The 288,358-nt window shown below is 42.2% G+C and overlaps 1 protein-coding gene and 1 non-coding gene across 5 annotated transcripts; one reads left to right on the top strand and one right to left on the bottom strand.

Annotated features, from left to right (window-relative positions):
- Positions 1-72,084: 72,084 nt before the first annotated feature.
- On the bottom strand, positions 72,085-282,597 carry ACVR1 (activin A receptor type 1). 4 transcript variants are annotated; one of them, XM_030209128.1, is made up of 11 exons: positions 282,480-282,597; positions 191,149-191,222; positions 175,204-175,464; positions 166,607-166,713; positions 165,666-165,776; positions 157,816-157,915; positions 146,579-146,725; positions 138,984-139,259; positions 126,344-126,541; positions 84,859-84,989; positions 72,085-74,463 (listed from the first exon to the last, which is right to left on the bottom strand). In XM_030209128.1, exons 2-11 carry the CDS (start codon positions 191,213-191,215, stop codon positions 74,329-74,331), a joined length of 1,533 nt encoding a protein of 510 aa, XP_030064988.1. In that variant the 5' UTR covers positions 191,216-191,222; positions 282,480-282,597; the 3' UTR covers positions 72,085-74,328. The 4 variants fall into 4 exon arrangements, with proteins under 4 accessions (XP_030064988.1, XP_030064991.1, XP_030064992.1 ...); XM_030209131.1 differs by lacking the exon at positions 282,480-282,597 and adding an exon at positions 282,413-282,459; XM_030209132.1 differs by lacking the exon at positions 282,480-282,597 and adding an exon at positions 252,210-252,231.
- On the top strand, positions 166,101-166,206 carry LOC115475220. Its single transcript, XR_003942992.1, has one exon. It is a non-coding gene; the product is annotated as a U6 spliceosomal RNA (small nuclear RNA).
- Positions 282,598-288,358: the final 5,761 nt, after the last annotated feature.

Here is a 288,358-nt window from a genome sequence, read left to right as displayed (position 1 = left end):
TTGTGTCGGAGGTCTGTAGACAACACCCACGTGGACAAAGGTTCTATCATCTCTTTTTATGGTGATCCATATCGCTTCTTCCTTTCCCCAGGCCCTTGTCATTTCAGTCACTGCAATATCATTTCTCACATACAGAGCTACTCCTCCACCTTTGCGACCATCTCTATCCTTCCTAAATAGATTATAGCATGGTATGTTTGCATCCCATTCATGGGAATCAGTGAGCCACGTCTCCGTGATTGCAACAACGTCTAAGTCTGCCTCCAACATCAGGGCTTGCTTAGACTGTGAGCATTTGTGGTCATCGTTTTCCATCTACATTTCCTGGTATGTGTTTCAACATTAGTGATTTGGGAGTGTCTTTTCTCTTTGTGTACCTTCATATCTTTTTGTTCCACCTTCATTGCTTTTTCTTCCGCCTCAGTTCTATTTTCAGGAACATCACAGTGCTGTAATGGAGCAAAAGAATTCTGTAGGGGCAACACTTGTGAGGGCGGATGCTTCTGTGTCACATAATGAAGCTCATGAACTTTCAATAAACTATCTGAAATTTCTTAATTATGAAAATCTCATCTCCTTAATTTAAAGTATATCATTGAGAAGAGCAGATCTCTACAATAATACTGTTGGGTCCCACCTACGGTGGCCAACGTTTTGCCAAACCAAAGGCTGGTTCAGGGTATTTGGGACCATCCAACCTATGAACAAACAATTGCTACATTGCAGTTTTTCATTTGAATTAAAAAACAAACCTTAGGTAGTGAGTTTATTTTGTTGGGCAGACTGGATGGACCGTACAGTCTTTATCTGCCGTCATCTACTATGTTACTATGTTACAACGTGGGCATCAGTCATGGGTATTTTTTGATTCAAAATACTCCTTCTGATTGATCAATGTAACAATTGTTTGTTTATAGGTTGGATGGTCCCATTATGCGAGCTTTAATTAGAAGCCAATGTAGTGCTGATAGTAGAGTGGTGGCCTTTTCATATTTTGGCTTCCTGAAAATAAGTCTGGCTACTGTATTTTGAGACATTTGGAGTCTCTTTGTAATTTGATCATTGCAGCCTGAGTAGAGTGTATTGCAATAATCTAGGTGTGTAAGAACTGTGGATTGAACAATGAGACTGAATACTTTTGTGGGGAAGTTGTTTCTAATCCTCCTCAGTTTCCACATCATGTGGAAAGTGTTTGTAATAACCTTTGTGACCTGGGTTTCGAAGGTCAGTTTCTGATCAATGATTACTCCCAGGAGGTTTAGGCTGGTTGAGAGGGGGTATATGGTTCCATCAATGGTTATGTTGGGAATGGTGGTTTGCTTGTTCGGTGCTGATAATATCAGGAATTGGGTCTTGTGTCTGTTGCGTTTGAGCTTGAAGGCAGTGACCCAGTTTTCTAGCATGATTAGGCTTCTTTTGATTTTTGCTGAGATGTCTTTGATGCCTTTTTCGAATGGAATAAAGATGGTCATGTCATCTACATAGATGAAAGGGTTGAGACTTTGATTGTCGAGTATTTTGATTAGTGGAGTCATTATGAGATTGAAGAGGATTGGAGAGATTGAGGATCCCTGTGGAGGATAGCTCACTTTTCATTTTGACTTGATATGATCTCTTGGTCAGGAATTTCTCGAACCATTGGAATACCGCTCCATTTATGCCTACTTTGTCAAGAATTCTTAATAGGGTACAGTGGTCAACCATGTCGAAGGCCAAGGACAAGTTGAATTGTAGTAGTCATAGTATGTTTCTGCCTTGGCTGATTTCTCTTTTGAAGTTGGCGATGAGTGCGGTTAGTGTCGTTTCTGTGCTGTGATGAGATCTGAAGCCTGATTGAGAGTCGTGGAGTATTGAGAAGTTGTGTAGATATTCTGTGAGTTGTTTATTGACTATGTTGTCTAATAGTTTGGCAATGAGGGGTATGGAGGCCAATGGTCTGTAGTTTTTGACATTGCTTTTGCTTGATTTGGGATTTGAGGGGATGGGAGTAAGAATGATGTTACCTTTTTCTTCGGGGAAGTCGCCTTTGGTTAGCAGGTTGGCTAACTAGGCTGTGATGCTTTCCAGGAATTGGGTGGGAGGTTCTTTTAGTAGGTAGCTAGGGCAATCAATGAGTGAACATTGGGATTTGGTTATTTTGAGTAGTACATAAGTACATAAGTACATAAGTAATGCCATACTGGGAAAAGACCAAGGGTCCATCGAGCCCAGCATCCTGTCCACGACAGCGGCCAATCCAGGCCAAGGGCACCTGGCAAGCTTCCCAAACGTACAAACATTCTATACATGTTATTCCTGGAATTTTGTCAAACTATTGTTGTATGTAGGGGACTAAATGAGAACCATGATCTGTCGTTGTCGAAATGGCTCTTTGGTTCTAATGAGTTCACCCAGATACAGTTCTAAGTCTGGGTCTTTTTTTTAGGAAGGCGGCTCTCATAGATGTTATTTTACCTTCAAAATAGTTTGCTAGTTCTTATGCTCCAGGAGGGTTTTCTGGTTTGTGGCTTTGATGATCTGTGGTTAGGAGCGAGCTGATTATGTTGTAAAGTTTTTTTGTGTTTTTATAGTCCAATCTGATTATTTGCTTGTAGTAGTTGAATTTGATTGTCCACATTTTTGCTTTGTATTGTCTGAGTTCTGATTTCCATTTCGTTTTGTTTTCATCTGTTTTCTGTTTCTGCCATAGCCTTTCCAATTTTCTGCATTCTATTTTGTGTTCTTTTAGTTCATCATTGAACCATGGATTCACTTTGGTTATGACTGTTTTCTTTATTTTCAGTGGTGCTACTTTGATGAATATTGTTAGGCATCTGTCTTCCCAGGATGTAAGGAACTGTAGGGGATTGTGACCAGTTATTGGAATAAATGTTGCTCCAAAATGTTTTGTTATTGATTCTGCCTCATGATTTGTAGGTTGTATGGATGGTAGTGGTTTAGGGGGAGGCTGAGGGTCGCAAGGAATTTGTAGTGGTCAGATCATTTTATGTCATTTTGCGTTAGATGATGTGTTTCTGTGAATTTATATGCTATTAAGTCGAGTGTGTGGCCTTTGTTGTGGGTTGGTTGAGGAGCTGGGTATTGAAAGTTCCATTGTTGAAGAAAGTTATAACACTCTTTGGTGCTTGTATCATTCATGTTTTCTAGATGTATGTTTAGATCCCCGAGTAGCAGTATATTTGAGTGGGATATGCATGTGTTGGAGATGAAGTCAGTGAAGTCTTGGTGGGATTCTGACCATTTTCCTGGTGGTCTATAGAAGAGGATGCAGCAAAGTTGATCTTGGAGTGTGTTGTCTCGTAAAGTGCATGATAGTTTTTTGAGATGAGGAAAGCTGAATTTGGAAATGACTTCCATTTTGAGGTAGGATTTGAAGATCACTGCTATTCCGCCTCCTTTTTTCCTGTATCTTGTAGTATGTAGGATTTTGTATCCAAGCGGGCAAATTTCATTTAGGATGGGATCATTATTGAACCTATCCAGGTTTCTGTAATGATTAGAGCCCCTAGGAACCTCTCCTTCCTGCTTAAACCACATAGAATATCAGTCTCATTATTATTATTATTAGTAGTAGTAGTAGAAGTATCATTAAACATTATGGAAAAATTTCTATTTTGAAACCTATTTAGGTAAAGGTTTATATTGTTTGGTTGCTGGAGAGTTTGCCATAAGGCAACAAACTGAACTGTGCTAAATTAGCAGAGCTTCCAAGTTACCTTTTCCAGGAGGGAATAAAACCAGTCTTGGTTTTAAACTTACATCCCAAAGCAGTGTAGCAGGGGCGGACTGAGGATGGTCTGGGCCCCCTTCCCAGCCGCTGCCCAATACCCCCCCCCCCCATGACCCCAGCCACCGCAGCCGACGCCCCCACTGCCCCAGTCCTACCTGAAGGGTCCTGGTAGTCTGGTGGCCTATTGCGCTGCCACTATTCCCCCACCTGCTGGCGCCACCATGTTTTCAAAATGGTGGCCGAGACCTCCCACGGTAGTCTCGCGGGTCTTGACAGTCTCATGAGACTTCTGCAAGGAGTCTCGGCCACCATTTTTAAAATACAGTGGTGCCGGGCGGGGGGAAATAGCAGCAACCCAGCAAGCCAGGCAGGAAAGAACATATTTCCCCCCCCCCCCCCCCCCACCCGCTGAGACCACTAGATCACCAGTGGTGTGCTGAGTATCCAAGCAGAGCCTCTAGGCTCCCTAGAGTCTCTGGGCCCTCAGGCACTGCCCGGTTGCCCGAATGGTCAGTCCGCCCCTGCAGTGTAGTATTTGCAGTTCATGATTGTATCCATTGAAATCAGTGCTACAGGCCCAATAATGCACCAGGATGAGGATGGCAGAAATCCAGAACCAGCCAAAAAGTCTCCCTCCTGGAATGGGTAACTTGGCAACTCTGAATTAGAAGACATTTAGGCCAAAAAAATAGTTCAGTGTGACATTATATGGTTAAGCTTTTTCTAAGGGGTTAATATTGTGTGTTCAATGTTATTTCAGAAAGGGAAAGATATGCTGAGTCTGGTCCTTCTGGCCACTGGAGGGGTTTACTGGGTTCTCTGGCAAGGAAGCAGTCTCAAGAATCTAGAGTCACTTCCTGTTCTAGTTTTTTGTCGTTAGAATCTTCTCAATTAAAAAAAAATATATATATAGGTTTGTCCTATTGAACGCAGGAACTTGTAGTCTTGCTTTTCTTAATGAATGCAATGGAGAAATTAGAACTACAAGTCCCTGGACTGCATCAACCCAGTCAGGCAAATTCGGATCCAGCTGGCAGTCCTACTCTGGAGTCTGATTCTTGACAATATGAAACACAGAGTACTTATGACATCTACTCAGGTAGTTTCTGTTTGAGAAGTAGGCACAGGCAGATTCCCAGGGTCTGGCAATCCCTGCCTGCTGGTATTTCATAGCTGTTCTCTGTGATCTTTAACTGGTATGGCCTGGCAATCTCCACTGGTACAAATAAATCAGTGTCTGGGATTTTCAGCTGGTGGAAGCAACTTTCCTGTTTCGAAGGAAGTGCTAGAATGTCATTCAAGAGGAAATTTAAGCCCTGCTAATATAGATATATTAAATACATTTTTACCTAATACAGAATGAGATATAGTGGAACAGCAGGATTATGAACTATATACATCTTATATGTGTGTTTAAAGTGTGGGAAAGAAATAAGAATCTCTTTCTCATCTTATTTCAAGGCAAGACTTTCAACTGTTCATCTCCAGATCAGAAAATTAGTCTTTTATTAAAAAATTTAAAAAAATAATAATTTACTGATGATTCTTATATTTAAGAAAACATATATGGCTGCAAATTTGTACTTATTTCTGGTTAGAATCTCTACAGCTCCCTGCCCTCTCCTCAATACAAATCCTTGCTCCTTGCCCCAGAAAAGAAGTCCCAGCTCACAAGGCAGGCCCCTTGTTTCAAATATTTTTGAAGTGTGTTTATTTATGCACTGAAATGATTTTTATCCTGGAAAAATAGACTTTGTTTCAACTGAGTCCCTGGAGGTGACAAGGTTCACGCAGTTCATTTAAAAGTTCTAGAACACAGCAATAACAGTTCAGAAAGCAGCTAGAAAAGTAGAAACATAGAGACAGATATTCAAAAGTAGGTTTTTGATCAGTGTCCAATACTAACCACTAAAGTACTTTTTTTTAAATTCTGTGCTGGCTGTTGGATATCTTCCGGCCGATATTCAAAACCATTTAACTGGTCAGGAACGGCACCTGGCCTGTTAAATGGCACTTAGCCAGCTATAGCCGTCTGTCTTCCGCTGAATATCCCCGGTTACCACTTAGTGCAGTCAGGGGTCCTTTTACTAAGGCGTGTCCTGTGCGGTAATTCCATTTTTTCATGCGCGGCAGAAAATATTTTTCATTTTCTACTATGTGGCGCTAACTGGGCGGTAATCGGCAGTGTACGTGTGCTGACGATTACCGCCCGGGTTAACGTGTGAGACCTTACCGCTAAGTCAATGGGTGGCAGTAAGGTCTCAGGCACAAAATTGACGCGTGTCAATTTTTATTTTGCCGCACGTCCATTTTCTGCCCCCCTCCCCAAAAAAAAGAGGCCTTTTTTGCAGGCGCACTGAAAAATGGACCTGTGTGTATCCAATACACATGTCTACTACAGCGCAGGCCATTTTTCAGTGCACCTTAGTAAAAGGACCCCTCAGTGGTTCCCAAACCTGGTCCTGGAGGCACCCCAGCCAGTCAGGTTTTCAGTATATCCTCAGTGCATATTCAAGAGAGAGATTTGCATGCAGTGGAGGCAGTGCATGCAAATCTCTCTCTTGAACATTCTTTGTGGGTATCCTGAAAACCTGTCTGGCTGGGGTGCCTCTAGGACCAGGTTTGGGAACCACCGACTTAGTGGATAACCGGTTATATCATGAAATATAACCAGCTATCTGCCAATTTTCAGCACATCACCAGCTAAGGGGCCCTTTTACTAAGCCGCGTAGGCGCCTACGTGTACCCAACGTGTATCAATTTGGAATTACCGCCCAGCTACTGTGTGGCCTGGGTGGTAATTTAATTTTTTACGTACTTCCACTATGCGCGCTGGAAAGCATTTTTATTTTCCAGAACGCGGGCAGTAATCGGCATTTGAACACGTTGACCATTACCGCAATGTTAACGTGTGAGACCTTACCGCTAAGTGAATGGATGGTGGTAAGGTCTCAGACCCAAAATGGACACATGCCAATTTTCATTTTGCCGCACATCCATTTTCGGCCCAAAACAAAAAAAAGGCATTTTTTACAGGTGCACTGAAAAATGGATCTCCACGTGTGCAAAACACACGCCTACACTAGCGCAGGCCACTTTTCAGCACACCTTAGTAAAAGGACCCCTAAGTTTGGTGGCTAAATCTGGCTGCATCAATAGCAGATCTATCTTTGGCACCTATGAACTTAGCCAACAAGCGCTGAATATCGGCTTGGATGGCTATGTTCTTAGCAATCAACAATAAAACAGATATTCAATGCTGGTCACCTGAAACGGCCCGGCATTGAATATCCAGTCTCAGCGCTGACCACAGGAGGCAGCCTGGCTACCTTCAGTGGTCTGAATATCAGGCCCCTTGTCTTTCATGGCATTAGACCTGAATTAGACCTGGATATTCAGTGCCAACCCCTATCTGGGTCTGGGGCGGCCCCTGGGGTACTGTTACTGAATATCAGTAGTGCTCGGATAACTCTTGGCTCTATTCACAGACTGTAAAATAATGAGCTAAAAATCCAACCTTATTTCCGTGTCTCTTCCTGTGAACTTTAAACTATTAAATTTAAATAGATGTCTTGGATCGGCAGCAAGTATAATATCTTACTACCAGCTCATCATAGACTCCAGTCATATCATTGGTCAAAAAACCTCCAGATTTTTTTTTCAATTCTTTGATTCTACTATTATGCACTCTTCATTGAATAATTTTTGTCATTTTTTTAGTTTTATATATATTTATACAAAAGTTTTTACTGTGGCTTTTAAATCATAGAATTACTTCTTCATTTCTTCATCACTAATTATCTATGGTAGTTCAATAACAAAAGACACTTAGCACAGGCTGCATCAGGAGTACACTAAAATAAAAAAAATACTACTACTACTTAACATTTCTAGAGCGCTACTAGGGTTACGCAGCGCTGTACAAAATAAACAAAGAAGGACGGTCCCTGCTCAAAGGAGCTTACAATCTAAAGAACGAAATGTCAAGTTGGGCAGTCTGGATTTTCTGGGCAGAGGTGAAGAGGTTAGGTGCCGAAGGCGACATTGAAGAGGTGGGCTTTAAGCAGAGATTTGAAGATGGGCAAAAAGGTAAAAAATATCAAATAATGCATAAACATAAGAACATAAGCATTGCCATACTGGGACAGACCGAAGGTCCATCAAGCCCAGCAACCTGTTTCCAATAGTGGCCAATCCAGGTTACAAGTACCTGGCAAGGACCCAAAACAGTAAAATACATTTTATGCTGCTTATCCCAGAAATAAGCAGTGGATTTTCTCCAAGTTCATTTAATAATGGCTTATGGACTTTTCTTTTAGGACGATAGCCAAACCTTTTTTAAACCTCACTAAGCTAACTGCTTTTACTATATCCTCTGGCAACGAATTCCAGAGCATAATTACATATTAAGTGAAGAAATTTTTTTTTCAATTTGTTGTAAATGTACTACTTTGTAGCTTTGTTGCATTCCTCCTAGTCCTAGTATTTTTGGAAAGAGTAAACAAGTGATTCATGTCTACCCATTATACTCCACTAATTATTTTATAGACCTCTATCATATCTCCCCTCAGCCATCTTTTCTCCAAGTTGAAGAGCCCTAGCCGCTTTAGTGTTTCCTCATAGGGAAGTCCCCCCTTCCCCTTTATAATTTTCTTCGCCCTTCTCTGTACCTTTTCTAATTCCACTATATCTTTTTTCGAGATGCAATGACCAGAATTGCACACAATATTTGAGGTGTTGTCTCACCATGGAGCAATACAAAGGCATTATAACATCCTCATTTTTGTTTTCCAATCCTTTCCTAATAATGCTTAACATTCTATTTAATTTCTCAGCTACTGCCACACACTGAGCAGAGGGTTTCAACGTATCATCAACGATGACACCTAGATCCCTTTCCTGGTCGGTGACTCCTAAAGTGGAACCTTGCATCACATAGCTATACTTTGGGTTCCTTTTTCCCACATGCATCACTCTGCACTTCCTTACATTAAATGTCATCTGTCATTTGGATGCCCAGTCTCTCAGTCTCATAAGGTCCTCTTGTAATTTTTCATTATCCTCTTTGTGATTTAACAACTTTGAATAACTTTATGTCTTCAAGAAATTTAATTACCTCACTAGTTATTCCCATCTCTAGATCATTTATAAATATGTTAAAAAGCAGCGATCCCAGCACAGACCTCTCGGGAACCCCACTATCTACGCTTCTCCATTGAGAATACTGACCATTTAACCCTACTCTCTGTTTTCTATCTTTTCACCAGTTTTTAATCCACAATAGAACACTAACTCCTATCTATTGACTCTCCAGTTTCCTCTGGAGTCTTTCATGAGGTATTTTGTCAAACACCTTTTGAAAATCCAGATACGCAATATTAACCATAGGATAGTAACATAGTAAATGACGGCAGAAAAAGACCTGCACGGTCCATCTAGTCTGCCCAACAATTTAAACTCATATGTGCTACTTTATGTGTATACCTGACCTTGATTTGTTTCAGGCCATTTTCAGGGCACAGACCATAGAACAGGATTCCTTTATGTTTATCCCACGCATGTTTGAATTCCGTTACCGTTTTCATCTCCACCACCTCCCGCGGGAGGGCATTCCAAGCACCAGCTCACCTTTATTTATGTTTGTTCACCCCTTCAAAGAAATGTAAAAGATTGGTGAGGCAAGATTTCCCTTCACTAAATCCATGTTGGCTTTGTCTAATTAATCCATGCTTTTGAATATGCTCTGTAATTTTGTTCTTTATAATAGTCTCTACTATTTTGCTGGGCACCGACATCAGGCTCACTGGTCTATAATTTCCCAGATCACCTCTGGAACCTTTTTTTAAAAAATCGGTGTTACATTAGCCAACTTTCAATCTTCCGGTACCATGCTTGATTTTAAAGATCTATATATATAAAAGGCACCTCCAATGTTCCATTGAAGCCTCAAGCCGGAAACTTGAGGCGCCCGAGATATCCGGTTTGGCCTGCAGGCTGCAGTCACTGTAGCTCCGCCCTCGCATCAAAACGCGATGACGTAGAGGGCAGGGCCGGGCCTCCAGTCAGTGTACCTCCGCCCTCACGTCAACACGCGATGCCGCTGAGAGCGGCCCGGGGAACACACAACGCACGACTTCCACAGTGACAGCTGCTGGGAGAGCACTCCGAACTTTACTCACACAAACTCGCAACTGCCTCAATGACAGATGGAGGGAGGGAGAGGAGAGGTCTGGAACTTGGAAGGGAGCCACGGAGGGGGGGTCTGGAACTCAGGAGGGAGGGAGGGAGGGAGGACGGTGGGGGGGGGGATTACCCTGCTAGCGCTCGTTTCATTTTTCCCCGAAACGGGCATTTCTTAATAGTAAATTACATATTACTAACAATAGTTCTGCAAGCTCATTTTTCAGTTCTATCAGCACTCTGGGATGAATACCATCTGGTCCAATTATAATATCCATCCCAATGTGACCACCAGCATATACCCACCACCAGCCATACCCATGGGTGCAGGGAAGCAGTAGGCAATCAGAACTGTATTGAAGGGGCCTGTGACCTGCCACCTTCTCAGGTCCTGTGCCAAGGGTTCTGAGGAGGGCAGGTATGTCACAGTGTCCACAACACAGCAGCAAATGCCACAGTGCCAGGCCCCACGATCTCCTTTAGGGTTCCCCACAATTGCAACAGCAGCCAGAGAGGCACAACTGGACACTGGGGAATCATTCTCCAGCTCTGAGATCAGTGACAGCTCTGCCCACAGTCCAGAACTTGGTGACAACCTGACTGTATCCAAGAGGGGAGAAGGAGCACCACAGATATGGAAGGGGAAGGGAATGGCAAAAAGAAGTTGGGAAGAAGAAAGGTATGGGAGAGAGGGAGTAGTACTGTGTGGTGAAGTTGGGAGAATGAGGGTGAAAGGGTGAGGATGGTTTTTTGGAGTGATGGGGGACTTTATTGTGCAGGTGAGTGGAGAGTGCTTGTGGAGGTGGCAGGTGAGGGTAGCATGGTCATAACTGGCACACAAGGGTGGTGGTGGAGCGAGCACAGAGGAGATATGACATGGGAAGGGCCTACGTGATGTGGGAAATTGCCTGTCCACTTGCCTGACTTGCTCGGAGATGGCAAATATACCTTCACAGAAATGCTTGGTGTATGAGTTCTTTCCTTGCTGAAATGCCATGCCAGTGTGGATGAACTTGCCCTTGTGCTAATGGTGACTGTTCCTCCTCCTCCTCCTCTGTATCCCTGTCCTGTGGCTGAAGTCCTTCAGGGAGTGGTAGTCTGTGCTCTAGGGCCAGATTGTGCAAGATACAGCAGGCCATGACTCTCTCGCAGACCTTTTCTGGTTTGTAGAGCAGCTCCCCTCCAGATAAATCTAGGCATCTGAAGCGTGTCTTGAGCAGTACAAAGGTGTGTTTAATGATGGGGTTGGTTTGCTGCTGGGCCCTGTTGTAGCTTATTGCATAAAATGGGACTCTGTGCTAAAACTGCATGACGTGGTAAAATAAGCTGTTTTAACTGTAGCCCACGATGATAACTTCCCCTCTAAATGAAATAATATTTTAAAAAAACTACAGAATCAAGTTGAAAAGTGAACACTTACAGTGTCAAATAATGGCATATTTCCCCTTTCTTCCATTTGCAGATTTAGACATATCTACATGACAGACCCATTTGAAACAGCCATGGTAAAGTGTGTCTCAGTAAAGTATCAAGGGATGTGTGGGTTGGTAGGAATAGTGAGTGTGGGGTGTGAGTAGTGACCGATGGCGTATATGAGTTGTGAGTGTATGTGTGTGCTGGAGGCAGAGCCAGCTCAAGAGACAAGTCAGTGAGGCCCTGGCTCAAAGCACAATAGCTTAAATAAAGCCTGTCTCATTTGACTCCACCCCCAGCAGCAGCAGGAGCTACTGTTTTCTGCTCCTGCCACTTTTATGGCACCACAAGAGAACTTAAAAATCAATTACTGGCACTGGCAAGTTCTCTCAATGTAAGTTCCCTCGTGGTGTCTGCAGAGCCACACGAAGTGGTGCAAATTGGAAGGAGTAAAAGCACTAACTCCCATCAATGCATGAGGCATCAAATTCTTTGGACAGGGAAGAGGAGGAGGCTGGGAGAATGGGGGACTAAAGATGATGAAGGGGAGGGAGGACACTGAAGTGATGCAAGGGCTGGGAGAATGAGGTGGAGCTGAAGCTGACACTGGGGCTGGGAGACTGGGGGGGTACACTGAAGGTGATGCTGGGGCTGTGCGAATGCAAGGTGGAGAGCACAGCAGCAAAAGCAAAACATGTTCTCACCACTTTTTTTAAAGGATGATGTGGGCAGGTAGGGCACCAGTGTTTGGGAGGAGGGGCACATCTCAGAGAAAAAGTTGGCTCAATATTCCACAACCCTTTGAGCCTGCACTGGCTGGAAGTGCATGGGAGAATGGGTATGTTGGAGTGTGAATATGAGTGTGTGTGGGGGGGGGGGGGGTATGGAGCAATGAGTATACTGGGGTGTGAATGTGTGTGGAGGGTGTCAAGGATATGTTTATGTGAGTGAGAGGAGGGACGGGTATGTTGGGGGTATGTGTGTTGGTGATACTGTGGAAAAAGCGCCTTTCCCTTGTCCTCCTGTACTCACTCCAGCCCTCATGCCCTTTGGCATTCTTCTTCTTCCCTACTTCACTCTCCACCCTTCTCTGCCAACTCCTTGCACTCTTCTCTCACTACCCTTGCACTCTCTCCGCCTGGATTCTCCTCCTCTCTCCCTCTTCCTTTTCCCATTCTCTGCAGTCATGGGAGTGTGGTATAGGGTGCTGTAGGTGTCATGGGTATGTACATGTTGGCAGTGTGTATGTTGCTGTCAGTATGTAGACTTCTCTTGCCCTTGAACTTTCTCCTGTTTGCATTCACTGCCCTCTCAACTTCCTGCATTATTCTATCTCCCTACTCTTCATCTTCACCACTCATCCTGCTTTCCTACCACCCACCCATGTACCCTTCCTCTCCTCCTTCACCTGCCACCCAACCTTGCTTTCTGTACACTTTCACTTCCATCCCCTTTCACTCTTTCCATGCCTTCTTCCCTTTTTGCATTCTCTCTTTATTTTCCCTTCCCCAAGCCCTTTCCCAGTTCCCCTCCTCCTCTTACACTCTTCTCTCTCCCTACATTTCCTCTGAAATGGGACCGAACTGACCTATAGATGCACCCTGTGACTCGCACACTGGTGTCCCATGAATTCTGCTCTATATCACAAAATTCTAGATGGGAATGGCAGCATAGGCGCCCCGTATAAGAGGCTTGGGGAGGCTAAGCCTCCCCAGCCCAGCTGTGAGCTTCGCGGCGGCCCCACCTGCCTCCCCCTCCAAATGTACCCCGAGACTCCCGACGACGAAATCTTCTGCTGCCGCCGCTTCTATTGAGCAGCGCAGCGGCAGCCGCTTCTCTCAGAGCCAGCATAACAGAAGAAGAAAAAGAAGCGCGGGGCCGCAGCAGCGTTCAGACATGCACTTTCGGCTCTGCCGGTCTCTGCCCCGTGACGTCAATTTCCCGTTCCGGGGGCAGAGGACCGGCAGAGCCGACAGCGCATGTCTGAACGCTGCTGCGGCCCCGCGCTGCTTTTTCTTCTTCTTTCAGCTGCTGTAAAGAAGCTCGGGCCGGAGGGAGAGAACAGAACGTGTGGAAACGGTAGGAGGAGAGAGAAGGAGAGCAGGGGAGAGCCAGAAAGAGATGGGGAGAGAAAGAGGGGCCATGGAAAAGAACAGGGGAGAGCCAGGGACATGGAAAAAAAAGCAGGGGAGAGCCAGAAAGAGATGGGGAGAGAAAGAGGGGCCATGGAAAAGAACAGGGGAGAGCCAGGGACATGGAAAAAAAAGCAGGGGAGAGCCAGAAAGAGATGGGGAGAGAAAGAGGGGCCATGGAAAAGAACAGGGGAGAGCCAGGGACATGGAAAAAAAGCAGGGGAGAGCCAGAAAGAGATGGGGAGAGAAAGAGGGCAGGAGAGAGAGAGAGAAGCTGCTGGGGAGAAACTGGGGGAGACCCTAGCTGTCAGACTGAGAAATGCTGGCTGGATGAAAGGAGGGAGAAAGAGGAAACATGCTGGAAGGAGGGAAGAAACTGGTACGGAGGGAAAGAGGAAAGACACTGGAAGGATGGGGTGAGAGAGGACATGCTGAATGGAAAAGGGTCAAGAGAGAGAACTGTCTAGAAGGAAGGGGAGATAGAGGAAGACAATGGACGGAAGGATTGGGAGAGGATAATGGGTGGAAGGATGGAGAGAGAAAGAGGGATGACACTGGATGGAAGGGTAGGAGAGAAAGAAGGAAGGTGCTGGGCATGGATGGAGGGGAGGGAAGTTTATGCACATGGATGGAGGGGAGTGAGGAGAAATGCTGGATATGGATGGAGGAGAAACTGTTGAATTTAAGAGCTGGATCGGGATACTGAAGGATAGGGACAGGGCTACAGATGGTAGACAGGACGCATAAGGACACAGGAGGATGGTGGACATGGTGAGAGAAAAAATATCAAATGGAAAGAAGACACTGCATAAAACAGAAGACACTGGGACCAAAGCAAATAGAAAAACTAAATGATCAGACAACAAAGGTAGAAAAAAGTATTTTATTCAGAATTTATTAACTGGAATATGTCAGCTTTTGGAAATGTGCATCTGTGATATTTTGCATGTAAGTTTCAATTTTTCTAGTATTGCTCCATGCTGAGTCTGACTTCTTGAGGTAACTTTCCAGTTTTGCCTTCATATCTGTTGTGTCATGTGGTTTTCATGTGTAATCAAGGTGCAGTATTCTACTAGTGTGTAGTATTTACAGCCCATTTTGGGTTTTTTTTTTTGTTTCACTAGGTTGTGTACTGGTGTTTTAGAGCCCAGTGTAATTACAGTGCTGCCTTTCCACGCATAAGGTTGTAGCTCGTCCTGTCCTTGGAATTAGTGCTGTTATGGTTTGCTAAGGTTATGAGTGTGTTTTTGCACAAGTTTGTGTATAGTGTTTTGCAGTGGAGAGATTGTGTATTGGCCTTACTGAGGTGGCACCAAAACATCAGAAAGGGTTTTAGAGCCTAAATCATGGCACACTACCTCTTGAAGGATCTACATATAGTCATTCATAAAAGGAGCTCATTGTGAACACTATCCACCCTAAAAGGGTGTTTTGTGGCTCTACATGAGAATTGTGATATTATGATCCCTTGTTTCATATTATTGACGGTCTGCATTTTCCGTATGGGTGGTTTATTGGTTTATTAGGGTCTGCCCAGTGTTATGGTACAGTAAGGTTCTGAGTGTGTTTTTGCATAAATTTGTGCATAGTGTTTTACAGTTGAGCAATTGTGGTTAGGACATGCTTTGAGCAACCACTTTATTCTTTGACATATGATACATATTTAATATCTAAATGTAATAAAAGGTATTAATTGTGACTTATTTTTCCTTATTTTTTTTTTGTGTTGTCAGACAATTATGGATGTAAGCCCCACACCTGGCCCCACCCCTAACCCCGCCCCCTTTAGCCTCCCCAAACAGTTGGGCCACCGACCGCCTATGAATGGCAGCCATCCATCTATAAGCCAAAAGTGGGTCCTGTAGCAAGATAGCAATTCTAAACATTCATGGAAATGTTCTACAGAATGGGTGAAGGAGAAAGATTATACAGATGGTGTGTTTTGAATTAGCCAAAGTCCTGATATAAATCCTATTGAAATGTTCTGGGAAGATCTTAAGTGAACTGCTCGTGCAAGAAAGCTCTCAAATGTCAGTTCTGTTTGGAAAAATGGACCAAAATTCCTCAAGAGCAATGTGAGAGACTAATCAATAGTTACAGACACGCCTCAGTTGGAGTTATTGCTGCTTAGTGAGATGCCATCATTTCCCGAATGAAGGGTTCACACAAGAGTATTTATTGTTTAATCTTTTTCTTTAACTTTATAGTTATTGGTATTTAATCTTTTAAAAAGCATCCACTTGACCAGGAAAGTATATATAGAAATGCATAACAAATCCCTTATTTTTAAATAAATAATCAATATATCATTTTTATCTTACTTTATCATGTTCTGAGCATGAATTATGCTAACACAGAGACCATCCAAACTGGGAGGGAGGCTCCAAACATCTTCCTAGCACTGCTTTCATTTGCATTTAAGCACATCCATTTTCCTTGTTTTACTTCCTGTACGCTATAGAACCTATAATTGCATCTATATCTATAATATATACTTGGGATCAAATCATGTGGAGTAATGTCTTGTTTAAGAAAAGGGCCAGCAATCCTCATTCACACATATTTAATGGCTTTCAAATCTATCACTGTAATCTCAGCTGGCACACAGCATCAACACCACATTTTACTGCTCATGTTGTTCAGTTCAGAGATTTGAGGGGGAGATGCATGCCAGCAGCTTATGTTTGTACATCTTCAAGCCATGGTAACAAAACAAAACCCATTAGTTTACTCATGGCTACATATGGGGCAATAAATCATTTTTTTATCAATTCTCAGTCAAAGTCGTTTACTCAGCTTATTCCATTAAAACAGATAAGGCTGCCCACTTTCAGGGCTCAATGACCATCCGTGTCACATGCATACAAGGAGTGGAGGAATAGCCTAGTGGTTAAAGCAGCAGCCCAAGAACTAGAGAAACTAGAGTTAAAATCCTGCTTTGCCTTCTTCCACTGCTGATCCTTGTGCCCTTGGGCAAGTCACTCAACTCTTCACTGCCTCAGATACAGCTTAAATTGCAAGTTCAATTGGACAGAGAAATAACCTGGCTAGCTGTTTGTAACTCATCTTGACCCTGGCTCAAGAGAAAGTGGCACCCTGAGCCAACTTGCTTTGGAGGTGCGCCCCCCCCCCCCCCTCACCTCCCCCAGCAGGTTCAGCATCTCCTCTCTCCTCCCCGGTTCAGTCTCTTTTTCCCTCTCTTCTGTCCCCCTTCCTGCAAGTCTGCCAGTTCTCTCTCATCTCTCTCCCTCCTCTGTGGTCCTGTAAAGTCTATGTCAGTTGCCAGCAGCAGCATGAGAAGCTGCCTTCAGCCAGCCCCTGGGGCTTCTCTTGCCATGTCCCACCCAGAGGAAGTTGCATCAGAGCAGAAAGGACACTGCGAGGCCCAGGGGTTGGCCGAAAGGCAGCCTAACATGCTGCTACTGCTGCCAGCAATCAACGTAGACTTTTCAGGACCACAGGGGAGGGAGAGATGTAAGGGAGCACTGTCGTACTCATGGGGAGGGGTAGAAAAGGCTTAACCTGCAGACCAGGTGAGGTCAGAGGCTGGGTATTTTGGCACTCATATTCACCAGCGCCCTGGGCCAGAACTTCACATGGTCCAGTGGTTAAGCCATCCCTGCCCTGGATTTGTGCTTTTTTTTTTTTTTGTGGCCAAAAATCTTCAAATTCCAAGATTCTTTGTTTAGTGAAAATGATTTGGAGAAGCTGCTTTTCAAAGGAAATTTGGCTTACAGATTGGAATAATTAGAATGGCCCAATAGCCTTGTGATGCTGCTATTAACTATAGCGCAGGATGCCCAGCTTTAAATCCTAAGTCAAGTTCTTTCAGCTTGGACTGTTCAAGGTTGGGGACACTACAGAGGTTGTACCTCTAAAATCTCAGAGGGGAAGACTCCTCAAGCACCACTATCTAGCAATATTTGTTGGCCCAAGATATGAGCTTTAGTCCAAGGATTCTTTATAACCTTGGAGTTGTTCCATTCATAAGCAGAGTAGTGAAAGGAGTCCCATGGCTCTATTCAGATGATGTGTAAGTCAAGGAAAAGGTTATGAGTAATTGGAGAGTCCATAAAGTACACATAATAAACTGTTACCTCAGCCTTGGGTGCCACTGACACAATTATAGAACAGAGGGCTGAATTTTGACTGGTTCCAGTTCTGTTTGGATAAGATATAAGCATAAAGCAGGCTACAGAGAGAGAGAGCATTCAATTATAACAGAGAGCAATTTTTTGAGAATTTTTTTTCATCATATTTTAGGAAAGACATGGCACTGTTTGGCCTTACACATGAAACTAAGGGGTCCTTTTACTAAGCTGCAGTAAAAGATGGCCTTAGCATGCCCTTGTGTGGGTTTTTCCTGCATGCTAATGCCATTTTTACCACAGCAGTAAAATCAGGGCCACCGAGAGAGGGGGGCAGGGGAGGGAAAAATTCCACAGGCCTGGGCCTCCAAGGAGGGTCCCTCTCTCTCTCTCTCCTGCTCCTGACAGGACCCGAGTGGTCGCGTCCCAACAGTAGCAAGAGAGAGAAAACTCTGGCACCGGGCCCCCCTTGGAGGCTGGGGAGGACCCAGAGGAGCGGACAATGCAGGTCTTCCTCCAGCGCTGCTCTTCTGCCCATTGCTTGCTGAGCAGCTGCTCTTCCTCACAGGCGCACATGCTCGGTTTGAAACCAAGCATGCCCTGAGAGAAAAAGCAGCTGCAGGGGCAGGCAATTGGCAGAGTGAAGAGTCAGCACTGGAGGAAGACATCTTCTGCTGGCAGGGCCTCGGGATCCCTGCCAGCCAAGGTATTTGAAATTTTGAATTGCAGCAGCAATCCGGGGGAGGGGGGGGGGAGCAGCAGATGACGATTGGGGGGGTGGCAGCGGCAGCCCTGCCCTGGGCCTGGCGGCAGTGGCAGCCTTGCCCCAGGCCCGGTTCAGTCTCTCGGTGGCCATGAGTAAAATGTCCGATTTTCCACTTTTTCTATTAATGATTATGTGCTAATGTTGCCATTAGTGGGTGTCGACAAGGAAAAGTTCCCTATGGAAAAGCTAAACAGCTGAAGGAGTAGGGAAGGGAGATAGGCCAAGCCAAACAAACTGATCTCCATTAAAAAAACATTAGTGTATTTGCAGTTACCACCATCCATTTTGTAGGTGGTAAGGGATATTCCTGCGCTAATCAGCACTCGGTAATGTAGATGGGTAACTGATTAGCACAGAAACGCTGGCTCTCCACTCCCAGACACACACACCCTCCAAGCAAAAATACAAAATATTTTTTAGCATGTGATTAGCGCACACTGATTTGGCAGTTCCCACAGGACGCTTGAGTGTGTCCCACCGTACACCATTGCTTAAAATGGCAAGTGTGCAGTAGTACTTACCACAGCTTAGTAAAACGGCCCCAAGTTTGAGTGAGTCTGACAATAAATAGAAATCAAGGGAAACTATTTTTCATGACTTACTTTCATTCAGTAATACAGAAATACTCCTGCTTATCTTGCATTCCTAATATTTCCATATAGCCCTTTTCGTACTCTTTGATCCCTGAGTGATCAACTACAAGGGCTAGCGCCTTCTGGTTTCTCGCACCTGCTTTATGGAATTTTCTCTCACGATACACCTCATTTTGCGTTTCTCTGAATTCCTTTCTTTACCAGTTGGCATTTAAAACATGACTGAGGGTTGTTTCTGCGATGAGAGACACGGCCTTTAGGATTGATAGATGTGAATTGGTTGTATGTTTGCTCTCCTCTTGGGTGTTTGTGTACCTGACATGAATCTCAGTTTAATTTTATAGCCCTAATTGTTTTATGAGTGTAAATTCTGTATGTGTGATCTTTCCTATTTGAAAATGGAGTTTCTTTTCTTTAATTCCTGTTTTTTTTATTGTAAACCACTTCAATTTGTCTATAAGGTAGGCAGTATATCAAATTAATAAATGATAAATGGAACATTAAGCAATTCAACTATATTACTACCTATTGTTTTCTGTCTGTTGATTCTACCTAAGGAACCCTTTTTTTTTTAAAAAATAAATTCTTATTTATTGCAATCCAAATTATGTCAAGGTACATCTATCTCAGAATAAAACAATCGACAAATACAATATTTGGGCTGCGTGACTTTTTTACAATTTGTCCCAAATAAACCCCCCCCTCCCTCCCTTCCTCCCCCCCCCTCCCGCCCCCTTCCCCACCCAGTCGTAGTTTAACAGTTCAATATCTTGTTACTGGGGTGAGAGAGTCCCAGAATGGAGACCAGATATGACAAAACTGATCACCTCTCTTGGAGGCCGGGTCCATTATTCCTTTCTTCTCTAGAGCACAAGCTTGGATCATTGCTGACCTCCAGTGGGATATAGTTGGGCGATCTGCGACTAACCACAATTGCAAGATGATGCGCTTTGCCATCAGGACTGTTCTCTTCAAAAAAGCTTTAAATCCCGCCGGGGCCGGCTATTGTATCCCAAAGAGATCGAACAATTGCCATGGGGAAGGCCTCCACATGTTGTTCCAGATGTGGGATACATGCGTACTCAACTCAATCCAAAATGATTTGACTAAAGCGCAACTCCAATACATATGTCCCAGACGGGCATTTGCGCCATTGCACTTTGGGCATGTGTCAGTCTCTCGAAGAGTGGCTCTGAATGCTGTATGGGGGGATATGTGCAGATGAAACAAAAATTTATACTGCATCTCCCACCAAGCCGCATTGTCCGTCATTGTGTATAGGGATTTGAGACACACCCCTATTTGTTCTGGTTGAAGGTTAAGCTGCAGTTCCGTATTCCAAGCGAGCACCACCGCCCGATAGTCCATGGGCTTTAGTGAGTCTCTCAAACTGTGATGGAAATACCTTAATGGTACTCGCAAATGTGCATCCAGTCCCAGCAGTTCGTTGAGTTTCTCCAAGGGAGCAGCGTTCAGAGAGGCTGAGGGCAAGGAGTTTACATAATGTCGCAGTTGCGTGTATGCCAACCAATCATTCATACCCAATCCATACTCCTCCCTCAGCTCCTCAAATGATTTTACCACCCCCTGTTCTGTGACTATGTGGAATATATACTTAACCCCCGCTGCGGCCCACCTCTGAAATGGAACTGAGGAACTCCCCGCTGGGAATGCCAAATTCCCCCTGAGCAGCAATAGTACAGAGACTTTGGTATCTATCTGGTGAAGCTTGCCTAGCCCCTTCCACGTAGCACGTAAGGGGGATAGGATATATTTATAGGGTCCTAACTTTGGCAATTCTCCCGAGGGCGCATGGAGCCAATATGAAAAGTGCAATTTGCCCAGAACTGCTACTTCTGCCTCTGTGCACGAAAAACATTTTGTAGAACGAAACCAGTCAGACAGATGTCTCATGTTACTAGCCAGGGAAAACAGCTTGAGGTCTAATAGGCCTTTTACAAAACTGTTGGCCTTAGCATGTCCTTACTCGGGTCATTCCCACACACAAAGACCATTTTTGCTGCATGAATAAAATGGTCAGTTTTTTAATTTTTTAAAATTTACGGCCACGCACTAATTTTCCCATTACCCGTCACCTATTTTGTAGATGGTAAGTGCTCACACATTAATCATGTACTAATCAGTGCATGTGGAAATGAACACAGCAGATCAATGAACAGTCCAAAATGTTCTTTATTGCAGAATCTCAAAAGTAAAATGCCCAACACAGGCCGTGTTTCACCCAAAAAGGGCTGCGTCAAGGGCTTAGCCAGGTTCTGGTAGCTTACACACAAGTAGTAGAGACTTATACTCTAGGGCAGCTTCTTTCCTCCCAAGGCCTCCCTGTTCAGTTCCGCCCAAGGGCTTTTACTTCCTGCTCACTGCTCTAGAGTGTAAGTAAGGACATGCTAAGAGCCTGAGCATACCCCACAGTAAGGCCTTTTTTTGCTGTGGTAAGCATGTGTTCCTGTTTGCTGCAGCTTAGTACAAGAACCCCTAAGACAGTGATGGCGAACCTTTCAGAGACTGAGTGCCCAAACAGCAACCCAAAATCGAATTATTTATCGCAAAGTGCCGGTACTCATTATGGGCGGGGTCACCACATATGACTCCACCCCTATGATAGCCACATCCCTTACACCAGCCATGGCGCATATAAACAGACATCATTGAAAATATTATACTAGTATAGGAGAAAAAAATAACATGATTTTTTTCCATTGTAAATTATTTCTGTAAGCTGTTACAGCTCCAGTATACCCCCCATAGGCGGGACCAGAGCTTGAGAGACGGGGAAGGCCAAAGGCGCGCCGAGCAAAGAACACGCGCTTCGCTGCCGCTGCCAACGCACGCCACCTTAACCCTGACTCCGAGGACGGTACGCTTTTTAAATTTTAGGAGGAGGGTGTTCCTGGTGCTGGGAGGGACAAGGGAGGGAGGGAGGACGGGCGGGCGTCCTGATGCTTGTTGGGTTGGAGGGAGGGCAGGAGGGGAGGCCAAAGGGAGGGAGAGTGGGCGGACCAGCGATGGCGACGGCGCGCGTGCCAAGGGAGAGGGCTCTGTGTGCCCTCTCTGGCACACGTGCCATAGGTTCGCCATCACTGCCCTAAGAAATTAGCAAAACTATGGAACCATGATATGAATGAAAACATTTAAAAGAATGTGGCATATTTTAAAAATATGACATGACTAGAAATTTTTTTTTTAGAAATAAGCGGGCTTTTATTGAGGAGATGATTCTGACAGTAATTTATTAAACCACGCTAGCAGCTGCCACACGGCAATGCCGACACAGCCCATTTGAAAGTGAATGGGCTGTGTCGGTATTACCGCACCAACAGCTGCTAGTGTGCATAGGCGCCCGGTATAAGAGGCTTGGGGAGGCTAAGCCTCCCCAGCCACAAGCCCCAAGCGTCTCTCTCTCTCTGTCGCTGCCGGTAGCAGCATGCCAACCTCATTACAGCTGGCTTGCTTCGGGGCTTCTCGGCCTGACGTGCCCCGCCTCCTCTGACCAATCTTCCTTATGATGCGTCCAGCCCTCACGGAAGTAGGAAGGCTGGTCAGAGGAGGCGGGGCACATCATGCAGTCAGGCCGAGAAGCCCCGAAGCAAGCTGTAATAAGGTTGGCGTGCGTTATTCGTTTGTGATATGTATTAAGGGGAAAAAAGCAATCAACTCTTAAAACATCCTCTGCCCCTTCCTCCTCTCCCAGCACCGAATGTACTCGACTGGCAGCGGGGCTGCGCTCCCAAGAGAGCGGAGAAAACACCTCTCACTCACCAGCCGCTCGTGCGCGACATTTAGCCCCGCCCCGCCCCCTTATTTTGGGGGGCCCGGTCCATGCCTCCTATGGTGCCAGACTCGGCTGGCTCGAGCGCGCACCTAAAATCCCGCCTTTAGCTAGCCTACTAGCGGTTGCTTCTCCATCTTGGGGGCAGTGTTGCCAGGTGGGCGGTTTTCCCGCCCAATTGGGCGGTTTTCCGCGACCCGCCGCGGGAAATTTTTGCCCGCGGCGGGTCGCGATTTTTTGGGCTTCTTTTTTTTCTTTTCCGCGGTTTTTCGGGCGGTTTTTTCGGCCGCGGGGGGCGGGGTTAGTGACGTTTTGGGCGGGGTTAGTGACGTTTTGGGCGGGGCTGATGACGGGGGAGGCGGGTCGATGATGGGGAGGCGGGGCCGGTGACGGCGGGGGCGGGGTTGATGACGGCGGGGGCAGGGGTGATGACACGGGGGTGGGGGTGTCAGGGGCGGGGTTTGAGTTTGGGCGGGTTTTGGGCTGTTTTTACGCTGGATTGGGTGGGAAAAAATTTTTCCACCTGGCAACACTGCTTGGGGGGAAAAGGCAAAAGCAAGGCGGGAAGTGGCCTTCAGGCAAAGAGACAGAAGGATAAAGAAAACACAAGTGGTGAGGGCGCGGGCGGGCAAAAAATAATACAAATACAATGAAAACCCGAACCTTACTGTCTGCTTCCGGGGCAGACTGCCCCCACCGTCCCGCCCTTGGTACGCTAGAGATTTGTAAAACCCCTTTTTTATTCTGAATTTCATTTAATTTTTAATGTGAAATAAATGTTGAAAGGGTTGGAGTTTCTCCTGTGTAGTTGTTTCTATCAGTAAGGATTCATATAAACCAAAGTGTGAATGTACCAATCATAATCAGACAGGTGCCAGTATCCTGGTACAGTATACCCAATTGTGAATGCAGTACAAATGGCATGAGTTTTCAACAGGAAAAGGGATGTTTTTCCCCCTCAAATAGAAAGTGGCTACCTTTCATTCCATTCCCTCCACCAAAATGAAACAAATAAAATAAAAATCTACTAAATATTTGTAGTTTAGGGGGGCCCTTTTACTAAGCACTAACGCATACCTAACACAGCTTAAAATGGTCTACCATGACATGCACTCTGGCATCCTGCGGTAAGTGACATTTTAGCATGCCCTAATACAGAGATATTCAACCTTTTTAGTCTCAAGGCACACTTACGTGGTGCTAAAATTGTCAAGGCACACCTTCACAATTGGTCCTGCATTTTACCTTCTTCCCTACCCACACATGGTCCAGCATTTTCCCTTCTCCTCCCCCCCACCTGCACGCCACACATGATCCAGTATTTAACCTTCTCCTCCCACCTAGTCCAGCTTTTACCTTCTCTTCCCCCCTCTCCATCCTCACAAACAGTCCAATATCTCTCTAGGCAGCAACAAAGCATCTTCCCTTGTCTCTGAACAACTCCCCCCCCCCTCGCCTTCCATCTACCTTTTAAAAGTTTTCTTGTCTCCAGTGGTCAGTGGCAGTGAGCAGCGATTCATACAGGCTGTTCATGCCAACACCTCAGCCTTCTCTCTGATGTAACTTCCTACTTATGTGGAAGCAGGAAGTTACATCAGAGAGAAGGCTCCAGGTTTGGCGCAAGCAGGCTGTATGAATTGCTGTTCATTAGCACTGACCGCTAGAGACAAGGAAACTTTTAAAAGGTACACTTCATTCCAGCACAAATTAAGTTGGCCCTACTAATAAATGAGCCTCAACTCTCACGGCACACCTATAGACCAGCCACGGCACACCAATGTGCCACGACACACTGGTTGAAAAATGCTGCCCTAATACATGCACTCAACAATTTTTATATTTTTTTTTGTGAGGGAGCGTGTCAGGGAGCATTCCTATGCTAATCACTTAGCGTAGCCACATTACTAGTTAGTGCAGGATTGTCACCCGAGCCCTTACTGCCTAGAAAATGCGTAGAGGTAACAGCTCACTCACTAATTTTTACTAACGGCTGTACGCTAATGGCCTCATTAGCACATGGTCATTAATACAAAAAATGGAAAATTGTCTGTTTTATGGCTGCAGGAAAAATGGCGTTAGTGTGTGGGGAAAAACCCATGAAAGGGCACACTAAGGCCACACCTTGGTAAAAGGGCCCCCTAATTTCCTGTGTTCATATGATTACAGCTTGATAGTTTTGAGCCACAAAGTCCCAAATAACGTGTGGTGGTGTATGTAATTATGATGGATCATTGTTGTTTTTCAGGTCTTTTCTAGTTTGCATTCTGTTGCCTACATTTTCATGTAGACCTGTTTTATTCTCTTACAAATATAACTTAGTTAAAAAGGGGTGAATAGCTACCACCATGTTATATTAAGCTCATTCATAATTTACAGGTAGACTCAACTTTTGGCGACAACATATTGAAAAAAGGAGACTGTGCTAGAAAGCAAAATCTTATAGTACATCTTTTTTTGTTGTTTTTGTTACATTTGTACCCCGCTCTTTCCCACTCATGGCAGGCTCAATGCGGCTTACATATTGTATACAGGTACTTATTTGTACCTGGGGCAATGGAGGGTTAAGTGACTTGCCCAGAGTCACAAGGAGCTGCCTGTGCCTGAAGTGGGAATTGAACTCAGTTCCTCAGGACCAAAGTCCACCACCCTAACCACTAGGCCACTCCTCCACTAAAACAACATATTTCTATGATTCCCAGCTGTTGAAGATAATTAATTAGGAGTTCAGCATTATACTTCCAAGCAATACCAAGTTACAAATATTACATATCTCATCTGTAAAGAGCTGAGCACAAAAATTATATATCACACGTATACCAAAAATCTTCTCAGACAATTCTGAAATCCATTTGGATTAATTCCTTAGCATGGTGTTAGCATGGGAAACAGGCTACTGCGTTACTAAGCTGTGCTAAAAAATGGCCAATGGTAGTTTTAGTGCATGGATTTCCTGCCTGCTCCAGCCACTTTTTAACATGGCTCAAAAATGGCCGAATATTTATTTCTACTATTAATGGCCACGCGCTAACTTCCAAATTAGCGCACAGTCATTACTGCCTCTTGTTTAATAGGCAGTAAGGACTCATGTGCTACTCAGGCGGTAATTGGGCAGCACGCAGCAATGTGTCCACGCTGCCTGATTACCTCTGGCAATACTGCTCACCACCCCCCATACTAGAAAGTAGAAATTATTTTCTAGCACGGGAAACAGTGCGCAGCAAAATCAGAACTACCTCTGGGCACATGGGCATGCCCAGCAGTATTGCTGTTTTGCCATGTGCTACCTGCACAGTAACTCTGCCATGCCTTCTTAAAAGAGTCCCAAAGTATTCTGCTGTGTTTTGCCTGGTTGCACATGCTAACCCACCCATTACATGTTTTTTAAAATATACTTTATTTATTTATTATTTGTTGCATTTGTATCCCACATTTTCCCACCAATTTGCAGGCTCAATGTGCCTTACATTATGCCGTAGTGGCAATCGCCATTTACGTGTAGAAAATTACAAGTGGTTTTGCATTAAAGGAGTATAAATATTAAAGTAGAATACAAAGTGGTATTGCATTAAAGTTCCTGAATGATAGAGAGAGATATAGAATAAGTTAGATAATCAACTATAGAAAGTTCATTTTCGGCATGAGAAATAAAGTGGCAGTGCGTATTGCGTAGCTTTCATTAGTGGCAGCGAAGTTTATCAGTCTAGTGTAAAGAGTTCGGTTGTGTCTAGTTCATGTAAAGTCTAGTTGTCTAGATTGTCTAGGCTTTAGGATGGATCATTTTGGTATGCCTTCTTGAGCAGGTTGGTTTTCAGTAATTTTCGGAAGATTATTAGGCCGTGCATTGTTTTTATGGCCTTTGGTAGAGCGTTCCATAGTTGCGTACTTATGTAGGAGAAGCTGGATGCATATGTGGATTTATATTTAATTCCTTTGCAGCTGGGGTAGTGGAGATTCAGGAATGTGCATGCTGATCTTTTTGTATTTCTAGTTGGCAGGTCTATGAGGTCTGACATATAGATCGGGGCTTCGCCGTGAACGATTTTGTATTTATATTTTTTGTAGGGGCCATATTATGGGTGGAGAATGGGTGTGGAAATGTTAACCAGCTAAATAGGAGGTGTTAAGTGATCCCATTTAACTCTCAGCAGGTACCACACCCTGGTGGGAACATTAGGGTATGACCTGCAAATTTCTTTTTAAAAGTCGAAAAAAGTGCTGCATTAAATCAGGGCTTTTCACATGGGAAAGTCCTGCATTAGAATATGTTAGTGCCCCTAAGTTTGTACCTGGGGCAAAATAAGATTAAGAAAATTGCCAAAATCATACGAAGCAACAGTGGGATTTGAACCTGGCTTCCCCAGTTCTTAGTCTATTCCTTTCATTGAAGGGATTTTCACATAACAGGTGATATATATAATGAAACAAGTATTCTGGACCATCCCATATATTATTTTGAAAGTTTAAAGTGAATATTGGTCTTAAAAATGGGGTTGCACTGTCTGTCCTTTTCCCTCCTAAAATATATTTAGCAGCTACGTTTTGTTGCACTTGAAGACTTTTCAGCTGTTTATTCAGAGGCCCCAAAAGAGTGATGTTATACTAACCAAATTGAGACAATACATTGATTGAACTGACAGTGTTTAACATCCACAAAAGGCCTCAAATATTTTACCATTTTTAACTTACAAAATATCTTCTTTGCTAACAGTCCCATTTTTAACTTTGAGAATCTAACAAAACAGCCAAAGGTACCAGCTGCACATACTATAGCAGGACGTGTTTATTCACTCCTACCCCAACTAAGATAATGTTCAAGTAACTTTTTTCAAATTAGTCCCTTATTTTCTTACTCCTGTTACTCTACCTTATCTACCTATATATTGCATCTTTGCTGGCTATTAAAATGTTTTATTGCGTTTTGTGTTGACATTGTAATACTTTGTATTGATGTTTGAATATTTTTACTGCTGTAATTCTCTATTGCTTATGTTTGACTTATTCTTGCTGTACACCACCTGGAGTGAAGTCCTTCAAAAAGGCGGTAAATAAATCCTAATAAAAAATAAATAAATACTGTAGTAAATTAATGCTGCTTACAAGGAAAGGCAATTACAGCAGAAGAAAATATTCAAATAACAATACACAATTATAGCATAGTACATATATTACAGACAATGTTAACAGAATACGAACATCTTAAGAGATGACATGGAGCCAAATTCTATATATGATGCTTAAAAAAATCAGTGTGGAAAACATTTCCGCCTAAGCTTATTCTGTAAGCAGTGCCTAGATTTAGGTGCGGTATTTAGAATGCGCTTAGTCAATATCCTAGCACCTAAAACTGTGAGCATCCATTTACACCAATGAAAATGTGGCGTAGATATAGGCGCAGAGGGCCATAATACTGCGTGTAAATTTTTGAACACCCACAAAATGCCCATTTCCACGCCCATAACCACACCGCTTTTTAGCTGTACGCATTAACATTTAGGCGCTGTGCATTGCAGAATACGCTTAGGGAGTTGTTCGCATAAATTCTAATTATTGCCAGTTAGTGCTCATTATTGCTTAAGTGCTGTAAACAACATTGATTGGCTTGTTAAACCAATTAAGTTACACACATTGTTACAGAATACACTTGGATTTCGGTGCGGATTTCGGGCAGACTCAAGAAAAATGTCAGGAAGTATTTTTTAACGGAGAGAGTGGTGGATACTTGGAATGACCTCCCGCGGGAGGTGGTGGAGATTAAAACAGTAAAGGAATTAAAAAATGCGTGGGATAAACAAAGGAATCCTGTTCAGAAGGAAGGGATCCTCAAAAGCTTAGTGGAGATTGGGTGGCAGAGCCGGTGGTGGGAGGCGTGGCTAGTGCTTGGGAGGCGGGGCTAGTGCTGGGCTGACTTCTACGGTCTGTGCCCTGAAAATGACAGATACAAATCAAGGTCAGGTATAAACATAAAGTAGCACATATGAGTTTATCTTGTTGGGCAGACTGGATGGACCGTGCAGGTCTTTCTCTGCCGCCATCTACTATGTCACTATATAGGATCCTGGGCATAGTGTGTAATCAGAGGTGGAACATTTCGGCCCTTTTACCAAACTGTGGTAAAAGTAGACTTAGCATGTCCTTGTATAGGTCATTCCTGTGTGCTAAGGCCATTTTTTCCACATAGGTAAAATAGCAGCTTTTTCTATTTTTTTTTTAATATTAATGACCATGTGTTAATTTTTCCATTAGCACATGAGCCCCAACTGCCACCTGTTTTGTAGCCTAGCATGTGGCAATGTAGCTATGCTAACCAATAGGTGCAGAGCACACCTACTCTCCGCCCTCCACCCTGCGCTAAAAAATAATATCTATTTTTATTGGGAAGCACGTGCCGATCACAAAATTATCACGGGATGCCTGAGCATGCCCCACAGTAAGGCCTATTGTTGCTGTGGTAAACATATGTTATTTATTTATTTGTTACATTTGTATCCCACATTTTCCCACCTATTTGTAGGCTCAGTGAGGCTTATATAGGCTCCGGTGTGAACAAATACAGGGTGATGTTGTGGTAAGATCAAGTTCTGCGATTGCTGAGAAAACTGAGTTAACATGCTAAAATGCAGAAACACAACATAATGAAGAGAGATAGGGGCTCATTTTCAAAGCAATTAAGGGGTCCTTTACTAACCTGTGATAGCGTTTTTAGCTCGCAGTCGAAATCAGCTAACAGTAAATGCCGAGACATGCATAGGAATATAATGGGCGTCTCAGCATTTACCACCAGCTGATTTCCACCGCGAGACCCCCTTAGACTTACAAAGTTACATAGAGGTGTATTTTTAAAGCACTTAGACTTACAAAGTTGCATAATAACCGTAAGTCTAAGTACTTTGAAAATGTTAGTGCTTACCGCAGCTTAGTAAAAGGATCCCTTAGGCAGATGAAATAAAGTAACAGGAGTTAAACAGAAAATAAGGGTGATTATGGAAAATTGCACATGAAATCTGAAAAGGTGCAAGTCCTCAGTGGCGTAGGAAGGGGGGGCGGTGGGGCGGTCCACCCTGGGTGCACGCCACTGGGGGTGGTGTCGGCTCCGCTGGTTCCCTGCTCTCTCTGCCCCGGAACAGGTTACTTCCTGTTCCGGGGCACAGAGAGCAGGGACCCAGCGGAGCAGACGCAGCTCCCAGCGACGTGCACTCGGGGCGGAGTGGCCCTCCCACCCATCCCCTTTCCTATGCTAGTGGTAAGAATGCGCACCGAGGGGGGGTGCCGTGCTGCACCCGGGGGGGGGGGGGGGGGGGTTGCGCAGCGGCGACCCGCCCCGGGTGTCAGCCGCCCTCGATACGGCACTGCAAGTCCTGCTACTGTATGTTCATATACCCATGGATTTATATATGGTGCCAACATTTGGGCACACACTCAAGGTGTATGCACAACTTTAATTGCTTAACGAGCCCTTAATGAGCAATAATTGGGCATTAACCAACTATCGCAGCTAATTTGCATCAATTAGGATTTGCACACACATCTGACTGGGCACTATTCTATAAGGCTTGGTGCTTAACTCTCATAGGGCCTTTAACCAAGCTGCAGCAAAAAGGGGTCTGCACCGGCGTCGGCGTGTATTTTGATGAGCACTGAGGCCCCTTTTACTGCAGCAGGTAAAAGGTAGGTCTTTCTTTTTTTCAGGAAATGGCCGTGTGACAAGTGAAGCACTTGCCACATGGCCATTTTGGGGGGAAGCCCTTATTGCCACCCATTGAGGTGGTGGTAAGGGCTCCAGCGCTAATCCGGCAGTAACCGGTCAGTATGCGGCAGGGCCGCCAAGAGGGGGGGAGCAGGGGGGACAAAATTCCCCAGGCCCGGGCCTCCAAGGGGGGCCCAGCGCCGGGGTCAGGCCGCCGGTGCTGCAGTTCCTGTTCTCACCTGCCTGCCTCCTCAGCTCCAGGCCCCCTGCATTCGAAGCGGCAGTCATAGATCGCCTCCCTTCGGGCCTTCCCTCCCTGTGTCCCGCCCTCGCGGAAACCGGAAGTTACATCAGACGAGGGTGGGACCCAGGGAGGGAAGGCCCGAAGAGAGGCGATCTGTGACTGCCGCCTTGAATGCAGGGGGCCCGGAGCCGTGGAGGCAGGCAGGTGAGACTGCGGACTGCAGTGGCAGGGGGAGCGACGGGGGCAGCAGCGACAGGGGGAGTGACAGGGGGGAGCAGAGGCGGGGCGGCCTTGCCCTGGGCCCAGCCTAGTCTCTCGGTGACCCTGGTATGCAGCACTGCCTGATTACCGCTGAGTACACGCATATTTTTGTAGCATTAGATATGACGGTGCAATGGGGGTGGGAACTCCTGTTGGGCTGCTGTGGTAGCCTGGTGTTACTTCCTTTTTAGCGAGCGGTAAGCCTATATTGGGTTTACTTCCACTTTGTAAAAGGATCCATAGTGTATATCTGAAAAGAGGGTGTGGCTTGAGGTGTGTCAGGGGCATTCCTAAAAGTTGCAAACACAAATACTGAATACCGCCTAAGCGCACTTAAGTTGGGTGCCGACATTTACACCAGGTTTCAGCAGGCCTAAGTCTAGCCCCCAAAAGTTAGGCATGTGATCTGTGCTAATGCCCTTTATAGAATAGCACTTGGTGTTGAAGTTTTTCTATACCCAAATTTCAGCACTGTTTGTAGAATTCCCTCCATAGCGTTAGTTCTTGTGTGTGTGAATGTATTGTACTGTTTTTGGATCTTGCCAGGTACTTGTGACCTGGATTGGCCACTGTTGGAAACAGGATACTGGGTTTGATGGACCTTCAGTCTGTCGCAGTATGGAAACGCTTATGTTCTTATGTAAATTCTGGGAATGCCCCCCAAAATGCTCCTGTCCACGCCCCCTTATAGACTACGATGTGCGCCTAACTCCCAATTAATGCATCCATCAACCAAATCAGCTCAGCTAGTGGATCGAGATAGAATAAGTGACAGTATCAATCCTTTCGGACCCTGTAGGTCAGAACCCATGGTAGTGATGAGGTGCTGCCAAACACTATGGACTGTTGACAATCTGATAGAAGTTTTCAGATGTCTACTTCAAATTATGAGCAGCTGTCATAATTTGGGGCTAAGCTGAACCCTAGTGCCTACATTAATACAAACTTATACAGACACTAGCACTGAAATCCTGTTGACCTTCAGCGCTTTGGTGTATTTACTTGAAATGCCAGAAAGCAGAACCTCCTGTTAGAGGCATTAGCTTTTATTTGCTGTCTGACTGGCTGTGGGCACATGAAGGAGAGCTGCAAATAAATTACAAAGCCAAGTGAGGCAACAGAGAAACAAAACACGCAAATAGAGCTCCTGTAATTTTAAAACATTAGGCACATGCGTGCCATCCTTAATAAGGAAATTATACTAAATGTTTGGCAGTAATGTTCCAAAATTCATTAAGGGCACACAGCGTTTCATAGAATCACAAAAGAATATCTATTTTTGTCTACATATTTAATAAAGCTTATTGGTACTGCGTAATGCCCTCTTTCGTTAGTGGGTACATTATTTGTAAGTAGCAGCATATGTACAGAGGATAATTATCCTGTTCACAGGGGATGCTGGTGGGCAACAGCACCACGGCTAGAACATTTAGACTACATATTTCTCTCATTAACAATGCCCTTCTTAAATATACTTTAAAAATTAGTTTACATTGGTAGGCTAAATATATATAATGGAAAACAAGCAAAAAGATGAACAGTGAAATGAGAAAGCGAAACAGAATTATGACTATATCCTGTCTGTGACATCATTTGAATTAAGCGCATTATATGTTAGATATATATACTAAATGCATGTTCATGAAGACTGTATTGGCTTAATCTGTACGAATGTTACTCCAAAATATTACATTATTGGATACTATGGTTAAAAATGAAAGACAACTCATTTTGGTCTGAGGATACTGGTCATTTTTGTGTGTGTGTGTGTGTGCTGGCCGGGAACACTACAGAGACCAGATTCAAAGCTTGTACATTAATTGATGTGAAAGGCCTGATCACCCGCTGGTGCGCAATGACTATTGGATTTACAAATGAATTAAAATAACGGTGCGGATGATTGAGTTCAATTTGTGTTTGGAGAATTTGTATGCATTCCATTTTCCTCTTGAGCTGTTTTTTTTCCTGTTCAAAGATGTTATTGTTGAATTTGTGAAAAGAAATAAAAATAAAATACTTAAAAAAAAATGAACAGGGCTGGGATGTGAGCTGTGCTTGAAACTAAAAATGATCAGCAATTGCCCATCCGTTTTTTTGAGTACTGATCCGAGTATACTCAAGGAAAATAACAACTGCCAAAATATTCCATGGAATATACAAAGAAGTGGCAAGCGTCTCGCCCATTTTTATAAAGTATGCAACCCCTACCCAATGACCTAAGATACTGGTTTTTATATTGTTGGAGGTGTATAACGTTTTGCTTGTTCAATAAAGATATTTGCAAAATATCCCATGGAAAGAGTGGGGAAAATGTCAAAGTTTTCTAACTTTTAATTATGATACAAAATTATTTTTTTTTTAAACTGTTCCACCTGCAGGCATATACTCAGATTTTAGGTTGAATTTGGATTGCATTATTCTTACAGATCTTTAAATTAAACATTCTGGTAATGATGGGGTTTCTTTGTAAAGTAGATATGTTAATATAGTAAAGACTAAAGGGAAAAGTAATCAATGTGGACTACTGTTAAGAGGGGAAGTTATCAACGTGGACTATGGTTAAGTCGGGCTATTTTAACACAGGGTCTCCTTGGACAAAATGGGACACTGTGATAAAATAACCCAATTTTACAGTATCCCACATTGATAACTACCCCCCGAAGTGGGGTTATTTTACCACAAGTCGGGTTATTGTAGCACAAGATCCCATAAGTACATAAGTAATGCCATACTGGGAAAAGACCATCGAGTCCAGCATCCTGTCCCCGACAGCGGCCAATCCAGGTCAAGGGCACCTGGCAAGCTACCCAAACGTACAAACATTTTATACAAGTTATTCCCGAAACTGTGGATTTTTCCAAGTCCATTTAGTAGCGGTCTATGGACTTATCCTTTAGGAAACCATCCAACCCCTTTTTAAACTCTGCCAAGCTAACCGCCTTCACCACGTTCTCCAGCAACGAATTCCAGAGTTTAATTATGCGTTGGGTGAAGAAACATTTTCTCCTATTTGTTTTAAATTTACTACACTGTAGTTTCATCGCATGCCCCTAGTCCTAGTATTTTTGGAAAGCGTAAACAGACACTTCATATCCACCTGTTCCACTCCACTCATTATTTTATATACCTCTATTATGTCTCCCCTCAGCCGTCTCTTCTCCAAGCTGAAAAGCCCTAGCCTCCTTAGTCTTTCCTCATAGGGAAGTCGTTCCATCCCTGCTATCATTTTTGTCACCCTTCGCTGCACCTTTTCCAGTTCTACTATATCTTTCTTGAGATGCGGCGACCAGAATTGAACACAATACTCAAGGTGAGGTCGCACCATGGAACGATACAATGGCATTATAACATCCTCACACCTGTTCTCCATACCTTTCCTAATAACACCCAACATTCTATTCGCTTTTCTAGCCGCAGCAGCACACTGAGCAGAAGGTTTCAGTGTATTATCAACGATGACACCCAGATCCCTTTCTTGGTCCGTAACTCCTAACATGGAGCCTTGCATGACGTAGCTATAATTCGGGTTCTTTTTTCCCACATGCATCACATTGCACTTATTCACATTAAACATCATCTGCCATTTAGCCGCCCAGTCTCCCAGTCTCGTAAGGTCCTTCTGTAATTTTTCACAATCCTCTCGTGAGTTAACGACTTTGAATAACTTGGTGTCATCAGCAAATTTAATTACCTTGCTGGTTACTCCCATCTCTAAATCATTTATAAATATATTAAAGAGCAGCGGTCCTAGCACTGACCCCTGAGGAACCCCACTAACTACCCTTCTCCATTGTGAATTCTGCCCATTTAACCCCACTCTCTGTTTCCTATCCTTCAACCAGTTTTTAATCCACAATAGGACATTTCCTCCTATCCCATGACCCTCTAATTTCCTCTGTAGCCTTTCATGAGGTACCTTGTCAAACGCCTTTTGAAAATCCAGATACACAATATCAACCGGCTCCCCTTTGTCCACATGTTTGTTTACTCCTCATTGAGACGCTATGGTAAAATAACCCAACATATCAGTTGCCCACATTAATAACTTCCCCCCTAAGGGGGGTTACTATTAAGTCAGGTTATTTTAACATAAGTTGAGTTATTTTACCACAAATTTGGGGTCTGTTTACTAAGGCGTGCTAGCACTTTAAGCATGCGCTAAACGCTAGAGTCTCCCATATGTTTCTATGGGCAACTTAAGTGTTAGCACACGCTAATCATTAGCGTGTGCTAAAAATGTTAGTGTGCCCTTAGCGCGGCTTAGTAAACAGTGCCCTTGGTTATTTTAGCATTTTGCATAAAATGGGACAATGTGCTAAAATGACTCAACTTAACACTAGCCCATGACTTAACAATAGCCCACGTTAATAACTTTCCCTGTAAATTGTGTATTATAAAGCAACAGAAATAAAGGTTAATAAATAAAAGCAAAAGCAAACAATAAGGCGGTACCTAACATTCGGCTAACTTAAAACATTTTTAATTTGCTTTTGGGAGATCATCAGGAAGAAATTTTATCGCCTGAAAGCTAGTCACAAAAATGTTTTAAGCTAGTCCAAAAAAAGGTATCACCATATCCATTTTTGTTTTTATTTATTTAGGGCCTATTTACAAAGGCACACTAGTGTTCTTTAGTGAGCGCTAAAAATTAGCGCGTGCTGTGTAGACACCTATAATATTCCAATGGGTGTCTACACAACACACGCTAAAGAACACTAGCGCGCCTTTATAAACAGGGCTAATCTTTGTTTTTAATATTTAAGTGGACTAACACAGCAACCATGCTACTTAAAGCAACAGAAGGGATTTGGTCAATCAGATTATGATGGACCAAACTTTGTAGGCCCTTCTATTCTAGTTATATATCACAAAGAAGCTGTCAGCTAACCAGGTACCATGCTCTATTCATGCTGTGGGATCTTATGCACAGTTTACTGACATCACAACAGATTTTAGACTGTGAAACGTGACAACATGCTGTGCTCTATAATTATCCTTCATAATCAGTAAAGATCTTTATTCCAGAAGTATGTTTAGATTAATGAAAGTCTAGGTGCTGAAGAAGTGGTTGGTTTTATGAATATCAGCTCTACATTCTGAGTGATAGATAGCTATTAACAAGATAGAAAAAATAAAATATTTTATTTTTAGATCCATCCATTTCACAATATTAAAGACTAAAAGGTACATGCACATCCTATCAAAAGAAAGAGTCTACATTTTCTAACCAGGCAGAAGTCAAATGTTGTTTTCTCTGCTTTTGTAATTTCCTTGAACCGTTGCTCTGGCAGGGTTTTGTTTATTAGCAATCTTGGTTCCTGACAAGCTGCCCGTTACAATTGTCACTTTTTTCCTGCCTGACCTTTTCCAGTGGAACATAAGTTGTATTTCTTACAATACAGATAGTAACTAATTCTACTGTGAAATTCTTGCTTGTCTTAAAGTGTCCCTCTAGTGTAAACAGATCTTTGGGATACTGTGTTTGTCATTCTGCGACTTTCAGCTCACATCTATTCTGTTTACAAGATTAAATAATTTTTTCACACACTCAGCTACTACAAATTTAAAAAATGAATACAAAGCTCGTTGTGTGCTACTTACGTAGGCCTAAGTCACAGGAAAGTCATGAGTTGATAACATCATAAGAACATAAGAGTAGCCATACTGGGTCAGACCAATGGTCCATCTAGCCCAGTATCCTGTTTTCCAAACAGTGGCCAAGCCAGGTCACAAGTACCTGGCAGAAACCCAAATCGTGGCAACATTCCATACTCCAAATCCCAGGGCAAGCAGTTGCTTCCTATGTCTGCCTCAATAGCAGACTATGGACCTTTCCTCCAGGAATGTGTCCAAACCTTTTTTGAACCCAGATACGCTAACCGCCGTTACCACATCCTCCGGCAAAGAGATCCAGAGCTTAAGTATTTGTTGCATGAAAAAATGTTTCCTCCTATTTGTTTTAAAAGTATTTTCATGTAACTTCCTCTATTCTTTGTACGTTTGGAATGAGAAAAAAATTGATTTACTTCTACTCGTTCTACACCACTCAGGATTTCGTAGACCTAACCGCTTTAGCCTTTCCTCTTACGAGAGGAGTTCCAGCCTCTTTATCACTTTGGTCGCTCTTCTTTGAACCTTTTCTAATTCTGCTATATCTTTTTTGAGATACAGCGACCAGAACTGAACGCAATACTCAAGGTGCAGACGCACCATGAAGCGATACAAAGGCATTATAGTGTTTTTGGTCTTATTCACCATCCCTTTCCTAATAATTCCTAGCATCCTATTTGCTTTTTTGGCCACCACCACACACTGAGCAGAAGATCTCAGCGTATTATCTACAACACCCAGATCTTTTTCTTGAGCGCTGACCCCCAAGGTGGACCCTAGCATCAGGTACATATGATTTGGATTATTCTTTCCAATATGCATCACCTTGCATTTGTCCACATTAATTTCATCTGCCATTTGGACGCCCAGTCTTCCAGCTTCCTAATGTCTTCCTGCAATATTTCACAGTCCGCACGTGTTTTAACAACCTTGAATAGTTTTTTATCATCTCCAAATTTGATCACCTCACTCGTCATTCCAATTTTCATATCATTTATAAACATGTTAAATAGTACAATAGTACCAGTCTCAGTACAGATCCCTGTGGCACTCCACCCATTGAGAGAAATGACCATTTAACCCTACCCTCTGTTTTCTGTCCAATAGCCAATTCCTAATCCACACTACAACCTTGCCGCCTATCCCATGACTCTTTAATTTTCTCAGGAGTCTCTCATGAGGAACTTTATCAAAAGCTTTCTGAAAATCTAAATACACTACATTAACCAGTTCACCTTTATTCACACCTTCAAAGAAATGAAGCAAATTGGTGAGGAAAGACTTCCCTCAGCTGAAACCATGCTGGCTCTGTCCCATTAAACCATGTTTGTTTACATGTTCTGTAATTTTATTCTTTATAATAGTTTCTACTATTGTGCCCAGCACCGATATCAGGCTTACTGGTCTATAATTTCCTAGATCACCCCTAGAACCCTTTTAAAAAATTGGCATCTCATTGGCCACCCTCCAATCTTCAGGTACTACGGACAATTTTAACAATAGGTTACATATTACTAACAGCAGATCAGCAATTTCATGCTTGAGTTCTTTGAGTACCCTTGGACGTATGCCATCTAGTCCAGGTGATTTACTACTCTTTAATTTGTCAATTTGGCTCAGTACATTTTCCAGGTTCACCGAGATTTCTTTCAGTTCCTCTGCATCATTACCCTTGAAAACCAATTCCGGTACAGGCAGATCTCTTACATCTTCTTCTGTAAAGATAGAAGAAAAGAATTCATTCAATTTCTCTGCTATGGCCTTGTCCTCCCTCAGCATCCCCGAAAATACACATCCTTAACTTCCCAATCTATTGCCACTGTTTGAAAATATTTTTTTTAACCAAAATAGCTAGAATTCACACAATGGGTATTCTCAGACAACCTATGATGCTGGGTTTTTTGCAGTGACATTACTATTGAAATTCTGTAATTTCAATTCCAAGTTTCTCCTCCCTTACCCTATCTCCAGAGTCCAGTTCATTTTTTTTACTTCTGATTCCTTATACCTGTATTAATGTACCAATTTGTTACAATCCTTTTTCTGTAAAATATACTGCCACCTTTTAAAATTTCACAGTTTCTATATTTAATTGCCTTTCTAAAGGTGTGCAGCACAATTTTAGATAGGTTGTAGAACTGAGATGTACAGGAGGAGTGGCCTAATGGTTAGTGCAGTGGGCTTTGATGCTGGCAACCTGGGTTCGATTACCACTGCAGCTCTTTGTGACCTTGGGCAACTCACGTAATCCTCCATTGCACCATAAACTTAGATTGTGAGCCCTCTAGGAATAGAGAAGTACCTGCATATGGGAGGAGATGATTTATGCATCAATTGCTTAGTTCATATTTTAATGCAAATCAATTTACACCAATGAAAACTTGGTGTAAATCCCTGCATGTAGATTTAGGTGCACAAGGTCATATTCTATAACTAGGTGCATACATTTTGAAACACCCACAAAATACCCATTTCCCCACCCATAATCATGCCCCTTTATGTCTGCCTGTGTTAAACGTTCATCACACTTCATTACAGAATACGCTTAGCAAGTTGTGTGCTTAAATTCTAATCATTGCCAATTAGTGCTCATTATTGTTACATTTTTGTAAGAATGGCCATGTGCTAATGTTGTTATTAGCATATGGCCATAAAAAAAATTACTGCATGAGCACTAACCGCCACCCATTATTTAGGCAACAAGGGTTCAAGCAGTAATCCTGCGCTAACCAGTTAGTGTGTGATAATGGGGCTATGCTAACTGAATAGTGCAAGAATGCCCCTGACACACGCCTCCAAAAAAATTAATAGAAACAATTTTTAGCCTGTGGATTAGCGCATGCTAAATTCTCACTTACCGCAGGATGCCTGAGTGCGTTCCACAATACACCATTTTAAGTTGCATTAGGTGCACACTTTAGTCGTTTGGAATTCAAGACAGGTTACAATAAGAACAGTTAAAATTGCACATCATTAGCATATAAAGGGCCATTATTTTACACTGTCAGCAAGTAATAATGCTTACCATAAAACCATGGGTATATAGAAATACTTTTTAAATAAATTGCATAGAACTTTCTTCTCGACTTTCTCAAACAGTGCTTTCATTTTGGAACAGTTGTATGGATGGGATAGAGTGTGCATAAGTTTTCAAGAATTGTCCACAAGGGATTCAGTTCATGTCTTGGCTTTTACAGGAGAGAAGAGATTTATAGAACAGAAAAGACAATCAATCCATCTGAATGGCTCATCTGACCTTTTTCTGATGTCTGAATCCTCTTTATAAGGAGGGACGTTTCCAGACCCTGGTGGGGAATAGGGCCTAAAGTCTTTTCCACTCGAGGAAATTTTCTGAAATGTATTCTTCAGCAGCCGAATAATAATGTGTTGTCATGCTAATTGTTCCATTTCTTAATTTATTGAAAATGTGTTTGCGGGATACCATACTAATTCCAGAGGCTTGTTTATAATAAGATCTTGTAAATCCTGTTACATTAATATAAACAACTAGAGACATCATGAAATTTCAAATCATAGCACAGTTACTACACTTTCCACAGCTTATCAACATATTTTTATAGCATCTCTAATTTATACTTTGTTGCAGAAGTTGCCTTGGTAGGGCTTCCGACACCATATTATTGTTTTCACCGTCTTCATGGTGGAAACTCTCAACAATGCTCCTTGACTTGATCGCAGTGGTCTCCATGGCTGATACCATCTCAGTATGTCAGCATGTGCTAACCATGCAATAAAAAACTTTTTTTAAAGGGGCATGTCAGGGGACAGACAGTGGGCATTTCTGTGTTAATCAGTTAGCGCACCTACATTACCACACGCCAGGAGGGGCCAGAGAATTGTACCAGAGTGTTTGGGGCTGTTGTACAAGCCACACCTAGCCAGAAGAGTTGGAAAGATGGAAGGGGGGGGGGGGGGTTGTACCTTGGAAACTGCTCCCTGTTGAAAGAGTGAGAGAAAGTGTGTTGTAGTTTCAGATTGAGCTACAATCAGAGTGCAGAAAGCTGGAAGCTGGATTGAACTGCAGTCTGCACCTGAGAGTAATCAGCACAAGCTGGTCAGAAGCAGAGAAAGCTTCCATGCAAAAGTAAAAGTAAGATTGTTGCTGGAGCAGTCAGGAAAAGCTGGTCCAGATTCCAGGAGTGGAGCTGGAATTGGAGCTGCTATTGAGAAACTGGCTCTGGGAAACTGCAAAGCAGAGAAGGCTAAAGGTGCAAGCTGTGCACAGAGAAAAGTAGTAAGGGCTGAACTGCTGCCAGAGAATATGCAACTGGGCTAGTTGGAAATCCTGGAGTGGAGTAGTTGTTCCAAGCCAATACTCCAGCATATACTGGTGGGGGACCAGTAAGTGTGCCTTGAGGGTTGAAGAAGTAAGACTCCAGGATGGACAGTTGGGACCAGGAGTGGCAAGAAACCTGGTTAGCTCTGCGGCAATGCCCTGTAAATTCAAAGGATTATCAGCCCTGGGAGAGGAGCACAGCTGAGAAACAGGAAAAGGCCAGCAAGAGGGCCATTAACCAGTCACAAGGGGTGACTGGCAGAGAACCTACTGGGGTAGCCAAAAAGGCATCAGGAAGGTAGGAAGATAAAGGAGTCTCCAAGGGAAAGCAAGTTAAATGACCGGCCAAATGTCAAAGGGCTTAAGGAGGTTAAGTGCCTTGACAAAGGCAGGAAGCCAGAAGCCAGACAAGTGGCTGGAAAGCAAGTGAAAGTGATGAATGAGTTACAGCCAAAGCCCAGAAGCCCCCAAGAAGGGAAAGGGGACCTGTCGTGGACAGCAGGTAGAGGTTAAGTGCATGTCTCCTGTGCAACCCAAGAGGTGGAAGGAAGCCAACTACTATAGTCTAGAGATGACTGAAAACCTGGATTGGTTGTCTGCCATGGTGTCTCAACCAGAGGAGGAGACAGAACCCCCTTGAAGATCACCCAGTAGAGGTTTAGAACTCACCTCAGGATCTAGCTAGCAAGTTGGACAAGGCTGGCCACTATATTAAAATGCTGGAGAAAGAATTGCAGCAAGCCACTGTGTATGTGGGTCATGGCTGGATGAGATTATCAACATCAGAGCTGTGTGGTTTATTGAAATGCTATGTGTGCACCCGGCTGGATACAAGTGTTGGATGCTTATTACAAGTTTCTGAATATTCACTGCAAGGTCAGTAGGCCTTAGTGCAGTGCTATTAGAGTTCTTGTCAACCCCTCAATACAATGTTACTGTTCCAAACACTGGCTTGCCTTCAGCCTAGACAAACAACATCTGAGTCTTCAAGGTAATTTCAGAACTTCCTACCTTACTTGTCTTTCCCACATAGACACTGGAGATATTAGCTTAAGGGCCACTCTGCTTCCCCCAGGTACTGTAGCCCAGCCAACTCGTTGGGAGGATTCCTTCTCTTGCAGCCTTCCTCTAGGAGACCTTTTGCCTTGGGGCCTCTCTCTCACTGACTCAGGCCATTTAACCTTCCTTCCAGGGCTGCCGAGAGACTGAGCTGGGCCCGGGGCAGGGCTGCTGCCTCCCCCCCTGAGCTCTGCCCCCTGATTGCCACCGCCCCCTGATCGTCGCTGCTCCTGCCCCTCCCCCCAGGATCACCGCTGCCGCAACTGAGGTACCTTGGGGCTGGCAGGGATCCCGAGGCCCCACCAGCGGAAGAATCCAACGTTGCTCTTCACTCCATGCCTTCCCCCTCCCCTGCGGCTGCTTTTTTCTCTCGTCACGCATGCTCGGTTTCATAACCGAGCATGCACCTGAGGAGCAAAAGCAGCTGCTCGGCACGGTGGTAGAAGAGAGCGAAGAGCAGCTGAAGGGGGGCCCGGCACCAGAGTTTTCTCTCTCCTGCTCCTGTTGGGAACCGATCACTTGTGGCCCGTCAGGAGCAGGAGAGAGAGAGAGAGACCCCCAGGGCCAGGCCCGGGGAATTTTGTCCCCCTGCCCCCCCCCCCCCCCCCCCCACTCAATGGCCCTGCTTCCTTCTCTCTGAGCCCCATCCTTCTGACTCAGGACCTACTTTGGCAGTTGACACCACCTGCTTTCAGGCAGATAAACTGCGCCCTCTTAGCGCAACCTTCTGTAAGGTGGTTAACCTGAATCCTCAGTAAGGGAGTGTTCCTAGGGACTCCTGCAGCTATACCACTCACTCCCTCACATACCCTCCCCCTCAGCTCACTATACCAGGTTGATTGCTTGCCATATCCTGGGTCACCCTACCTAGGGGTTGGAGAGTAGTACTCACTACGGTATCTGGGGCTCCCACTGACACCCGGGGACCACCAACCAGTCCTTGGGCCAAACTCAGACATCTATCCCGGACAGGCACTGTGCCAATCACTACCATGTGGACAAAACACAGTAAGCACAGCAGCCATTGGGCCCCATCACCCCAATGGCCTTGCATCATCCAGACTTGGCCATCTATCTTAAGCTCTGGAGCTGCAGCCCCCTTCCCATTTTCTTCATTTTCTGCGATGCCCTCGCTGGGTCTACTCAACCTCAGTTGGGAGTCTTCTTCTTCTGGCAGGGAACCACCATTACAGGTTAATATGAACTCTTCTGCAGCTCCACCCACTGTAATTGTACCCTGGTTCTTAGGTCCAGGGTAACTGTCTAGCACCTGGCTCAGGGGATGGTCACTTTCCACAGTGCTGTCATCCTCTCCATGAAGCACCTCACTCCACAAGACAACAGTCTAAACTGTCATCCGCATCTCTGGGGTATCAGACTGACCATCCACCGTAGTAGCTGTCAGGTTATACCCTTCCTGCCTAATACTCCCCATCTCAGCAGCATCCTCTGCTCTCAGGATTTCAAATCACAATGCTCGAGGCAACACAAACTCTGGCCTAGCAGCCTGTACTTCTTCCAGTTGCTGTTCCTTCCTCTTTCTCCTGGCCTCTCTCAACTGTCCTCAAGTAGTTGCTTACACTCAATTCCTGTTTGAGCTGGGTCCTCAAACTCTTCATCTCTTGTAACGGTTTTGGGTAAAACTCTAACTTTAATCTCATATTTTTCCCACTCTCTGAGAACTTCACCGTAATGTTCATTAGCTGCTTCATGGTGGCTTCCTCAAAGGCCTGTAGCAACTCACTTAATACTTCTACATTCTTGAGTGAATAAATATTTTCTCTGATTAGTTTAAAATGTACTACATAGTATATTCATTACATGTCTTCATTATTTTGTAAAACTAAACAAGCAATTCGCATCTACTCATTCCGTCCCATCTCTATTATATCTGCCCACAGCTGTCTCTTCTAAAAAGCTCAAGAGCACTAACCTCTTTAGTCTTTCTAATAGGAGAGTCACTTCATCCCCTTTATCATTTTGGTCACCCTTCTCTGGACCTTTCTAATGTAGCTGTATCTTTTTTTGAGATGCGGTGATTTGAATTACATACAATATTTGAGGTGTGGTCGCACCACAGAGTGATAAGGAAGCATTATGACATTCTCTTTTCTCAATTCGTAATAATTTCTAACACTCTATTTATTTATTTATTTATTACATTTGTATCCCACATTATCCCAAACAAGCTATTGGCTTTCTTGGCTGTCACTGCACACTGAGCAGACGATTTCAATGTTGATCCTTTTCCCGGGTGATAACTTCTAATGTGGACCCTAATATCATGTATCTATAGTCTGGTTTGCTCTTCACTATGTGCATCACTTTGCATTTGTCCACATTACATTCCTCTGCTATTTGGATGCCCATCTCCAGTCTCATAAGGTCTTCTTTCAATTTCTTGTAATTTAAAAATGTTTATTAATAATAATAACAATAAATGACAATAATAATAATAAATATGCATGAGATGTATTTGCATCCTCTGCCTTCATTGTATGTATATTCTTTGTGGGTATCCTGAAATCTCACTGGCTAGGTGTGTCCTGAGGACTGGATTGAAAATCACTGCCGAAGAGGAATATAGCACTTGGTGTAAGAGGTAGCAGTGTTGGGTCTACTTACCAATAATAATCACAGCATGATCAAATCTGAAGTAACAACTGGCCTTTAATTTAACTTTCAAAACAGCAGCTATGAGTAAGATATGAGTAAAATAGTTTTTTTTAAAACCCTCAAAGGAGCAACTACAAAGTTAATCAGGAGTGGACATAGTCTGTTATTGAGATGGACATGGAGAAAGCCACTGTTTGCCCCAGGATTGGTAGCATGGAATGTTGCTACTAATTGGGTTTCTGCCAAGTACTTGTGACCTGGATTGGCCACTGTTGGAAGCAGGATACTTGGTAGACGGACCATCAGCATGGCTATTATGTTCTTTTGACATTGGTCAAAAACACTGTCAACAACATATTTTGCTCTACTCCTATGGAACGCACTGCCAAAATTAGTAAAAACAACGTACGGCCACCTGCACTTTCGGAAAGAACTAAAAGCAAACCTGCTTACGGAAGCATATCCTACAGACCCAACATAAAAGCCTGAACACCTGCAACACAACCAAAACAAAGATCGTAATGGACTGAACCCAACTTCTTTCTTCCTTCCTAAGTCCTCCTACTACTTCTACCATACATGATCCTTATTGTATCACAACACCACCATGTATTTGTTCATACCGGAACTGGTAATCACCACTACGGTACTATGTAAGCCACATTGAGCCTGCAAATAGGTGGGAAAATGTGGGATACAAAAGTAACAAATAATAATAATAATACTTCAGTGTTGCAAAATAACTCTCCTCTCGTGTGTCTGGGCAAAAAACTCTTTATTTGGGAGTCAATCCCCTTCTTATATACTCTATGAATATTCATGGATATTACATGTATTATCATTACTATTGGTTACATTTTGCTTACACAACCATGATCATGCATTGCTTACAAGAACAACTCTACATGAACAGCTCGTGAACCTGCTCAGGAATGTACAAACATCACCTGCTATTCTGCTACTTTCTCAGGAAAGAACAAAAACATCACATGCTAGATTCTCAGGAATATACAAAACATCATCTGCTGCCTGTATCCAAATACATTCTATCTACATCTCCACCTTTTTTTTTTTTTTTTTTTTAATGAAATCTCCGTGGTGTGCCAGCTGGAGATGGAGGTGGAGATGTTTGTAATAGCTTATAAACATATTGAGCAGAGTGACGTGTTGGAGCGAATGGACGAGGAAAACATAAAGAAAAAAGGTTAGGAATGCATTGTATACAACAGCAAAAAATAGTGAAAACAAAAATACCAATGACTAAATACTGGATAATAGGGCGGAGCCAGGTCCAAGGGATCCATTGCCACAATTGATCCCATACATCAGAGAGTAGGTTATTATGAATAGTAATATGAGTAGTTAAATTCCGTAGGAAAGCTAATTGTTTGTCAATGGCCTTTGAATTGTCAGATAAATTAAAACAGCACATGTCCTGAAACTCTTCGCAACCATGATGGTTAAGTAATAAAAGATAATCAATGGCTGCTCGATTTTGTAAAACTCCATGACGTAATTGCTGTTGCTCAGCATTAAGTAAACTAATAGCAGTGGAGGTTGCATTGATTGATTTAATTGCCCAACAGGCTAATTCACGAATATTTTTTGCATTTGCCGCTGCCAATGCAGGGACACCTATTAATGAAAATGCAAGTGCCAGATATTCAGTTTGACTCAGAAATTTAACATTATCATTGCAATTGGCAGCAAGGGTCATACGCTTGGATCGCATATGTGAGGAGTTAGAAAATAAAATATGTTTACTGGGAAGTACCATAGTGAGTCGACTTAGACAGCATGTAGTACCATCAGATATATTAGCTGGAATATAATTAAAGGTATACATTCCACATGACCAAAACCAGCCAGGGGGTAAATGAGTAAATTTATAAATATATGAAACATTTTCGTAGGAGCTACAATTTAACAAAGTTGGTCCAAAATTAACACAATTTGATCGGGTACAATTAACCATACGAGCACATGTCATATTGATACTAGCTATTTGATTGGTTCTCACATGCATTGCCAAAGTAGGCGGCAACAGGGTTTGTGTTCCCCAATTATGGTATTCATAAGAAGCATTTCGATAGGATGAATTAACAGGAAGCTGTGAATAAAACCAAGTATCATTTTGCATATCTTTAGGATCATGACATACTGGAATCAGGCAAGTTGCCAAAACTTCTCCAACTGCCTTTTGATGAGAAAGACAGAAATCAGTTTGGTTCAGTGAAATTGCAAACGCTTCCCAAATATTTTTTGTGGGAAGTAATTGTGACTGTCCACAAGGTATGTACAAACAACAACACAGTAGAAGCAATGTAATGGAATTAGCATTAAGCGCTGCAATAATAGCCACTACGAAGTTATCATCAGTCTTTTCAATATGAGCTTTTTCTAAAGTCTCTGTAGCTTGTTGACTCAAGGCTTTAATTTGTCCCCAAGTAACAGGAGCATTAGGTTGACGAGTCACTGACCGTTTGCGTGTTTGCATCTGCGGTCCTTGAAGGGTGAGTGTGAAATTGGGAATTGGGTTGTGAAGACCTTGATGCCACGACATGAGGTTTCACCCACTTTGCTGGAATCCACACCGGGCCAGAATCTGTTTGAACAGCAGCGTAACCACGACCCCAGGTAAGGAGAGGCACAGGGGAACTCCACTGATCAGAAGGTAGTTGTCGGTATATGACCAAAGGACGAGATAAAGGTGGGGCAGGAGTACGAAAATGTTGTTCAAATCTGGAAGAAAAAGTTTTTGTAGCAGGATTATTGATGAGATTGAGATGATTCAGTGTGTAAAGGATTTGTGCTAAGCATTCATCAATGCTTACTCTATGACGGAGAATACCGTCTTTTTTTGTAGTCAGATTACTTAAAGCAGTTTTCAGTGTGCGATTAGCACGTTCAACAATAGCTTGACCAGTGGAGTTATAGGGGATACCAAAAAGGTGCTCAATATGCCAGAGGGTCAGGAACTCCTGTAAGGAGGTGGAAGTATAAGCAGGGGCATTGTCTGTCTTGAGAGTTTTAGGAACACCCATGACCGCAAAAGCTTGGAGAAGATGAGAGCGGACATGAGATGTAGTTTCCCCTTTTTGTGCAGTGACCCACAAAAATCCAGAATGAGTATCAACAACCACATGAAGCTTAGACCATTGACCAAAAGGGGGAAAGTGAGTAACGTCCATTTGCCAGAGGCTATTAACTTCCAGACCACGAGGATTAACTCCAGGAAAAAAGGTAGTAGGAGCTGAAAAGGAACATTGTGGACAATTTTTGATAATAGCTCTAGCTTCTTCTAAAGAAATTTGAAACTGGCGAGCTAGGCTAGGTGCATTTTGATGATGAAGTTCATGACTGCAGTGTGCTGTGGAGAAAAAATGAAGATGGCGATCCGCTCGAGCATTCCCTTCAGACAGACCACCAGGAAAAGGTTGATGACTGCGGATATGACCTATAAAGAGAGAAGAAAGGCGATTCTCCAAGTAACCTTGGAGGGTTAACAGTAAAGCATAAAAAGAGGCATCCATTTTGAATGATACATAACTGTCGGGCATGCGACGGACAAGATTAGCACAATATTGACTGTCAACAATAAGATTCAGTGGTTGATCTGAAAATAAAGAAAGAGCCAGGATGATGGCAGCAAGCTCTGAACGTTGAGCAGAGGTTTGTGGAGAGGTAAATTTGACGTGCCATTTGTTCAGATTGTACCAAGTAACCACCCCACGAGTGGGACTACCATCTGTAAAGACGGTGAGAGCAGTAGGGAGTGGACGTAAAGAAATGGGATCATGAAGAGTGATTGGCAAAATGGATGTGCCCTGTATGCGAGGGTCTTTAGGATAGTGGCAATCTATAATACCAACATAAGTGGCTAAAATAAATTGCAAGTCGTCGGAGAACTGAATCATTTTTTCCCACTGCCACAAAGAATGAGGAATGATGAGTTTAAGAATGTCGAAACCAGTCATGAATGTTGCTCGCTCTCGAGCTTTAGTAATCAGCAAGGCTAGTTGCTGGGGCCATTGTGTAATAGTAGAATGGAGAGTATTCTGTAAATAGACCCATTCTATCAATTTCGGAGGAGTTGTATCTTGATATAAGACACCAAACGGTTGTCGGTGGGTGGGGTCTTTGAGAACGCAAAAACAAAAAAGGGCAAATGCATCTCGTCTATCTGTCCATTTTGTTTGTAAGATTTGATCCAATTGTGACAGAATTGTTTGTTGCGATGCAGTGAGTGTAATTAATTCAGCAGGTGTTTTATGACCTTTTAATGCGAGAAACAGGGGTTGTAAAAATTCTGTAGGAAGTTTCAAGTAGGGACGTAACCAATTGAGATTTCCTAAAATCTCTTGTAATTGATGTAATGTCGTGGGAGACTGTAAATTGAGATGAGGAGCGACAGGTTGGGCTGCAGCTTTAGTCATACGGAAACCTAGATATAAATAGGGTTCCTTTTCTTGAACCTTCTCTGAGGCAATTGTTAATCCTGAGGAGGCCAAGATAGAAATTAAAGTAGATTTCCAAGAAGGGGGAAGAGTTATCCCTGCAATTAGTATATCATCCATATAATGATATACCAAAAGTTGAGGGAAATAGGCACGAAATGGTTGCAAGGCTTGATGAACATAGTATTGACAAATAGTGGGTGAATTTAACATTCCCTGGGGCAAAACTTTCCAACAATACCTAGTAGTAGGGTGTGCATTATTGTAAACAGGTACAGTAAAAGCAAAGTATTTATAATCTTTTTCCTGGAGAGGAATTGAAAAAAAACAATCCTTCAGATCTATAATAGCTAATTGATAATCATAAGGAATCAAATTAGGATTTGGAATACCACATTGTAACGGGCCCATTGGTTCTAAAATCGCATTAATAGCTCGTAGGTCATGTAAAAATCTCCATTTTCCGGATTTTTTCTTGATCACAAATACCGGAGTATTATATGGAGAATTGGTAGGCTCAATGTGATTTAATTGTAATTGTTCTTCCACCAATTGATGTAAAATCAACAGTTTTTCTCTGGTAATCGGCCACTGCTCTACCCAAACAGGTTTGTCAGTTTTCCATTCCAAAGGAAGAGAAAAAGACATATTTATGAACTGTTAATCAGGTAGGATCAATGATGCATCTAATTGTTCCAAAAGGTCACGACCCCATAAATTAAAGGGTACTTGTAAAATACAGGGCTTAATATGTCCTAGAACCTTGGTATCGTTAGGATATGTAATAGATAACCATTGAGAACTTTGGGAGGCTGACTGAGTTCCCCCTATTCCTGTCACATGTGAAGTATCTTCAATGGGCCATTCCACAGGCCATTGTTTATAAGCTATGACAGAAACATCCGCCCCGGTATCTAATATACCAACAAAGGGCTTTTGTTGCAATAAAAATTGAGCAGTGGGTCGTGCATTAGAAACCGGTTTTAAAACTGCACTTACCTGTCGCGTAGATCCAAAGCCCCCTGTACGAGAGACAGTAGAAGGAATAGGTGCTGTAAAATATGGTAAAATAATTAATTGTGCCCACGAGTCCCCGGGAGAAATTGTTAAAGGTGATGAGGACCATACTTGAATTTTAACAATGCCTGTGTAATCAGCATCAATAACTCCAGGGATAACATGAATACCTGCCTTCGATGCAGAGGAGCGAGGTAATACTAAACCTACAGTAGCCGCTGGAATGGGTCCTTTAAAGGTAGTATTATATACCAAAACTTCATGAGGTAAGATGGCAGTTTTACATTCCGCTGCAATAAGGTCAATTCCTGCACTACCTTGTGTAGCAGTAGTACTATGAGCAAAAGACCCTTGCACTCCCTTTGGACCGAGGTTAGGAGTTAACCCGGAGCAAAGTTTTTTGGGGGTGGCGGTGTGGAATTAATTGGATTAGAGCGACATTGATTGGCCCAATGATATCCTTTTTGACATCGAGGACATTTTCGAGAAGGTCGAGAAGGTCCTTTTGCAAAGTTGGCACCCCCTCCTGGGGCTCTACACTGAGCTCGAAAATGTCCTGGTTTCTTACAATTAAAACACGTCCCCTGTGGCTTATTACCTTTTTGTATAGCTCCTGCTAACAAATTCATAGAATAACCATGAGTCCCCACATCTGCACATGCGCTCAATAAATCTGCTAAAGTAATTCCTGGGCGATGAGCTACAGTCTGCAATGCCTTTTTGCAATCTGAATTTGCATTTTCTTGGGCTAATTTAATCAATAACTCTGTTTGCGCATCAAGATTATCAATTTGCCTAGTTACAGCTTCCTGCAATCGATTAACAAATTGAAGGTAAGATTCGGTTGCACCCTGTTTAATTGATGCAAAAGATTTTGTTGGTTTATTCCCTTCTGGTGTTCTTTTAAATGCTCGCAAGATACAAGTGCCTATGGCTTGAAAACAGGTATCGTTTTGTTGAATTTGCATATCAAGGGTTGAAAATGGTCCCGATCCATAAATTTGATCAGGCACCAAATTAGTCCCAGTGATAAGTTGTGCTGCTTGCTTATATTCATTATCCCACACTACATATTGCGCAGGAGTTAACAGCATACGGAAAAGGTCTTTCCAATCTTTTGGAGTCATTAAGTAACCGTTACTAATCCCTTCTATCATGCCTTGAACAAATGAACTTTTTAAACCTGATTCTACGATAGCTCTACGTAATTCTCTCAAAACTTGATAAGGTAGAGCAGTCCATTCTGCATGATGTGTTTCGTTCCCTGCCTCTATTGTTGTAGTTCTAGTAACTGGGTATAAATTAGGATTAGGTTCCGAATTATCCCATAGATCATCGTTCCAAATGAATTCACCATTTTTTCGTGCTTGCTGTATACCTAATTGAATTAAACTAGGTCGTTCTACGCTCTTTGGTGTTTTGGTAATAATAACGCTATCATTAGCGTTGTTGTTTTGGATATTTTCAATTGGTTTATTAGGGGTAGTAGTAGTAAAGTCAGGAGTTTTGTTTTGCTCTTCCCTTCCCATATCGGTGGCCAGCCGACAAGAAGGAGGAGAAGGTGTAGGTCCAAGAGTCGCGGGAGGTAAAAGAGACCAGGTCTTGCCTGGCAATTTGTTGGATATATTTTCGTTAGTAATGCCTGTCAATCCAGAAGAGAGAATTACTATAGTAGAATATATCTCTCTCCAAGTCAATAATATAGGAGTCGAAACTCTAGGCTCTAAACGAAACTGCTGCCCTATCTTTTCCCATGTTTGAGGATCGAATGATCCCTTCTCTGGATACCAGGGACATTGACAAACTATTTCCTCAATTAAACGCTCTATATCTTTAAGAGTTATTGGATTTCGGGAGGAACCATATCTTTGCGTTATAGTATATAGCTCCTGTGCATGTTGTTTATGTGATGATGTTAAATTTCCCCCCATACTTACAGTGTTCCGTAGAAGGAATGGCGCGCTGACTGTTCCAGTCGTAGTAAGTACGTCACGTTTTCACCGATCACGTCGGGGATCACCAGATGTTGCAAAATAACTCTCCTCTCGTGTGTCTGGGCAAAAAACTCTTTATTTGGGAGTCAATCCCCTTCTTATATACTCTATGAATATTCATGGATATTACATGTATTATCATTACTATTGGTTACATTTTGCTTACACAACCATGATCATGCATTGCTTACAAGAACAACTCTACATGAACAGCTCGTGAACCTGCTCAGGAATGTACAAACATCACCTGCTATTCTGCTACTTTCTCAGGAAAGAACAAAAACATCACATGCTAGATTCTCAGGAATATACAAAACATCATCTGCTGCCTGTATCCAAATACATTCTATCTACACTTCAGGTACAAACTTAGATTGTGAGCCCTCCTGGGACAGAGAAATATCCAGTGTACCTGAATGTAACTCACCTTGAGCTACTACTGAAAAAGGTGTGAGCAAAATGCAAAAATGCAAATACTGTGGAAACAGATATTCTGGTAAGGGTTGACAATTTGAAATAAATAGAAGCTTCAACTACCCGGAAGAAATCATAGACTTTTACAATAAGCTCAGTGGGGTTCTTCTAACTGGCCTCAGTCCTGCTGTAAAAACAGCAGTGGAAAACAACTCCCAATTATCTTTCTACTGGGACCTTAGTAAACTTTAACAGCTGATTTTCACATGGACTTTCACTTGCAGTGCTTCTTTGGAAGAACAAGACAAGTACTGTTTTTACGTTTCAAGTCCCGGTCAGGCTTCTGCATTTATGGAATTATTTTGTCGGGGAATTAAATTTTTCAGACTGCAGGGGAACTGTGTTAAATAGATTCCTGGTAATTTCAGGATGTATTTTAGTCCAAGCTGGAATTTCACAAGGTGGCTTTTTCTCCCTAGTTCTGATAGAAAGGTAATTGGGAGTTGTTTTCCACTGATGTTTTTACAGCAGGACTGAAGCCAGTGAGAGGAACCCCACTGAGGTTATTAAAAAAGTCTGACAATCCTTGGGGTAGCTGAGGCTTCTATTTATTTCAAATTGTCAAACCTCACCAGGATATCTGTTTCCACAGCTGTAGAGAAAAATAAATTGTTGACAATGTGTTAAAATCATTATTTGCTCTCCAAGTTTTTGGAATTCATTGGTTAAAAACACCATCTTAGAAGCCAGACTAGATGTATTCTATGTATCAAACAAGGTTGAAGGAAGGTAAACGACAGCTGGTATGGTTAAAAGGTGAAGTAAAAAGGCCTGTTACAGCCAAAAGAGCATCTTTCAAAAAATGAAAAAAGGATCAGAGTGAAGAAACAGGGAGCAGCATAAACACTGGCAAGTTACAAGATGCAAAGCACTGATAAGGAATTCTAAAAGAGAATTTGAAAAGAAGCTTGTGATAGAAATAAAAACTTGTAATAGAAACATTTTCAGGTTCATTAGAAGCAGAAAGCCATGAGGGAGTCAGTTGGACAATTAGATCATCAAGGAATAAAAGGAGTGCTTAAATAAGGCAAGGCCATAACAGAGAGACAAAATTAAAAGTGACAATATAGAGGAACTAAAAACAATCTCAGTGAACCTGGAAAATGCAATGGCCAAAATTAAAAAGCTAAAGAGCAGCAAATCTCCTGGACTGGATGGTATATACCCCAAAGTACTTAAAGAACTCAAAAATTAAATTGCAGGTCTACTATTAGTAATCTGTATCATATCATTAAAATTGTCTATGATACCTGAAGATTGAAAGGTAGACAATGTAATGTCAATTTTTTAAAAGGTTTCCAGGGATGACACAAGAAACAACAGACTGGTGAATCTGACATCAGTGCAAGGCAAAATGGTAGAGAGAAACTATGAACACAGACAACAACAGAGTGAGAGAAGGGGTGCCGTGCCACTAGACGTATAATCCTCTCAACCATCCCTTCTACACTACAAAAGACTTGGCAAAACATTTTTGTAGGTAAAACATTTTTTTAATTGCATAGAAGTGGAATCTATAATGACCACAATACCATGCATTTTTTTTATTTCAAAATATAATGCAACCAGTTACAAGCACAAACCTGAACATGTAACATGGAAAGATATAGATTTAAAGCAAGAAACAACTCAGGAAAATATTTTCTTCCTTAGACCACAAATTAAAGGGGGGGGGGGGGATACATAAAAAAACCATGAGAAGTCAAAGGTAGAATAAAATAAGGAAAAGGCCCTAACTGAGCTTAACTTCAACCATTTCTAAAGGTCATAACAAAGATATGGAGATTTTCTTCAACTCGATGAAGGCCTTCTGTGCTGCCGTTCAAAGAAAACATACTTTAAGCCCAAGTATCTTACAAAGCATTGTCATATTAGGGTATAAATTATACTGTAGTAATAGAGTGGATCGAATTGGTGGAGGGGTAGCATTGTATGTTAAGGGGGGCCTTGAATCAAATAGATTGAAAATTCTGCAGGAAACAAAATACATCTTGGAATCCCTTTGGATTGGAATTCTATGTGTAAAGGGGACAAGGATAGTGATATGAGTGTATTACCATCCACCTGGCCAGGATGAACAGATGGATGTAGAAATGTTATGAGAAATTAGGGAGGCTAACAAACTGGGGAATACAATAATAATGGGAGATTTAAATTATCCCGATATTGACTGGGTAAATGTGACATCAGGGCATGCTAGGGGGGTAAAATTCCTTGACAATATCAAGGACTGCTTTATGGAGCAGCTGGTACAAGAGCCAACAAGAGGAGGAAAAATTCTAGCATGATCTGGTGCAGAAGGTAATGGTGCTGGGGTCACTTGATTACACTGATCATAATATGATCAGATTTAATATCGACTTTGGAATAAGTACACACAGGAAATTACATTAGCATTTAACTTTCAAAAAGGAGACTATGATAAAATGACAATGTTGCAAAAAAAAAAAAAAACTTAAGAGAAGCAGCTGCAAAGGTCAAAAATTTACATCAGGCATGGATGCTGTTCAAAAATATCCTCCTGGAAGCCCAGGCAAATATATTCCATATATTAAAAAAGGAGGAAGGAAGACCAAACGGCAGCTGGCATGGTTAAAAATTGAGATGAAGGAAGCTATTAGAGCTAAAAGAAAATCCTTCAGAAAATGGAAGAAGGATCAGACTGAAAATAATATGAAACAGCATAAAGAATGGCAAGTCAAATGCAAAGTGCTGATAAGGAAGTCAAAGAGGGACTTTCAAAAACAGATTGTGTTGGAGGCAAAATTACATAGCAAAAATTGTTTTAGGTATATTAAAAGCAAGAAGCCAGCAAAAGAATCAATTGGACGGCTAGATAATCGATGGGTAAAAGGGTAACTCAGGGAAGACATCCATAATTGAGAGATTAAATCGATTCTTTGCTTCAGTCTTCACCAAGGAAGACTATGATACACTCCTATCACTATCCTTTTCCCCTTTACACATAGAATTACAATCCAAAGGGATTCCAAGATGTATTTTGTTTCCTGCAGAATTTTCAATCTATTTGATTTAAGGCCCCCCCTTAATATACAATGCTACCCCTCCATCAATTTGATCCACTAGTGCCAGAAATGGTATTCAAAGCTGATGAATCAGAGAAACTGAATAAAATCTCAATAAACCTAGAAGATGTAATAGGGCAATTTAACAAATTGAAGCGTAGCAAATCACTTGGACCAGATGGTATTCATCCCAGAGTACTGATGGAATTGAAAAGATCCGGGAAATTATAGACCGGTGAGCCTGACGTTGGTGCCGGGCAAAATGGTATTGACTATTATAAAGAACAAATAACAGAGCATATTCAAAAGCATGAATTAATGAGACAAAGTCAACATGGATTTAGTGAAGGGAAATCTTGCCTCACCAATCTATTACATTTCTTTGAAGGGGTGAACAAACGTGGATAAAAATGAAGCTGGAAAAGGTGCTTGAAAATGATCTCAGCTAGAGTAAGAGTGGATAAGCCAGTCCTGCTACAGTATGTGCAGCTGGTGTTAGTCCTTGTGTGTGTGACTAGCTAATTAGTTACTTCTTCCATTAAAGGTTTGGGAGAAGAGCCAAGCTTTCACCTGCTTTCTGAGCTAGAGATAGTCTTGTGCTAAGCAAAATTAAACAGAATTGCTGACCTAATGCCAGGAGCTTGCATAATACTTTACAGAGTTCATACATGCAATAAGAAAATGCAGCAGTGCAGTAAATTTGTAGCACTAGTTACGCAGTTACAATGACTGGAATATGTCACAAGTAAAGGTAAAACTCGGCATCATTAATATGTATGAACAATTTAGTATTTGCTCACAGAACTTGAAAATCTGGTGAATATTTTCTTGGGCTGTTTTTACTTTCATTTTTATGTCAGAGTATACTGCAAAGAGATCTTTAAATTACCTTTTTTCTCTTTTTGCAATTAAGCAGTACTTTTCTGCCCTTGACCTCCCAAAGCAGACACTCTATCATAGGTAAGCAGAATATAGGGCAAGTGCCTCATATTTTCCTGAATATAAACTAGCCAAGATGGTATAAATGAACTCTCCCTACCAAGGGAAATACTGTGTGCCCACCTGCATTTATAAGAATGGATTCCTCATGTGCTGAGCCATCAATAGAAACTAGAGAAGTACATTCATTGGCATGTATTCTATTCTCTAACATGGCAGTATGCCCAATGCGGACTTACCGCTCGCTAAAAGGAAAGTACCGCCGGGCTACCGCAGCAGCCTGGCAGTAGCTTCCTCCCCCAGCGTGTGCCATTTCCGGTGCTGCAAAAATATTTCAATTTTTGAAGCGCCAGTGTGTACCCGGTGGTAATCGTGCAGTGCCGCTCGCTGCCCAGTCACTGACAGGTTAGTGTGGGAGCCCTTACCACCACCACCTCAATGGGTGGCGGTAAGTGATCCCCCCGAATCAGCCACACGGTAAGTGATTCACTTGCCATCTGGCCATTTCTTGAAAAAAAAAAAAAAAGACCTGCCTTTTACCCACTGCAGTAAAAGGGGGCCTCGACGTACATCAAAAACACGCTAATGCCAGCACAAGCCCCCTTTTTGCTGCAGCTTCATAAAAGGACCCCTTAGTGCACATGCACTCAAAAGTTCTAATTCAGATTAAAGAAAATTTTAACAACACAAATGTGTTAAACTAAAAAATAATAACTGAGGAAAAAGCCAAATTTTCTGAAATCATTTCATATTTTATTTATTTTGACTATCAAGCTTTTTATCGAAAGGGATCACCGGCCTTTTCCCGACATAAATCGGGAGATGGCCGGCAATCTCTCAAAAGTGGCAAAATCGGTATAATCAAAAGCGGCTTTTTTGACAGCATTGCCGCTTTCCCGTCGCCTCGCCGGTGAAAGTTCAAGGGGATGTGTCGGCGGCTTAGCGAAGGCGGGACATGGGCAGGCATGGGCGTGGCTACCAGATGGCCGTCTCTCACGGATAATGGGGGAAAAAAAGCGGCGTTAAGCAGTATTTCACCGGGTTTACTTGGTCCTTTTATTTTCACAACCAAGCCGCAAAAAGGTGCCCCAACTCACCAGATGACCACTGGAAGGAATGGGGGATGACCTCCCCATGCTCCCCCAGTGGTCACCAACCCCCTCCCACACTAAAAAAATAAATAAAGCACTTTTTTGCCAGCCTCTATGCCAGCCTGAAATGTCATACCCAGCTCCCTGACAGCAGTATGCAAGTCCCTGGAGCAGTTTCTAATGGGTGCAGTGCACTTCAGGCAAGCAGACCCAGGTCCATCCCCCCCACCTGTTACACTTGTGGTGGTAAGTGTTGAGTCCTCCAAACCCCCCATAAAACCCACTGTACCCACATGTAGGTGCCCCCCTTCACCCATAAGGGCTATGGTAATGGTGTGGAGAGTGGGTTTGGGGGGGTTTGGGGGGCTCAGCACCCAAGGGAAGGGAGCTATGCACCTGGGAGCTATTTGTGTATTTTTTTTTACATTTTTAGAAGTGCCCCCTAGGGTGCCCGGTTGGTGTCCTGGCATGTGAGGGGGACCAGTGCACTACAAATGCTGGCTCCTCCCATGACCAAATGCCTTGGATTTCGCCGGGTTTGAGATGGCCTGCATTTTTTTCCATTATCGCTGAAAAACAAAACCGGCGATCTCAAACCCGGCGAACTCTGGCATTTGGCCGGGCTAAACCGTATTATCGACAAAAAAGATGGCCGGCCATCTTTTTCCATAATACGGTTCCGGCCAGCTGTTGCGCCGCTGCCAAAATAGATCGCCGGCGACATTTGATTATGCCCCTCTATGTACATTCCTAATAGAAACTATTTTGTATTTTGCATTTCACTGTACTTTTACCAACTTTTCAGTAACTTTTTCTAGCAAGTTTGTTTCAGTTTGCACTACCAAATGTCATAAAAACAATGCACGACCTAATAACCTTCCGAAAATTACTAAAGGCCAACCTGTTCAAAAAGACATACCACAATGACCCATCCTAAATACCAGACAACGAAACTCTACCAGAACCAGAAAAAACCGAACTCTCTATACCTGACTGCTTCAGTCACTCTGTCACTAATGAATGTTAACGCACTACCACCTTATTTCTCACGCTGGAAATGAACTGATTACCTAACTTACTCTATAATTCACTCTATCATTTACGAACTTTAATGCAATACCGCTTTGCATTTCTCATTCCAGAAATGGCAATCGCCATTATGGCATAATGTAAGCCACATTGAGCCTGCAAAAAGGTGGGAAAATGTGGGATACAAATGCAACAAATAAAATAAAAACTTCCGTGAGCATGCACAAGATTGCATCTGGTAGAATATCCTGTTAGCTGCTGCTAGGTGGCAATATACTTTAGCAAGAAACAGATTTCCATTAGAGCCAACAATCTTGATTCAGAGGAGTCTTGTTTGTGCCACAGAATGATACATTTTCTGTAAAAGTCATGTCATGGGTCAGAAACATGTTCAAATGGCATTGACCCCTGTGCACCTGATTTTTATTCAGTTAATGCTTATATCATTTTATTTGGCTTGTGTCATCAGAGATTGGAAGAAAATTTAAGCACATACCTCATGTATCACAAGCATACTGCTTTCAATTTTTATATGTGCAAATGAAAACCATTGGCTATAAGCTTGCTTTCTAAATTCGGATGTGAGTCATCCCAAACAAAACATGTTTACCAAGTACATCCAAAGCTGCCTATCATAAAATTAAAAAAAAATGTTTAAGTTTTCATAGCTACAATATCAGCTAGGTATGAGAAACCCTGTTTAGCCTTACATATCTGTTAAGCTTTAATCTAACAGTGTTAATACTTTCGGTATTAAAATAGATTTGAATGAAATCAGAAAGCTTTATCTGGAACAAAAAAGAAACAAGTTGTTCTTGTCAAGTTACAAATTACAAACCACCTTTCAACCACGCCATTTTCTAGTCACTAGAACCTTTGTAATTGCCTTTACTATTGTCTTTTCTCTTTTTTTTTTTCTTCATTTTATCACATGGCAGGCAATGTTTTAAAGGATTTAGCCTACACTAAGGGGGATGTTTACTAAGTTGCATTAAGAAGCCAGTGTAGGTTTTAACATAGGGCAGGTCATCAGCATTAATAGGGCACGACTAGCGTGACAGCTAGTACATGGATTAGTACAGTATGTCTCTCACTCTCCCTCTCTACATCTTTGGGTTCAGTTTCTCTCCCACTCTTCCACCACCTGTCCAGTTTTGCTCTTTTCTCTCTGCTTACCCTCCCCACCCCCATCCCAGCATCTCTCTTTTCCCCGTCCCCCTGTGACTCCAGCATTTTTCTCACCTTCCCCAATCCCTCCTTCAATCTCTCTGTACTCCATCCTGGTCTAGCATCTTTTTCTTCCCACCACTCCCATGTCCAGGTATCTCTGTTTTCCTTCCCTACAGCATCTTTCTCTCCCCCTCTGCCACCGTGCAGGATGGCATCTTTCTCAATTCCCTCTTCTCTTGCTCTCAGTGCATACCGGCACATCCTCTTCCTCCCCCCCCCTCCCCCAGCAGGTCCATTTTGTCACTGGCAGTGTCAGTTATCACTAACTGGCCTCTGAAGCCTTCTCTCTGCCATGCCAGCGTGGGAACGGAAAACTGCATCAGCATAGGCAAGATGCAGCAGAGAGAACACTTCTGGGGTCGGCTGGTAATCACCAACACTGGAAGTTTGGAGGACCACTGTTGGGGGAGGGGGGAAGGAAGAGAATAGCGAGAAGGTGCCGGTATGCATTTGAACATATGCATTGCCATACTAGAACAGACTGAAGGTCCACCAATCCCAGTATCCTGTTTCTAACAATGGCCAATCCAGATCACAAATATCTGGCAAAATCCCAAATCAGTAAAACAGATTTTATGCTGCTTATCCAAGAAATAAACAGTGGATTTTCTCACATTAAATGTAATCTGCCATTTGGATGCCCAGTCTCCCAGTCTCACAAGGTCCTCTTGCAATTTTTCACAATCCTCTTGTGATTTAACAACTTTGAATACCTTTATTGTCAGCAAATTTAAGGGTCCTTTTACAAAGGTGCGCTAGTTTTTTTTAGCATGCGCTAAACATTAGAGTCACCTATATATTTCTAAAAGCATCGCTAGCACTTGGCACACCTTTGTAAAAGGACCCTGAATTACCTCACTAGTTATTCCCATATCTAGATCATTTATAAATATGTTAAAAAGAGCAGTCCCAGCACAGACCCCTTGGGAAATCCACTATCATTGGCTTAAGGTTTCAGACAGTAAATTTATGCCAATATTTTCCCACATGGCTCTCGAATGGTATTTATATTTTTACGTTTTTTTGCTCAAGTTTTAAAACAGAATTTTTATGCCAGTTAAGATACCTTGGATAGCTCTACTAGATTCTGTATGAACCAATTTTGGATTTTATGCTCCGTAGCAATATCAGCTTCTCAGGTGTTTCATTATTTATCGGCTGTACTTTCTGTCTTCCAAATAGTCTCATAGCCACCGTAGTTGTCTCTTAAAGTTTAGATTTTTTTTCTTTACTCGACAATATTTTTTGTTTCATTTTTTGTAGATCTATGCACTGTGTTCATTCCTTTCAAATCATCTAATATTCAGCATGCTTATATGACCTCATAGCTGGTTTTAAGGTAGGAGTGTCTTTTCTAATTTCATTCTCTTGTTGCTTTACTAAAGTTTGATTCCAGATTCACTAGACATTTTCTTCTAAATCTTTTGCTCTAACCTTTTAGTTTCACAAAATGGATTGGTTATTCTGTCTTTGTTCTCTCTCTTTTTTCATTTTCTTGTTTTTTTTAAGGTTTTAATCTTTTTTATTCAATTTTGCAATTTGACAATAAGTGGCTTAATAGAACACTCAGATAACACACAGCAAAACCAACAGTGCAAGGAGCCTGTGTTCTTAGAGCTCCCCACAAAACTATCAGCAATATACAAATACAACAGTGATAAACAGACCCCCCACACCCAAACCCAACAAAAATCGGTCCCAGTAGCAAGTAGATCAAAACTAAGGTTAGAAATGGAGATTATTAAGCACTAAACCACGTGCATTGGATGGAAGTGCTTGGACATATGGCCCTTATATAGCCCAGGTGGTCTTCTGGTGTTTGGCAGTCAAAGAAGCATCTCTAGATTCCATTACCAAGGCATGAAAGGCAAATCTCCATGTCCAAAATGAGGGTGGAATGTCCAAGAGTCAATGCTACTACACACATTTCTTCCCAACAGTATAGGCTTTGACCAAAAGCAACCGTTCATACCTGGAGAGGGGCCCACAATGGTCCATCTTCCCAAACAGCACCCCCAGTGGAGAAGAAATAATGGATTTGCCCAGGAGTCGCTCCAGATAGGCCAGCACCCAAGACCAAAACCTTTAGTAACAAAACATTGCCAAAATGAATGAGACAAAGTATTGCCCAATAATCCACATTTGAGGCACTTGGGTGTAGAAAAACATCAAACATAATAAGCTTGTTAGCTGTGAGAAATAGGCTCTAGTAATGGTACAAAATTGGCATTCTCTATAATTAGCTCCACAAATCATCCCAGGAAGTTGTTTAAAAGCTCTAATTATATCTGAGCTTTGCAGGTGAATGCCAAGTTTCATATTCCATTTGGCCACTATAGAGGCATAGGACTTTGGGGGAGCTAAAGAAACCAAAGATTTGCTTAGCCTCAAAACTGAAAGCTGGACCTGGTGAGAGGGTACAAAATAAGCAGCGAGTAAATCAAAGACTCCTCTGGAGCAAGGCTTCTTTAAAACCTGAAAATATAATGAGAAACCTGCAGATAGGCAAAGTGATCTGTGAAGATAATCCCTGAGTTCTGTAGCAAGGCATCTAATGGTTTCAAACTCCCCCTATCAGTCAAAAAGTCTGCTATGTAAACCAGGCCCATATGTGCCCAGTGATAGAAAACTGCATTATCAAGTCCAAATTCCCTATAATAGATTTTTTAAAATCAGTATATGTAGGATCTTGATGTAACCTAGACAGCAGCGACCTCCACATGGCTCGCTTAGGTGTTAACAAAACATGACATTTAAATTCAAAAGAAACCTCAGCAGCAGGGGCATGTAACAAAAAGTGAGGATGGGAGGGAGAGAAGAGTTCCCATTCAAAACTCCAGTATGTAAAACTTTCTGACCCCATTACCCAATCCTTAAGGTGACGCAACAGACACGCCTCATTGTAACTCTCTAAGCTGGGTAGACCAAAACCACCCTGCTCGTAATTCCCCCACAAGAATTGTAATCAAAATTTAGGCTTTTTCCTCATCCAGCAGAAGTTAGATACTGCTCCGTACAAAATGTGAAGATTAGCCTATGAAGGTGACGTGAAAGATTCTGAAGGACACAGAGCCAATGAGGGAAAAGCGCCATATGAAAAACTAATTCTGCCGTAAAGAGAAGGAGGTAAAGCATGCCTTATAGCTAATTTCTGTTTAGTATATTGGAGAAGATTGAAATTAGTACGATAAAGGAGAGGATCCATTGTGAGTTGAATGCCCAAGTACTTAAAGCTCCCAATAGCCCACTGAAATGTAAAGTCCCCCATCCAATTCTGGCGCATGGAAGGGGAGGTAGAAAGAGCTTCAGATTTACCCATATTATGCCTAAAACACGAAAAGGCTCCACATTTCTGAAAACTTTCAAGAGAACCGGGAGGCAGCCAAATGTGATAAATGAGCTAGAATATTGTCTGCAAAGGCAGAGATTTTCAAATTAAATTGCCCCACCTGTATCCCCACAATTTCTGGATTAGCCATAATCTCCCTAATCAAGGGATCCAGGGTCAGCACAAACAAGAAAGGGGATAAGGGACAGCCCTGTCGAGAACTAATGAAGATAGGAAAGGGTTCAGAAGTAATGCCATTAATCGAAACAATAGCCTGTGGGGAATGATAAAGAGCCCTAACAGTCGCACCAAAGAACTCCCCAAGCCCATACTTACAGATCACATGAAACAGAAACCTCCATTGCACCTGATCAAAAGCTTTCTCAGCGTCAAAACTGATAAGCAATGAAGGTTCCTTGTGGAAGAGAACAGCCTCCAAGGTAGCTAGGAGTTTAGCCGAGATTGGGTGGCAGAGCTGGTAGTTGGAGGCGGGGATAGTGCTGGGCAGACGTATACAGTCTGTGCCAGAGCTGGTGGTGGGAGGCGGGGCTGGTGGTTGGGAGGCGAGGATAGTGCTGGGCAGACTTATACGGTCTGTGCCCTGAAAAAGGCAGTTACAAATCAAGGTAAGGTATACACAAAAAGTGGCACATATGAGTTTATCTTGTTGGGCAGACTGGATGGACCGTGCAGGTCTTTTTCTGCTGTCATCTACTATGTTACTAGGATCTGTCTGTTTTTAACCGCATGGCAGTCTTGGATGAAACCTACTTGTGGATTTGCAATGAGATGTTGAAGCATAGAGGCTAGATGGGTAGACAGTAAAGTACCAAACAATTTAGCCTCATAACAAATCAAAGAGATGAGATAAGACTCTGATAAAGAAGAATCTTTCCCTGGCTTGGGGAACACCACAATCCTTGCCGTAAAGAATCTGGCAAACTTTGGTCAGCAATAATTCTGTTAAACATATCAAAGTTTTTGCAATATCAACAGTAAGGTGTTTGTAAAAAAAAACTCAGCCCGATAGCCATCAGGACCAAGCGTCTTGGACAATGCAGGTTGACAAATGGCCCAAATAACTTTGTCCTCCTCTATAGGTTGCCCCAGAACAGCTGACTGTGAGGGTGTAAGACAGGGAAGGTTGACACTGTCCAAATAGGGATCAGGGTTCAAATCCCTAGAACCATATTCTTATAAAACTCATTGAAAATTGAATTAATCTCTACATCTGAAGTAACCATGTCCCCCTGCCATTTCTCAAAGTTAAGATTTTGTAGCAACTAGTCATCGGCTTAGCTAATCGAGATAATAATCTACTTGTTTTATATCCATATTTATACAGTTCATACTGATAATAAACAGTCAATATTTTAGTATGTTGATGTATTAGCTCATTAAGTGCTGACTGAGTAGCTAATAACTGAGCCCTAGTAGAGGATGTAGGAGTAACTCCACAGGTATGACATAAAGAGACCAAGCTACGCTCCAGGCGGAGTATTTCAAGATCCCTCATTCTTCACTTATGACTGCTATAGGCAATGATATCGCCCCTGAGGACTGATTTGGCTGCATCCCAGAAGAGTATGATATTGGACATATGTTGAGAGTTATTATATTTATAATACTACTACTACTAAACATTTCTAGAGCGCTACTAGGGTTACGCAGCGCTGTACAAAATAAACAGAGGACGGTCCCTGCTCGAAGGAGCTTACAATCTAAAGAACGAAATGTCAAGTTGTGCAGTCTAGATTTCCTGGGTAGAGGTGTAGAGGCTAGGTGCCGAAGGCGACATTGAAGAGGTGGGCTTTAAGCAGAGATTTGAAGATGGGGAGGGAGGGGGCCTGACGTATGGGCTCAGGGAGTTTGTTCCACGCGTGGGGTGAGGCGAGGCAGAAAGGGCGGAGCCTGGAGTTGGCGGTGGTGGAGAAGGGTACTGAAAGGAGGGATTTGTCTTGAGAGCGGAGGTTACGGGTAGGAACGTAAGGGGAGATGAGGGTTGAGAGGTAAGGAGGGGCTGCAGATCGAGTACATTTGTAGGTTAGTAGCAGAAGCTTGAATTGAATGCGGTACCTGATTGGAAGCCAATGAAGTGACTTGAGGAGAGGGGTGATGTGAGTGTATTGGTTCAGGCGGAAGATAAGACGTGCAGCAGAGTTCTGAACGGACTGAAGGGGGATAATCCACCACCTACCCCTCAGATAATCTAGATAAAGCAGATTTTCATAAAGATCCAGAGGAAAGTGCCAGCCACGATGTGTAGAGGTCAAATCTGCTCCCCAAAGCCACAGCCAGATGAGGGCATGATTGGAAATTTCTATAGCAGTAATTTGCATCTCCAACACAGAAAAAAATAACTCCCTATCCACTAACAGATAATTCTGGAGTGAGTCATGTGCACTTTAGATAAATGGGTAAAGTCTCTCTCACCCAGATGGAGTATATGCCAAGCATTGATGACATCTAAAGCATGACAAAGAAGTTAAACTCCTTTTCAAAATATCCATTTTCTCTTTATGTGGATTGTGTGTCTTATCAACTTCGGGGTCATCTACTATATTGAAGTGCCCCCCCCCCCCCCCCCCCCCGAATGCATAAGTTTATGAAAGAATGTTTTTACTACATACGTTGGGGGCATAAATATTACCCAGCAGAAGTGACAGGCAATCTACAACTACTTGGGCAATAATGTAGCGATCCTCAGGATCTATAACCACTGAACATCCTTCCACATGCAGTGATTTATGAAAAAGTATTTAAAACCTGTTTTCTTGCCAAATGCCAGGGTGTCAATAGTATCCCCCACCCACGAGGTCCTCAATTTGGCATGCTCCTCAGCCGATAAATGGGTTTCCTGAAGGAGGGCAAGATGTGCCCCACTTCTATTAAGCATCTGTAGTATCTTTTTCCATTTAACGGGGAGAAGATATGCCCTGCACATTCCAGGAAAGCACATTGAAAACCACTATATAATCCCCACCCTCAAGCTATCAGGAAAATGTAACTTGTAGAAAAGAGTCTTGGGATGTCGTCTCAACCACCAATCTCCCAAGGGTTCCCAACTGCCATGCCAGGGCCAGTCAAATAAATTCTTGCCACATATGGGACCCATCTGTAACTGAATATAACTGGAAATTAATCCCCTACCTTCCCAAAACACCCTAACCTCCTCTGAGAAAATCACAAATATCCCAAAAGAAACATAACCCCCCTCCCCCCCATATAAACCATCCCTTCCCCCCCACCTCCACAATCTTCTCACCCATAAAGGGATGTCACTTAGCATCACCATCCATCCAGAAACCTATCCTACCTATGGAAAGAAAAAAAATAAACAAACAGTAAACAGACTGATTCGAAAAGTAGTGCTCCTCAGAGAAATTGGTCCCAATTGTCTTCCAATATAGCAAAGTACAAAATAATCATACTCCGGTAGTTTAAAGAGCAAGCCCACTTAGAACAGAGAAGACACAAGCTCCAGCAATCCAATGGGGCACACAATCTAAAACAGAGGCACAGTATTGTAAGCATGCGATGAAACTACAGTGTAGTAAATTTAAAACAAATAGGAGAAACCTTTTCTTCACCCAACGCATAATTAAACTCTGGAATTCATTGCCGGAGAACGTAATGAAGGCGGTTGTTTTTTTTCCCCAGGCTACAAGAAATCTTTCTTCTTCACAACTGCCCCCACACACACACAGACAAGACACATACACACACTTGGTACCTAAAGCTCCTGAAGCAGGAAGCCAGCCTCGCAACCCACTGCCCATACCTGAGAAGCTATCCCCTGCCCTCTATGAATCTTGCACACTGCACCATCTGCTGGAGGCAGTGAAATAATGGCAAGTTCCAGGGCTGCACCACACCCTATCTTGGTGATGAAATTTCTGAAATATCAGTGTGGTTTTTTTGCCTCCATCTGCTGATTTGGGGGGTATAACCTGATTGTCTGGACTGGTCTAGCAGGATAAAAAGGAAACAGATATTCTCAGTGGATATCATGAGTTCACACAGCCAGCAGCAGACCTGGTTGAAAGCTAGTGATCCTACTTAAGTTCTCTCAATTTTCATGTGATTAGGACAAGCAGGAGCGAGTACAAAGCTCTACTAAATGCAATACAGGCATTGCCCATATTCTTTTGCTTCCAAGAATTGCTGTGGTTTTGCCTGTTGCAACCGAATTCGCTGGTTTCTTAGTTCCCATGGTTCTCTTTGGCCTACATACAAAGATAGCAAAGGACACAAAATCCTGAATGGGTGATTTATCCAAATATACACCATACTAAAAAATCTCCCCCTGCCTATCTTTGATGTTTCTCTGCTTATATGTCTATTTATGGTGGGGTTCACAATTTCCACAAAAGTCCAACGACACAGAAAGGGGTGGAAAAAAGAACAACGCCAAGAGATCAAACAGAATACCAGGATAAGATGCTCCAAAACACAAACTTTATTCAGACCCTACATGGTCCGTGTTTCGGCTTTTAAAAAAGCCTTCCTCAGGGGTCAATCAGTGAGTGCACAGTAGTATATTGATTGAAAGAGGAGCACATAAATTGATGTCTCAGGATAAGATGCTCCAAAACACAAACTTTATTCAGATCGTCCTTAGAGATGGTCATCCCCTGTTTTCAGCGATAATGGAAAATGAGGACACCCCATCTCAGAAACAACCAAATCCAAGCCATTTGGTCATGGGAGGAGTCAGCATTCGTAGTGCACTGGTCCCCCCCACATGCCAGGACACCAACCGGGCACCCTAGGGGGCACTGCAGTGGACTTCACAAATTGCTCCCAGGTGCATAGCTCCCTTACCTTGTGTGTTGAGCCCCCCCCCCCCCCAAACAACCCCCTCCCCACAACTGTACATCACTACCACAGCCCTAAGGGGTAAAGGGGGGCATCTACATGTGGGTACAGTGGGTTTCTGGTGGGTTTTGAAGGGCTCACATTTACCACCACAAGTGTAACAGAGGTATGGGGGGATGGGCCTGGGTCCGCCTGCCTGAAGTGCACTGTACCCACTAAAACTGCTCCAGGGACCTGCATACTGCTGTCATGGAGCTGGGTATGACATTTGAGGCTGGCAAAAAAAATGTTTTAAAGTGTTTGGGTTTTTTTTAGGGTGGGAGAGGGTTGGTGACCATTGGTGGAGTAAGGGGAGGTCATCCCCGATTCCCTCCAGTGGTCATCTGGTCAGTTTGGGCACCTTTTCACGGCTTGGTTGCAAGAAAAAAATGGACCAAGTGAAGTCGGCCAAGTGCTCGTCAGGGACGCCCTTCTTTTTTCCATTATCAGCTGAGGACACCCATCTAAGCACGCCCCAGTCCCGCCTTCGCTACGCTGCCGACACCCCACGTGAACTTTGGTCGTCCCCACGACGGAAAGCAGTTGACGCCCAAAATCTGCTTTCGGTTATGCTGATTTGGGCGACCCTGAGAGGATGACGCCCATCTCCCAATTTGTGTCGGAAGATGGGCACCCTTCTCTTTCGAAAATAAGCCTGACAGTGTTATGATCTGTTGATTTTTAATACACTGTGGTTTTAAATGTGTGTGGCTTTATTCAATGAGACCATCTAAAAAATGAATGGTATAAGAAGAAAATTCTTGAGTAAATGAAAGAGCCGAATTTCGGCTGTTCAGCCAATCCACAAAATTATGTAACTAACACAGAACCTTTCATTAAAAGAAAAACATCATCAATAAAACACTTCCAAAAATGAATTTTATCAAAAAAGGGTGAGCTGCCTAACCATTGTTTCTCAAATGTCATCACGTATAAGTTCATCTCGCTCGGAGCAAACTTGGCGCCCATCGCAACACCTGTTTTTTTTTTGTAAATATAACGTGTTTTGAAACAGAAAAAAATTCCAGTTAATGCCAATTTAGCCACTTTTTCCAAAAACTCAGTGGAAACATCATGTGACTTTGGTCTATTATCCAACACTGCTTTAATCACTGTCAAAGCTTCACTTTGTGGAATGCTAATATACAGTGATTTCACATCTAGAGTCACCATTGAATATTTCACTCTCTTGTTTTCTATTTCATGCAACAATATCAAGAAATACATTGTGTCCTTGATGTAAGATGGGGCATTTTTTTACCAATGGTTTAAGAAAAAAAAATCAACAAACATTGATAAAGGCTCAAGTAATCTTTAGAAGAAAGAATTGGTCTTCCTGGTGGATGTTTATCATCTTTATGAATCTTAGGTGATGCAAAAAAAAAATGGAATAACTGGATGTATGATATTAAGAAACTTCACTTCCTTTGATGTCAGAAACCCTGGATCATAGGCTTCTTGGGTCAACTTTTTTTTTTAAACCTCACATTGTAATCTTGGTGTAGGATTTTCATCCAAAGGCCTATACGTATCTATGACATTTAACTGTGACTATTATTTCTTGAACATAATTTAAGCGGTCTTGTACTATCACTGCACCACCTTTGTCAGCCCTTTTAATGACAATCTGGCAATCATCTTTCAGTTGTCTGAAGGATTGTCTTTCATCTTTGGTTAAATTATTAACAAATTTTTTTTTGTTTTGAGATGACCAAGATAATATATCTCGGATCACAAGTTCCTTAAACACCTTACCCGTTGGATCAATTGGTATCGGTGGAATCCAAGTGAACTACTAACTCTTGATTTATCGTGCACGTTGGGTTTGTCCCATTATAAGATAAGTGTCTCTCTCTCTCTCATGCTCAATGATTGAAACATAAGGGTTTTCAATTGGATCTGTTCAGGAAATGAGAATTTTATACATAAAAATTTTAAAGAGAAACAAAAAGAAAAATAAAATTTATACGGAGGTTTTTTTGAGCCAATGATTGAATGCAGCTGAGTGGAGAACACTATTATATGCAGTTCCTGTTAATGTAATTGAAGCTCCAGCAACAACTGAGGACCTTTTCCTTCAGTTAATAAACGTTAAAATTAAAAAGTGATTTGTATGGTGAAAATTTCCTGAACAGATATTTTTTGTATTGATCACTATTTAGAGATATTTAGTCGAACCAATAACCATTAGGTAATTAAAAGCAAGTTAGCCTGTCACAGCATGTGGAATTCTTTTTCAAGTGATATACAGTTAATTTTTAGGGTAAATGTGGGCTAACATGGCTACCACACCACAGAAATAATAAACAGAAATAAAAGAAAACGTACAAAAGAAAATAAGAGTATACCTTTTTATTGGACTAACAATATATTTTTTGATTAGGTTTCAAAGTAACCCTTCTTCTCCAGATCGGAAATGAGCAAATGTTGACAAATATCAGATTATTATAAGTGAAACACAAAACCATTCCAATGACAGTCTCACAGGAAGAGGGTGCTTTTCTGTTTTGTTTTATTTCTATTACCTTGATTTTTAGGAAAAAGCTGAATACCTTGCTTATTTTTGATTGCTTTTAATCATATTTGATTGACCTTTATTGTGTCTATTTTATTTTTTGTAATTTGTAGTGTACTATGTAAATATATTGCTATCCACTTGGCTTGTAATAGGTAGACTATATATTTTCAATAAATAAAATAAAAATAGACTGTTCAACACTTAGGGCCTGTTTACTAAGGTGTAGTAAATTTTTATACTTAATGGATGTTAGATGCAAAACAATGAGTAGTATGTGCAAAGCCAGTGCAGTAATTGTTGATAACACACTCAATATATACCCTACAGTTACCGTACAGGGCAGACACTTAGCCTATGGGAAGTACAGCGAGTGCAGTAAGTACATATAAGCTATCTGGATGCATTTACCACAGCTCACTTGGGATTTAAAAAAAGAAAAATTCAAGATCCCACCAATATGCAATCCTAACTCCCCTCCCAACCCCACAATCTGTATCACCCTAATCCCCTCTCTCCGATGAGGCTTCAGAGACCCTGCTCTGTGCCACCCAGTGTGCAAAATGGCAACTCTGACCCCTAGCAGTAGGAGTCAAGCTCCCAAATAAGAAGTGCCTGTTGAAATAGGGGAGTAGGGAGGATCTGAAGTCTCATCAAAGGGGGTGGAGGCTAGAGAGGCAAATCAGGAGAGAACGTTTTTTTATTTTTAATACAGTGGCTACCTGCCTGCCAGTACCATGGATGCATTGAATGCCACCTCTTGAAGAAGTGTTAAGTTCATCTGTACTATGCTGTGAGAGTAAACATGTGGTAAAGTTCCATATGCAGTCCACACCCATAACCCATCCAGTTGCCACCCATAACATGGCATGCACGTTGGGGTGAATTTCATACATGGCGTCATTCTGTAAGCCGCGCTTAAAGTTAAGCGTGGTTTATAGAATAGCGCTTAAACCCAGGAATCATGCCTAACTTTAGGCATGGCCACTTGTACCAACTGAAATGTGGTACAAATGTTCACGCCTAAATTAGGAGCAAATCCTCCCTCATTCTATAACAACGCTCATAAATTTAAGGAACACCCCATTTCACCCATGACCTTCCCCATTTCTGTGCCTCCTTTTTCAACTCACGTATAAAATTTATATGAGTATATTCCAATTAAGTATAATTAGTGTCAATTGCTTGTGAAGCAGCCAATTACTAGCGCTAATTAGCTCATTAAGGTGCACACACAAATTGGGCAGACGATTTTTGGGGACTTCTATAGAATTAGGGGGTTCGTGTGCAAATTAATGCATACTGCCTCACCTGTGTGATGTTACCACACTTGTAGGCAAATAGAGAACATTAGTAAACAGGCTCATTAGCTGCAGTTTCACAGCTGCCTAAGTTAAAGAAAATAAGCAAAATGCAAAGAATGGTAGCTCTGAATGTAAACTGGAAAAATCCACAATAAGTATCATTTTTTTTGCAATTCTGTTGAAGGCAAAACCTCTATGCAACCTTTTAAACTGGTGTCTCTTTGTTCATAAGTGGCCATGTGAGGTGATGTGACTCATAAACATGCAGACAGCAGCATAGCACTTTACTCATTAGAACGATACGATTAGTGTGTAAGTGCACTTTAGGTGAGTAAGATTAAAGAAGAAATCTCAAGAATATTAAGTGCACATGAATCAGTGATTTTATTTCTTCTGCCAATTTTTTCATACCAAGGCAAAGAGGTTGGTCTTACATAGCACCATTCATAAAGATAGTCCCAAGCATTATACAGAACAAGTTATGCCACAGCTGACATTTCTGCCTGATACTGTACAAGGGAGAAAAAAAAAGCAATAAAAGAATGGTTATGCAGAAAAATTAAATAATTATCCCAAAGCTTTAATAGTAGAGAGTGTGCCAAGTACTAAATGGAGATCTCCATTTTCTCTCTACATATTAAGCACCAAATACAATATGGGAAAAAGTAAAGATTTCTTAAAACATTTGACGTTCTACAACTGTATTCTTTCTGTAAAACAGGTCTGAGAAATCAGGTTTTCTAAAATCACAGAATCCAAAACACAACAGCCAATGAGCTCTACAGAAATTTGGTGCTCAAGAACCATGAAGAAGATCTGGTTACCAGCATGTACACAATATTTGAAACACATTTGCATATGTCTGCTGTACTAACCAACTTGTATTGATTTTGCTTACCCTGAAAGCCAGACCAGTTGTAGGGGTGATGGGGGCGAGGAAGGACTGAACCATTTCCTTATAACATAACTGACGAGTTTAGCAAGATTTTTAAAATAGGAAGCACCTTATCTCCTACTAACCTCTGGATTACTTTTGTGAAACAACTTGTGGCTTAACATTTGGGTTCTGAGGCTGCAAAATACCATGTTGCTAGTGCTTGGTTTATATGCCTTGGACTTCACAAACTTTATTTGCTTTTGGGCTCTGTTGTTCACTGAGGCACTTTATAAGAAAGCTGCCATTAGTTCATATGCCTTATAAATATGGTCCCAGTGATAGGCTGCATTAGAGCCCTATCAGCCAGGTTTACCATCTAGTGTTATAAAAGTGTAGTGTTTTTGGAGCAACCCTGCTTTCTGCTGTGTCCAGGTACAGATTTGATTAAGGTTTCTGGTATGGAACAGCAATACAAATGATATACACAGTAATGTGTGCGACTGTGTATTCAATCACATCTAAAAGTTATATTCAGCAGGCTCATCTTATATGTTGTGCTCCTTCATGATTAAAATATCATCAGTTCATTGTTATTCAAGAAAAAAAATACATTGTCTTGACTTCATGATGCAATTAAGCTTAAAATGTCCTTTCTTTGACTGAAAACATCCTATTTAATTTTTACAAATAACCACTAAATATAAAAAAAAAGGTAGATTAAAACAAAATGGTTATTTTCATGGCAGAGTTCACAATACACATGAAATATAGTTTAGAAGAAAAACGCGTTTTCTCCTCTCAGAAGTTAATTCCTATTGAACTCTTCAAATAATCTCACTTCCTATGATCACTATGATACTTTATGTAAAGTGGTACATGAGTGATAGCTACACACCTTTACTACATGAACAGAAAATATGATACATCCCACACAAATCCTAATATGAAGCACTTAAAAGGTGAATCTAGCAAGTGATAATACAGAGGAACAATTTCTGATGAAGATTATATGTTGTTACAAAATTATTTGTGTACTAAGAAATCAAGCGGACACATAAAAATAAGCTTTAACTTTCTGCACTGTTCAGTTTTTTGAAAACTGATAAGTGCACTAGTAATAAATAAATTTGCAAGTTTTGTATAAACAAGAGAATCCTAATGTTCAGCATTATTGTAAACATCAATACACATGTGAAATGCAGCTAAGTCTGACACCACATTTTTAGCTTGCCAAACTGAATTTCTATTATTCAGACAAATTATTAATACACTACATGGCCAATCAGAGGTTTGGCAACTGTCTTTAAAATTAGCAGTAACAGTGCAAGTAAGGAATGCAAAGAATTGCTAGTGCAATAAGGAAGAGAAGCACAGGCAATATTGCTGATCAGAATTTACCAGTTCCATGTATGACCCCCAGGAGTGACCAAGTAGAGCTCTAAATGATTTTCAAAGCTGTTGTTTAATGCCCAGATCTGTTCTGTTTCTTTGTGTCCCTTCAGACCATGCCTTTGCAACAGTACAGCCAGTCTACGTCTCTGAAGCTGGCGTTTGTGAAATGCCCTTTACAGTCTTTGAGCACTGTTCAGGTTCGAGACCGTCTCCCAACAGGTGGTTATAAGTTCTGCTTCTGTGAGAAATTATTTGGGACCGATTTTACACCTGGTCAGGCAAGCATATTTTGCAACTGCATCAAACTTTTCCAACTTGATAGCAACATGAGATTTTCAGCAATCTGCTTTCAGTTTATCTAAGGAATTATCAATTTTGGTCAAAGTCTTTTTAATTCGCAGAGCAGTTAGTCGGGCAGATGGATTGTGATACCAGCATTCCTTCATCAACTTGGCAAGAGATGTTAAGGTCTGAGGAGAGAGAGAGAAAAAAAACCAAAACCTTTGTAAGTATATAAAATAAAAATTATTTGGGGTTATCATTTATTAGAAGTTGTTGCAGTTTGTGATGCATTGATCATGAAAGTATTTCACTCCTTTCTGCTTTGATTAAAAAAAACTTTAAACAAAACTTTTAGGTACTAATTTTTAAAAATGCTTATTTTTAATAAGATGCAATGGGCATTAACTGCAGGAATTGGCAAAATAACAGCCATCTATTGATTTTAAAAGCATGAAAAAGTAAAAAAAAAAACTGAGTGGTTTCTGGCTGGATATTTTTCTGCTCTATATTCCTTATGTTATAAGCAATATGATGCTCAGAATCTATATATATAAAAGGCAAGACCAACGTTCTATGAAGCCTCCAGCCGGAAGTGTGAAGCGCCAGAGATATCCGGTTTCCCCATGAGTGAAGGAAAACAGCACAGCACGAAATCCCTCTCTCTGTAACAGTGAAGGACTCAGAGGGGGAGGGGAGAGAGATGCCCTCACTCTCTCTGTAACACAGAACAGCAGGAAACTTAACACTGAAGGACTGGACTCCAAGGGGGGAGGGGGAGGGAGAGAGGGCAGAGGGCAGGGACACACACTCCCACATGCACACTCTGAAGAAAACCTTGCTAGCCCCCGTTTCATTTGCATCAGAAACGGGGCTTTTTTTATTAGTTGTCCATAATGGACAGTATAACAAAACTCTAATAAGCTTGGAAACTTCTGGACACTGATTTACCTTTTTTTTTTTACTGATGTCCAGTTATATTCAAAAGTGACAAAGTAACCATGAAACTACAGCTTATGTAGGGCCACTTTGGGAGCTGAGGGAGGTGACAGACCAACTCAGAAGGTGGAGAAAAGGCTGCTGAAATAAGTTGCCTGTTTCCCGGTGACATCGGGGCAACACCCTCTCACTTGGCGGAATCTGATGTCATCTCTTGGCACCTAGAACTATAAAAGCAGGATGACATGCCCTGCCCCTTGGGAACCCTCAGGAGCACCGAGGAACATTAAGATTTAGAGAGTAATACAAGATTCTATTGGAAGTGAGTGAGACTGTTTTTGACTTCTGATAGGTAAAAAGAGATTAAATCTAAAACAATGTTATCTCCACTCCTACTTTTGCCCCTATAGATCAAAATCTGGTCCCAGCAGCCACTCCTGTGGCTCCATCTTCAGAACGAACTACTTTAAGCTCTGAAGAACAAACTATCCCTCCTCAACCAGGAATATCTTCCTTTAATCAGAGTAGAGCCAAGATGTCCAATATGTCACCAATGTCTAAGTCATCTATGATTTATCCTAAAGTTGTACTTCTAGTAATGGATAAAATGGTAGTTCCTATAAATAGTGAAATAAACTTTGGATTGTAGTAACAAGGCCTAAAGATCTGTTAAAGAATGTTGTCTGTCAGTTATGTTATTTTGCTTCTGAATCAGTTTCTAAATGCAAATATTGCTTCTATACAGTCGCAATTACAAGCAACAGATACAACAGTTTCCTCTTTTCAAACCACCAATGTTTCAGCAATTAAGGATAGTCTTTTCTTACATCATAAGGTACAGGCTATTGAGAACTCTACAGGAAGTAGGAACCTTTGGTTCTGTAATAAGGAGATGATATTTTTAGCTAAGCCAGATGATGTGTTCTCTTTTTAAATGCTATTATATTTCCTCTAAGAAAGTTCAAGGGTCAAACAGGAGGGAAGCCCTGGAATACAGTGTCCTTCAGCCATTGCTCATCTGACTGCTAGAAGATTCCTCTAGGGCAACCCTCCTGGTAACCTTTCTAAATGAAGGAGATAAAGTCTCAGTTTTGAGGGCTTACTTAAAAAATAAAGAGAATTATTCAGATTTTTCCTGGATGTTGCTAGAGCCACTCAAATGACTACAAAAGCTTTCCCCTCTTTGAGATGTCTGGCACAACTTTCTTTTTAAGGCTTCTCGATAAGTGCTTAGTCACTTATCGGGGAAATCAGTTTATATTTTTGGATCCTACACATTTGGAAAGATTTATTGTTGAACATACTAAAGTCTGACTTGGTACTGGTGGTGATGGGGGAGGGAGTTTGTGGTTCTGGTTTAATTAAGGTCTATAATTTTGAAGAGATTAGGCAATGCATTCTCCCTTCATGTATTTCTTTGTATTATATACCTAATTATTTCCTTTCAGTTCCCCTAGATGTGGGCTGTATAATGTAACAATCTTGATTTTAGGGGCAACGGTGTTTTCCCCTTTTCCTTTTATATGTTCTATTTGTTTCTTGTCCTAATTTTATGGATGTATTTTGAAAATTGCAATAAAAATGTAGAGCACTGCCTCTGAGAAATAGTCAAGTTCAGATCCTTTCATTCCCCCCTCCCCTCCCCGCCAAATAACTCCACAGGTGCTAAACATAGGAAGCTGCAGCTATGCACATAATGGGTGTGTGTGTAGCAGAACACTAGCGAGGACATGCAGGTAACCCAAGTGTGAGACACTGAACACAGTATTCCCACTGCTTAAGTACATAAGTACATAAGTAGTGCCATACTGGGAAAGACCAAAGGTCCATCTAGCCCAGCATCCTGTCACCGACAGTGGCCAATCCAGGTCAAGGGCACCTGGCACGCTCCCCAAACGTAAAAACATTCCAGACAAGTTATACCTAAAAATGCGGAATTTTTCCAAGTCCATTTAATAGCGGTCTATGGACTTGTCCTTTACGAATCTATCTAACCCCTTTTTAAACTCCGTCAAGCTAACCGCCCGTACCACGTTCTCTGGCAACGAATTCCAGAGTCTAATTACACGTTGGGTGAAGAAAAATTTTCTCCGATTCGTTTTAAATTTACCACACTGTAGCTTCAACTCATGCCCTCTAGTCCTAGTATTTTTGGATAGCGTGAACAGTCGCTTCACATCCACCCGATCCATTCCACTCATTATTTTATACACTTCTATCATATCTCCCCTCAGCCGTCTCTTCTCCAAGCTGAAAAGCCCTAGCCTTCTCAGCCTCTCTTCATAGGAAAGTCGTCCCATCCCCACTATCATTTTCGTCGCCCTTCGCTGTACCTTTTCCAATTCTACTATATCTTTTTTGAGATACGGAGACCAGTGTCCTTGTGATGTTAGCTGTCTTGCTTCAGTGGTGCCTAAATGTTGCTACTAATTGGGTTTCTGCGGGTACATGTGACCTGGATTGGCCATTGCTAGAAGCAGGATACTGGGCTAGATTGATTATTGGTCTGACCCAGTATGGCTGTTCTTATGTTCCTAATTGCAGGATGGATGTTATGCTTTACACACTTAGATAAAAAGGCAAAAACCTGCTCCCAATAAGATTACATTATCAGACAGACAGTCTCACCAAACATGCCTACAGGTAGGTACAAGACACCCACATCCCTTTCAACATAGCCCATCTCCCCAATCAAAAATTTTCTGTAGCCTCAAAGAAGTATAATACTATTACATGAGGACTTTGAGGACATTAGGACTTTTGTCCTTCATAGTTGAAAATAGCTACATTCTCCCCTCCAAGCTCCTCCCAGTCTTCCTTACCTAAAGTCCTATCCAAGTACTCCTCCTCAAGCTATATTTCAATTTCTTACTCCTTTAACCACTCATACATTACATATTCTAGAAATGGTCGCTTTTCTGTATTTTTGGTCTCAAGTTTAAAATATTGCTCACAGACTAATTCTGGCATATTAGAGCTAAGTAAATAGTTTCATTTGCAAGTATGAGTAAACATTCCCAGGGGGAAGATCATATCGGGCTTATAATTCCTGAAAACTTCACAATCCTCCCCCCCAAACCATATCATAAAATTGACTTATATAACCCAGGTCCTTTAACTCCCACTGTTGTAAAATAGATTGATCCCTTCCTGGTGCCAGCTTTATGGAACTCTCTACCCCTATCAATCTGAGAATTATCTTTAAATTTAAATCGGCAGTCAAATCCTCGCTTTTTCAACAAGGATATTGCACTTGATTTGACTCTTTCAACCAGCATATAGCACCTGTCCTGTTGGTTTTGGTTTATCTGGTTTCCCCGAAATTAATATGTTGTACCTTATGTTAGTATGATTGTGTGCTTTACTATTTTATTGACTGCACGGCAAAACAGGTCACAGGCTAAAAGTAAACTTAAGAAAAGGGAATACAAAGTCAGTTAAAGCAGTAGAGTAAGTCAATAATAAACATAAAAATAAACTACCTATTATAGAGCAAGAGTGTAAACCCCAATATAGAGTTTTAACTTTAAACATCAGTTTTGCAGCACAAGCTTAGTCAGTTCAGATAAGGAATACAGAGCTACAGTCACAGAAAACGCCAGTTTAGAGTTTTAACTCCAGTTCTGCAGCACAGCTTGGTTTCCATAGTATAAAACCCTTTTCCCTTTTAAAACTTGAACTTTCTGCCACACAGGCTACAACATTAACAAAGCCTATTTTAGCCTTCATGAAACAGATAGCAGCGTGGAATCATTATTGGTAGAAATTCCATGTGTGAAGGGAAAGAGCATTCTCATAGGGCTGTACTACCGTCCACCAGGACATAATGAACAAACAGATAAAGAAATGTTTACAGAAATTAGGAAAGCTGGCAAATTGGGCAACATTGTAATAATAGGTGATTTCAATTACCCCAATATTGACTGGATGTTACATCAGGAACTGCTAGGGAGATAACATTTCTAGATGTAATAACGACTGCTTCTTGGAGCAACTGGCCCAGGAACTGACAAGCGGGGGGGCCATTTTGGATCTGGTCCTTGGTAGCATGTAGGGCATAGTGCGAGAAGTGGCGGTGTTGGGTCCCCTAGGAAACAGTGATCATAACATGATCAAGTTTGAGCTACTGTCTGGGATGAACCCACAAAGGAAATCTACTGTAGCTGCATTTAATTTTCAAAACAGCGACTATAATAAAATGAAGAAAATGGTTATAAAAAAGCTAAAAGGAATGGCTGGAAAGGTTACGACACTAAATTAGGTATGGACTTTATTCAAAAATACCATCATGGAAGCCCAAACCAGATGCAAGCCACGTACTTACAAAGGTGGGAAGAAGAGAAAACAATAGCCAGCTTGGTTAAAAGGTGAAGCGAAAGATGCTATTACAGCCAAAAGAATGTCCTTAAGAGCATGGAAAGAGGACCGAAATGAAGAAAATAAGAAGCAACATAATGCAAAGCATTAATAAAGAAAGCTTAAAAAAAAAAAAAAAAAAAAAGAATATGAAGAGAAACTTGCTGCAGAGGCTAAAACTCACAGTAACAACTTTTTCAGGTACATCAGAAGCAGAAAGCCAGTGAGGGAATCCGGGGGACTGTTAGAACACGAAGGAGAAAAAAGGGGCACTCAGGGAGGACAAGGCCACAGCATAGAAACTGAATGAATTCTTTGCTTCAGTCTTTACAGAAAAAGATGGTTTTCAAGGGTGATGATGTGGAGAAAAAGAAATTTCGTTAAAGCTGGAAGATGTACTGAGTCAAATCAACAAATTAAAGAGTAGTAAATCACCTGGACCAGATGGCATACACTAAAAAATTGTTAAAGGGATAGGATCCACAAATCGCTACACTATATTTTAATACAAGATCCCTGGTGAATGGTAGTAGGGTCTGAAAAACTTCCTGCCAGAATCTTCCTGCCAGAAAACAGCAATGTGTACCCTCCTCTAGCCCCAAGCCGACGGTGGCCAGCGTTTCACTTCTGCATCAGGGTCTTGGAGACTGGGTAATGCTGAATGTAGCCGTAAACATTCACTATACGGCGTAATATGACGCCGTAAATGACGCCGTATAGTGAATGTTTACGGCTACATTCAGCATTACCCAGTCTCCAAGACCCTGATGCAGAAGCGAAACGCTGGCCACCGTCGGCTTGGGGCTAGAGGGTACACATTGCTGTAAGCGATAGCAGAGGATAGTGATAGCAGAAGACATGCTGCACATAGACCTGTAGCAGATGCAGCAGTTCAGCAAATATTGAAGGGCTCGTGAAAGAAGATAAGTGTCACTTCATTATTTAATGCTTGCCAGATGTCAGTAAGGTCTGTTCTTGAACCAGTATATATATAATCGTTGTTCATATAGAGACTGCAGAATTGATATAGAAGAATTATTTTGAGTAAGCAGTACTCTTTTACAGGAGGTTTTTTACGGCCTATGATGGAGAGGATCAGTTAGATCCGATTAAGCTCTACAGATACGAGATATCTATGAGCTCTTTGAGGCCGTTTTCCTCCAAAAAGATTCTGGCCGGAAGATTTTCAGACCCTACTACCATTCACCAGGGATCTTGTATTAAAATAAAGTCTAGCCAGATGGCATACATCCAACGATACTCAAAGAACTCAAGCATGAAATTGCTGATTTGCTGTTAGTAATATTGTATGGTTATAGAATATTATTAGTAATATTGTATAGTTAGTAATATTGTATAGTTGAGCTTGCATTGTGTGGGAAAGCGTGGGGTACAAATGTAATAAATAAATATTGTAATTTTGTACAGTTTAGCCCCAACATCCATGAATATCCTCACTGAATTACCCTCAAGTAATGCCTATAAATCATCTAGAGAATATCTTATCCTACATTTCCCAAATTGTAAGGAAGTAACCTACAAAACAATCCATACTGCTAACTTTTCATATCAAGGCACTAAAATTTAAAACTCCTTTCCTAAAACCATCAAATGCACCGATGATTATTTGTTATTTTGAAGTCTATTGAAAACTCATTTCTTCAGTATAGCCTTTAAGGAAATAAGCACTCTTCTCAAATAAACTGATGGCATTTTTACCTCATCCCACCTCCCACTATTCCTGTCTATCCCAGTTAATCCTAGCCCTTTACCTTTTTCTTCCATACTTCAATTATTTATTTATTACATTTGTACCCCATGCTTTCCCACACATGGCAGGCTCAATGCGGCTTACATAGTAACAATAAGAAGAATTACAAGTCGTAAAAAGAATATACAATTTGTAGTAAACGTAATATTAGTGGGGTTAACGGATGAGTAAATTGAACAAAGGAGGAATTAGGTGTATGAGTAAATTGAACAAAGGAGGAATTAAGTGTATAAGTAAATTGAACATAGGAGGAATGAGGTGCAGAAGGAAATGGGCATTAGGAGGTGGGCGTAGGAAGATGGAGAGGAATAGATGGAGAGGAAAAGATTGGGGATAGCAATAAGGATAATGGTAAACATGGTCAACATATAATAATCGTTGGTAAGAATCATGTGGGCATGCTTTAGTTAGTTGAATCGTTGGGGTAGGCTTCCTTGAATAGATGGGTCTTCAATGCTTTTCTGAAGGGCAAAAGGCAGTTGATTGTTCGGATTGGTCTTGCTAGAGCGTTCCAAAGCAGGATACCCAGAAAGGAAAAATTGATTACATAGAAGGATTTGTACTTAATACCTTAATAACTAAGTATTTCATTACATCTGTTCCTAACTCAAGTTTTACTGGTCTAACATTACATGATGTATTTTACTTTCTGTTAATATATTTTGAACATGTTCGTGCTTTTCTAATTATGTAAGCCATATTGTACCCGAGTTCTACTCAGACTAATGTAGGATATAAATGTCATAAATAAATAAAATAATATGTAACCTGTTGTTAAAATCGTCTGTAGTACCTGAAGAATGGAGGGTGGCCAATGTGACGCCGATTCTTAAAAAGGGTTCCGAGGTGATCCAGGAAATTACAGACCGGTATGCCTGATGTCAGTGCCGGGGAAAATATTTAAAACTATTATAAAGAATAAAATTACGGAACACAGACAGACATGGTTTAATAGGGCAGAGTCAGGATGGGTTCATCCAAGTGAAGTCTTGCCTCACCAATTTGCTTTATTTTTTGGAGGTGTGAATAAACATATGGATAAAGGTGAACCAGTTGATGTAGTGAATATAGATTTTCAGAAAGCTTTTGATAAAGTTCCTCATCAGAGACTCCTGAGAAAATTAAAGAGTCATGGGACAGGAGGCAAGGTTCTGGAATGGATTAGGAATTGGTTACTGGACAGAAAACAGAGGGTAGGGTTAAATGGTCATATCTCTTAGTGGAGGAGGGTGGACAGTGGAGTGCCGCAGGGATCAGTACTGGGAGTGGTGCTATTTAACATGTTTATAAATGATATGGAAATCAGAATGACGAGTGAGGTTATTAAATCTGCAGAACTATTCAAGACTGTTAAAACACGTGCGGACTGTAAAATATTGCAGGAAGAGCTGAGGAAATTTTAAGACTGGGCATCCAAATGGCAGATGAAATTTAACGTGGACAAATGCAAGGTGATGCACATTGGAAAGAATAATCCAAATCATAGTTATCGGATGCTAGGGTCAACCTTGGGAGTCAGCACCTAAGAAAAAGATCTACATGTCACTGTAGATAATACACTGAAATCTTCTGCTCAATGTGCGGCGATGGCCAAGAAAAGCATACAGGATGCTAGGAATTATTAGGAAAGAGATGGTGAATATGACCAAAAATACTATAATGCCTCTGTATCGCTCCACGGTGCGACCTCACCTCGAGTACTGCGTTCAGTTCTGGTCACCATATCTCAAAAAAGATATAGTGAAATTAGAAAAGGTTCAAAAAAAAGAGCAGCCAAAATGATAAAGGGGATGGAACTACTCTCATATGAGGAAAGACTAAAGAGGTTAAAGAGACGGATGACGGGAGATATGATTGAGGTCTAAAAAATCCTGAGTGGTGTACGAGTAAGTGAATCGATTTTTTTACTTGTTCCAAAAGTACAAAGACTAGGGGACACTCAAGGAATTTACATGGAAATACCTTTAAAACAAATAGGAGGAAATATTTTTTCACTCAACGAATAATTAAGCTCTGGAACTCTTTGCCAGAGGTGTAGTAACAGCGGTTAGCATATCTAGGTTTAAAAAAGGTTTAGACAAGTGAGGAAAAGTCCGTAGTCTGCTACTGACACAGACATGGGGAAGCAACTGCTTGCCCTGGAATTGATAGCATGGAATGTTGCCACAATCTGAGTTTCTGCTAGGTATTTGTGATCTGGCTTGGCCACTGTTGGAAACAGGATTCTCGGCTGGATGGACCATTGGTCTAACCCAGTATAGCTACTCTTGTTCTTATGTATTTCCTCTCTTGCAAAAGAAAGTGTTCTTAGTTTGCCTCCATCTTCACTGTCATATCCTGACAAGTTCCCCCCTCCCCCCCACCTATAGATACATTTCTCCCCTCCTGCAGGTATCCAGGGCAGATGCATTAATGTTATATCTGATGCAGTAGCCTGTTCAAAGTCCACCCGCTCTTTCAACTCATCCATTTGCCAGGCCATAATTGCGTGCAACTATATAACAAAATAATATTTCTTCAAATCAAGGATGGCCAAGCCACCTTCTCATTTACTTAAGCTTAAGAACTCCCTGACCACTCTGGGGCAATGGTGTGCCCATATGAGTTGAGAAATGTGGGTTTGCAACATTTGCAGTACCTTCTCATCCACCCTATTGGGAGCATTTGGAATAGACCAGTAATGGAGATGGGACCATCATCTTTACCACATAAATATACCCTACCCAAGATAAATTAAGTTTATCTCAACACTCCAAATCCTGTACTATTTTCTGTACAACTAGGTCATAATTAACATCATACACTTTAGACCTCATCCCAGCCAAGTTAATGCCTTGATACTTGAGGGTCTGCAGTACATATTGCCATACTGGGAAAGACCAAAGGTCCATCAAGCCCAGCATCCTGTTTCCAACAGCGGCAAATCCAGGTCACAAATATCTGCCTTACCCAAAGAAAGGATGATATTCAAGATCTCAGGCTGTTAAATTAACTCAGAAGCCTGAGACTACCCATATGCCATCAGCATTTCCACCACTGCCCTTTGGATTGATCGATGTGAACAGGAAGTCATCAGCAAAGAGATCTTGTACACCTTACCAGACACCCAAAGCCCCTCCACCCTGAGTAAATCTCTTATGCACTGAGTCAATGGTTCAGATCACTAGAGTGACAGGGAGTGGTGACAGACAGACCTTTTAGACATCTTTTAAATAGACATGACTTTTTGCAGCATTTAATTTATAGATGTACTCAACAGTTAAACATAAAACCCATTTATTTAGCTCTTTTTTTTCCTTTTTGACTACTGCAGACTTCTTGTGGGTTGACATTTTGATAGACAGAAAAAGATCCCTACTGGAGCATTTTTATTTTGCACTGCAGTATTTAACCTGAAATATCTAAAATTGAACAGTATGCAGATTAAGACCTTGTCATAACCAAGCTATCATTGTGCCAAAAAGCAGAAAATAATATCTGAATCTTCAAAAAAATTAAACATGCATTTTAGCCATCTTACAGGATCTGAGAACCATCTGTTGGGAATGTTTGGCCTCTGCTGATCAATACAGACCACCTTTTTCATATCTTCAAAGCTCGGGTCATTTGGAACCACATCATAGAATGGAGGTTTGTAATCTTCTACAATGCCTAAAATAAAAAAAAAAATTAAAAATTAAAATTTTACTTCACTTTCAGTACTTAAAAATAAAAAATTGAACTTGATATTTAACTCTTTGTGCTAATAAAAAGGAAGTTTGCTGTCCTACACACACCTCTTCTTCAAAGTATACAGACATAGAGGAACATTTTCAAAAGTTCATCTAAGTTAGGAATTGGGATGTCGTTCTTGTAATGTCCAAAAAAAGGTCCCTATCACAGACAATTTCAAACAGGAAAAAAACGTCCAGATTTTCTGTTCGAAAATGGCTGTGAGATGGACATTTTTGTGCTGAGAATGGCCAGAATGAATAGCCATTTTACAGAATGAAATGTCCAACTTATGGATGGCAAAAAAAAAAAAAACAACCCAGGGATAGGGATGTCTGTTGGCATCAGTTTGAGAAAAATGGCCGTACAGATGTCCAGGCAGAGCAGCCTAGTGGTCAGTGCAGTGGACTTTAAATCAAGGGGCCCCCATTTCAAATCCCACTTCAACTCTTATTTTGTAATTGTGAGTCCTGAAGGAACAGAAAAATATCTATTGTACCCGAATGTACACCACTTCAATAGACTTTAGGCTTGCAGGTGGCTTATATATTTTTAGTTATGTATAGTAGGAATATTTCTGTTTCTGGAAGGCTCACAATTTAAAAAAAAATTTGAGTTAAAGTGGAATTTGAACTTAAGTCCCATGGGTTTATAATCAACTGCATTAACCACTAGGCTAACTCTTTACACTTGCTTCCTGCTTTGATCAGAATGCCTATAATACCTGAGGCTGTCATACAGCCTGGCTTTCCTTTCCAGTTTAATTTTCACAGGAGAGGGAGGGAGATAGTAATCACTAGGAAATTACGAAGGAGTTGTGCCTGCAGTGGTCAGCTGCTCAATCACATCACCATTTTTTTTTTTTTTAACCATGTACATGATTGAAAAAGGTCAACATTAGAACTTCCTAAATCTAAGACTTGGACGTTTCTTCCTGTTCAATTATCACTGTTGGATATCTTGTTTTTGGGTCCTCCCTAGTCCCACCCAAAACACGCCTCCTACCCGTCCCCAACATGTCGCCTTGCTATTTGGACGAACTGCAGTGTTGGACATTTTTTTTCTGCCCTTCCAAAATTCCTATTTGGACATATTTTTTTTCTGCCCTTCCAAAACTGCTATTTGGACATTTTGGGCAGATAGATCTTTTGGGGGGCATTTTGAGCTGTTTATGTGCTTTGAAAATGAGCGCCATCATTTCTTGAAAACAGTTTCTTTCCATGGCATTATGAAACACATCAAGCTCTGTACAAATCTGCTGTTTAAGCAAGCTTTATAATACGCAGCTAAAATTATCTTTGCAATGCTAACATTCGTGTTTTTTTTTTTAATTGCATTTTTTTAACCTTTACAATGTGTTCAACTATGTCACTATGAAATTACATTAATCATAGGTTCATTTAAAATAACAGCCATTCAAATGAAAAAGAGCAGCAAAATATCAAAACAGAAACCAATTAGTGGTTTTGATAAACTGAAATATATGCATTACTAGTACTTTTTCTTACAGACAAAATAGTTCTAAACCACTAATTGTTGTGAAAAAATTGTCATTTTACTAATTATTGCAGTTGATGCACACTGCATCCTAGAAAGCAATTTTTTATTGGCACCTGACATTTTAGTTTGAAGCTTAAGTAAAGTAGAAAGGAATGCACTACTTTCAAGATCAATATCCAATCAACATTCCTGATAGCAGATGTAGCCAACAAAACGGTCACACAACAAAAGTAGTTACCATCTTACATCTCCATGAATTATATCACAAGCATCTCTTATTCATGGCACAAAAGGTGCACATTACACCCATCCCTCCCGCTGTCTCTCACACTGGCTCATTCCTCTCCCACTTTCAAGCTGTATAATATCATGCCTACACTCAAGCATCTGGAATGAAGTCCACATTTTCTCAAATGCATCCAATCAACTCCAAATCACTAGCCGTTGAGCCCGTGAAAACAGGCTACTTTTGGAATGGGGGGGGTTCCGAGCCCCCCCCCACCCCCGAGGTCGGCGCCGCCCCCGCCGCCCCTCCACCCAGCCCGAGCAGCACTGTAAACTTACATCAGCACGCAGCAGCAGGCACATCAGTAAAGCTGCCGTCAGGGCGGGCTTCCTTCTCTGCCTGTGTCCCGCCCTCGTGTGACGTAACATCGGCGAGGGCGGGACAAAGGCAGAGAAGGAAGCCCGACGGCAGCTTTGCTGATGTGCCTGCTGCTGCGTGGTGATGTAAGTTCACAGTGCTCGGGCCAGATGGAGGGGCGGCAGCGACTCCGGGGGAGGGGGGGAGCGGTTCCAACACCTGCAGCATTCCAGTAGAGACTTCCCTCTCTGTCCCGCACCCGTCATCACGTATTGACGCGGGGGCGGGGCAGAGAGGGAAGTCTCTACTGCGCATTTGCGAGTGAGTATGGTCACTCGCCGTTTATATGTTTGATAACTGTTAACTTCTCTGTCTCATATCTTCCATACTTTATTATACTATTCATTCATATTAAGAAGTCTCTCATCCCTTCATTTGGCTGCAATTACCAGTCAAGCTGCCATCAGTAAGAGACCTATCAGTTTCTTAGAATGTAAGAACATAATATATTCTCAGGAACAGCTTCCATGATCTCACCCCATTTTGTAGTTCAGCATTACACAGGTATTTTTCAGCAATGGAGAAACCTACAATTTTTTTTTAGTCGTCATAAGCACCTTCCTCAAAAATGATCTTACTTTCATACATTTCATACGTTTTTTTTACCATAGACTTCTTCACCACAGACTTCTTTTAATATAACATATCTTTTTGCTTTTCCACCACATTTTTAAATTTTACTACGTATGTATTTTTTTCGCGTAATCTGCATCATTTTTCCCAGTATCATTGGCATATCCACGAGTACGTCACTTCCGGTAATGCGCTATTCGCTTTCGTGCACTTTGGCGTTTTTTGTTTTTGGCGCCTTTTTTTGTTTATAGTGCCGGTCTTTTCTAAGCACATTTTTTCAACTTTATCGAAAATAGCGCGTGCAGTGCTTCTGACGGCATCTTTTTCAAAAAAAGTCTTTCTAAAGGTCAGTATCGTAACTAATTTTTACATTTTAGTTTTTTCCACGCTATTTTTCCCCGTTTCTCCTTTTTTTTGGGTTGTGTGTAAGTGTTCATCCTTCCACCTTTCTATTTTCATTTTCATTCGCGTATTATTATGCTATTATGTATGCAGCCCTCAGTGGCTCAAGTCCAACAACTGTCCCTGTTCCATTACATCTCTGGTTGTGTTTGTGTTTTCTGGTTTTCACTTTTTTGTACCATCCTTGCTTTTTGTGCACATTTAACTGTGGATATATATTTTTTTTTCAAAAAAATTTTTCAACAGACTATCACCTTACACCTGATCTTCAACGTTATTCTGCAATACTTTGCTTTAGAGGTTAGTGTTCTTCAATATATCACACAACCTTTATAATTTTCTACCAGCTGTCATTCACTTTCTTATTTCATGCTTCATATTTTTTGACAATCAGCTGTGAGATCTTAAAAAGGATTGTCATCATTATTGCCCCGCAGCACTGTGCAAAGCAGGTCAGTGTCATTTTTAAATATAATATTGGAGTTTCTTTTCTCATTTTGTATTTTTTATTTTTTTGGCTTCCGATATCACCTTCATCTTAGACATCTAAATTTGCCATTTTTTCCACGTAATCTCAGTTAGTTTTGCATCTTTCTAATTTATACTGGTGACATCATATCACATATGCCAACACACATTGGATCATTGACCAATAGTTTTAATATGCATGTCATTTCAACGCTGTATACATTATGGCACCCAAGTTTTCACGTGACGACATCAAGACCCCTAATTATTCCATCTGTCCCTTTACAATTTGTTCCTTTGATCAATACATATGTGCGTTTTACATTTCCTTGTTATTATTGTTCAAATCTATGTGCGCATATATGTTTTTATTCATATAATATTTGTATGGTGTTTTTGTTTTGAAACACATTATTGCATCGCCATTTTACATATAGTATATTTTGGTATTAGCTTATTCTTTTTTTTGTGTGTATTTTTAAAAAAAATCTGTTTACCGAATTGCTACACATATTTTTTAAGTTTATAAAGTTATATATTTTTTATTTTGTTTTAATTTATTTGTGTGTATTACACTTTGTCTTCCTTATTTTTACATATAAATGTATGTTTTTACAGACTCCTGATGCAGGCCTGATGGCCGAAACACGACGTTGTGTCGAGTCTTCAAATTATTAATAAAATTGTTTACTAACTAACATCCTCGTTTCTGGTATCCTTGGTCGCTCTCCCACTTTTTTTTACACTACTGTTTTAACCGTGGGGCGTTTGAGTTCTCCGCCTTTTTGGTGGATTTTCTCTTACTTTTTCATACATTCCTACCACATATGTAAAAAAAGAAGTTATCTCTATGGTTTAACGAAGACCTCATACTAATGGAACGTAAATGTAGAAGACAAGAAAAAATTTGGATCAAAACCAAACCCAACAAACAATGGACTAAATGGAAAAAAAACCTCCTAAAATCATACAAGAGTATGATTATCAAAGCAAAAACCACTTATTATTCAAAACTTAAAAGCAAAAAAAAAAGTTAAACCACAAAAACTTTATACAAGTAAATAAGCTATTGAATACTCAATCTGCATCTAATACAAACAAACCCAACAGCTGATCAATTGGCATCATATATCGAGCAGAAAATAACTAAAATCAGTCAAGAACTAAATAACTCCCTAACATAAACAGACAATTTTCTTAATCTACATGATCTTTCACCACTATGCTCCCAAGCCGACAAAATCTGGTCAGCCTTTCACCCACTTACAACTGATCAAGTCAAATGCACTCTTCACAAATACGCTAAATCACAATGCTTACTTGATAAGTGCCCTAATTACCTTCTTAAATCAGCCCCTAATTTACTCATAAGCTATTTGCACTCAAACACAACTTTAATGCTATCTCAGGGCCTATTCCCCCCTCAAAATGGCAACACTATTTTGACTCCCATACCGAAGAATATCCAAACCAGCCTACATGTAGTCTCTAACAACAGACCAGTGGCTTCAATCCCATTATTGGTAAAGGTAAAGGTAACTACAACTTCACTGCAAATTACATAGCTCACAATCCGGTTTTAGATCTTCTCATAGTACTGAAACTGCTCTCACCACCCTCCTGGCTAAAATAAGACAAGAACTTAGCTTTGGTAATAAAATATTAATACTCCAATTTGATATGTCCAGTGCCTTTGACACGGTTGATCATAATATCCTCCTAAACATTATTGACCATTACGGGATCTGTTGAGCTGTGCTAAAAGGGTTCTCAGGCTTCCTAAGGTCTAGATCATACCAAGTGAAACAATCAAGTACAATTTCATTAGCATGGTCCTCTTTGTGGAGGGCCCCAGGGCTCTCCATTGTCCCCTACACTATTTAACATCATGTTGACTAAATTAGGCAATTTACTGGAGAAAAATGGTCTCCCAACATTCATTTAAGCAGACAATGTTACCATCTATATTCCATTCATTAAACAAAATTAAATTACTCATATCATCAGATTAGGTATCTCTCAAATGGAATCCTGGGCATCCAATTTCAAGTTAAAACAACAACAATAAAACTAAATTCTTAATAGATACTAATCCTCATCACGCTATAAATCTTAAATCATTTACCATTGAGAGCATCACATATCCCGACTCAACTATGAAAATTCTAGGAGTCACAATTGACCGATTCCTCACTCTAGATAATCAAATTTCCAAAGTGGTCTCAAGTGTCTTCAATTCATTATGGAAATTGAGGAGACTGAAGACCATTCTTTGCAAAATCAGTCTAGCGTACCCTAGTTGAATCCTTAGCCCTAACAGAATTTGATTACTGCAACTCTATTTACGCAGGACTTAAAGGGGATCTCCTCAAAAAACTACAAACCGCACATCTCACATTCAGACTACCATGCTTTGCCAAAGCAACCCCCCTTCTGTACAATTTGCATTGGCTGCCAATAAAAGATAGAATATCATTCATAGAAACATGATAGCAGATAAGGGCCAAATGGCCCATGCGGTCTGTCCACCATCCCCAATAACTACTGACTCCTTTTCCTAGGAGATCCCACGTGCCTGTCCCACGCTATCTTAAATTCGGACACAATCTTCATCTCTAGAACCTCCACCTGGCCATTCCACGTATCACCACCCTCTCGCTGAAAGAGTATTTTCTCAGATTCCTCCCAACCTCATGTCATGCCCCCTCCCCATTCCAGAGATCTTCCTTACCCAGAAAAGGCTCATCTCTACTACTACTACTTAGCATTTCTATAGCGCTACAAGGCTTACGCAGCGCTGCACAAACACAGAAGAAAAACAGTCCCTGCTCAAAGAGCTTACAATCTAATAGACAAAAAATAAAGTAAGCAAATCAAATCAATTGATGTGTACAGGAAGGAGGAGAGGAGGGTAGGTGGAGGCGAGTGGTTACAAGTGGTTACGAGTCAAAAGCAACATAGGCTTTCAGTCTAGATTTACACCACCGAGGCACCCAAACGTCTCCACCATATCCCCCATCTCCTGCCTCTCCTCCAGCATACACATGAATATTTTTATTGAAGTTATGTATCTTCATTCACAAAATTTTGTAAGGTTCAGCCCCAATACACATGAACAACCTCATTGAATTACCCTCACGTAATGCCTCTAAATCACCAGTGAATATCTTATCATACATTTCCCGAATTGTAAGAAAGCAACCTACATTTTCATATCAAGGCACTAAAATTTAGAACTCCTTACCTAAAACCATCAAATGAACAGATGATTATTTGCACTTTGTCAGTCTAGCCTTTAAGAAAATAAGCATTCTTCTCAAATAAACTTATGGAATTAATTTTTACCTCATCCCACTACTCCCATCTATCCCAGCCAATCCTAGCTCTTACCTTTTTCCTCCATATTTCAATTATCACTAAGTATTTAATTATATCTGTTCCTAACTCAAGTTTTATTGGTCTAACATTATATGATGTATTTTACTTTGTTAATATATTTTGAACATGTTCATGCTTTTCTAATTGCTATGTAAGCCACACTGAACCTGAGTTCTACCTGGGCTAATGCAGGATATGTCATAAATAAATAAATAAATAATTATGTCGCAATGTACCTCTATCCATATAACTTATAGAACCTTACAGAGTACCTAGATATCTTAAACACAAGGAGCAATTTTGCACTTTGACTTGTTCCCATTGTTCCTTGGATAGAATTGATTCTTAATCCCTTTTCAATCCTTTTTCCAACTCTTTTGGTAGGGTATCTTGGACCATATCTGTCACTCCATGAATGCATTATAACAACAGTTATACCAGTTATACCAGTTATTTGGCGAGGGGGGGGGAGTAACTGGAAAAAAACTGAGAGCGCTATATCCATGAGAATGGGGATATAGCTATCATCTGCACCTCCTTTTCCAAGTCTTACCTGATTCTAAAAGCCTCATCCTTAAAGTCTTCTACCACTGCTAAAACTAATTCCTTGATGGAAAGAAATCCACCTCGGTTATCACATTCCGGAGGGGAACTTAATGTTATTCAGCATCGGTGATGGCAAAGAGCCCTAGGTTTTCTTTCTCCATCCATCAGGGCATCCCAAATTTCAAAATAAGCCCGACTACTGGACATTCCCACAACCTAACCTCCTGGGGTTAACCCAATACAAAAACAATACTGAGCCCAACTTCTCAAATCCTATCGTGCTCCATTTACATGCAATGTCTACCTGAGTTCCCCCATACCAACTACAATGAACATATAATAGGGAAGCCACTTACAGTGATGTGAAAAAGTTTTACCCCCCCTCTTGAATGTTTTCTGATCTTTACATAAAATGTAACACTATTAGGCAAAGGGAACCTGAGTAAACACATGACAGTTACTTCATTTCTTTAAGGAACAAAGTTATTCAGCCCTCATATTAATCATGTGAAAAAGTAACTGCCACCTTATTTACTCAATCATCCAACTGACCAAATGTGATTGATAATTAGATTCAGCTAACTGAACACAACCAGGCTTGATTTCAGCCAGCCCTGTTCAATCTAAACCTATCATGAGCATCAAGTAGTTACTACCCAGGCCCACCTGGGCCACCCACTCCAGGTCCCAAGGATGGCAAACACTGGAGGCTGTTTGAGGTCACTGAGTGCAGTTGCCCAGTGGTGTGCACGGAACTGACTGAGGTACTGTTATTATTATCACTGTTACTACATCACACTTCTATACCACTACAACCACAAGTTCTAAGTGGTTTACAAAATTAAGAAACAAAGGTATAGTCTTTAGGAGTTACATAGCTTACAAAACAGCAAACAATTCATTATTCTCAATAAAATTAAACAAATTTTCTAAAAAGTACAGCCTTAAGTTGTTTCCCAAAACCAAGTGATCTATTGTCATATCTATACCTGTCAGTACAGTTTTCCAAATTTTAGGAGCCTGGAAAGCCAACAATCTTTCAAAGAGGTGGCTCTCATATGGTGGCAGAGGAGGCTGAATCTAGACAAACATGGTTTAATGGGACAGAGTCAGCATGGGTTCAGACGAGGGAAGTCTTGCCCAGTGGTGTGCTGGAGCCGGCTCGAACCAGCTCACAAGAGCCGGTTGTTAATTTTTGTACCATTTTGTGAGCCGGGTGTTCAGGCAGGGTGAGCCGGTTTGCCTCTCCTCCCCCCCGAGCCATGGTCCCAAGCACATACCTGAAGGCAGCCGCCCTGATGGACTACTGGATTCTTAGGACAGGAAAGATCCTCAGTCTTTCCTGCCCACTGCCGCATTGCTCTTTAAAAATGGCTGTCGAAACTTCCAGACCCCAGTCCACCTCTGCACCCCCCCTCCCAAATTGCAGGGCTAGCTATACCCGGGGAGAGAGTCTGTTGTTAAAAATTTACCAGCACACCACTGGTCTTGCCTCACCAATTTGCTTCGTTTCTTTGAAATCATGAATAAATATGTGGATACAGGTGAGCTGGTTGATGTAGTGTATCTAGATTTTCAGAAAGCTTTTGATAAATTTCCTCTTGAGAGACTCCTGAGAAAATTAAAGAGTCATGGGATAGGAGGCAAGGTTCTGGTGTGGATTAGGAATTGGTTATTGGACAGAAAACAGAGGGTAGGGTTAAATGGTAATTTCTCTCAATGGAGGAGAGTGAACAGTGGAGTGCCGGTACTATTTAACATATCTATAAATGATATGGAAATCAGAACGGCGAGTGAGCAAATTTGCAGATGATACAGACCTATTCAAGGTTGTTAAAACATGTGCAGACTGTGAAATATTGCAGGAAGACCTTAGGAAATTGGAAGACTGGGCATCCAAATGGCAGATGAAATTTAATGTGGACAAATGCAAGGTGATGCACATTGGAAAGAATACTCCGAATCACAATTACCTGATGCTAGGGCCCGCCTTGGGGGTCAGCACTCAAGAAAAAGATCTGGGTGTCATTGTAGATAATACGCTGAAATCTTCTGCTCAGTGTGTGGCAGTGGCTAAAAAACGCAAACAGGATGCTAGGAATTATTAGGAAAGGGATGGTGAATAAGACCAAAAATACTATAATGCCTTTGTATAGCTCCAAGGTGCATCCACACCATGAGTATTGCATTCAGTTCTGATCACCATATCTCAAAAAAGATACAGCACAATTAGAAAAGGTTCAAAGAAGAGCAACTAAAATGATACGAGGCTAAATATGCTATGGTTCTTCAGCTTGGAAAAGAGGAGATATGACTGAGGTCTACAAAATCCTCAGTAGAAGTAAATCAATGTCTACTCATTCCAAAAGTACAAAGATGGAACACTTGAGGAAGTTACACGGAAATACTTTTAAAACAAATAGGAGGAAATATTTTTTCACTCAATGAATAGTTAAGCTCTGGATCTCTTTGCCGGAAGAGGTGCTAACAGCAGTTAGCGTATCTGGGTTTAAAAAAAAGGTTTGGACAAATTCCTGGTGGAAAAGTCCATAGTCTGCTTGCCCTGGGATTTGTAGTATGGAGCGTTGCCACAATTTGGGTTTCGGCCAGATACTTGTGACCTGGCTTGGCCACTGTTTGGAAGACAGGATACTGGGCTAGATGGACCATTGGTCTGATCCAGTATGACTACTCTTATATGTTCTTTGGCAGAGCAGTTTTATCATGATTGTTTTGGTTTGTCACCTTATTTGCATTTCTCTATCATACATCTACTGTTGCAGTAGTATTTATTTTACTGTTTGTATACTGTGGCATTAAGAGTTAATGTACATGTTGTAGTTATCAGGTTGGGAGGAGAAGAATATGAGCACATGAAATCTTTTATTAGTAAGGGGAGGCAGGGAGCGGTGTGCAAGGCTGTGTGGTTTGTTACTGGTGAAGGGAGTGGATGGGTGTGGGAGGAAAACAGCTGGAGGGTATAGGAAGGGGATAATGATTGAGCTGGAGACAATGAGTCTATGGTTGGTGGAATCCGGCCCTTGGAAGACCTCGGCCCGGGGTTCTGGCCATGCTCTGTGCTTCTTCCTTTTCAGTTCTTAAAAAATCTATTTTCTGATTGGCTGCCATACAGAGTTCCCATGCTATGGCTATTCTGGTATATGCAGCGTAGCGAGTGCCATTCTGTAGTGTTTTGCTCGCTTCAGTATCATTGTGGCTGTAGTGGTTGATGGGACATGGGTGTGTTACAAAAGGACCTTCGCCTACCTGGGCAGATGTATACTAGATTGTTCCAGGGAGCACCACAGCTTCTACCACTTGCAGAATTCAGTTTTCTCTACCTCCACCTGCTGGGAGGAAGGGATAACACCCATCTGTGGAGAAGGGTGGAGCGGATGCTAAGAAAAAATGTCAGCAGGTTCACATAAAATGTGTCACAAACACCAGGCTCACAGCATAACCACATTATTGCAAGTTAAACAGAATGAGCATCCTGCAAATGTCTAATCGCACTATCCTACAGACTTTCAAGGTGTATACAACTAATAGTGATAGCTGATATTGTCTTACTATTCAGTGAAGAGGAAAGAACTGAAGAATGAGGTGGCCAAACGGGACAAGAGAGATCCAGAACAGCAGAAAACTAATATGGCTGTTTTCTTCCTCCCAATGAAGATAGGATAAGCCTAGTGGACCGAGAACTGGGGGAACCAGGTTCAATTCTCACAACGGCTCCTTGTGACCCCAGGCAAATCTCTTAAACATACATTATCCAGGTACAAAAGCTTAGACTGTGAGCCCACTAGGGACAAAGAAAATGCTTGTAAACCACTTTAGTTGTACCACAGAAGGGCAGTATATCAATACCAATAATAACTACTTCACCCCCACCCCTCCCCCCACGTTTACTAAGCTGTACTGTGTCAGTATTAGCACATCGCAGCCGTTAGAGCAGCTTAGTAACCAGGGGGTTAGTCTGATCAGCCAAATGCAGTTCTATTTATCATTCTGATTAAAATTAACACAAACTCAACAGATTTTAAAAAAACAAAGTTTTACTAGTTCTATCACCCAACTTATTTTTATATGGTAAAATGCTTCTATACCAACTAGAGATGCCACAGAAATAACTTGAATGAAGTCATTGAGCTACTTCTAACCATATCATCATTACAAAAATGCTATTATGAATTATATCATCTTTCCTTTTTCTATATAACAAACACTGGAACAGGAGCAGAGAAAATGTATTTGAAACAATGGTTAAGACAAACTGAGGTCTGGGAAAGCAGTATATTAAAAGTTTAACAAAAACAATATAGTATATCATACTCAAGAGTGCTATAATATTCCTTTAACCTTTATACAAAATCAGAATCCATAGAAACATTGAAAAATGTAGGCAGATAAAGACCATATGGCCTACCCAGTTTGCCTATCCATGCCTTCTATTCTCCCTTTGGAGATCCTATGTACTTGTCCCAAGTTATCTTGAATTCAGATACTGTTTTCGTCTCTACCACTTCCACTGGGAAGCTGTTCCACAAATTCACCACACTTTCTGTGAAGTATATCCTCAAGTTACTTCTGAGTCTATCCCCTTTTACCTTCATCCTATGCCCCCTCATTCAGAACTTCCTTTCAATTGAAAGACTCGCTTCCTATGAATTTATGCCACATAGGTATTTAAATGTCTCTATCATATCTTCCCTCCCTCACCTTTCTTCCAAAGTATACATATTAAGATCTTTTCTTCTGTCCCCCTACGTTTCATGACGAAGATCACTGACCGTTTTAGTAGCTGCCCAATGAACCAACTCCATCCTGTTTATATTTTTTTTGAAGGCGTGGTCTCCAGAACTGTACACAATATTCTAAATGAGGTCTCACCAGAGTCTTATACAGGGGCACCATTACCTCCTTTTTCCTATTGGCCATTCCTCTCCCTATGCACTCAAGCATCCTTCTAGCTTTTGCCATCACCTTTTCTACCTGTTTGTTCACCTTAAGCTCATCACATACGATCACACCCAAGTCCTGCTCATTTTCAGGCACAAAAATTCTTTACTCCATAAACTGTATCATTCCCTCAGGTTTTTGCAGACCCTGAATTTTTTAGACTTAAATCTTAGCTCCCAAATCCCAGACCATTCCACTGCTTAGTCCTTCCTCATGTTATCTATACCATCAGGGTGTCTACCTTATTGCAGATTTTGGTATCATCCGCATAGAGGCAAATCTTACCAGACAGCTCTTCAGCAATATCGCTTACAAAACCGTTAAAAAGAATCGGCCCAAGAACCAAACCTTGCGGCACACCACTGATAACATCCTTTTCCTCAGAATCAGCTTCATTTACCACTACCTCTGTCGCCTTCCATTCAACCAGTTCTTAGCCCAGTCACTTTAGGGCCCATACCGAAGGCAGTTTTTCATTAGTCTTCTATGCAGAACCGTGTCAAAGCTTTGCTAAAATCTAAATACACCACCATCTAAGCACTCTCCCTCAATTCAACTCTCTGGTCACCCAAAGAAATTAATCAGATTTGTCTGACAAGACCTGCCTCTAGTGAAACCATGTTGCTGTGGGTCTTGTAATCCATTGGATTCCAAAAACTTTACTATTCTCTTAAAAAAAAAAAAAAATTTCCATTAATTTATTTACCACACAAGTCAGACTTGCCAGCCTGTAGTTCCCAACCTCTTTCTTACTTCCACTTTTGTGGCGAGGGACCACATCTGCTCTTCTCCAGTCCTCTGGGACCACTATCAACTCTACAGAAGCATTGGAAAGGTCAGCAAGTGAAGCCACTAGAAGTTTCCTAACTTCCTAAAGTAACCTCAGATGTATGCCATCCAGTCCCATCTTTAGTCCACTTTCAGTTTAGCCAGCTTCTCATGAACACAGTCCTCTGAAAATAGTTCAGGGACTACCATACCCCTCCATTCCTATTTGTGTTTGTCTTCTGCGGTCCTGCTCCAGGCCCTTCAGTTGTAAACACAGAACAGAAATATTTATTAAGCAATTCCATCTTACCTTTATCAACTTCTAGAAATTCTTCACCTTCACCTCTGATTCTCACAATACCACTATTGCACTTTTAACTATCACTTACAAATCTAAAAAATGTCTCCCCCCTCCCCCCCATTTTACTGTATTGGCTATTTTAAATTTCATTTGCATGTTTGCTTTCCTGACTACTCTACTCTTCCTCTTTCTGCGATCTCTTGTAGTTTCTGAAAGTTAACTTCTTTTTCCTGACCTTTTCAGCAACTACTTTTGAGAACCAAAGTGGCCCCCTTTTCCTCTTACTTTTATTTACTTTCCTTACAAAAAGGTTTGTTACCTTACGATAGCACCTTTCAGTTTTAACCACTGCTTTCTAAGTTCTTCCAGATGTTCCCATCCAGACTGGAATTCCTTGAGGTAATCCCCCATCTGAACAAAGTTAGTTTTTTTGAACTGTAGCACCTTCACATCTGAATGAACCGTCTCCGCACCTATCTTAATATTAAACCACACCATTTGGTGATCACTGGATGACAGATGATCATCTACTATAACATCAGAAACACACTCCCCATTAGTAAGCATTAAGTCCAGTATGATCCCATCCCATGTGGGTTCCATTATCAAATGCTAGAATATTCTCCCGTAGAGCATCAAGGATCTTTCTGCTTCTAAAAGACCCCACAATAGGGATACACAGTAAACATCTGACATAAATATTGATATCTGTATTTATTTATTTTTTTGAATCATTCTAAAAATGGAAACAGTTATCATAGGAACAATGTTGTGGATAGCTTGACCCTCATAGGCATATAGAACCAACATGATGATAATGAAGGGGCATAAACAAAACTAGGTGTAATATGATCTCTAGAGTCACAACTAGAAATCAGGCAAGTAGCAGAGTTGTGTATAAGTTCAAAGCCTAAAGAAGCATAATGAGGGCCTTTTGTTATCTGGATTCTGCCCCTTCTCGCCATTAGCCCTAGCAAACCTTCGTGTTCCCCTTCCTTTCTGTTGCTAACATCTCCCATGACCTTCTAAGTAGGAAAAGCTGTTTGAGCTACACTTGGGTAGTGAACATAAAACAAAAGCAAGAGCCAGCACACAGGCACTGTTTCTGCCTTGCACTTGGAGTTCCTTAGATATGCTGAGGTTGAGGGGAGGAGGTAGTGGCAAGGAAGGAGCTAAAGCTTTGCACCTCTTCAGGGCTCTACCTGGGGTAACTGCCCTGTTGTTTCTTGGGACCATCTCTGCTGAACATTATTAAACTGGTCATACTGCTATCGTTGAAACAAGGAGATAGGTAGAAAAATATTTTAAAAAGTTTGTTTCTCTCTATTTTTTTCTCTACTTCTGTTCCAGCCTCTCCCAATCTTATTTTAGAGATGCCAGTCATTCTTTTCCCCATCTCTATTTGGACCTGGGCTAGGTCTATCAGTGCTACCAGTGTCTCCTCATGGGCCTAAGTAGGCTGTAGCGGCAATGTTGTGCTGTCTTGCACAGTGTCGGCATGCAGCCTTGCTCTGTAGCCCAGGAGAACACAGTGGTGTCTCTCCAGGGGCTTAAGCTGACCAACATCCCTGTCTCTCCCTGGGCCTGGATTTTAATTTACAACACAAGAATAAACAAGCCATTATTAATATATCATTTTGACCTAGCTGTTTCTTCCTGCTTTTGGCCTTTCAGTTCAGCAAATAAGCCAAATCCCAGTTGCCCATTTTCCATTTTTAAATAGCGTTTGTACTCACAGGATTTGGGTGGTATCTCAGTGAGTATCTGCTATTGGTCCATGTAAATAAAGACTTTATCAAGTACTATGATAAGGCATGTACAAGGGTTACATGCTTTGTTTGTTGTTTTTTTGTTTTGTTTTTTTACTTTCAGCTGGGCTTTGATCCAATTTCTATGTTTTTGATTTAAGCCTCAGTTAAAGATACTATGAATTTTTCATATAGTAAGGATATATGTAGCTGTGAAAAGTAGTCTCCCATTTCTTGTGAAATTTATGAAATAAAGACAAAAATAGCTTCTTTGTTTTCACAATTTGATAGTTCCTTTACTTAAAGTTTTTCTTTTTAAAATAAGTTTATTATTTTAACTGCAAAAAACATGCAAAAACCGTCATCCATTAACTGTTATCTTTCAGCATAAGCAAGAAAATGATTATAAAAAGGTGGTATGGAATCCCACCTTTAAGTAGAAGAGATAGTGATGTTTAGGTGACATATGGAACCTAGAGGTGGTATTAGCTTAGAAGTATTCTGTATGGGGTGTGTTATGATGTGAGAATGGAGTGGTATTGTGAAGTGAGTGTTTGAGGATTGAGTGTAGGTTAGAGTGGGTCAACTGGAAACAAGGAATGATAAATGTATTTTCATTGGTCTGATATATTGCCTCTTTCACAGACAGAAGAAAGGGACAAAGATTTAATTGAAGACATTCAAAATATAGCTGTGAAAGGAGAAGTAGTACTACTAGGTGATTTTAATTTTAAAGTACAGAACAGACCCCTCAGGGATCAATAGATTTCAAGAAGAAATGCTGCTTTTACAGGTCTATCCCAAATATTGCCTTTCATCTAGAATTTACATGGCAGACTATCCTACACAGTTAAAACAAATGTCAACACAGGGCAATCTCTTTCTTTCCAGTATGCATATGCTACCACCAATTTTTATTTTTAGCTCAGCGAAACAATAGAAGCTAGTGAGAAAACGGTTCACAATGGTTACAATGACAGAAACTTCACTAAAGTTTGAGATGGGATGCTTCTAAATTCTAGATATAACAACAGCATGACTTAAAGATCATTCAAGAAATAATCAAAAATCAATTCTTATTAAAATAACCAGAATCGACTTTACAGAAACTGGAATGGAAGGGGAGAACTCCTCAAAATGTGAAAAGGTCAGATTTTTTTTTTTTTAATGAATTTTTGATTAACTTTCAACCAATTGTTGGAATCTTGTCCAAGCTGTAGTTAATCATTAACCAAAATTATTATTTTTTTTTTCCTGCAAACTGTGCTATTAAACAATACATTATAAAGTAAGGAAAAATTAATGTTTTAAATATACATAAGTGATATCTAGCTTACACTAACAGTTTTTTTTTTACAAGCCACCTAAGTACAGAGTGTCTGAAGAATCTAAAAAGGCCAGACACCAACCATAAAAAAGGAGGAGGAGAGATTCAGGCACCATTATGGTTGACTAAGCGGAGGGGGAAATTCTTGCCCTCCCAAAAAGCATATGCTAGAACTGAGGTGCTCAAGTGAACTGTTCATTTACTTTTGGGCTGTGATTGTAAATTACTAGGTAGGAGGGGGGAGGGAAGACTTGCTGACTCAAGATAAGTAATTTTGAAAGCATGCTCTCTCTCCTAAATGGCAGAGGCTGATGTGCACTTAAATCCAAAAACAGCCACAGAAGTCTTTTGCAAGCACGACTGGCACTATGCCAGGAAATCCACTCCAAAATCCATTTGGCATTCATAAAGAAACTAGTACGCAAGAACATTAAATTCTACAGCACATGTTTATTTTTGTCCACTGTGTACTGCATTAATTGTATCTCCCCTTCTGAAGGTACCCAATATATTTCTTTTGAGATGAACATATTTATGTTCTTATATTGTTCTGTATCTACTTTGCAATTTTTGTAGACTCATTTCACTCTAGCAATAATGCTTTGTTGAGGGTTGGTATGTCCTTCCAGCCATATTAAACTTTAGTTTCAGAAGCACATATACTCCTGATACTAAGTACCGAACAAGAGAACTGAATCGTTGTGCTGTATGAAGGAGCATCATGTAAGGAATTTCACAAGAGGGCATGCATATCTTGCAGCTCGAGTCCCACTCCAAAACAGCTGTGTGTTGGCACTTCACCCAAATAGCAGTTTAAAGTTTTGGTGGCAGAATCACCATGTACCAGGAAGGTCTAACACCTGCCAGCATAGAGAGGAGCAGGAATCATTGTTCTCCATTAAGGTTCTCAAATTTGCCGGCCTATGAAGAGAGGCAATCCCACAGCAGATAAAGAAAAGGAACAGGGATTCTGGTCACTAGAGGTATTGAAGAAGTGGGTAGGAAGATAAAGAAAGGAGAGGAAGTGTGAGAGAAGCAGAAGGGAAAAGAATGGGGAGAGGATAAACTGAGATGGCTGCCACTCACATCATTTCCCCCCCCCCCCCCCCCCCCACCACACACACTATCCACCTAGTTACTCACTACCTATGTAATTACAAACTCATATAAAAACAACTCATCCAGCCATTTAGTCGTCTTTTATGCATGTACTTCAACTTTTCATTCCAGGACAAAACAGTTGGTTTCAAGAATTAAGATAAATTAAAGAAAAATGTGTGTTCTCAATATGCTTTGGACAAAATATATCAGTTTGGTGAGCCCTGCAAATATCTGAGTTAATATTTTAACATAAAAGAATTCAGATGTTTTTACCTCTGCTAAAATGGAACATATTAGCTCTACATATTCAAGTTACTATACAAAAGACTGCAGTATACAATACCTAACTTGGGCTCATATGCATGAAAACTCCAGATAGGACAGCTGGACTGGCAAATGGTGTGTTCCACGCAAACCCTGCATGGAAGACCTGTCTAGATCAAGTTCTAAGGACTTTCCCCCAACAGGCAGGCAACGTTAGATCAGCTTCAGAATGCAGAGTATACCTTATATACACAACAGCCTCCAAGTGGGTCTGAGCTTATAGAAAATATATTTTTATTGATGTACTGAACAAGTTAATAATCCTCCACTCCAAATCATTACTCAAAAGTCCACTGATCGTAGTCGTGAAGATAAGGACAATCCTCTCTTCAAAGATCAATATTATATACAGAATCCCTCTCTCCTCCCAATACCCAATCCACTCCCTCCCCCCATGAGTACAATAGTCCCTCTAAAAGCAAACATTTCTAAGCTTTTAAGTTGTTTATCAAATGGACTCTCATGGTCAATATCCCAAAGAGGGTGTCCACACTTTGAAAAAACTATTCTTAGGTCATAGTCCTACAATTCTACCAATATTTGCTCCATTTGAAGCAGTTCATACATTTGATTATGCCATAACATCAATATTGGAGGGTGTCGTTCTATCCATTGCAACAATATAGAATGCTTGGTCATTAAAAAGCCTTATGAATGAATAATGCACAGTCTTGCATATATAAATGTAGGTCCTCCATCATATCCAACAAACTCATTCTCAGAGTCGCAGGCATAGACACTCTCAACATATCACTCAAATGTGCCCACATCTCTTTCCAGAATTCCTGAATCCTGAGACAATCCTAAATGCAATGTTTCTATGCACTTTCCACTGCCTCATCTTTCTTACATGCCCATATAGTAGGAATTCCCATTTTCTTGGCTCTATTGAGAGCCAAGAAAATACAGTCATCTTTGGTACCGACTTTGGGTGATAGATGCAGCCTCTGAGGACTGTTTGCACACTTCCTTTAAGGATAATTTATTGTTCAGGCAAGATTTGGAAAAGCTTATCAAGGTCTTTAGGGAGGTTCAGCCTCAGCATTTTCCTGAGGATAAACCCCGGAGGGCATCCAAGGCTTCTGGAGGTTTCTGACGCTCCCGTGACTGGGTCTGCTTTCACTCCAGGAAGCTGTCTTGGGGTAATACTGCCATTAAAGGTCAGAAGCGGCAATCCTTTCAGTGGCCCAGGAATGGTTTGCGGTTCTCTACCCCCGATCCTGCTTCCAATTGAGCCCAGTGAGGTTCAAGAGGTACATCCTGGATTTGCTAAAGTAGGAGGCCTGCTCAGATTTTTTTGCCTGGGAGTGGACTGTTATTGCCTTGGACCAGTGGAGATCATTTGCAATTGCTATACATTAGAGCTTGCATCCCCAGTTTCTCACACCTTTATGCTCTCCGCCTGCAGTTTCCTACCTAACAGCAAAGAGGTGGATGACACCCTGGTCCATCTTCTGGCAGTTGGGGGTGGTGGAGGAGGTCCTGCAGGCAGAGCAGGGGTGGGTCACTCTATTTACATTTTTGCTTTCAAGAAGGGGGGTATCCTTGCACCCCCCCCAAAAAATGCAGGGTCATACACTTGGGTCGCAAAAATCCGAGGGAACGGTACAGTATAGGGGGTGTAGTGCTTCAGTGTGTGAAGGAAGAGCGGGACTTGGGGGTGATTGTGTCTAATGACCTTAAAACTTTCAAACAGGTAGAAAAAGCGACATCCAAAGCCAGAAGGATGCTTGGGTGCATAGAGGCATGACCAGCAGGAAAAAGGAGGTGATAGTGCCATTGTATAAGTCTCTGGTGAGGCCTCATTTGGAGTACTGCGTGCAGTTCTGGAGACCGCACCTACGGAAAGATATAAACAGGATGGAGTCGGTCCAGAGGGTGGCTACAAAATTAGTAAGCGGTCTTGAATGCAAAAATTATAGGGACAGGCTTATGAACCTCAACATGTATATGCTGGGAGAGAGGAGACATGATAGAAACGTTTAAATATCTCAAAGGCATTTATGTACAGGAAGAGTTTTTTTCAAATGATGGCAAGCTCTGGAATGAGGGGGCATATGACAAAGTTGAGAGGGAATAGGCTTAGGAGCAACCTGAGGAAGTATTATTTCACAGAGAGGGTCTTGGAGGCGTGGAATGGCCTCTCGGTGGAGGTGGTGGAGTCAAGGACTGTTCCAGAGTTTAAAAAGGCATGGGATAAGCATGTGGGATCGCTTAGGAACAGGAAGAATTAGGGGTTACAGAGGATGGGCAGACTGGATGGGTCATATGGCCTTTATCTGCCGTCATGCTTCTATGTTTCTAAATATACATCCTATGTAAAAACGTTTACTTTTAATGCAATTTATAAAGTTGACCACGTTCCACTAACTTGTTCCCCTTTACCACTCCTTTCTGAAAGTCCTCCAGCCCATAATCTCCTCCAAATTCTTCTTGCCATTTATCTACCATATGATCAGGGTTTTTTTTGAGGGGGTACTTGGGGGGTACTGAGTACCGACACCTTTTCTATTGTCTGTTAAAACTGACCCATGGTCCCCAAGTTTTAATGAAAGAGCTCAGGCTCTACACACCAATTCTGCCTTGTCATAGATTTTGTGACTGGTTGCAGGAGCCCTGGCTAGTGTGGAGTATGTTCCTCAGTGATCACCCCACCCCTGAAGGGTGGCCAGGCATTTGAGTACCGGCACCTTTTTTGCTAGAAAAAATGCACTGCATATGATTAAAAGGGGCACCACCTCTTAGCTGCTCAAGGCCCTCATAAAACCTCCCAATGAGACCTCTTTGGACTGCCAAGAGATAATTTCTCCTCAAAAGTCATCCTCTTCCACACTGTGTCTATGTGTTGCTATCAATTCCTTAATATAAGGTTGTGCTTGTATATAAGAATACATCTCTACCCATTACACCATACTTGTTTTTGAGGGTAGCAAAATCCAGTAATTGGGCTCATGGATTATAAGCTGTATACCTTTCCTAAGATCAAACATCCTGAATAAAACAATATTTCTATGTCTAGGTAGGCCTTTCCTGTAAAGGGCCTAGTGACAGGCACATACATATATACACACATATATTAGAACTGGCTATACCAATGGCTTTGGACCCAGTCTTCAGGGACCACCTGGCCAGTCGGGTTTTCAGGATATCAACAATGAATATGCATGGGATAGACTTGAATGCACTACACCTTCTTGGTATGCAAATCTCTCCTGTGCATAATCATTACAGATATCTTGAAAACTTGACTGGCCAAGTGGTCTCTGAGGACAGGGTTGAAAACCACTAGGTTATACTATTAAGCATAAGAACATAAGCACTGTTATTCTGGGTCAAATCTAAATTCCATCAAGCCACGTATCCTGTTTCCAACAGCAGCCCCTGACAAGATCTCAAAGAGTAAAAACAGATTTCATGCTGCTTATCCCAGGAAAAAGCAGTGGATTTTCCCAAGGCCGGCTTAATAAAGGCTTATGGACTTTTCTTGCAGGAACTTGTCCAAACCTTTTTTAAACCCTCCTAAGCTAACTGCTTTTTTGGCAACAAATTTCAGTGTTTAATTACATGTTGAGTGAAGAAATATTTTCTCAGATTTATTTAAATGTACTACTTAGTAGCTTCTTTGACTGTCCCCCCCCCCCCCCCCCCAATCCTTTTATTTTTGGAAACAGTAACAAGTGATTTACATCTACCAGTTCCACTCTACTCTGTATTTTATAGACCTCTATCATATCTCCCCCTCAGACATCTGTTCTCCAAGCTGAACAGCCCTAGCCTCTTTAGCCTTTCCTCATAGGGAAATCATCCCATAAGAACATAATAGCCATACTACTACTACTACTACTACTACTTAACATTTCTAGAGCGCTACTAGGGTTACGCAGCGCTGTACAATTTAACAAAGAGAGACAGTCCCTGTTCAAAGAGCTTACAATCTAATAGACAAGTGAACGGTCGGTCCGATAGGGGCAGTCAAATTGGGGCAGTCTGGATTCACTGAACGGTAAGGGTTAGGTGCCGAACGCAGCATTGAAGAGGTGGGCTTTAAGCAAAGACTTGAAGACGGGCAGGGAGGGGGCTTGGCGTAAGGGTTCATACTGGGTCAGACCAATGGTCCATGTAGCCCAGAATCCTGCTTTTCTAATCGCTTAAATTGGATGATTTCCCTACGAGGAAAGGCTAAAGAGGCTAGGGCCGTTTAGTTTGGAGAAGAGACGGCTGCGATAAGATAGAGGTCTATGAAATACTGAGTAGAGTGGAATGGGTAGATGTAAATCCAGGTCACAAGTACCCAGCAGAAACTATATGTTGTATTGATTAAAAACAAAATAGGAGAAAATATTTTCTCCAAGAACAAGCAGGCTGATGCCATCTGACGGAGCCCGATGCGGACACTGACAAGTGATACCAACCCAGAACTGCCCATCCCCTATCATTTTCATTGCTCTTCTCTGTACCTTGTCTAATCACTTAAATTGGTTATAAAATTACCAACCCTTTTCTCACAAGGACAAGAACAACTGGGTTACAAATTCCACAAAGTTCAGCAAATGTTAAAGTTCAAATGAAATGCAGATGGTGATGAGGTAGGTACCTCAGGCCCTGATATTCAAAGCTTACCATGCTTCCAACGTTTAATTTAGACTGATTGAAGCCAGTCTAGCACACACGTTATTCAGTGTCTAATGCCCAAAGGGGTTCTGCATTGCTTTTACTGTTCACTGTAGCAGCTACCAATAATCCTATGCAAATGTATTACAATGCGCTCATTAGTATTAAAATGCGCATTCCGTGCAATGCACAGAAAGGAGCACCTACCTTTAACACTTAAAAGTTTCCGGCAGTTCTGGAGCAGTCGCTGCATGAGGGAGACTTCTTGGTGGAGCAGACTGCTTACATTTATGCGTGTGTGGGAAATAGGTCATGTGCATGTTTTATAAGTGTGTGTGTCCTGCACATAATAGTAGTGTTAAAAAGTTGTCGTGGAACAAAAAAGACAAAAAAAAAAAAGAAACTGAAATTGGTGAATGCACGCACATGATGTCCATCTATTATGCATGCACCAAGGTTTGCTCTATGGCAGGAGAGTACTGCAAAAGCTGTCGTGATCGTTTTCTTGCTATAAATAAAACAGAGACTGTCGGAAAACTTTGCATGCCCTTATGCAACCTCTTATCACTGGTGCCTCTCAGAGTCACATCATCTCCACCAAAGGTATCCTCAAAGAAACGTATACAGTCATGCGTGAGGTTTTTTTTCTTTTGTATATGCAATATTATTACTATATTATACTATAGGAGTTTTCTATACCGCTATTATTACAAAGGATTCAATATGGTTTACAATTAATAAAAAGAAACTCCAAAAATCTATTTCTCACTTGCCAAGTCTCTTTCTGTCCACCAAAGTTATAAATACGCAGCAAGATGAGATACACTGCCTACTCAAAACCAAAACTAAGTCTTCTAGTTATCTTTTCAAGTCATTCTCCATAGCTTGATTTTCATAATACTGTTCTTCATACTCCTATCACCCAACTCCTCAACAGGTTTTATCATCACTGTGTCAGGGGCTTGAGTTGTACAGCGGTAACTTTTATTGGCAAAAACTTGTTGCCGCCTGGTACTGCTGCTATATTAACAACTGACAACATGGTGATATGATCATCACACTTTCTAATAATATTAACTCAAAAAATCTCACATATAACTATCCACTTTCACTGCACTTGGGGGTATCACATCACTAGGTCACTCTTGGTCACTTTTTACTCCCCTTTTCTACTTATTTGCCATCCAAAACCTGTTTGGCTTGTTTTGTTAAGAGTTCAACTAATTACATTATTCCAACCCTACTTTCACAATCCTTTTGCTACCTGAATTCACTTTCACACTAGCACTCACCACTAAGATCCCTGTACCCCACAAAAGGCCCAAATAATGTACCTGGGCACAAAATAAATCTAGAAAATAACTTTTAAAAATATGTAAATATCTAATATAATAATTTGCTCCTCCAATGTTCCAATGAGGCTACCTGCATCCATAACCATCTCCTGACGTCACAAACGCAGTGAGAGACATTGGAACGCTGCACGAGCAGCTTCAGCCCTTCCACCACAGGCACCAACATCTCCACCCAGCACCGCCAAGAGACTGGGCCGGGCCCGGGGCAAGGCCGCCCTCAGGGGCCCGGGGCCCCGCCCACCATGCCCCCACAAGCCGCCACCATCGCCACTCGCCCGTCCAGCCCTCCCCCAAGGTCGCCACCGCTCCCCCCCTCCACCCCCCCCCCGAGGTCATCGCAGCCACTGCTCCCCCCCTCAACCCCCCCCAGGTTGCCGCCGCTCCCCCCTCTCCGTCCGCCCAGCCACTTTCCCTCCAGGCCCACCTGCCCACCCAACAGACCTGCCAAGTCTCCCGCGAAACACGCAGCGCCAGCTCCCATTTCTGGCCACTGCTGCTTCTCCTGTTGAACAGCAGAAGCTGCTACAAAACAAAAATGGCTGTTTTTAGGAAGCAAGCGCAGCACCGCAGGCAGCCATCAGGCATTGGCTGTCGGCTCTGCAGCCGCTCCTCTCACCTCTCACGTCGCTACGCTCCTCCGGGGGAGAGGGAGCGGGTCCTGAGACCAGAGAGGGAGGGAGGAGGGGGTCCTGAGACCAGAGAGGGAAGGGGGGAGGGCGTCCTGAGACAGTGTCTTTCACTCTCACACAGTCTCTCACACTGTATCACATTCACTCTCTATGTGTCACACAGTCTCTCTCGAACACTCTCTCGGTCTCACAGAGAGTCTGTGTATCGCACACATACTCTCACACTATCTGTGTCACACACACTCTCTCACACACTCTCTCTCTCACACACACTGTCTCTGTGTGAAACACACTTTCACACTCACTGTGGCTCACATACGTACTCGCACACACTCTCTCACAGACACACTCGCACCCACACTCACTCAATGTCACATACACACACTCGCACATTCAATCTCTCTCACACAGTCACTCTCACACACTCTCTGTCACATACACACACTCGCACATTCAATCTCTCTCTCTCACAGTCACTCTCACACACTCTCTGTCACATACACACACTCGCACATTCAATCTCTCTCTCTCACAGTCACTCTCACACACTCTCTCAAACATACATACTCCGAGGAAAACCTTGCTAGCGCCCGTTTCATTTGTGTCAGAAACGGGCCTTTTATACCAGTATAGAAAATAATGAACATGTAACCCCAACTGCAGAATTTTGAAAAATCTGCCACAGAATATAAAAACTCTCGCCTTAAAATCTCAAAAACTCTGTTGCAGGAAGCAGGGGATATATACACTTGCACTGATATGTAATCTAACATCCTCACAGGCAACTATACAAAAATGAAAGGAAACCACACAATATTTAAGCAAAATAAAACTTTTACTAAAAATTATCACAAAAAAATTACATTCTTTTTTTAGCTGAATGTAGATTCCATACAGGAGACTTCCAGGGTCCTTCGCTACATATCCTGGGGAGAGGGAGGTCTTCTACACATCTGGACTCGCCAAAGGCATTGGAGAAAATGAAAGTTGATGAGCTCCTCCTCCTAGAACACAAGAATTGTCATACTAGAGTCAGACCAAAGGTCCCTCTAGCCTAGCATCCTGTTTCAGGAGGCAGAGTCCAATAAGGTGGCAAAATTCCATGCAATAAACACTGGCTCTCCTCAGATCTGCCTTAATTTATAGACTTTTCTTCCAGGAATCTGCCCAAACCTTTTTTAAACCCAGCTACACCAACTACTTTTACCAGAAACCATGAGCGAGAAGTCCAGTAGTGCCCCTTGAATCGAAATGAAGGTAGTAACAGGGTCTGTCAGTCTGGAAAACACAAGAGAGAAAACAATTTAAGTCATAACAAAATACGGCCTCATTTACTAAGCCTCCCATACCCAGACACAGAATGGGAAAACCATTTAGCAAAGCAGCCCTAAATATCAACTATTATTCACTCTAACCCAGGGGTTCTCAACCCAGTTCTCAAGACACACCAAGCCAGCCAGGATTTCAAGATATCCATAATGAATATGCATGAGATAAGATTTGCATGCAATGGAGTCAGTGCATACAAATTTATCTTATGCTATTCATTGTGGGTATCCTGAAAACTAGACTAGCTGGATGTGGCCTGAGGACTAGGTTGAGAACCCCTGTTCTAATCAATGTGTGAATAACCCTAAATGTCAGATGCTCACACAGTGATAGGGAAAAACAGATAAACTCTCACCTGCAGCTTGAAGGAGAACCCATCTGAGATTATCATTGGAAGTCCTAGTATCGGCCTGGTAATCCAGATGGTAAAAGGTTGGCAGCTCAATAACAGTGGTATAAGGTCATATTATGAGAATGCTGGCTCCACCAGACAATGTATTTAGATTTCTACAGTCACCTTTACAAAGAAACATAGAAAATAAGAGCAGATAAAAACCATACAATCTGATCTATTCACTTATACCAACCACTAAGCTCTGTAAACCATTTCCTCAGAGATCCTTTGTATTTCTCCTATGATTTCTTGAATTCAGATACAGTTCTCACCTCCAAAACCTCCCCTGGGATGCTGTTCCATGCACCCATCACCCTTTCCATAGAGAAATATTTCTTTAGATGGCTCCTGAGTCTATCACCTTCATCCTATTACCCCTTGGTTCTAGAGCATCTGTAAAGAAGCCCATCTCCTGTGCATTTAGAAACAGTTAAATACCTGTGTGGTATATCATATTTCCCCTCTCACTTTTCTTCCAAAATGGATATACACACACACATATATATATATATATATATATATATATATATATATATATATATATATATACACACACACACACACATATAGACCGAGAGATCTTCAAGTCTGTCTCCAAATACTTTATGATAATGACTGATGACCATTTTAACAACTGCCCTCTAGACTGACTCCATCCTTTTTATATCCTTTTGAAGGTATGGTCTCTAGAACTGCACACAATACTCCAAATGAGGTTTCACCAGAGACATATACATAGGCATTATCAACTCTTTTCCCTGATGATTATTTCTCTTTCTATACACCCCCCCCCCCTTTTTTTTTTTTTTTTTTTTTAAGGACGAGCTTTGTTGAAACCTACAAATGACAACACTTCATTAAAAAGTTATATAAACAAACCTGTGCAACATCATTTGGCCAAAATCCTTCTATTTGTAAAAGATTTTTTAATATACCTAAAAGACCAGCTCCCCTAAACAAAATTGTTACTTTTACTACCTGTTGTTATCTACCTGATCATCAGATATGATCAACCCCAGGTCCACTCTTCTTTAATGCACAGAAGTACTTCACTGTTTATACTGTACTGGTCCCTTGTGTTTTTGCCGTCTAAATGCATGAGCCTACACGTCTTAGTATTCAATCCTAGCTGCCACTTTATAGAACATTCTTCAGCTTTACAATGGAACATTTGAGGCAGAAACAAAAACATACAAAAATATAAATTATGCTTTAAAGCAAATATGAATAGAAAAGGTACAAAATTAAAGTAAACTAGTACGCTAAGCACACAGATACAAAGGAAAAAAGTAGTACCAACAGCCTGAATGCATTAAAATCATGAAAAACTCTGATAAAAGTAAAAAAATTGCTGAACAAATACAATCACTGTAACCGTGGGAATGACTGGAATTCCAATAAAACAGTTAAAAATAGCTGTAAACAGCCAAGGCTTCATGAAATACCTAAAAATAAAATACACCTTAGACAAACAAACTTTACACAGTAAAACATTCCAAAGTCTGGGAGTGGGCATAGAAAAACCCATGTCCCAAGACCCTTGTGGCTTAAACTTTCTTCAAGAAGAGAATATGAAGTAATGCGTCATTTGCCGTTCTCAACAACCTGTTTTGGGTTATAGGACTGCTGTATCAGAAGTACTGTTCCAAACAGTAGTGGGATGTGAATTATGAACAGACTAGGAAAAAAGGCCCGTTTCTGACACAAATGAAACGGGCGCTAGCAAGGTTTTCCTCAGAGTGTGTACGTTTGTGAGAGTGACTGTGTGAGAGAGTGAATGTGCGAGTGTGTGACAAAGTTTTTTTTTTTTGTGTGTGTGTGTTTGTTTTGTGGCGGGAGGATGGAGGTTGGGAGGGGCATTTGAATGAGTGTCTGTGTGTGTTAGTGATAGAGGTGTTTTTTGTGAACTCCATTAAGGGGGGGTGGGGGTTGGAGGCATGGATGGTGAAGTTGGAGGGGGTAGTGTTGGGCTTGTGTGTCTGTGTGTGTCAGAGAAAGAGAGACAGTGTGTATGAGTGTAGACTCTGTGTCTGACAAATAGAGTGAATGTTTTATTGTCTGGGGTGTCAGTGATACAGAAATTGAGAGTGAGAGCATCTTTTTTTTTTTTTTTTTTAGTTAAATTAAGCTGTACCTTGTTTCTTTATAGGGGAGTCAGTCTTTATTGTGGCACAGGTGCTTGCAGAACTGTTTTTTTTTTCCTATCGCTGGTATGTGTGTAGAGAGAGAGTGTGTGTGTATGAAAGAGAGAGTGTGACTGTGTCAGAGTGTGTGTCACAGAGTGTATGAGAGAGATATTGTGTGTGTGAGAGTGACTGTGTATGTGAGAGAGGTAGAGTGTCAGAGTAAGTCACATTTTTTGTTTGAGTAAACTGTACCTTGTCCAAAAGTTGTTGTGGCAGCGTTGAAGGGCTTCGTAGAAGTTTTCTTTTTTTATTCTTTGTTGCTGTTCGCTGACTGAAGCAGAGTACAGCCAGAGAGAAGGGGAAAGCTGAAGGCGAGCCGGCTGTACTGTGCTTCAGTCAGGTTAGTAAAATGATTTTAAAGCTATGGTTGGACAGCAGGAAACAAAGGAGGGCTTTTGATGGAGAACACGGAGCTTGACGGGAGGGGGGAGAGTATGGGGGTGTTTAATGGTGACTCGGGAGGTAGTCGGTCGGGGAGGAGAGGGAGGGCGGTTGTCCGAATTCGGAGAGGAGAGGGAGGTAGGCAGGAGTGTGCTTTGGGGAGGAGGGTGGGTGATGGGGGGCTGCATGCGGGTGACGAGGTCCAGTGGCGACTTGGGATGGGCGAGGGAGAGAACCCCGGGGGGGGGGGGGGGGTGTTGTCGCGTGTGAGGCTGAGGCCGGTTGTCTTCTTTCGTTGATTGATTGATTGATTGAAGTTCGGGCACGCTTGTTTTGCCGGTTTTTTAGTTCGTTGGAGTTGTGATTGGGCACTGCTGCTGGTGACGCATCCGGAAGTGCATGACGTCATTTCCGGAGTTGGAGTTACAGAGAGCACGAACGCCTCAAGGTTTTTGTGCCACGCAGTCAGCTTCGGAACGTTGGAGGTGCTTTTTATTATATAGGATGTCCACACTGCAGCTTTCCAAATCTTCTCCATGAAAGCTGACTTCAAGTGGGCTACAGACACCACCGCAGGGTGAGCTATGACATGACCCTCAAGAATCAAACCTACCTAAGCATAAATGAAGGAAATGTTAGAAGTGTGTGTTTGCTGATAGCAGCACCCATCCTGTTAGGTTCAGAAGAAACAAAAAGCTTTCACCTTTGTGTTCATGATGTCTGGGGATGCTATTGGTGGTGTTTTTCCTCTCACGAGCACTTAAAAATCTTTTATTATATTATATTTGATTGCTTTAATAGATTTAGACATTCATTTATATTCTGCCTATAACTAAGCAAAGTACAAAATCACATACATAAAAATACAAATAAAACATGACAATGTAACAACCCCAAAGATCATATACTAAATCCCCAATAGCCCTTAAATCCCACCTTCATTTACACGAATATACAGTGGTGGAAATAAGTATTTGATCCCTTGCTGATTTTGTAAGTTTGCCCACTGACAAAGACATGAGCAGCCCATAATTGAAGGGTAGGTTATTGGTAACAGTGAGAGATAGCACATCACAAATTAAATCCGGAAAATCACATTGTGGAAAGTATATGAATTTATTTTCATTCTGCAGAGGGAAATAAGTATTTGATCCCCCACCAACCAGTAAGAGATCTGGCCCCTACAGACCAGGTAGATGCTCCAAATCAACTCGTTACCTGCATGACAGACAGCTGTCGGCAATGGTCACCTGTATGAAAGACACCTGTCCACAGACTCAGTGAATCAGTCAGACTCTAACCTCTACAAAATGGCCAAGAGCAAGGAGCTGTCTAAGGATGTCAGGGACAAGATCATACACCTGCACAAGGCTGGAATGGGCTACAAAACCATCAGTAAGACGCTGGGCGAGAAGGAGACAACTGTTGGTGCCATAGTAAGAAAATGGAAGAAGTACAAAATGACTGTCAATCGACAAAGATCTGGGGCTCCACGCAAAATCTCACCTCGTGGGGTATCCTTGATCATGAGGAAGGTTAGAAATCAGCCTACAACTACAAGGGGGGAACTTGTCAATGATCTCAAGGCAGCTGGGACCACTGTCACCACGAAAACCATTGGTAACACATTACGACATAACGGATTGCAATCCTGCAGTGCCCGCAAGGTCCCCCTGCTCCGGAAGGCACATGTGACGGCCCGTCTGAAGTTTGCCAGTGAACACCTGGATGATGCCGAGAGTGATTGGGAGAAGGTGCTGTGGTCAGATGAGACAAAAATTGAGCTCTTTGGCATGAACTCAACTCGCCGTGTTTGGAGGAAGAGAAATGCTGCCTATGACCCAAAGAACACCGTCCCCACTGTCAAGCATGGAGGTGGAAATGTTATGTTTTGGGGGTGTTTCTCTGCTAAGGGCACAGGACTACTTCACCGCATCAATGGGAGAATGGATGGGGCCATGTACCGTACAATTCTGAGTGACAACCTCCTTCCCTCCGCCAGGGCCTTAAAAATGGGTCGTGGCTGGGTCTTCCAGCACGACAATGACCCAAAACATACAGCCAAGGCAACAAAGGAGTGGCTCAGGAAGAAGCACATTAGGGTCATGGAGTGGCCTAGCCAGTCACCAGACCTTAATCCCATTGAAAACTTATGGAGGGAGCTGAAGCTGCGAGTTGCCAAGCGACAGCCCAGAACTCTTAATGATTTAGAGATGATCTGCAAAGAGGAGTGGACCAAAATTCCTCCTGACATGTGTGCAAACCTCATCATCAACTACAGAAGACGTCTGACCGCTGTGCTTGCCAACAAGGGTTTTGCCACCAAGTATTAGGTCTTGTTTGCCAGAGGGATTAAATACTTATTTCCCTCTGCAGAATGCAAATAAATTCATATACTTTCCACAATGTGATTTTCCGGATTTAATTTGTGATGTGCTATCTCTCACTGTTACCAATAACCTACCCTTCAATTATGGGCTGCTCATGTCTTTGTCAGTGGGCAAACTTACAAAATCAGCAAGGGATCAAATACTTATTTCCACCACTGTATAGATTCATTATTTTTTTTATTATTTATGACATTTATATCCCACATTAGCATGAGTAGAACTCAGGTTCAATGTGGCTTACATAACAATTAGAAAGGAATGAACACGTCCAAAATATATTAACAGAAAGTAAAATAAAACATATAATGTTAGACCAGTAAAACCCGAGTCAGGAACGGATGTAATTAAATACTGTTTATAAAGTTGTGTGGCACTACCAAAACATCCCAACGTGAATTGGCTTATTTCCTTAAAGGTTAGACTGAAGAAGTGAGTTTTCAATAGACTTTGGAATAACAAATAATCAACGGTGCATTTGATGGTTTTAGGTAAGGAGTTCCAAATTTTAGTACCTTGATATGAAGAGTTAGCAATATGGATTGTTTTACGGGTTACTTTCTTACAATTCAGGAAATGTAGGATAAGATATTCTCTAGGTGATTTAGAGGCATTACGTGAGGGTAATTCAATGAGGTTGTTCATGTATATTGAAGCTGAACCATACAAAATTTTGTGAATGAAGGTACATTGCTTGAATGTGTGGACTGATGACCACGTTGCAGCCTTGCAAATCTCTTCAATGGAGGCTGACTTTAAGTGAGCCTCTGACGCAGCCATGGCTCTAACATTATGAGCCGTGACATGGCCCTCTAAAGACAGCCCAGCTTAGGCACAAGTGAAGGAAATGCAATCTGCTAGCCAATTGGAGATTGTGCGTTTTCCGATGGCAACGCCCCTCCTCTTAGGATCGAAAGAAAAACAAATGGATGGACTGTCTGAAGGACTTCCTCCGCTCCACGTAAAAGGCCAATGCACTCTTGCACCAAGGTATGCAATCTGCTTTCGCCAGGGCAGGTATGCAGACGGGGAAAGGATGTTGGCAAGACAATTGACTGGTTCAGATGGAACTCCGACACCACCTTCGGCAGAAACTTAGGATGTGTGTGGAGGACTACTCTGTTGTGATGAAACCTGAAATAAGGTGCATGAACTACCAAGGCCTGAAGCTCACTGACCCTATGAGCTGAAGTAACAGCCACCAAGAAAACGACCTTTCAGGTCAATACTTCAGATGGCAGGAATTCAGTGGCTCAAAAGGAGCTTTCATCAGCTGGGTGAGAATGACATTGAGATCCCATGACACTGGTGGAGGTTTGACAGGGGGCTTTGACAAAAGCAAACCTCTCATGAAGCGAACAACTAAAGGCTGTCCAGAGATAGGCGATAAGCACTAATTGCACTAAGGTGAACTCTTACGGAGTTGGTCTTGAGACCAGACTCTGAAAAGTGTAGAAGGTATTCAAGCAGGGTCTGTATAGGACAAGAAAGAGGATCTAGGGCCTTGCTGTCACACCAGACGGCAAACCTCCTCAATTTGAAAGAGTAACACCTCTTCATGGAATCTTTCTTGGAAGCAAGCAAGACATGGGAGACACCCTCTGAAAGACCCAAGGAGGCGAATTCTAAGTTCTCAACATCCAGGCCGTGAAAGCCAGAGACTGGAGGTTGGGATGCCGAAGCGACTCCTCGTTCTGGGTGATGAGGGTTGGAAAACACTCCAATCTCCACAGTTTCTCGGAGGACAACTCCAGAAGAAGAGGGAACCAAATCTGACGCGGCCAGAAGGGCGCAATCAGAATCATGGTTCCGCAGTCTTGCGTGAGTTTCAGTGTGAGTTTCAGCAAAGTCTTCCCCACCAGAGGTATGGGAGGATACGCATACAGAAGGCCTGTTCCCCAATGTAGGAGAAAGACATCTGATGCTAGTCTGTCATGGGCCTGAAGCCTGGAACAGAACTGAGGGACCTTGTGATTGATCTGAGTGGCAAAAAGATCCACTGAGGGGGTGCCCCACGCGCGGATTACTCCCATGTTCAGTGACCACTCGTGAGGTTGCATTATCCTGCTCAGCCTGTCGGCCAGACTGTTTACGCCTGCCAGGTAAGCAGCTTGCAGAAACATGCCGCGACGGCGCGCCCAAAGCCACATCTGGACAGCCTCCTTACACAGAGGGCGAGATCCGGTGCCCCTCTGCTTGTTGGCATAATACATGGCAACCTGATTGTCTGTCTGAATCAATATGATTTGGTTGGACAGCCAGTCTCTGACAGCCTTTAGAGCATTCCAGATCGCTCGCAATTCCAGGAGATTGATCTGAAGACCTGTTTCCTGAAAGGACCAGGATCCTTGAGTGTGAAGCCCATCTACATGAGCTCCCCACCCCAGGAGGGATGCAGCCGTCGTCAGCACTTTTTGTGGCTGAGGAATTTGGAACGGATGCCCCACGGTCAGATTGATCAAATCGCCCACCACTGCAGAGAATTCCAGAAGTCGGTGGATGGTTGGATTACATCCTCTAGACTCCCTGCAGCTTGATCCCACTGGGAAGCTAGGGTACATTGAGCCGATCTCATGTGTAGACGTGCCATGGGAGTCACATGAACTGTGGAGGCCATGTGCCCCAGAAGTCTTAACCTCTGCCGAGCCGTGATCTGTTGAGACACTCGAACTATGGACATCAGGGAGAGGTTGTTGTCTGCTCTTGTCTCGAGAAGATAAGCTCGAACTGTCTTCATCTTCAACAGGGCTCCAATGAATTCCAACTTTTGCACTGTAGATGGGACTTGGGGTAATTGATTACGAACCCCAGTAGTTCTAGCACCTGAATAGTCATTCGGATGGACTGCTGAGCACCTGCCTTCGAGGCGCTCTTCACAATCCAATCGTCGCGATAAGGGAACACATGCATTGAGCCTGCAAAGAGGTGGGATAATGTGGGATCCAAATGCAATAAATAAAAAATAAATAAATATAAAATTCCCAGTCTGCGTAGCGATGCTGCGACTACCGCCAGGCACTTTGTGAATACTCAGGGAACAGACGCCAGACCAAAAAGCAGTACACAGTACTGAAAGAGCTGAGTTCCCAGCCGAAATCGATGATACTTCCTGTGAGCTGGAAGGATCGAAATTTGTGTGTAAGCATCCTTTAAGTCCAGAGAGAATAGCCAATCGTTCTCTTGAATCATGGGAAGAAGGGTGCCCAAGGAAACCATTCTGAACTTTTCTCGAACTAGAAATTTGTTCAGGCCCCTTAGATCTAGGATGGGGCGCATCCCCCCTGTTTTCTTCTGCACAAGGAAGTACCTGGAATAGAGAATCCCAGCCCTTCTTCCCCTGGTGGAACGGGTTCGACCGCACCGGCCTTTGGAAGGGCGGAGAGTTCCTCTGCAAGTATCTGCTTGTGCTGGGAACTGTAAGATTGCGCTCCCGGTGGACAATCTGGAGGTTTGGATTCCAGATTGCGAGTGTATCCTATCCGGACTATTTGAAGAACCCACCGGTCGGAGGTTATAAGAGGCCACCACTGATGAAAAAATATCAACCTCCCTCCAACCAGTAAGTCATCCGGTACGGACACTTTTATTGAAGCTATGCTTAACTGGAGCTAGTCAAAAGCCCACCCCTTGCTTTTCCTGGGGAGCAGTATGGGTCTTAGTTGCACGCTGTTGACAAGAACGAGTGCGCTGGGGTTGAGCCTGGGCAGGCTGCCGAGAAGCAGGAGTATACCTACGCCTAGAACAGGAATAGGGAGCACTCCTCCTCCAGCCAAAAAACCTCCTAGATGAGGAGGCAGTAGCAGAAGACATCCGGTAGGAGAGAGAATCAATAGCATCATTATGCTTCTTGATTTGATCAACTAGATCCTCTACTTTTTCACCAAAAAGATTATCCCCAGCACAGGGAACATCTGCCATCCGCTGCTGGACAGAATGATCCAGGTCAGAGACACGCAGCCATGAGAGTCTGCGCATCACTATACCTTGAGAAGCATCTCTGGATGCCACGTCAAAAGTGTCAAATGCACCCCTGGCCAGGAACTTTCAACACGCCTTCTGCTGCCTGACCACCTGGCGAAAAGGCTTGGCCAGCTCCGTAGGGAGTGTATCAACCAAGCTCAACAGTTGTCGTATTGAGTCCCGCAACTGCACGCTCGTGAACAGCTGGTAAGACTGGATCTTGGCGGCGAGCATAGCGGCCTGGTACGTCTTTCTTCCAAAAGAGTCAAGAGTTCTAGCCTCTCTGCCTAGGAGCGCCGAAGCACAGTCTCTAGTACTCCTGGCTCTCTTGAGGGAGGAGTCCACCACCATGGAATTGTGGGGTAACTGACACCTCATCAACCCAGGTTCACCGTGAATCTGATACTGGGATTCAGCTTGTTTCGGGACCACGGAGCCAGACAGAGCGGCTGACCAGTTTCACATAAGGAGTTCCTTCAGTACCTTATGTAAAGGAACTGTCACAGCCTCTTTAGGTGGAGAAGAATAATCCAGGACCTTGAGCATCTCAGTCCTGGGCTCATCCTCAAATTCCACAGGGAAGGGAATAACAGTAGCCATTTCCCAGACAAAAGAGGAAAAGGACAGACTCTCCGGTGGAGATAGTCTCCTTTCTGGCGGAGGGGAAGTATCAGAGGGAATCCCAAAGGACTCATCAGAAGAGAAGTACCTGGGATCCTCTTCTGACTCCCACGAATGCTCTGCTCAGTATCGGATAGAACTTGAGTTAAGGTGCTTCGACACTGAGAAACGATGTCCTCTATGGTGATGTTGAGAGGCCGATGCCCGGTCCGACTGCGGTGAAGCTCCCTCCACTGACGTCGAAGGGGAGTCGACCTGGGTTGCAGCCGACATGAATGCCGCAAGCGGCATTCCAGTCGAGGACCTCACCGCAGGCGAAGAGTCAGACACCACTGCAGCAGCAGGTACAGAAGGCGCAAGCACCCCAGACACCGAAGCTGACCGTCGTAGCAGTCACTCCAGAAGTTCTGGAAACAAGGCCCGGATGCGCTCGTCGAGAGCCGCCATCATAGAAGGCTGTGGGGTCGGTGAAACAGGCAGTGTCAGAATCCGTGGAGGCTCGGGAGCAGGTACTGGGTTACTAGAAGACCGACGCATCGGCACCTCCTGTATAGAGGGGGGTAACCATCTCGGCGCCGACGCTTCTCGGGTGCCAACTCTCTTATTAAAAAAGGTGCTAAAAACTAGAAAAATATGGGCTAGTTTTTTCTTTTAAGAATGAGGTGAAAATAAAAATAAAAGTAAACAAACTCGTCATCAAGATTCTTTCTCCTGGGCCAAAAGCGAAAAGAAGTGTAGAAACGCTGTCTCTCTGCCACGGACAAGAAAAAACTGAGGAAGCACGCTCACACGATGGATGGGAAGTTGTCCGCGCATGCGCGGTGCATGCGATTCACGCACTAGAACAGTCTAGCAAAATTCTGTTTTATTTTGCTGGCAAAATGCCGATTCTTGGGCTCACGCAGATGTAGACCCACATGTGAGAACAAGCAGCCTGCTTGTCCTCGAAGAACTGTCATTAACACTGGTTGAATGGAGGAATTTGGAAGGGAAAACATTTCACTGCATTGGATTAATTTGTCCACTAGGACAGCAAATTCTGGAAACAGCTGGCGACATATTTCTCTGAACTTTCCAGTGGCCTGCATCCATTGAGTGCTCATGGTCTATTGAGCCTGTCTCAAACTGAGACATGCCAGAGGTATTACATGTACTGTTGAGGCCATGTGGCCCAACATCCTCAACATCTGCCATGCTGATATTTGCAGGCTTACTTAGATTTCTTCCACTATGGACACTAAATTGGTGATCCTCTGCTGAAGAAGAAAGGCTGTTGCTCGAGCCATGTCTAGCAGAACTCCTGAGTTTCAATTGGTGTGATGGTCATAGGGAGATCTGGAGTAATTTATGACAACTCCATCACCCAACTGGTTGTGTACCCTGAAACTTTTGTACCTTTTACAGACGCATCCCTGACTAGCACGTCATCCAAATCAGAAAACACATGCACTCCGAGTCTACATAGATATGCTGCTAAGATCACAAGGCCTTTTGTGAAATCCTAAGTAGCTAACACAAATTAAAAAAAAGGCAGTATGTGGTACTGAAAGTGGTACTTTCCTATAACATATCTGACATACCTCCTGTGACTGGGATGAATCTCTATGTGAGTGTAAGCATCCTTCAAGTCCAGAAAAAAAACATTTTTCTTGACAGAATGGAATTAAGCTATCTAGGGAAAACAACCCAAAATTTTCTTTGATAAAGGTATACATCCTGACCTGAACATCTCAATTCCTATTTCTACATTCTAGAACTGGGCCTTATGTATTTTTCACACTCCTTTCCTTTGCTCACTAGCAAAAAGAGTTAGTCGGCCTTCTCCCAAGGCAGAGTGTGAACAAACTCCGCCACAATGCACAATGTCCCATAAGTAGGAAGGGGTAGAGGATTAACTTAATGGTTAGAGTAACAAACTGAGAACCAGGAAAACCACTTCAAATCCCACTGCAGCTCTTTGTGAGCTTGGGCAAGTCATTTAACCCTTCAGTACATCAGGTACTCAGTTCTGCAGGGACAGAAAAATACTAAATGTGCATCACTTCGATAGCTTTCAGACTTGCAGGTGGTATAAAAGAAATTAAAGTACATACCCTTAAAGACTGCATTAGAAGCAATGCAAGATATGAGAACAGTGTTGTGAAAAATGCACTCCCAAAAGACTCCAAAGTCTGAGCTCCTCTCCCCAGGGGCATTGAGGAATGAGTCTTGAACTTGTTCTTTTAAGAGTGAATCTGATCACCTTAGAATGGTGAGTAAGCTGCTGCTTCTTGAATTCAAGAGCCTTTTGGACTCTGTACACAGAGTTGATCTTCTTGTTAATAGCCACTATGGGGGGAGCCTCCCAGATTCTTATCTGTACATCTAGTACAGTACATAGTACCTATTCACATGACTGCACCCTGTCCAGATTTTCCAAGAAATTTTTTAAAACCATTTAATTAGACTTCGATCACTTTCATTAGTGCATGTTGAGCAGGTCCTCTTACTAATGTTTCTGGATATAAGTCGTTTCTCCTTTGTCTCTCCTGTGGACGGTTACAAAATGAATTTCCAAAGAGAAACTAAGTTAACTTGCACACTCAAATTAATAAAGAGCTATTTTGCTCAACAGATTTAACATATCCCACACACAGGTGAGTATCCAAATGTTGCAGAAAAATAAGGGTTAAAATTTTGGTGGCAATTCAAAAATCACTGAGAAAAATGACCTTCTCACAACCTATAGTGAAACCTGATGAGCAGATCTGGAAATAACAGCACTTTAAAATGTTACTTATCTTAGCACTAGTTTGCTTTTACTTATGATTTTTTTCAGACATTCTAATAAGTGTAGCAGACTCCTCTACTGGCTGGTTGAAAGCAGTATTCAGGCTGGATTTAGGAGGGGTCTGATAACCACAGAACACTTCTGGCGTGAGCCACAGAACACTTCTGGCAGCTTTACTACACACAGGCATGACAAACCTAATTCAATGACTGTCAAAGTGAGGAAAACATTGACGGAGTTAACTGTGGCAAAGTAGTAACAACTGCCCCTTCTCCCTTTCTTCTAGTTTTCTTTTATTGTCTGTAAAAGATAGTTGGAGAAATGGGGAAAAAGTGTATACACTTGCAGATTCTGATTTATAACCTTGTCCATTATTTCATTGTACTTTACTTTGAGCTCAAGGGGATAGGCGATAAATCAAAATAAAATAAATGGATTATATTGAAAGTGCACGGACTTTTCCCCACAAAAGAAAGGAGCAGTATGGAAGGTGGGGTGGGGGGAGCATCAGGGCTGACCCTCTTAAGTACCTGTGGGATTTAATTTTGAATTTTCATCATGGCACTGCCCTACCACAAGATTTTCCTGAGGAAGCTCCTCTGGGAGCCTCCCTCTGAATATCAGCTTGCTCACACTATGCATATGTATTGCACAATACCAGAAACTTCACTAAACACTTTTTTCACTTTTGCTGTCACACTACACTGGAGTGGAGGAGTAGCCCGATGGTTAGTGCAGTGCCCTGAGAACCATGTTCAATTCTCACTGCAGCTCCTTGTGACTCTGGGCAAGTCACTTAGCCCTCCATTACCCCAGGTACAAAATATGTACCTATACATAATATGTTAACTACTGATTGTAGCCACAGATAGGCGGTATATAAAATCACATCCCCTTCCCCTTCACCTTCACCTAGATAGATGTGAAAACCCGAAGAGATGCTAAAGGAAGTTTACTATGATTTTACAAGTAATTGTTTTTCTAGGGTCAGAAGACCAATTATCGAGCAACCCATACCCTTCCCACTACTTAGAAAAATACCTGGTAAAGATCTCTCTGCTGCTGTGGGCAAATAAAAATAATATATTTATGTTTATTAAAACTTTCTATACCACCCCAGCTGACAGGCAGATAGCATTACATATTGGCACAAAGTATTATCTTCATCTCATCATTATTCTGTTATGGTCAAACAATTTTATTAATTTTCAGAGAAAACTCAACATCTCAGAGAAAAACTGAAGAAAAACCAGCAGCATAATAAGAGAAAACATTACAAACGCAATTGCAACCACTACCTACTATATTCCCCCTTGTGTCCCTCCCCCCCAAATCCCCGCAAAAATAGACAGTTGAATGAACCACATATCCAAAGGGTCTGGACTCTTTTAACCCTCCAGACCAGTTTTTCCCAAGTCCAGTCCTGGAGTACCCCTTGCCAGTCAGGTTTTCAAGATATCCACAATGAAAATGCATGAAAGAGATCTGCATATAATGTAGGCAGTGTATGTAAATGAAGTTCATGCATCTTCATCGTGGATATCCTGAAAACCTGACTGGCAAGGGGTACTCCAGGACTGGACTTGGGAAAAACTGTTCCAGATGACTCCCTCCCCTCCCACACACACACACACAAGAAAACAATCCCTAACCGCAAAGCATAGAACACATAATTAAGATTCACACGGTTGGGTACCAATCACTGATTATTCAGAATAAGGCTCCTCCCACAAAGAGGCAAGGAACATAAATAGGGATTCCTGGTTTAAAAAGCAGGTCTTACGTTTGTATGTGCCCAGCTTCCTTTAACATCTGATAATAAAAACAAGTTTAGATCAAAGTATGGCCAACTTAAGCCACGTAACTGGTAAATAATTATTGTGTTTTCCATGTAGTCTTATTGAAGTTCTTTGCATAAAAGATCTACATAGTATTGTATTACAAGATTGTTGGCCTTAATATAATAAGAAACACTTGAAACTAAGATTTTACAAAATTGTGGTGTAACAAGTTCTTATTCATAATCTAAAAGATAAGGAGAAGGGCTGAATAAGGAAAGTACATAAGTCTGAAATCATAACAGCAACACTAACAATAAATTTACTATCTTTTGTAAACAGTGCAGAGTAACATGGAACACAAGTGGCTTTAGTGCTCCTTGGGTCATCTTTAATACCAGTAAAATCAGAGTTCAAGCTTGCCTGGATTTCACCAGCAAGAGCTGGGTTAGTAATGAGCAGGTGATTCAGAGTTTAAAAACAAGGGTGGGGGGGATTAAAAATTGATTTTGTTAACCTCAAGCAGCCAATCCTAAATATAACTGGCATGTCATTACAATATATCATAGCAGAGCGAAATTTACTTGGAGATGAAACTGGCACAAGGTACTTGGCCTGTCAAACCCAAAGATAGAATGGCAAAAGCAGAGCCTTAGAACTAGGTTAGAGTTGAACTAGTGATGAAAGACGCACTTTGCAAAGTTGCAAAACAGACATTTCAGCTACTCATTCTAAGAGCATAGCAGGAGAACTTGGATTGCTTAAAGATTTTAAGAACTTGGCATTTATTCACCTTTTATTTTACTTATGAAGGGGGAAGGGGAGGCGAGCAAAAAAGATAAACTGAATGCTTACCGTTGCTGACCATTCGTCTTGCTACTTCCCAAAGGACCAATCCAAATGCCCAAATGTCAACCCTTTTATATGAATCAAAACAGTCAGCTTGGATGGTTTCATCTAAAACCTCAGGGGCCATGTAACGTTTGGTACCCACACGAGGATTGTTCCCCACATCTAACTGATTGGTGCTCTGTGAGTGCATTACAGCAAGACCTGAAATGAGGGGGAAAAAAAGTTATTTTGAAACATATTCCTTTAATTCAGATGTGAACTAACTTAGCACATCCAGGCCATTTTCTTTCATGCTTACTTTCTGGTTAGGACAGGTATTTTGTATTTGGTACTGTCAAAAAAGAAAACATGCCCAGAACAATATGAAAGAGCAATACTTACCCTGCAGCTTGAAAGCCACTTGTGGCTTGAATGTGACTGTACATGTCAATTTTCAAAAGACGTTATACATTTATCTGCAGATTTTCAGCTGCTATACAGGTAGTGGTAACATGTATCTGCAGCCTACCACTATCCGTATAGTAGAGGGAGGGCAGAGCAGAGATTTTTAGTCTATATACATTTAAATTAAAATACTGAGTGTTGTTGCTAAAATTTATCCCAGTGATTATAGACATTTTAAGACAAGACATTTTGAAAGCAGCTACAGAGCACTAAAAATTGATTACATAACTTTTATATGTTCGTTTTGCATACAAAATTTTGCATGCAAATATTACTTGCAACTATGCAGAGAGGGTTTTAACCTGTGCATTGATGCCTTCAGCGCAAGCAATCTACCCATGACCCCTCCCTCTCCCCATTATATAACCAAAATAGCATAAAAATGACAACAGTTAAAAATCTAAATCTAGGAGAGTGCGTTTTAAATGACAGCATGAGCTATTTTTATGTTTTATGAGCACTATATTTGCCACTCCAATATGGCTTGTTTATCAGTATTGTTTACTTGTTTTATTTATGGGTCGATAGAAGAAGTAGCATGATCAACAGGACTCCTCCAACAACACCAGGGAGACAAAAGATGTCATATACACTTTATTTTGTAAATTAAATGATGACAACACAGCATCATGTTTCAGCAAAGTGCCTTCCTCAGGAGTCTGTTTGTATATGATAAGAACTAAGGAGACTGTCAATCCAAAAAATGGCAAAGTAGTTTGCTGCTATAACCACAGTGCAAAATCACTGCTCTGCTGTTTTTTTGGATTGACAGTCCCCTAAGTGTTACTCACACAGAAGCATGAGTAATACATCATTCTGGCACGCTCTGGAACAATAGCCTTTTAAGACTGTATCTTTTCTCTACACTTTGTGAAGCATTTTTTGCCATATTTTGGCTTTATCATATACAGACTCGTGAGGCATGCACTTTGCCAAACACGAATGACACTTGTCGAGTCATCATTTAATTTATGAAATAAAGTGTACATGACATTTTTCATCTCCCTTGTGTTTTTGGAGGAGTCCTGTTGATCATGCTACTTCTTCTTTTGACCTGTTTCACTTGTAGTGAATCTTGCTCCTCCACCATGGTGGTTTATATCTACATTTATTTATTTATTTATTTATGATATTTATAACCCACATTATCCCAAACAAGCTCGGGTTCAATGTGGCTTACAAACAGTAAACAGCAATTGTTTAACAATAAAAGGTTGTATTAAGAGTGAGCACAGAATATTAAATAAACACAGGATACAAAGACTGTTAATATCAGTGAGCTCTGAAGACAAACAGTACAGTTAACAAGTAAATCAGATATTGTCATTATTAAAAGTAGTGCTCATCAACAGTATTTTCAACATTTTACGAAACATGTTTAGGTAATGAGTTCCATTTCTTAGTGCTTTGATAGGAAAAGCTTGCAATTTGAATTGTTTTTTAGATTACTTTCTTATAACAAGGAAAATGAAGAAAGGTAGTCCCTGAAAGTGGTGGATGTATTTCGTTTAGGCAGTTCGTTGAGATTTTGCAGGTATGAAGGAAATCTACCGTAGAAGATTTCAAATACAAATACACATGCAGTTTTAGAAGTAAAGGGGAAGCCTTTGTGTAACGTGGTACCTCGCAGACAAGATGGGCAGCAGTATTCTGTGCTGTTTGAACTTTTCTAACTTAATGATTCTTGCATCCGGCATAAATGGCATTGCAAAAATCGAGCTTGGAAAATATTAAAGATTGAGCCAATGCACGGAATATTGAGCTATGGTCAAACAGATCTGATTCTTTTTAACTTCCATAGCGAATTAAAAATAGAAGAGACTACTTTGGAAATTTTGAAGTAAAATGTCAAATAATAATTGATGTAAACTTCCAGGATTTTCATTGTAGATTCTAAGGGGTATGTTGTCTTTATTAATAGTGAAATTATTATAAGGTGTAGCTGAAATTGGGTGGCGGAGCAGTTGGGGGGAAGAGGGGGTGGTGGTTGGGAGGCGAGGATAGGGGAGGGCAGACTTATACGGTCTGTACCAGAGCCGGTGAAGGGAGGCGGGACTGGTGGTTGGGAGGCGGGAAATACTGCTGGGCAGACTTATATGGTCTGTGCCCTGAAAAGGACAGGTACAAATTCAAGGTAAGGTATACACATATGAGTTTGTCTTGGGCAGACTGGATGGACCATGCAGGTCTTTTTCTGCCGTCATCTACTATGTTACTATGTTACTATGTGTAGGGTGGAAATGATTGGTTAATATAAAGAACTTGGTTTTATCTCTACTAAGTTTCAATCTGAAATCAGCTGCCCATGATTCCATCAAGTCTAGGACTGATTTGATAGTGGGTAAGATCTCATATATGTCATTCACAAAAGGAATATAGATTTAACGTCATCAGCATTAAGGTGTTAAAACTGTTTACTTCAAGTATTCTACCCAAAGGAGTCATCATAACATTGAATAGTATAGGTGAAAGTGGGGAACCCTTTGGAACACCGCAGTTGGGTGACCATGGCAGTAAGATGTGATCGGATTATTTTACTTGGTAGTGCCTAGACTTCAAGAAACCAATAAACCAGAGTAGGACATTACCACAGATCTCGAATTATCTAATACATTTATTATATTATGGTTGACTGTGTCAAAAGCGCTTGACCTGTTGAACTGAAGAATTACTATTTTCCTGCCTATATTCAGTTCTTTTCTGAAGTCTGCCAAGAGAGTGGTTAGTACAGTTTCAGTGCTATAAGATAGTCTGAATCTGTATTGAGAGCTATGTAGGACGGAGAAGGTGTGAAGGTATTCCATAAGTGTTGTGCAATTATTCCTTCCATCATTTTTACAAGTAGGGGAATTGAGGCAATCGATCTATAGTTAAAGACTTCGCTCCTACTAATCTAGAATTTTTTGGGATAGGAATTAAAACAATGTTGCCTTTCTCAACAGGGAATAGGCTGTGTGATAACATGAAGGATATATGTGAACTTAAGCAATTAATAAAATGTTCAGGAGCTGACTTTAGAAGGCAGCTAGGACATGTGTTTAAAACGCATTGGGATAATGCAAATTTATAGGGAAAATACTTGACTAATTTTGAAGTGGGTAAGAAAAAAAGAGAACCAAATTAAATAGGCCATTAGGGGCCAGGTTCTATATATTGCACCTAAAATTAACGTGCGGTAAGCAATTACACCTAAGCATATTCTAAATACCACACGTAAATCTACACGTGGTATTTAGAATACACTTAAGTGTAGTGTATGCACCTGAATCTACGTGCATCCATTTACGCCAACAAAAAGGTGGTGTAAAACACACTTGCCCATATTTTATAACAACGTGTGTAGATTTTGGAACACCCATGAAATGCCCATTTTTGCTTGTGCATGTCAGAATTAGGCGCAGTATATTATAGAATAAGCTTAGAAATGTACACGCGTAAATTCTAATTCTTGTCAATTAGTGCTTGGTATTGCTTTTTAAGAGCTGTTAACAATGCTTAATACCTTGTTAAAACAATCTAAGAACGTAGTTATAAAAGACGCCTGGATTTACATGCGATAGGCGTGCTATATAGAACCCGGGGGTATGATAGTAAGAGAATTGGGGTGAGTCTTGACATTCTTCATTTCTTTCCTGATGTTTTCTGCTGGAAGGATTTCGCTAGGTGGTCAGCAATTGGAGTAGGTTCATTGGTAATAGTTAAGGTTTCGTGTCTAACAGATTGTCTACTAGATAATAACGTTTTCTAGTACTTAGTGAGTGTCCACCAATGAATTCTGCGTAATAAGTAGATCTGGCTTTTTTAATTTTCCCCTAAGTGTAAGGGTCTGAAATACAAATCAACATACGCCTCCAGCTTCTCCTATATATGCACCCAGCTATGGAACACATTGCCTTTTCGGGAATTCCAACCCCACAAAACCAACTTAATCGCCCAAACCTCCAAAACACGATCTAAATAATCACAAAAACAGACAAAAATACAAACCTTTCACCACCCAATTCTAACCCTGTATGGAGCTTTACCTCACCTGTTTTAATCAACTACTCTATGCACTCTGTATTCATTTACTCCGGAATATGTTCCCATATCTCTGGAATCACATAAGCCACATTGAACTTACAAATGAATCCCCATGTCTCTATGATTTCATACAGTTGCCTTTCAGCTACAGAATACCTCAAAAGAATGAAGGTGGGAAAGTACAAAGACCGAGGAAAGGGGCAGAGGAGGAAGGAGAACTGAGAATAGACAGTGACTTCTGAAATTTAAGTCCTAATCAAATAATACTTATCCTTTCCTCTTTAGACTAATCTGCACTGAATGCAAAAGGATCTGGTGACGAGGAACACACACAACTGGTAAAAACAATAATGTCCTTATCTACTGCATCAGCACAAAATGCTGCTTCTCGAAAAATGGGAACCTAACCTGAAAAACTACACAAGGGACCAAACAAGAAAACAAAATTCCTGCTGGCTACATCCAAAATGTTCCTTTATGCCCCACAAGACTGAATAAAACCATGAATAAAACCACAAAGTATCTATCTAAATCCTTTTGTAGCAACTGCTTAATAATGGCTTGAGTGAACAGTGAAACCAAAACTGCCCTCTGCTGGCAATTAACTTCAAAATTCAGAAAATACAATAAAATAGTATGATTAACATGTTAGCCCACTTGAATACCCAGAAATGAAGGTCAATAAAAAAAATTGTAAGAGGTTACTGATGAGATTAATGCATTAAAATTTTATTGAACAGTGAAACTACTAACCCACTCTATGGTCATCCAACCAATGATCGGCCAAAGGAAAGAGGTGGAAGCAGCCAGGACCTCCCCCCCCCCCCCCGGGTAATGCGCTCTTGTCTTGCCCTGGGGGTCAGGAGACTTTCACCTTCCTCCACCCTCCTCATCCCTCCCTCTTCCAGGGAGGTTCCTCTCCTCTCCCTCTTTTTTCCTAATCTTGCTCCAAATGAAAATTGTGCTTCCACTCTTTACCCAGTTTTGGCCAAGCTCTCCAGGACAGGGACAGGACTGGCTAGGAAACTCCATGCTGAGAGACTCATCCCCAATCCTGCCCCCCTCCAGCTACAGCTAGAAGGTTGCTCCTTCTCTTTCTAGCGCCCTCAACTCAGGCGAGACTGCTGGGCCATATTATCTCTGGGAACTCAGGGCTGCCCCGCCTGCCCCTTATCACTGCCTGTATTACAGCCTGGCCCCCTGCACTTGCACTGCCTGCGGTTCCGCTCTTTAACATCACGTTTATTCTCTTCCCTATATCTCTTGCTAGAAAACAACAAGGCAAGCGATCTGCAAAATCCAATGTGGAGAACAAACTAGCAGATCAATATAATGTCCAAACACCTTTATTGAAGATACCGTATGTAACACAAATGCCCGACACAGGCCGTGTTTCGCCCAACAACAGGGCTGCATCAGGGGCTAATCTGTATCTTCATTAAATGAGAGCGGTGGTAAATTATATATATATGGACAAGGATAAAAGGAATTTCCTTTATAAAAAAAACCAGAAGCACAGACCAGCATATTCTATATGACGCCAAGTGATCAATGAGAAGTCTACTCAGCAAAGTTGGACTTTATGTGCCGCAGCCAGTATGGAACTGTTCTGCAAGCAGGAAAGACACCCCAGAGAAATCAGATGCAGGGCTGGTGTTAGCCAGCAAGATAAAGGGGAGGAGGGGTGAGAGAGCTGAGATCCTGACGGGAGAGATGCTAGATGGGGGAATCCTATATATACAGTGTTTCTCAAGCAAGTCTTCCAAGAATACCCCTCACACCATGTGAGGATACCAAAACAAAGGATATATTACATAACCAAAACTAATGTAAACCCAATCTAAAAAAAATGATTAATTCATAAAAGGACCCAACATGGCCACGCTTCGGCTAAAGCCTACAGGGAATCTCAATACACAATAGTTTACACTATTAATTGTATCTCTTTGTCCCATAGGTACAGAGGGGTGGCAGGGTAAGGGAATTGAGATTCTGGAGGAAGAGATGCTGGATGGGGAATGCTATGATTAATCATGGAATTAGTGATTACATTTTTTAATCCCATGATTAATTTTGAATTAAATTTTTAATCCTTGCTCACCCTTAAATTTACACTAATAAGAAAAAAGTAGCATCTTATTTTTTTTGTCTTATTTTCAGAAATCTAAAAAAAAATTGTGACGATGCGGTAAAAAGTGACCTTAGTGCGCCCTTACATGGGTTTTTCCTGCATGCTAACGCCATTTTTACTGCAGTTAGAAAATGGATGATTTTCTATCAATGGCCATGCACTAATGTTGACATTAAAAAGAATTACCACGGAAGCACATACTGACACCTAATTTGTAGGCAAATAAGGGCTCATGCAATAATCCTGCGCTAAACAGTTAGCGTATGTGGTAATGTGGACACACCAATTAGCACAGGAATGCCTACACTCAACCCCCACCCCTCCCCCCCACCCCAGACACACCAGCTACAACAACAATTTAAAAAAATTTTTTTATTGTGCAGCTAGTGCGTACTGATTTGGAACTTACCACAGAAAGCCTCAGCACATCCCCTAGTAAGCCATTTTAAGCTACAATAAGCACGCACTAGCAGTTACAGCTGCTTAGTAAAAGGACCATTAAATTCATCAAATTTACTGACCTTCCTCCCCCACTCCCCATGGGTGGGTGAGCCAGTGAGTGTTAGACACCAACATGCACATACAAACAGACACCAGAGGTGCACCGAAACCCTTAAGGGGCATCAGAAAGAAAAAAGAGTCACTAAAGATGCAACAGAGATGGCAGAAATCAAATAAAGCAGATGTCAACGCAGTCCAGGGGGAAAAAAAAGAGGGGTGGGAGAGACAACAAAATTGTAATGCCACCAGTATAATCTTAGCGCATCCCTTTGGTGCCCAATCATGGGCCTACTTGTGTCTGCTCTATGTACCTATGTATGTAATATGTTCATCCTAGCACATCAGTTTGTGTTGATGACCATAGGAAGTTAGAATAGACCATCTTAAAAGCAGGGGCATATTCACTAAACTGTGTTAGGTGTTTGGCAGTTCTGAAAAGACCTGCATTAAAAGCCACATTAATGTACTACAAAAGTAGCATGTGTTGCCTGCCACACTGAACGCAGCACAGAACTTCACATTAGGGGTTGTGCCACACACCCCTATGTGCTAGGACCTCCTGTAACTACCATGTTTATTTTGCACTTAACAGGCGTTAACTTTGGTTGTTAGTGTGCATGAAGTGACAAACTTCAAATAAGTTTAATAAATAAGCCCTTCAAGGCATTTTGTCAGAAGCTGAGCACAAAATCCAACATGGCATCCCCTTTCACTGGTTCCAGAACAAGCTGTTATATGAAGCACTCATTTATGGCATCTAGAAACGTACCATCCCCTAGCATGCTCTGATAACAGTCATCCAAACAATATTGTTGTAATTGAAATCTCCTATTATTGCTTCCAATTTTAGTTGTCTATCAAATCTATGTGCATTTCATACTATTTCATCAGGTGGATGGCAGAATGCACCCGTTACTCTCTTCCCCATCACACATGGAATTTCTATCCAGAGATTCCAGCGCTGTCTGTTTTCTACATAGCTTTTATCTTACTTCGCTGTATACCATCCTTAATGTATAGTGATACAACCGACTAACTGTTCTGTCATTTTGATATATTTATACCCTGGTTATCAGAGTATTCCACTGATTATTATCGTCTTTTGACCATATCTCTGGGATATCTATATCTTCACTTAGTGCTACACTCTAACTCTCCAATTTTGTTTTAAGACTTCTGGCATTTGTATATAGCCACCTACATTTATTTATTCCTATTTACAACCAGGTTTTTATCAGTTGTCGTCAGGCAATTTTTTTAGTCATTTATATATATACAAGAACACAAGTTACACCATCCTAGGCCGACCAAAGGTCCATCAAGCTCCAAATCCTGTATCTGACACTGACCAATCCAGGTTTTTATTAAGTACCCAGAAGATCCCAAAACCAGATTCTATTCATGTCAAGGTGGAGTCCATCCTATCAAAATACAACCCCCCCCCTCCCCCGTCAAGAAGTTCTACAGTTCCTAATTAATCTAATGCCCTCTTTTCTGCACGATTCTGTCATCCATGCATTGAGACTTGGGAAGCTTAGCCTACATCTGGAGTCCTACATGCAAAAGCTCTTGATTTCAGTCTCCTACCTAGAATCCACCTCCTGGACTTTCCTATTACATCAATAGTGCTTTGTTGTTTCTGTGAAAGGAGTTATAAAAAACAAGACAATAACCAAACATATCATGCACCATGACAGTTAGCTCCTACCCAGCACTTTCTAAAAATCTTATCTAGGTGGTATGTAAAGTCTGCTACCTTTGCACCAGGCAGACAAGTTACCAAATAATCTTCACCTTCAGTAGACATATTCCTAATGATACAAATCACTAACTTTTCGAGTACATGACTCTGAAGACAAAACACCTCTGTGCTGCTGTATACTTTCTTTCCATTTCTGCACCCTCAATACATGGTATCTAATTGACTTATATGATGTAACAGGAATGCCTGATTATTTTAGCGCTCTTAGTATGCTTTTTTTTACTGTACTGATTTTAATTATGTTTCTGGTTTTAATGTATGAGTTATTTATAATCCACCAAGAATTCTAGATTTTAAAATTTTATATTATACTCAAATAAATACATACATATATGACTATATGAGTTAATTTGCACTGAATCTTATCTACTGCTCACTTGAGTATTTCTCAAGTTTTATTAGATCATTTTGCCGGGAGTGTCCAGTCCACCCAGTTTTCAAATAATATTATCATCTGTAAAAGACAAAACCAAGTTTACCAAGTTTATTAAAAGTTATTATACGCTCAAAAATACCTAGGCAGTTTACAATATTAAAATCAAGAAATTAAAGGAACACCAGTGAATAATAGGAAAGAAGAAATAAAAACAAACAAAACAATACAAAAATTATCAAACACTCATACCATGTATACACACATAGCAAATCCAGAGTTCCTGGCAGACAATCCCACAAACAGCAGACAGGTGAAGTAGTCCAAACTCGAGAACCAAAAACTGCTAAAAATAAAAAGTACTTCAATTTCCCTTTAAACACAGGTAAGGACTCTTCTTGCGTAATACCTATAGACAAGCTATTCCAAAGCTGATGTCCTGAGACAGAGAGATTACTGAGCTATCTCGCGTACAGAAGGAACCAGTAAACAATTTGCAGAAAATGGCCTAAGGGTCTGAGCAGGGACATAGCTTACCAAAAAGTTCTAAAGGTATTACAGACCACCAGTAGTTAAAACCTTATAGATCCTAAAGAGAACTTTCAAGGTTATTTGAGAGCTGACCAGGAGCCAATGCTCTCACAAAATACAGGAGTCATATGATCAAATTTCCAAGAGCCAGTTAAAAGTTTAATGGCCAAATTCTGGACAAATCTGGAAATGCTGCATAGTTGATTGACATAATCCACTATATAAGACGTTGCAGTAATCTGAGCAGCTAATTACAAATGAATGAATCAGAACCCACAAAGCTGAAACGGTAAAAAGACCATGGACTGAATAAAGTATCTGTAGCTTAAAAAACATAACTGGACTACCCAAGATATCCAATCTTGAAAATTAAAATTCTGGTCGAAAAGAACTCCTTAAATTTTCACTACAGTTTGAAAAGAAAAGTAACTTCCAGTAATTGTCAAAGGTACATAGAGAACAAAACCCTGTTTTGCATAGATTTAATTTCAACCCATGGGAACCCAGCCAGGCAGCAAGGATCTCTAATTTAGATGAAAGAGAGACAATAGCCTGAGATGGTGTGGATCAAGGTGACATACAACCTGGATATCAACTGCATATACAGTACATAAAGTGTAAGGCCATGGGACTGACCTAAATAAAGAAGTAGGGATAAAAACATATTAAACAAAATGGGAGCTAGTAATGATCCTTGAGGAACACCTGAAGGTAAGGAGTATGAATTAGAGAGCTGCACGGGAATGGGGTCAGTGAGAATCCTGCGGGGATCCCCTCCAGGTGGACCCAGGTCCTGCGGGGTTCCCGCAGAAGTGTAGGCAAGACTTCCCTCCACCCCCCGAGCCTCAGGGCGCCCTCCCCGAACATACCTCAATGCACCCTTTTGGTCTACTGGCCTCTTTGGGGCAGGAAAGATCCCCATTCTTTCCTGCCCTCTGCTGCTTCATCAAAATGGCTGCCAAGACTTGAAGTGGTGGCCTTGCAAGATTTCCACGGAAGTCTTGCAAGGACACTGCTTGACGTCTCAGCAGCAATTTTGATGAAGCGGCGGCGGCAGCAGATGCGAACAGATCAACAGCAGTGGGCAGGAAAAAGTGGGGATCTTTCCTGCCCCAAAGAAGTCACTAGACCACCAGGGTGCACTGAGGTACACTCGGTGCTGGAGGGGAGGTGGATGGATGTGGGTGCAGGAAGGGTGGAAAAAAAGATTGGTAAGGGGGGGCGTGCGTGGAGGTTGGAAAAGGGGGAACAGAGCATATGAGACAGAAGAGGATGGAGAGGAGAGAAGAGAGAGGGAGGGAAAGGAAAAGGGGACATGCTGCTCATGGATGTTTGTTTTTTTGAAAATGTACAGCTTTTAAAATTTTGTATTTAGCAGAGTACGAAAGAAAATGCATTTATGCTACTTTTGCCAGTATTTTCACTGCTTATAGAATCTGGCTTTCTTGGTGGGGGTGTCAAGGTGAATGTGTGGCAGGGTGTGGTGGTGTGTGATGGTGGTGGGGCTGAGTGGGCCAGGAATGAGGTTGGAGGAGATAATCTGTGGTGGGGATGAGCGTAGACGGGTTAGATTTCTGTCCCCGTGCAACTCTCTAGTATGAAGATGATAAAGATCCCTGCCAACAAACTACATTTGAATAGCCAGTCGAGTATGAACCTTTTCTATTTACCTTCTTTCCTTGCAGCAAATTCCATTTATGATGATAGATAACAGAGGGCACCTCTGGACTTGTCTCTAAGCTATTTAATACATTTATGAACTTACTACACCGACTGCTCAACCCTAATCTAACTTTTGGTCCTTCAGTAAAAGAAATTGATGAATTATCTATTATAATCGCCTTCCAATATGATATTACGATACCATTTCTCACCCCCATGCCACACCGTGGTCTGTAAACAGCTGAATTCAAGAAACTGCACTGTCCTTTTATTTAATAGTGACTCTGAATTTACCCACCACTAACACCAGACTAATGGACTATAGCCAGCCCTCTCTCCATTTCCAGTGTGAAAAAGAAATTAAGGTCTCCATATTCCTCTTTCTCCTAATTCACTGATCAATGGAGGAGTGGCCTAGTGGTTAGGGTGGTGGACTTTGGTCCTGGGGAACTGAGGAACTGAGTTCGATTCCCGGCACAGGCAGCTCCTTGTGACTCTGGGCAAGTCACTTAACCCTCCATTGCCCCATGTAAGCCGCATTGAGCCTGCCATGAGTGGGAAAGCGCGGGGTACAAATGTAACAAAAATAAATAAATAAATAAAAAATACGGCTGCCAGGTCACTGTAGAACTCCTTTAATACCCTAACATGTATCCTACCTTGGCCAATTTCAGTTTTGACAGGTCTAAGCCAACCCCATATTCTGTAACTATTGACTAAATCGCAAAATGCTGTATATCTTTCACACACATTAAAATTTGTATCCACAATATACTGTATAAACTCTTATTACTATTCATATTGAAAGGCACATTAACCTAATAATGATATTTGGATAACACAGGATATAAGCATCAATTAATAAATAAATAAATGGAGTGGTATTTACTGTGTTATATGAACAATCTTGCTATCACAGTGTTATCTATACCCCGGGAGAGAACAGAGGGGCACAAAGAAAAGAATCAATGACGTGGTGGCAGGGACAACAAAACTTCATCCAGATGTTGATGAGGGCCATGGGAAAGTGGGCTTAGCTTAAATATGGAAATTCCCATACTTGTTTGCTGGTCAGCTGGGGCCCTACCAATATCTGTCTATATATGTAACAATCATCGTCATGCACCATTTGCACTAATACCTTTTAGAAGCTAGAATAGACCAATTTAAAAATGTTAAGCTGTGCTGAAATGCAAAGTTTATTAAGAAAAGTTACCTAAATCTGCTATACAGCACTGTCCATTCTTTTTTACAAGTATATTTTTGCTCTTCAGATCTCGATGCGAAATAGCAGGCTTTCCCTGGGTCCCAAATATCTCCACGTGCAGATGTGCAAGACCACTAGCAATGGACAAGACTATTCGCAAACAGCTGACTGTGTCCAAGGTAGTAAGCTGTAGATAGTCATAAAGGGACCCCATTTCATGGTAGTGAGTAATTAACCACAGCTGAGTGCTAGAATTTCTCGAAGTCATATCTGAAGCAATAAAGCCTGGAAAAATAAAAACAAAACAACATTGCTACAGTTCAGGTATTTTAAGCAGCAAAGAAACTGCATAAGAACAAATTTTTACACTTACATGAGGTCTTTAGTGTATCACATATTTGCTAGCTTCCAAATAAAGGGGAGGACATAATAGAAAATAGATATACACAGGATACCACAACAGGTAAACAAATGCATTTCTGCTTCTTTTACTTATCCTACAGTGAATCATGTTCAATTTATATTTTAAATTGAATTTACTTATATACTGCCTGTAAGCTTGACGGCTATCGAAGCAATAAAGATATAAAATTTGGAGAACATAGACAGAAAAGACCATTCTGCCATTACTTACTATCCTCCCTGATATTCAAAAACATTTAACCGGCCAGGAACAGCATCTCTTGCTGAATATCGCTGGTTAATGGCTAGCCGGTCATATCATAAGTACATAAGTACATAAGTAGTGCCATACTGGGAAAGACCAAAGGTCCATCTAGCCCAGCATCCTGTCACCGACAGTGGCCAATCCAGGTCAAGGGCACCTGGCACGCTCCCCAAACGTAAAAACATTCCAGACAAGTTATACCTAAAAATGAGGAATTTTTCCAGTCCATTTAATAGCGGTCTATGGACTTGTCCTTTAGGAATCTATCTAACCCCTTTTTAAACTCCGTCAAGCTAACCGCCCGTACCACGTTCTCCGGCAATGAATTCCAGAGTCTAATTACACGTTGGGTGAAGAAAAATGTTCTCCGATTCGTTTTAAATTTACCACACTGTAGCTTCAACTCATGCCCTCTAGTCCTAGTATTTTTGGATAGCGTGAACAGTCGCTTCACATCCACCCGATCCATTCCACTCATTATTTTATACACTTCTATCATATCTCCCCTCAGCCGTCTCTTCTCCAAGCTGAAAAGCCCTAGCCTTCTCAGCCTCTCTTCATAGGAAAGTCGTCCCATCCCCACTATCATTTTCGTCGCCCTTCGCTGTACCTTTTCCAATTCTACTATATCTTTTTTGAGATACGGAGACCAGTACTGAACACAATACTCCAGGTGCGGTCGCACCATGGAGCGATACAACGGCATTATAACATCCGCACACCTGGACTCCATACCCTTCTTAATAACACCCAACATTCTATTCGCTTTCCTAGCTGCAGCAGCACACTGAGCAGAAGGTTTCAGCGTATCATCGACGACGACACCCAGATCCCTTTCTTGATCCGTAACTCCTAACGCGGAACCTTGCAAGACGTAGCTATAATTCGGGTTCCTCTTACCCACATGCATCACTTTGCACTTGTCAACATTGAACTTCATCTGCCACTTGCACGCCCATTCTCCCAGTCTCGCAAGGTCCTCCTATAATCGTTCACATTCCTCCTGCGACTTGACGACCCTGAATAATTTTGTGTCATCGGCGAATTTAATTACCTCACTAGTTATTCCCATCTCTAGGTCATTTATAAATACATTAAAAAGCAACGGACCCAGCACAGACCCCTGCGGGACCCCACTAACTACCCTCCTCCACTGAGAATACTGGCCACGCAATCCTACTCTCTGCTTCCTATCTTTCAACCAGTTCTTAATCCATAATAATACCCTACCTCCGATTCCATGACTCTGCAATTTCTTCAGGAGTCTTTCGTGCGGCACTTTGTCAAACGCCTTCTGAAAATCCAGATATACAATATCAACCGGCTCCCCATTGTCCACATGTTTGCTTACCCCCTCAAAAAAATGCATTAGATTGGTGAGGCAAGACTTCCCTTCACTAAATCCGTGCTGACTTTGTCTCATCAGTCCATGTTTTTGTATATGCTCTGCAATTTTATTCTTAATAATAGCCTCCACCATCTTGCCCGGCACCGACGTCAGACTCACCGGTCAGACTCACCGGTCTATCACATCATACAACTGGCTATCCGACAATTTTTAGGGTGTGTTTGACGGTTTGACGACTTATCTTTGGCCACATGTGTAGAAGGTATATCTTTGGCTAGTTTGAACTTAACTGGCCAGCACCGAATATCGGCTTAGCTGGTTAAGTTCAAACCGGCCAAAAATAAACCAAATATTCAATGCCCGTCACCATAAATGGCCCAGCATTGAATATCTGGCATTAGCTCCAACCATGGGAATTAGCTGGACTAACTCCCATAGTCTGAATATCGCCCCCTCTGTTTCAGAGAAGAAAGCTTATCAGTTTAGGGCATGGGTTCTCATCCCAGTTCTCGATAGCCACAATGAATATGCATGAGTTAGTTTTGATTGTACTGCCTACACGGAATGCAAATCTCTCTCATGCATATTCATTGTGGCTATCCTGAAAATCTGACCAGCTGGGTGTTCCCGAGGACTGGGTTGAGAACTATTGGTTTAGGGGGTAATATAATAAGGGACTAACATGCAGAACAGCCTCAGTTAGGCTCTTATAAAATTACTTTCTACATGCATGTAGAAAGCACAGAGCAACATAGCACAAACGTTTTATGCGTTTAAAGTTGATATCCTCTACCAAATCCTTTAGGTTCCCTTTGGATGGTGCTCATGCGTGACTGCTTAAGGAATGCTCATCCTCATTATCCCCACTTCTGATTGATCTTAACTCTCAGTCTCACTCAGGGACTGGTTCCTTCAGCCTGGAGGCATTTGTTAATTCCTCGTTTGATTAAAAACATGGCCCAGAAATACCTTCCCCTTGTAATTTTCATCCTATTGTAATTTTGCCTTTCCTGCTACAGAAGGCAATCTACAATTAAGTTATTAAATTTTGGAATGCTACTAACTTTTCATCAGTGTCAATCCAGATTCTGTGAATGTCATGGCATGTGGCTATGTATAGCGATATATTGTGCCATTTTGATGAAGGAAAGAGTATTATGATTACTTAAATGGACTTGGAGTTCAACCTTTGATATCGCTGATCATAATTTGCTTGTTCATCACATTTTTGAGACTTGCATAGGGCTCAGTGCTTAACTGATTTCACTCCTTGCTCTCATCAGACACTGCAGGTTTCTTTTTCTCAATCTCACTCTAATTCTTCTCCTCTTCTCTCAGGTGTGCCCCAAGGTTTTTATTTATTTTATTTATTTGTTTGTTACTTATATCCCACATTTTCCCACTCATGCAGGCGCAATGTGGCTTACAGAGAATTAAATAAGAGTACAAAGTTAAAAGTTTAGGCAAGCATAAAAGAAGCAAATAGGAGGTTCTGTTCTCCAGCTTTAATATTTTCCTTGCCCACCAGTCACTGTTATTCAGTCCATGGGTTTTACTTCACATTTTTATGACAATGATATCCACCTTTTGATCGTGCATGATTCTTGGGATTCCATCTTTCAAGCCTATGTATCTAATTTGCTAGCTCAGATCTCTCCTTGGTTTGCCCAGCATAAACTGTCTCTCAATTCTGAGAAGTCTGAGGCCCTTTGATTACCTGCTCAGACACTTCACCTTCCATTTCAGCCCTATTCAAATCCAACTCCAATTTCTGTAATAGACTCTGTTTTGTCATTTGGTGTTCTTTCTGATGTTTATCTTTTAGCTCTTTTCTCTATATGGTTCAGACCATTTTTGGCTTCCTCAGGAAAATAAAATCCTTAACATTCTCACTTGAAAAGTCAGCTTTAAAGACCGTTTATCATTTATTTATTTTCTATACCGTCACGTCTTGCATAGCAAATCAGAACGGTTTACATCTTATAATTATTCAGGTACTAACTCCTCTTTTTAAGTACATAAGTATTACCATACTGGGAAAGACCAAAGGTCCATCAAGCCCAGCATCCTGTTTTCAACAGTGGCCAATCCAGGTCACAAATACCTGGCAAAATCCCAAAAAAGTACAAAACATTTTATACTGCTTATCTCAGAAATAGTGGCTTTCCCCCAAGTCCATTTAATAATGGTCTATGGACTTTTCCCTTAGGAAGCCGTCCAAACCTTTTTTAAACTCAGCCAAGCTAACCGCCATTACCACATTTTCTGGCAACGAATTCCAGAGTTTAATTACACGTTGAGTGAAGAAAAACTTTCTCTGATTAGTTTTAAATTTACTACATTGTAGCTTCATCGCATGCCCCCCTAGTCCTAGTAGTTTTGGAAAGCATAAACAGACGCTTCACATCTACCTGTTCCACTCCACTCATTATTTTATAGACCTCTATCATATCTCCCCTCAGCTGCCTTTTCTCCAAGCTGAAGAGCCCTAGCCACTTTAGCCTTTCCTCAAAGGGAAGTCGTCCCATCCCCTTTATCATTTTCATTGGGTTCCTCTTTCCCACATGCATCACTTTGCACTTGCTCACATTAAACATCATCTGCCATTTACATGCCCAGTCTCCCAGTCTCGTAAGGTCCTCTTGCAATTTTTCACAATCCTCCCGCGATTTAACGACTTTGAATAACTTTGTGTCATCAGCAAATTTAATTACCTCACTAGTTACTCCCATCTCTAGGTCATTTATAAATATGTTAAAAAGCAGCGATCCCAGCACAGACCCCTGGGGAACCCCACTAACTACCCTTCTCCATTGAGAATTCTGACCATTTAACCTTACTCTCTGTTTTCTATCTTTTAACCAGTTTTTAATTCACAATAGAACACTACCTCCTATCCCATGACTCTCCAATTTCCTCTGGAGTCTTTCATTTATTTTATTTTTTGTTACATTTGTACCCCGCGCTTTCATGAGGTATTTTGTCAAACGCCTTCTGAAAATCCAGATACACAATATCAATCAGCTCACCTTTATCCACGTTTGTTCACCCCTTCAAAGAAATGTTGTAGATTGGTGAGGCAAGATTGCCCTTCACTAAATCCATGTTGACTTTGTCTCATTCATCCATGCTTTTGAATATGCTCTGTAATTTTATTTATTTGCTGCACTTGTATCCCACATTTTCCCACCTATTTTGTTCTTAAAGGATCCCACATGCCTGTCCAACACTTTCTTAAATTCTGACAGTCCTCATCTCCACTACCTCCACTGGGAGGCCACTCCACGCATCCACCACCCTTTCTATGAAAGAGTATTTTCTTAGATTCCTCTTAACTTCATCATATGCCCCCTCATTGTAGAGTTTTCCTTCATTTGAAAAAGGCTCACCTCCTGTACATTTAATGCCACTGAGGTATTTAAATGTCTCTATCATATACCCTCTCTCTCCCAAGCGTATACATATTGAGGTTCATAGGCCTGTCTCCATAAGTTTTATGACAGAGACCACTTACCAATTTTGTAGCCACCCTCTGGATCAACTCCATCCTGTTTGTATCTTTCCGTAGGTGCGGTCTTCAGAATTGCATGCAGTACTCTAAATGGGGCCTCACCAGAGACTTATACAAGGGCACTATCACCTCTTTTTTCCTACAGGTCCATTCCTTTCCTTATGTACCCAACAATCCTTCTGGCTTTCACCCTCACTTTTTCTACCTGTTTGGACCCCTTAAGGACATCAGACAATCACCCAAGTTCTGCTCTTATTTCATACACAGAAGCACTTCACCCCTTATATTGTACCATTCCCTTGGATTCTTGTAACAAAAGTGCATGACTCTGCATTTCTTAGCATTAAATCTTAGTTGCCAATTATCAGACCACTCATCAAGCTTCGCTAGAGCCTTCCTCTTGCCATCCACACCCTCCGAAGTATTCAACTTATTACAGAATTTGGTATCAACCACAAAGAGACAAACCTTACCAGATAGCCCTTCCGCTATATCACTCACAAAGATGTTAAAAAGAGCCAGCCCAAGAACCAACTCCTGCAGTACACCACTGATAACATCCCTTTCCTCAGAGCAATCTCCATTTACCACTACCCTCTGACTCCTTCCATTTAACCAATTTTTAACCCAGTCAGTCACTTTAGGTTCCATGCTGAGGGCACTCAGTTTATTTATCAGTCGCCTGTGCAGAACCATGTCAAAGGCTTTCCTTAAAATCCAAGTACACCATATCTAGTACACCTCCTAATTCCAACTGTTTGGTCACCCAGTCAAAGAAATCAGATTTGTCTGACACAACCTGCCTCTAGTGAAGCCATGCTGCCTTGAGTTCTGCAGTCCATTTGATTTGAGAAACCTCACAATCCTCCATTTTAGAAGCATTTCCATTAGTTTACTCACCAGCAAAGACAGACTGACAGGTCTGTAATTTATAAACTCCTCCCGCTCTTGTGCAGAGGGACCACACCCGCCCTTCTCCAGTCTTCCTGGACACTCCAGACTCTAAGGAAGCATTGAAGAGGTCAGACAGCGGAGCCACCAGAACCTCTCCAAGTTCCTTGAGTACCCTTGGATGTATCCCATTAGGCCCTATCGCTTTCTCTACTTTTAGTTTAGCTAGTTCCTCACGAACACAGTCTTTCAAAAATTGGTCCTGGTCTACCAAACATCCATCCCCATTAGCATTTGTTTTCTGCAGTCCTGCCCCCGGCCTTTCATCCTTGAACACAGAACAGAAAAAATTGACCAGTGTTCCTTATTATTCTCGTCATAGACTACAGCTAGTGCAAAACATCACCGTGAAACTCATTATGGGTGCTAAGAGATCAGATCATGTCACAACTTCGTGAAAATTCAACACTGGCTGCCTTATTTCTATCAGAATCTATACCTGACTCTGCTCTATTGTTCTAAGGGTCCTTGAAGGAAATCACTGGGGGGTGGGGGGTGGGGTGCTGCTTGTGGGAGTGAACAAATGAGCTGGAACTGGTAACCTGAAAGCTCTGGTTAAATAAGGAAAGAGAAAAATATATGCTTCAGAATAAGCTGTCCAACATCATTGGCTCAGGTTTCCTAACCATTATATTTACCCCCGTTTACTAAGCAGTGCGACAATGTCGACACAGCCTTTTCAAAGTGAATGGGCTGTGTCAGCATTGGAGCGTGGCTTAGTAAACAGGGGGGTTAGATAGAAATGTGGTGAGAAAACTAATTAGATCTGGAAAAAGTTAAGCGATGGAAAACCTAAGAAATATTAATTCATTCTCTTTTTGTAAGTGGACAGAAAAGTGAGGACTTCTTCAACCAGGCTACTAAGATGACAAGGCTGAAGAGCTGCTTTAAATGTGACGATATCAGTAAGCATAAGACGTTTGTCTCACATTCTTATGTTCAAAACTTTCTCATTGCTAGATACTGGAGTATTACATACACAGTTGCTCAATGGACTTACACATGTTAAATAGTTAGCTCTTTACTCTGCAATCTAAATTTCTTGATACCATCACTTATTTAAGCAGGTTGGATTAAAATAACATGATAAAAATGCAAGAAAATAATTTATAAAGGTTGCTGCTCACCTAATATATTTTCATGTCGTAACAATACAGTATTGTAGAGTTCCGTTTCCCTAAACCAGGATTTTTCATCCCGGGATGAAAAAATCTTCACTGCCACATTCTCTCCTTGCCATTGACCCCTCCAAACTTCTCCATATCGTCCTTTTCCTGGAAACATCATATATAAAACAAGCACAACGTATATAAAACAAGAAAAAAACATTTTGTTTCAAAATTAAGACTTCTCCCCCCCCCCCCCCCCCCCCTAAAAAGATAAAAACCCACCTGGTTACAGACATCAACTGTTTTATTAACAGCCTAGCCCCATTTGCTAGAAATCTTCTCCATGGAAAGAAAACAGTAGGGCAACATATATAAGCATCAAGTGAGATTTTTACACATCCTGAAGCATGACACAATAGAGCAAATACTCGAAGGTTTGCAGTAAAGTGAAATTTTATTATGAAACTAGTGCAGATAAATTGTTGTGGCATACTCAAATTATTAAGAATGCAAATTAATGCAGTTAAAATCACGACAGTACTTTACTGCTGAGCAATAAATGTTAATTTTACTGTCAGTGCCTGAGCAGTGACTGTTTCAGGCACTGACAGGAAAGTTGGCATTACACAAAAAAAAAAAAAAAAAAAAAACAAGCATGCAGCAGACCCTTAGCCCCAAACAGACTTCTATTCCCACCCCTTCCCAACATATCCATGGTGTCTAGCAGCACCCACCTCAGCCCCACATACCTGACATCACCCCTCCACCCCCAAACCTTAAAACAAAATTGTCCTGGTGGTCCAGTGGTGCCCCCAGCCCCCTTCTACTACTACTACTACTACTACTACTATTTAGCATTTCTATAGCTCTACAAGGCATACGCAGCGCTGCACAAACATAGAAGAAAGACAGTCCCTGCTCAAAGAGCTTACAATCTAACACCCCTGTTAAAATAAAAAGCAAAAAAAACAAAGCAGCACTGGTAGCCTAATAGAAATTCATTCCAATCTACTCAGTATTTTATAAACCTCTTTTATAAACCTTAACATCTTTTCTCCAAGCTGAAGAGCCCTAGCCCCTTTAGCCTTTGCTCATAGGGAAGTTGTCCCATCCCCTTTATCATTTTAATCGCTCTTCTCTGTACCTTTTCTAATTGTTATATCTTTTTTGAGATGCGATGACCAGAATTGCATACACTATTTGAAAAGCAAAACAATACAAAGACATTATAATATTCTCAGTTTTGTTCTCCATTCCTTTCCTTAAAATTCCTGCCATTTTATTTGCTTTCTTAGTTGCCGCTGCACACTGAGCAGAGGGTTTCAACGTGTCATCAATAATGACATCTAGATCCTTTTCCTGGGCGGTGTCTACTAATGTAGAACCTTGCATCATGTAGCTATAGTTTTGTTCCTCTTTCCAACATACATCACTTTGCACTTGTTCACATTAAATGTCATCTGCCATTTGTGTACCCAGTCACCCAGGCTCATGTTTCTCTTGCAATTTTTCAGAATCCTCTTGTGATTTAACAACTTTGAATAACTTTGTGTCATCAGCAAATTTAATTATCTCAACAACCTCACCAGTTATTCCCATTTCTAGATCATTTATAAATATGTTAAAAAGCAGCAGTCCCAGGACAGACTCCTGGGGAACCCCACTACCTACCCTTCTCTATTGAGAATACTGACCATTTAACCCTACTCTGTTTTCTCTCTTTTAACCAGTTCTCCTATCCCCTGACTTTCTAATGTCCTCAGGAGTTACTCATGAGGTACTTTGTCAAATGCCTTTTGAAAATGCAATGGAGGAGTGGCCTAGTGGTTAGGGTGGTGGACTTTGGTCCTGGGGAACTGAGGAACTGAGTTCGATTCCCACTTCAGGCACAGGCAGCTCCTTGTGACTCTGGGCAAGTCACTTAACCCTCCATTGCCCCATGTAAGCCGCATTGAGTCTGCCATGAGTGGGAAAGCGCGGGGTACAAATGTAACAAAAAAATATATATATATCGACCGGCTCACCTTCATCCACATGTTTACTCACCCCTTCAAAGAAATGCAGCAGAATGGTGAGGCAAGATTTCCCTTCACTAAATCCATGTTGGCTTTGTCTCATTAATCCGTGCCTATGTATATGCTCAGTAATTTTGCTTTTATAATAGTATATAACATTCTGTCTGGCACTGATGTCAGGCTCACTGGTCTGCAATTTCCCTAGTCACCTCTGGAACCGTTTTGCAAAAACTGGGTTTACGTTTCCCACCCTCTAATCTTCCAGTACCATGTTTGATTTTAAAGATAACAATAGCTCTAGAAATTCATATTTCAATTCTATATAAGTTCATGTTTCAATTCTATCAGTACTCTGGAATGCATATCATCTGGTTCAGGCAATTTGTTACTCTTCCAGGTTTACAGAGATTTGTTTCAGTTCCTCTAACTCATCACCACTGATTACCATTTCTGGAACCACTATCTCCCCCACATCTTCCTTGGTGAAAACTGAAGCAAAGACTCTCTGCTATGGCCTAGTCTTCCCTGATGCTCCTTTTACCCCTTGGTCATCTAGCAGTTCAATTGATTCATTTACCCGCTTTTTGCTTCTAATATTCAAAAAAATTTTCATTTTGTGTTTTTGCCTCCAAGGCAATTTTCTTTTCAAAGTCTCTCTTTGCCTTCCTTATCAGCACTTTGCATTTGACTTGCAATTTCTTATTTATTGTTTATATTTTATACTTTTAGTATGCGAGTAGTTTCCTTTTTATTTTATTTTTTTTTTTTAATTCTTAAGGGTTTGTTGTACTCCACTTAGGCTACTACATGGTAATGAACTAGTGGAATCTACATTTTTTAAACTAAATTTTATACTTAAAAAAAACGACACCCTTTTAAGTGCAAGTGATCATTTACCTAAAATATAATTTTAATTACAGGGAAAACCATACACAAAATCAGCTTTGGCTTTTCTTTTAATCCAGTTAGGAAACTCCTTGTGGATAGTCTTTTTCGTCTCTATTGGAACACTATAAGCAGACTCTTGATCCAACGTTCCTGAAATCCTGGTTAACAGATGTTCATGAAAAATGCTAGCCCAGACACGATTATCTATTCTATCACTAGTATCTCTATAAGTATGCTGAAAATGAAATCATTGAAAAACAGCCATACACACAATCTTTACTCCATGTAACTTGCTATTTTTCTTTAATACATATTATTAACTACTGGGAGCAAAGTTATTTACAACAGTGGGTAACGTATTTGTTTACATGAAATTTAGGGCTCCTTTTACAAAGCCATGCCAGTGATTTCGGTGCAGCAAATGCAATAAAGCCCACTCATCTGCCACACCAGAATCGCTGGCGTGGCTTTGTGAATTCTTCTTTATCGCCTGGGTTCTGCAGAGGACATCCTGAAATGGTCTGCATCATTTTTAGGTAATAGAAGAGTGGTGGAGTGTATAGGTGATGCTATATCATTTGAGTATCCTGTATGCACAGGGGTTCTTTGCAACTGTGTGCACTGTTGCAGACTTTGGGAGCATTTTATAGAGCATGTGTCAATGATTCATGGGAGGGAGGGGGGGTTCTCTGACGAAGTCTGATCCTGAGGGAAATTCCAAATTAAAAGATGTTTTGATTGCAGTTTTGAAATGGATGACAAAATAGATTGCAATTGAACATTGGGAAAACAGAGGTTATGTACACTGTTTATGATTCTTCTGTGGTTATCCCTCTAATTTATTGATACTTAGAGTGAATATTAAGATATCTTTACCAGTAAAAAAAACACCTGGGAGTTCTATTGGATAATTCGTTTTCTTTTCAAGGTCAAGTACAGGAGGAGGTATGTAGTGTTTACCATAAGAAGCAAATGCTGTGCAAACTGAAACCGTTACTATTGCAAGCAGAATTTTAAAAAGTAGTCCAAGCTATGATTGTGGGAAATTTGGCCTGCTGTAATATCATCTACTTTGGGTTACCTAATTCTTGTGTACAGTCACTCCAAGTACACACAAAACTCTACGGTGATATTGTTTGGATTGTCCAGGACAGAGCATGTGACAGTTCATATCAAATATTTGAAATGGTTGCCTGTTAAATTTTGCCTTTTGTATAAGCTGTTACTGCATACACACCATGCACTGTACCAAGATTTATCTGTCTATTTGAAGCTGTGACATGGTTATGTGCTGATGTGTGCATTGCAGTCACAGGACCAGCACAACCTTGTAGTACCTGCCTTAAAACACTTTGATTTGGATTTAACTACATAAGTACTGCCATACTGGGAAAGACCAAAGGTCCATCAAGCCCAGCATCCTGTTTCCAACAGTGGCCAATCCAGGTCACAAATACCTGGCAAGATCCCAAAAAAGTACAAACATTCTATACTGCCTATCCCAGAAATAGTGGATTTTCCCCCAAGTCCATTTAATAACGGTCTATGGACTTTTCCTTTAGGAAGCCGTCCAAACCTTTTTTAAACTCTGCTAAGCTAACTGCCTTTACCACATTCTCCAGCAACATATTCCAGAGTTTAATCACTTTGTGTTATAGCACCAGTGGAGTGGAATAAGCTGGTTTTGCGTTTAAAGGTTGAATCCCAGCTTACTTATTTTAAGAAAACTTTGAGGGATTATTTGTTTGGCATTTTTTGTACCTTCCTGCTTTTGTTCTATGAACTTATGGACTAACTAAGCTGAGACTGCTACTGCAAATGGTTATTTCACTGTTGAATTGGTCTTTGTTTGTGATTTTATTATGTATGTCTTTTGTATTTTCCACCTTGGATAAAGGTGGTGTATAAATAAATATTCTATTCTACTCTATTTATAAAACTCTTGGCAGAGGACATCAGAATTTTCCTACATAAAATAAGGATGAAAAATGCATTAGCATCTTTTACACATTATTTAGTGGGAGAAACTGGTGCCAAGCAATGCATTTAGCATTTTTGATAAAAACTAGCATGCTATTTGGTGTAACAGGCTTTCTATTTTATCAATTCTCTCATTAATATTGTGCTCTAGTGTTAACAGACTTTATGCAGAAAATGCATTCATTCAAATTCACCACAGGACCACTCCTTTTAAGAAACCCTGGCGATAGCAATTTAAAAATGACACGGTGATACAAATTTTCTTCAAACTACAATATACATTGCTTCTATAGCAAATACTGGAGGCTAGAATAATCCCTGAAAGACCACGTATCACACTGCTATGTCCTACTCTCAGCATTTTGTATCAACAGAACTACTAGAACATACAAAAACAGTGTCAAGATTTTAAAGAAATATAATGCAGATATTAAAAGCATGATATACCACAGGGGCCACTGCTGGCATCTATGTCATTTACCATAAGTATATCACATTTGCTGTAGAAGAGGGGAATGAAAAGAGGGTAGAAAGAGAGGAGGGGTTCAGGATGATGGGGTGGGTGGAATGAACCTTTGGGAAAAGCTTGGGAGAATAGGTGAGTTTTAAGAGCAGCCTTGAATTTTGAATAAAGGGACTCACAATGAAGGGCAGTAAGCAAAGCACTGCAGAGTTTGGGTCCAGCATAATGGATGACAGAGGCAAGAGTACTGTCTAAACGTATAACTGAAGGGGGGGAGGGGATTAGGGTTAAGTAGACAACTGTAAGCAGAATGGAGGGTTCAGGTAGGGACATATCCAAATCCATATAAACCTTTTTATGTAGGCATTGGCAATGCCTGTCACTTGACATCTGAATCCAGTTCTGCTGGGTGCTGAGAAACTGTTTTTAATCTCACATTTCTAATCAGGGGAGGGTAAAGCAAAAAGACAGAAGGTGACAAAGTTTGTTTCATATGCTCTACTTCATTTTAATCTTTTTGCTTCCTTTTTATATAAAGCTGGGCATCTAAAGTGTTTAGACAATTAAGCTATAATTAAATCTAATTAAATAAATGAACAAACATGTACAGGGGAACTAGCTGAGTCACATCTAAACTGTTCTTGGTGCTGAACCAACAGTGTCGATGATTATTTGCTGTTAAAAAAAAAAACAACTGCTGGGTTCGTCTTCCCATCAGTGGAATTGACTGCTGAACCTGCCCCATCTCTAATCACTTATGAAGGACAATTTTCAACGCTATCTCCACAAGTTGAAAACTTTTGCTCCCATAAACCAGCTATTTATAAACTGCCTCTATCAAAAAGGATATGCTATGTTCCACAACACGCATATTTTCACTCACATTAAGAGGTGGCATACTCAGGGTCTTAGTTTGGTTGACAGAGGATAACATGTAGACTGCATTTTTAATGAAAATAGTGTACAACGCAGAAGCAAATGTACCCAAAACAATTTCACAGCAAGACTGCGCATACTTTTCCCAAAACATGGAGTTTGAAAATTATCCCTATAAGTTACAGCACAAAGCAGTACTGAATAAATGAAGTATCACATCATATCATACAACCCATTTCTAGCTTCAGAGTCATTTAATAGAAACTATTCACTGAATTTGAAATACACATATTTCAAGCCTGCACTTCTATCTCCCAGCCCCCTTTAATCCAGCGAGACAATGTGAAAGATGTCATTGAAACATCTTAAGGAGTCATATGCCGTCAGTCTTAAAGAACTGCAAGTCAGCAAAATTGAACCAAAATCTTGAAAAATGAAGTGAAAATATGTGGCACCTTTTCTGATGTTTCCATGTGTTACCAGAATCAAAGAAAAACAAGAATTTAACCGAGATGGTATAACAAATATCAATGCCAGCCTCCACAAGACCCTGTGAAAATTCCTGCCATTTTAAGGAAAATATGCCAGTCTGCCTATATAATCCAAGCATTTCTTAGGGATAAAATGTACTAAGAGGCTTTTCACATTTTCCTCCAGATTCTATATAGTGCACCTAGTGTCACGGTTGTGGCCGTGCCCTTATACTCAGACCTACTGTTTCTCTGTATCTAGCTCTGTGACCTCTCCAGTCTGCCTTTTTCCCTATTGTTGTTCTTCCTGTAAGCCAAGCCATGCTTTGGTCTCCCTGCTTCTGCTTCATTTCCTGTTGTTCTTCCTGTTAGCCAAGCCTCACTTTGGTGTTCCTGCTTCTGCTTCATTTCCTACTTGTGACATCATCAGCCTACTCCTTTATAAGGACCCAGGGAGCTTTCCTACGTTGCCTTTGCAAGAGGTCTCTTAATCTTGTGTTACCTGTATAGGTTATATCCCTGCATAGCTTTGTTCCTGAGTCTTGCTCCTGAAGGTATGTTCTGTGTTTCCCTGAGTCTTGTGTTTCAATGCTTTGTTTCTGTGAGTTTGCTTTTGAACCTTGATCCTGAAGGCCTGGCTCTAGAGCTACATCCTGCCCTTGGTGTCTGTATCTGTTTGACTTCCCTTGGCTTCTGCTTTTAGTCTAGCCCTGCTTTTGACTCTTGCTATAGTTAAGCTCCGTGTTTAAGCCAATCTCTGTGTTTAGCCAAGCTCTGTTCCTGTTTTCCCTTTTGTTTCCTGTGTGTGTAGTTCTTGTCTGTTAATTCTGAGAGTCTGTAGAAGCCAGCATTGTCCCTAATTACCTCACTGCTATGCAGGTGTGTCTGCTCCCTCTCAATGTGCCTGGCCTTTCCCTTCCAGCTGTGGGTGCTGGTAAGCACATTGCTTCTTTGTTTGTTTGTCTTCCCTTAGTCAGCTTAATCCTTTGCCTGTTATGTTTGCTTCCCGGCTCTTGAGCTGTTTCTGCCAAGTTCTGTTCCTGTTCTGTGTTTGAGCCAGGTTCTGCCCCTGTTCTCTGTCTGAGCCAGGTTCTGCCCCTGCTCTCTGTCAAGCCAAGTCCCTTTCAGACTCCTGTTCCAGTCAAGCCAAGTCCCTTTCAGACTCCTGTTCCAGTCAAGCCAAGTCCCTTTCAGACTCCTGTTCCAGTCAAGCCAAGTCCCTTTCAGACTCCGGTTCCAGCCAAGCCCTTTCCAGAATCTGGTTCCAAAGTAAATGTCACAATGAGTGTCTTCCTGAACAAGGTCTTTATTCACAATAGCACAATTGAAGTAACAATAAAGGTGGGACCTGGTATTTATTTATTGCACTTGAATCCCACATTTTCCCACCTATTTGCAGGCTCAATGTGGCTTACAAAGATCTGTTGTGGCATCATCATAACAGGGAAGAAATACAATTGGTGTTATAAAGAGATAACAGATAATAAGAGGGTCTAGTCATGCAGTTGTTCCATAAAACATTCTGAGTAAAGGAGTGTAAGGGTTGTATTCTAGTGATTATGGGTTATCGTGGTAGGCTTTGTTAAAGAGATATGTTTTCAAAGCTTTGCGGCATAAGCATACAGGCCATATTTCCAAGCCATCAAGCCCCAACAAGAGTGGAGAAAAAGGATACAAGAAACACAGCAAACACATATCCACTGCAGAAAGTACTACAGCATCCCTGCCACTATTGCCCGCAAGCCACAGGTGCCCAGGCTGGGAACTTTTTTTTTCTTTTTTTAAACAGAGCCAAAGCATGTGAAATAAAATGGCAGCTGCCAGCGAACAAGCAACCGCAGAGCCCGCCAAAAAAACACAGAGTTCCCCCCCTGACAGGCACGAGTCTCCTGGACTGGCACCTCAAGTGTCCGAAGAACAAGCAGCCTTGGACCCGCCAGCCAACAAACCCCAACAAGAGCCCAGGAACGCTGAAAAAGATACTCGCTGCCCGGCTCACCAGAAATTTAGAGAGACGGGAGAAAGGCCAACCAGCCGCACCCCAGGAGAATTCTGCCACCAAAAACACTGTGAACACTGCAGCAGCGCACCATTGCTAAGGAACCGGAGCACCACAGAAGTGGAGCAGAGGCCAGGCGGGCAGGAGAACTGAAAGCACACTGCCAGCGCGCCTGCTCTTTTTTTTTTTTTTTAAAGAACCCCAGTCCAAGAAAAATGGTGCCAAAGGCGGGGGAATCCCACCTAAGATTCGCCAAGACATCTCCTTCGGTCGAGGGGAAGAGCCCAGGGGCCATGCAAGCAGGAAAGGCTTTGGGAATGAGGTAAGTGAGGTAAAGAGCCACACATGACAGTAAAAACGGTCACCCAGCGGTCAACGGAAGCAGTCTCCAACTGCTGCACCAGCTAGCCTGGAAAAAAGTTGACACTTACTGTGATAAGGGAAGAAATAGAGCCATAGAATAGGTAGTGCCTGCATTCAAGGTTTCCAGGCACCTAGACAAGCCCTTTGTTTTCTCTCTTTTTTTTTTTTGCAAACAGGAGAGCACACAACCAGGGCCCATGGAAGAACATAGCCAAACTGAAACCAGAGAGTAGGACAAAGCAGGAGTAAGGGAGGAGGGAAGGATCTGGCCCCACCAGATGTACCCCCAACAGGCAGTCAAACAAGACCAAGACCCCCAGCTCAACTTGGCCTGAGGGAAAAGGCCAGGAGCAAATCAATTCTCAGAGCTGAGGTTAAGGTGGCTACACATGTTCACATATAATAAACCTCTGAAGTGCTCTCTACCTCCACCTGCTGGTAAAGGAACATAACCCACTCATCTATGGACTGATCTGTGAGATGCTATGGAAAAGATCTGTTTATTGCAAGGGGGTGGAGAGCAATGCCAGGTTACCGCTCAATTCCAGGGGTGGGCTATTTTTGTGGGAAAGAACATTTGAGCGTACAACTTAAATTAAGGTGTTTTCCAGAACATGTTTATCCACTTCTACCCTGAGATAACACTTAATCATCTCTCTGATCTCATATGCAACTTTCTTTAAATTAAATTAGTCACCTTATTTTCTAACTCCTCTTATTCTCTATATATACTATATATATATTTCATCTTTGCTTATACCCTGTGCTGCCTATTAAAATGTTCTATTATGTACTGTTGACATTGTAAGTAGTATACTATGTCATACTTTATATTGTTATTTGAATATTTTTACTGGTGTAATTGTCTATTGCTTATGTTTGATTTATTCTTACTGTACACCACCTTGAGTGAATTCTTTTAAAAAGGCGGTAAATAAATCCTAATAAATAAATAAAATATATATATACATATCTATGTCCTGGATCTAAAATTATATTTACCAATACTTTAGATCCAGAACAAAAAATTTAAAGCCTAATATCAACAGGAGTCGGAGAGCAGAAAAATAGAGGAGTTAGAGTTGAAGGTTTGGTGTTTTCAACTCCACAGCCCTGGCAGTAAAGGGTATTGAGATGGCAGTGTGCACTGGCGCTAACTATATAAGTAACATATAGCACCCAATAAAGTCCAAACATTAAAAAAAGGAGAACACGGTCCTCATGGGTAGAGTACAAAAGAAGGTATCACCAACAAATAGAGAGAGTCCAAATGATATAGGTCTCACTCCAATTTATTCTTCAATCATTACAAGAAAACAATCCACACTTCAGCAGCTTTACTTTTAAAGGATGAAGAATATATTAGAGGGAGATCTTTACATGTTTTGGACTCTCTACCTATTTATTTACTTACTCACAACACCTTCATTTGCATGCAGGAAAGTACCGTGTGCTAACTCACTGTGCCCATTCTCTCACAATAACCTGCCCAGTTCTCACCCCATAACACTCGAATTAACTGTCATGCCAGCACAGTAACCGTTACCATGCTCGTGCACTGACAGCGTGTGCTATTTCATACACCGCTAAGCACTGTCCCAAAGTGACTTGCCTAAATTAAGACCATGATTAAAGAGATCCTAAAACAAATTCCCAGAGGAAAGGTTCACAGACTTATTAAGATAGACTTTGGAATAAGCAGCATGAAACTTAGCTGCTTTCTGGGACCTGGACTAGTTTCTAGAAACAGGATACTAAGTCTCAAGGACCCTCAGTCTGAGCCAGTACAGCACTTCTGTTCTTCTGCATCTTTCTAGTATATAGGTCAGTGCTCCACAGTACTCTAAGAGCTTGATATGCACACTCCAATACATTTGTTCAGGTAAGCAGCCTCCAACTTGGTTAAAAAGAACAGTCTCAGAGGGTAAACAAAAATGATGTAACACTTTTTACTAGCTTTTTAATCCAGCTGTAAAATTCTCAAACTATTCTGTATCCTGTACTCTCTGCTCATTATCCATTTAAATCATTTTGTGTTTAATTTGAGATTTCAATTTTGATGCTGTGACTAGGATTCACTCCTAGTTTAAGGATTTAATGAGCACTGAAAGGTAATTAGGCTTATATATTGTATCACTGCTTATGTTTTTCCATCTTTCTTAAATAAGGTAGTTTTCTTATGAATTAAAAATGGCACTGACCTACACATTCAGCTAGTGTGATCTGGCGAGCCACAGTTCGCTGTACCAAGAAAGGAAGACCAGAGCCACTCCCAGACGTACAGGAGTGGTCCAATAAATCCTGCAAACAAAAAATAAAGTTAGTGAATTCTGAGGCTAACAAGAACTTTTCAATTAAGAAATATGTCGAGCACATGAAAAAGGTTTTTTTTATATGTGATTATGTACCATAACTTACTGATTTATACATGTACAGTGAAATGTACTTAAGGAGAAAATCTTCAATGCATCTGATGCTAAGCTTATTAAATAAAGCAAAATGTCATAAAGCAAATATATAATTAGTCATCCTTCTCTAGTTCATTCCCAAAGCAGTGTGGATTGACAAATTAAAAATATCAAGAGTTGAACAATGAAGCTTTTATGAGCAAGATGCTGTTTAGGACTATTCTGTAGTATCCCACAAGATGGCAGAAGATACTAAGGAAAAAAATAACCCATTAAAGAGAATGTTAAAGGTCATCATACTTTACAAAACTAAAGAGACCTTTTACGAAGCTGCATTAAACTACTAGTGCAGATTTTGCCATGTGGTAGACATTAGCATGGCCTCGTGTTAATTGTTACCAAGCGTCAAAACCAGCCAATGCAGTAAAATACCAGCACCAGCTGTTTAACACAGGTGGGGGCAATTTGAGGACCTGACAGGAGAGGAGGAGAGGAATGGCCAGGTTGTGACAGCTAGCATGCAAATCAGTACCATGAAATAGCAGTCATAACTGCCAATAGCGCGGATGCTCTTTATGCAAGTTCAAGAGGTTTGTTAAGTACAACTGCGCTGCAGCAAGAAGTACCCTGCCAACACATTCCCTAGTCCAACTCAACCCCCCAAAATCGCAAACCATCCCCACCCACCATTTTCCCCCTAGGTTCAAGCCTTTCTCCCAAGACACAAAACCCTAACACACCACAAAGTTCATCTCCCCCCACCCAGTGATCTCCCTTGTATTCTAGTGATTTTAGGCACGAGTAGTCCCCCTTCTGCTTACATCCAAAGACGTCAGATTCAAAACTGCATTTATGACCCCTAGTGCTAATCTCAGAGTACTAGGTGTCATCCTAACGTATAAGGGGCTCCTGCTCAGGCAAATGAAACACCTTGGAAACCCTAGTGGTAATAGCGGGTGGTGTGAAGAATTTAGGGGAGAGTTGGGCTCTGTGGAAGGGGTGGGGTGGGTGGGACTTAGACTCAGGGGGCAGGGTTTAATGACCTGGGGGAGAGGTTTGCAACTGATGAGCAGAGGTTGGACTAAGGGGAGATGGGAGGGGGGGCTCTCAAACTGGCACCACATTCCATGCTGTGGCAAATAGAACAGGTGCCCCCACTCTGTCTCTTCATGTAATGTAGTGCCTCTGAACTAAGTGCCTGCTCTTGTGTGGTTAGCACAGGACAGATCCTGGGGCACACCCCCTGCATCAACTACACAGGATCTGCACTTACTGCATGCTAGATTTTGAACCTATATGCATAAGGCCATTCCCCAATAAAATATATGTGAAAAATACACTTTTGTTGCCTTAACAAAATCTTGCCTTTTACAACTGAATGTGTCCATATTAAATACGGTAGGAAATTCAAATATGTTGTGTTTTTAGGCATCATTCACTCTATTAGTAACTCATTTTTTTTATTCACATTTGTTAAAATCAGTAATAGGTGCTAAAAGATAAATATATATGAATCAAACAAATGATTCTTTTTCATTCAAGTCTTTATTGGACGAATTCCAAGTATACAGTTCCAAACACAAAAACAAACTGAATATTAAACTTGTGTCTTTCCACATTTTTACATAGTTAATCCCAACACCACCCCACTCTCCCATATGGTATACAAATATCATAACAGTTAGCAAGCAACCACAAAACATATGCAGTGGTATCAGCATACACCCCACTTCCTTCCTTCCTTCCCTCCCTCCCTCCTCCCCCAAGGCTTTATCTCTTTAGCCTCTCCTCAGTTCCCTGCAGAACACCTATGGCCGGATTCTTTAGGGCATGGTGGTTCTTCAGCTCCCATGGCATTGCTCTTTGGCTCCACCTTGTGACAACCACGAGAAAAGCACTCCAGTGGGGTCTCTCTATTGAGCTGTGTGAATGCACAGGGGAAGGGAGGAGATGAAAGGAGGTGATGAATGCAATCACGCAACACTCAGCGGTGATAGCCCACATCTGAAGCCATTATAGATTTTTCAATCAGATCATTAAAACCTCACTGTATTCTTAATACTGGGAATGATACAGAGAGATCTCAAGGCAGAAACACTACAAATAATTATCCCAAAGTGAGCTTCTTGTTGGCTATCCCTAGAGTGTAATTTAAGGGAGCCTGACTGGCATTAAAACCTACTTTAACGCTGCTAATGGGGACTTTTATAATGTTTTTCCTATGTGTAAAGCCAATTTATGCATGAGAAAAATGTTCTTAAAAAATGTGCAGCTGTTTACGCACACACCAACAGGATGATGCATACTTATACAAACGGAGAGCACAGGCATTCCCGGGGCCGAAGTCTGAGTGGAGCATAGGAAGAGTTGCAACATACACACTTATTTTCTAAAATGTGCAGTAGACACAACATAGAATACATGCACATATTAACATCAACTTCAGCATATGTACATTATTAGAGCTATTTCTAGATGCCTGTTTTCTAAAAGGCTTATCTCAACACCTATACTGACTTTATAAAATAAGCTTCAAATAAGCTACTTTTTGCTAAGTGGATATTGGCATTATCTTAGAACATATCACAGACATGTGGGGGTGATTTTATATGTCAGTGATTCCCAAGCCTGTCTAGGAGATAATAGTTACATGATTCCTGACTTAGCTGACTTCAAAGTATATTTCAGACACTGCCTATGATGTGGAGACATAAGCACCCTGACAGATGTGATACATTTGCATATAGTGGTTGCATATGAGATACATTTGCATATAGTGGTTGCTCTATGTAAAACTAACACTAAAATAGGATTAGACTACAAAGATACGAAGAAACTATACCAATTCGTGAACAAACCACTGGATACCAACCCAATCACCGCCACTAGCACAGACATCCCATCTGCAGACAAACTTGCTAAGTACTTCAACGAAAAAATAGTAAACCTATGCAACATGTTACCCAAAAACAACTCAGACATCGAAAACTTCGACGAACTTGACCCACCCATAGGCGACCGCATCTGGCAGAACTTCACCCCCCTAAGCATTGACATAATAGCACAAACACTCAGAAGGTTCGCCAACACCCACTGCAAACTAGATACCTGCCCCAACTACCTACTGAAATCCGCCCCTGCCCACTTCACAGAAGATCTCACATCCCACCTAAACTACCTGCTCCAGCAAGGTCTCTTCCCGAAGGAACATGGCAACATCTTACTCACCCCGATACCAAACGACACCTCGAAAAAAGCAAATTAAATCATCAATTACCGACCTGTAGCATCCATCCCACTGTCAATCAAAATGATGGAAAGTATGGTGACCAAGCAACTCGCAGAGTACATAAACAAATTCTCAGTACTACATGAATCACAGTCAGGCTTTCGCCCTCTACACAGTACAGAAACAGTACTCATCACTCTCCTAGCCAAATTCAAGCAACAAATAGCAATAGGTAACAACATCCTCCTCCTCCTCCAATTCGACATGTCCAGTGCATTCGACATGGTAAACCACAACATATTAATGAGAGTACTCGACAAGATCAGGATTGGAGGAAAAATACTCAAATGGCTTGAAGGTTTCCTAACCACAAAAACATATCAAGTAAATTCAAAATCAAGCATATCATCATCTTGGAAAGCTGATTGTGGAGTACCACAAGGATCGCCACTATCGCCGATCCTCTTCAACTTAATGATGACCCCACTAGCTAAGACCTTATCCAACCATGACCTTAACCCTTTCATCTATGCAGACGGTGTTACTATATACATTCCTTACAAATCCACCCTGACAGAAATCACCAATGAAATCAAGACCGGCCTAAACATCATGGACGCATGGGCAAAGGCATTTCAACTTAAACTCAACAATGAAAAAACCCACTGTCTCATCCTCTCATCCCAATACAGCACGGACAACCCCACAAGTATCAGCACCTCAGATCACACCCTCCCGTCTCAGACAGCCTGAAAATCCTCGGTGAAACACTGGACCGCTACCTAACACTAGAGAACCAAGTAAAATCCACAACGAAAAGAATGTTCTTCACAATGTGGAAACTCAAACGTGTGAAACAATTCTTCCCAATGAAAATATTCCGCAACCTGATACAATTGATGGTGCTAAGCCATGCTGACTATTGCAATGGAATTTATGCGGGATGCAAAGAACACATCTCTAGGAAACTTCAGACCGCTCAAAATACGGCGGCAAGACTCATCTTCGGTAAAACACGATTTGAAAGTGCAAGATCAGTCTTTCGTAGCCTGGTGCAATCCCTCGTTCTTAGCCATCTGGATTACTGCAACTCACTATATGCAGGTTGCAAAAAGCAAATACTGAGAAAACTCCAAACAGCCCAGAATACAGCAGCCAGACTCATCTTAGGAAAACCAAAGTATGAAAGTGCAAAACCCTTACGAGAGAAGCTACACTGGCTCCCACTTAAAGAACGCATTACTTTTAAAGTGTGCACATTAGTCCACAAAATCATTCACGGTGAAGCCCCAGCCTACATGTCGGATTTAATAGACTTACCACCAAGAAACGCCAAAAGATCATCCCGAACTTTCCTCAACCTCCACTTCCCTAATTGCAAGGGCTTGAAATACAAAACACTGCACGCGTCAACCTTTTCCTACATGAGCACGCAGTACTGGAATTCATTGCCACGCAACCTGAAAACGATCCACGAGCAAAAAACCTTCCGCAAACTACTGAAGACCCACCTCTTTGAGGAAATTTACGGAAAGAACCAAAACACATAAAACCGCACTCACTGTTCAACAATACATCACTATAGCCACTATGAATTCCCATCCCCTACCTCACCTTCTCATCCCCCGCAAACTTACCACACTCATACCTTACTCACAGAAAATGTATACCAAATGCTTGCCTGTTATTATATACCGCCCCTCCTGTTTCCCGCTGGTTCCCTCCAATGTATCGCCCCTTTTAGTTTCCCGTTCTTTCCTTCCAATGTCTCAATGATCTTTTCCATTTATATTCCTTGCTACAAGACTTGTCTCGCATAACGCTTCATAATGTAATCCATAACTGAGCTGTAACAAAATGTACTTCCAGTTTTCACAACGTATTGTAAGCCACACTGAACCCGCAAAAAGGTGGGAAAATGTGGGGTACAAATGCAATAAATAAATAAATAAATAAATAAACACCCCTACGCGAAAAACTACACTGGCTCCCAATCAAAGAACGCATCGCCTTCAAAATCTGCACCATGGTTCACAAAATCATCTATGGTGAAGCACCAGGATATATGACAGACTTGATTGACCTACCAACCAGAAACACAACCACTTCAGCTCGCAAATACCTAAATCTCAATTTTCCAAGCTGCAAAGGACTAAAATACAAATCTACCTACGCATCCAATTTTTCCTACATCAGCACACAATTGTGGAACGCTCTACTGAAAGCCGTGAAAACCACGCACAATCACCTCCAATTCAGGAAAAGACTAAAAACTCACCTGTTTCAAAAGGTATATCCTTCCACCCCAATTAAAACATGTATTTCGCAACACCACAACATTACAGTTCGTTAAGATCTCCTACAAATCCATCTGCTCCTGACTTCCATCATGTGGTCCCACCACATGAACCTTTTGTGGTTCCCATCACATAAACCTTTTCTATCACTACTTAACCTTGTATTTGTAACTGTTTACTCCGGAGTCTACCAACACCTCTCCGGCAACATGTAAGCCACAATGAGCCTGCGAATAGGTGGGAAAATGTGGGGTACAAATGTAACAAATAAAATAAATAAATATTTATTTCATGCATATTCACTGTTTTAAGAAGGAGAGAGAGAGAGCACAGTGCATAAATTTTGAACACCGCTGTTTGGGCACCCATGATACTTGGGCACCACTGTATGGATGCCGGACTTTTGGGTGCCCAAATGGCTGCATCTAAAAGTTCTCTCTGTAATTCTTCCCCACCCACCCACCCCCAAATCTCAAGTGTAAGGTGTGCATCCTCAGAGCAAAAGGGAAATCATTGCTGCCTCAGGCAGTGCTTGTTGGGAGGGCAAAACAGGCCCCTCAGCTGCACTGCCCCATACATGGGCCTGTTCCATCCCCCTATAGGCCCTACCTGGGACAGCTGTGATCTCCTTTCTGCTGAGAACACACACCTTGCACTGGAAGTCAGTATGGTAAGACTTATCAAAGTGTGTGGGATAACTGACAGAATTGTTCACTTAAAAGGTTGTGCTCCATTATCATCTCTCCACCCCACCCCCCACTGCAGAAAAAGAATCCAAAGAGTTCATTTTAAAAACATCTCTCATTCAGACAAACTCCAATCCTTGTTCACAATATTCAGCTGGCTTTATTCCCAGATATTCAATGCCGGGCCATGTCCAGGCACCGGAAATGAATATCCAGCCAAATGAGGCCAGATAAAGCATAGCTGGTTAAGTGTAATATTCAGCACGTAACCGGCTAAGATGAAGCACATAAAGATAGTACTGTGTTTTATACGGTCCTATTTATGTGGTTATCCTAGCTGGTTAAGTGCTTTATCCCCCTTACAAATCGCCAGACAAAAATATTCAAATTATTCAGAAACAGCACACAATCTTTCCACTAGTATGAATGCAAAAGGCCTCCATTCCCTTCTCTGGAGATCCCAGGACTGAGTTTGACACCTTTATTTTTGGCTTATTTCTAGTCTGGGCACTACTGTCACCTGTCTGGTAATCATTCCTGCCTCTGCTTCACTGAAGAGGTCTTTAGGAACTTTCTTCTTTCTCAGAGTCCTAATCACAATTCTCAGCAAACAGGAGAGCCACAAACATTTCTCTGGTTGAGACTTAGTTTCTTCTCTCTTGTTTGAATCTCAGTTTCCTTTAAGACTCAAATGGGGTGAAGGCAAAGGCTGTAGTATTCACATCCCATCTCAACCCTCCCAGTGGAGAACCAGATAAACTTGAGAAAGCCTTGGTGTTATTTAGAGGAGGACGGGATTTATTGCTCAATCTCACTTCTTCAGGTCTGACAAGCCACCCTGACAGAACCTTTGGAGCTCTTAAACTGGATTTAATGTGCTTGTCATGGACAATTTATGCCAAGTCATGCATACCTGTCAACCACCCTAAGCACCTGACCTTAGCTAGAGACTTCTGCCCTCTTAACCAGGAGTACCCAACCACATGAAAACAGACATAAAGGAAGGGGAGATGGTGTGTGAAAAGCCATCTCTAGAACTAATTGCATCTGAAGATTGCAGCTATTCTTACAACAGGGCCAATCCTAATCCATGAAGTTATTGTCTTAGGGAGAAATAAAATAGGGCCTAACACAAAACCTGGGGCCCAGAGAGATAAGAACTTATAATATGGAAAAATTCAAATGCCATGCCGTCTTCTCCCTCCAACCCCAGACACTAGCTAATTTCTCATAAAGCAAAAGAGTAAAATCAGTGGCTGCAAGACCCAAAAAGCCAGCACAGAGATTAGTGCTGGGGGGGGGGGAGTGACATCACTAGGGAAAAAAGTCAAGAACAGCACTTTAATGGCCACAGTTTCAAAACATCTAGGTTTAAAGTACCAGGCTTTCCCATGTTTTCAATTTCCATCATTATTCTCATTCAGAACTTACTGCTAATGTGCTGTCTCCAACATTAGATGCAATGAGTCCATCTATGGTTCCATACTCAGCATCCCTAGCACTAAGTCGCTCCATGTGTCGCTGCTGGATTTTTCGGAAGACCAGCACAATGGTCCATCTAGTCCAGTATCCTGCTTTCAACAGTGACCAATCCAGGCCACAAGTACCTGGCAGAAACTCAAACAGTAGAACATTCCATGCTACCAATCCCGGGGCAAGCAGTGAGTTTCTCATGTTTATCTCAATAGCAGACTATTGACCTTTCCTCCAGGAACTTGACCAAACCTTTTTTAAACCCAGATATGCTAACCACTGTTACCATATCCTCCAGCAATGAGTTCCAAAGCTTAACTATTCTTTGAGTGAAAAAATATTTCCTCCTATTTGTTTTAAATGTGTCCCCTGGTCTTTGGACTTTTTGAAAGAGTGAAAAATTGGCAGCACGTATACAAAAATTGGAACGATACAGACAAGATTAGCATAGACCCCGCGCAAGGATGACAAGCAAATTCGGGAAGTGTTCCATATTTTTAAAGAAAAAAAAAAAAAGATTTGAATTAGTTTTTACTGAACACATTTGTCCATTTTCTAAGGAATAGTTATTACATACACATGAGGCTGTTGATCTAGCCTTCATTTCCTCCTGTTTCTTCACTGTCCAACCCCAGCATTCTAGCCACTTTCATAAACCGTTATGCAATGGTACTGCCTTTAATTGTATTTACTCCATTTTAATGGCCACAGTTTCAAAACATCTAGGTTTAAAGTACCAGGCTTTCCCATGTTTTCAATTTTCATCATTATTCTCATTCAGAACTTACTGCTAATGTGCTGTCTCCAACATTAGATGCAATGAGTCCATCTATGGTTCCATACTCAGCATCCCTAGCACTAAGTCGCTCCATGTGTCGCTGCTGGATTTTTCGGAAGACCAGCACAGCTACCGCAGAAAGAATCAGCAGCACTACCACAGGAGCCAGTATAACACTGATCAGCGTCTCCAAGCTGTAACCCAAAGCTGCTTCTTCCAGTGAATTACCTTAAAAAGAAAAACAGAGCAAAGATTATTTAAAAACTCAGTTTTATGATTTGATGAGAGCACCTAATTATAAAAGTACGACTCACCTAAATAAAAGGAAAAAGGACAATAATAGATGACCTGTGACAACGTATCAATTATGACCAGCAGAGGCATGATGCAGAATGGAAGAAACCTGCTTTTGTCATTAGAAATTGAGCTCACAGTCTGTGAATTGGGCTTTTCAGAGGCCTCTCCCTAGGTATCCAACAAGGCCTTACACCTTTGGCCTCACTTCTGTTGTTCTTATCTGACATGCCCATATTTGCACTGTTTTGCTACTGAATCCTCCCTGCCACAGCCAGGGGCCTTCACATTTCCTTTCAGTTAATAACTGAGGGAGAGTAACATTTCTCTCTGTATACATGCACACTACCCTGGTCTTTTACGTGCCAAACAGGATTATTATATCCAACCGAAACTGCGCTTACTAAAGTCTCCAATGACCTATTACTGGCTAAATCCAGAGGTCAATATTCCATCCTCATTCTTCTTGATCTTTCCGCTGCTTTTGACACTGTCGATCACAGCATACTTCTCGATACCCTGTCCTCACTTGGATTCCAGGGCTCTGTCCTTTCCTGGTTCTCTTCCTACCTCTCCCTCCGCACCTTTAGTGTTCACTCTGGTGGCTCCTCTTCTACTTCTATCCCTCTGCCTGTCGGCGTACCTCAGGGTTCTGTTCTTGGTCCCCTCCTCTTTTCTATCTACACTTCTTCCCTTGGTTCATTAATCTCATCCCATGGCTTTTCCTACCATCTCTATGCTGATGACTCCCAAATCTACCTTTCTACCCCTGATATCTCACCTTGCATCCAAACCAAAGTTTCAGCGTGCTTGTCTGACATTGCTGTCTGGATGTCTCAATGCCACCTGAAATTAAATATGACCAAAACTGAGCTTCTCATTCCCCCCCCCCCCCAAACCCACCTCCCCGCTCCCCCCGCTTTCTATTTCTGTTGATGGCTCTCTCATTCTCCCTGTCTCCTCAGCTCGAAACCTTGGGGTCATCTTTGACTCTTCTCTCTCCTTCTCTGCTCATATCCAGCAGATTGCCAAGACCTGTCGTTTCTTTCTTTACAACATCCGTAAAATCCGCCCCTTTCTTTCCGAGCACTCTACCAAAACCCTCATCCACACCCTTATCACCTCTCGTTTAGACTACTGCAATCTGCTTCTTGCTGGCCTCCCACTTAGTCACCTCTCCCCTCTCCAGTCGTTTAAAACTCTGCTGCCCGTCTCATCTTCCGCCAGGGTCACTTTACTCATACTACCCCTCTCCTCAAGACCCTTCACTGGCTCCCTATCCGTTTTCGCATCCTGTTCAAACTTCTTCTACTAACCTATAAATGTACTCACTCTGCTGCTCCCCAGTATCTCTCCACACTCGTCCATCCCTACACCCCTTCCCGTGCACTCCGCTCCATGGATAAATCCTTCTTATCTGTTCCCTTCTCCACTACTGCCAACTCCAGACTTCGCGCCTTCTGTCTCGCTGCACCCTACGCCTGGAATAAACTTTCTGAGCCCCTACATCTTGCCCCTTCCTTGGCCACCTTTAAATCTAGACTGAAAGCCCACCTCTTTAACATTGCTTTTGACTCGTAACCACTTGTAACCACTCGCCTCCACCTACCCTCCTCTCTTCCTTCCCGTTCACATTAATTGATTTGATTTGCTTACTTTATTTATTTTTTGTCTATTAGATTGTAAGCTCTTTGAGCAGGGACTATCTTTCTTCTATGTTTGTGCAGCACTGCGTATGCCTTGTAGTGCTATAGAAATGCTAAATAGTAGTAGTAGGCTCTGTGCATGCGTACATATTTTGATCAGTTGCCGTGTCCAGGCTCTGTCCTGTTTTGGGCTCGGCAAAGCAAAAGTATAACTGCACTATGCACTGGTATTTTTAAGGGGAACTTCTTTGAAGCATTTTTTTCTTTTCTTTGGCTTTTTACTCCGATATTCTATCTCTGTGCACCATAGAGAACAGCTGCAAGTCTCTGCGCTCCAGACCCTTCATGCCCTTTTCCTTTACAAGGGAAGCAAGAGATTGCCATGAATACCTTCTATCTGTAACCAGAAGCTGTGTGAGCTGATTATTCTGCTATCATATTAAAGGTATCTATTGTATTTATTTCTTGGTGGGCATGTGTAAGTCTGTAGTTTATGCACATCTGTCATCCGAAAATACAAAAACTCAAAAGGTACCAGCAGGAGTCACTGCTGTTCTAGATCAAGGATCTTACATTTCTCTTTATTACAGACATACAATTTTGTAAACTGATATGGCGATAAACAGAACTGCGAGTCCATCACAAATGGATATGCTTATGAAACAAAATTCTTTATTAGGTCATAGTTATTATGCAAAGGCACATACAAGCCATATTTAGGTCCCATGGATTGCAGTGTATCAGAAGAAGCCTTATTGCTTATTATGAAAATCTGACTGGTTAAATGGGATGAGAATCTTCAGGCTCATATCAAGGCAAGAACCTCATACAGGTGTGTGTTAAAGTTTAGGTCAAATTACATTATTTCAATGAATCCCTAAAAGAGCAGAAGCTGACATAACCTCTGCTTAATACTGCTCCTATACTGCTTCAACTGACCCCTCCTCTGCTGATTAATCAGTGATATTGTGATAGTAAACTGTATAAACCTGCTGGTTTTCTTAATATCTACTGGCTATCCATTTAATACAGCATTAGTCAGACCTCAGAGTTGTAAAACTGTTGATTGAATCTAAATGTATATTGCAAAACTATTTAGACATTTACTATAGATCCTAACTAAAGGGCGATATTGGCCAGTACAGATTTGTGGACTTGGTGGAAATTAGATATCATATTAGTGGCAGTTTTATTTTTATCTCTATCAGGCCATTCAATGCTAGCCCTTCAGAGGGCTCCCCTGATTGCCTGGCATGGGCAGTTTGACTGTTTCACTGGGGAGAGGGGAAGGGTGGGACTTGACACATTAGCATATTAATTTGCATACGTATATCTCATACATATTCATTATGGTTATTCAACACATACACACCAGACAAACACTGAATTTGAAGACAGCATATCAAAACAGTGGAGCTACTTATATATTTTTTTTCTTTTAACTGAAATGAGTGTGCACCATGGGAAATTTCTCTAATTATGCCCCCTCTCACATTCACATAATTTAGCAAGGGGAGAGTGCACTTTCCCTCTCCCCCTCCTTAGGCCTGATACCAGCACCCTCCCTTTTTCTCCTTCTCCAAATCCCAGCTCTTTCTCCCTTCCTCCCTCCATACCAGCATTTCCCCATACCATGCACACTGATAGAAAAACACAGTCGTCGTCCCCCCCCCCCCGCCCCCTGCCAAGCAGGCAAATGTTTTTCCTTGGACCATCCAAAGGCAGCTCCTCTTCCTCCTCCTCCCCTCCCTTAGAGGCAGCTGTTTTATTTTCTAGCCCTTCTCCCCCAGAGGCAGCACTTACCCCCCTCCCCCCAGGCTTAACATTTAAAACAAATAGGAGGAAATAATTTTTCACTTAAAGAAGAGTTAAGCTCTGGAACTCGCTGCTGGAGAATATGGTAACAGCAGTTAGCGCATCTGGGTTTAAAATAGGTTTGGATAAGTTCCTGGAGGAAACGTCTATAGTCTGTTATTGAGATGGACATGGAGGAAGCCACTCCTTGCCCCGGGATTGGTAGCATGGAATGCTACTACTATTTGGGTTTCTGCTAGGTACTTGTGACTTTTCTGCTTCCAACAGCACTGTTGGAAGCAGGATACTGGGCTACATGGACCATTGGTCTGACCCAGTATGGCTATTCTTAAGTTCTTATGAAAACAAAAAGTGAATATGGCAAGTCCAAAGTTTGGACACCCTTCCAGCTGATTCACTGCTACTTTTTTTTTTTTTTTTAATTAAAAGTTAACATTTAACAAGTCACATGAGAGCAATTGTATAACAGCGCCTGCATTTGGGCACCCAGATGCAGCACAAGGTGCACATATTCTATCACAGCACAAGTCATCAGAAAAATAGGAACATTTAGGTGTCCACTAATGCCAGGTCTATGGAAGGAGTAAACAGATGCACCTAAGAGCAGCACTTAAGCACGTACTTTAAGTGGGAGACGTGTCCTTGCCCCACCCACATGTATGCATCCCTTGCATTTACATGTTAAGGCAGTTCTGTGCGTATGATATAGACCACCACCTCTGCATCATCTGCCCCAGACAGTGGACTTCCAAGTCCCCCAGGTATGCATTATGGATGAGCAACACCCAGTGCAGAGGGTCCAAAGAAACCCCCTTGAGAAGATGAAAAGGAGAATCCCACCATCTGAGGCAGTTCTACAAAGCCCTGCTGAGCAGATTCTGGTCTTTAATTCCTCAGACCCTGGGGTCTAGTGGGCTAATGATGCCCACTGCAGCAGTCTCATATGGGCCTTTGCCTATGAATGACCTCCAGGATCACTGCCATGGACCCAAGGAGCTGAAAGTAATCCCAAGCCCAGGAAGCCTTCTGCATACAGAAAATGTTTTTCCAGGCCTAGCATTTATTCATCTGTTCCTACAACAAGAATGCCATACCGCATTTGATATCAAAAAGATGTTCAACCTCTGTGACAGCACCAGCTGACTTTTGGCATAATTCACTACCCAGTTGAGGAACCCAGCAGCAGGGAGGTAGCCGCCCTTGACGTTGACTTGGATTTGGTCCAAATAAGCCAGTCGTCTAAGTACAGATGAAGATGAAAGTCCTGCCTGCACAGAAACGCTGCCATGTCTACCATGACTTCGGAAAAGGTTTTCATGGTGATGGCCAGACTGAAAAAGACAGAGAACAACTGAAAACGCTGAGCGAGCATGCAAAAGCACAGGAACAATTTGTGCTCAGCCCTGATCATGATGTGAAAGTAAGCCTCAGAGATCTAGAAATTTGAGGAACTCCTCCAGCCTGACCGCAGTAATAACTAATCTTAAGATCTCCATACAAAAGTGCAGAACTTGACTGGAGGTGCTGACCCCTGAAAGGCCAAAAGGACCATCCTTTTTTTGAGCACAACAAAATAAATAGAATAATGGCCACTGCCAAGTTCATGAATCAGACTCTGCAGCTCCTGACAGAGCAGCCACTATAAGTTGACATCAATCACACAGGCATTGAGAAAGGATTTACACAACACCATAAAGGTGTCTGAAATGGATTCTGCAAACTCTAAGACACAGTCCTGCTGAAGCACCTCCAGCACCCAGTACTCTGTGGTGATAAGGGTCCACTCCTGAAGGGAATAGAAAACTTCCAACCAGAACCTTCTTGGAGGGGCCCACAAACAAGCATTGAAGCTCATTGGTAGTGGTGGAAGGAGGAGGAGGAGCCCTTCTGGGATCTTCTTGCACCACAAAAGAGAAAACCCTTCTGGCTCTATGATGCTGAAGCAGCACCCTCCTATCCTGAAGGCAATGAACCCTGACACCATAGCCCCCACACCCAGAGTTGGGGAGCCACTTTGGCCTACCTTCAACTTCAGTACACCCAAAACAAACAACCATGACTTGGAGGCTGAGTCACTGACCAGGAAAACGTACATCGCAATCATAGCCATCTTCGTGCCACCACAATCATCTGCCACTTCACAAAAACAGATACGCACCAAACCATAGACAGCATCTGCCAGAAAGGCTGCTTTCAATTGTGCGCACCACTTCTGGCGAAGCAGGCAACTGCTGTGTCCATCTCAGGAAGGCTCTTACTATATACCTGCTGTAAATGGACACCAAGATGTCCAGCATACGAAAATAGTGAAGGCCTACATGAGGAAAAACTCTACCTTGCGGTCATGTGAATCATTGAGGGCTGCCCCACCCTTCACTAAGATCAGTCTTTTTGTTGACTGCTGTCACTAAGGCGTCTACTCTAGAAGAGGGCACAAAAATTAGTCCAAATTCCCCTGCGGAATAAAGTAAGGCCACCTCATGAGCCAGGTGCCTAGAAGGACATCATCTGGCACCTCCCAATTCACCAGCATAATTGAAGAGTACCGAATGGAAAGAAAAGATCTTCAAGCATTTACACAGACCCTTCTATATGGAGTCACTACAGGCTGTTCCTGCCCCGCAGGTGAGATACAGAAAGCTGTGGAGACTTGGTAGTTCAAGGAGGCGAGTTCCACCTTGCAATACAACCTCACTGAAGGAGAACTCTCATCCTTCCCTGGAGAAAGCTCTCCTCCATCTGGTGGGGGCACATCTCCCAGGAGGGAGCCCCATCGTCTGTGTTCCTATCACTCCAAATGCTCTCTGCCAAGGACAGAGGTGGGATCACAGCTCAATCAGGGTTGAAAGCCCCCCCCCCCCCCCCCGGAACTCTGGGACTCTTATATGGTGGGGCCAGGCCTCCTGCAAGTCCTGATGAGCACAAGCCTGCCTCTGAGCACCTCAAGCATCCCCCATGGAACAGAATGAGAGGGTTTGCACAATATGGGGTCCCATGTCTCCCACTGGTTCCTGTGCTCCCTTCTCTCTGCTGAGGGAAGGGGACATAGAAGTCCCCAAACCCAATAACACTGAACTTCTGTGGGCTATGCATGACCCGGACAGTCTGGCAGTAAAATGGCCACCATTTTTCCCACAAAATTGAGCCTGCTATAGAGGCAGGTCACGAGGGACTGCTTAATAAGCTGCAGGGGACTAATGCAAATCCAAAAGACTGCAAATGCTCCACGGTGGCCCCTGATGCATCAATCGCTGCCACCCCTCCCCCCCCCTGTGTGCATGAGAGAAGGAGCCAGCCATGCAGCTGATGTGCCAACTCTAACATGCCCCATAGTGCCTGCCCTCCAGCATCAGCGTTGCATCAGCTGCCCAAGATCTGTTGAGCCCTGTTAAGAAGCACAGGCAAGCGCAGTGACTCACCATTGCTTTTGGTCTGGGCCTTATCGTTTCTCTGTAGCTGCCTGCCTCTAAATAAATCCAATTAAAGAAAGATTTTTTTTAAAACAAATGTAAGGCAAGCAGCTGCAGAGAACTTCCAAGCTCCTGCTCCACAAGGGGAAACCCTGGGGGAGGGGAAGACATAGGGTTACCATATTTGCAGAGACAAAAAAGAGGATACAACGAATAAAATGCTGCCCCCCACCCCAGTCACACAGTCACCTTGATCCCCCAAGAAAGCCAAATTCTATAAGCAGTGAAAATACTGGTAAAAAGTAACAAAAAAGCATTTTCTTCTGTAATCTAAATACAAAATTTAAAAACGATGTACATTTCCAAAAAAGCAAACATCATGAGTATGTTCCCCCCCCTTTCCTTTCCCTCCCATCCATCAGCAGCATGCCCCCCCTTCTTTCCATCCCCTTCTATTCATGTGCTGTCTGTACCCTTTTTCTATTTCCTTCCTTCCCCTCTCCTCCATGTACTGCATGTCCCCCTCTCATCTCCCTCCCCTCCCATCCACGAGCAGCCTGCCTCCTTCTCTCCCTCCCCCTGGTGGTCTAGAGGCCTCTTTGGTGCAGGAAAGAATCCCACTCTTTCCTGCCCACTGCCGCTGACCTCCCTGCTACCGCCGCTTCTTGTAAATGGCTGCCAAGATTTCAAGTGATGGCCTCGCAAGACTTCCACTAAGTCTCGCAAGGCTTACGCTTAAAGTCTCGGCAGCCAGGCAGGAGAAGGCAAGCACATCCGTCCACCAACCAACCAGCCCAGAAACCCAGACAAAATGGGCTGGCTGGGGAAAAAAAACCCAGCCCTGAATAGAAGGACACGTCCGGGGAAACCTGGACATATGGTAACCCTAGGAAGGGACTCACCCCTGTGGGACCACTATAAGCCCGACTCAAAAGCTAAGCCCATGGACTAGAGCTTGGGGCCTTGGAAGGTCAGACCCCTCAACCAGGGGAAAGTCCGTAGACTGATCCCTGAGAGCTAGAATCAGGCCAAGGCTCAATCTCAAGGGCTGCAGCTTGTAGACTGTCCTGGGAAGACAGGCCTAACTCGAGAGAAAACTACTGCTGCACCAGTCCAATCTGTACCATCTGATAGAGGCAGAGAAATACTGAGATGTTTCAAGTTGCACTACTCTCTATATTGGTGCTGTCACAAACTGTTCAGATTCTCTGCCTCCATCTGCTGATATAGCGACATAACCCTGGTCTAGCAGGATGAAAAGTGTGTTTTATTACATTAACATCACAATTTTTGATAACCAACTTTTCACAGCTGCTCTGTCTCAGGCAGACAATACGGTTTCTAGAAAAGCCGCAGATGAAACTCCCACCATTATCTACCCTATGTTATCAGCCCCTGCAAAGAGCTAACCAAAGCTGCTGGATTCCAAAGGTCAGACCCACACACTGAGGTTCACTCAGTAACAAAATGTGAAACAGCCCAGAAGCAGAGGACAAAATAACAAAAATAAAGAACAATTGCATTTAGCTTCTCTCTTTAAACGAACGACTTACTTCTAGGCAACTTGGCTGTGATATTCATGTTGCAGAAGTCTCCTTGACAGCACTCCACAGCCTGGTCAGGGGAAGGCGGTGTTTTGCACGTCATCTTGCCTTGTTCATAAACTCGGAAGCAGCCTTTCTGGTAAACCTTACTGCCATCATTTATGCTTAATGAGGCAAAGCACTGTTGCCCATCACATTGGTCTGCATTCCCACATGACATGCCTTCGCAGACACACTTATAGAGGGCCACATTTAACTTTGTCTCTTCATCTGCACACACAAAAAAAAAAACCACAGACAGAAAAAAAAAAGTTCCTTTAACATAAATGTATTCATTCTTTCATTCAACTTGATTGCACAACTAAATAAAATACACTCAAGGTGTGGTACAACAAATAATTTTGGTTGCCTCTTCAGAAAGAGCTCTATGAACAAGGATGATAGTATAATCAATTGTTATCTCATTACCAACTAGACAGCAGCCCATATGCATCAAATCTCAGCTACTAAAACTACAGATTCCAGCAATCAGTGACATTCTGTGATACTTACGTAGAGAATTCACAAAAACCGTCCTCCTTTATATAACTTTAAGACAACATGCCAACTATTGTATTATTACCTCAAGTTTTGTTCTTCTATCAAAATGGGAGGATTGTCTCCTAAATTTTCTGACAGACACTGCTTTAAAACTGATAATTTGTAATTGACAACCAACTACTTTGTTGCCTGAGAACCACCGTGGAATACTGTTTGTCTGTGCTGTAAATAAGGTGCAATTAATGAAAAACAAGGAATTATGAACAATTGCCAGTCAATTTGGGAAAAAGTTGATATACATGTGGCTACCTTCCAAATATGTGATCAGATGTTTGTCACAGCCTGGTTACTATTGCAACTGTTTGACTTTCACTTTATTTGTTTAAGTAATTTTGGAAAATAAAAACATCTGAACTCAAAAAGATCTAGAAAAAGTTTCTGAGCACCTTACCATGCATTGAGTCCTATGGAGGCACTTCAGTAGTCCATAGCTTAACTTCAATTCTCTGGAGGGCAGCAGGACTGTGTGGCTGATTTATCCTGCTGTTTACAGAGAACTCCTATGATCTTGTTGTCACATTGGCGACAATGATGACCTTTTTAACAGATCCTAGCAGGTTCTTCATTCTACTCTATGGTAATAAGACTTGTGATTCTACTATATTCAGACAAACGCCTGTAAAAGTTAGTTCCATGGCTGGAATGAGGTGGGTTTCTGGAAATGTATTTAAAACCTCAAGCTCTGTAGAAAATGTATGACAACTTGGGGGCACAAACATCTGATCTGATATCTATAGCTACTAGACAGTTGTCTAAATACAGAAAAATCCATATCTTCTGTTTGCAAAGATAAACTGCTACCACTGTCAAAACATGGTGAAAACTTCTAGTGCCTCTGTCAGGCTAAACAGTACTACTACTACCTTGTACTGATAGTGAGTGTCTACTACTGTGAAAGAAAGATGCTTCAGGAAGTTTTGCTGAATGGTTAGACAAGTATAAGCATTTTCAGGTCAAGTGAGCATAGCCAATTGCCTTGTCAGGGGCGTAGTCAAGGAAGGGCCTGAATGGCCCCGATTTAGGTTTGGACCACTAGCTGGTAGGGAGGGGTCCCCAAGCCCTGCCAGCAGAAGTGCTCCTTTACTCGTGGCCTGCACGCTCTTGGCTATAGCAGCCCCCTCCCTCTGCATGCTCAGTTTTCACAATACAATGCATGTGCAGGGCGGAAAGTCTCTCCTGCACGTACTCAGTTTTGCGGAAACAGAGCATGTGCTGGGAAGAGGGAGGCTCAGGATGGTGAAAACATGCAGGCCATAGATAAAGGAGCGCTTCTGTTGGGGGGGGGGGCTTGAGGACCCCCACCAGCTCAGGCATGTTAGGGTCGTAGGGGGGGGCAAAGAGCAGTGGCTGGGAAGGGCAAAGTTCCCCCTCCCCCCTACTTTATGTTCAGGTCCCTCAAGACCCGAGGTCTGGCTACACGCTTGCTCCTTTATTAAAGAAAGGGAAGGATCGTCCATAGCAAGGTCATCTTAAAATTTTCTTTCAAAAATCAATTTGTTGAGATCCTAGAGATCTTGGATGGAGTGCAGTCATCCTGCCTTCTTTGGGATAGGGAAGTAACAGGAACAAAACACGCTGTGTTGTTCTACAGAAGAAAGGGGTTCCATTGCAATTTTCTCAGTGGAGAAAGGTGAATGGTAGAGTGGCCCAGCAATCTGTACCGAGATTGATGCTTTTTAATATATTTCTAAATGATCTAGAAAAGGAAAACAAGTGAGACAATCAAATTTGCAAATGACACAACTCTTCAAAATTCTCAACCACTGGAAAAGGACAGTACAAAACTGAGGCACTGGGCAGCAGATGAAATATAATGTGGACAAATGCAAAGTGATGCACAAAAGTAAAAATCCAAATCATAGGTAAACAGAGCTGGGTTCAGGAAAAGGATCATGGAGTCATTGTGGATAATAAGATGAAATCCTCACTTCAGTGGGAACTCTAGGAATTATTAAGAAAGGCACTGAAAATAAAACAGCAAACATCATAATGCCGTTTTATTGATCCATGGTACAATCTCACTATGAATATTTTGTGTGTCATCTTACGAAGTATATTCTGGAACTGAAAAAGGTTTAAAGAAGGGCAACCAAAATGATAAAGGGGATGAAAAGGCCTCCTATAGAGAAAGGTTCAAGAGGTTGGGACTCTTCAGCATGGACAAGAGACAGCTGAAAGGAAACATGATAAACGTCTATAAAAATCACAAATGGAACAGTAGGAGTAATAAAGAAAAGGTTATTTACTACGTTGAATGGTACTAAGACTAAGGGAAAACCCATCAATAAGAAACATTTAAAACTAATTGGAGCATATATTATTTCACTCAATGTACAAATTATACTGTAGAATTTGTTGCCAGAAGGTATGATGAAAGAAGTTAACACAGCTGGTTTTATAAAGATCAATAACCCCATTAGCAGCTAGGCAGACTTGGGATAGCTACTACGTATTCTTGGGTTCAAGTAACAAGGAATTCTACTTTCTAGGATTATGTCAGGTACTTGTGTCCTGGATTGGTCATTGTTAGAAACCGGATGCTAGGCTTGGTAGACCTTGGGTCTGACCCAATATTTTATTTATTAGGGTCTTTTTGAAGGAATTCACTCAAGATGGTGTACAGTAAGAATAAATCAAACATGAGCAATAGGCAATTACAGCAGTAAAAATATTCAAGTAACAACACAAAGTATGGCTCATTTCCAAAGCACTTAGACTTACAAAGTTCCATAGGTTACTATGGAACTTTGTAAGTCTAAGTGCTTTGAAAATACACCTCATAGTATACTACTTACAATGTCAATACAATACAAAATAGAACATTTTAATTGACAGTGAATGGTATAAGCGAAGATGGAGAATATAAATAATTATGATCTTTAAAAAAATAATAGTAGTAATAATAGCAAGGTTGATCCAAGCACCAGTGAGAACTTGCACTGATTATCATATCCACTGAACATCAGTGGGACAAGACAGAAAAAGTCAACAACTGTATATGCTGGACAGTAAAAGAGTTTACAGTGGATATTCAGTTAGTTCTGACAAAACTGGCCAGATTAGGAATGGGCGGATCATTGTTTGATTCGATTTCAACATACTTAGCGGGGCGTAGATTGAGTGTGCGCAGTAGGGGACATGTTTCTCAGGAAGTATTTTTGTATAGAGGTGTTCCTCTAGGTTTGGCCTTCTCGGCATTATTACTTAATGTCTATATGTCTTCTTTGGGGATGTTTTTTGAAAACAGAGTGCTGGCTATCATCTCAATGTGGACAATATCCAATTCTTTTTCCTTATTTCCTCTTGAGGTGTTGTTCCTGAAGTCCAATTACAGTTGTACATGGATGAGATTAATGTGTGGATGCGTCAGCACAGTTTGTTGCTGAATGTTGGAAAGTCTGAGATGATGATTGTTGAGAAAATAATGCAGGAGTGTTATCCCACTTTTTTGAACTTCAGGGGATTAAACTGCCTGTACAGCATGTTATGAGGTTATTTTATTAGGTTCTGGGATGTCAATGAAAGATCAGGTTATAAATGTCTTTCAGACTTGTTTTTCTCAGTTTCGATTATTGTTCAGACTTAAACCAATGCTGACGCCCTATGATTTTCATAAGGTTATCCAGAGTATGGTGCTATCACAATTGAACTAATGCAATGCTCTTTATCTTGGAATGGCAAAGACCAGGGTTAGTGCATTGTCGTTAGTCTAAAATGCTGCTGCTAGGTTGGTAACTCAGGCAACACATATTACTCCAATTTTGAGACAGTTACACTGGTTGGCAGTGCAGAGTAGAATACATTTTAAAGTTCTTTATTATGTGCATTAGGCTATTTATAGATCTGCACCAAAGTACTTGAAAGATAGTTTTGTTGTGTGTCATCCTGTTAGGAGTTTGAGATCCAAGACGACAATGCATTTGTCATCTGATGTGGTGTCCACACAAGAAATTATGAGACTAGATCTGCCGCTTTTTCTGTGGCTGGGGTATAGCTATGGAACATTTTAAAAGGCCAATTGAGATTGTGCTCTGAAATTTTGCAGTTTAAATGATTATTAAAGACTTCTTTATTTGTTGAAGCATTTATGTAAAAATGGCTGTTACAGTGGCGCAGTTCTGATGCAAGTATTTTACTGTATTTTGCTTTGTATGTTTTTTCTGTAATTAAGCGGTCTATAAATATGTTCAATAAATAAAGATGTGAAGCTAGAGGTACTAAAAGCTGCAGGATTGGGGTTTGGTTCTTTACTATGTTGGAAGGCTATACTCCAAAGCCAGGATAAGGTAGGCAATCTAAATCATGCTTGGCTTTAGGGAAGAAAGGGGATCAGGAGATGATGGTTCATGCAGAGAGCAGGCCATTAGTCTGATCACCATTTTCCACAGAAGCAGATCAACATGGTTATATTATTAACAATTTAAAAGCAGCCTAACAGGGAGCTAATGAACCTGTGAGCTGAGACAGGCGCATGACCTGGTAGGAGCCAGCACTTTGAGGGACAGGCACTGCAGTGACACCTGCTTGTGGGACCCCCCTGACACTGGCAGGAGATCCATACCGGAACCGCTAAAGCGCAGCAGCACTTGCAGCATTTGGCTGCAGGGGCGGGGCATGCCCCTTTGGAGCCCATAGAGGCCGGAGATTCTCCTTGTGTGTTTTTCTTCAATACTGAGTATTTAATTGCTTGAAGTAATTATCAGTAGAAAGAGCAAGGTGAAGAAAACTGTGCCCACGTTTAAGGATAAGACTGTCGCTGGTCCTATGGATAAACATTTACTGGCGCAAGTTTTGCCTCTGAGTTCAAAAGCCATTACCTTCCACACCATTATTTTCTTCTGGAGCCAAAAGGTCCCTCAACTCCTCCCTCTTCCAGTGTCCTCCTTTGTAGTTCATCCAGAGGATAAGTCTTCCCAAGAAGGGTCTCTTTCCTCAGGAGCTGTTGACAAAGAGTCCGCAACAAATTCTTCCCTTGGAAGTGGCGGTGTTAATATACCGGACCCTGTGGCACACCCAGTTTTGAGTTCTGGGCTAGAGGTAAAGGCTCCTATGGATATATCTTTGTCTGATGTATGAAAGTCATTAACAACGGTTGAGAATATACTACAGAACGCTATTACTCAGCTTTGTGTTTATTCAGAGCAGGCAGCTAAAATTTCAACAGTTAGACCTTGGTATGCTAGACTGTGCTTGACGCCTTCAGACTATTGTGCCTAAGGTGGTTACACTTCAGGTGGCATCTTCTGAGGGTATCAAGGACAGTCTGGCATTACATAACAAATGTGAAGTTTTGGAGAAAATGTATAAAAGTAAGAATTTTAGGATTCTTAATTTTCCTGTTACTCATTTGTTGTCTCCAAAAATATTGCTTCATAAGTACAAAAGGAGGTGTTAGCTTAATCTGTAGCTGATTCATTACATTTTTCAAATGTATATTATATACCACAGAGAAAACTTATTCAGAAACCTGAGGGAGAAGCATTTGATGTTTGGGCTCTGAAGCTGAATTTAATTTTACAAACATTTCTAGAAACTTCTCAGAACGAGTTCACGCATCATGCTATTCTTTTGCTGACTTTGTTTTCAAAAACAGATACAATTATGATTATGCGAGTTTATTTGAAAAATAAGACTTTTATATTGTGGCCAAAACGTGTAAATCTTCTCTGCTCTGGTTAGGGTCATGCAGGTTAGATGTAAAATATTTCTAGAAATGAAGCTGTGCCTCCTTGAATTGGGAGCTACATTTTATTTGATGTTCCCATGCAAGTGTTTTTGACAACGCTTCAAGATCCTGGCCATTTAGAAAATTTCTTGATACAGAAAGAATCAGCTTCAGGAGCTAATGTAGGAAAGGACTGAGTTGGAATTAAATAGCTTTTTTTATGGTACTAATATTGGTACCTTTTTTCCTAATTTCTTTTTTTGTTTGCCAATGCTCCCATTAATGTGGACTTGACTTTATCAATATTGCTGGTTAAGAATTCCTTGATTTTATGCTAAATGTTTTGTTTCTTTATAGAAACTGATAAATAAAGAATCTATATCTATCTACATAAGCAGCCTAACAAGAAAGAGAGCAGGGAGCTTAAAAAACAAGTTTTGTAGTAGCTGCAAAAAATAAAAAGTTTCTAAAAAACCTCCTTGGGCCCTGTTTTCAAAGGTGTGCTAGCATTTTTAGCACGCACTAACCGTGTAGATGCCCAAAGGAATAATATGGGCATCTACATTGTTAGCATGCGCTAAAAATGCTACTGTGCCTTTGTAAACAGGGCCCCTTATTTCAAAGTTCTTTTATATGAATATTTAAGTTTATTTGTTGTACCCAGACAACGGGATAAATATGTTCTTTTTATTACCTGCATTCTTCAGTAAAGTAAAATTTGGTTAAAACTAACCTATCAAGCTAAGCAAAAGTGGTCAATTACCCCAAAAATTCTCTTACGCCAAGAGGAAATCAATCCTGGTCAATAGACTCTTACTCCTAATCTAATGCAGTTTGGCTCCATCCAATTCCAGCACTTAGAACATTTAACAGAAAATCTGAAGTTGGGATACAGGTGATGCATAGCATCTGAGTAATGATGTTGATTCCAAAAAAAACTATCACAGCCTACAAGGAGTCCAATTTAAAAAGATACACTGCCTGAATTGTATGAGCTCTTGCACAGAACCTGCCAGATCGTAGGCAGTGCTATCATCTGTTCCCCAAAGATAATACTGAGAAGAAAAATTAGAAAAGATTTTGATTAATCTAGGCTGAAGAAAAGCCCTGAAGCTTATTCCCCTAGACTGTCTCTTCAGCACACACACAATGACGCAAGTCTTGGCCTGTAGGTGTAAATTACCATGGCTTCTTAGGAAAAACAAACAAAATAAAGGCTGAAGCAGGACTAGTGGCAGTAAAGATTAGAACACCTGGATGAGAACAAGAGAAGTCAGACTGTAAACCTCACTTCTCCCACCCTCAATACTTGTGACATTGCATAGGTCAGTACAACTTTTTTTGTTCTTTCTGACCCAATGGATGTTGAAAAAAAAATACACAAAGGGGTCAAGAATTTCTACTCATTTGTGTCAATAAAATAACTCCCTGAAATTTTAATGGAGCAGGACCAAATGCAGCATGGAAAACATGGTGAAAAGACAAGTTCACAAATGGGCAAGATCAGACAGCAGAAAAATACCACCCCCCCCTCCCCCTCAAAAAAACCCTCTGCGTATTTCTATGGGAGAAATAGTTCCATCTTCTGCAGTATAGAAACTCTGATACACAAACACTGCAGCTTAGAGAATTGCTCCTTTCACACCATCTTTCCCCCTCTCATCTACTTTCCTAGTAACAGAAATACATACAACAAACACCCTAAACTGTGTAGTTTGCTACTGGTTATGTTTACTGCCAACTAATGGTGGTGAAGAACGACCATAACTGTTGCCCTGGGACAGTGGCACTCTCCGGTTAAAATGTAAAATCCATCCTTTCAAATCTGATGACAGCAGCACCTAATGGCTTAATATATTAATCACACTTAGTTACATTTTCTTCTTTCCAAACAGAATGCTTGGGTACCATTCCCTTCAAACTGCTCCGACCTTCTAGGTCAGACACACGTATACAGAGATACACACACACACATGGATTGGAAGGAATTCAATGAACCATGCTCTACATGATTTTCTTTCCAACCGAACGGAATGTTGTAAAGAAATTATATGTAAGACATTAAAAAATAAAATAGTCTCTGAAATTTTAACAGAACAGGATCAGCATTTGCATGGAGGAAAAACAGCGGGAAAAGCAGCTCAGTGACAGCATACAAAAACTGATTCACTACAACACACTGGCTAGAAAATCGCACCTTACAAATTACCCTCCTCTATGCTCTCCTTTCTTGGTCACAGACAGACTTTTATAAACACAAAATACATAGGGTTTGGAAATAATTCCATGAGGCATGCTTTTCCCAACATACCCCTCCTCACCACTTTCTGTTCCCTATTCCTGCTGAACTGTCACTTACAGATCGATGATCAGAAGCAAACGTGGGCGCTAGAGGTTATTAGTGCCTTACTAGCACCTGCGTTTGCTACGCGCTCACGGGCTCTGACCACAAGTAGCATACAAATGCATGCTAAACAGGTACCTTATTATTCTTCCCCAATGATCAGCGGGCAGCGTGCCAAACCCTACGGAAGCTCAGAGCTGGCGTTAGGGTTTGCAGAACATTGAGGAGGAATGGTGAGCCCTGTCCAGCATGCATTTGCATGCTAGCAGGCCCCCCACCCCCCAATAGAACCCTTCCACAGAAGCACCTGAACCCCACACACACACAGGAACCCCGACCCCCACCACTCCAAGCAAGCGATACAGGGGCTGGAGGACCAGCGGACCCTCCAGGCCCCCCAACCTCCTCCCCTGACACAAGTTCACGGGAGGCTGAGAACCAGTGGATCTCCAGCACCCTTCACCCCAATAAAAAAAGGCCTGGTGGCCCAGAGGCCGCGAATTCAAGCTCCCCCAACTTGTTGGTCTAGCGGTCCCCCTTCCCTGCCCCCTCTGTACCTGAGCGGCGGAGGAGGGAGTAGTACACTCTTCCAGTGCCAACTTGAAAATGGCAACTCCCAGCCCTGCCCAGTGCATCCTGGAATGCACTGGACAGGGCTTCACCATCATATAAATGAAAACTTCAGCCCACCATGAACTTATGTTGGGGGGGTGTCGGGGGGCGGGGACTGGCCTGTGTCGTGGCTTGGGATAGGGGTGTGGGGATTGGGGGGGGCACTAGACCACCAGGGTCTTGCATTGCAGGGGGGTCTGGGGATCCCACAGACCTCCAGTCCCTGGGTTCGACAAGTCTGGGCTTTTGACAGCCTGGACCTGTCAAACAAGCAAGGGAGGATATCCTCCCACAGTTTTACCCTATGATCAGAGAAAATAGCATGCTTAAATGGGAAAATTAGGTTCTTACCTTGGTAATTTTCTTTCCTTTAGTCATAGCAGATGAATCCATTAAGAGTGGGTTGTGTCCATCAACCAGCAGGGGGAGATAGAGAGCACTGAAAAACCATAGTGCCTCATGGCCAGCTAGCTCCATCTGCCTCATCAGTATTTGAAGCTTCCAAAGCAGTGTTACACCGCAAAGCATAATAACATGAACTTTCCTCACAGCGGATGAACGCCCCAAAACTGGAGCTATAAGTCAAAGGAGGGAATGGACTCATTCTCCTGTAACTGAACAGAAATCCTGAAGACTGTTTTCCAACTTCTCCCAATGAGGGAACATATCTACAGGAAAAACTGAACATAAAGTAACAGAAATCACATAATAAACCACTGAGAGAGGGCTCATGGATTCATCTGCTATGACTAAAGGAAAGAAAATTACCAAAGTAAGAACCTAATTTTCCCTTCCTTGTCATCAAGCAGATGAATCCATTACGAGTGGGATGCATCAAAGCAATCCCTAGATAGGGTGGGAACAAGCCACACCACGCGCCAGCACTTGTGCTCCAAAATGTGCGTCCCTCCTGGCAGCCACATCCAGCCTGTAATGTCGGGCAAAAGAGAGCTTAGAAGCCCAAGTAGCTGCACTACATATCTCTTGAAGAGAGAGTGCTCCAGTTTCAGCCCAAGAAGAGGAAATCGCTCTTGTGGAATGTGCCTTAAAGGCTTCAGGCGGAGGCCAGCCAGATAGCAGATATGCTGAAAAGATAGCTTCTTTGAGCCAATGGGCTACAATGGCCTTAGACGCTGGAGACCCTCTGCGCGGACTTGACAAAAAAACAAAAAGATGGTCAGAGGTCCTGAAGGCATTTGACATGCGCAGATATTGCAACAGAGCCCTTCGCACATCCAGAAGGTGCAACTGCCCATAGGCTTCTGGAAACTCCTCTTTAGAAAAGGAGGGCAGGAAAATAGGCTGGTTTAGGTGAAACGCTGAAACCACCTTAGGCATGAAGGAAGGCACCGTATGTACCATTACTTCAGACCCTGAGAATTGCAGAAATGGGTCTCGACAGGACAGCGCCTGGAGCTCAGATATCCGTCTCGCCGATGTCATGACCACCAAAAAGACCGTCTTTAAGGTCACATCCTTCTCCGAAGCTTGCCTGAGCGGCTCGAAGGGCGAACACTAAAGGGCCTTTAAAACTAACCCCAGGTTCCAGGCCGGACACTGAGCCCGCATGGGAGGACGGAGCTGAAGCACCCCTCTAAGAAACTGTGTCACATCCAGGCAAGCAGCCAGAGAGAGGCCAGCGACCTTCCCTCGAAAACATGCTAAGGCTGCCACTTGAACACGCAGGGAATTATAGGCCAAGCCTTTTTGTAAACCATCCTGCAAAAAGTCAAGTATCGGCAAGACAGAAGCCCGCATGGGAGTAATCGCTTTAGAAGCACACCAAGCCTCACATTGGAGCCAAATCCTGAACACAATACTCCAGGTGCAGTCGCACCATGGAGCGATATAACGGCATTATAACATCCTCATGCTTGGTTTCCATCCCTTTTCTAATAATACTCAACATTCTGTTCGCCTTCTTAGCTTGGGACATTGTCCAGCTGTTGGGGTCGATGACGGCCACTTTGGAAGTGGTGCCATGGGCGAGAGCGCACCTGAGACCTCTGCAGTGTTCCCTGCTTCAACTATGGTCGCCAATATCTCAGGATTATCAATGCAGACTCACGTGGCTCCCTGCGGCCCGGCTCAGTATGGAGTGGTGACTCTGACAGCATGCTACGGTGAGGAATGCCGCTAACGCTCCCCGATTGGTGCCTGGTGGTAACAGATGCCAGCCTGAAGGGCTGGGGTGCACATTGCTGGGGAAAGCATGCCCAGGATCTTTGGACACCCAAGGAGTCGGAGTGGTCCATCAATCGCTTGGAGTTGAAATCGATTTTCCAGGCGCTTCTGGCCTTTCAATTGACCCTGGAAGGATTGGCTGTCAGAGTTCTGTCGGGCAACACAACAGCAGTGGCCTACATAAATCGCCAAGGAGGCACTCAGTGCATAGCACTAGCAGCGCAGGCCGCGCAGATTTGCCACTGGGCCAAGCTTCATCTTCAGTTTCTGTCAGCAGTTTCTGGTGGCCTCATCTCAAAAAAGATATAAAGGAATTGGAGAAGGTGCAGAGAAGGGCAACAAAAATGATAAAAGGGATGGGACGACTACCCTATGAGGAGAGGTTAAGACGGCTAGGACTCTTTAGCCTGGAGAGAAGGCGGCTGAGAGGTGATATGATAGAGGTTTACAAAATAATGAGCGGGATAGAGCGGACAGATGTGAAGCGTTTGTTTACGCTTTCTAACAATAATAGAACCAGGGGACACACGATGAAATTAGAATGTGGTAGGTTTAAAACAAATCGGAGAAAGTTTATCTTTACTCAGCGCGTAGTTAGACTCTGGAACTCATTGTCGGAGAAGGTAGTGACGGCAGCTGGCCTTGCTGAATTTAAAGAGGGTCTGGACAGATTTCTGAAGGAAAAGTCCATTGATCGTTATTACATTTTGGGATTTTTGCCAGGTTCTTGGGGCCTGGATTGGCCGCTGTCGGAGACAGAGTGCTGGGCTTGATGGACCTTTGGTCTTTTCCCAGCATGGCAGTGCTTATGTCTCCTTCCTTAGCATCAGCTCCAGTGTTCTGCACAAATGGAATGTACTGAAGCAGATCTACTGGGTAAGGGAAGATAAGTCGACCCCCCCCCCCCCCCAAATGATGGCCCTGCCAAAGTCCAAACAGACCCTGACCGCCACATCCAATCTGTAGTGCTTGACAAATGAATGGTGCGACAAACACATCACTGCCTATAAATTTCTTCAGGATTCACCTCCCAGGCTTCTACCCAGGATGTGGCGTAGGCATTCAGGCCTGAGACACCAAATAATTCTTACAAAATGTAGGAGGTTTTAATAGCCTCCTTGATCCATCTCGTAAAGGAGACCTTAGAGGCCACCTGGCCCTTACTTGGGCCATGGAAAAGAAAAACAGGTGATCTGAGAGTCGAAAATTGTCTCCTTCAGGTACCATAGCAGCGTCCTCTGGACATCCAGCCTGTGGAGCCTCCGGTCCGCAGGAGCAGAGCTCTCCTACACAAAGAAGGACAAACAAACTTTCTGATTCACATGGAACAGAGCAATCTAAAGAAAGAGGACATGTGAAGAGGAACTGAATCCTCCACAATGGAGAGATATGGGTCCCAACAAGACAGCACCTGTAGCTCCGAAACTCTTCGAACCAAGGTAATGGCGACCCGAAAGACAGTCTTCCTAACTTTAATGCAGGCCAAAAGCAGAGGCTCAAATGGAGCCCTGCCCAGCATTCGGAGAGCCAGACTAAGACGAGGGAAAGGAGGTATTAAGGAGTGCAAATGCACCATGCCCCTCAGGAAACGGGACACCACCACATGCAAAGCCAGGGAGGTGACTTTCACCTTACCCTGAAAACTGGACAGAGCACCCACCAGGACCCTCCACTGCTGAGTCTGCTCAAATCAGCTTGTCACCCACATCCTGATCCCCTGGCAGCACAGATAAGCAGCGAGCACCATCATAACCTTAGAAAAGGTGTGGGGGGGGGGGGGGGAAGCCATAGCCAAATGAAAGGGCAGGACACGAAATTAGTAATGATGCCCAAGAACACAGAAGAGAAGATAATGCCTGTAGAGCTGCAATGGTAATGTGACAATAGGTCACTGCAAGGTCCACAGATGTCAAGAACTCATCTGGCCGAACTGAGGCAATCACTGACCTGAGGGTTTCCATGTGAAAATTATGAACCTGCAGGCAGGCATTGATCCCCTTCAGGTCCAGAATGGGACGGAATGAGCCGTCCTTCTAGAGGACCATAAAGTAAATGGAGTAACGGCCCCAACCATACTCTTTGCAAGGCACTGGCTCCACAGCACAAAGCTCCAACAAGTGCTTGAAAGTAAGTGCAACAGCCCAGTGATTTTGCTCTGAGCCATATGGGGAAGGCATGAAAGTAACAGGAATAGAGCAAGTGAGCTCCAGGGAGTATCCCTTTCTCGACCACCTCCAGAACCCACTGGCCTAAGGAGATGTGGGCCCACTCGCACCACCAAGAGGGCCTGGCGCACCCTCGTTGGGAGCTCAGCCTGTAAGGCCTGAAGGACCGGCTCTCCACGGGCCCCAAAAGAAGCCCCACCAAAAGGGCCTCCATGGAGACCTAGGTTGCAGCACGTCGGGCTGGCCAGAAATAAATTGCTCCCCTGGAGTGACCTCTGGAAGCGGAGGACCACTGGGAACCCTCTGAACTCAGCTCAGTGAGGCCAAGGGGTCTAGCCTCCCCCATATCTTTCACAAGGTTCTCCAGGTCCTTCCCAAATAGCAAGTGCCTTCAAAAGAACACCTAAGAAGCTTCGTGGAGGCAGTATCCACCAGCTAGTGGTGGAGCCACAGCCAGTAACAGCCCACCATAGCTGAGCTCACTGACAAGCTGACCAGATCGCACAGGACATCCACCAAGAAGGCCGCACAACACTCTAGGTGGGAAACCTCTGCAGATTCCAGCAGCTGCAAGACTCTAGGTGGAAAACCTCTGCAGACTCCAGCAGCTGCTACAACACAGCCATCTCAGATGGCTGCTTGGATGTCCTAGGCTATGCACAACTGCTGCTCCACTTGTTTATCGTAGAGCTCCCTGTAGGCTAAGCCACCATGAACAGGGACAGTGGTCGCCTTGGTGACTGCTGTCATGAGAGTGTCCACCTCACGGCATGCCCAGTACTTCTCCACCTCCTCAGGAGCGAAGGAACAAAGGCAATCGAGGGCCCCATCTTAAGCCTCCCACTCTGCCAGCATCATGCGGGTTTAAGTGCCTTATAAAGCAGAAAATGTTTTGAAGGCCCAGCAAGGTCCTCCAAGAGAGAATCCCCCTCCAAGGGGTCTGCAGCAGGTGACTTCAGCATCATCTCTGTAACTTCATCGAGAAAAGAGAGCTCCTCAAGATGGAAGAGCTGGATCACATGAGAGGGACCGAGAGTCAGAAAGGACTCCCAAGTCCTCATCCAAACTCCCCAGAGCTGAATGGAACATCTGCAACCCCTCCATCTCCCCCAGCAGCACCAGGTCCCCATAAGGGGCCCTTGACAAGAGCATCCTGGCCCCTAGGGGCCATACTGCTAGCCAAGGGGGCCAGTCTCCTGCAGGGATTGTTTGACAATTTCAGTCAAGTTCTGGGGCCAAAAACATTTGGGGCCCCTTTGGGACCCCCCCTGCAGGCAGGCCTTAGGTTGGTGGGATGACAAGCCCCCCCCCTCCCCCGACTTAGTAAGCAGACCCTTAAATATGATTCAGGACCTTCGGCATGTGGTTTCTTAGACTACTCTTACTCTATTGTCTGATGTTCAAGGCTATCAAAGGAAATGGCCCAGAGTACTGGAACAGGATCTCTCTATATACACCTCCAAGGTCACTAAGGTCCTCCCAAGAAGTATCTCTAACCACACCCTCCCCTAAGGACATCACACGATGTTATACCCACCAGCGAGCCTTCTCCATAGTAGCCTCCACACTCTGGAATGCACTCCCTTAAAGGCTTCACTTAACACAAGACTATCTATTTCAAGAAGCAGGTGAAAGCTTGGCTCTTCAACGAGGCCTTTAATGGAAGAAATAACTAACCAATCAAACATACACAACATATATAACAGGACATTATCTATCCACTCCTATTGTAGCTAAGATAAATTTCAAGCACCATTCTGACCTCACAGTATGTGCAACTTTCTTTAAATTAGAACATGAATAAGAAAATAAGGGGACTATCTATCTATATGTTCCATCTTTGCTTACACCCACCCTATGCTGTCTATTAAAATGTTTTATCGCATGTTGCGTCAACATTGTAAAAAATAAATAAGTCACTTATCTCTTCCCTGATGTTTTAACCATTGGATTCCAAACGACGCTCAGGAATTGTATGTGGCAAAAAAATTCACACCTAAAACCTAACTGGAAAGAACCTGGTCTTTAAGAAAACTATAAGGTGATATTTGTTACAACTAAAGACTGCTTACCCTATGATTCCCATGCCCAAGAATGGAGTCGCCTTCATTATTTACTGAAAGGGGGGGAGGGGTTTCGGGGGGATAATACCGGCAACAAATCAGCCTGAAGAAATGACTGGCTGATGTTTAATTTCTGATTTTGTTAGTACATTTCCATGTTTGGGGAGGAATGGGAGTAGTGGGTATTTTTTCATCTTACGTGGGGCCTGGTCTTTCAATTTTTTTTTTATGGCTGTATTGTATTTCCTGACTGTTTTGATTCTCCAGGTTTTCAATTAGTAATAAATATCTACTGTTACAAAAAATATATATATTGCTTACCTTCCATACTAGGTGATGGTAATGCTATCATTAACAGTACTGGAAAAATCATAACTCCATCTACCATTGTACACCTGTGGGAACAAAAAAAAAAGCACATCATTTAGGAAAACTGTAGGATATAAAAACTGTTGAGTCAGTAGTGCAATAATATTGGTGATGCAGGGCTGTAACCCTGGAAACTCATTTGCTTCCCCTCTAAACCATTTATTGTATAATCTCTAGGCTTTGCTATAGAGGAGGGGCTATAAGAAGGAGTACAATGGTGCAAGTGCCCCCTCTCAGTCAGAAAGCTCAGTATTTCAAGTTCTATCACAGCACTGCTCCAGTTGTATGCCAACAACCACCCCACCACTAGTCTTTTTGGCTCAAAATATCAGATATTTTAGTATTTTAAAGAGTCTGTGTATATTATTGCTTATGTGTTTCTGCAAACTGCTGACAATTAGTTGATAGATTTGAGGTAAATATTTTTAAATACATAAATATTGCCGCTTATACACTGAGCTAGGGTCAGAGCAGATGAGCAGTCAGAGTCAATCTGTGGGTAGCATATGTAATTTGCTACATTTGTACCCCACATTTTCCCACCTATTTGCAGGCTGAATGTGGCTTACATTAAATTACAAAAGATATAGTTATGAACAGAATAAGAGGTTTGTTCTAAATTAACATATTATTACTATGTAAGAAATAAGGAAGATATATCTGTAGAATAATTTACATAACACATAATAAAAAGCAATAATGTATGATGACCAATAATGAAAATATGGCTAATATAATCAATTCAGAGGGATCAGTAGGTGGTTGGTTTAGATATAGAATAATCAAGTTCTTAAGGAGGATTCTTATTGTAAGTTTCTTCGAACAAGTGCATTTTCAATAATTTCCTGAAGTCTGTCAAGTTACGTGTTATTTTTATAGTGTTTGGTAGTTAATTCCATGCTTTTGTGCAGAGGTATGTGAAGGTAGATGCATGTAGTGATTTGTATTTGAGTCCTCTACAATTAGGGTAGTGGAGGTTTAGGAAGGTACGTGATGAACTGTTGATGTTTCGTGCCGGTAAGTCAATTAGGTCTGACATGTATGAAGGAGCTTCTTCATGGATGATTTTATGGGTTAATGTGCAAATTTTGAAAGCAATACGATCTTTTAGTGGAAGTCAATGCAATTTTTTCTCTGATGGGTTTGGCACTCTCATATTTCGCCTTACCGAATATGAGTCTAGCTGCGGTATTTTGTGCAGTCTGATAATAGCAAATAAGAATGCTGGCTGGAAGCAGGTAGCTTGTGTATTGATGAGAGGCATGATATTTTAGATAGGGATTGGTGGCAATGAGTTGGGAGAGGGTAGTAAGTGAAAGGGTTAGGAGACTGCATATTTGTAGAGGAGAGGTGGCAATCATTAAGCTGCACAGAACAGTTGTTGAGATCTCAGAGAGAATTTTGTGAGACCCTTGGTACTGCAGGGGGCGCCATGTACAAGGAATGCTGGTACCCTTCCTTGCAATGAAATGGGCCTGCAGTACCACCAACACATCTTGCCACCTAATACCTGCCAGAAACGTCTCCCAGAAACGCTCACAATTTAAACTGCAGAGCCACACTGGCTTTCTATTAATGGAGCACAACATGTCTGCCCAGACATGCTGCCATCACACACACTATCCTCCTAGAACCCTGTGCTTCAGACTCCATGCCAAGATAGTTACAGATGTCCCATAGGAGAGGAGGCAAAGTAGCTAAAGGTTAATAGTGTGCACTATGGATTGGATTCCTCCAGGTGTTGGCATTATACTTGAATCATTACGTTTTCCAGGGAAAGAAAACTGCCAACGCCCAGACCCAAGTGTGGCAGAGGGGCTCATATGAGCACCTGGCTCTTCTCTCAGTCAAGTGACAAGCATGGAGGATAGTTCCTTGGTGGTGCTGCAACCAAGCACTTGCATAAATATGTTACAGTGAAGACAATCACAATAAAAGCTCCCTGCAGCCAGCAGGTACAGGAGCACATCTAATCACTACTCCATGCTTACTATGCCCAGGGGCACTATGATATTAAGCATTTATTACATAAGAACCAGATCCTCTCTCACCACTTGCAGTGGACTATTTTCTACCTGAAGAGAAGGAAGCACAACAGCTGTTGTGGCCAGGGCTCTGGAGTCAGTACATCAAACCTTCAACTCCAATTTATATTAGGCTTTAAATATTTTTTGTTCTGGATCTAAAATACTGGTAAATAAAAGTTATATTTATTAATACTTTAGATCTAGGATAAAAATATAAGTATAAAATGATAACATTTGCCATATATTATAATGTTGTATGTTTTTATGCTGAAGCTGAAGTCGGAGTGAGTACATTTTTACCAACTCTGACTCTGCCCAAAATTACTTTTGACTCAAGGCTCCACAGCTCTGGTTGTGACAGCAATGGTTCCCCAGTCCTCCTTTGCAGCAAAAAAAAAAAAAAAAAAACCAAGCACTACCTGTTAAAGTCAAGAACATCTTTCCAAGCACCAGCTCAATAAGACAGATGTGCATCAGGGATTCCATGGGAAGCTTAAGCCCCAACACTAGCAAAGTCTTAGGAGAGCAGCACCAAGAGGAAGAAGTTGAGGTAGCCTCCTAGGGGGCTCCCTAACTGGAGAAGTATGTTCACTTGACTATAATGTCAATTACTAGTGAAAACAGAGGCCTAAGACCCTTTCCATACTCAGGCAATCCTTTCATCTAGGTAGAAGACCTAATTCATACTTTCATTTTCAGCCTTCATATGAACTACTAAACTGATTTTAATCAAGCCTTTGCCACCAAGTATGATAGGAAATGTTTCTGTATCTCTGCCACACTTTCTTGGACTCTTGACTGCACTGCTTGGCACTGACACTTCTATTATCAACACTATTCTGGGGGGGGGGGGGGGGGGGGGATTGTTTTTTTTACCACTATGTCCAGTTTTCTTGCAACTAGTTTACTGGTTGACATAAGAATGTAGCTGAGCTGTTATCTTCTCTCGAAGTAATTCTCTCACCCTGTGACAGACATTGATTCACACTGGCACCATGACCTAGAATAGTTTGCACAATTTAATTTTGGATGCATGACTTTTATTCTATTTTAATCAGCTGGACTGTAAATATTGTTTCCAAGAATACCTTGACAAGTTGCCTATACATATAACATGCCATGAACTCCAGAATGACATTCTTTAGCAGTAAGCAAGTATTATACAGTAAACTTGAGAGATTGAGATCTTCCTCCACAGACCCTGGCTTAGCAATGAGGTTCATTACTGTAATGGATGCACAAAACTAATCCATTTGGAGACACTGTCCCCAAGAGAAAACTGGATATAGTGATAAAGGCAAAAAAAATAAGAACAGCATTGTTGATAGAAGTGTCAGTGCAAAGCAAATATTCTGTACAATGTGTGAAGGCATAGAAGATCCTCAAGAACCAAGAAATGCAATTAAATACTACGGAAAGGTGGCAGAAATACTCAAATTCCCAATTGCTTCCGGTTTCACTTGCTAAAATGAAAAATAATTTCCAATCACACCTTGATTAGTTACCTGTATGTATCACATCCAATGATGTTTAGAGAGAGGCCCCCTTTAGTAAATGCCAGTATTAAAGCAAACACTGAACAACACATCCTGACTTAGGAATGAGGTCTTACTTTCACTGAATGTGCAAAATAAACACTACTGGAAACACTAACCCTCCCAAGAGAGCTTCAGAATACTTTTCAAAAAAGGACAACTCCATTGCATTCACTGTCAGGATAAGAAATACTTTCTACAGTACTCGCAGCTAACAAAACATATGAAGCCTAGATACATACAGCCTTTCAGATGATCCCTAGAACCAGGGAACATCTGATGTTATAAGCCACCGAGATTTGCTGCCTCCCACTGAAGTATCCCTGATCACTTTCCTTTTCCTACAGACCAGCAAGACAACCAGTTTCTTATCCAGCCTCCTCTTCATTCTTTGCAGCAATTCATAAAGGCCTTTAGTTCATAAGCCCGACACCTACCCACAATGGATCAGAGCTTTATGCCCTCAGTGATGGCGAACCTTTCAGAGACCGAGTGCCCAAACAGCAACCCAAAATCTAATTATTTATCACAAAGTGCCACTCCCCCCTCCCCTGTCCCCCCTCCCTCCGAGCAGCGCTAAAATGCGTGCAGGCTCGGCCCTTCTCTCTGAGCTCTGGTCCCGCCCTTGCGGAAACAGGAAACGAGGGCAGGACCAGAGCGCAGAGAGAGAGAAGGACTGAGCATGCACGCATTTTAGCACTGCTGCTGGCCGCCGTAACCTGTCCGCGACGAGGTAAGTCAAGAGATGACTTTTAAAATTCGGAGGGAGGGAGGGAGGGAGGAGGCCTGGAACTCGAAGGAAGGGAGGGAGGGAGGGAGGGATGATAACTCTGGAACTCGGAGGGAGGGAGAGAGAGGGGAGGGGGGACCCTGGAACTGGGAGGTGACTCTGGCTGAGGCGACGGCGCGTGTGCCCTCTCTGGCACGCGTGCCATAGGTTCGCCATCACTGCCCTATCTTCTCACATTGTGGGTAGATACGCTGTTATATAAAAAGAACACCATGCCCAGAACCCTTTCTGGAATATCTCCATGTATACAGACTGTCCCTCTGGCCTCTTCAACGCGACTGGTAGCTGGCTGGTGTATTCAAGTTGTCTCTGTGTATCTTACATACTATTAAAATAAAGAAATGTCAAATTGATGAAGCATGTGCATTAGACAGGATAAGACTTAACAGCCTTCGATTCCCCAGGCTGCTTTATAATAGCTATACAAATACTACCAATACAACAATGAAATTTTCCACAAATTCTTCAATAATACTCCCCTGTCCAGTCTAGAACAATTGAAGATAAAGGGTCATGGATCTGAAATACCACTTTTCTGAGATACCAAAGTGGTTTATCTTTATTATATGTAGGTACTTTCTCTGTCCCTAATGAAAGCACAATTTAAGGGCTCCTTTTACAAAGCAGCGCTACTGTTTAACGTCTACTGAATGCAAAGAAGCCCGTGGGAATTGAATGGGCTTCTTCACATTCAGCGCATGCTAAATCAGTACTGCCACTTTATACAAGAAGCCCTAAGTTTTTGTACCTGGGGATGTCAGACAACCATCTTGTAAAAGAAGAACTCATCAAATGGTGTGACAAAATGCTAGGGATGTGCACAAGGCAAAACTCTTTGGTCCGGTTTCAGTTAAAGCTATTTTTTTTCAATTTTATGAACTTTTTCAGTTTGTTTCACAAATTCATTTTAATAAAAAAATGTAATGCACATTAAATTTTTTAATGAGCACTAAAAGAGCAGTTCCAAAAAGTGCGCACTAACAAGTTATTCCCTGATTACACAAATGGCACATAAGCATGCAAATGCCAAAAATTTGTATGAGGTATACATGGGTATGGGGAGATTGGTTGGGGTTGGTCACATGTGATTTGTATGAGTTAACTTTAAATCATCATTTGATACAATCTTTAAAAGCATTAAGGCATTACGTTACATATGTGAATTTATTGATGAAATGCTGAAGCACTGTTATTATCTGCAAACACTTTACTGCATGTGAGTCATCAAGTAAATGTTCATTTGACCTATTTGCAAATGTGTAAGAACTTTGCGCAGTATCAGTAGACTGTGTAAGTGAACGCAGGCATTAGCAGTATACTATAGTGCTGTGGAAGGCAACAGTGTATGTACATACCTGGTAGGGGATTTGGAACGCATAATGTGCGATGATGGTTCCATCTGTGACACTGCCACATGTTCCCTTGGGGATATAATGGTAGGAATGGGTATGAACTGATTAAGACTAAGGTATTTTTTGGTTATTTATAAACAAGCCTTTTCAGGCTCAAGGCATGATACAATCGAAAGTGTAAAAATCAATACAATAGAATACCCCACATTTTTAAAAAATCAATACCTAAAAGCCTAAAAAAGAAAACTAATGAGCATACAACAGGAGGGAGAGCGAGTAATCACAAATTTAAACCTAAGTTCAACAGGTTAGAGTTCCATAAACTTGGATAGAACAAGAAAACACTCTGGACTGGGTAATCAGTGGTGTGCAGGAGTCGGCTCGCACCAGCTCAAAGACTTGTTTGTTAGCTTTTTAAAGAATTTTGGGAGCTGGTTGTTAAAGTAGCTAGGTATAATAATGGAATAACTTTTCATAGGCAGAGTAGTAATTTGTTATGTCATAATCATTTGGACTACTTTAACAACCAGCTCCCAAAATTTGGACTCACGTCTCCTCTTGGTGTCCTCCTTCCCCGTGGCTTGCGTACACTCAAAGCAAACAAACCTATGAGGTGCTGCACCCTGTTCCCACCAGTCTCGCCTCAGACACATTTTGCCACATGAACATGTCGCAACCGCTGGCCAGCACTCTCCAGTTCCCACAAAGGAAGCAGCGCTTTGCGGCTTCAGACGCCAACATTGGAAGCTCCAAGAAAACGGAGCGTGGCTCCCCCTGACAGAGCCTCCTGTGCTGTGAGGCACTCCTCCGTCCGGTTCCCTTCCCTTGCAGTTATTCAGTCAATGCTGCACTTGCAGCTCTCACCTTGCGTTGTGTTGACCTGCTTTTTTTTTTTGTTTGTTTTTGGTAGGTGGCAGGAGGGAACAGCCTCAGCCAAGAATCAGGGCACAGAATCCCATGAACACAGAGGGGCCATTGGGGGGAGGGACCTGGCACCACCAGGTATACCCCAAAAACAAACCTAGGAGTCAGGACCTCAACCCTGATCCAGGCTCAACAAGGCCTGTGGGAAGGGCTAGAAGCCAGATCAATACAGAACTGCACAGTTATGACCCTCCACCTGCTAGACAGAGAGAATACTGAAGCTGGCTGTACATGACCACGGCACCCTGACATAATAGCCCTGACAAAAAAGCCCCGACAAAACAGCCTTGTAACATAATAGCCCCTGACAAGTCAGCCCCTAACAAAATAGCTCTTGACAAAATGGTTCCTCCCACAAAATAACCCTTGAGAAAAAAGCCCCTAGACAAAACATCACCACAAAATAAGATGATAAACTACAAGTGAAATCTTCACTGATAAAGGCTCCTACCAGCACTGCATTGTATAAAGCATATATAAACAAAATTCTATAGCTACCAACTGGTATTCATGATCTGTTCTGCTGTTTAAGGAAACTATTCTTCCATCAACATGCTAATTAAGAAAAAAATCAATATTGTCATCATTTTCATAGTCTTAACGAATCTTATCCTATAAGGCAAGGTAAGATTATTAGGAGAGAAAAAATGCAGTGCCATATTCTGGGAAGTCTGATCAGGATCTTTTGTCGGTGGGCTAATTTGTCAAGGGCTATATTGTGGGCAGGTCATTCTGACAGCGGATGATAGGGAGTATTATGTCGGGAGCTTTTTTTGTTTGGAGCTTTTTTTCGGGGCTATTTTGACCGAGTACACATGACCAAATACAGCTATACCTGAAGTTGTCTCTATCTCCATCTGCTGGTGGAGGGACATAACCCACAAGTCTCTGCACAAAAGTTCTTCCTCTCCACGGGAGATGTACATGTACTCTTTTGCAGTGGTAAACACAGGACAGTGGGGTGGGGAGGGTTCTGGCAGACTCCTCTGCCGCACTGGACAGCCCTTAATAGTGGGCAGCATGGGTGCTGTTTTCTGTTCCCTCCCCTTGTAAAATAATAGAAATTGTTTTCCTATATCCCTCTTTTTCAAATGTCTCCCCTCCCCCCCCAAAAAAGTGGGAGCAGTAGACACTTCTTAGGAAGGTTGGTGCTCCCCCCCCCCCCCCTCCATCACTCGCCCACCACAGTCTTGGCTGTCCCTATCTGGTTGGCCAGTCTCTCCTGCCCCCTACCGGCAGTCGTCACAATCACCCTGGTCCAGCCGAGCCTCGTCACTGGAACAGCAGTAGCACAGAGCACAGGTCATTGGAAACAGTTCAGCCAACCGTGGCAGAGACTCTGTATCTCCTCACTTTGCCTTCACCTGAACCTAAAAATGCATTTCAGTATCATGGTGTGCTTACATATTTTAAACTCAATTATTTCAAGCACTTACAACACTCAACTATACATATCAATTCACCCTTGACAGAGAGTGCCTTTAATTTAAACATAAGACAAAAGTCTGCTATAAGAGAGCCACCTGAACCACACATCAGATCCTACAATGTGTTCAAAAATCCCATCTGATACATTTACAAACTAAAACTATATTAATGTTTCAATGTAATCTTGGTAAGGCTGGACCACTGGTGGGGGAGGGCGGGCTGATTGGAGGGGAGAGTGAGAGGGAGGCACTGGACCCACCGGGGTGAGGGGGGGGTAGGGCTGGAGGAAAGGAAGAAATGTGCTGAACCTGCAGGGAAGGAAGGGAGGGGAAGGGACACAGAGGGGCAATGCCAGATATGGGAGGGGTATATGGACATAGAGGGAAGATGCTAGGCATTAGGGAAAATAGGAACACAGAAGGGAGATGCTGGATTTGTTTGGGGGGGGGGGGGACAGAGGAGTGATGCTGGACCTAGATGGAGGGAATAGGGATAGACTTAGGACAGGGGGCAGATGTCCTAGTTACACCATGTCTGACAAATGTGTGATCTTTATATTTTGCACCATACAGGAGAATAATGCATATCTTGCTATTTCTGCGTTGTGGCTTCCTGTGGTTTTTGGTTAATACATGTTTATAATTTTTGGTCAGCTATTACGTATTTGGCATTTGTGTTCTGTGTATGTGTGACAGAGGTATTCTGTTAGCATGAATTTTCTATGTAGCATTCTGTAGTAATTTAGTCTGTTCAGTTTTCCTGACAGTGGAGGGAATATTTGTGAGGGTAGACAGAGATTTTGTTGACCCTTGTTCTGTACTGTTTGTGATTTATAAAATGAGAGTTGTATTGAATATTGTTTCTTTTTATACTTTAATAAAATGATTTAAATATAAAATCAGAACGAGGCTTGTGCAGATGGAATCTGATACAACTTGCGGGGATGGGGACAAATTTTGTCCCCGCGTCATTCTTTATCTACATGGATGATCAAAACAGTGGTTTCACCATGTGCAAAGCTTGTAAGACAGCGTTGTTGTGGAAGTCACATGACAACACCAGTGGAAAAAGTGCATGCACAAGATGTGGACAAAAGCATACTCTCACAAAAAATATCGGGGACTTCATACATAAAGTGAGTCAGAAGGACAAACCCAGAATAGTGACCATGCCTACAACAGTGAAAGCAGAAGCCACCAAAATGGTCACCTCAAAGTGTGAAACGGACATCAGGCAGTCAAAGGAGTTGGCTTCATTCATCTCGCTGAGAAGCTGGTTTCAATTGGTGCAAAATATGGCTAACTTTCTGTACACCAGATACTTCGCTCTGCCAGAATAGTTTCAAGACATATTTCTGATACTGCGGAAAAGGAAAAAGTAGCACTGTCTGATGTGTTGCAACAACAAATTAAATTTGATGTTAACAACTGATCTCTGAACTGAAGATGGTACTGGAATACCATAACTGCACAGTATGTAGATTAAATTTTCATCTAAACTCAAGAATCCTTGCCACCAGAACTCTGCTTGAGAAACACACGGCAGCAAATACTAATCTATTGTGAAGGAAATTTTGGAAAAGTTTGGTGCTTATCATCAGGACAATATCTATATGACTGAGAATGGAGCTAACATTAAAGCTGCATTCAAAGATCAACAGTGAATATCGTGTGCTGGTTCATGGACTGAAGGACGACTATGAGGCATATTTTCAAAGCACTTAGCCTTCCAAAGTTCCATAGAAACCTATGGAACTTTGGAAGGCTAAGTGCTTTGAAAATATGCCTCTATGTCTCCGATTCTCCATCTGCTGATAAAACTTGTAAAAGACATTGTCACACATGTCAAGCATTCAAGAATGCATCAGAGGCTTAAGACTAGCCTTAAACAGGATGCTACAACTAGATGGGTCAGCAACTATAAGATGCTAGAATAAATATACAAACACTTAACACATCTTAGACAACTGGCAACTGAATTCAATGATAAAAAAAACTGCAGAAACTGTGTCTTGTCTGCCTTTGATATGCCAACCAGTCTTGTCTGCTGATCAACCTCCTACCATCTACAACATCCTTCCAACACATGTCCAGTTGTTCAAGCACCTATTACTGCAACAGATTTATCCATTGTTGCTGCATCAAGGACCATTTCCAACACTCAACTGACACTTATTTTCTTGTTCATTTATGACATTTATATCCCACATTATCCCGAAAACAAACTCAAGTTCAATGTGGCTTATAGTTTACACTACACAATGTTGCTTCCCTTCTACACCCAAGATAATCCAATTATCTTCTTAGAGGATGTAAAAACACAGGCAACCGAATCTTTGAGAAGGTTGTACCTACAGCTTGAAATAGACGACAAGTCCATCAATATCTCAGGATCCTCCACATTTCCAGAGAGCAGCATCACATCTGTGGAAGGGCCCCCCCAGGCCCCTCCAAAAGAATGAAAATGAATGTTAGCATTAGGCATTTTCTGAGTGATTTTATGGAAGAATGTCTCCTTTAAAGATTGTTGTAAATGATTTGGACAGTTATGTTCAACTGATGACAAGATGTTTTGGCATTTTCAAAAAATAAGCAGAGTTGGCCAAAACTTGCATGGGGAATTAACCAGAACATCTTATGAGAGGACATTTTCAATTGTGGGAAGGACTATGGAAGAAAGGAGAGCTAATCTGAATCCTAAGATTATGGACGACTTGTTACTCATCCACATTATTTTAAAAAACAGAAACGAGAATATAGGGAGTGCTGGTATCAATAGAGTGCTTCCATAGAACATTTTTCTTCCCCACTAGGGTGTACAGAGTGGGTTGAATTTTGTCCTCCTGGACATTTTAACAGGGGAGGGGGATTAGAGATCTAATATTTGCAGCAGTGTGTTTCTGATTTCAAAGATATAGAGAGTGGTGGTGGGAGGCGGGGTTGGGGGGCGGGGGTTAGGGCTGGCCAGACTTATACGGTCTGTGCACTGAAGAGGACAGTACAAATAAAGTAGCACATATGAATTTATCTTCTTGGGCAGACTGGATGGACCGTGCAGGTCTTTTTCTGCCATCATCTACTATGTTTACTATGTGGTAGGGGGTTTATTTCAGTTGCTCACTGGAATTGGATCATTTGAGTTCCTGTGGCTGTGCTGGGAAGAGATATAACAGCTCAGTCCCTTTCTGCCACCTTTGTCTGTGGGGAAGGGAGGGGATGTTTATAAAGGGGGAGGAGGGCGGGGATTAGTTGATCCTTGATCTGTAGTGTTTTCTATTTTTGGATTTATAAATGACAGTTCAGTATATTGTTCCTTTCTATACTTTAATAAAAAGATTTAAATATAAAACCAAAGGTTGGTTTTATTTAATTACCCACTCAGAGCAAAGCGGTGTACATAAATAAAATTAACATGATGATCAGGAAATCATAACTGTGCAGGTGGAGACAGAGCTCATGGGGACAGGAACAATCTTTGTCCCCATGTCATTCTCTTATTTTATATATCACACTGGTCTGGACTGGTTTAGTAGGATAAGGGAAAAGGAAAGGGGATTGGATTTGATATACATATTATATTCAGGTACTTATTTTGTACCCGATGCAATAGAGATTTAAGTGACTTGCTCAAAATGAGCCACAGTGGGAATTGAACCGAGTTCCCCTGTGTCTCAGGCCACTGCACTAACCATTACGCTATTAATTCCTAACTAATTTCCTTTTCTTGAGTCCTGCTAGACCAGTCCAGGGCCCATACTGGAAAACTATGGTGTAGGGGATATTTATTTTTTTTTTTTTTTTGGGGGGGGGGGGGGGTTTGTCTGCTCCTCTGCCAGGGTTTAGTATACAGTTGTTTCAGTATTATTGGGGATTAATATATGCTGCAGTGGTTCCCTATGGGGTATAACATTGGTGGATGGCAGGTTCTACCTTGTTCTGCCTAGGCAGTAGCACACTGAAGGGTTCCAGTCTGCACCAGCCCTTATACTGCTGTTGTCACTACCTCTACCTGCTAGTAGGGGGGACACAATCCACTGGTCTGGACAGGACTCAAGGAAAGGAAATTAATGGTATGATTAAATTTCACATTATTTATCAAATGTCCCTCATATTAGGCTTGAGATATGAAATGTCTTGCAATATAGAAAGTTAATTCATTTAAAGTCGGATGCTACTTAGTATAAAATTATAGCATTCTTAGAAAAGAAGCACAGTGCAACACAAAGATCTAACACCCAGCATGTGGTAAAATAACTAGGAAGAGTGGCCCAGCTCCAGCTGTTAGAAAAGAATAAATATAAATATAGCTCTTCCTAAAATTAAATACTGCTTATAAATAAAGAACTTTTTAGCTTTAAAAAGTATGCTCAAACAATGGACTAGGAATAATTCTATACTTACCAACCTAAATACTGGCAGCAGCCTTTGAAAACAGAATCTATCCAATTCAATCTAAAAGTAATCTGATTATAATAAAGTCAATAAACAAACATTTCATCAATGACTGTCTCCAACAATTATCTCACCCTCCCCTCTGTAATCATCGCCAAAGTTTCCTGATTAGGTAGTTAAGAGCTGCAGTTTTCAGACAAAGATGTGGGCACAACATTGTTTAAATCATTACCAGGCCCTATTTAATTATATCAGTTACCAAATGTGATCTATCCCTCACCCACCACCAATCACCTTATCCACAGAGTCAATTATTAAACATCCTTCCTCCCACCCTGAAGGGACATGCCATTCATTATTTAGATCTTTTCTCCCCCCAATGGGGCTCTCCCCCAAAAGTCCTGGGTGATTTAGGTCTCTATCACTTCTCCAGGCGAATATAAAAAGCAAAATCAGGAGATGTCCAGATGTTAAGGCTTCAGACATCAAATAGAAGTAATCCAGTTTACGTAACAACCTAGCCTCTATATGGACACATGACTGCCTCCAATCCGTGGCTAAAGCCAAATCAGACAGCTGTAAAGATATGAATTGCCAACCTGTACTGAGCAGATTTAACCACCACAGGTTTGCAACATAGTAACATAGTAGGTGGCGGCAGAAAAAGACCTGTACGGTCCATCCAGTCTGCCCAACAAGATAAACTCATATGCGCGACTTTATATGTATACCCGACCTTGATTTGTATCTACCATTTTCAGGGCACAGACCGTAGAAGTCTGCCCAGTACTAGCCCCGCCTCCCACCACCGGTGCTGCCACCCAATCTCCGCTAAGCTTCTAAGGATTCATTCCTTCTGAACAGGATTCCTTTATGTTTATCCCTCGCATTTTTAAATTCCGTTACCGTTTTCATCTCCACCAGCTCCCGTGGGAGGGCATTCCAGGTATCCACCACCTCCCACTCTCTCCGTGAAAAAATACTTCCTGACATTTTTCTTGAGTCTGCCCCCCTTCAACCTCATTTCATGTCCCAGGTTCGTTTGCGGATTAATACCTGTCAAATATTTGAACGTCTGTATCATATCACCCCTGTTTCTCCTTTCCTCCAGGGTATACATGAAGTAAGCAATATTCCGCCTTCAAGGGGTATGATATCTGCAGTATCAGCTGTAATCAATAACACCACACCAATAAGGCTGAACAACAGAACAAGTCCACCAAACATGAAACACATCCCCGGGCTTGCAACAAATTACGCCAAAACATGCCAGTACCAGATTTAAACACCTTATAAAGTCTCTGTGGCATTTAATACCAACGGCAAAAATCCATTCTCCATCAACACAGTACTCACATTATTTAAATCTTGAAAGTCATTGGGAACAAGTTCCTGTTCATCGAAGGCTTATTATACACCCTTGGAAGTCTATTTACATTTGCACTAATTTGAGTAGAATAGTGGAATTCAAAGCTAAGAAGAATTTATTATATTTAAAAAAATTTAAGGGCCATGTGCTCCAAATCAGGAGTAAAAGCCAAATGGCCCCCCTCCAAAAGAAAATAATCCACCAATGACCATACAACAAAATGTCTACATGCAAACATACACCTTTCTTACAATATACAAAGATTAAATGAAAAGTAATGCCTCCATCTCCAAAACTTTAGTTTAAATGAAGATATTATAATGAATAAAAAAAACAAAAGTAATGCTTGAAAATTGCTCTATTACATGTATTTACTTCAATACATAGTTACCACTATTTGCCACACATTCTGCCAGTTTACAAGTTTTTGAAAGCCATCGCAAAAAAACTGCACATCTTGTCACTTCAACCAGTTACTCACAGTCCTTTCCACCTCTTCATTTGAGGAAAACAGATGTCCACAAAGGTATTTCTTCAATTTTGGAAAAAGATGGAAACTGCATGGTGCCAAGTCTGGACTGTAAGACAAAAGGGGTAAGACGGAGACCCATCTTTGCAATTGCCTCTGTGGTGTTTCATGCCGTGTAAAGCCTAGCATTGCCGTGTTGCAACAAAATTTCCTTCTTGTGCTTCTGAACTCTTCTTAATCGCTCTTTCAAAGTTTTCAGGGTTGCAACAAAATCCTTTGAGTAATCTTCCGATTGTCCTTTACAATTTTATCAATCTTTCTCGTGCGAGACTCGCCAGTTGCTGTCATGGGTAATCCACTTTTTTGGTCCAGCAATGCTCAATACTCACATCGACACAACCAACACCGTAAACAACCTACATGCAGCAGTGAATTTCAATTAGAGGGGCATCAACTGTCAGACATTTTATCACGGCATGTTGCTTAAATTGCAATGATGAGAGCTCACTGAATGTTTTTATTTCATAAGCAACAGCAACACAATCTCTTCACATAGACACTTGGACAACTGAGGTGAAGGAAGAAATTTAAAAGAACAAGTGAACATGTGCTGTACTGCCATCTGTTGATGAATTATGGAGAGGCATTACTTTTTCATTTAACCTTCATACTTGGGAATTGCTCGCCATACTAGTCCAAACAGCAGATAGAGGTGGAGACACTGAACTCCTTCAGTGACACCATGATATGTAGGCTGGTGCCATTCTCCAGTATGCTATTACCAAAGCAGGTCCACCTGTCAGCTCCATCTAACTACAGCATAAAAGATTAACAAACTGATAACAATGTACATCACTAGAGAAAGATAAGCAGAGAATTCAATGAATTCTTCAACGGCAAGTCCTGGACTGGTATAGCAGGACTCAAGAAAAAAATTTAAGAGGTATATTTAAATTTCACTTTCCTTATCATCCCTGCCATACCAATCCAAACAGGCGAGATGCACCCAAGCAGCCACTCACTGGGGTCAAGAAAGAACCCTGTTAGAGATGGCTCATATGGTCAATTCAATTAGACTTGATTTGATAAAGGGCCAATTTTGGGGTGAAATTTGTATCTGAGGATTCCTTTCATACACACAAAAGTCTCTTTATTCAATATATTGCTTGGCTATAAAACACTGGTCTCATTATATGGATTTGTAGAAGGCCAAGAGCCAAAGATCTTCTCATTTGTGAAGTAGAGACAAAATAACTTTGCGCAAAGATCATAAGGTGATGAGTTGCTGACAAGATAACCCTACATAGCGTGCCATGGAGAAAGCTAAATTACAAACTTTTCAGCATCAAACAAATGGGAAAGTATGCAAATCAGGCTCATAGCATTCTTGCCAACCTTTCTGCATGTGCATAAGTGCATGTGTTAGTGTCTATGTTGCCTCTGTGTTGGAGCAGTAACCAAACACTCCAACTGGTTTTGAAAGAATCATAAAAATGAAACCAACTGTAATAATGTATCCAACCATTAGATGTCACTGTCAAAGGATGGATTTTTACAGTTTAAGGACAGAGTGCAAGTGTCCCAAGGCAAGAAGTATTGCTGTATTTCTCCACCATTAGCTGTCAGTGTACATAGCAAAATTAGTAAACTACATGGTTCAGTCACTAGCTGTCACTGTATATAGCAACTCATTACAAAAAAAAAAGTTATATCATTCTGTCACTAGGTTTCACAGTAGAATCTTATCTGAATCACTAAGGAGGCGATGCTCAGAACCTAACGCCAGTGTTAAGCAGAATGTTCAGAGGGCTGTATCACCACTGCAAACGTGGTACCAAAGATGTGCACAGTTTGAATTTTAATATATTTAAATATATTCAAGTGCCTGTTTAATGAGGTCAATTGGTATTCCCCCCCCCCCCCCCCCCCCAATGCTTAGAACAGCACAGAAACAGAAGGCAGAAAAATTACCACTTGCTTGGAGGTGGTATTCAGGGGTTTGCTGAGAGGATTTTCTCAAGATTTGAAACATTTGACTGCTGGTTTTGTGGTTTCTTTTTTTTTTTTTTTTTTAAAGCAGAAGAGAAGTCCATGTAGCCTCTGCTGCTGACAGTGACAAAACAAACATGTGAGTAAGTCCAGGCAGGACTGAAAGTGAAAACTCACATCTGTGCCTGTTTTTCTGCACTTAAATATGAGCTTTTCAAAAATTCCTCCCCCAACAGCATGCATATAATTTACATATTATTAGTGCTGCGCATATGAAATTGTTTTTCCTGCACTGTTCCATACAGTGCCGGAATTCTGAGAATCAGCCCCCACGAGTCAGCTCAGCAAAATTCGAAGTGTGACAGGAGAGGGAGGGAGCGGGGAATGCATGTGAAGCATGTCCCATGGAATTATTTCCAACCCCTTTACAAGTATGTGTGTGGCTGGAAGATGAGAAAAGGAAAGAGGCAGTCTGAAAGGAGTAAATCCCAAACTGCTCTGTTCCAGCGTATTAGACTTTCAATGATGCAGAAGCTGGAACTGCTTCTCTCACAGAAATGCATTGGGTCATATTTTAGGGAGGTCAGGGGGGATTATTTCTTTGGATGCGTCTAATGTAGCCTGTTTTTTTAAACTCTCTTTACCAGTGCCCCCCCCCCCCACCCCAACACACATACATTTGCTCTCATGTCATTAACATTTTCAGAATTATTTTACTTCACATTCTCAACCTTTTCTGTATAGTTTCTTTGCAAATTCCATTGGATTGGAAAGAATAAAGATTTTATGATGGAAGAGAACTAAAAGACAATTTTAGCATCTGTGTTTTTAAGCATGAATGTTTAAAGATATTAACAGTTGCTAAACTACTGTGTTTCTTTAAATAGAAGCTAGAAACTGTTGATTTTTTGAGACAGGAAAGCAAGCCAAATACAGGTTAAAAGAATTTTATTAAACTTTTATCACACAGACTATACACACACAGACCAGCAGCATTATCTAAATCTCTACTGGATGAACATGACGATTAAAAAATACAGTAAAACAGCAAACAGCCAGAAAGATAAATCTGTTCACTTATGTTTGTTAGCTCAACTCAACATATTGTGTTTAAATAGCTGAAAGTCTGCCAAATGCTGCACGGAGGATGTTGTGATTTGTCAGTGGTTGCCATTTTATTCAGAGAATGCAATCATTTGCTTTTTGAATTCAAGAAGTTAAAGGCTTTTTAAAAAATTCCTTTATCATGTACATTTGAAGAGCAGGGTGTTGCTCCCAAACCGCAGTATGATTTAAAAATAAAGAAGTGTTATCAGAAATGTAAAATTAAATTTAAAAAGAGAGAGACCACACAATCAGATTTATCAGCAAAAAAACAGAACAGTGAAACTAGTCCAAAATTTTAGCTTTTGAATGTAGTGCTGTACAGTTTTTCCATTCAAACTGCCTGTCCTTCAAACTTCCTTGATAGAGACCTCAGCCACACACTCTAATCTCTAGCTAGTTTCATAATTTTTTTTCCAACATCTGTCTCCCAGGCATCATGGCACTTGAAAGTACAGATCAAAGGTTTCCTGCTGCAAAGATAACCCCAACAAAGTCGCTATTGTAAGTTTAAAAATATTAAGTACAGAAGAAAAATGGCCTCAATTTTTTCAACAGAAATCAGACATCTGTGGTTCTGCTTAAGCTCTGTGGTGACTTTCAACAAGCTACACCCTTTATCAGAATGCATCAAAGCTGACTCCTATGACTGAGCTCCCGCAAGAGAATTGCATTAAACCACTGCTCTATTGTCTTGGTATTTGCTTGTGTTTGTGGCAGGCTGGTAACATAGCAGACACAAACTAAATTTGGGCATGTCTGGGGTATGCCTGGTCACTGAAACAGCTCTATCACATTCTTGCTTCTCTGAGTTTTTGGCTTTGGTGGATTGGCTCCTGGTCCCAGGCATAGATTTTATAGCTTTGCAAAGGTCAGCTTCCAAATTGGTTCTTTCCATAATGTGTGTATTTACAGATGTCTGATGTGTCTCAGAAAAACTTTGTTTGGTCCTGAGATGTTACAACCTTCCCTTGACTCTTTCTGTCATTCATTTACATTCACATCACTAAAACTATTGAACTATATATTTTAAAAACCTTTGAAGAACTGTTTTTTATATACAATATGCAAAAAAAGAAGCTTTAAATTATTTAAACAATCTCATTCTTTCCAGTCAATTTTTCCTATACTTCAAATAAATATGTAAGAACATAATCCACTCTACCATAGCAGATACAATTATATTAACCACTTAGAGTATGAAATATGCCTTAATTACCTGTATATAATTCTAATCTTTTTTCTAAAACTTGATGCACACATAGGTGGTTAAAACTGGTTAACCAAACCATTTCTATAGGGCAGGGATTTCCAAACTGGAGCTTGAGAGCAACGTTGCTCACAGTCTTGCTGAACAGTATTTTAAAATTCTGGTCTCTAAGAACAATTGTCTTAAAACAATCAAACTCATAATAATCCCATGTAAGCCTTTTACTTCAAGGTCACAGTATGTTTTCCAGTCTCACCCCTGACCCTAACACTGCACATGCATATTCTGTGTGGGGCAGGAACATAGCCACACTGGGGGGGGGGGGGGGGTATGGGAGGATATGGGCCTGTCCATTTTCAGCTTAGGCCCATGCAGGGATCCGCAAGCCCCACCAGCTCAAGACAGCCACAGCTCGCCAAACCCCTAGGCTGCTCTAACACCGCAGCAGTCAGTGGTAGTGCTCCCAGCCACTGAAACCATCACCCCACACATGCTCAGTTCATGTGAGAGAATTGAGCATGTGTGAGGTGCTGGTGTCAGTGACTGGCAGTACTGCTGCAGTGTTGGCAAGCTATGAATTTCTTCAGGACGTTATAATGCCTTGGTCCATGGTGCGACCGCACCTCAAATATTGTGTTCAATTCTGGTTGCCGCATCTCAAAAAAGATATAGTGGAATTAGAAAAGGCGCAGAGAAGGGCGATGAAAATGGTAAAGGGGATGGGACGACTTCCCTATGAGGGAAGGCTAAAGCGGCTAGGGCTCTTCAGCTTGCAGAAAAGACAGCTGAGGAGAGATATGATAGAAGTCTATAAAATAATGAGTGGAGTGGAAAGGGTAGACGTGAAGCGTCTGTTTACTCTTTCCAAAAATACTAGGACTAGGGGGCATTCAATGAAGCTACAAAGTAGTAAATTTAAAACGAATTGGAGAAAATGTTTCTTCATTCAACTCTGGAATTTGTTGCCAGAGAATGTGGTAACGGTGGTTAGCTTAGCAGGGTTTAAAAAAGGTTTGGATGGCTTCCTGAAGGAAAAGTCCATAGACCATTATTAAAATGGACTTGGGGAAAATCCAGTGCTTATTTCTGGGATAAGCATAAAATGTTTTGTACTTTTTTGGGATCTTGCCAGGTATCTGTGACCTGGATTGGCCACTGTTGGAAACAGGATGCTGGGCTTGATGGACCTTGTCTGTCCCAGTATGGCAATACTTATGTACTTAACTGCTGGTGGGTGGTATTATGTGCAGTCATGCTAACAGCAATGCAGGTAAAATGAACGAGGACTCAGTTTATTTTATCACTGAATACAGAGAAGGCTTTTGAGTTTGAGACAATTGCATGGCTGTATTCATTGTGTGTTTTCATAAAGATAGATTTGGAAGTACATTTTACAGATTGAGTTAAAGTCCTTTATTTACCCCTTCTACATCTGTCCTAGTTAATAGATGTGTTTCAGCTTCATTTAAGCAAGGATGTGGTATGCACCAGAGATGCCCTCTGTTGCCTCCTCTATTCGCCTTTATTGAACCTTAGTATGTTTGCTTTTTGTTTTTTAATTAGAAATGTGGATAAGATCCAGGGTATTCAGACAGGTGCATAATTCTCTCTCTATGTTGACAATATGCTAATTTACATGAAGGACTGGGTGAGATCTCTCCCAGTATTGTTCAGGGCTATCAAGAAATCTGGAGCTCCTGCTTGACACTTCAATACACTTCTCTAAATTAGTGTTTATGCCTTGTAGAGTGAACCTGTACCTAAGCTACAAAATATGAATGTAGGACAATTAGGAAATTTAAATTTAGAAACTATCTAGAAGTAGTGGTCCCCTTGTGACTTGCATAAACTCTACTCCTTAAACTATGGCATTTTATTGAATGTGGTTAGAATGGATTTCAGGAGTTGGAAGGATCTTTATGTCTCCTGGTTAACCAGAATTAATGTCTTTGAAATGCTATTTTTTGCCTAAGAAATGTTTTTTTTCTTCTATTAGTTTGCCACAGAGGTTCTTTGCGACCTTAAGGACGCTTGTTATTAGTCTTATTTGGCAGGGTGTGATACAATGTTCTTGCTTTGCCTAAGAGGCTGAGTGAGTCAGGGCACCAAATATGCTGTGGTATTACTTGGTGACGTGTCTCAAATCATATTAACATACGTGGTGGGATAATACTCTAGTTCAAACACACTGGGTACATATGAAGAGAATTTAGTCCTGGATGTTGGAGGAGAATGTGCAGGCCAGCTAAAATCTTTCCTGATTCATCTAATCACCTGTGACAACACTGGTAGCAAAAGGCTTCATTACAGACACTGGCAATATCCTGCCATCTAAAGCCTATCATCCCTTTTCAAAACTTTCTGATCAAGGTATCTTGCAAATCCCAGGATAGGCTGACAGCTGATCTTAAATTTGTTGGTCATTTTTCTATATATTTTCAGATAAAATATATATTAGCACCTGTGTACTAAACCATCTCAGCCATTTCTCCATGATTTGGACCTTATTCAGTCGGTGTACCTGCTCAAGCATAAAGTAGGTCACACCCTTGACCTTATCACCCCATCACATCCTCACTTCAGCGCTCCTCTATTCAATGTCATCCAATATCTCAGTCCAACCATTTTTTAAAATCTTCTGTCAGCTTTCTGTTACAGTCACTGGCTGTTCAGCGTGTGCCACTCACATGGCAGCTATCCTATCAAATTCTCGGTGTCCAGATCCCTGGTCTCTCAACATACTTTCCAAAACATTTCTCTCAGGCCTCTTCTCCTTTGATTAACACAGTGATGTCCTTTCCTCACAAGAACCCCTGCTATCATTGGGTCTCCAGCTCTTAAAGCAGCAAGCCCGTAGTGCAGAGCACTGATGGTGTTGACATCGAACCCCACCCCTGGCCTATTTGCCATCTGTAAATTCCGCCTGAGAATTTATAATTATCACCTGAAATTGGCAAAACAGAAGTATTTTCATAATCTTATTAAACATTTTCATAATCCAGCTAAAATATTATTTGGACTTTTTCTTCCTGCCTCACTACCGTCCTTCTGATTCTCAGTCATCCACTACACCACTTAAACGAAAGCTTAAACAAACTTCTTCAGCATGATTAGGAACTGAACTCCCAATTAAATGACAGCTATCTCCCTGCAACTATTTTTGGAAGTAAAGTACCTCAAGTCAAAATGAACATCATGCTTCACCAATACTCATTTAGTAACCAAACCATTAAATAAATACATATCAAACAGTTCATTTAAAAAGTGCCAAGTACTCAGTCTCTGAGCCTTTTCATTTGCATATCAAATGCTGGCTGATCTGGATGCAGACTGGCATCACACATACATGTAGCAAAAGGAGGAGTGTTTTAGACCTCAGGGAGTGAAGTCCTTATTTAGCATCTTAAAGGTATTAATTCTGACTCCATTTTTTGTTCATTTTGCGGCTTTGTGCCATTCCTGGAGGTTTTTTCCTTTGTTGACTGACTCTTTGTTCGGTTTGCGGCTTTGTGCCATTCGTGGAGATTGTTTCCTTCTTTGTTTACTATTAATCCTGACCATAGCCGCCAAGAGGGGGGGCAGGGGGGACATAATTCCCCGGGCCTCCAAGGAGAGCCCAGCGCCGCAGTCCCACCCGCCCTCCGTTGTCGACCGTCTGCCCCCTGCATTGAAATCCTAGTCAAATCTCCATGAAAGCAGGCTGCAGAACACCTCCCTCCGGCTCTCCTTCCCTCCCTGTGTCCCGCCCTCGTCTGACGTAATGTCCGCGAGGGCAGGACACAAGGAGGGAAGGAGGGTAGAAGGAGGCGTTCTGCTGCCTGCAACGCTGCTTTCACGGAGGTGAGACTGTGATTTCAATGCAGGGGGCCCGGCCCAGTGGCGGCAGACAGAAGAGGGGAGCGACAGCAACCTCGGGGGCGGCAGGGGCGGGGCCTCTGGGGCAGGGCCCATGGGCGGCCTTCCCCCAAGCCCAGCCTGCCCCCAAACCCGGCCTGCCCCCAAGCCCGGCCCAGTCTCTCGACAGCCCTGATCCTGACTAAACAGTGGGCCAATGCTCAAAAACTAATGTTGGCACTAGAGCCGATTAGCACTGGTGTTAATCTTTGCAGAATGTTCAGAGTGATGCAGCACAGGAAACAAGGGCATGTGAAAGATCAGCAGAAAAAAAATGTTTAAATGTAGTCAAACAGATGTAAATGAGATCATTTGCTAATCCCTCCCAATGCTCAGAGAAGAGCACATAAACAAACCCTGCCCTTATCAATGAAAACTTAACACCAGCTCAGAACTGGCACTGGGGTGTTTGAAGAGAGAATTTCTAAATTTTTTCAGCTTAAAATCTGCCAGTTTTGATTTATTTCAGAAGCAGAAGGAAGCCCATGCAAGCCTCTAAATGTGCTTGGAGTGAAAAATAAATGGATGCGGGTCCGAGCACACCCAAAAGCACACATTGGTGCCTGTTTTCTGCACTTGAATACAAGTCTTTCAAGTGAAAATAAATTTTGGAAAGCTTAATTTAAAGGCACAGAACAGTGCCGATGTACGCTTAACTTCCTGGTTTGTCTGGGCATATGCACAAGAGCTGTGCTTACCGCAAACATTAAGTACATAAGTACATAAGTAGTGCCATACTGGGAAAGACCAAAGGTCCATCTAGCCCAGCATCCTGTCACCGACAGTGGCCAATCCAGGTCAAGGGCACCTGGCACGCTCCCCAAACGTAAAAACATTCCAGACAAGTTATACCTAAAAATGCGGAATTTTTCCAAGTCCATTTAATAGCGGTCTATGGACTTGTCCTTTAGGAATCTATCTAACCCCTTTTTAAACTCCGTCAAGCTAACCGCCCGTACCACGTTCTCCGGTAATGAATTCCAGAGTCTAATTACACGTTGGGTGAAGAAAAATTTTCTCCGATTCGTTTTAAATTTACCACACTGTAGCTTCAACTCATGCCCTCTAGTCCTAGTATTTTTGGATAGCGTGAACAGTCGCTTCACATCCACCCGATCCATTCCACTCATTATTTTATACACTTCTATCATATCTCCCCTCAGCCGTCTCTTCTCCAAGCTGAAAGGCCCTAGCCTTCTCAGCCTCTCTTCATAGGAAAGTCGTCCCATCCCCACTATCATTTTCGTCGCCCTTCGCTGTACCTTTTCCAATTCTACTATATCTTTTTTGAGATACGGAGACCAGTACTGAACACAATACTCCAGGTGCGGTCGCACCATGGAGCGATACAACGGCATTATAACATCCGCACACCTGGACTCCATACCCTTCCTAATAACACCCAACATTCTATTCGCTTTCCTAGCCGCAGCAGCACACTGAGCAGAAGGTTTCAGCGTATCATCGACGACGACACCCAGATCCCTTTCTTGATCCGTAACTCCTAACGCGGAACCTTGCAAGACGTAGCTATAATTCGGGTTCCTCTTACCCACATGCATCACTTTGCACTTGTCAACATTGAACTTCATCTGCCACTTGCACGCCCATTCTCCCAGTCTCGCAAGGTCCTCCTGTAATCGTTCACATTCCTCCTGCGACTTGACGACCCTGAATAATTTTGTGTCATCGGCGAATTAATTACCTCACTAGTTATTCCCATCTCTAGGTCATTTATAAATACATTAAAAAGCAACGGACCCAGCACAGACCCCTGCGGGACCCCACTAACTACCCTCCTCCACTGAGAATACTGGCCACGCAATCCTACTCTCTGCTTCCTATCTTTCAACCAGTTCTTAATCCATAATAATACCCTACCTCCGATTCCATGACTCTGCAATTTCTTCAGGAGTCTTTCGTGCGGCACTTTGTCAAACGCCTTCTGAAAATCCAGATATACAATATCAACCGGCTCCCCATTGTCCACATGTTTGCTTACCCCCTCAAAAAAAATGCATTAGATTGGTGAGGCAAGACTTCCCTTCACTAAATCCGTGCTGACTTTGTCTCATCAGTCCATGTTTTTGTATATGCTCTGCAATTTTATTCTTAATAATAGCCTCCACCATCTTGCCCGGCACCGACGTCAGACTCACCGGTCTATAATTTCCCGGATCTCCTCTGGAACCTTTCTTAAAAATCGGAGTAACATTGGCTACCCTCCAGTCTTCCGGTATTACACTCGATTTTAGGGACAGATTGCATATTTCTAACAGTAGCTCCGCAAGTTCATTTTTTAGTTCTATTAATACTCTGGGATGAATACCATCAGGTCCCGGTGATTTACTACTCTTCAGCTTGCTGAACTGACCCATTACATCCTCCAAGGTTACAGAGAATTTGTTTAGTTTCTCCGACTCCCCCGCTTCAAATATTCTTTCCGGCACCGGTGTCCCCCCCAAATCCTCCTCGGTGAAGACCGAAGCAAAGAATTCATTTAATTTCTCCGCTACGGCTTTGTCCTCCTTGATCGCCCCTTTAACACCATTTTCGTCCAGCGGCCCCAACCGACTCTTTGGCCGGTTTCCTGCTTTTAATGTATCTAAAAAAGTTTTTACATGCACATGCTCCAGGCACATTCCTCCCCCTTACTTTGTCTCACAGCATGCATACCATTCGCATACCATCAGCATTGAGCACTGTGGAGCTAAGTTTTGGAACTGTTCCCTAAAGCACAGGAGTTCGGAGCATCTGCCCACAGGAAACGTGGAGATTTAAAGGACTGAAGATCACTGCTATAGCGCCAAAAAAAAAAAAGTTGCAAGTTTTAAAATAAACACAGCACATGCATCTAAAACATTAAAAAAAAAAAAAAGAAAAACAAAATACCATCTTCTATAGTAATTAAGACTGAGATGGGCATCATATCTCAAAGCCAGCCAGCCAGCCAAAAAACACAGGTAATCATCAGTCCAAACGTAATCAGCTCAGAAAATATTCATATAAGTATTATTCTCTTGTGGAGAATTTAAAGTCATCTGAATATCAAAATCAATTCAAAATCTTCTCAATAAATATGACTTTTTTTTTTACTCAAAATACTGATCTGCTTCAAGCAGTAAGATTAAGTCCAAAACAATCAACACATCCATTCTAAAGTACATCTGATATGAACCTATTTCACTCTCCCCCTCAACAGCCCTTATTACAATATCATCCATAGATTGCAATTGTCTTAAAGCAGTTTCTCTCCATCTGTGGCAAAATTTTATAACAGTTCCATGTTTTCAGAGGCTTCTCCAATTGTTCCAGATCTCACACAAATATGCAAATATAAAATTCCCAGGAGTCTACTTCTAAAGTGCTCTAACTACTGAACAATCAGGAGCACCAACAGAGTACAAAAAAAAGTGTTACCTTTAACCAACCAATAAGCCAAAAAATGCATATTCGTTTTTTTAAATACATCATAAAGAGCTGTAGACACAAATGTAAGCCCAAAATGTAAAACCTTTTCTTGATAAACCATTCTGGGGATGGTGATTACAGTTATACTGAGTGGCAGAATTGACCTGCTATCTATAACTTTAAACATATACAGTAACTGATCTGGAGAAATAGTAGGTGCAAATTTATCTGTATAAAGTCAGACTTTATGTTCTCTGTATAAAGTTATACATGTTTATTCCATAGCAGTACTTATACATTTACCGCTGCTGAATATACATATAACTTTATATAAACAGTAATGTAGAGGATTAGCCTAATGGTTAAGGCACTGGGCTGGGAATCCCAATGTGGTTCCTTGAGACTGTGAGCAAGTCATTTAACCCTTCAGCTTAGATAATGAGTCGGCTAGACACAGGGAAATTCCTACTGTACCCAGTATTGTATAGTAAACTGAAATCTCATGTGTTTATTAATGATGTTCAATTTTATTTTGTAATTCCTTCTACTGTAGAGGCTTCTTCACCCCCCCACCCCCACCCCGTCCAACTTTAACCACCACCTCCAGGAACCTCCAGGCTATTGACCCCTCCACCTTATCATCTACTATCTCTAATCTCCTCCCCTCCATCACGTCCTCCGAAACTGTCGACAAAGCGGTCTCCGCTTACAATACCGCTCTCTCCTCTACTTTGGACACCCTCGCACCATCCATCTCCCGTCCCACAAAGTGCACCAATCCCTAGCCCTGGCTGACTCCTTGCATCCGTTACCTTCGCTCCTGCACCCGATCCGCTGAACGCCTCTGGAGGAAATCTCGTACCCTTTCAGACTTCCTCCACTACAAATTCATGCTATCCTCCTTCCACTCCTCCCTATTCCGTGCAAAACAGGACTATTACACCCAATTGACCAATTCTCTCAGCTCCAACCCTCGTCGTCTCTTCACCATCCTTAACTCCCTCCTAAAAGTGCCACCCGCTCCTACTCCCCCTTCTCTCTCTCCTCAATCACTGGCCGACTACTTCCGCGACAAAGTGCAAAAGATCAACCTTGAGTTCACGACCAAGCCACCACCTCCTCTTCACCCTTTAACCCTCTCCCTCCTCCAACCTACCCAGGCCTCTTTCCCCTCGTTTCCTGAGATCACCGAGGATGAAACTTCCCGCCTTCTTTCCTCCTCAAAATGCACCACCTGTTCCTCTGATCCCATCCCCACCAACCTACTCAACACCATCTCCATACTGTCACCCCCTCCATCTGTCGCATCCTTAACCTCTCTCTCTCCACTGCAACTGTCCCTGACACCTTCAAGCACGCCGTTGTCACACCTCTCCTCAAAAAACCTTCACTTGACCCTACCTGCCCCTCCAGCTACCGCCCCATCTCTCTTTTACCCTTCCTCTCCAAAATACTTGAGCGCGCCGTTCACAGCCGCTGCCTTGATTTTCTCTCCTCTCATGCCATCCTCGGTCCACTTCAATCCGGTTTTCGCCCTCTGCACTCGACAGAAACGGCACTCTCTAAAGTTTGCAATGACCTGCTCCTGGCCAAATCCAGAGGTCACTACTCCATCCTCATCCTCCTCGATCTTTCCGCCGCATTTGACACTGTCAATCATGATTTACTTCTTGCCACGCTGTCCTCTTTTGGGTTCCAAGGCTCTGTCCTCTCCTGGTTCTCCTCTTATCTCTCCCACCGCACCTTCAGGGTACACTCCCATGGATCTTCCTCCACTCCCATCCCACTATCTGTTGGAGTTCCCCAGGGATCTGTCCTTGGACCCCTTCTTTTCTCAATCTACACCTCCTCCCTGGGCTCGCTGATCTCGTCTCATGGTTTTCAGTATCATCTTTATGCTGATGACACCCAGCTATACCTCTCCACACCTGACATCACCACGGAGACACAGGCCAAGGTATCGGCCTGTTTATCCGACATTGCAGTATGGATGTCCAACCGTCACTTTAAACTGAACATGTCCAAGACCGAGCTCCTCGTGTTTCCTCCTAAACCCACTTCTCCTCTTCCTCCACTCTCTATCTCAGTTGTTAACACCCTCATCCTCCCCGTCCCATCTGCCCGCAACCTCGGAGTCATCTTCGACTCCTCCCTCTCCTTCTCTGCGCATATCCAACAGACTGCCAAGACCTGTCGCTTCTTCCTCTTCAACATCAGCAAAATTCGCCCTTTCCTCTCTGAGCACACCACCAGAACTCTCGTCCACGCTCTCATTACCTCTCGCCTCGATTACTGCAACTTACTCCTCACTGACCTCCCACTCAGCCATCTATCCCCCCTTCAATCCGTTCAGAACGCTGCTGCACGTCTTATATTCCGCCAGAACCGATATACTCATATCACCCCTCTCCTCAAATCACTTCATTGGCTTCCGATCAGATATCGCATACAATTCAAGCTCCTCCTCCTTACCTACAAATGCACTCAGTCTACGACTCCTCACTACCTCTCCACCCTCATCTCCCCCTATGTTCCCGCCCGTAACCTCCGCTCACAGGACAAAGCCCTTCTCTCTGTACCCTTCTCCACCACTGCCAACTCCAGGCTCCGCTCATTCTGCCTTGCCTCACCCTATGCCTGGAACAATCTTCCTTTACCCATACGCCATGCCCCCTCCCTACCCATCTTCAAATCTCTGCTTAAAACTCACCTCTTCAATGCTGCCTTCGGCGCCTAACCGCTTGAGAAATATAGAATGCCCCAATCTATCCACCCTATTAGATTAACTGTTCACTTGTCCTCTAGATTGTACACTTGTCTTTAGATTGTTCTCTTGTCTTTTAGATTGTAAGCTCTTTGAGCAGGGACTGTCCTTCTATGTTTAAATTGTACAGCGCTGCGTAACCCTAGTAGCGCTTTAGAAATGTTAGTAGTAGTAGTAGTATTTTGCAATCCGTGTAGAATCTTGTGAAATATGTGGAATATAAGACTCTCAATGGTATGGCAAGGACAAATCATGACCAAGTATACATAGGAAGTATCACATACCATACTGTAATGAGTTTATCTTGTTGGGCAGACTGGATGGACCGTACATGTCTTTATCTGCCCTCATGTACTATGTTAATTATATTTTTTTTGTTCTCTCATGGAACTCTCCCAAATGCATATGCTCAGTCACTGATCATGCAAGCAACTGCTAGCTCATAAATTGCTATGGAAGTCTAAGCAGGCTGATTTAAATTCAATAGCAGATTACTGCTTGAAAAGGAGAGATATAGTAAGTAGCTGGCACTCTTTTGAATGTTTATAATATATAGTTGCGTCACTGCATATTGAGTTTCTTAGTTTATCTACTTCCATTTTATGTTTTTAGTTTAACCAGACTGAGTTCAAGCCATTCCCCAACATATGTGGGTATGTATAGCAATAGATATTTTAGTTTGATTAGTTTGGATTATTCAATTGTATTGTGTAACTTTTGAGATATGGGTTTTCAAGTTTGTCTCATTACCTTTTAATTTACACGAGTCTATTATTTTTTCATATACGGGTTTTTTTTTATTCATTTTGTGATCTGATTTGTGTATTTATTTACCTGTTGGAATGCCAGTTATAATGTCTATTTATGTGTTTTAGTACTTATTTAAGTTATTTAATTGGTTACAATTTTCACTGATTTTTAGCTTTGATGGAAATTATATATGTTTCTATTTTATAGTACTATAAAATAGTTGCTTATGACCTTCTTTCAGTCCCGTTGCATCATAACCTTTCTGCCAATCTTCACTGGTAGTACAGAAGGCCCTTTGTATATGGTTGGGTAATCTGATTACTATTATAGATTTGAGAAAATAAGTAATTTAGCTACTAAGATATTAAGAAGTAAACTGAAGGAGAACGTGAACAAGTTAAGCCTGCTATAAAAATACTTTTAGACTACATTTGTGTATTCTTCTATTGCCTATTTTTCAAAGTTGTTAACTTGAAAACATCAAGAGCTGAAAATCAGAATCATTTACACCTTCTGAATGGTCCTTGCCTGTAGGCCAAATACTAATGAATTACTGTCTCTCACAAATATTGTGGCATGTGATTTCGGTCACACCAAAGGGAGGTTTTGCCTCTCTCTCCTTACAAAATAGCAGTGCTAGTGCTATAAAAAAAAATAAAATAAAAAAGTTAAATAACTTTTTTTAAGATAAAGAGGAGTAAAATGTATGTTTTTTTACATTTTACTCCTCATGCAGCTGTTCTGCATCCTTTCCCCATCCTTCTCTCTCCACCACTACCAATTCTAATGAATGCCCAGTGCTTTTCTGCTGATCCTCTCAGAATCTCTTACTGGACATCACACTGATTCCCTTGAATATTCTAAAAGGAAAATGTTTTAAAAAGGAGATATAGGACTAATAGAAGTATATGAATTTTCCACTGCATTCTCATTTTTTAACACACATATCCCCAACAAGATCCTAGGCAGCAAAATAGCCCTACATAATCAAAACCAACAAAATTACGACAGTGCAAATATCATTAAACACAAACATAAAAACAAACTATTACACAGCAATCAAAAATATAAGATATACCCTAAGCAGCTCACAAAAAAACAAAATACTCATCTGCCTCCTGCTCCAAAAGCTCGCTCAGACAAGTCAGTCTTTAGTACTTTTTAAAAGATGTTGTATCCTGCATCATTCTAACCTGTACTGGGCATGCATTCCACAACTGTGGTCCAGCTATTGATAATGCACCTCTTCTAGTCTTTTCCATCTGCACAGTACTCAAATCAAACATTCTCAGTAACCCGGTATCCCTAGATCACAACTCTCTCATATGCTTTTATTGAAAAAATAATCAAGCAGATTAGTATTAAGAGGACATAGCAACCCCACCAAAAACAGATCATATTTTGAGTAATCTAGTCTGTACTCCTGCTTTTACAGAACCAAATAACTGAATTTCTAATAATAATGTTAAGATCATTTACAGTGTGCCTATTCTGGTTATTTTTTGCAGATTTGGGGCTAGAGCATAACCTGTCATAATGAGAGCAAAGCTTTAAAAGAGAGCATCCAACATGAGGGGCCACATCAGATTTTTCTAATTCACAGAGGCCAGTTAGCAATTAGACCTGTGGTGACAGCACAGTTGTGGTGGGGAGCTCGAGGAAGTAACGCGCGGATCATAGGGTGAGTGTGCATGGTCAGCTGAGCAACGTTGACAGATTGGAAATACAAAATTCTCATACAGGAATCTCTTCCTGCTCCTGCTAGGATTCCAAAAAGAGATTTTTAAAAGAATTTATCAGTATGACATTGCTCAATTAACATATTTAAACAAATATATTCATCAAAATAGATTTTGCTGAAACATGCTCTTTCAAAACTTGTTTAACCCTCCAACTAGTTGCTCACCCTCCCCCTCCCCTCCAGTTCAAAAATAATAGATTTAGAACTGCAATGTGTTACTCTTGAGGGGATTCTATGCAACTGCACAATGCAGAATTTGTACAGAATCCCCTATCTCCACAGAATTCTACATTTGCTCTGCAGAATTCTGCCCAGACATTGGCATCAAATACTTTCCTGAATCTCTCTCCTCCTCCCCCATAGAGATCACACAGCAAGGGGAGGAGGAGGAAGTGAAAGACTGCCCATGGATCTGCTTCTTTCTCCTTTATCTACCTAGACTCCACTATTCATTTATGTTTATGGGGAGGGATTCAGGAGAGCAGCTCATGCAGGTGCCCTAGTGCATACCATAGAGACTGGGGGGGGGGGGGGGGCAGAGAAAGTTAAATGTATGCCATCGGGTTGGGGGACTGGGGCAGATCAAGCTAAGAGCGTGCCACTGGAGTAGTGGGGGTGGGTGGGAAACCAAGCTCAAGACACTGCCATGGAGATACACTAACTGGGTGGGTGGGGAGAAAGAAAGAATAAGAAGTGGGTGGGTGTGCCTGGTGGGGAGGGAGAATGACAGGGTAGATACTGCATGCAGAAGATTGGGGGCAGAAAGAATTAGGGGTCTTGCTGGAGTCAGATGGCGAGGGAACTGCAGCTGTTCTGAAAGAAGGAACTGGGGAGGCTGGAGTCTGAGGGCCAGATGCACTAACCTTAACAAGCCATTAAAGAGCAAGTAGTAAACCCTGGCATGCACTAAAGATTTCTCAGAGCCTTTTTCGAGGGTAGCAGCTAACGAAAACGGAATGCAGATGAGCAAATTGTATAGAAACCCTATTGTAATGAGATGCACTAACCTTTTCCGATTGCCTTAACGCTAGAAAATCTAACGAGAGGTCTGCACCTGTCGTTGGAGCTGCGTGGGATTGAAAAATGTCTATGTTACCAAAAATTAAATCGGGGGAAAAAAGTGCTCGTCAGGGACGTCCTTTATTGACGTGCTTCCCTATAAAAAAAGAAAACAAAAAGATGAGCTGTGCCTATGGACGTCCTTTATGGATGTCCTTCGCCCCTCCCCCCCAGATCACCGCCGCTCCCCCTCCCCCTGTATTGAAATAACAGCTTCCCACAGCGCCGGCCTCCCCGCCATCCTCCGCACCCCCGAGGCCCCCCCCCCTCTGAGGTCGTCACCACCGCCGCTCCCCCCCTCCGTCTGCCACCAGGCCGGGCCCTCACAGCGCCTCTCACCTCCGTGTGAAGGCGTTGCAGCAGGCAACAGCTGATCGCCTCCCTTCGGATTTCCCTCCTTTCCTCCCTGGCATGCCCTCGTCTGACGTAAGTAGCTTACGTAAGTAACTTACCTCAGACGAGGGCAGGCCAGGGAGGAAAGGAGGGAAGTCCGAAGGGAGGCGATCAGCTGTTGCTTGCTGCAGCGCCTTCACATGGAGGTGAGAGGCGCTGTGAGGGCCCGGCCCGGTGGCAGACGGAAGGGGGGAGCGGAGGTGGTGACGACCTCGGGGGGGGGGCAGCGGCGATCTCGGGGGGGGGGGGGCCAAGGACATAAATAAAGGACGTCCATAGGCACAGCTCGTCTTATGATAGGGCAATTCTGAACAAAACCACTACAAATAAACTGCAGAATTTTAAGGCTGTGCACAGAATTTTCAAAACTTTTACACAGAATTCCCTCAAAAGGAATGTGTTAACATGTTCTAGCAACTACCAAAAAATAAATAGGATTTTTTTAAGCCCATCATAAGATTAGTAGTCTTCCTTCTTGTCTTCTGAAACCTTTTCCTGCTGTTCTGTTTTACCTCCATCATCTCCCCCTCCTTTTCCACAACTTTCAAATTTCTCTCCTCACTTCTCATTTAGCTATTCTATAATTTGTATATTTTTGATACCAAACACATCTCTATCCGATACCTTCCATCCCCATCTCTGACCTCTACCTCCTATCCAATTTCTCCCCGCCTCATGTTCACTTTCAGCATCACCTGTACAGATAATGCTGCTCTAGCAGTGGCTGCAGACTGTTGAGGTGTTTTCAGTGGATTCCACAGCATCTGTTTTTCACTCTCTCTTTCCCCTCCCCCTCCCTCCTTCTCAGCCCACCCACTAATCAAGGCATGCTGTGTCTCTCCACACCCATCAAAATAAACCCTCTGCCTCCTTCCCTCAAGCTTAGACTGGGCCTTTTATGTCCATGTTGCTGTAGTTAAGTGCTGTTGGCTCAGGCAGATGGGACTATCCCAGGTTTCTTTAAATAAAGAAAAAAAAAAAGCCACAGCAACACCATTCCATCTCTTCAGAGCAGCCTCAAAGGGAGAGAAACTCTATAAGCAGAGAACCATATCTACCCGAGTGTTCTCCTTTTAAAAGATTGTAGTGTTACTGATTTTTAAAGTTATTAACAGAAGCTATCTGCCACCAGACACACATCACTTTTATGAATAAACCTAGGAGTGGCCAGATCATCATGCTGGAGGGCCACCCTCCTTCCAAACACACACACAATCCTGCTATCAGCCAAGGTTATGGATGACAGGCCCTTTCTCTTTTGCAATCTGCCCTGACAAAAGCTGGATAAAACCGCTACAACACCTGGCTGGGGGAGGGGGGAGACCAGAATACTCTTCTGGGATAAGCAACCCATCATTTTTTACCATGAGCCATACTGGCTTCAAATGCCATATTTCACAGAGCCTCCGCTTCCAGCACCATACCAGAGGCCCCAGAGCAGAAATCTGAAAAAGTATTTTGCTGGAAAGCAACAATACAGCCAACCAAGCTGAAGATTCTGTATTCAATAAGCATCTGTTTGGAGGCAAAAAATAAATCAATTTTCAGAGATTAATTTGTGGCGTGGAGTAACCTAGTGGTAAGCACAGCGGACCTTGATCCTGGGGAACTGGGTTCAATTCCTACTGCAATTCCTTGTGACTCTGGGCAAGTCACTTAACCCTCCATTGCACCGGGTACAAATAAGTACCTGTATATACTATGTAAACCTATTTGAATGTAGTTGCAAAAACCACAGAAAGGCGGTATATCAAGTCGCATCCCCCCTCCCCCTTTGTTTCCTTGGCTGATGAATCAGTATTACAACAGTTGGAACAGAGTTAACTGTCTACATACAAAGAGACTGCTTACATGACTGAACTCTTGCATAAAGGATTAAATTGTGCACCTAGTAACAAAGAACTTCAGTGTTTTAAGTATCCTGTGCTTCCCAACTGCTTTACAAGTCCACTAATATACACCTTAGCTACCTTAGGAAGCTATACCAGCAGTTTAAGGTTATCTTTAGTTGTGCTCTTTAACTGTCAAGAGACAACTCTTCAATGGTTTTACACTTCAGATTTTCACACTACCAGATGCTATATTGTGATCTCACAGTATCAAGAATTTTAAGAATACATAAACCAATTTCTGCACAGATTTCTCCATCCCATCTGGCAGACTTTCACCCTGAATACACACTGTAGCCAAGTGGGAATTCCACAAAAAGTTGCTGATGGCCAGGTACCTTCTAGCAAGTGCACAAGGACCCTTTGACTAAAGGGTAGGTGTGCAGCAACAGGCTTACCGCGTGCCAATCTGAAACTACCCACTAGGCTACCACAGGAGTCTTGCAGTAGTTCCCACCCTCAGAACGCTGCCTGGTTACCGCTGGGTTAGCACTGGAGCCCTTACCACCACCTCAATGGGTGGTAGTAAGAGCTCCCCTCTGAAATGGCCGCATGACAAGTGGTTACCGCATGGCCATTTTTTTTCGAGCAAGACAGCCTTTTACCGTTGCGATAAAAGAGGGGGCCTCAGCGCGCATAAAAAAAAAAGCATACGCTGGCACTAGTGCAGGCCCCCGTTTACCACAGCTTGCTAAAAGTCTAGGTTAGACAGCTACACAGATTGTTTCATAACTAGTTGGTAAGACATTGGGGGGAGGGGGTACACCCTGGGTGATACAGTTATAGTTTATTGCTTATATTCCGCCTCTGTCGAAGGCAGAGTACAAAAACACATATAATATTAGAAACAGAACATACAAACATCAAAATATAAACAATTATAAAGATCCATTAATCAAACACATAATACATATAGAGGCATATTTTCAAAGCACTTAGACTTACAAAGTTTCATAGGTTTGTAAGTCTAAGTGCTTTGAAAATGAGCTCCATAGGAACCTATACGTTCATCTACCTGGAATGGTGGAGAATCAAAAACATGACGATAGTAAAAATTGGACTTGGATAAAATGCGATAATGCTCCGTGGTCAAAATTGTGCTACTGACTGGGATAAACCCTTTTCAGTATAGACTGGAAAACTGCAACTGAACATTATCTACCACCATCTATTTGTTATATTATTACTAGCCTTTAAGGCCGAAAAAAACGGGCAAGATTTCCAGCTACCCTCCTCCCTGCACTGACCTGACAGCGCCTCTCACCCCCGTGTGAAAGCTCTGCTGCTGCCTGCAGCGCTTCCACACGGAGGTGAAAGGCGCTGTCAGGTCAGTGCAGGGGGCGGGAGCGGCGGCGGGGATGGAGGGGGAGGTTGGTGCGCGCGATCTTCATTTGCAGGCGGCAGCGTCCGACAGTGACTCCGACTCCGTTTCCCTCTCTGTTCCGCCCTCTGACATCATCACATCTTGACGCGAGGGCGGGACAGAGAGGGAAGTCTCTACTGCGCATTTGCAGGTGAGTCGGTCACTTGTCGTTTATATGTTTGATGATATGTGATATACATATTTATATCAAATACAGAGGTATTTCTGTAATCTAACATCTTGCCTGTATTTAAAAAGAAAGAGCCACTCCTAAAACAGATTTTATCCAAGAGACTACAAGTGTACAATGAGCTAATTTTGGAGCAGGTGCTTGAAGTATCCATTTGTGCTACAAGTAGTTAAGTAGTTATTCCAGAACCCTTCATATTTCAGGAAACAAGACAAGATAGTAGAGGAGAGGCCTAGTGGTTACAGCACCGGTCCTGACATCCAGAAGTGCCCAGTTCATAGCCCACTGCTGCTACATGTGATCTTAGGCAAGTCACTTAACTCTCAACTTAGACTGTGAGCCCTCTAGGGACAGGGAAAATACCCAATGTACCTGAAACGTAGCTCACCTTAAGCTACTGCTGAGAAAAGGTGTGCGCAAAATCCAAATAAATAAATATACAATCTGCTTGGGGGACTGAAAAAAAAAAAAAGAGCAAAAATCTTAATAGCTGGACAAGTACATAAGCAAGCCTGAATTTTTAGAATAGGATTCCTCTTTAAAATAATGACCTACATAAAAGAAATGGAATGTGTATTTAAACTTGGAAAACTGAAATTAGCTTTGCTAACATATTCTTGTACAAACATGCTGTCCTATAATTTGCATCCAAGTAGCATTGAATGTGTTGCAGTTTGTTATCCTTATACGGGGCCAAGCCCTTTCAATTTAATAGGTCATTCTATAAAAATATCATGAAGCAAACTCATGCTTAACCCAATGAGCAGTTATCTTACCCCATCCCTTACCAGCCTCTATTTTCAGTATTTTTATGATGTCCTATCCAAGATGCCTCACAATGCAGGAAGATGATCAATTCAGCCAGTACGAAGTACACATGAAATAAAAATCAAGAGGAAGATTAAACTAGGGACTTTGGTGCCTGGGCAGGCCTGTCTAAAGGGGTGGGGTTTTAGTCTAAACAGCAGGATAGAGAGACTCATGAACAATGAATGGTAGCTTGTGCACAGAATAGGTGCCTGAAGCATCCTACACTGATTTCATGAATGAGAGCAGAGAGAAGTAAACTAGGTACTTTATTTATAGCTAAAAGCAAGGACCCAATATTCAAAATGATTTAAGCAGGCAGGAGAGGCTCCTGTCCACTTAAGTCATACTCAGTGATTATTCCCCCTCCAGGGCTTTAAAAAGTATTGTTTTAACTTTTTTTCCTTTTTACTTTGTGAATATTTACCTTTATCAATAATGTTTGCCCCAAAATTGAAATCTTAATAATAATCACACATTTAACCGATTGCCACTTATGTTTGATGCTCAAAAACAATCCTGACACTTGATGCAGGCTCAATAGGACATGTCATTCTACCCCCCCCCCCCCCCAAAAAAAAAAAATATATATATATATATATATTACCAAGTAAGCCTCATTTCAAAAATGCAAAACAAAAAGCAAAGAACATGACAAGATTCCTTAAGAATAAAATATAATCTTTTACATCTTAACCTTGGAATAGCTTACTTAAATTAAGATATAAACAGTATGGAATCAGTCTAGAGGGTGGCTATTAAAATGTTCAATGATAATCATAAAGCATCTGGGGACAGATAGACTTAAAGATCTCATTATATATACTAAAGAAGACAGACAGGAGATGGGAAATATTAACAGAAATATTTTTAAAAATCTGTGGCATAAGTACAAGAGCCAGGCCTCTTTCAATTGAAAGGAGTTCTGGAACCAGGAGGCATAGGATGAAGGTTAAAGGAAATAAATTCAGTTGTAATCTAAAAAAAAATACTTCCTTATGGAAAGGATGATGGATGTGCCTCCCAGTGGAGGTGGTGGAGACGAGAACTGTGTCTAAATACAAGAAAGCATAGAACAAACACAGAGGATAGGGCAGTAGAGATTAGTAGTTGGTATGGTCAAGAAGACTGGAAAGGCCATATGGTCTTTATCTGCTGTCGTTAAAAGATCCAAAACTCCCTTAGGTGAACGCAAAGAAAACATATTTCACTCAACCAAATTTTATTCTGCTCTTCCAAGGATTTCATAGCAACATTTCAACGCCAAGCATTCTCACCTCTTTACACGCTGGAAAACAAATTCTCCTGAGAGCTTTTACACAGATTTGGCAAAACCCAGATTCTCTGCCTTATTATAAAAAAATGCACACAACTGTTCTTAAGAAATACTTTAAAATGGCCAAACTGATTGCTCAGTGGGTTTGATCTTCCACTCCTCATTTCAGCTGGGGTGTGGGATACTCTTGCAGCACTTTTCACAGTTTCTGAGAACAGGAAGTCTCAGTAAGTAGTGACCAGATATAGGGTCCATGATTGCAGAGTTCCAAAAGGAGCCCTGATGCACCATTCGAGACAGTATAGACATTTCAGTGATTGACTTAATAGAGTTAAGAAAAGATGTAAAATCCCTGGCTAGTTGCAGATGAAGGTGTAACGGCACCCTAACTAAACAGAAGTCTGGTCCAGTTGAACAGAAAGCCCAAAAGGAGCAGGAAACAGCACAAAGCACAAACAGGAGAAAGAAAAAAGGGAAAGAGTTTTTGCAACTACATTCAAAGCGGTACTTATTTCGTACCAGGAGCAATGGAGGGAAAAGTGACTTGCCCAGAGTCACAAGGAGCTGCAATGGGAATTGAACTCAGTTCCCCAGGATCAAAGTCCACTGCACTAACCACTAGGCTACGCCAAAACAATGTAAAAAATAAAATTACACTGATGACAAGAAACCTCTACATTTCAGTGTTCAAGAAAAAAAAAAAAAGTTTTGTGATGTAAAAAGTTTAGAGATATGTCTTCATTCTGCTAGAACTGCTCTGCTATTAAATCCACTCCTCTGCAGATTCAACTTATCCAACATAGTTTCCAAGGCAAAAACCACACTTTCATACTTCTGGAATGAAGTAACAGCCTAGGTGGCTAAAGCAGCAAGATGAGAACCAAGGAAGCCGTCCTGTTTTTCTCACTAAGGCTCCTTGTGCTCTCGAGCAAGTCACTCCACCCTCTATCAACACAGGTTCAAAAAACTTAGATTCTGAGCCTTCTATTGCAGTAATTTGACTTCAGCGCAGATTTGGAAGTGCAAGAAATTAAATTGAAAAATCCAAATACGCATTTGAATACTGTTGCTAAACGGTGGAATCTACAAAATACAAAATATACAGTTTTCAAGCCTGTACTGAAAATAGTTTATCCCAGTTGCCAGCAGTAGAATTTTCACTATGGAGAATTATCAGTTTTTACAATCTTCCTGTTGCTGTCTAACCTAGCAAGGCTGCTTTAATAGCTGTATCCCCTGTGGCCTTGCTGGAAGGTACCTGGGTATCAGCAACCTAGTTTGTTTTTCAAGGAGTTGTAGTCTGCAGATTGCCGCTTAGCTACAGGCTGGAAATGGGATGGAGAAAATCTTTGTAGAAATTAGTGTATGTATTCTTAAAATTCTTGATACTGTGAGATCACAATAGAGCATCTGCTAGTGTAACAATCTGAAATGTTACACCACTGCATATGTGTCTCTTGACAACTTAAAGAACACAACCAAAGATATTCTTAAACTGCTTGCATCGTTTTCCCGGATAGCTAAACTGTATATTCATATTTTGACCCTAATTTTAACTACTATGGCCAGAGTGTATCTCCTGCATATCAGATTTGAGGGAACTGAAAGAACCAAATTAAGCAACTGGGCTGATTTGACTTTTCCCACAACATAAATCCTTGCTCTATAAGCAGGATGTCCAGCTGCTGAATAAGGTCCAACACATTTTGCTATCCGAATTGCTTTTCTCTCTCTTAAATACAAGTACCTCAAAATTGAATTTATGTTAACAGAAAAAGGGAAGAGAGTTGCTCACAATATTTGTATAGTATTTAACTTCCTCTTAAAATCTACTCTTACTGATAAAGTAAAAAATAAATATAATTTTTAAAAATAAGAGAAAAACAAATATTATCCAATATATATATAAAAAAAAAAAAAGATTTTGCTTTATTAGTTCTTCCTTTTTTCACCAAGATATTTTTTTTTTTTGTTACATTTGTACCCCCCCGCTTTCCCACTCATGGCAGGCTCAATGCGGCTTACATGGGGCAATGGAGGGTTAAGTGACTTGCCCAGAGTCACAAGGAGCTGCCTGTGCCTGAAGTGGGAATCGAACTCAGTTCCTCAGTTCCCCAGGACCAAAGTCCACCACCCTAACAACTAGGCCACTCCTCCATCCAAGATATGACACTTCAGTACTCATGCAATTTATTTTCTTCTGGCAAAAATACTAGAAGGAATAAAGTAGAGGGGAGGAGGGGAAGAGCCCCTTTTGCTATGACCTATGAGCGTAAATGACACAATCCAATTATTGTTACTGATGTGCTTAGTTAACAGGGCCTGAGGGAAGGGTCACAGTTTAACTACCTGGAAACCAGACAAAAATACAGGGACTGTAAGACTGAAGGTTACAAATATATTTACTGTTGTGAGCAAAAGGTTGGGCCCTCCTGGTCAGACTGTACATTTCAGTAAGTCCCAAAGTAAACTGGTACACCCTCTACATAGTACAAAGTCAAATATCTTTCTGCAAATTTGACAACATAATTATATTTTCCTGCTGATTTTAACAAATTGAAAATAATAAAAATGACTGATTATGACAGGCACAAAAAAGTTTTGACACCCTTTCAGTTGATTTGTAACTACTTTTTTAAAGTTGTTAATAAGACCCAAAAGGTTTAGGGCAATGCTTCCCAATCTTTTTGTGGCTGTGACGTTCAAATATTTGAAAAGTATTAATCCACAAACGAACCTTCTTTGGAGACGGGAAGGTGGTAGAACTAGAGGACATGAATTGAGGTTGAAGGGGGGGCAGACTCAGGACTAATGTGAGGAAGTATTTTTTCACGGAGAGGGTGGTGGATATGTGGAATGCCCTCCCGCAGGAGGTGGTGGAGATGAAAACGGTAAAGGAATTCAAACGTGCGTGGGATAAACACAAAGGAATCCTGTTTAGAAGGAATGGTTTTGCGGAATCTTAGCGGAGATTGGGTGGTGACGCCGGTAATTGGGAAACAAAATGGGAACTGGGCAGACTTCTATGGTGTATGCCCTGATTGTGACTGACGTTGGCTTCAGAACTTAGTACAAGAACAGTGCTGGACAGGCTTCTACGGTCTGTGCCCTGAGAAAGGCAAGGACAATCAAACTTGGGTATACATATAAAGTATCTTGTTGGGCAGACTGGATGGACCGTATAGGTCTTTATCTGTCATCATTTACTATGTGACCCCATGATTGCAGCCAAATAAAATTGTTTGACCCCCCCTGGAGGTGCAGATTAATGCTGCACCTATGGAGATCCCACCTAGATTGTGATCCCAAAGGCCGGTTTTGTGACCCTATTTGGGGTCCCAACCCACAGTTTGGGAAGCTCTAGTTTAGGGGCCCTTTTACTACAGTACAGTGAATTTTTACACATACCATGCTTAACAGCAAAAATTAAAGTGAAATGCTAAAACCATGCGTTAACAGTTGAAGACATGCCTAGCATGTTCCCTGCAGTTTCCAGACAGAAAAGTTCTTTTAAGATTATTCACAACTAACACTGATGTATTTACCATCTCCTCTTGTGCTGGCAGAAACTGCATCTGCATTAACTAATCTTTATTTCAAATTTTCTAGACAGCTGCAACTGGCAAGCAGACCTTAGAGGTTTATAGACTAAATAAAGTACGAAAAGAACTACATCTTTTTGACAGGACAGAGAAGAAGAATGTTAATCAAGCCTAGTGAAAAGAAAAAGAGGGAGAACAGAGAGGGGGAAAGAGAGAGGACAGAAGGGATAAACGGAAAGCCATTGGCAGGACCTCAATGGCACGGTAGATTACTGATAGGCTTGCCTGAAAAGCCAGGTCTTAATGGGGTTTTTTAAATTTAGGTAAAGAGGTTTTACAAAGAATCTCCAGAAGGAGATTTTCTCACTCCTGTAGTGTGGATCAAAAGGCTGAACGTCTTGTGCATTTATGTTGCGCAAGTCTCAGGTCAAGATGCACTAAACAAACGTTAAAGCCCTTCCCTTACCGATTCCCTTAGCGAATCGGTAAGGAACAGGCATGCATCAAGGAATAGGAATGCAAATGAGCTGCTCGTTTTAGCTCACTTGCATTCTCTATTCTATCGTTAAACAGTCAGCCGGTCGAGCATGTGCAGAGCAGCCAAGCGTTATGCTGGCTGCTCTGCGCATGTCAAGGACATCCTTTATGGACGTCCTTCACTATAAAAAAATAAAAATAAAAAAAAGACGAGTTGTGCCTATGGACGTCCTTTCCCTCCCCCCCCCCCCCCCCCCCCCGAGGTCACCGCCGCTCCCCCTCCCCCCTACATTTAAATGACAGCTTCCCGCAGCCCTGGCCTCCCCGCCATCCTCCGCACCCCCACCGCCCCCCTGACGTTCCCCCTTCCACCCACCCCCCTCCGTCTGCCACCGTGCCGGGCCCTCACAGCGCCTCTCACCTCCATGTGAAGGCACTGCAGCAAGCAACAGCTGATAGCTTCCCTTCGGACTTCCCTCCTTTCCTCCCTGGCCCGCCCTCGTCTCACGTAAGTTACTTACGTCAGACGAGGACGAGCCAGGGAGGAAAGGAGGGAAGTCCGAAGGGAGGCGATCAGCTGTTGCCTGCTGCAGCACCTTCACACGGAGGTGAGAGGCGCTGAGAGGCCCCGGCCCATTGGCAGATGGAGGGGGTCAGTGGGGAGGGGGAGCGGCGGTGGCGACGACCTCAAGGGGGTGTGGAAGAAGGTGGGGAGGCCAGGGCTGCAGGAAGCTGTCTTTTCAATGCAGGGAGGACGGGGGAGCGGCAGCAGCGGCGGTGTCAGAAGGGGAAAACAAAAAAAAACAAGTGCACATCAGGGACGTCCTTGAAGGACGTCCATGTTAGGCACTTTAGAAGGACGTCCCTGACGAGCACCTGGGACACAGCTTGTGCTCTCTTTTTTTTTTTTTTTAACATGGGTGTTAGGCGCTTTCCCACTGGTCTCCATGGGTCCGTTCACAGCAGCCCCAGCCTAACGAGAGGTGCAGACCTCACGTTAGGTTTTCCACGGTAAGGGGAATCAGTAAACGTTAGTGTATCTCATTATAATAGCCTTTGGATCATTTGCATTCTGTTTTCGTTAGCTGCTACCATGATAGGAAAATGGCCTTTTGTGCATGCCAGGGTTTACTACTTGCTCGTTAATGGCTCATTAATGGCTGGTTAAGTTTAGTAAGTCTTGGCTGAAGACCAGGTAGAACCATACACTGGTCAGTGATAGAACAACGAGTACAAGAGGGAGAATGTGGGATGGTAAGGGATGAAAGGTAAGAAGGCTGTCCTAAGCAAAAAGCTTTAAAGGCTAACAGAAGGATTTTGTACTGAACATGAGAGACTACAGGTAACCAGTGATGGTCCCTAAGAAGAGGTCTAATGTGGTCACATTTCTTGGCATGGAAGAGGAATAAGATAGTGACAGTGCATGGAAGGTACCATGAACTAGCTGCAAAGTACAGTCCAAGCCCATTCTCTGCCCAGTCCCTGCCCCTTAACACAGCATGCAGTTACTAGCATGCAATGTCATGTCAACATAGTAACATTTATTGCCCTCAAGGGCTAACAGCTTGCTTTAATTTAAGCGTAAACTACTTAAGGCATTTTAGGCCTTCAGGAAAAGACAATTCCACAGCTGAACACTCACTCTAGCCCTTTAACTTTTCAGGTTGTGATTGCTATTCTACTTTCAACAAGGATGGGCTCCTCTAAACAGCTGCCAAACATTTCAAGGAAGACAATGCACTCTTACAAAGCAGGGAAAGTTGCATTAAACAGCTGAAGTTGAGGCATGATCTGAGAGACCAAGAAAAATCTCTGCTAGAACTGCCTTGAAAACAGAAGGGAACCCACAGATCACTACAAAATGACCTGCTGAAAAGTTTAGCTGACACTGGAGTAGTTGTTTACAGGTGGTCAGAACAGTGGGGCAGATGCAGCAACCAAATGTAAAAAAATCTAAATCGTTAAAGTCCCTAACGATTTTAAAATAACGAAAAATGCACCAAAAAAAAAAAGTCACACATGCTGAGATCGGTATTGAAACGTACAATGTATCAAAGAATCACAATACACATCGTTAATCGGCCCCCAAATCATGCGCAGAGCAGCCAAGCGTTATGTTAGCTGCTCTGCGCATGCCACAAACAGTCAAAACACAGTCAAATCACAAGCACATGGCTCCCAAATCAAAACAAAAATAAAAAAAAAGGGTCGGGAGGGGGCAAGGGCGCTCATCAGGAGCGTCCTGTACAGACGGCCTTGCCCCCCCCCCCCGCTGCTCCCCACTTTCCGCCGCTCCCCCCACCCCGAAAAAGCAAAATTCAAGCAGCCCCTGCCCCCCTCCCTTCCTCACTACTCTCTCACCTCAGCTCCGCCTCCCGACATCCTCCGTCCTGTGCCCCGCCCCCTTTTGGGGTCGTCGCCGCCATTCCCCTCCTCCATCGGGCCCCCCTCCCTCTTACCGGGCCCGTGCAGCGCCTCTCTCCTCTGTCCGAAGGCGCTGCACGGGCAAGAAGAAAGCTGATGCCTGCCTTCGCCCAGCTTCGGTCGCGCGTCTTTCTCCTGCTGCGCCCGCCCCTGTCTGACGTCAGTAACCTACGTGGGTTACCGACGTCAGACAGGGGCGGGCCCAGCAGGAGAAAGACGCGCCATCGAAGCTGGGCGAAGGCAGGCATCAGCTTTCTTCTTGCCCGTGCAGCGCCTTCGGACAGAGGAGAGAGGCGCTGCACGGGCCCGGTAAGAGGGAGGGGGGCCCGATGGAGGAGGGGAATGGCGGCGACGACCCCAAAAGGGGGCGGGGCACAGGACGGAGGATGTCGGGAGGCGGAGCTGAGGTGAGAGAGTAGTGAGGAAGGGAGGGGGGCAGGGGCTGCTTGAATTTTGCTTTTTCGGGGTGGGGGGAGCGGCGGAAAGTGGGGAGCAGCGGGGGGGGGGGGCAAGGCCGTCAGTACAGGACGCTCCTGATGAGCGCCCTTGCCCCCTCCCGATCCTTTTTTTATTTTTATTTATGTGTTTTCTGACGTCCTTTGGACCAATCACAGCGCTTTTAGCTCTGCTAATGCGCTGGGATTGGCTCAAAGTTTGTTTATTTTTTCACTTAATGATTTTCCCTGGCACAGAGCTGTCCTAACGAGTGGTCCAGACCTCTCGTTAGATTTCCTGCCTTTTTCCTGCGTAAAGGCAATCGGAAAAGGTTAGTGCATGTCGTTTCAATGGGGTTTTCACACTAATTGCTCATCTCCATTCCGTTTTCGTTAGCTGCTGGCTTCCTCGGTAAAAGCCCTTTGATGCATGCAACGGATCAAATTTTCCTCGTTGGAGAGTCATTAAAGGCTCATTTAGCTTTAGTGCATCTGCCTCAGGGTTGCTTATGATGCATGGAGAGTTACCAAAAAGAAAACAAATCTTATGACCTTATCACAAACGTCTGCCCAAAACATGCAAAAGAAAACCTTAGTAAGACTGAAACTTTTTGGAACAAAGTGGTTTGGATTGATGAAATAAAAATTGAACAGTGGGGCTGTGCAGAAGCCAATAGCACAGGAAATATTACACAGGTGGAAGAAAGAATGGATTCGACTAAATATCAACCTATCTTAAAAGCTAATGTTTCAGTCAGTGAAGAAACAGATGCTGAAGAGAAGTAGAAAAGTTTAGTAAAACAATGATCTGAAATATATCTCAAAATCAACCATGAATTGCTGTTATAGAAAAGAAAGGTGAAATTTATTCATACTTGTTAATTTCCTTTTCTTAGTATCAGCTTACACTGATCTGAACCAGTGGGTGTTTATCCCTTCCCACAAACAGATGGAGGCAGAGAAAACTAAATTCTACCAGTGACATCACTGGTTATAATCTGTGGTGTTCTCTGGAACAATCCAGTATTTTTCTCTACCTTCCAGCAGGTCGTAGGTTGTGCTGTGGTACTCTGTCTCTGGCCTAGCTCCCCAGCTCTGCTGGCAGTGGCCGCATAGAATGCTGGAGCCTAACGGCCATTCCCAGATCACAGTCTCAGGATCGTACCTGGTTGAGCTCACAGGTTGGCTCTGTAGCCCACAGTCTAATTCTTTAGTGACACTGGGCAAGGCTTTGGCTTGGTCTGGAGGGATCTTGCCCTATCCCCTCATCCCTCTTGCCTATTCACCCTGTTTGGGTGTCTCCCCCCCCCCCCCCCCCCCCCCCCCCCCCCCCACGGGCTCCCTCTGCAGCTCCCAGGTGCCTAAATTCCCCCTCAAATTGCCTTGGGCAGTCTTTTATTTTTCCTGTTTTAGGGAATAAGACTCTTTGCTGCTGCTGTCACTTTAAAAAGAAAAGAAAAAGGGAGCAGAGCAGCCTGAACTGAGAAATCCTCTACCTCCAGGTTGAAAGATTTCCCTTAATTCGCACCCCAGAGAGTCCAGGACAGTGCAGAAGCCAGGTTCGAGCAACCTGTCAGACCCATGCCTGCCTGACACGTGGCCAGGGATGCTCTCCGGGAAGCACTGCTACGTGCAGGAACTGGCACCTCCGTACAGCTACCAGTTGTGTGTGCACACAGTGCAATGGTCTGGGTCGGGGGTCTACAGAGTTGATGGGGGTCTCCCCCACACGCTGAGACATCGAGACAAGTTTTGGCGAGAACATCTTTTTGTCTCTCTTGGAGATTTCATCTAAAAAGTAGGAACCTGTCCCTTACACATCGGGGCTCAGGGGTGGGGGGCCTACCTCTCTTACCCTCTTCAAATCTGTTTGGAGGATCCCGATAGGAACCCTGGGGCCACTTGGAGTCCATGGAGCTTTTTGGCTCCAGTTGGTCTGACAGCAGTTGCAGTTGGAAGGTGGGGTACTCCCCCTCTGGTGGGGCCCCTGGAGACCCCAGTTTGGGTTCTAAGTGGCACAGGACCGAGGAAAGGTGCAGGAGGCACAGATTTCCTAAGAGGAGGTGGAGAGGACTCAGAGGCTTTCTTGGACTCTGTCCATGAAGGACTCAGTCTGAGGCTCCCCATCTCGAGAAGCTGAGGAAGAGCGGTCCCATGTGATCCATCTCTTTTGGTGAGAGGAGCTGTCTTGTCTTATTGACAAGGTTACTGAGGCCCTTTCTATGCTTTGGACTCAGGCTGTGGACCCGTTGAGGGGGATCTGCTGCAGGAGGGGCTCGCTGGGCCCCCTAAGCATTTTTCCTAAGCATTTTCCTCTTCACAAGGCTCTTATCTACAGGATGATGGTGAGGTGAGAAAATCCTGTCCCATTAGAAGCACCAGAGCTCTGGATCACCTTTATACCTTCAATTTGGAGAAGGTTGAAAGGTATTGGTCCTTTCCTAAGGTAGGTGCTCTGGTCACAACGGTCACTAAGGAGACTGTTGTGCCAGTGAAGGAGCTCCATGATAAGAAGGTAGAGCAGCAGCTCCACCAAGCCTCTTCTGTGGAAACATCCAGTATTCAGGCCGCCATCTGTGGCAGTTATGTTGGAAGGGTCATGTTGCAGTGGTTGCAGCAGCTCCTGGAGTCCCCAGAGGTGACTTGCCTAGAGTTGGGGTCAGCCTTTTTAGTGGACAATCTGTATGATCTGGTCCACTTAGCTTCCTGCTCAATGGTTGCTTCAGCAGTTGAACAATGGTGGATGTGGCTTTGCCACTGGGGGCAGATGAAGCATCCAAAAGCTGTTGAGGTCAGCTGCCTTTAGGGGTGGTTGCTCTTTGAAGAGGACATGGAGAAGCTGATTAAGGATATGGGGGAGGCACTCCAGCTCCCTGAGCTGTGGCAGACTCTCAGCACTTCTCTGCTTCCAAGGGGCACGCTAGAGGGTCAGGACAGTTTTGATCCACCTGTCGCTCTACATATTAGGGAGGCAGCCAGAGCAGATCCTTCAAAAGCAGGGTTCCTTTCAAGCCCACCCACTAGCATCTCCATTCTGCCTAATAAGGGTGCACCGGACTCCTCGTCTGTGCTTGTGGGAAGCAGGCTGTCTTCTCTTCTGGACGAGTGGGCCCGTATCACTTCAGATCAGTGGGGCCTAGAGATGGTCGGCAGGGGGTATTCTATGGAGTTAGCCCGCTCAGTGTCCGATGCCTTCATGATCCTAAAGAAAGGTGGCTCCTTCCTTCCCATCTTGGACCTCAAAGGGGGGTCAATGCTTGTCTCAGGGTCCAACACTTTTGGATGGAAACATTGCATTCAGTGATAAGTCAGTCCAGGGAGATCAGAAACTCCCCCAGCTGCACCAAGGTTATCTTCATGTCCCTACTGTGGATCATCATAGAAGATACCTGCACTTGTGTGTGCTGGACAAGCATTTTCAGTTTCGGCCCTTGCCCTTTGGCCTGGCTACAGTGCCATACATGCTTTCCAAAGTGATGGCTATGGCTGCAGTCATCTTCAGTGCCAGGGGGTTCAGGGTCACCCATACCTGGATGACTGGCAGATTGGGCAGACTCTGTAGTGGAAGCCAGACAGGCCACTGATCAGGTCTTCTCCCTCATGGAGTCCCTGGGTTAGGTCATGAATCGTCCCAAGAGCCATCTGTTTCCATCTCAGGTTCTGGAGTGCCTTGAAGTTCACTTCGACATGTGCTATGGATGGTGTTTTTCTCGGAGGAGCAGGCAGAGAAGCTGCAGGCACAGACACATCAGTTGTGCGAGCTTCTGCGGCCCATGGTCTGGGATTACTTGCAGCTCCTAGACTCCATGGCAGTGTCTTTGGAAGTGGTACCTTGGGTGACAGCTCATTTTTGCCCACTGCAGCAGGCCCTATTATCCTGGTGAGCTCCGGTCTCTCAGGACTTTAGTCTTCTGCTCACACTTACACCCAAGGCCAGGCTCAGTCTGGTCTGATGGGACAGTCCAATGAACCTATGGAGGAGATCTCTCTGGCTTCTCCTCAGTGGATGCGAGTCTCCTCAGCTGGGGCAACTAGCACAGGGCACCTGGTCCAGCCAGGAGGCAATCTGGTCCATCAACCGCCTGAGACCTGTGCGGTCTAGTTGGCTCTGCTGGAGTTTCAGCAGCTCCTGAAGGGAAAGAGGTCAGAATGATGACTGATAATGCAACAGCTGTGGTGTGCTTCAACAGGTAGGACGGGACACAAAGTCAGACGGCAAGCCTCTCTGCCGCTGGGTGGAAGCACATCTACAGGCTCTTTCAGCGGTCCATATTGTAGGCAAGGACAATGTGCAAGTGGACTTTCTCAGTCGATCTCTTCTAGATTGGAAAGAGTGGGAGCTGGGGCAACAGGCCTTTCAGCTCATAGTGAACTACTGGGGGCCTCCAATTCAAATTGATGGCTTCTCAAGCCATCAGTTTGGCACGTTACTTGGATTTCACAATAGATCAAGTAAAAGCCTTTTTCAAGATCATTTACAACTTTTTAGCACATTGATCCATTGGGTTTATTTTTTCTTCTCACAAACACAGCAGAAAGATGCCTGAGGCAGGCATTATTGCCGAAACACAGTACTGTCTTGAGTCTATAATCATCAATAAATACACTCTTTTTGAACATTTGAAGTTTCCTTGGTTTGTCCTCGAAGAGCCATTGTCCACTTCCTACTGTTCTTTATTCCCTTGGACGGGTCAGGCAGCATATACAGCGTCCTATTATGAGGTGGATTAAGACAGTTATTCAGTCCACCTACAGTATGGGTCATCCGGTGCCTCAAGGACTGAAGGCCCATTTGCCCAGGGCTCAGGCGGTGACCTGGGAAGAGCCCGGGCTGTTTCATCTGAGATTTTGCAGGGCAGTAATGTGATATTCGCTCCATTCCTTTGCTAAGCACTACCAGTTGTATGTTCTGGGCAAGGTCCGTTCGGACTTTGGCAGAGCAGTCATTCAGCAGGCCTCATCTTCCCCTGCCCATTAAGTCTGCTTCAGGACATCCCACTAATTCAGAACAACGTAAGCTGAGACTAAGAAAGGAGAAATTAAGTCTTGCCTGATAATTTTCTTTTCTTTAGTCAGCATCACTGTTCTTGAATCCCGCCCTTGGAAGACCTCAGCCAAGGGTTCTGGGTATGCTCTGTCTTTCCTATTAGAAGTAAATGAAGAAGAAAAAGATCTGATTCTAATTGGCAGCCATACTGGGTTCCCATGACATGGCTATTCCCTGGTATATGGAGGGTAGTGAGTGCCAATCTGTGATGTTTTGCTCATTCATCATTGCAACTGAAGTGGTTGATAGGGCTAGGTGCATTACAAAAGGGACCCTTCTGCTGCTTGGGCAGATGCATACTGGATTGTTCCAGAAAGCACCACAGATTATAACCGGTGATGTCACTGGCAGAATCAAATTTTTCCGGGGCAGAGAAGAAGCATGGAACAACGGAGGACAGGCGCACGCGGCACACCCCCCCCCCCCCCCGGTGGCGTGCACCGGGCGGGGGGGGGGGGTTCCTTCGCGGGGGTGTCCTTTCACCGGGAGGGGTCCGCGCTGCATCGGGGGGGGGCACTGCACCCAGGGGGCGGGGCAAATTGGCGATCCGCCCCGGGTGCCAGCCCCCCTAGGAACGCCACTTGATGACCCTGGAACTCGGAGGGATGGAGGGGGGACCCTGGAACTGGAGGGAGGGGCCCCTGGTTCTCACACACACACTCTCTCTCACGGACACACTCACACCCAGTCTCACTATCTCTCACACACACACACTCGAACATTCACTCTCTCACACAATCAATCTCACAAACGTTCTCTCAAACATACACACTCCGAGGAAAACCTTGCTAGCGCCTGTTTCATTTCTGTCAAACGGGCCTTTTTCACTAGTGTTCAATACTGATAATATGATAAAATAATCAAATCAGAAGGGATCAATATTGGTTGGTTCTGGTATAGATTATCAGTTTAATCACCCAGCCGAGGGTCTGCAGGAAGGAGAAATCAGACAATCATTGCCCTCCAGGCCTCCTACTCCAAATCAGACTGAAATCAGTCAAATTGCCGAGGAAGGTGCACACTCCTATCCATTCTTTGTATGAGACCACAGCAGTCACAACCATTACCTTCGTAAAGGTCCAAGGGGCTGTGGCTAGGCCGAATGGGAGGACTGTGGACTAAAAGGGCTCCCCCAAGACACAAAACCACAAGAAACAGCTGTGGGTGTCCCAAATAGCAATGTAGAAGATCAAGAGAGGGCAGAAATTGCCCAGGATGTAAAGCTTACATCACCAAATGTAGTCTCTCCATTTGGAAATGTGATATGCTTGAGATCCAAAATTGGCCAAAAAAATCCCACTTTCTTGGGGATGACAAAATAAATTGAATAGCCCTGTCCATTCCTGCAGAAGCACTGGCTTGATGGTTCTCAGAATAAGCAGGCAACGCAAGGTCTCCCTTATCGCGAGTTCCTTGCGCTGTGCCCCATGGGATGGGATACCAAAAAGGAATCTGAAATTGGCTCTTGTGTGACTTGGACTGGCCATGGCTGGAAGCAAGATACTGGGATAGATGGACCACTGGTATGACCCCTGTTATGTTCCTGCCCCTGCTCCCCCCCCCCCCCCACCCACCAAAGGGCCAATCTTCCCCATGGGTGCCTTAGAGGACCGCACCCTGTCCTTTCGAAGTCACAGAGCCTGGCTTCTTCCAGGTCCTTAATCTGCTCCAGATCATCGCCAAAGAGTAGATGCCCATAGACAGGGAGTTCCTTAAGGCAAGCCTTAGAGGCAACATCAGCTAACCAATATCTAAACCACAGCTATATATGAACAACCACACCCAAGGGCAGCGAGTGTGCTATTTTTTTAAATTGGTAATTCAAATTTTTACAACAAAGAACATCTCTGAATTACTAATAAATAGAGAAAATGAAAATATATCTATGGTGGTAAAGTGTGAATATGCTAAAGTTCTCAATAAAATTAGAAGCTGAACATCCCTGACAGGATTTATTAAACCAGAGGGAGGTGTAAGCCAATTATTGAAAAGCAGAGAGCGAATATCTAAGGCTTTTTCCTACACTTTAAAGAAGAATTTACACATAAGTACCATCCTTAGAGGAGGTCTAGAAATTGTTGAACTGTTAGGGATATTTAAATATTTATTCATGCTACTACAATGCTATTGTCAAGTGATTATTACTTATTGCATGCTTCATCAAGCGACCTCGAAGCACATTACAAGGCTTTATAAGCATATGAAGCTTGCCTTATTTAAAGGTTTAAGGGCAATCTGATACATGCTAATATAACTGTAAAAACAAAAAGTCAAAGATAACAAAAAAGTTAATTGATATTCTCCAGTCACTGTCAAAAAAAAAAAAAAAGCAATAATCCTTACAAATTTATATCTCGGTCCACAAGTGAAAAAAATAAAAACTACTAACCTTTCCACATTTATTTAGAAAAAATGATCATCACAGACAACCAACAAACTTGCTGAGATAAGATGGACTCAAATTTAATCTCCAACTTGCCAAAGGACCAGAACACATAAGAGCCTCTGGATGGTAAAATTAGTTCTTACCTGATAATTTTTTTCCCATTAGTCCCAACAGATCAATCCAGAGACGAGTGGGTTATGTCCCTCTACCAGCAGGTGGAGATAGAGAGAACCTCAAAGGTCTGCCATATATGGACCTGTGCCTCCCTCTTAGCCTAAGTATTGTCGATACCAAAGCAGCCAAAGAAGAAATAAATCCAACATGAACACCCTCTCCTGCCTGTACATCGGCCAAGTAGGCACCACCTTCACCGCTCCCGCGGAAGGGAAATATTCAAATTGAGAAACTGTAGCTTGACGGCTTAAAAACCTCAAGAACCTAAACAAAAGAAAACAGCCCCACAATCAATCAATGACAGCACAGGGAGGGCCTCTGGATTGATCTGTTGCGACTAATGGAAAGACAATTATCAGGTAAGAACTAATTTTACCTTTCTTTTTTTTTTTTTAATATCTTTATTAGGTCACTAGTAAGAAATGCCCGTTTCTGGCAAAAATGAAACGGGTGCTAGCAGGGTAATCCCCCCCCCCCCCCCCGTCCTCCCTCCCTCCCTCCCGAGTTGCAGACACCCCCTCCGTGCCTCCGTTCCGAGTTGCACACCTCTCCTCTTCGTCCCTTCGTCCCTCAGTGACGTGGTTGCGAGGGCCGCCCTCAACATCATCGCATTTTGACGCGAGGGCGGAGCTACAGTGACTGGAGCCTGCAGGCCAAACCGGATATGTCGGGCGCCTCAAGTTTCCGGCTTGAGCTTCAAAGTGCCTTTTATATATATAGATAGTGTGTAATACAGTAACAGTTCATAGCATCCCATCTCACCCGTACTGATCCCCAAACTATAGATCTAATTTTACCTTTCATCGCGTCCCACAGATCAATCCAGAGACAAGTGGTATGTACCAGAGCAGTCCACAATTATGGCAGGACAGCACAACCCCTAAAGAGAAGAACGGAGTGAAGAATACCAGCGTACCACCAGAGATGCTGCCACCGAGGAAAAAGTACGCAGAACCAGGCCACCAGAGGGAACCGAGACCCCAAACCCCACAGCAAGCCAATGAAATAGCATCACCGGGGAAAACACTCCGGTGGCTGGGGAACCCTAGAGCACCCTCAACCAGGAAAGGACCACCAAGGTCTATCGCCTGCGCGGTCACTCCTACTACACAGAACCCCCGCAGGGAAGATTCCCGGACCAGAACCAACTAACAGCAAGAGTGAACTACAAAGGTACCTGGCAAGGACATCTATCAAGTCGCAAACTCGGATAAAGAAACAGAGCACGCAAAGATCAAGCGAAATCGAAGTTATCAGCTGGTAAAGACGGACTCCATCTGGACCATCAGGAACAGCGCAGAAGAATAAACCCACCTGGCTCAGAGCACCACAGGAAAGCCCTTAGGCCCGTCAAGAACCAAGGAATCAGTAGGGGTTAGCTGCTCAAGAGACGAAGATCCATCAGCAGGAAACCAAGAGTCTCCAAAATGTAAACCGGAATAAGCAGCTGTATAGAAGACCACCTAGAAAGGCCGAACTAGGTCCACCAACAAAGCGGAACGGAGTGAAGAATACCGGCACAAATAAAAGATTAAATACTCACTGCGGACTTCTCAGCATCTGAGTGGCAGAATAACAAACTGCCTGTCTGAAGATAGTCTTTTTTTTTCTTTTTTTCAAGCAGGAGCATAAGAAGCACATGCTGGCAGAAAAGGAGGACAGAGAAGGGGTGGGGGAGGGACCTGGCACCACCAGGTGTACCCCAAAAAGGTAGACTCCAGCCCAAGACCCCCAGCTCAACTACACCTGAGGGAAGAAGCCAGGAGAGCTAGCTCAATCCGAGAGCAGCACAGGATATGTCCATCCACTTGCTGAGATAGAGAGAATACTGAGGCTAAGATGGAGGCACAGGTACATATATGGCAAACCTTTGAGGTTCTCTCTATCTCCACCTGCTGGTAGAGGGACATAACCCACTCGTCTCTGGATTGATCTGTTGGATGCTATGGAAGCAGAGTGATTATCTGGAAAAGAATTGTCCATTTGAATTAAGCCAATTACCTCATACTGTTCCGAAATCAGAAGCGACTTCAGTGGTGAATTCTATAACATGCACAGCAAAGCCAACATATACTGTACACTATGCTATGAGGCAGGAGCTCTATCAATAATGATAATCTTAAACAGTCAGGCAGTCAATATCTGTTATACACTTCATTAACTGTCTTCTTTAATCAGGTATGTGTTTAAAGAAACTTATTAGCCATGTAAAATACACAGAAAAATCAGTTATCTACTGAAATGAAGTCAGTTGTTTTGAAAGATTCATAGTTATATACATATTAAGTAGTGAATGTGCATCACCACATTATTAGATTGCAACATAGAAAGAATACGACATAAAAGATAAGCCTATCTAGCCTGCCCAAGTTCACTCCTGGTGCAATGCCATGGATATGCCGGGGATTTGAAAGAGTTATGATTAACTGGTCAATGGAGACAAAATAGTAACACACATGCCAGTAAATTTAATAGCGTTCCATATCACTGCTAAATTTAAAAGCTGCTATAAAAATAAATGCATTTGCTTTAACCCAGAGATGTAACTGCAATAAGTGATAACAGCACTCTGTGCAATTCATCATATTGGAGAAGGAAAAGCAATGCTCAGTTAAACATGGAAACCAATACACTAACTGCATAACTTCCAATAGGTTAATAGCCTCATTTGCACACAACCTAGCTCTACCCATGCAAATGAGCATGATAGCAAAGCTGTGCTTAAAATTTTGCTTCCAGGACTACAGGAAAAAAAAATACACACACCTTTGTATGTGCTCCTTTTCTCAAAATACATAATTAAGGAGCTGCTTTGCATGCTTTATGAACTTAAATAAATTTCCATACATAGTGACCAACAGACCTTGGTTTACTGTATAGATGGATTTATGGAAAAGTGGGACAATCCATTTTTCACACCTGAAAAATGGCCAGGTTCTCCATGTGGCCAATGGGGACAAACCATTCAATCACATGCAAAAATCTGCAAACTTCATTGGCTTTTAGCTTAGCCCACTTGTCTAAAGATAAATATTGATGTCTTGATGTACTAGATCCTGACAAAACTGAGAGTTAACCAACTTGCCCATATAAAAAGGGCAGAAATCTGCACTTTTACACTAGAGGGGGTATCATATCGCAAGCAAAAATGCTAGCATAGTTTGTACATTTCAGTGTATTTTTCACACAGTGCTACCTTATGCAAAAATATTTTGCATTTTAGTGCATCACCTTCCAAGTCAATACGAAATTCAAAATAGCAATTCTGCATATTAGAAGTAGCAAACCACAAAGGCCACACTTCAAATTTGTATTCATCTGCCCTTCAAATGCAAAATCGAAGACGGCTTTTATTTTAGAACTCTCTCTGAGCAAACAGTAATTAACATCTGTATATCATATATATGTGTAAATGGCAATTTCAGAAAGCCACTATTTACTACTACTACTACTACTTGACATTTCTAAAGCGCTACTACGGTTACACAGCGCTGTACAGTTTAACATAGAAGGCCAGTCCCTGCTCAAGGAGCTTACAATCTAAATTTACATGTGGAGTCCCACACCACACAGAGATTTCAAGGGGGTGCAGTTCGGGCAGGGGCAAAAATATACACGGCTATTTCCCATTCTATAATGCGAATACACATTTATGGAGGAAAGAAAATGCCTCCGTCAAGTTTTACACCAGCTTAGAACCACACAGAATTTTTAAAAGTGTGCGTTTTGGTCACAGTTTTACATGAGAGATTAGTAATTCCCCTTAATCTCCTGTTTATTTACACCTCTAAAATTAAAACCAATAAAAACTACAATCTCAGTACTTAACTGGCAGCACTTACACATTTGTAAAATGGGCACGCTACACATGGAAGCTGTACTACTTACATGCAACTTATACTGGCCACTGTTGGAAACAGAATACTGGGCTAGATGGACCACTGGTCTGACCCAGTGTGGCTACTCTTCTGCCAAAGTAGCAAAAACACTACCTCTATATCCAATTGTCAGCACTTTCACTTGGAAGCTGCTAGGGTCAAGCAGCTCATTTTTCCATGTATACTTGTAAAATGGCTGCTCCCGCAGCACATACAGGGGAGGGAGGGGGACCCACATGCACTCTTGCTTATCCTTGTATATTTTTTACAAAACACTCCACGTTGAGCAGCGTCTTTTGTTAAATACCAGAATTGAGCACATTACCTGAACAGCTCCATTTTAAATCTCAACTTTAACCAAAATAAGCTAATTTAAAAATGATCCATAATTTCTAACCCTCCTTTGTGTCCCAACTACAGCATTACTTCTCACTACAGTATCTCATTTCAGTAGCTCTAGTGAAAAAGATAATTAGTCCAAAATAAGTTGTCATAAACCTACAGTTTGTGTACCTCTCCATTCCAGTACAGAGCAAGCATGCATCTCACATATGAAAAGGATTACAATGCCAAAAAAAGGGGGCGAAGGGGTTAATGATAAACAGCACTTAAGCCAGCCGGAGAAATCAATTCAAATATTTTCTAGTCCACATGCACAGACATTCAATGTGAGAAATGCACACTACCCCTGGAAGCAGGAGAGATCCTCTGGTACTCCTGTCCCACTGACTACCATCTTCAAAATGACCACCTCAGCAAGTGCCTTATTTAGCAGCTATGTCCCCACCAGTACTGTCACAAGATCACTGGTGATGTAGTCATTTTTTCCATGGGAGCTTCTGTGGCAGGAGCATCCAGAGATCACTGGCCACCAGGAAGATCCCTGGTAGAAGCTAGGAGTTGATTCAGGATTGTGGGAAAATAGGTCCTGGGGCTAGGGAAGCAACTGTTTCCTGCACCTATATGACCCTTTAAAAGATAGTGGGCCCAGCTTCTTGCTCATAACAACTCAACGTACAATGCTCCTGGCTGCAGCAAATCAAAAAACTTCTAATGTACTACATGTCACTAACTTGTAGCAATGAAATAACATTTTACTGCAGTTTAGTAGTTATCATCATCATATAAAACTAGAAAAAGCAAGCATACTGGGTCAGACCAATGGTCCATCTAGCCCAGTATCCTGTGTCAAACAGTGATGGATCGAGGTCACAAGTACCTGGCAGAAATACAATTAGCAGCAACATTCCACACTGCCAATCCCAGGGCAAGCAGTGGCTTCCCCCATGTCTGTCTCAATAACAGACTATGGACTTTTCTTCCAGGAACATTTCCAAACCTTTTTTAAACCCAGATATGCTAATCACTGTTACCACATCCTCTGGTAACAAGTTCCAGAGCTGCGTATGTCTAGTAGCGCTTTAGAAATGATAAGTAGTAGTAGGGTTAAGTGACTTGCCCAGAGTCACAAGGAGCTGCCTGTGCCTGAAGTGGGAATCAAACTCAGTTCCTCAGTTCCCCAGGACCAAAGTCCACCACCCTAACCACTAGGCCACTCCTCCACTCCACTTTTACTTCCATGTAATTTCACTAAGTGCCCCCTGGTCATTGTACATTTTCATACATGAAAAAAATAGTTTCACTTTTGCCTGTTCTACACCACTCAAGATTTTGTAGACCTCAATCATATCCCCCTCAACTGTCTCTTTTCCAAGCTGAAAAGCCCTAACCTCTTTAGCCTTTCCTCATATGAGAGGAGTTCTAGCCCTTCTGTCATTTTGGTCGCTCTTCTTTGAGCCTTTTCTAATTCCACTATATCTTTTTTAAGATACAGCAACCAGAACTGTATGCAATACTCAAGATGAGGTCGCACCATGGAGAGATACAGAGACATTATAATGTTCTTGGTCTTATGATGCATCCCTTACCTAATGACTTGTAGCATCCTGTTTGCTTTTTTGGCTGCCGCCGCTGCACACAGTGCAAATGATTTCAGCATATCGTCTACGACAACTAGATCTTTTTCTCGAGTGCCGACTCCTAAGCTGGACCCTTGCTTCAGGTAACTATGCTTATTATTCTTCCCTTGTCCACCTTAAATTTCATCTGCCATTTGGATGCCCAGTCTTCCAGTTTCCTAAAGTCTTCTTTCAATATTTCACAATCCGCATGTGTTTTGAGAACTTTGAATAGTTTTGTGTCATCTGCAAATTTAATCACTTCACTTGCTCCAATTTCCAGATCATTTATAAATATGTTAAATATGAAAAAGAAGACCTGATATACACAAATAGCACCACCACACCAAGAGGCTGATCCACTCAAATGCAAACTCTTTCCACAGAAAAGTTAACTGCAAAAAAATAAAACATAAAAAAGTAAAAAAATGTAAAAAAAAAAAAAAACATTCAGTGTTTGCTATATTTCTCCCCCATGCTCTCCCCCCACCAATGTTTGCTCCATTTTGCAAAAACTTCATAAGTTCCAGCCCTTCTCTGTAATATACATTCAAAGTCCACAACTCTGAAAAGTTCAAAAACAAGATGCTACCAAGCCAAAGTAGCATACTAATGCAATTTGCAAAATGGCATGCAATAAAGACTTTCCCTGTCCATTTCACACACACACAAAATACAATCAGTCGCAGATTCCCCCATCACAAACAAATGAAAATATGCTAAGCAGATCATCTGCATTAGTAGCCAACTTTGTCTGTGGGTCAGCAGCCTCTTCACAGAAATCTTGTGGGTTTGTATGTCAGATCAAGAGTTCATATACTTGGAGGAAAAGAGAGAGCACCAAAGACTGAAAGTAGTGCACAGAAGTGCATTTCCCATATTAAGCAGTGTTCCTTATGGTCTGCACTCCATTTCTTGTGCCTAGACCCAAGGTTTTAGATGCCGGTCCTCATGAAACTATTTCTTGTTCCATGCTAAAATGACCAAAAACACTTTTCCTTCATCTCTGAAGCAATACTTAAAAAAAAAAAAAAAAAAAACCTTTGTACAAATTTCACAGCTAGACTTTCGCAGTAGACTTCTCAGGAGAGAAAGATATACTTCAAAAAAGATCCAAGTATTTGGGAAAGTTCCCTACTTCTTTCAATTTATAAGTATAAAAAAAAATATGAATCATCATCATTAAGGACTGCAAGTGATTACATCTATTTAAAATGTTCAGCTCAGTTTTCAAAGGGAAGTAACAAATGTTCAAGTACACTTCTCAAAGCCATTTGCAAACATTTTCTGACAATTGTGCAGTGCCTAAATTGAAACCAGCACAATAAACTGGTTTTCCACAAAAACATAAGCAGACGGCAAATAGGTGCCTCCCTCAGCATTTTTGATTTCCCCCCTTTAGGGAATAAAGCCCCAGAGTTTATACTTTCAATGCTTTTGTCAGATCTCCACAGCTGTTGCCTCCCGCAGTTGGCAATGATCATTGCCAATCTGGGACTTATCTCCAATGAAGACAGCATTGTTTTATTGGCTTAGACAGCGCAAGCACCATTAATGGAGTTTTTATCTCTTCATTTTCCTGTCAGCACAGAACCAGCCAGTCTGACTCTGTTATTATCATTAAGAAAGCTTATTTTTCCATGCATTGCCTATCTGTAATCCCAAACAACATCTGGAATGTTATTCTGATACATCAAGAAAGAGGACATATTTAAAAGCAGCTGCCAGATTCCCAGTTGAGACAGTTAAACAAGTCACTAAATAAAACAAATACTTTAACTAATTTTACATTCAAACCAGATGAGAGAAAATCTCCTATATATTTTTCCTCAATCCCATTTTTACAGATGTCTAGAGACAGTTATCAAATGTCAGACTGAAATGAATCCTGCGACGATACGGAAAATCAACAGCAGATCAGAAACTACAGAATAGTTTTGTGAAATGAAGCACAGATGTTCTAAAATTTACAATCGCAAGTCCCTAAACTACAGCTCTTAAAATGTGAACAAAATTACTAAAGTAAATTTTCTCAGAGAAGCAAACAAAAAAATACCACAAACTGTGTCCACATTACTAGAAAAATGAATGTGCAAAGCAGAAAAGGGAATACCTCTCTGTTTTAGTGGAATACGTCCTCTAGGGTCATTAAAGGATGCTTCTAACTCAGAATGCATCATGAAAAAAAATCAATACAAGAAAATGCCATACAGAAAACAGTTTCAGTACATACAGCATTTCACATTTGTCGGGCTCATACAGGCAAATCTTCACTCCATAAAACACAAAATGAGATGTTCTCAGTCAACTATTCATTTTTAATTATTTACAGTCAAAGCGCTTGCCTGTTTCTCAACATTAGTAACAACTGTGCATTAAAACAGACACAATCTACAATATTTCCAGTCTGTGTCTTCTTGACATTAAATTACAGCTATGCAAAAAAAATAAGCTTCAGACTATAAATTCCTAAACAGAGGATAACAAACACAAACAAAAGGAATACGAAAATATGGACAGTATGGCACTAAAATAGATGTGTTTCTCCATCATTCAGCAAACACCTACCATCCCGGGGCCCCAGACTCCTTGCTCAGACACAAAGTGGTGGCCTAGACCATCTGGGCTGTCTCTAGTTAATGACAGGCTTGTAAACTGATCCTCTCAGTGGGTGATTTGAGTAAGCACTTCCTGTCTCTCCCCAGCCCTGCCTGGATCTCTGGATCTGTCCCTGCCTTCCTATTGTTTCCTACCCTATTTCTGCCAGCTGTTTCTCACTGCTACACTGCTGTGCACTAAGCAATGAAGTCTGTCAGAAAAGGAATTTTCATTTTTATAATGCATTGGCCTCCATGGACAAATTACACAGTTTATGGTCATGGGCTGCAGGAAGCTATTCTCTGCTGAAGGAATGCCAGAATGCAGCATTTTGTTTTGAGCTGACAATCACATAAACAAACCAACCACCAAACCAAGACAAGAGTTCTCAGAAATACAAGAAATGCATATCATGAACTGCTCTGTTTGGAGCCATATTAAAAAATAACATAAGAAACCTGCACTACATTTTTATAGCAGATTTGTTTTGATAGTTCACAATTAACGCTCATTATGTCTAAGACTGAACTGTTGTTGGTGACAGCTAGTTCTATTGCTCAATTTCATAAGTACATAAGTAATGCCATACTGGGAAAAGACCAAAGACCCATCAAGCCCAGCATCCTGTCCCCGACAGCGGTCAATACAGGTCAAGGGCACCTGGCAGCTTCCCAAACGTACAAACATTCTATACATGTTATTCCCGAAATTGTGGATTTTTCCAAGCCCATTTAGTAGCGGTCTATGGACTTGTCCTTTAGGAAACCGTCCAAACCCTTTTTAAACTCTGCCAAGCTAACCGCCCTCACCATGTTCTCCGGCAACGAATTCCAGAGTTTAATTACGCGTTGGGTGAAGAAAACTTTTCTCCGATTTGTTTTAAACTTACTACACTGTAGTTTCATCGCATGCCCCCTAGTCCTAGTATTTTTGGAAAGCGTGAACAGACGCTTCACATCCACCTGGTTCCACTCCACTCATTATTTTATATACCTCAGCCGTCTCTTCTCCAAGCTGAAAAGCCCTAGCCTCCTTAGTCTTTCTTCATAGGGAAGTCGTCCCATTCCCGCTATCATTTTCGTCACCCTTCACTGCACCTTTTCCAATTCCACTATATCTTTCTTGAGATGCGGCGACCAGAATTGGACACAATACTCAAGGTGCAGTCGCACCATGAAACGATACAACGGCATTATAACATCCTCACACCTGTTTTCTATACCTTTCTTAATAATACCCAACATTCTATTCGCTTTACTAGCCGCAGCAGCACACTGAGCAGAAGGTTTCAGTGTATTATCAACGATAACACCCAGATCCCTTTCTCGGTCCGTAACTCCTAACGTAGAACCTTGCATGACGTAGCTATAATTCGGGTTCTTTTTTCCCCACATGCATCACCTTACACTTGCTCACATTAAACATCATCTGCCATTTAGCCGCCCAGTCTCGTAAGGTCCTTCTGTAATTTTTCACAATCCTCTCGCGAATTAACGACTTTGAATAACTTTGTGTCAACAGCAAATGGCAAATTTAATTACCTCGCTAGTTATTCCCATCTCTAAATCATTTATCAATATATTAAAGAGCAGCGGTCCTAGCACTGACCCCTGAGGAACCCCACTAACTACCCTTCTCCATTGTGAATACTGCCCATTTAACCCCACTCTCTGTTTCCTATCCTTGAACCAGTTTTTAATCCACAATAGGACATTACCTCCTATCCCATGACCCTCCAATTTCCTCTGTAGCCTTTCATGAGGCACCTTGTCAAACGCCTTTTGAAAATCCAGATACACAATATCAACCGGCTCCCCTTTGTCCACATGTTTGTTTACTCCTTCAAAGAATTGAAGTAAATTGGTCAGGCAAGATTTCCCCACACTAAAGCCGTGCTGACTTGGTCTCAGTAATCCATGTCCTCGGATGTGCTCTGTAATTTTGTTTTTAATAATAGCCTCTACCATTTTCCCCAGCACCAACATCAGACTCACCAGTCTATAATTTCCCGGATCTCCCCTGGAACCTTTTTTAAAAATGGGCGTTACATTGGCCACCCTCCAATCTTCCGGTACCACGCTCGATTTTAAGGATAAATTGCATATCACTAACAGTAGCTCCGCAAGTTCATATTTCAGTTCTATCAGTACTCTAGGATGAATACCATCCGGTCCAGGTGATTTGCTACTCTTCAGTTTGCTGAACTGCCCCATTACGTCCTCCAGGTTTACCGTGAATTCAGTAAGTTTATCTGACTCGTCCACTTGAAATACCATTTCCGACACCAGTATCCCACCCAAATCTTCCTCGGTGAAGACCGAAGAATTCATTTAATCTCTCCGCTACTGAAATTGTGGTGTAATACTGTTCTTCAAGTTTCCCATGTGGTGAAAAATCTGGGAATAATGTTCAATTCAGCATTGTCTTTTAAATCACAGATTCAATCTGTTGTACAGAAGTCTTTTTTCAAGCTGTGGCTAAGTAAGCTATGTCCACTGTTTTCTCAGGTGGATTTTCAAAAAGTGTTGCAGAGTTTAAATTATCCTAATATTGGGTCTGCCGTATCCACTCTTTGCAGATTATACAAAATTCTACAGTTCATCTGCTGTACGGATTATCTAAATACAATCATGTGACCCCTTTTAAGAAACTGCATTGGCTGCCTTTGCCGGAACGGATTAGGTTTAAACTGTTGGTGCTATTTCACAATATTTGATTATCTTCATTGATACAGACCTAAATGGGCTCTCCGTTCTGAGGACTCTTGTATGCTAAAAATGCCTGATTTTTGTCTCTCTCGGCTTGAGTACACAAGGAGGAGGATTTATTCCATCGCTGATCCTACAGAATGAAACAAGCTACCAACTGTCCTTAGAAAACAGAGAAATTTGACAGCATTTAAAAAACTATTAAAAAGCATTTGCTATCGCAGTTTCTGAATTATGTTGTTATGATTGTAAGGTTGCTGGTGGACTAGGCTGTATGTTTTGTTTTTATTGTGGTTCATAGTCTGGTTTTGTGCGATGTGTTTTATTATGTGCATTAGTTTGTAATACGATCTGGATAATAGTGGAATATACATTTAAATAAATTAAACGAAATGAGATATTGTGCAGTAAAACTGAAGTAAAAAACACAAAAAAGCATTAAATGGAATTAGTTAGGGCCCTGTTTACTAAGCAACGCTGTAGGCGCACAAACTTTTTAGCGCAAGCTAAAAATTAGCATGCGCTGACGCTAGAGACACCCACAGGAATATAATGGGTGTCTATTGTTAGTGCATGCTAATTTTTAGCGTGAGTTAAAAAGTTAGCGTGCCTATAGCATGGCTTAGTAAACAAGGCCCTTAATTTGACTTCAAATGGTTAGAAGTGGTTTTTCTCTTTATTACACACCTTTAGCACTGAACTGGAGGCACTTGGGTCAATCCTGAATGACCCAAGACCCTGAGGAAGGAAAACTCTTCCCTGAGATTAGCGAGTACTACATCCCACCCACACACACCGCGAAACCTCCTCCTCCATTTTAACATGTTGACACCCAACCTATCCCTCATAGAACACTCAACTACCTCTCATTCACTGACCCACCCCACCCATTTACTAAACACCCTGAGGGTGAGCCTTGACCCAATACACCCAAGCAGTACAAAGCAGGAGCCTTGAATCAAGAGTTCCCAATTCTGAGAATACTTAAATTTGAAAACCCCTCTTCACGAATCCACATCTTGGGAATTTAAGTTTGTGGTGGCTAACATTTTTTTATTTATAATTGATTTCCAATCAAAGTCAAACAAAATTTAAAAACTTCACCTCCAGGGGTAAGAATTCAGTGCTAAGCAAGAAATAAACAACTAAAAAAAAAAGAGCAATGTATGTGCGTACCATGTTTTACAATATCTATGTTTTTGTGCTGCAGAAACATTGTTTTCCCCCATGGAAATGCACTGAGCCACTTTTTGGGAGGGCTTTTTAAATCTGGAACCACTAGTCTGATCAGAGTTATTTTAAAACTTGATGTGTCTTTTCACTGGTTTTCCCCACTTGCCAAATTTGATCCCATTCCATTCTATTTTAGGAGAATTATTTTGCCCACAGACAGACATTCTCGACAATAATGGCCCAATGCATTTCTACAAGAGAAGCAGTTCCAGATTCTGCAGCATAAACACCAGATACAGTAAAACATGGAAGTTAGGGAAATGCTCTTTTTGAACTGCCTACTACACCCCAAACTAATCACCACCCCCACACACACCCATCCAATTACCTCCCATAATTAGCCCCCTCAAAATTACCCCACCACCCTGCCTACAGCACCCAAAACTACCTCTTCAAAATTACCTCAGCCAACTTCCCAACTATCCTCAAAACTACTCCACTATCACCTCACCACCCATTTCCACCCCAAACTACCCCCCCCAAAAAACTACAACTACACCCCTCCCCCCCCAAAAAAAAAAAAAAAAACTACCTCCCAACTATCCCCATCCATGAGCCATGCTACACATGCTTGCCACACTCGGGAGGGTAATTCTATAACATAGTTCAGAAGGAATGGATCCTCAGAAGCTTAGCCGAGATTGGGTGGCACAGCCGGTGAGGGGAGTCGGGGCTGGTGGTTGGGAGGTGGGGCTAGTGCTGGGCAAGACTTCTACGGTCTGTGCCCTGAAAATGGCAGATACAAATCAAGGTAAGGTATACACAAAAAGTAGCACATATGAGTTTATCTTGTTGGGCAGACTGGATGGACCGTGCAGGTCTTTTTCTGCCATCATCTACTACGTTACTATGTAAGGTCCATCCAGTCTGCACAACAAGATACTTTATATGTATACCCAAGTTTGATTTGTCCTTGCCTTTCTCAGGGCACAGACTGTAGAAGCCTGTCCAGAACTGTTCTTGTACTAAGTTCTGAAGCCAACGTCAAAGCCCCTTAAAATTTACACTCCAGCCCACCCCTATCTATTCAGTCACGATCAGGGCATAGACCATAGAAGTCTGCCCAGTTCCCATTTTGTTTCCCAATTACCAGCGTCATCACCCAATCTCCGCTAAGATTCCGCAAAACCATTCCTTCTAAACAGGATTCCTTTGTGTTTATCCCACGCACGTTTGAATTCCATTACCGTTTTCACCTCCACCACCTCCCGCGGGACGGCATTCCACATATCCACCACCCTCTCCATGAAAAAATATTTCCTGACATTAGTCCTGAGTCTGCCCCCCCCCCCCCCCCTTCAACCTCAATTCATGTCCTCTAGTTCTACCACCTTCCCGTCTCCAAAGAAGGTGTATTTGTGGATTAATACTTTTATCTCTCACTGGCATTTTACAATTTAAAATCAGCCAGTGCTACCCCAATGGTTGAAAAACATTAGGTCTTCAGGGTAACATACTAGCTTAGCTTTTTTTTTTTTTTTAGACCAACAGAACCTTACGGTATCATTATGACTGCTGTCATCTGATCCTCGGTTGCTGTCCTGTGGAATCCCACAGGGCTCTCATGTATCTTTAATGTGAAATATTTTTAATCAATATGAGATACAATATGATTTATTTGCTGATAATATCCAGCTCTATTTTGCCTTGAGTGAGCCAACTGGAGGAGTAGCCTAATGGCTAGAACAATACAGAAACCAGCGATCAAATCCAACCACCACTCCTTGTCATCTTGGGCAAATCATTTAATGCTCCATTGCCTGAAGTACAAATTTAGAAGGCCGATGCTCAAAGATTTGTAGTAGTCCTCAGTCTACCATAAAATTAGTGCAAAAAATAGCTGCAGCATGCTCAAAGTAATAAGAATGCAAATTGCTGCCACATTAAAATCACGGCAGTAAATGCAGTAATCTGTAGCTTAGTGCTAAACAAACTCTCCTGTCAGTGCCTGGGGGAGGGAGACGGGAGGTTGGGTCAGGCTCGGCTGGGAGGGGGTGTTTTTTTAATAGGACAGAACAGTCAGGTTGGAAAGAGATAAGGAGTGCCACTAGACACCCATTCCTCTCAACCCTTCTTTGTTGCCCCAGACCTGGCTTCCCCCCTCTCCCCAACATAACTGCAGAGTAGATAATGACCACATTTAAATGTATTTTAAAGCAGTCTGTGATAATGGTTTCAGTGCAATACCTGGGCTGAACCTAGTTGAGCACTGGGCACACAATAAAGTTAATGCAAACCCAGCATTAACCAGTTAACACTGGCAGAAATTTCGAGAATTGGCCCTTTAGATTACAAGCCCTCTGAGAACAGGAAACTAACTACTGTACCTAAATTTAACTTGCCTTTAGATACTACGGAAAAAAAGTCAGGAGACAAATCCAAAATCCCTTCCCTTCAGAGTCAACAACTGCTTGGATACAGTGGTGAGGCGGCTCCAGGCCTGACAACTCAGAGGATAATGCTACAAGTCTTTCAGTGAACCGAAATTTAGAGGGGGTATTGTGACTGGCTAAGCTACAAATAAAGGAGTCAAGTTGAGAAACCATATGGGCCCGCTGCTCCAGAGTCTACACTGGATCTCAGTGATGGAGCAATATCAATTTAAGTTTCAAGTTTATTGAGGGTTTGCTACCCCGTCCATCGCAAATTACATCTAGGCGGCTTACATATTAAAAAAAAAAAAAAGAGAAACTAAGAGGGGGGCACAGACTTGATACAAAAGGAAAAGGGGTAGAACTATAATATCAATAGGATATAGCAAGGGAAGGTACAAAATGAAGGGATAAGCTGTTATCTGGACTTATCTCTGAAAAGGGAGGCCTTATAAGTGTGACGGCTCTAACCATAGGCATCGTGAAAGAGAAATGTTTTTAAGTCAGTCTTGAATTCTTGAAGTATCATATGTTCCCGCAACGATAGTGAGAGTTTATTCCAATTTTTTGGGCCTTGTACAAGGGAATGTAGGGGGTTAGGACATGAGAAAGGTATTGAGGTTCACCGGATACTATGATTTTATGTACCAGGAGCATTGTTTTGTATATAATTCTATACAATATTGGCAGCCAATGTGCTTCCTTAAGAAGTGGAGAAACATGATCAAATTTTTTCGATCTGGTGATGTTTTATAGCGGTGTTTTGTAGATGACAGATACCTTTGTGATTAAGACCATTGTAAAGAGCAATACAGTAATCAAGTTGGATTATGATGGATTGGATCAGAATGTTTAAAGCTGGTGGGTAGACTAAATATTTAATTGATCTAATTTGTCAGAGATGAAAAAAGCATCTACAAATTATGGTATTAATCAGTGGTTGAAAAGATAGTTTATCATCTAGGGTTTCTTCCAATACCTTCACTATAAAGGGTTAAGTTGCTCTTGCTCATTTTTAAGGCCAAACAGGAGCTGAGACCAGAACTCAAGAGCATTTTTGAGCTCATACCACAACTTCACTTCTCAGGAAGGGTTTTTATCTCCTTCCCTTCTTTCTCCCCCCCCCCCCCCCCCCCCACCTCTATTTCTCACACACAAACCTACCTTCTCCCAGAATCATGCCTTCTCAGAATTCCAAAGCCAAGGGTGACTTGTGATTTGCAGCTAGAAGCTGATCTGTTGACCTTCCACAAAGATGTAAAAACTTGGCTATATAACAAAGATTATGGTGTTGCTTACTGTAGATATTGTCCTGGTGGTCTGTGTTGAATTTCAGAAATATTATTAACATTAGATACTGGAGTTTGATTATTTTTATTTGCTTTAAATTTGTGGTGTACACTGTTATATGCTTATTTTTTTAGCAATGTCCACTGCTTTGAAGTAACTAGAAAAGTGATGAAAAATGAAACAAATGAAAGGAAGTTTTGCAGGAAAGAGAAAGTAGGGGTTTACAAAACTCAAATAAGGCCTGCAGTTATAAAAAGGGTATATAAAATCTTTAGGCTGTTGAATGGGCAGCATTTCAAAAGTCTGTACTACAAAAATCAATACTCACCTTTTATAGACAATTTTTATTTTTAGATTTTACAGTTCACATAGCAGCTCACATGTTGGCAAGAAAGCCCTATATGACCTAATCCACCCTGCAATCCAAGCAAGCTAGAAAGGCCCAAGAAAAGGCCAACAGCCTTTATAAACAGATGGTGAACTTGTGAAGTTCAGCAGAGAACACAGTGGCTCAAGTCCTCGTCAATGTATGTAAACCAGCATCATGCTGGAAAATGTTTTAAACTAACCAAACCTTTTGGGGATGCACAGGATATTCCTTCTCATTTCAAAGCAACTGAAACATGAGACAATATTTTAAAGCAAACCACAGAGAAGATTTAAAGCGGCAGATTATTCACATCTTTCTTTGATCTACTCCCTTTTTTGGAACTATTCCGATGCCCCCTTTCCATTTGCTGTTCTATCCTATGCCTGATTTTCATATAGATCTGAATTCTCTCTCAGAAGTTCAAGGTGAATTACATTCAAGTACAGTAGGTGTTTTCGTGTTCCCTGGAAGGCCTACAAATCTATGGATCATTTTACTAAACTGAGGTACAATCTGGGCTTAACACAGGACTTTCCTGCATGCTAAACCAAGACTGAATGCGGCACTTGTTCGGGTCTCTTCTATTTAGGAGGCGCTAAGTGCTCCTGTTTTACGCAGTTAATGCATACTAATCATAATGCACTAGCTGAGTTAGAAGGGAGCACCCATTCTCTGCCCATGACACATCCCTTTCTAAAAATATTTTAACAACTGTACACGCTAACAAGCGTGTTAACAGGCAAATTACCACAAAATGTTTTTAACACATTTTGTGGTAGCCTGATAAGTCATCAGCAATCTGGCTTTCACACAAACGTAATGTTCTACGTATCTTCCCTAAACTATGTGGCAAACCCCTTCTGTTTTTGCAGGATATAACACTAGATTTTCATGCTGATCATGCATTGAAATTTAATTTGCAGATAGGCTATTTATTTTTTATTTTATTGCATTTGTATCCCACATTTTCCCACCTTTTTGCGGGCTCAGTGTGGCTTACAATACATTGTAAATGATGGAAATACGATTTGTTACAACTCGGTTATGGATTACATTGTGAGGAGTTATACGAGACAAAGTCAAAGTGTCGTTAAGGGAAAAAACAATGGAAAAGAATGGTAAAACGGTGGAAAGAAACAACGGGAAACTAATAGGGCAATATATAATAGCAAGAGAACATTTGGTATACATTTTTCTGTGAGTAAAGGTATGAGTGTGGTAAGATTACGGGGGATGAGAATTCAGAAGTGGATGTATTGATGCATTACTGAACAGTGAGTGTGGACTTTATGTGTTTTGGTTCTTTCCGTAGATTTTATCAAAAAGATGGGTCTTCAATAGTTTGCGGAAGGTGGCTAGCTCGTTGTTGTGAAATCGTGCTTTTTTCATCTTCGGATGTTGCGGACAACTGAAACCTCTATTAACTGAAAACAACTTGATGAAATTGGTACATGCTTTCATTATGAGTATGCTTGACTACTGTAATTCTCTCTTGAACTGACTGAGTAAATGCAGCCTTCAGCGCAACTGGTGCAAAATACTGCTGTCCATCAGGGTTTAAGAGATCTAATCATATTACTCCAGTGTTGTACAGATTACACTGGTTGCAGTGCAGTGCATATTGGTTTCAAGTTGCTGTGTTTGGTTTACAACTCGTATCATTTGGGACGCCTACCTTTGTGGCAAGCTGATAAATATATTTCTCAGAGGAAACTAAGCTCATCACAAAAAAAGTCTTCTGCAATTCCCAAGTCTTGATGTCATACAACTAGAAAAAGGGCATTTTATATGCTGGACCTTCTCTTTGGAAATCCTTGCCTGAAGAACTTCATAATGTTTCTTCGTATTTTTTCATAAACTTTTAAAAACTTGGTTGTTTCAACATTTTAATTGATCTGTTGTAGATTTTATTTAATAGAACTATTTATCTATAATATTGTATTGAAATTGTAAAAGTTTTAAACTGCTTTGACACTGTGGTATATATTTGGTTTATAAAACTAATAAATCCAATCCAATCTAAATTCATTGTTGCTCATGGCCATGAGGCTGAAGGTCAACTGCCCCCATTAGTCCCAAATTAACTGAAAGGCCACCAGCCCCCGCTCCTACTCCCCTGGATCCAAGACAGTAACAGAGAAAGTCTGCTTAAACAATGTCTTGCTAGGGATGCAGACTGATTAGAGGACCAGCAGATTTGTTTCTGCCCATCAACAAAGGGCTGCCACCTCCCTGCTTGCTGATAGAAACCACCATCATGGCATTGTCCATCATCACTCAAACCACCTGCTGCGGCAGTGGGAGGAACTCCAGGAGGTAACTGCACCACCTGAGCCTCCAGATGGTGGACTGACCAAGAGGCTTCCATTGGGAACCAAGCCCCCTACACCATTCTGCCCAGGCAGTGATCTCCTCAGTTGAGGAGACTCGCATCAGCATTGACTACCATTCAGTCTGTCAGATCCAACAGGACCCCCCCCCCCTTCCCCACCCTCAAAGATGATGGCTGGGACTGTGCTTCCAGTGCAAACCACATCTCACAGTGAAAGAAGCCAGAGTCCAGTGAGACAACAGAGCTGAGGGGAACATGTGTGCTCGTGGCCAAGGTCCCACCTTCAGGATCACCACCATGGAATCCAAGAGCTGAAGGTAGTCCCAGGCCCTATAATCTATTTCTACATCTGGAGTTTGGCCATGCACTGTCTCTCTACCCCAACTATAGCCATGTTGAACTGGACTTCCAGGTACTCCAGCACCTGGGCAAGAGAGAGAGAGGTGGTTCCTCTCATGATTTACCACCCAACCTAGTCGGCTTGGATCAACCAATCACCCACATAGGGATGGAACTGAATACCCTGGAACTGCAAGTGAGCTACCACCACCATCACCATCTTAAGAAGATGCACAGTGCAGTCGCCAACCAAAAGGCTAAAGGCCTGATATTGGAAAAGGATTCCCAGCACACAAAAACGGAGGTATCATTCGTAATTCTCCTCTGTGGGAATGGGGAGATACGCCTCCTTGAGACTGAGAGAGGTCAGAAGGCGCACTGCAGAACTGGGGCAATCACAGAGTGAAGGGTCTCCATCTAACATATAGAGACATAGTAAATGACGACAGATAAAAGATCTGAACGGTCCATCCAGTCTGCCCAACAAGATAAACTCATTTACATGGTATGTGATACTTTATATGTATACCCGAGTTTGATTTATCCCTGCCTTTCTCACGGCACAGACCGTAAAAGTCTGCCCAGCACTGTTCCTGTACTAAAAGTTCTGAAGCTAACGTCGAAGCCCCTTATACTCCATCAGCAATGGTCCTGTTCCTTTTTCCAGCCATCTGTTTCTTCCCTGTTACTAAATCACTTTGTCCTGTTTCTACACCCTTGTCCCTTCCTCATTCTTGCTTGCACACAAGGGTATCTCAACAGATCATGAGCTCTTGACTCACACAGAGGTTACACAGGATTCACTGAGATCTAATGCTACTAGTCCCTCAGGCCTACTCCTTGGTTCAAGGTTATGCGTGTATCTTTATATTTCTACACAGTAGAGCAACCAGCAAGGTACTTACAAGCTTCTCTTACATGTTCAGTCATGTCTGCAATGTGAACTCTGTACCAATTCTTTCCAATGGCCCCCTCCTCCTGCTGCCCTTGGAGGCATTATGTTATGCGGCTACTGGAGTGGCAAAACCACTAGCAAAGTTTACTAAGGTTAGCAGAGCAGCAAAGCAGGGTATAGGCATGCATCATTGTCTAACTCCCCCCCCCCCCCCCCCCCCCCCACTGGCAACCCAAACAGCATATCTCCAAAGGGCAAAACAGCTGTAGAACTTGGACGAAGAACAAACTGGTTTATCAGGTCAACAGTGGATCAAAGGCTGGACTCTCAAGGAAAGACCTGGGCTTATGTTTACAGTTCAGGTACAAGGTAGTACAGCAAAGAAAACAGGAAATGTCACAATCCATGGAAAGCATAACAGAGCTCATGCAGCACAATAAGCCTATATCTTTGATTCTCTTTTCTTTCCTTTTTTAAAGAAAAAAAAATCACATTGTTTTGAAGCGTCTATCAAATTTTCCCCAGTGGAAAGGTACAGTTCCTGCCCATTCTTCTTAACAGAATTCAAAAGAAAAATTAGTTCTCACCTGATAATTATCTTTCCATTAGTCCCAACAGATCAATCCAGAGACTACCATCTACCATCAGATGGAGATAGAGAGAACTTCAGAGGTTTGCTATATGTGGTCCTGTGCAGCTAGCTTAACCTCAGTATGGTCAATACCAAAGCAGTGGAAGAAAGAGAAAAATTCCAATCAAATAACATTCTCCTGCCTCTAAGAAACAATTAGATATCTCAACCGCCACAGTGGGAGTTATAACAATCGATATCAACAAAGCTTAGCCTATATATATTTTTTTAAATCAAATCAAATGAAGGAACCCATGCAGTACTAAGAACCACAACAGTAGCCTAAAAAAAACAGTCAACATACAAAGGGCAGGACTCTGGATTGATCTGTTGGGACTAATGGAAAGACAATTATCAGTGTGATCTCTATCGCGGCAACAATGGGAGCATAACTATATATCCATATTTTCTTTACAACAACAGCTATTACGTTGACCCTTGACAAAGGCACAATGCGGAAACTTGGCAGAGTTCGGTGACTGTATAATAAATTTGCTTCTGGTGATTCCTTGATCGTCCTCTCCTTCGCTGGACTACCTCTTCTGTTCATTTGCTACAACTGGTCCAGGAACCAACAAGAAAGTGAGCTATTTTAGTGGAATGCAGGACTTAATACGAAAAGTAACAGTGTTGGGTCTGCTGACAAACAGCAATCATAATAGATCACATTTGACTTAATATTTGGAATGAAGTCACTAAGGAATCTACTGTAGCAGCATTTAATTTTCAAAAGGGCAACTATGATAAAATGAAGAAAATGATTTAAAAAAAAAAAACAGCTAAAAAGTTCAGCAGCTAATGTTAGGACTACCAACTTGAAGTGCCCTGTATCAAAAAAAAAAAAAAAAAAGATCTAGAAATGAGAACAAGTGAGGTGATTCAAGGGAAAATTAGGTTCTTACTGTGATAATTTTCTTTCCTTTAGTCATAGCAGATGCAGCCATTACAGATGGGTTGTGTCCATCAACCAGCAGAGGGAGATAGAGAGCACACTTTTTTCAGTGCCTCATACCAGCTTGCTCCACTGCCTCTCTTCAGTATTTGAAGCTTCCAAAGCAGTATGGCAAACCGCAATGGGAATAACATGAGCTTTCCTCACAGCGAACGATGGCCCTACAACAAAGGGCATTAAACACAGAATGGAGGGAATGAAACATCCTCCCGGAGGGCATAAACTCATCCTCCACTGAGACATAACTGGAGGGAATAAACTCATCCTCCAAAACATGAAACTGGAGGGAATTAAGTCATGCTCCTTTAATTGAACAAGAATCCTGAAGACTGTTTTCCGACTTTCTCCCAAGGACGGAATCTCCAGGAAACACGAACAGAACCTGAAATAGATTTACAGCAGATAGCATCAGACAGGGAGGGATCATGGCTGCATCTGCTATGACTAAAGGAAAGAAAATTATCACGGTAAGAACCTAATTTTCCCTTCCTTGTCATCAAGCAGATGCAGCCATTACAGATGGGATGTATCAAAGCAATCCCTAGATAGGGTGGGAACAAGCCACACCACGCGCCAGCACTTGCGCTCCAAAATGTGTGTCCCTCCTGGCAGCCACATCCAGCCTGTAATGTTGGGCAAAAGAGAGCTTAGAAGCCCATATTGCTGCACTATAAATCTCTTAAAGAGAAAGTGCTCCAGTTTCAGCCCAAGAAGAGGAAATTCCTCTAGTGGAATGCGCCTTAAAGTCATCAGGCGGAAGCCGGCCGGCAAGCAAATAAGCTGAAAAGATAGATTCTTTAAGCCAGTGGGCAATAGTGGCTTTAGACGTTGGAGACCCTCTGCGAGGACCTGATAGCAAAACAGATGATCAGAGGTCCTGAAAGAATTACTAACTCGCAGATACTGCAGCAGAGTCCTGCGCATGTCCAACAGGTGCAATTGCCCAAAAGATTCTGGAAACTCCTCCTCGACAAAAGGAGGGCAAGAAAATAGGTTGGTTTAGGTGAAATGCTGAAACCACCTTAGGCAAGAAGGAAGGCACGGTCCGAACCGTGACCCCGGACTCTGAAAACTGCAGAAAAGGGTCTCTACAGGACAGTGCCTAGAGCTCTGACACCCGTCTCGCCGAAGTAATGGCCACTAACAAGACGGCCTTCAGTGTCAAATCTTTCTCTGAAGCACGCCGAAGCGATTCAAAGGGAGCACCCTGAAGGGCCTTCAGCACTAGCCCCAGGTTCCAAGCTGGACAAGGTGCACGCACGGGAGGACGGAGCCGAAGCACCCCTCTAAGAAACCGTGCCACATCCGGATGAGCAGCTAAAGACACGCCTTCAACCTTGCCACGCAGGGAGGCCAACGCTGCCACTTGCACCCGCAGGGAATTATACGCCAAGCCTTTTTGTACACCATCCTGCAAAAAGTCCAGAATCGGCGAGACAGGAGCCCGCAGGGGTGTGATCTCTCTGGAAGCACACCAGACTTCAAACTGGCACTAAATCCTGGCATAAGCCACGGAAGAGGAACGCTTGCAGGCTTGCAGGAGAGTGGTAATTACTTTATTGGAATAGCCTCTGCCTCTCAATTGCGCCCTCTCAATCGCCAGGCCATAAGACCAAATCGGCCGGCGTCCTCCATGGTCACCGGACCCTGTGACAACAGGTTGGGAACCAGAGGTAACTGAAGGGGATCCTCTATGAGCATCTGTCGGAGGTCCGCATACCAAGGCCTCCTGGGCCAATCCGGGGCGACGAGAACCACTTCTCCTGGATGCAGCCGAATCCGCAAGAGCACTCGCCCTATCAAGGGCCACGGAGGGAACACATACAGTAGGCCCGGAGGCCAGGGTTGAGCCAAGGCATCCAACCCCGCCGCGCGAGGATCTCTCCATCTGCTGAAGACGCACAGGACTTTGGCATTGGTGCTTGTCGCCATTAGATCCATCACGGGCTTGCCCCACTTGGTACAAAACATTTTATGCTGCCTATCCCAGAAAGGGAAAATTAGGTTCTTACCTTGGTAATTTTCTTTCCTTTAGTCATAGCAGATGAAGCCATTACGTATGGGTTATGTCCATCAACCAGCAGGGGAGATAGAGAGCACTCAAACTTTCACAGTGCCCTCTTGGCCAGCTAGCTCCACTGCCTCTTCAGCTCAGAGCTGCCAGCTCAGAGCGGGAAGAAACATCACTCGCCATGCTCGGGCCGCCTCCTACGCCAGTACAGCACGATTTACAGAGCCCTGCTGCTGATTTGCGCTTGCCACAAGTGGAACAGCGCTTTACATTGTCCGCAGCCATCGCCGAAAAACGGCGGTAAAATCCAAGATGGCGGTTTCGCGCCAAAATCGCCCCGATCGTGGGCCCACCCCAGAGGAGTTGGAAAACACTCTTACCTCAAAGGATCTAGTGTACAACTACGATCCTGCTGAAAATCAGGTCAAAAACCTCTGTTCCAGCATCTCTGCGTTTAAAAACGCGACGCAACTTTTTTTTTTTTTTTTAAGCTGTGAGGAAAGCAGAGGTTATTGAAGACTCCAGAGGCTCAGATGAGTGGGAAAGGCAGGGAAAGGGCGAACCTATATGCCTGCATCCACTGTTGGTGGGTAAGGACAGGGAAAGCAAGGCAATATGTCCACATCCACAGAGGTATGGGTAAGGCAGGGAAAGGGCTAACCTATGTGCCTTTAAAGTGAGGCTGCTATAGCCTCCAACACCCCGGTTAACAACTGGCAAGCCAGGAACCACCTCCCGGCAGATTTTTCTGGAGCTCGAACAAGCTGCAGCCACCCTGCTAGGGGAGATAGAGAATACTGAAGAGGCAGTGGAGCTAGCTGGCCAAGAGGGCACTGTGAAAGTTTGAGTGCTCTCTATCTCCCCTGCTGGTTGATGGACATAACCATACGTAATGGCTTCATCTGCTTGATGACAAGGAAATTACATATTACTAACAATAGTTCCGCAAGTTCATTTTTCAGTTCTATCAGTACTCTGGGATGGACACCATCCAGTCCAGATTTGCTACGCTTCAATTTGTCAAATTGCCCCATTACATCCTCTAGGTCTATAGAGATTTCTTTCAGTTTCTCCGACTCGTCAGCTTTGAATACCATTTCTGGCACCGGTACCTCTCCCAAATCTTCCTCAGTGAAGACCGAAGCAAAGAATTCATTTAATCTCTCCACTATGGCTTTGCCTTCCGTGATTAACCCTCTCATCTAACGGTCCAACCAATTCTTTTGCCGGATGGCTGAGGGGAGATATGACAGAGGTCTGTAAAATCCTGAGTGTTGTAAAATGGATAAATATGAATCGTTTGTTTTTTCTTTCAAAAAAATACTAACATTAGGGGAAACTCAAATGAAGTTACATGGCAACACTTTTAAAATGAATAGGAGGAAATATTTTTTCACTCAACAAATAGTTAAGCTCTGGAACTAGTTACCAGACAGCGGTTAGTGTACCTGGGTTTAAAAATGGTTTGGACAAATTCCTGGAGGGAAAGTCCATAGAAATGGAGAAAGCCACCATTCTCCCCAGGATTGGTGGCGTGGAATCTTGCTACTATTTGGAATTATTCCAAGTACTTATAACCTGGATTGGCCACTGCTGGAAGCAAGATAATGGCAACTCTTATATTAAGCACTACAGAACTGCATGGAACTGAGGAAGCCAATGCAATATGAAACAAAATCTGATAAGATAAATGCCATCTACTTTTACATGTGTATGATTCCCTTAGCAACCTCACTCATTTAGATAGCTGCTTAAAATGATAAATTTTGATAGCAGTAGGAGGGACAAATGGTGAGTACTGAAACTAAGTATGAGATCTTATATGCTAATCTCCCCAAGATGGTCATGAACCAGTGAGGAAGAAAAGAAAAGCCAGCTTAAATAGCGAAATCCTACAAGCAGTCAAGCTTTTTTAACTGACAACTGGGATACATCACTGCAGAGTGAACAGCAAAAACTGGGCAGATGACAGAAAAAACAGGTTGGACTCTCCAACTATAACTCTACTACAAGTAATACAAGGCATAAAGATTAAAATAAACCAATGGGATATGTAAGAACAAATAGGTTCCAACTAGTCTAGAACTGTTAAACTGCTGAGGCTCTTCCCTCATGCCACTGAGCAACTAGCAATTCAAAGCTGAGAAATCAGAAGGGCTTTGTACAGAGCCAGGGATAAAGCCTATAATCATGCACCTAAGGAGCTGGATTGGTCCTCAGCAAGTACAAAAGATATCTCTGGGACCCTCTTTTCACAGCCTTGGGCAAATTCTGATGCAAGAGGTAGCACATTCCGCAACAAAATTCTTCAAATTGTGTCAATTATACAGCACATTCATGTAAAATTTAAATTATTCTGAACATTAAATAAAGTACTTTTATTTTCCTTAAATAATATTTCAATCATGCTTTGTGTCTGAAAATTTTCTCTTCTTTTATGAGCTTTATAGAAAATGACAGCAGATAGATAAAAACCATATAGTTTATCAAGCTTGCCCATCCATTTACATGCGAGATCTTTTGTGTAGACAGTAGCCTGAATACAAATTAAGAATATAAAATAAAGGTATTTCAAATCTTTCCATAAAACATGTAAATGATAATAATTAAATGCACTGTTAAGACTGGGCTCGACAAACCCTAGGTAACAGGTCGTCATGGCAACTAAAAAAAATAATAATCAGATCTGGCGCCTAGGTCCTTGCCACGGCAACTTCCAGCTTATCCGCCATCTCCTTTCTCCCCAGTGCTTTTCTTTTTTTTTATTTTTTTTTTATAACTTTATTTATAAATTTCAAGGTTCATACAGACATATGAATATATCGCTTTGAACAAATCCAAATCCCCTTGAACAACCCCACTCTCCTCCCCCTCCCCCTTTTGATACCCTTCCTTCTGTTCTCTTCATTGTCATACAATTATCCCGATTCCAGTATCCCTAGATTTAACATTGCTGTGTGGGGTAGTCCCTTTACTCCACTTGCTATTATTCATAGTTGTGATATCACCAACTGGGGCGCATCAAGTTCAACCCCTGCCTGGGATCTCCATCCCTTGTATTTGTCCCATATTTTAAAGAACTGGATTATTTGTCCATTTTTAAACGCCGTCAGTTTTGATATCTGATACAAATGGTCCATTTTATGTATAACCTTTACTACTGGAGGAGCCAGCTGTTTCTTCCATACTGCCGCCACCGTAATCTTACTCGCCAGCAAAAACATGGAAGCTAAGCGATGCAATGGTAATGGTAGTCCTGTAGGTTGAAAATGCAACAGGCAATGGTCCACTGTCCTCGGGTACTCTCTTCCTATTATCTGTTTGAGTAAACTGAGCAGTTCCCTCCAATAGCTTTGTATTTTTAGACAGGACCACCATATAAGTACATAAGTAATGCCATACTGGGAAAAGACCAAGGGTCCATCGAGCCCAGCATCCTGTCCACGACAGCAGCCAATCCAGGCCAAGGGCACCTGGCAAGCTTCCCAAACGTACAAACATTCTATACATGTTATTCCTGGAATTGTGGATGTGTCCCAAGTCCATTTAGTAGCGGTTTATGGACTTGTCCTTTAGGAAACCGTCCAACCCCTTTTTAAACTCTGCTAAGCTAACCGCCTTCACCACTTTCTCCGGCAATGAATTCCAGAGTTTAATTATACGTTGGGTGAAGAAAAAGTTTCTCCGATTTGTTTTAAATTTACTACACTGTAGTTTCATCGCATGCCCCCTAGTCCTAGTATTTTTGGAAAGCGTGAACAGACGCTTCACATCCACCTGTTCCACCCCACTCATTATTTTATATACCTCTATCATGTCTCCCCTCAGCCATCTCTTCTCCAAGCTGAATAGCCCTAGCCTCCTTAGTCTCTCTTCATAGGGAAGTCGTCCCATCCCCGCTATCATTTTAGTCGCCCTTCGCTGCACCTTTTCCAATTCTACTATATCTTTCTTGAGATGCGGCGACCAGAATTGAACACAATACTCAAGGTGCGGTCGCACCATGGAGCGATACAACGGCATTATAACATCCTCACACCTGTTTTCCATACCTTTCCTAATAATACCCAACATTCTATTCGCTTTCTTAGCCGCAGCAGCACACTGAGCAGAAGGTTTCAGCGTATTATCGACGACGACACCCAGATCCCTTTCTTGGTCCGTAACTCCTAACGTGGAACCTTGCATGACGTAGCTATAATTCGGGTTCTTTTTTCCCCACATGCATCACCTTGCACTTGCTCACATTAAACGTCATCTGCCATTTAGCCGCCCAGTCTCCCAGTCTCGTAAGGTCCTCTTGTAATTTTTCACAATCCTGTCGTGATTTAACAACTTTGAATAACTTTGTGTCATCAGCAAATTTAATTACCTCGCTAGTTACTCCCATCTCTAAATCATTTATAAATATATTAAAAAGCAGCGGTCCTAGCACAGACCCCTGAGGAACCCCACTAACTACCCTTCTCCATTGTGAATACTACCCATTTAACCCCACTCTCTGTTTCCTATCCTTCAACCAGTTTTTAATCCACAATAGGACATTTCCTCCTATCCCATGACCCTCCAATTTCCTCTGTAGCCTTTCATGAGGTACCTTGTCAAACGCCTTTTGAAAATCCAGATACACAATATCAACCGGTTCCCCTTTGTCCACATGTTTGTTTACTCCTTCAAAGAATTGAAGTAAATTGGTCAGGCAAGATTTCCCCACACAAAGGCCGTGCTGACTTGGTCTCAGTAATCCATGTCCTCGGATGTGCTCTGTAATTTTGTTTTTAATAATAGCCTCTACCATTTTCCCCGGCACTGACGTCAGACTCACCGGTCTATAATTTCCCAGATCTCCCCTGAAGCCTTTTTTAAAAATCGGCGTTACATTGGCCACCCTCCAATCTTCCGGTACCACGCTCGATTTTAAGGATAAGTCGCATATCACTAGCAGTAGCTCTGCAAGCTCATTTTTCAGTTCTATCAGTACTCTAGGATGAATACCAGCTTGGCAGCCTCTCCAGCAGTAATTTGACGTTTCTGGAAACATTTTAGCTAACTTGTCTGGTGTATAATACGATCGGTACAAGATCTTATACCCATTCTCCATCCTACTCACAGACACTCTTAGCAAAAAGCCTAATGCTCGCTCCCAACTACGTATATCATGCCTAGTCCCTGTGTCCTGTTCCCATTTTTGTACGTATTTCAGAATTGGGGTTCTGTGTGCTAACAGTGCTGCATATATTCTAGTTACACATCCCTTGGTGCTGCCCCCTCCCATTGCCCGCTCCAGCTCTGTTTCCTCGACCTGCAACTCACCCTTCGCTTTCCAAAGGATATAATCTCTAATTCTTGTGTAATAAAATAAGTGTTGTGGCTGCAGGTCAAACTCCCTCTTGTATCTCATCATATGGACATAATGCCCCCTCATCCCACATTTGTCCCAACTGTTTCAACCCTCTCTGTTCCCATTGTTTATATATTTTGTCTCCTTCTTCCCACACAAAACCCGGTGCCCCTCTTACATAAATCTTACGAAAGTATGTTCTATCTAGGCAGAATTGCTGATGCACCTTGCTCCATGTCATTAGTGGAAATCGAACTGCCATTGGGACAAGCGCCGCCATTGCTCTAATCCGCGATCCGGGTAGCCAGAGCAACATAGCTGGTTGGTTAAGTCCTGTCCACTGTTTTTCTATTTGAAACCATGGTTTTACATCATCATTAACCCATATTACCAATATCCTCAGCTGTGCTGCTTGAAAATACCGGTAGAAGTCCGGTACCCCCATTCCCCCTTTTTTTTCTGATTGATACAGCATTTCCGCTTGTACTCGTGGAGGCTTATGTTTCCATATAAATGCAAAAGTATTTCGCTTTAACTGTCGAAAAAACTTATTAGGGATCGGAACCGGCAATGCCAAGAGGTACAAAATCTTGGATAATACCATCATTTTTACAGCTTGTGTCCTTCCCATCCATGAAAGCTCCATCCCCTCCCATTGATCTAAATCCTGGAATAATTCTCGCTTTTTGGAGGGAAAATTTGCTTCAAATAAATCTTGTAAGTTGGGTGTTAAGTTTACTCCTAGGTATCGCAAAGAGTGGTTTGTCCACCTAAATGGATATTGTTGCTTTAGGGTACAAGTAGCTTCACTAGTTAAGTTTAATCCCATTATTTCTGATTTAGCTATATTTATTTTGAACCCTGCTACTCTGCCAAATTGCTGTAAGCTCTGTTCTACCCCTTGCAAGGAGCACCGGGGATCCGTCATAGTTAGCAGAATGTCATCTGCAAAAAACATAACTTTATGAATCTTTTGTCCTATGTGAATGCCCTGTAAACCATTGTGAGATCTAATTACTTGAGCTAATGGTTCCAGTTTGAGGGCCCAGTGCTTTTCAACAGAAGAAGAGTAGAGCGGCTGCACGCTCCTCCTCTGCCAAGTGTTTCGGACTGCTGAACCTGAACTACATGGGACACCGTAGATCCCCGTGGTTCCAATTCAGTAGGCAGAGCCAATGCAGCCCGGCCAGCAGCTGTGCTTTCCTCTTCCTTCATTTCTGCTTAGAGAACAGATGGAAGGCAAGCCAGGGACTGCCACAGGAGGTGAGTGCACTAGAGTACCACAGGGAGGTAAGGAGGGTGAGTTGGAGGTGTTATAGGCGACGTGTTGCTTTGCACTGGTGGGGAGAGAGAGATGTGGGTGTGTTTGTGTGCTGAGCTGAAGAGGAGAGGAAGAAAGAGAGAGAATGAAATGCAGAGGTGTATTGGGAAGCGATTTACAAATATGCTGTGGGGAGGACAGGAGCATGAAAAGGGGGGGACTGAGTAAACTGTGGTGGTGTATGTGTTGAGATGGTTGAAAGAATTTGTGTATGGGTATGGGCTGAGGGAGAGGGTTCATTCATAAAGAGAAGAAGCAAGTCAGTGGTCTATGTGCTCAGGGAAGGGGAATGTGAGAAAGCTGTGGGATGTCTGAGTAGAGGAGAGGGTTTAAGAGAGAGCAGTGGTGAGGGGGATGTGTATTCCTGGGGGAGGAATTTAAGAGAAAAAAACTGGGGGGGAGTGGAGGGTAGTCTTGCTTAGGGATGAAGAAGGAGATAAGAAGGTTAGGGGTGTCCACCATGGAGGAGGGACAGAGAAAACTGGGGACTGCTTACTGAGGAGATTAGGAGCAATAGCAGAAGGGGATTCGCACATTGGTAATTAGGAAATTTTCCAGCAACCCTATTGGTAAGGTAGGATCAATTAAAAATGTTCAGAAATCTATTCTTTTTTTTTGGGGGGGGGGGTGGAGAAGAGAACGAAAGCAGAAAAGAGGGATTGATAGAAGTTTATGCTTAGTGATGGACGGCAGATTCAGAGATCGGTGAGTTGTGAAGAGAGGCTTTAGGCTGTGGCTGCTGGAAGTGGGTGGGTGATTAATAGGGACAGCTAAAACTGCAACTGCTGAGGGTGGGTAGATGATGGGGAGAAGCTGAACCTGCAGCTTCTGAGGGCAGATGGGTGGGTGTAGGCCCCACTCACTTCCAGTGGTTGCAGCTAGGGCCTTTCTGCCCTTTGCTCCAGCAACTACACCCTAAAGCCTCAATCTACTGCCAGAGGGGCTACAGCTGAGGCTGCTGGAGACAGGTGAGTGAGTGATGGAGTACCTGAGATTGTGGCTGCTGGAGGCAGGTGGAGGGGTGCAGCCTAATATCTGTCCAATGCCCACCTGCCAGCAGCAGCCTCTCTCCATTGCTCTCCCATACCAGCAACTGCTGCCTAAAGCATCTGTCCATCACCAGAAAGGCAGGTTTTGCCAGCCTGCCTATTTGTCCACAAGACTTCCGCTTCAACTCTCAGCAGCCATTTTGAATCGGTGCAGGGAGAAAGACAGTCTGCAGATGCGCCGGGTAGGAAAGAGGAGGATCTTTCCTGCCCGAAGAGGTTACTAGAGCACCAGGGCACCACACTAAGGTAAAGACGTGGAGGGGTAGTGAATAGAGTCATGTGAGTGGAGGGAGGCTGGGAAATTGGGGAGGGGATCTATAGGGGGGGGAGAGAGAACCTGGCTTTCTTTGGGGAGGATCAAAGTGACAGGGGATGGAGCAGAGTGTGACAGGGGTGGGGCAGGGTGGGGGTGCAACAGGGGGCAGGGCATGTGTCCTCTTTTTTTTTCTTAGGGCAAATATGGTAATCCTAAGTATACAAGATGCTGCACCATTAGAGTACATCTCAGAGTTCTTCCAGCCTATCATACTCAGATTGATAAGCTTCATGCTTCCCAGTGTTCACTCATTTCTGCAGAAGCCTTCTGTGCCATGGGACCTCAAAATTATCCTTGCATCCCTTACAAACTTTCGTTGATGAGTCCATCTTGCTCACACAGAAGTCCCCTAACTAAAGGCAGTTACCTCTGTGAGAAGAATAAGTGGGAATAAACTCCAAGGGTCTGATGCACAAAAATTACCAGGCCTCCTAGTGTTTTTGACCGGTTCCAGTCAGTTCAGCGAACTTGGTATTCAACGGGCAATGCACAAAGGAGCTCTACAGGTATTTTAATGTCCACGGCAGCACACAATTAGAAGACTATGCTAATGTATTTAAATGAGCAGATAATTTAAATGTGCATTCCAAGGGATGCACAGAAAGCCTGCCTACCTTTACTGGGGGAAATTTTACAGGAGGTCTGTCTGTGTGATATGGCAACTCCTGCACCTTTTTAGTGTAAGGGCTGCTCCTGAATAATGGAGGGTACATAAGAATATGAGCAGACTTTTGCTCCGAAGTGAGTCACTTATGTTCACAACAGTCCTGATTCTCAGTAGAAAATCTTTGCTGCTTATATGTAACAGATGTTTTCCCATAGACAACAGGATTGATCTGGCACACAATTCTCTCCTACCTCCCCGAGAATTACATTCATTCTTAGAAAGCAGGGTTTCTCAATCCAATCCTTGGGACATAACCAGTCAGTCATGTTTTCAGGATAACCACAATGAATATGCGAGATAGATTTGCAAACAATGAAGGCAATGCATGCAAAATTTCTTCCATGCATATTCATTGTGAACATCTTGAAAATCAGAATAGCTGGGTGTGTTCCGAGGACTGGGTTGAGTAGATGAGGAGATTGTGTACTGCCCTTCTTGAAGTCAGCGCTCAGAAATTTACACTAAGAGACCACCGCCAGGCCAGCACACCCTCCTGGCAGATTTGGCACGTGCCCATAATGCGTGAATGAATTATATATTTATTTCCTCCTATGTGCGCCAGTTCCAGCGGTAATTGGCACGTATCAACCGGCACCGCACATGTAGCAGGCAAGCCTTTACCGCTAGATCAATGGGTGACATTAAGGGCTGAGGCCGGTTTTGAACACACACTAGTTTCATTTTTACTGCAGGCCCTTTTCCCATCCCATTAAAAAAAAGCCCTTTTTTGTAGATGCAGTAAAAACTGGCCCAGCACGCACACAATACACGCGCCTACACTTCCGAAGGCCACTTTTTACTACTGCTTAGTAAAAGGGCCCATAAGAGAACTGTTTCATCCCAGCGACATCACTTACTTGTCAATTTTGCTGTCTATAGAAAATACCCATTACAGAAGAGCAACAATCTTTGTCTGATTTCCATAGCCTTGTGTTTTGTACTTCACAATTCTTTCCATATACACATTAGGTTACATATAGTTAACAATATCCATATATTTCTACATAAATATTTTAAGGAGCTAATTAACTGGCACATAAGATTTTAGCCTAATCACAAGCGGGTGACAGCAGCTATAAAAAAAAAAAAAAAAAAAAAAAAAATCAAGAAAAAATCTCCATCCTGAAACACAAATTTTACTTTTCATGCTGACCACACCAGCACCATTTGATATTCCAGGCCCTACCACATTCAAAAGGCCCATCTCACTACTGCTGAGAAACAATTCTATATTTAGACTATGCAACAAATGACACCATGGAGGTTAAAAAAAATGTCTGAGCTATAAAAGGGTTTTCTCTTCTGTGTCCATGTGGAAAAATATTTCTAAATCTGATCCTAACTCTCGAGCAGGAAACTCCATCTCACCCCAGGTATCTGTCCTATCTGTATTAATCATTCACTGTATTCTTGTACTGACAAGTCTGTGCATGTGCATACCTGGCACACAGCACTCACTATATGCAATGATTATTATATACACATATGTAATACACGCATGCATACGGGAACTATGATACTAATGAACTTCTGTGCTTGTATGCAAGGGAAATAGTCCAGTACAGCACAGCTGCTCCCATACTGAAGGAACTCTATATGGAAGAAGTGAGAGATTGGGCCAGAAGTACTCTGATTTTGGCTCTTGAGGCTAAAGAAGGAAGGGGGAGAAAGTATGTGACATACTCTGTCTTGCAATGGCAGAAGGTCATCCATTCCAGCTGATTTGTGGGGAAATGGGGAGAAAGACATATTTTGCTTGGTTTCTCTGCAATGAACTTACAGTCTTCTGCCTCTGAAATATTGGGTATCCCAAATACATTATGATGGTATGTATTACCTACATTATAGATAGGCACTTATTTTTTAGCATAAGTGGACTTATTTCCTTCTGCCACTGCAGGGCACTACTGGTTTGACAATGGAGAATGGGATGGAATTAGCACAATATAAAACCAAAAATAAATACTGCCCTATCATTAAGATGTACTGGTGTAATGGAGGAAGTGTTGGGGTGGGGAACAGAGGGAGTGCACTGTGAGATTTAAAGAAGTAAAAATGATAAACTATCCAATGAATCAGATGGATTGTGTCATGACTGATTTTGCATGATGCAACTCATTCAGCATATGTTCAATAAACAAAGGGTTAAAACAAACTAATTTCCTTTTCTGAAAGCACACGGAAGGGCACTGTCCCATCTATTTTAGTTTCCGAAACACACTACTTGTCCCTCAGAATTAAGGAACTAGATGGAACTTTGATAAATCAGCAATCATTTCCTCCATCTATCTATCCACTACTCAGTCTATCACCTTCCACTGCTGTCAGAAACCTCACAAAATTCAATGGACTATTTACCCCACTATCTCCCCATCCCCCAGCTCCCTTTCACATTCCAAACTAGATGTGTTGAATGTTTATCACAGATGCCTGACTCTTGTATCTTAAGTCACTCAAAATTGGCTTCTACCCTCTGCATTCTACAGAAACAGCCCTTGCCAAAGGTTCCCATTACATCTTTATGGCCAAAGCCATGGGCCTTTAGTTCATTCATCCTTCTCCATCTATCCACTGCTTTTAACACACGTAAAACCACTCATTTGCTTTCAGGACATTGTCATTTCCTCCCTCCTGTCACCGCTTCCTTCACACTTTCAGGTATGTCCTCTTGTGGATTTTCCTTGATCACTATCCTATTATCAGCCATTTAGGCTCGACTGTCTTCTTGTCACAGGCCCTTTTCTAGTCTCTTTATGCTCAATCCCATGTGGCTCTGTTCTCCTCCTGCGTCTTGAAGGGTAACACAATCATAAAAACATAAGAAATGCCATGCTGGGCAAGACTGGCTCTACTACTACTACTAGTAATCATTTACATAGTGCTACTAAATGTATACATTGCTATACATATTATATGAAGGTACTTTATCCCTAGAGGGCTCACAATCTAAGTCTTTGAACCTGGGGCAATGGAGGGTTAAGTGACTTGCCCAAGGTCACAAGGAGCTGCAGTGGGAATCAAACCCAGGATGCCAGGATCAAAGCCCGCTGCACTGGCCATTAGGCTACTCCTCCGCCAATCCAGATCACTAGGAAGTACCTTACAAATCACAAAGAACAGAGCAATTTCTTGCAGTTCCTTCCAGGGATACATGGAAGCATTCTGAGATCTACTTGGCTAATAATTATTTATGAAAATCTCCTCTAGGAATTAACCCCCTTTTACACCCAGCTATGTTAGATGCTTTGACCATATACTCTGGCAACAACATTTCACAGGTTGAATGTTTTCTAAATGTAAAAAAAATTCCAATTTATTTTAAAACCTGCTACCTCTTAGTTTTATTGAATGTCCCCTAGTGTAAATTTGAAGGCATATGTAATCATTCCCTATTTTTCTGTTCACCCAAATTCATGATTTGGTAACCGTCTATCATGTCCCTTCGCTGTCATCTCTTGAGATGTTTCATGTGTTTTATCATTTTTAGTGTTCTCTGTATTTTCTCCAATTCTGATGCCTTCTTTTGAGATAGGACAACCAGAACGGTACACAATGTTCAAAAAGGAGATAGCACCATAGAGCGATGCAGTGGCATTATTTGTTTTACTCTCCATTTCCAAACAAGTCCTAATATTCTGTTTCCTTTTTTGAGTGCTGCTACATAGAAGCTGAGGATTTCAAATTATTGTCCACAATGATTCCAAGGTCTTTTCTCTAATACTGAACCTAGCATTGCATAAATATATTCCAGATTATTTTTCATCTGACATTTTGATGGCCACTACCACAGTCTGGCAAAGTCCTCTGTAGTTCATCAAAATCTTACGCCTAACGGAATTCTGCGCGACTGCACAGCACAGAATTTGAGCAAATTCCCAAGCCACACAGGATTCTGCCTTTTTGCACAGAATCTGTCTGTCTCCCACCCCCAAGCCCAGGCCTACCTGGTGGTCTAGTGGCCTCTTCGGGGGCAGGAAAGACCATCACTCTTACCTGTCCGCTGCCATGGCTCTCTGGTCAGTGCGCCACCTTTTCAAAATGGACGCCAAGTCTTCAAGCGGTAATCTCTTGAGGCTGCCACTGGAAGTCTCGGCAGCCATTTGCAAGAAATGGCGGTATCGGGCAGGAAAACAGCCAGGTTCTCTCCTGCCCCGAAGGACTACTCCCGATGCAGCTCCCAGGTAAGTGCGGCTGGATGCGGGGGGGGGGGGGGGGGGGCGGGCTGGAAACAACTATGGATGGTGCAGGGGAACGCTTAAAAAAAAAAAAAAAACACTATGGATGGCATGGGAGGAGGGCTGTAAAAAAGGTGGATGCTATAGGTACTGGGAAAAATATGGATGGAATCTGTGAAGAGGGGATTTAATATTGTTTAAAGTATAACAAATGAGGAATTTATAAAATTTGCAAATTTTGTGCACAGAATTTTTAACTTTTTTTGCAAAGAATTGTGATTTTTTTTTTTTTAATTTTGGCACAAACTTCCAGCAGGAGCATAATCTCTTTTCCAAGCTGTGGAGACGAGTAGGCTAGTAGTTTAAACACTGGCCTGACAACCACGGAAGCCTGCTGCTTCTTGTGACCTTGCGTAAGTCACTTAACCTTCCATTGCCCGCAGAAGAGCCTATAGGAATAAAATGGGTCTTGAGGAAGATAACATGCACTAAACTTTAGTAAAAGACCCCCTTAAATTATAAACCTTCCAGGGAAATACCTACTGTGCCTGATCAAATCAAATTGAGCTACTGAACTAAAAAATAAACCTGCTTTATTCAAACATTTCTAAATAATTTTGTGTTATCTGCAAATGTGATCAGTTCACTAATTAACTTGTTGCTCCATTTTCCAGATCATTAAACAGCTGTCCCAACAGATTCCCAAAGCACTCTACTATTTAGCCCTTTCCACTAAGAAAGCTTACCATTTAGTCCTACTATTTGCATCCTAACTTTTAGCAAATTAGTGATCATTCACAAGACATCACCTCTTTTCCCATAACACTTTAATTTCCTAAGGAGTCTCTCAAGGGGGCATGTATCAAAGGCATTCTGAAAATCCAAATACACTTATCAACCAGCTCTCTCTTATCCACATGCTTATTTCCACCTTCAAAGAATGCTAACAGTAAGGCATTACCTCCTTTTTCTAAATTAATGTTGTCTCATTTCCACTACACCACTTTTATCAGACCAGTAATTTTGCTCGTTTCCACCATTTTGCCCAGCACTGATGTACCGCTCACCAGTCTGTAATTATCTGAAACACTACTTGGGCTCTTTTAGAAAATTTGCATTAAACAAACAGCTACCCTCTAGTCCAGGGTACAGAGGCAGATGTGAATGATAAGTTACAGACTGCATGAGGCAAGCTGGACCTCGGTGTTCTGCACACTGCGTACTCAACAGTAAGAATATTAATAGAGAATTCAAACATTGCTTAGAGAGCACTGCTTCTTACCCCATACCCCAGTGGCAACTGTCCATAGCTCTATGTCCCCAATCTAGTAGTTTTGCCAGCTGGTAGTGGTTCAGTGATTAATTGCACACTGCGTACTCAACAGTAAGAATATTAATAGAGAATTCAAACATTGCTTAGAGAGCACTGCTTCTTACCCCATACCCCAGTGGCAACTGTCCATAGCTCTATGTCCCCAATCTAGTAGTTTTGCCAGCTGGTAGTGGTTCAGTGATTAACTGTTTGAAAAACACGGAGCTCTATAGCATACAGTGCTACATGGTGCAAATTACTGAATACTAAACTGTGCATATATAATAGTTATTATCGTATACTAAGAACGATGCTGACATATCAGAAAACATCTATACATGTATTATTCTTTTTTTTTCCAACCCAACAAAAAATTTAAAAAATTAGTAAAAAGGGGTCAAGAAAGGCAAAATAACGCCAAAAATTTAACAAAATGAGATTAAAGTAGGTATATGTGAAACACAGCAAATTTCACAATAAGCCAAATTAGACCACGAGTTCCACAGAAATAAGCCCCAACCAAAAAAACAAAACAAAAAAAAAACAGTGCAATGCATCTTTACAGGAAGAGTTTTAAGCTTCTGTAAAACAGTAAATTAGATACTGTGAAAAACACCACTGAAGGAAATGCTCTTTCCAACCTGCCTCTCCCAATCCTTAAACTACTCCCCTGAAACTGCCCCTCCTCCCTCCACAAAATAAACAAAAAAATTACCCCAGCTTCTGCAACATAGAAAGTTAAATACACAAAGATACCAAGACGCATGCATTCGGCTGCCCCCACACTCTCGCACGCAGAGCGCCCCTCCTCACACGCATTCGGGGATCGGGGGGACCAATCTCCCTCCCCATGATCTACCATCGCTTCTTCTATCTTTCACTCTCCTCCTTGTCCGCGATTCGGCACTTCTCCTGGTCAAACATACCTGAGAGGCTGCACAGCAACAATCCCACAGCTTTTTCTTCTCCGGTGCCCCGTCCCCTATGACACAACTTCTCTCCCTCTGAGGCATCCCGCCTTGCCGGAAACAGGAAGTCACGTCAGAGGAGAGCGAGACGCCAGAGCATGGAGGTTTAATGACAGGAGGAGACTGGTTGAGCCTCTGGACCATTGTGTGGGCTGAAGTCAGTGGGTGGAGCTTGCCGCCATATTGAGGGACGCAAAATATTCGCAGAGTCGCGATTGAAAACAATAGCAAACCTGTACGGTTTCTGTTTTATTAAACCTCCTTGCTTTTGCATTCTTTTTGTTAGGAGGGAATGGGGGAGTTAGGGAGTTTTCGAAGGGCCTGTGAAGTGGTGGCGGGTTATATTCAAAATGTATTTGTCAGTGCTGAGCTTCTTTGGGTGTTTGCAATGCTGTATTGTGGTTTTCAGTGCTGCGCTATATACTGTTATTTTTGCTTATGCTGACAAAAGACATTTCTTTATAAAAACAATAGCAAACGCTACCCATCTTCAAATCCTTGCTCAAAGCCCACCTCTTCAATGTTGCTTTCGGCACCTAACCTTTATACCTTTCAGGAAATCTAGACTGCTCCTATTTGACTGACTGTACATTTGTCCTTTAGATTGTAAGCTCCTTTGAGCAGGGACTGGCCTTCAATGTTAAATTGTACAGCGCTGCATAACCCTAGTAGCGCTTTAGAAATGTCAAGTAGTAGTAGTAGTTATCATTGCCTATGTGTGGATTTTTTGACAGCTTTTTTATTTATTTGAAAGCTTATGTACATATATAGCATGAAATAAAATTGGAAATCACAAAACAACATAAGCATTATTGTAGCTGGTAGAAAACAGTAATAAACTCAGTATTTTGTGTGCATTTTTCTACACTGTTCTATAGAATACAGTAATACATAACTGTTGTAATCTGCCTTGGGAAGCCTGGTGTTGTAAAGAGGGAATATATTGAAATGAAATGGAAGTAAAATTAAACTCTGAGGCACACGAAATCACATCCACTTCATTTTGTAGATACACAAATGGATTATGGCTTGAGCATGTATTATGGTTTGAGCATGTTTCAGGAGCAAGTAGTCTTAACTCTTCCTCCCTAAGATCCCCTAACGAGTCTCTCACACATGAACCTTATTCTACCACAATATCACCTTGTATTTGTTCATACCGGAATTGGCAAACACCGGTATGGTACTATGTAAGCCACATTGAGCCTGCAAATAGGTGGGAAAATGTGGGATACAAATGTAACAAAATATAAGTCAAAATAAATATTTTGTTTCATGCATTGCTCTTATTTATTTAAACATAAATGGCTGTAAGCCCCTAATGTAGTCCATTGGTTTTCTTATATATATATTTTTTTCTTGTGATGACTTATACTATGCCAAAACTGAAAACTCTTCTCTCTTCTTTTTGGTGGATAATAAAAGGAGCTCATTGTAAACACTACCCACCCTAAAAGGTTGTTTTATGGCTGCACATGAGGAATTGTGATATTTAATAAATGTATGTTTTTGTTCCCTGTCATCCTTTCAAGAAAGACCAACCTAAATAAAAAGAGCTATCTAGGATATCCAATAATCAAATATTCATAAAGCAATAAATGATATCCCCATGTAATTCTGATGCATTTAAGCAATTTTAAGTGATTTTAAAGTGGAGGAAAAACCTCAGATATTAAGGGAGCACTCCGTCGTTGATAAAACCAACATAAGGGAGGTCCCTTAATTCATCACAGGCAAAAACCTCCTTCTTTTCTTACAAAAGTATGGCTATTCTGCTCTAATACTCTTGAACGAATGATAACCGTGTAAATTTTACTAAACAGTTCAAAATGCACTTACCTTTTAGCTTTACAGTCACTTAGACACCCTCCATGGCCTGACTTCGGCCCAAGTTTCAAATTCTGCCTCAGGGTCCGTGGTGTCTGACTGATAAGATCTGTAGAAAAAACGCAAAATACCACATCAGTATAATTTTTCAATTGGTCATTCTTGTTTGAACCTTTTCTAATTCCTGTATATCACAGAGGCCATGGCAAGGTGCAAACCATCCATATTTTTAGTTTTTATTTTAGTATAGCTATTTTGCATTCCTTGAGCTGAAAGCAGACCTGGAATTGCAAGTAAGTGGGTGTGGGTGAAATTGTATCTTCAGCAAGAGGGTGTGGGGACTAGCATGGTTACTATGCATAACAAGGGCCTAGGTCAGACCATTATCTAATGAAAACTTATGCTTATATGACAGGCTTTAAACTGTCCATGCATTGAGGGAATAAATGGTAAGAGTTGGAAGATGGTAGAAAGTGCTGGAACAGGATTCACCATAAAAGGAAATAGAATTTCTGGAAAGATGCATATTCATTAGGTAGGAGGGGTAATTAAGATAATAAAGAAAGGAAGAAGAAGGTATATAAGAGGAAATAGAACTGAGGGTGAAGAGCCTTATGTGTCTACACAAGCAGGTGGACATATTGACAGCTCCCAGGGAAACTGTTTGTTTATTTGCTACATACTTTATTGGGGTTTTTATTATCTTTAATATCTGAATAATTGCTTATTGGCATCTTTATATTGTCTTCTTTGAATAAACATTTATTTGGTAGCCAGAGATTTTCTTGCCTGGGGCTCTGCCTGGAGGAGAAAAAGATTTCTTGAGGGTCCACCCTCCAGATGGCTACTCCTGTCTCTCAGGCAAAGACAGTAGTGCAACCTTGATCATACTTCCCTTCAGCCATCTCTTTTCATAGCTGAAGAGCCATAACCTCTTTAACCTTTCCTCATATGAGAGGAATTCTATCCCATTTATCATTTTGGTCATTCTTTTTTGAACCTTTTCTAATTCCGCTATATCTTTTTGAGATATGGCGACTAGAACTGGACGCAGTACTCAAGGTGAGGTCGCACTATGGAGTAATATAGAGGCATTATAGAATTTTCAGTCTTATTTACTGCCCCTTTCCTAATAGTTCCTAGCATCCTGTTTGCTTTTTGGCCATCACACACTGAGCAGAAGATTTCAGCATATTGTCTACAATGACACCTAGATCTTTTTCTTGGGTGCTGACCCCCAAGGTAGACCCTAGCATCAGGTAACTATGATTCTTTCCAATGTGCATCACTTTGCATTTGTCCACATTAAATTTCATCTTCCATTTGGATGTTCAGTCTTCCAGTTTCCTAAGGTCTTCCTGCAATTTTTCACAGTCCGCATGTGTTTTAACAACCTTCATTAGTTTAGTGTCATCTGCAAATTTAATCATCTCACTCATTGTTCTGATTTCCATATCATTTATAAATATGTTAAATAGACCGGTCCCGGTACTGATCTCTGTGACACTCCACTATTCACCCTCCTCCATTGAGAGAAATAACCATTTAACCCTACTGCCATGAAATGCCTAGCCACCCGCCTTGGGTACCCCTTGGCTACTTAGATGGTCTATCCCCAGTACAGTTCAGGTCCACCTGCACTTGCCACTTGTGCTCTACACTAGCACCCTCCTCCCACTGACTGGGTCCCAACCACCTCTGGGCAAGTCTCCTGCTCTCCAATTATCCCTGGAGATTTCTAGGTTACTGGGGCCATGCTCCCAGTTAAACTTATTCACACAAGTAAAAGTTTTAATGCATTTTAATCACATTAAAAATGTATTAAATGTGCAGCCCTAATTTAAACATTTACCCCTATTTACTAAGTTGCACTAGCGACTGCTGTGTGGCAATGCCATCACAGCCCATTCAAAGGTATCCATTAAGTACCCAACTGCACAGTTCCCACCCACCAATTCCCCTCAGGACAGTTTCCAACCAGGGTGATTTCCCCCTGGACAATTCCTACTTTAGGGTGACAATTCTCAACCAGGACTCCCCCCTCCCCCGGACAGTTCCCACCCACTGGTGACCCTCTTGGTTTTTTGTTTGTTTCTTTTACTGTGAATTTGAAAAAATGAAGTCCTGGTGTTGTGGCACTTCGAGGACCTTGTGGATGCACTGATGCTCTGGCAGTGCGTCTTGACGGTATGTGCTATGTGAAAAGCTGGTGTGGTGCTTTGAAGTCCTGGTGTGGTGGTGCAACTGCTGTGAATTTGTGGCATGTGGCGCTGTGAGGATGGGCAAGGGCTGTGTGAAAGCTGTGGCGCCGTGAAGTCCCAGATATCTCTGTAAGCAGGAATTCCCATATCTCTACGGTGCTATGGCGCTTTGAAGGTTAGTAACCACTCTTCAAATAGGCAACACCTCTGTGTATTGCCTTAGTTGGAATTGCATTCCTCTTGCTATCCACCTCTTTATTCAATTTATTATTTAATTTCTTATATATTGCCTGCAAACCTGAATGCAATCTAAGCAGTATACATCCAGGTACAGTAGATAGTTCATTGTGCAACTGGTTTTGGAGTGATGATTACGATTAAGATCTACATTTTTTGCATCAGTTTTAAAAGAAGTCAGTATCTTAGGGTTCCAAGCATACTTAAGAGAATTAACAGGTCCAAATATACAAAAAAAAAGTTGAAGTTCAATACAAAGGTAAATATCCACAGTTGTTCTCGATCCTAAACATGGACAAGTATTGTGATGACCAGGAAGAATGCACGAGAATTTGCCAGCATGTGTGGGGAAAGAAGCAAAAGAAGTAACAACAGTTTGTTTTTGTTTTTTTTTTGAGGGGGGGGGGGTTCTTAGTGTTTTCTCTTGTTTGGCAGACATGGAAAATGAAGTGGTAAATACAGCGACGGAAATACAAAGGGTTACTTTAGAAACCAGCAGTATTCAGAATCTGAGAAAATAATGATTATGGAGGGGTGAAGTTAAAACTAAAAATTAGCTTGTTTTATTTATTTATTTAAAAGGTACGTATAACCTATTCATCCTCAGTTCTGAGCAGGAAACAATCAACATCATAAAATAAACATTATTCATTAATCTTAGCTGTAATGACAAGCTGTTCCAATCAGATGAACCAGCAACAGAGAACGCTCTACTCTTAATTTCACTTGAGTGGAACTGTCTTGTGGATGGAATATACAATAAGCAAGACCCTGTGATCAGGCCTCTGTATTGTTGTATTAAATTCTTAGTACTGTGCAAATGTAGACTGTTTTACAGTTTTTGGTGTAGCACTGTGTTTTACATTTTTTTGGTATTGGGTGGGAATTGTCCTAGATGGGAATTGTCCAGATGGAAATTGGTGGGTGGGAAATGTCCGATGGAAACTGTCCAGTGGGAACTGGGCTGTGTCAACATTAGCGCACAGCAGCTGCTAGCGCAGCTTAGTAAACAGGGGGGTTAGTTTGTAAAATGGTTGTTCAGGATGGACGTCTCCAACATAAGGATGCCCTCACATATTTTCATGCAGGAAATCTGGACATCTTTGCTGTTGAAAAATTGCTGTGAGATGGACCTTTTGTTAGACATTATGAGTAGAACATCTCAATTTTGACTTTTATGTGCTTTCAAAAATGTCCTTCCATGCCTACAAAGTCAGCTTGCAGTGTGGCTCTGCTGTGTGTGACTGCATTGTTTGTCGGTGTTGGGAGAGTGTTGTTGCTGCTGTGTTTCACCAAGTTGGTAGGGAGAGGTGAGAACTGGTATCATTGCATTGCACCTGTAGTGTGGGGAAATGGAGGCACTAAATGCACAGGTGGCTTACATGTTAGAGGAAGAGGGGAGGCACCTCAGGAGGTATGCACGCCCCAGAGTTTTCAGGCCCCATAGCAGTTTCCTAGACCTCACTGACCTGCAGTGTCTCACTAGGTACCACTTTGATAGGGCTGCCATTCAGCACCTTTGTGACCAGCTCCAACCCCTCCTGCAGCCTGGGACCCGTAGGAACAACCCCA

This window comes from Microcaecilia unicolor, chromosome 7 (assembly GCF_901765095.1).
Source record: "Microcaecilia unicolor chromosome 7, aMicUni1.1, whole genome shotgun sequence".
In the NCBI taxonomy this organism is placed as follows: domain Eukaryota; kingdom Metazoa; phylum Chordata; class Amphibia; order Gymnophiona; family Siphonopidae; genus Microcaecilia; species Microcaecilia unicolor.
The sequence above is the reverse complement of the archived record's forward strand: the minus strand, read 5'-3'. Positions and strand labels throughout refer to the sequence as shown.

Bases quoted from the DNA above. Each gene is read 5' to 3' on its own strand.
- ACVR1 (XM_030209128.1), bottom strand. From the start codon at position 191,215: ATGGTAGATGGAGTTATGATTTTTCCAGTACTGTTAATGATAGCATTA. The intron at 157,916-165,665 runs GTAAGTTCTGAA...TTTTGTTTGCAG, and splicing joins TTGGAGACAGCACATTAGCA to GATTTATTGGACCACTCCTG. The intron at 74,464-84,858 runs GTAAGATGGCTA...CTCTCTCCTCAG, and splicing joins ACAGATGGTTCTCAGATCCT to ACCTTAACATCTCTTGCCAA.